Source organism: Geotrypetes seraphini, chromosome 5, assembly GCF_902459505.1.
Source record: "Geotrypetes seraphini chromosome 5, aGeoSer1.1, whole genome shotgun sequence".
In the NCBI taxonomy this organism is placed as follows: Eukaryota; Metazoa; Chordata; class Amphibia; order Gymnophiona; family Dermophiidae; genus Geotrypetes; species Geotrypetes seraphini.
In genome coordinates this window covers 224,785,795-225,074,152 of record NC_047088.1, presented here as the reverse complement: position 1 = coordinate 225,074,152, position 288,358 = coordinate 224,785,795, and the positions used below count along the sequence as shown (strand labels likewise).

General features: G+C 43.8%; 1 protein-coding gene and 1 long non-coding RNA gene across 2 annotated transcripts in view; both read left to right on the top strand.

The window, feature by feature from the left end:
* The window catches only part of LOC117360612, a 108,564-nt gene extending 19,739 nt beyond the window's left edge, over positions 1-88,825 (top strand). The window contains exons 3-4 of the long non-coding RNA XR_004539461.1: positions 7,239-7,339; positions 88,498-88,825. This is a non-coding gene — a long non-coding RNA (uncharacterized LOC117360612). The remainder of the gene's footprint in view (positions 1-7,238; positions 7,340-88,497) is intronic.
* Positions 88,826-125,782: 36,957 nt separating this feature from the next.
* ACVR2A (activin A receptor type 2A) lies at positions 125,783-287,851 on the top strand. Its single transcript, XM_033945599.1, has 11 exons — positions 125,783-127,380; positions 159,145-159,352; positions 198,708-198,817; positions 216,178-216,332; positions 240,824-240,967; positions 251,374-251,517; positions 256,557-256,693; positions 273,915-274,029; positions 277,953-278,091; positions 285,488-285,618; positions 285,875-287,851. Exons 1-11 carry the CDS (start codon positions 127,326-127,328, stop codon positions 286,067-286,069), a joined length of 1,533 nt encoding a protein of 510 aa, XP_033801490.1. The 5' UTR covers positions 125,783-127,325; the 3' UTR covers positions 286,070-287,851.
* The last annotated feature ends 507 nt before the right edge of the window (positions 287,852-288,358 follow it).

Sequence of the window (288,358 nt, the reverse complement as noted above, 5' to 3'; positions counted from 1 at the left end):
TAAAAAGCAATTGTGATATTTAGAAAGAAAATGGCGTTGGGAAAAAACACTCATCCATCAATTAAGATACCCAAACTCAAGCACAATATTATAAAAATAAAATAAACGAGACAAAGAAAAATTATTACGCCTCTCGCATCCAAACAGCAAACAATTCTTCTACACTATTTTCTATTTTAAAATCTTTAATGACATTTAAACCCCATTCAGCGCAGGGTGCAATTAGTGCTCTAACTGCTCAAGATATGGCTAACTCTTTTGTAGAGAAAATTCAAGGGATCAGGAAAAAATTCTCGGACACTAACACCGGAGCCCGATTATTCTATCTCAGATTCCTGCATCTCAATTTCAAAATGTTCTCATTTTGCATCACTTATACTTTCTGATTTGCAAAGACTATTCCTTTCATTGAATGTAAAGGGTAATGACGCACATTCACTTCCTCCACATATTTTGAAAAAATTATTTAATATTTTTGGTAAATACATTCAAAAAATCATTTCTACCTCCTTAGAGAAAGGGATTATTCCACAAAAATGGAAACATTCAACTATTTCAACCAATATCTAAAGACCCAAAAGGGAATTTGAACGATCCTACTAATTTCTGACCAATTGCAAAAATACCTTTCGTAGCAAAAATGATGGAAAAAATAGTTTTTAATCAGGTGTCGGAATTTTTTGAGAAAACAAGAACATTGCATCCACATCACACAGGCTGTCGACAACATCATTCGACCGTACACTCTCTAATTGGCCTGACATCCTCTGTTCTCTGTTTTTGGGATCATCACCAATTGGTCCTCCTTATATCCATAGACTTATCATCAGCTTTCGACACTATAGAGCACCATCTTATTTTAAGTAGGCTCAGATCATTGGGAATAACTGATGTTGTTCTCTAATGGTTTCAGTCCTATTTTTCAGAACGATCTTCAAAAGTGACATTTAATAATTCATCCTCAAATACAATTGCAACTAGTTTTGGGATCCCACAAGGATCAATCTTATCTCCCTTATTGTTCAATGTATTTTTGGCTCCTCTGTTAACCCTTAGCCAATCATTTGGGTTCACACCATTTGCCTACGCTGATGATGTCCAACTTTTGTATCCTTTGGATCCAAACTCAGCCAAAGAAATTTCAGCAGTTAATATGAAATTGTCAAAAATGCCCAAATGGTTACATGACAATAAGTTGGCCCTTAACACATCTACAACAGAAGTTATGCTATTCCCATGTAGAGAGAGACAGAAATTAGGAGCCAGCATAAACATCAATAAAAGTACGCTTAAAGAAGTCGCCAAGGTAAAGATACTCAAAGTCTTTTTGGACCAGAAATTGAATTATCATGATCAAATAAGTTCACTTGTCAGGAATTGTTTCTATAGGTTAAGGTTGATTAGATCACTATCCACATTTTTGGATGAAGCACCTCTGAACATTTTAATACACTCGTTAGTCATATCAAAAATTGACTACTGCAACGCTTTGTACAAAGGAATAACCTTAAAAGATTGCAAATCCTACAAAACACAGCAATATAAATAATTACTAAACGGAAAAGCATTGGTTACCTCTAAATTATAGAATTACATATAAAATAGCATTACTTACACACAAAATTTTAACATATAAAACTCCTGCATTCTTAGAAAGGCTTCTAATCCTTTATATTCCTACAAAATCCTTAAAATCAGAAGAGAAATCTCTCCTCTTAGTCCCTTCACTAAGACTCATTTTTTCAAGGAGAGACACGATCTTTTCCGTCACGGCCCCTCAGATCGGGAATTTGCTCCCAATCAATATAAGGGAAGAAAAATTAATTAGTAAGTTTAAAAGTCTCCTGAAAAGCTGGCTTTTTAAGGATGCTTTTAACTGAGTTATGCAAATTTTATATATTCAGGATACGTGTTAGAGTACTAGTAATGTTGATAGGTGAAAATTGAGCAGGTAACCTTTTCCCCCATCCCATTGTTTCATCACCCTGCCCTTTTAATTTGTTTATAAATTGTATTTAACCCTTTATTTTTTTTTTTTTTTTTTACCTTCTGTGTTTGGTTGGTTTAAAGTTGTTTTAACCGTCTGGTTTGATTAATGTGTTTTTCTTTTTACCCCAATTTTATTATTATTTGTAAATCGCATTGAATTACGATTTTGCGATCAAATCAAATTTTTATTAAACTTGAAACTTGACCCGCCTTGGGAAAGGCATGGTATAAATAAATAAATACAAATACAGTAAAATCTATGGAGCCAAAAAATCAGCCCATAGTAGAGGATGGATTTTTAAAAAATGCTAACCACAGTTAAAATTACAACACGTATTCAGTACCAGTATTGAATATCTGGATTTAGCACATGCTAACAGTGCTATCCAGTTCATGGCACTATTCAGACTGCTAACCAGATTGCTTACTAGATAAAGTTAGGATGGCCTTTTAATCTAGTTCATTATCTGGTTAGTGGTATGAATATCACCAGATAAACTCCATCTAGCCAGATAACCTCTGGCTCCACCCAAACTTCGCCCATGGACTGCCTTGGCACGTCATATTCAGCAGCACTGCCACTGAATTTCTCTCTTGCCAAGCAGAACACCTGCCTTTCAATATCAGCCTCCATTAAGGCATTAAGTGGAAAATAAATTTTTTAAAATAAATATTTAAAGCACTATTTTAACATAGCTCTCCCTAAGTCCACTTTATTGATACAAATGTCCTCTTTTGATAGATCTGTTACATAAATATAAGGTTTTGACCTGCAGAGATTTGATTGTTGCATCAGCCAGTAACTGTGTCTAATCCTCAGCAAGTCCTGATGGATTCAGTCCAAATTTACGGAGGCATGTCAGATGAAGCTGATTAATTTCTTTGACTGGTTAGGCACAGAGGTGGATGAGGAGAGAGGAGAGAGCATTAGAACACGACAGGGTGAACACAGTAGAGATACCCAGAATTGCTGAGGGTATGATAAACAAAGTACAGATAGATTTACATACATCCTGATAATTCTAGTTAAGATGGACATAGAACACAATTCAAGTATTATGTGTACAAATAAGTAGAATTTAGTATGAAAATAGTACATGATGCTAGTAATATATGTGTATGATGATTGATTATATAATCAAAAATATTTCTGTACAAGCTGAATATCTTAAATCAATATATCCACACCCAAATGATATTCATCCACACTCCTAATATCATAAATTGTATGCCACGTTTCTTTTTAATCGGAGAAAAAGACCTCAGTGAAATATATTAAATACCTATGATAAATGATGGAACAGTGATCTCTTTAAAGAAATATAACAGTGAATGATATAAGAAATTACAGAGTTTTTTTAAGACCAAGGATGTATTTCTCTATGGCAATGAAGTATTTGCCATAGAAAGTTTCCCAGGCTTGGTCCTGAGAAATACCGAGGTCTTTTTCTCCGATTAAAAAGAAACTTCGCATACAGTTTCTGATATTAGGAGTGTGGATAAATATCATTTGGGTGTGGATATATTGATTATATAATCAATCATCCTACGTATATACAGTTCATTCAGAGCGATTTACATAAGCTTCTGTAAAGGTGTTACAATACAGAGTTAGCGTTTTCTGAGATGGTTTTCACATTATGGTATAAATGTAAAAACCATCCCAGAAAATGCTAAGGGGCTTATAATTGAAAGAGAAAAATATCCAAAAACCAGCCTAAGTCGGCACTTGGACGATCATAAACGAAAGATGTCCAAGTGCCAATAATCAAAACGGGTTTTGGACGTGTTTACAAATGATCTAGGCCTTCCCAGTGCCGCTAAACGGGGCGTTTCAGGAGGAATGTCGAGGGTGGGATTTGGGCAAGACATGGGACGTTCTAGACTTAGTCGTACTGAATGTGTAACTGAAAGTTTTACAACACAGTCTAGACGGAATGTGGACGCTGTGACTTAGGCCATTTAAAACATGGTCTAAGTCACAAAAAAACTATATAAAGTGACCAGATAAGCACTGCAAACACATAGTACAGATCCAGACACATTACCCCAGTGATCACCGACTCTCCCCCACCCCACCCCACATAAAAATCATAATCACAACTTTAAATATCTGCCTCCAGAACATCAGCACCTGGCAGCCTGCCATAAGAAAGCCTAGTAGAGCTGCACAGAGGCGGCTTAAGTCGTCTTGGGGGTGGCTTAGGGGCCCATGGAGAGGAGGACCCAAGCCCATAAGCCACTGTAATCACTGCATTCATGGTGAAACATTTGCACTCCCCAAAAAAACCCCAAACCCTTTTGTACTGCCATATAAATGGCTCCTGCAGCCATAAGGGCTATTGGGGTTCTAGACAAGTGGGTATAGTACGTTTTGGGGGTGTTTTGGGGGACTCACCATGACCTATAAGGGAGCTGTAGTGAGATGTTTATGGGGCACTCTTTTTGTGAAGTTCACAGCAGTGCCCTGTAAGGTACCCCACTTTTCAGGTGCAATGTCTAGGTGTCCAGTCCATTACTTTGCTGACCCCTTCCACGTCCAACAGGGCTTATTCTAGGTGTTTTTGACTTGGATAAATATTTGGATGAAAATGTGGTATAAAGATGGACGATTTAGCAGCTTGAACGATCAGATGGCTGGACGTATACTTAGAGGATTTAAAAAAAAAATAAATAAATAAATATAAATATATATATATATATATATATATATATTGGACGTATTTTTTGAAAATGTGTCCTAAGCTGTGTCTGACTTTGGACTTGTGACTTAGACGTTCCTTTCAATGATGCCCCTCCACCTCTGTATTGTAACATTATTACAGAAACTCATGTAAACCGCTCTGAATTAACCCCCAGTCATTAGTAGTTTTGAATAAACTGTAGATGTACTGCAATTGGATTTTAGCAAGCCCATGGGCACAGTTCTTCATAAGCTCCGTCAGTAAGGGATCCTGAAGTGACTGGCTGGGTTAAAAACTGGTTAAAAGTGGGAGGTGATAACATGTAGTAGCGATTACCACCAGTGAAGGACGGTTTGGTTCCTTTCAACATTTTTGCAAACAATATTGCAGGAGGGCTAAAATTCTCAACAGCATAAAAGAGGTGGGAAATATGAGAAGGTTCTAGCAAAGAATAAGAAATACTGTAGTATTTGGCAGCTAAGGTTTAATACTAAAAAAAAAATAAAAATGCAGAGTCATGCATTTGGGGTGCAAAAAAAAACAAGAGTGAGGTCTTGGAGTACTTATAGAGGCAGTCCTTGGATTATGAATGAGTTACATTTTTAAAGCTGTCCTTAAGTTGGGTTTGTATGTAAGTCAGAACATACGGTGTGTATGTCTGTCTGTTCCGCATACTGTACAATCAAGAACATTAGTAATCCTCAGGGCCCATCTGTAAGGGGAACCCCCTCTTCCCTTCCTCTTAACATCTGGGAAAGGTAACAACCTTCTGGATAAGAATGGGGGAGGGGAACAATAAAACTTTACCCACAGGGATGAGGGGCTGGAGAAACTTGAAAAGCGAAGGGTAGAAACTTAAATAACGCCAGTCCAGATCAATAAAGCCTACCTCCAACAGCCCCAGCTCTCACCACGGCTATGCTCATTTCCACACACGGAACGTACGCAGGTAGGGGTAGTTTCAGTTAGGGCACTGGTCTTTGATCAGAGGGCCGCCGCGTAAGCAGACTGCTGGGCATGATGGACCACTAGTCTGATCCAGCCGTGGCAATTCTTATGCTCTTACAGCAGGGGTGTCAAAGTCCCTCCTCGAGGGCCACAATCCAGTCAGGTTTTCAGGATTTCCCCCAATGAATATGCATGAGATCTATTAGCATACCATGAAAGCAGTGCATGCAAATAGATCTCATGCATATTCATTGGGGAAATCCTGAAAACCCGACTGGATTGCAGCCCTCGAGGAGGGACTTTGACATCCCTGCTCTACAGATCCGAAAGGCATGGACCCAAACCGGCAACAGGTGTAAGGCAGATTTAAAAGACAATTCAATAACTGAATGGCAACGTTTTACTGCCACTGTCCCAAAATTGGCACTTGGGCATATAAGGACGGCAGCAGGCAGTCACAGTCAAGGAAGGCATGACAGGCAAACCCAAACCTTGCAGTCAACACAGGAATGCGTCATGCCATTAGAGATTTGATTGGTTGGACAGGCTCAGAAGTTCTGCCCAACAACCAATCAAATTAGTTTGTAAGCAATGGCATAGCAAGGGTGGGAGGCACCCCCGTGTCGCCCCTTCTCACCTCCATACCTCTAAATCTTCACCAGCAGCTTCTCTGCCTCCTGCTCATGCTGGATTTCTCTCTGATGTCACTTCCTGGCCCCACAACGCGGAAGTGATTTCAGAGGGAGCAAGGCCTGCGTGAGCAACAAGTTAGAGTACTTGCTAGCACGGGCAAAGATTTTAAAGAGGTACCAGGGTGGAGAAGGAAGGGTGCGAGCATGGCATAGGAGGGGTGGAGAGGTGCCGGCACCCTCGCCAAGACGGCGCCTGGGGCGGTCCGCCACCACCCCTTTACTACACCATTGTTTCTAAGTATGAGTTGTTCTTAAGTTGGATGTTCATAACCGGGGGACTGCCTGTTCTTAAGTTGGTCAAAGAGGTAGATAAAGTGATAGTAACAGGCAGAACAATGCTTGGGTGCACAGAGAGAGGAATCAATTGCTAATAAAGATATTTAAAAAAAAAAGAGGTGAAAGGAGGCAACAGATGCTCTTTGTAGATCTCTAGTGAGACCTGTGTGCAATTCTGGAGATCACACCTTTAAAAGGATATAAACTAACTAGTGTAAAACATGGACTGCAATTATTAAAACAGTCAATGATTTTCATCATAAAACACCTGCCAGCAATGGCATTAGCCCTGGATATTTGGTGCTTGACTATGTCCAGACACCCGTATTGAATATCCAGATTTATGCAGCCAGTTATCTTTATGCAGTTAAGGGAGGAATTCATCAAAGGGTGCTAAGAGAGTTAGGATGCGCTAACCACTAAAGATGCCCATAGGTCTCAATCCCGCCCCTCAGAATCAGGAAGTAACTTCAGAGGAGGGGGGCGGGATTGAGACCGGCGATTTGGCAAGAAGGAAGGCCCCCACAGCATCTGGCTTCGTTATTGCCAGCCAGTCTAGCGGGACTGGGACAGGACCGAAGGCAGGGCTGCTCACAATCCGGATGCACTGCTGACTCCTGACTTCCCCCCCCCCCCTCTCTCTTGGCAGCCAGCAAACAGCATGGAAGACTGCCGCAGCCACGTCCGGGAGGAATCAGCTGCCTGCCTTGCATGTCGGGCCTGACCCGCGACTCCATTTCCCACAGCCCGGTAGGCTTAAATTTGGATATTTTTTTAAACTGCTGTAGTAGACTGAAATGTAAACCAAGACCCCCATTGTGGGGCCTTTATTTTTTTGCTCAAAAATCTCAGTGTATATTCGAGTATATAAGGTACCCAGAAAATGCTAATCCAAGATCTCATTAATCTGGCAGTAACTGGCTGTTCTCACATATCTGGCAATTGCTGAAAACAAATGTTGCCAATTATACAACATTGTTATAAAACAGTTCAAAGAGCAAAACCTCCGTTTAAACAGGAATAAAATGACATGGAGCTCACCAAGTTGTTTCCAGTCAAGTATTAGAGCAGAGCATACAGTGTAGACCAGACACAGCTGCTGAAAGCTCTGGTCTATTATACAAGTATCAGAGGGATTAGGGATCTCTTCGTTGGCAGATGCTGCTTCTCCTGTCACTTTCACATTACGTAGGCCATACCTGTGCTAGAATTTTTCAAACCACCCTTTATTGGCCTGAAAGTTCGTAGATTGTGACAATCCACCTTCCCTTTTCTTCAAGTTATCATACAAAGACTTTGCCTTTCCTCTTATCAACACAGAGTCTACAGGAATTATCTTCTTACAGCAATCCTGCACCCACAAAAATGTTGCAGTTTCCACACGAGAGAAATTGCCATCTTGCACATGTAATGTCTTTGTACCGACTGGTATAGCTACAACAATGACTTCACAGGTTGGCTTTTCCTTCTTCTTTATGTACCTAACAGTAGATTCATTATTGCCAAGCAACAGCGGAGGCTGACTTTACGAAGCATATCCAATAATTCAACCTTTTCTGGTAAGGTCTTTGGTTTTTTTTTTCCCCTCATGGGAGCACTAGGAGCCTTACGATTTGTAACTATACTGAAAATATGGAGGGAAACCTGACCTGTTCGTAAAGGAGAGGCAATACCAGATAAGGGTGGTATGTATCTCTGGTGTAGCTGAAGCAAAACTCACATTCACACTAGAGGTCTGCACGGGAATGGGGATCATGGGAATCCCCCCTAACCCAAGGGACTCCCACGGGAACCCCCCTCTGGCCCACAGGACTCCCACGGGGACCCCCCTCTAGCCCACGGGACTCCCATGGGGATGGAAGGCTTTGGAAGCAGGGTTCATCCATATAATATAGTGGACATGTCAGCCTTAGTAAAAGAGGGGGTTTATAAGTTAATTACCTGAACAGAAAACAAAAAAAGGGTTCCACCAAAGAGATTCCACAAGGAAAACAGCAGCGCAAACACAAAAGAAACTGTGGAATTGATGATCCTGTCTGAAGTAATTGCTGCTTTTAATGGGGACGGGCGGGGATGGAGGTAATTCCTTGCGGGGATGGGTGGGGACGGAGAGGTTCCTGACGGGGACAGGAGGGGACGGAGAGGATCCTGATGGGGATGAGTGGGGACGGAGAGGATCCTGACGGGGACGGGTGGGGACGGAGAGGATCCTGGCGGGGATGAGTGGGGACGGAGAGGATCCTGACTGGGGCGGGTGGGGACGGAGAGGATCCTGACGGGGACAGGAGGGGACGGAGAGGATCCTGATGGGGATGAGTGGGGACGGAGAGGATCCTGACGGGGACGGGTGGGGACGGAGAGGATCCTGGCGGGGATGAGTGGGGACGGAGAGGATCCTGACTGGGGCGGGTGGGGACGGAGAGGATCCTGACGGGGACAGGAGGGGACGGAGAGGATCCTAGCGGGGATGGGTGGGGACAGAGAGGATCCTGACGGGGACGGGTGGGGACGGAGAGGATCCTGGCGGGGACGGGTGGGGACGGAGAGGATCCTGGCGGGGATGAGTGGGAACGGAGAGGATCCTGGTGGGGATGGGTGGGGACGGAGAGGATCCTGACGGGGATGGGTGGGATTTCTGTCCCCGCGCAACTCTCTAATTCACACACTTCTCCAATGATGGTGTTTGCTACACTTTTCTCTCTGCACCCCCTCCCCCCCAGCAACATTAGGATTAATTAGGCACACAAGCTTTCCCACCTCCTTTAGTTTTCTTGACCATGCTAAAGCAAGTGCTGAAATTTTCTCTCTGCACACTTTTCACCAACACTGCTGTTTGCCCGACCACACTGAAAAAAAAAGCACTGAATTTTTTTCTCAGCACTCCAGGATGACATCATTTGGGGGGTGGAGCCAGCAAACTAAAAACCGCTAATAATCGAAGTCGCGAGTGCCGAACTTGCGAATATGGAGGGAGAAGTCTACATCTCAAAATTTTGGTCAACTAAACAATCCTTTAAGGAAGGGAATTTGTGAAAGTGAGATTTTTGTGCTATTTAGTAAAAAGAAAGCTAATGAAAATACTGCGTGAAAGGTAAACCATTGTGTTAAAAAAATTAAATTTTTAAGGCCAACAGGAACTGAACAAAGAGTTCCAAAAGTGGCTTTAAGAATTCCATGTACAATGGTAGAATACTGCAACTTCTTCTGACTTCTGTTTACCAAGTCCATTTACACAACCTAGAATTTTGTGTACTTAAAAAAAAAAAAAACCTGCTTCTACATGCTTTGCCAAATGTTTTACAGTTCTGTCCACTTTGTAAACCAATTTGTCAACCTTCCAGCCCTTGCTCTTCTTTCAGGAAACTGAAATTACTGGCAAATTTTTATCAAATCACTTTCCCATCCCCCTGCTCAGGAATTGTAAGAGGTAAATTGAATTCAAGGTTTGGTCTTTAATTTCTTCTCCGTAACCTCTCCCCTTCTTTTCACTCCCCATATCTCTTCCCCTCCCCTCCCCCTCATTAACTAACCTTTATCTTAACAGAGCTTGTTGTGTAAGTCCCTGTTTCTCAACAGAAACTATTACATCACACCAAGTTCATATCCCTAAAGATGACAAAGGGTTCTGTTGGAAAAGCAAGCACTCTTTCAGGGGTGACGTGACAATTTCTGGTTTTGGCAACATTTAGAGGGGTAGGGGGGAGTAGTGAAATATTTTACAGTTTACAGAGGACACAGTTTCTGAGATTAGTCAGAAGCAGGGGAGGCTTTCAAAATGATGGATAGAAGCTAGCATGAAGGAAAATTAGATACAAAGTGTTCTCACAGTGTAAAAAAAACAAAACAAAAAAAAAAAACCAACCCTGTGTTGAGTCCTCTTGGCAGGTGAAAGAGAAAACTCCTTATTCATCAGCACACAACACAAATCATTCATCTGCTGTTTTTACTAACTTCATAAATTATCAGCTATTATTTGCATCAGAGATGCATTTCACAATTTTTTTTTGTTGTTTTTTTGGCAAAGTAGGAAAGAAAGATATGATTAAAATATGGGAATACTGGTAGAATCGTCATTTTTGTATGATAACTCTACCTTCCCTTTCTTTTTTATGTTTAGTTTTTCTCATCTAAAAAGTATATTACGAGGGAGTGCTGAAAAGTTCTCAACCCAACCAACCAACTTCCTAAATTATGAACTTATTTTGCCATTGTATCTGAAAAGAGTGTTATCTTATTTTGTTAAGTGCCAATTTGCAGAAACAAAATTATACGTTTTGACATTGTTTCAGATCATGATTGAACCATATCCACGTCACAAGGCAAAGAGTAGATATGTGCTAATAAGATTGGTGAACACTATTTGTTACATAACAGTCCTTTATTCATCAAATAACTGAACAGTTCAAACTACCGGCACCTAAGTTAAGTGCAAAACAGCCTTTAAAAGGGTTTAAAAAAAAAAAAAAAAATTTGTAGTGCCTACCAGCGCCTAAAAAATCAGCACCTGCATCACACCTATGGAGGTGTTTTATAATGCCTAATGCCATTGTAGGCATGGCTAACACCAGAAGTGACATTAGGCATCATAAAATGCCTTTATAGGCATGATTAATTTGAAAGGTAGGCCTCGGAAACCCTGGCCTACCTTTCCCAGCAGCTATATTTCCCAAAGGTCTAATTCTATAAATGGCACTGTCACATGATTGACACACTATCAGTGGCCATTTTTAGAGGCCAGTTTTCAAAAAGCTGAGCTCCTAAATATAGTCAGATAAGGTACACTCCTATTTTTAATTTTTTTTTTTTTTTAAATTAATTAAATTTATAGAAGTACAATAATACTTTTAAAGAAACACATATTCCACCTCACAGAAAAAAAGAGGAAAACAGGAAATTATCCTCATTATACAATACAAAGCCTGATCCATTTCATAGCAACAATACATCATCACCTTGAAAGATTACTTAGCTTCCCTCTCGAATATGAGTTTTCCCTGCTGATTTGATTCAAAGAAAATGTAACGTATCTGGAAAGGCAACTATACATTTGGAGGGGAACCTAAAAAAAAAATAAAAATTGGCTCCCAATGTCAAAACTCTAGATTTAAATTGAAGAAATTGCTTCCATCTAATCTGGAAATATTTGGAGTTTTCCTCCCCAAAACAAAAACTCTTTCTTTTTAAAGTAACTTTTCATCATCATCCCCTTATCCATTTGAGAAGGAAATGAAGCAAGAAGGGTAGAGCACTGAGCAAAATCATCTTGACTAGATTCTATGAAAGCTGTTAAATTTTCCATCACATTAGTTCTAGATAAGACTTCATTTGCTTTCTCTTCTCATATGCCTCTAATATCCCTCTCAGGCAGATAATAACAATTAGAATTCATTATAGAATCTGCATTAGGCAAAATTAACATCTCTGTGAAATATTTCCTCAATAGGACTTTAGCAGATAGTAGAGGACAAAACAGGAACATTTAAGAATCTTAAGTTAGGGGACCTAACTTGATTTTCCAAATACTCCAGTTGCTTATGAAAAAGGAGACTATCTTTAATACTGGAGGCCCCTGTCTGTTGCAACGTCCCCACTCCACTTTCTTCAATGACATATCCAATAGGGAAATTTTGTGGTCCACATCTTCTACATTAGAAATCATAGATTCGGAAGAAAAAAAAAAAAATCACAGAGTTGCAGTACACGACCTAAAAGCATTGCCTCAGTTCTTTTCACTACAGTCCAAATTAGCAAAAAAAAATGTGATGATCCAGCTTCAAACAGTGGAACAGGTTTAATTGAACTTGTAGGCACCGCACTTGGTGAAAGAGTTGGCAAAGGAGAGATCCCCTTTGTAGGAGAAAACCCGACATGTGACAAACCTTCCAAAGTGGAAAGATTGGAAAGTTATAAGTGGGTCAGGGGTTTGCTTATCCCCTGAACTTAAAGAGGTGCCCAAGTCCATACCTGCGAATGGAGGAGAGGGAGGATCTCTGTTAATCAGGACCAAATATCTCATGGGAGATGGGAGATATGATAGAGACGTTTAAATACCTACGTGGCATAAATGCGCATGAGCTGAGTCTTTCATTTGAAAGGAAGCTCTGGAATGAGAGGGCATAGGATGAAGTTAAAAGGTGATAGGCTCAGGAGTAATCTAAGGAAATACTATTTTACAGAAAGGGTGGTAAATGTGTGAAACAGTTTCCTGGTAGAGGTAGTGGAGACAGACTGTGTCTGATTTCAAGAAAGTCTGGGATAGGCATGTGAGATCTCTTAGAGAGGAAGAGAATAATGGTTACTGGATGGGCATACTGGATGGGCCATTTGGCCTTCATCTGCCATCATGTTTCTATGTTTATTCTTGATTAAATAATTAATTTATATGATGTAAAGTGCTCAGACCCTTCAACCAATATTACTATATCTAGACAGGGTGACTACCTCTCCACCAGTCTACACGGAAAGGCGTCAGATCGAAATTCACTGCTACAATATCAGAGCTTTCACCCCAGGGCTTTGAGACATAGTATTCCCACCGGCCAGTTCCTTCAATTAAGAATGATCTGCTCCGATGACAATGATTTCACCATACAAGCCAACGTAATGTACCAAAAATTTATTGAATGAGGGTACCCTACACAGATAGTGAAAAGAGCATGGAAAAGGGCAAGGTACTGTCAGTACCATTAGCTTATTCATTCAGCCACGCAGAAATCGGACGACAATCTGGCATGTGTGTTACCATACACTGGCAATAGCACTTCAAAATATCATTTGGAAGCATTGGCCAGTTCTGGAATACCATCCGGTATTTTCTCAGGCCCCCAAATTTGCATTTTGCAGATCTCGCAATTTGGGGGAAATACTGAAATATAGGGCAAGTGATGGCCCTAATCAAAGAAGTTTTCCTCATCGCAAATGTGATGGCTGTCGCTATTGCCAGTATGTGCTAGAGGTAGATTCTATAGAGATCTCCTCCAGTGGTGGTAAGTGGCATATTCTTTATTCCAATACTAATTGTGACTCCAGCGGTGAAGTATATTGTATAGTGTGTCCTTGAGGCCTATATTATATTGGGCACACCATTAGAAAAATCACAGTTCGTTTTACTGAGCATCTCGGCAACATTAGAAGGAGTCGGATTACGGCACCCTTGGTGGCACATTGGTTAGACAAAGCATTCCATTGACTCATTCAGATACACCGTCCTTTTTCATGCTAGATATTTTTCAGGTGACCTTACAAAGTTTTTATCCATTAACGAACACAGATTCCAAGGGGTTTAAACACAGAAATAGACTGGTTCCAGTTATAACGTTTTGTTTGTCAGTTCATTAGTTTTCTAGTGTCAGTATATTATGAGCATGTTTAGCCCATTATTTACTTTGATTGTTTTATTATTCATTATTTTTCTTTTTGGTTTAGTTCATTGAGGTTGTTTTTTATTTCCATTTTGCTTTTTATTTTAGCAAGGTGTCCGTATAGGGTTGCCTCACTTCTGATAGTTCAGACAAGTGGATAGTATAAAGGGGGCTGGAGCTCAGTCTTTCTTTTCCTCCGAGTGTGAAATGGCCACAACAAGGTATGTTAATTCTAGGTTCACAAACTGAGATAGGTTTTTATTAGTTTATGATCGTAGTATCAGTGAAGAAAAGTAATAGTGATGGTATATGGAGATCTATTTAGGTATATGAGCATTTAGGATATGTTTTATGTTTACTTGATAGTAACCCCTCCTGAGGAAGAGTGCGAAACTCGAGTCGGGGGGCCATTTCCCTGATGACTTTTGCTGCATTTATTCACAAACACTAGCACTTTCATTCAGTCCATGACAGTCGACAGTGTTTTCAAGAAGCCTTCCCAGCAAAGCGGAGACTCAGAGGAGACATGATAGAGACTTTCAAGATCATGAAAGGCATAGAGAAGGTAGAAAGGGACAGATTGTTCAGCTTATTGGGAACCACAAGAACAAGGGGGCACTCAGAGAAATTGAAAGGGGACAGGTTTAGAACCAATGCTAGGAAATTCTTTTTCACTCAGAGGGTGGTGGACACCTGGAATGAGCTTCCGGAGGTTGTGATAGGACAGAGTATACTACCGGGTTTCAAAGAAGGATTGGATAAATTCCTGAAGGATACGGGGATTGAGGGATATAGATAGAGGTAGAGATAGGTTATGAAAGGGTATAGATAGAAGGACAAGGGGGATTAAAGGATTTAGACAAGGATCACCTTAAAGGTCATGGACCTGATGGGCTGCCGCGGGAGAGGACCGCTGGGTGCGATGGACCTCTGGTCTGACCCAGCGGAGGCAACTTCTTATGTACTTATGTTTGTTTATTCTTATCTTTCTTTTTTATGTTATAACATTGAACCTGGAGGAGTAAGATTATATGGGAAGGCAATGGGACAGTAAAGGCGATGATGGTCCCAACGACAGCCATGGTTTAATGTTATCACTATTCTATATTGGTTGAAGGGTCTGAGCACTTTACATCATATAAATTATTTATTTATTTATCATTTTATAGCTGTGATAATAGTGGGATATCGTTATTTTATCATAGAATTAGTATATATCTCCCTAGCAGAGTGTATGTTTATTCCTGGCCATACCTTTCCCCATTAGATTGCTCTTCTAAAGTTCACAAACTTTTTAGTCCACTGTGGCTCCACTGGGACTCCAAAGGGGCTCTAAAGGAACCTGGCGTGCCCCTTAAGGCATGCCCCTTTGGCTATGCCCTGCGGTTGTGCCACAGGAAGCTGTCAGCTTTTAACCCTGTTGGCGACTCTGATGATGGCAGCGGGCCGCCAAAGCTCTTACTCCACACCGGGGGAACAGATGGCAAAAACAGCAGCAGGACGCCTCCAAACTCTCCAGGCACGCTTCCTCTCTTCTTCAGGTACACTCCTATTTTTCACCAAATTTAGGAGTCTAAGGCCCTCTTTTACTAAGGTGCGCTAACCGATTTAGCACACGCTAAACGCTAACACATGCATGTTAGTCTGTGGACACATTAGCGTTTAATGCACCTAAATTTAAGAATTTAAGTTATGCGTTTAAATCTAGGTTTGTCATTCATTTGCCTAGATTTATGTATCTAATGTAGGGGCCTAGTGCTGAAAATCAGTGCTACCGTCCATTCTTGTTGCCACTGTCTTTATGGGCTCCTACATTTAGGGCTCCTTTTACTAAGCTGCGATAGCGTTTTTAGCGCACGCAGGATTTTAGTGCGCGCTAAACCCACGCTACACAGCTAGAACTAATGCCAGCTCAATGCTGGCATTAAGGTTTAGCGTGCATGGCAATTCAGTGCACGCCGAGCGCACGCTAAAACTGCTATCGCAGCTTAGTAAAAGGAGCCCTTATAGTTAGTGAACATTTGAGTATAAATTTAGCCATACAGCCCTTTTAAATTTTCCAAAGAGAATAATTTTGGAGCCTAAACCCTTGAGGAAAAAAAAAAAATTCAGATTGAGCCATTCGTATTAGCTTTACTACAGCCAAACAAAACCATTCACAGATTTTATAAAAACAAGCTCTCTGAAAGCAACGCCATGAATAGAGCTCTCTTTTATGAGGTTCTAAAGCTGTTCTGGTTGGTGACAGGTCATATGCGCGCAAGACAACAGCGCGGACAAAAATGCGAACACAAATCAGTGCAAAGACAATAGCACGCAAGACAATTGAGCGCAAGGATAACTCAGCACAAGACAATTGAACGCAAGGATAACTCAGCGCAACGACAATTCAGCGCACCACAAAATGGCGCATGGTGAACGAAGGGCACGCGCACGTTCAGCACGTTAACACATGATCACGTCGCCACGTTATCAACACGTTAACACGTGATCACGTCACCACGTTATCAGTATGGTTCCCTTGCCTCTTTTGCGCTCAGTTATCCCGCTCGTGCTTGTTACTGAAAATGATTTGCGCGGAATTGTCTTGCGCTCAGTTGTGTTGCCGCTCAGTTGTCTTTGTGCTCACTTGTCTTGCGCTCACTTGTCTTGCGCCCGTTTGTCCGCGTGCTGTTGTCTTGCGTGCATTTGACTATGAACCGTTCTGGTTAGAATTAGCTGCTTCTTCTGGACTCCTATCTTCTTTCAACAACAAATCCCAAAACGTGGTATATCTTTCACATGATGACAGAAAGTGAGAGCTAGGTTAGGTTAAGAAGTGATATGAGCACATGTAATTCGACTTTAAGTATATAAATCCTACACTGAGGACTGTCTGTCTCTAATGCATGCTTCTAAAATTACATAAGCTTATTCCAAGTGTAGATTATGTAAGGCTGTGAGAAAAAGGTCAAAAACATATTATGCATCTTAAAATAAAAAATATGCTCAATTAACACAAAGGGCTCCTTTTACAAAGGCACGCTAGCAGTTTTAGTGCGTGCTTAGCGCGTGCTAGCCACTAACACCTCCTTTTAAGCAGACGGTCATTTTTTGGCTAGCGCGCACTATGGCGCGCACTAATCTTGTGCGTGCAATAAAAACGATAGCGCACCTTAGTAAAAGGAGCCCAAAGTTAAAAACCTCACATTTTTGCCTTGAATCCAATTTTAGAAACAGATTTTAACGTCTAATTTAGGAGAGAATATTATTCATTTCACTTAGGGGTCCTTTTACTAAGGCGCACTAACCAATTTAGCGTGCGCTAACTGATTTAGCACGCTAATAGTTTTAGCGCGAATAGATTTAGCGCATGCTAAATTGGTTAGCGCGCCTCAGTAAAAGGACCTCTAAGTTGATAACTTTTTCTTTAAAAAAATACAATCTTGCTATCAGTGTCTACCGTGTGTGTTGGCCTTTTCGGCAGCCTGTATTAGCTAAGGGCCCCTTTGGCAATGCCAGAGTAGCAATTCCCTCGCAGCAAATGTGACGCGGCCCATTCAGTTCCTATGGGCCGCTGCAACACATTTGCTGTGCCAGGACTCATTGCCGCCTGTTTGCAAAAAGGGGCCCTAAATTTGCTACCTTCACTCTAGACTTGGGGAGGGCAGATTTTTTTTGCCTAGTCATATTTGTGGCTTTTGATGATTGCATCAAAGGCAAGTGGGGGAGGGGTGTTTTCTTTTCAAACCTCAAACTGAATAACTGGGGAGTCTTCTCACAAACCCAATCTAGGGAGATGACGAAGTAGAAAAAGCAAGTCAGCCCACCCTTTTTTCTATTTGGGACAATCTTGAAATATAGCTACTTTTGGTCCAGCGGGACTAGATACCGTATATGAATTTAGGATGAGATTTTTGGGCCAAAAATGAGGGTCTCGTCCTTTATGCGGGTCATCACCCAACCCCCCTCCCGGACTTCATGCTGGCTTCTGGTAGGCTGAGACAGGAGGGATCCCTCTCTTCTCCTGTCCCAGCCACCTAACAATTTCAGGGCAGGGAGGGAAGGGGCTGGGTTCAGAACCTGGCAGGGACGGTGGCTGAGTGCAGGGGAGGGGAGGCAGGGGAGGGCGGGAGTGAAGGGACACTGGGTGCAGATCCTGGCAGAGCATGACACTTACATATTAAGCCCCCATCTTATATTCGAGTCAACCATTTTTCCTCCTTTTTGGAGGGAAAAATGGAGGTCTCGACTTATATTCGGATCGACTTATATTTGAATATATACAGTAGCAAAAGTTCTTTTGGTTCAGTGTTCTTTTCCCCTAACTGCTACCCTCAGATATTATACTCTCTGTCCTGAGAAGTCAAGTGCAACCCCCTTCCCCATACCACTGATCTCTTTGTCTCTCTCTGCTCACACATTTTAGTCGTCATCTGCCTCTGGAGACTTGGTAGTAAGATTCCTAGTTACCTGCTCTGGGTTCACTGCCTCTCTTAAGCTATTACTGCATCCTGAATGCAACAGTATACTAGCTCTTCACTGTGAGTGACTTCACCTGAAAGGAAGGCTTCATATATCTGTATCTGTCCATGTAAAACTACCATTTTAATAAGGTCATAGCAGTCCAAACTTAGTCTAGGTCAGGGGTAGGCAATTCCAGTCCTCGAGAGCTACAGACAGGTCAGGTTTTCAGGCTATCCACAATAAATATGCATGAGATAGATTTGTATCTCATACATATTCATTGTGGATATCCTGAACACCTGACCTGCCTGGGGCTCTCGAAGACTGGAATTGCCTACTCCTGGGGTCTAGGTCAATAGCCTGAGAACCAGGGGAACTGGATTCGATTCCCACTACAGCTCCTTATGACCCTTGGCAAGTTACTTAGCCCTGCATTGCCCCAGATAGAGAATGACACTGGGACAAATATGTCCCAATCCCAGTGGGATCTATCTCCATCCCTATCCCATCTCCATGAGTTCTGTCAAGTTTCAAGTTTCAAGTTTATTTATTCTTGATGAATCACCTATATAAATTGCTAGGCGATGTACAATGAAATAACATGTATTAATAAATGAAACAAGTACAATATTAAAGGTGACATAAAAACAAATTTGTTGTTAGTTAAAATCTGACACACTTTACAAACTGATTGTAAACCTAATTTTAAAATAATGTGTGGGTAAAACATACAAGACATGTGTGGTTAAATGGGGGAGTAGTTACAATTTTTTGATAGAAGAGAAGAAAACACATGTAAGGGAAAAACAAAAGGAGGGTAATAATGGATGTTTTAAAAAAATTAAAAAAAAATAGAAAACTCGATAATGATTAAAAGATTATCAATTTTTATTTGTCCTAAGATCCCTGTCCCATCCCTGCAAGCTCTGTCCTCATCTGCACAAGCCCCACTAAAGTATTCAAGGCTTGTGCAGATGAAGACAGAGCTTGCAGGGATGGGGTAGGGATGGGGGACAAAACTTGTGGGGACAGCACGGGCATGGAGATAGAACCCTCAGGGATGGGGACAAATTTTTTCCCGTGTCATTCTCTAGTCCCAGGTACAAAATATCCCATGAAAGAGACCAATAAAAAAAACCAATTAGGGTATTACATAAATATACAGCCTCCTATTTTCCTAAATGCAAGTGGTTTATCACAGCCTTGAATTCCTGTTCAAAAGATATAGTCTTAACTGCTTTGTAATCCTCTGATGTTGCGTTGTTGACAAAAAAGCATCTTCTTCTGTTAGTCAAGAATCAAGAACATGGAAAATCTCCTGTAGAAAGGAAGACCTAAACTGCTTATGGCTCATAGGCTTGTTTGCTTACCCCTGCCCTAAATTAGATAGAGTGGGATCCCGTAGGGACAATTAGGGAATAATGCTTTGAGTATCTGAATAATTTGTAATCCACATAGAATTGTAGGATATGCAGAATATAAATTTTTATTATTTTTTTTTTTTAATATTGAGGTAGGATTTCCCAAGTTGTATTTTGCTATTTGTTAAGAAGGATGGAAATATTGCTCCAGGATGATGTAAAATTTGTAAAATGATTTGTCAATTGTAAGACATGTGTAATTATTGTATGGGTTTTTTTGTAAGGAAACCGCCAAGATCCCAAGCGGTATATAAATTTTTAAATAAATAAAAGAAGTACGAGGCAGAGATGCCTAGTTCCAGGCTGGAGACTTTGGGCAATCCTGGATTTTTGATTACCCCTATCCTGGTGCATTATGGGACTTGTAGAACTGATTTCAATGTGCAGGATCAGGAACTACAAATCCCACACTGCTTTAGGATGTAAGTTCAAAGCCAAGACTGCTCCAAATCTCCAGCCTGGAACTGGGTAACTTGGCATCCCTGTTACATACAGGGTGCAATCATTGCCTAAGAAAGATAGGCAGTGAACCCAGAGCAGGTAATTAGGAATATACTATATAACATACTGTAATATGTAGAGGTCCATTTTCGATATGAAGTCTAAATCCGAGTTAAGAAGTTTTGCAGAAGGCACACAAAAATTCTGTATTAACCATGCCTATTTTCAAAACTGCAAAACAACTATCATGGTTTTTCAAAAATGGCCATTTTTCAGATGTGCATCTATCTTGAAAAAAAAAAAAAAAAAAAAAAAAAAACACGTCCAAAAGAAAAAACACAAAAAAACAAGCCATTGGTATGTAGGAGGGGGGTCAGCATTTTTAATAGACTGACCACACAGACATCCCAGCAGAGTAGTGGGGCACCTTAGAGAGCACTGTAGTAAAGTTCCCCTAAAAAGGCCCAGGTCCACAATTCACCATAACCCCATTATAACATATGGTAAGCCCTCCAAAACCCACTCACAACCTACTGGACCCAACTATACACCACAACAATAGCCCTTATACCTCCAGATGGCACCTATATGAAGGTCAAGTAGGTTGTGGATGGGTTTCAGTAGGCTCACATATTCCACAAGTGTAGTAGTTAGAGTGGGATATGGGCCTGAGTCCCTATCTCTATGGTTGACCACATGGCCCACTAGACTACTCCAGGAACCTGCTTGCTGCTCCATTAGGACTGGCCATAACATCTGAAGCTATCGTACAGGCAGGTACTAGGAGAGACCTCCCAGGAAAGGGACTTGGGAGTTCTGATCGACAAGTCCATGAAGCCATATGCATAATGCGCTGCGGCGGCGACAAGGGCGAACAGAATGCTAGGAATGATCAAGAAGAGGATCACAAAGAGATCAGAGAAGGTTATCATACCGCTGTACCGGGCCATGGTGCGTCCTCACCTGGAATACTGCATCCAGTACTGGTCACCGTACATGAAGAAGGACACGGTACTACTCGAAAGGGTCCAGAGAAGAGCGACTAAAATGGTTAAGGGGATGGAGGAGTTGCCGTACAGTAAGAGATTGGAGAAGCTGGGCCTCTTCTCCCTTGAAAAGAGGAGACTGCGAAGGGACATGATCGAAACATTCAAAATACTGAAGGGAATAGACTTAGTAGAGAAAAGCAGACTGTTCACCCTCTCTAAGGTAGGGAGAACGAGAGGGCACTCTCTAAAGTTGAAAGGGGATAGATTCCATACAAACGTAAGGAAATTCTTCACCCAGAGAGTGGTAGAAAACTGGAACGCTCTTCCGGAGTCTGTTATAAGGGAAAACACCCTCCAGGGTTTCAAGACAAAGTTGGACAGGTTCATGCTAAACTGGTGAGGCTGGACTCATTTGGAGCACTGGTCTTGACCTAGGAGCCACCGCGTGAGCGGACTGCTGGGCAGGATGGACCATTGGTCTGACCCAGCAGCAGCAATTCTTATGTTCTTATTCACGTCTCTGGGGTGTGTGAGGGGGGTCAGTGGTCCTTTGGTCAGTTAGGGCACCTTTTTGGCACTTATTATTAAAACAGGACTAGCCCCAAACGTCCAAATTGTGCCTTGGACATATTCTTAAATGTTTGATTATAGAAACATAGAAAAATGACGACAGAAAAGGGCCATAGCCCATCAAGCCTGCCCACACTAAAGACCCACCCCCCCTAACTTTACCCTCTTAGATATCCCTCTTAGAAAGGGTTTGGTGAGAAAAACACCTGCCTCTTTATACCACTTTTTGGACATTTTTCTCTTTTAGAAATGAGCCTAATAGTATAACATCTAATAATGATAATGATAATAATAATAACAGTTTATATACCACAGGACCGTGAAGTTCAATGCGGTTTACAATGATTAGAAAGATGCTACAAATTGAATGGAACATACATAGTTAGAGATTAGTGGCTAACAGTTTACGGGATCAGATTTAGGGGAGAGATTGTGATGGGAGCGATTCTGCAGATTCGTTACCTAGGTGCTTCAAGAACAGGTATGTTTTTAGGTGTTTCCTAAATTCACCATAGTTATTTACGTGTATAATTAGTTTTTCCAGGTCTTGCCCCCATAAGGCTGCTTGATACGATAGAAGTTGTTGATGGTGTCTCTTAAATTTACATCCTCTAGCCGATGGGGAAACGAACTTCAGGTGTGTACTTCTCTTATGTCTGTTGGTTGAGAAGAAGAGGTCAGTTATATATTTAGGGGCTAGACCGGATAGTAACATCCTGCATAATGAGACTCCACTCCTGGTCCCTCTCGGTACAGATGAAACTAAATGAATCAAAAACAAAATTACTCTGGCTCAGCCCAAAGTTAGAACACCTGCCCACCCTCTTCGCACTGCCCTCAGGCACTGCCTTACACCTTGAGTTCTCAAGCAAGGTCCATGGCATCATTATCGATTCCTCTCTCTCTCTCTCAACGACCACCTCAACTCCTTGACAAAATCATGCTTTTTCAGCCTCCACATGCTAAGGAAAGCAAGACCCTTCTTCCGCCAAAAACATTTCGCCGTCCTTGTCCAATCCATCATCCTTTCCAAACTTGACTATTGTAATGCCATTTACCTATGCGTAACAAAAAAAAAAGCCTCCAAAGACTCCAGCTTATTCAGAACACGGCAGCCAAGCTGATTTTTGCAAAACGTAAATCTGACCACGTCTCCCCACTCCTGGCCAATCTTCATTGGCTCCCAGTGATTTCCAGAGTCCAATTCAAATGCTCTTGCCTGGCTTTTAAGATTATTCACGGCATCCTTCCTTCCCTAATCCCACTTTCTTTCAACTCCTCGTGCCCTGACTCCCACCAGGACCGCCCATAAATTAAAACTATCCTTCCCCTCCCTACGTGGTATTCTCCACGCAGGTAAACTGGGAAAATCACTTCTTTTCAAAATCACAGGTCTCTGGAATGACCTCACTATCCCGCTGCGGAACCTGAGCTCCCTCCATTTATTCCGCAAGCAACTAAAAACCTGGCTCTTCTCTAACATGTCATTTCTTTTCCCTTACTTTTCCACTCGATTTATAAACTTATGTAAACCTTTTCCTACCCTTTCTCATTTTTAAGTTCTTGTAAACCGTGCCGAGCTCTACTTCCGTGGAGATGATGCGGTATATAAACGTTAAGGTTTAGTTTAGTTTAGTACCTTGAAGCAGAAATCTGGGGTTGGCAGGTAGAGAACTCCTTCTATGTAGTCGCTCTGGGACTGTAGCCTTACTAACTTGTTTATTTTGTCTCATTTCCTTTAACTGTTGTCTCCATTCAGATAAGATTTATAAAGACAGTCATCTTTGTTTGCCTTCCTTGATGGCATATTCAGCATATCCTGCAGGATAACTGCCCCCAAGCAAAAAAAAATCTCTCACACATTCACATTAGCTTTTTCTTGCACAGTTTCTCTTAAAATCTTTTATATCCCTTTCAATCTTTTATATTTGCTTTGCCTCTTTGATATTTTCGGTGTTTGTCATTTCATTTTCCACAGCAGACTTTCTTTGCAGTTTCTAATCTTTCCATGTGTCTTGCGATCAGGTCAGTTTTCACGGCTAAGCCTTTGTAAAACTAGTTACAGTAAGCAGATTTTCAGTTTGCATTCTGGAGGGTATGACTAGCCACAAAGGGAATGATGTAAAACCACCAAGTTAGCCTCCCCCACCCCCTTTTGCAAAACCATAGCACAGACTTTAGTACCAGCCGCAGAGGTAACAGCTCCGACGCTCATGTTGCTTTGCAGCATTAATAAAAGAAAAAGCACAGTATAAGGGTAGTTTTGCTCTGCCCAGTGCCCTAGCAAAAGGTACTCAAAGACATTTGCACCTGCTTTCTCTGTGGGTAATTTTTTTGGCCCAAGCAACACACATAGCTGTTGCCTCCCACACTCTAACCCCACGAGTGGGAAGTCCTCCAAGCAAGGCAAGTATGTTGAATAACTTGCATAATTTCACTTGATTAGAGGGTGGATAATTTTCAAAAAGCCTGTGTTTGTAAGCAAAATACCATTTCATTAGTAAAAGGGGCTTAGAATTGCTCTCTTAATAGAAGTTTCTAGCATTACATCAAGAGGTTATTTCTGCTGGGAATAGACTTCAATTACGCTTTCCATGTGAATGTGTTATTAATTTGATGGGCAGAATATACCATTTCTTTTGATTCAGCTCAATTACATTCTTTTTTGGATAGTAGAAGAGCTTCAAATTTGATTTAGGATTCAATTTTCTGGTTATAATGTTGATGCAAGATTATCCTTCCATTTCTTTTTTCCAAGCATCCTCCATTATGTGGACTTTTAGTGTTACCAATTTCCATTTTTCATCTTCCTACTTTCACTAATATATCTGAAAAAATTATGTCTCCCTTTTTTACATTTCTAGCCATTTGCTCTTCCGCTTTCACCAGACGTATTTTTCTCTTGGCTTCTAACAGTTTCACCTGGTAGTCCTTTCTGTTGGGTATCATAGGCTTGATTAAAAGCAGTTTTCAAGCATACCTTCATATGTTGCCTATTAGGGACATTTTCAAAACACTAAGATATTTTAAAAATGGCATAAATCGGAACTTGGACATTTTTCTCACCAAAATGTCCACGTGCCAATTTTCAAAACCATCTTTCTGGACATCTTGTGAGGCGTCCTAGCCGCTGTGCATTCAAAACTAAAGGGGGCATATTGGATGCATGTTCTAGGTCAGAGGTAGGCAATTCTAGTCCTCAGGAGCAACAGGCAAATCAGGTTTTCAGGATACCCACAATGAATATATATGAGATGGATTTGCATGCACTGCCTCCTTGAAATGCAAATCTCTGTCATGCATATTTAGTGACCTGCCTGTGGCTCTCAAGAGTTGCCTACCCTTGTTCTAGGTTTTGGGCAGGCTTAGATTTGAATGTCTTGCGGTAATAATTGAACCTTTCCCAATACATCCTGGATAGAACTTAGACATTATGAGTTAGACAAAAAACTACCCAAACTGACCAGATAACCACTGGAGAGATCAAATTTTGATTCCCCCGCCCCCACACACACACTACCCCCAGTGGTCACTGATCCCCCCCCCCCCCCAAATCAGAAAGAAACAGTACATACCTATCTTTCTTTCACATCAAGCAGCATTGTGGGGCAAAGACCTAGATCAACTGCTTTCGCCCACTACTTATGAGGAATTCAGAAAACGTCTAAAAACTCAACTGTTCCTAAAGTATCTAGACAACTGACCCACTCATCTTCTTTCTCCTCCATAGTGATTCCTCTGTTCTATTAATCTCTTTCTCCTTAACAATGCATTTCCGGTCCTATTAACTCTCCTCTTCCCCCCTCTTAAATTCAATCAATTTGTACCTCGCTTAATCTATTGTAAACCGCATAGAACTTAACGGTATTGCAGTATATAAGCTGTTATTATTATTATTATTATTATCTGTAGACCACCACCACCTAATATCCTAGTAGATCAACACATAGGTGTCTTAAGTAGTTTGGAGAGTGATCTACTGAACCATAGTGAGGACTGAGAGTACCCAGGCCCATAAGACACTAACCAATATCATTTATGGTGGAAAGTGTGAGCCTACCAAAACCCACCAAAATCCTACTATACTGCCATATAGATGCTATCTGCAGCCATAAGGAATATTGGGATGCAATGTTTTGAGTTTTGTGTTTTTGTATTCTCTATTTTGGGACCCGGGTCAGGCCTCAGAGGCAGAGGGAAGTAAATTAACAAGACAACAACCAGGTTGTGTAGAAAATGTGTGTTATATAGGAATAGGCTTTTACAAATATAGACCATACATTGGATTTAGAGCTGCTTCAGTGTGTGTAGAAGAAAATGTGGCTTTCCTTCTGAAAATGGCTGAAGAGGGGTATGAGAGAACAGAGCAGAAAGAGCCATTTAATCTGCTTGCAGTGGCATTCTAAGTAAAAGATCTTTAGTTAGTAACATATGAGCAGGAGCCATTTAATCTATCTTCACTAACATTTCCCAGGGTCAGCAATGGTCAGATTGTTTGATATCAGGAGCCTTTGTTTGCACACTGGATACGGCAGCACTATGTAATGCAGACAGTAGGTATAGTAAGTTTTGAGGGAGTTTTAGAGGGCTCACCAACCATTAGAAGGGGGTTATAACGAGATGTACTTCTGGCACCCTTTATGTGAAGTTCACAGCAGTACCCTCTAAGGCAGTGTTTTTCAACCTTTTTACACCCGTGGACCGGCAGAAATAAAAGAATTATTTTGTGGACTGGCAAACTACTAGGACTAAAATTTTTTAAAAAAACCATTTCTGCCCCATCTCTGCGAGCTCGGTCCCCGCAAATCATCTGATCCCATCCGCGCAAGCCTCAATTATGATTTTATATTGAATGTATTTTATTAAAGTATAAAAAGAAACAATATTCTGTACAATTGTCATTTTATAAATACAAATAATACAGGGCAAGGATCAACAAAACCCATCTCCCCTCCCCTTCATATATATCCCCTCTACTATCAAGAAAACTGAACAAGCCAAATTATTACAGAATGCTACACAGAAATATCATGCTAACAGAATACTGCAGTCACACATGACAGGAATAGTTTTAGGGGAGTGCAACTAGAGCAACTGCCCCCTGGTCAGAAAGCACCCTAAGCCAGCTGGAAGCTAAAGAAGCACTGCCTGGGCTTTGCAGTCCCCAGTTATGTCTAACACCAGCTCTAGCAGGATATATATTTCAAATCTGATATATTCTAATCACAAAATAGAAATAAAATTATTTTTTTCTACCTTTTGTCGTCTCTGGTTTCTGCTTTCATCTTCTTTTCACTCTCTTCCTTCCAGCGTCTGCCCTCTCTGTCTCTTCAATCCAGCATCTGCCCCTACCATCCACTGTCTGTCCTCTCCCTCTTCCATATGGTATCTGTCTTCTTTCTATGCCCCTCTCCCCTTTCCATCCAGCCTGTGCCCCCTCTCTCCTTTTTACATGATTTATTCCAGCTTCACTGCTCTCTTCATTTTTATATCTCCTACACCAGATCTACCATCGTTGTCCCTCTCTGCTTATTTTTCTGCTAACCCCTTCCCATCATCAATCTCTCTACTTTCTCATGCCTGTCTCTCCCCCTCCCTGCCAGCTGTTTCCTTCCTTTTTTCCTTCTCCCTTCCCTCCTCCTCCTGTCCAGCAGTAACTCTCTTCCCTTCCTCCCCTCCCATCAGTATCTCTCCTTCTCCTTCCCTCCAGGTCCAGAAGCAGCTATCCCATTTATCCCTTGACCAGAAGTTTCCCAGACTTCTTTCCCTCCTCCCTTCCCAGCAGCATCTCTCCTTCTCCCTCTCCAGTAGCAGCTGTCCCTTTTTTTTCCCTTGCCCAGCAGCTTCCCAGACTCCTTTCCCTCTTCCCCTCCCAGAAGCATCTTCTCCTTCCCTCCAGGTCCAGTAGCAGCTGTCCCTTTTTTTCCCTTGTCCAGAAGCTTCCCAGACTCATTTCCCTCCTCCAATCCCAGAAGCATCTCTCCTTCTCCCTCTCCAGTAGCAGCTATCCCTTTTTTTCCCTTGCCCAGCAGCTTCCCAGACTCCTTTCCCTCTTCCCCTCCCAGCAGCATCTCTCCTTCTCCCTCTCCAGGTCCAGTAGCAGCTGTCCCTTTTTATCCCTTGCCCAGAAGCTTCCCAGACTCCAATAGTGGCTTTCTCCCCTCCCAGCAGCTCTCCTTACTTCCCAGCGCAACGATTCAGGAAAGCAGCCTCGGGTCCTTTGTTGGGTCATACCGCTTCTGAGGAAAGAGGAAGTTGCATCATCAGAGACGGCCGCGACTCAGCAAAAGCCCCAAGGCTGCCTTTATGAATCGCTTTGCTGGTAAGTAAGGAGAGCTGCAGAGATGGGAGAGAGCCACTGTCAGAGGCTCCCCATGATCTCTCCTGCCTAGCGCGGACCAGCTAAAAATATCTCGATCTTGCCGGCCCTGCACGGACCAGCAGGAAATTGAAGTTAATCAATCTCGCCGGCCCTGCACAGACCGGCAGAAATTTCCTGTGGACCGGCACCGGTCCACGGACCAGCGGTTGAAGAACAGTGCTCTAAGGTGTCCCATTGCTCTATTGGCAAGCAAAGTTGGACATCCTGGCAGCCAAGATGTCTACGTAAGCAATTTTACCCCCCCAAAAAAATTTGTGGACATCTTAAGGTGTGGCTGGTTTCAAAAATTGTAATTTCTACTTCTCTGACTTTGGACGTCTTGTGGGAAATATCCAAAGTCAGACTTAGGGCTCCTTTTATCAAGGCGCGCTACGGGGGGGTTAGCGCGTCAGACATTTCATCACGCGCTAACCCCCGCGGCAGCCTAAAATCCTAACGCCTCGTCAATGGAGGCGTTAGGTACTAGCGCAGCAGGTGGTTTAACGTGTGGTATTCTGCACGTTAAACCGCTACTGCGCCTTTGTAAAAGGACCCCTTAGACATCCTATAAAAAAAATGCCCCTCCACATATATTGTGTCCTATGAATTCCACAATGAAGCTCTTTTTGCCACAGTGTAAATATCATGACAAGCATTTGCAGTAAATTTAAGATCATATTCCAAATGCTGTGGTGTAGGAGTGAAGTTCATTGCTGCCATGGTATGTGCCAAAATTAAATAGTGTCTTTCACTGCATCAGCCCCAACAATAAACATTTCCCCCCCTCCTCCCCTTAACTAATGAAAATAAAGCCACATGTATAATTTCAATAAAATAGATGTAATGAATAATAATTATAATGTTTTCCCATCTCCCTCCCTCCCACCCTGGATGTGTAAGAAGGACAGATAAAAAGAAAAGGTACATGACAACTATTGTGACTCAATAAATGATGTCAATGGACTCCACACCCTTTCAAATGCACTACTATATCCTAAAATTTCAGCATTCATTCTTTCATATTTGTAACTAGAACATAAGTTTGCCCACCAGAAAGTATAATTAAGTCGATCATAACTCTTCCAATTGTGTGTTATCATCTGGATGGCTATTCCCGTCATTACTAAGAAAAATCAGCTTTTATAGCGATCCAAAGAAGGTTTAACATGTCACACACTTTCTTGAATTCAGACAGTCTTTGTCTCTACCACCTCTACTGGGAGACTATTCTATGCATCTACCACCCTTTCTGAATAAAAAAAAAAGTATTTCCTTAGTTTACCCCTGAGCCTATCACCCCTTAACCTCATTCTATGCCCTCTCACTCTGGAGTTTCCTTTCAGTTAAAAGAGACTCTCCGCATCTGTACTTATGCCACACAGGTATGTTAAAATTCTCTATCATAACTTTTCTTAGCAAGAACATTTTGCATAAGAAGTATATAGTCATGCATTTTTGAGAGTTATTGAAGCTTTAGAGGCTAAATATTAAGAGCTGACCTGAGCTTCAATTCAGGAATGTCATTGTGGTTACAAAAATATTTCATTAAGCTGAAGCAAGAACATTATGAAGTGATTTAGCAATTTGTAAGAATAAAGGAACAATTATAACTTTAATTTAGACTAATGCTTTTCAACACAGAAAAATGATGATTGAATTAAACTGAGAAGCAAGAATATTAGAATTTTTGGGCAGCTTATAAATGCACAGCAAAATGATTTGATATATCTGTTGAAAAGATTATTCTTTTAAACTAACATGAGTTATTAAAATTCAGTATTAAAAACTGAAGGTTATCATAGTGTTACTAAATCCAGTTCATATCTGAAAACTTTGCAAAAGATCATACAGTTGAGAAGTCTGGTGAGATGTAGATATTAAATGGGGTTTTTTGCAGAATTTACTACAAAATGATAATGCAAGTGGCACAAAAAAGAAGGGAAGAGCAGAGTGTATGTATCTTGCAGAGTGATAATATCTCCGGTGATTCTCAGGCAACCCTACATCTACTATAAAGGATTTGTGTTGCTTCATGATGAATCTTGTTTTACTTAAAGCAGAATTTGTGACTGTCTATCATACCTTGGGGGTTAGCGCCCAAGAAAAGGATCTGGGTATCATTGTAGACAATACGATGAAACCTTCCACCCAATGTGCGGCAGCGGCCAAAAAATCAAACAGGATGCTTGGAATTATTAAAAAAGGGATGGTTAACAACACTAAGAATGTCATAATGCCCCTGTATCGCTCCGTGGTGTGACCTCATTTGGAGTATTGCGTTCAATTCTGGTCTCCTTATCTCAAGAATGAATAGTGGCACTAGAAAAGGTTCAAAGAAGAGCGACCAAGATGTAAAAGGGATGGAACTCCTCTCGTATGAGGAAAGACTAAAACGGTTAGGGCTCTTCAGCTTGGAAAAGATACGGCTGAGGGGAGATAGGATTGAAGTCTACAAAACCTGTGGATCGATTTTTCACTCCGTCAAAAATTACAAAGACTAGGGAATGAAGTTCCAGGGAAATACTTTTAAAACCAATAGGAGGAAATTTTTTTTCACTCAGAGAATAGTTAAGCTCTGGAACGCGTTGCCAGAGGATGTGGTAAGAGCAGATAGCGTATCTGGTTTTAAGAAAGGTTTGGACAAGTTCCTGGAGGAAAAGGCCATAGTCTGTTATTGAGAAAGACATGGGGGAAGCCACTGCTTGCCCTGCATCGGTAGCAAGGAATGTTGCTACTCTTTGGGTTTTGGCCAGGTACTAGTGACCTGGATTGGCCACCGTGAGAATGGGCTACTGGGCTTGATGGACCATTGGTCTGACCCAGTAAGGCTATTCTTATGTTCTTATACTTTGCTTAGAGCAGCTCATGGAAAGAAAAAATGTTGGTCAATATGATATGAAGCAAAGATGATGTTGGTCACAAGTTTGCAAAGGTTAAAAAATTGTATTGACTAGTTTCATGGATGTAAATCTTCAGATGAGTCATTACTGGGTTCCTGCATTGACTCCACAATTTATAAAATGCTGAATCATCCTGGTAGCTGGATCCATCTTCTGCTCCCATCCTCCTCAAACTGCACTGGGCCAGATCGGGGGGGGGGGGGGAGGAAGGGGCATTTCCTCTTCTGGGGTGTTGCGAGAAGGACTATGCCATGTTGGGGGGGTTACAATGGATGGTACAACCCCTCCCCCCCCCATATGAACCAAATTGCTGCTGGGGAGTTTGGGGCAATTTGAAAGGGCTGCAAAGGCAATTCCTGCCGATTCAACGCGACTGTTTCACGCGGATGCGGCACTGAAATGGCCCTGGTGAAATGACCATGCTCAATTGGCCGCGATGAAACAAGTCACGCTGAATTGTCCTAGACCCCAGCAGGAATAGTCACCTAAAGAAAGAATTGGCATTAGGCACTGGTCAAAAATGTTATATTCATTTTCATTTTGGCCTTTTTCAGTCTTATTTTTGTTTCACTCTTATACACAGAGAAGGACACAAAAATACAAATTGATTTATATTTATTTATTTATTTATTTATTTATTTAGATTTATATCCCGTTCTCCCAGTAGCTCAGAACAGTCTACAAGTAAACATACACAGTAGAAGTAATTAGACAAATAAGATGTACAATAGGTTTAGATGCCATTTGTAACCTGGGTTTAATATTCGTATATTTATATGGGTGATGGGCGTTATCCTAAACACTACAGTCAGTGACACCATCTTAGATGCAGAGATGTGAAGATCAGGGAAGCTGAAAAAGTTTCAGCTCTCAGAGATAGGAATATCTAGAGCTTTACACAGGCTTTGAAGCATGAGGTGCTTGAGAGTAATATCACCAACAGCCAAGGAGAACAAGCTCAGGCTCTGTGAAGAGAGAAGACTGAAGGAATATTTATTCCACAAAACTTGGTCATCTGAGTTCCTGTGTGTTAGAGAAAAGGGGAAAGTTAGGATTTTTTTTATGTATGCTAATTTGAATGATCATTTTTGTGGGATCTGTGAAAGACTTAAATAAAATATGTTAATTAACTGTTCCTTATTATCCCTGAGGAAATATTAACTGACAGTTGACTGACAGAAACTAGTAAGTGATCATAAATCATGCAATATCAATTATAAGTTCATCTTTCTGTAACCTAACTGTACCTGGAAAGAATTTTTAAGGTCAATGTGAAATTCAAATCAACTTTAAAAGGAAGGCCATGCATAAATAAGTTAATTTCCTGAGGTTTCTTGTGAGTTACAAGACCTAATTAGCATTACTAACCTGCATTAAGTGAACTGTGATAATATCGCACATGCTGCCACTATTAATGTATGTTATTTGAACCTGCCATGGATCATTCAGCACAAATAAGATGGATGTTTTATGGAAATTAAGGACCCCTTTTACAAAGCCGCGGTAGTGAGGACCAGCATGGCAAATGCGACACAGCCCATAGGAACTGAATGGCCTGCATTGCATTGGCCGCACGGGAATCGCTACCACAGCTTTGTAAAAGGGGCCCTAAGAGAGAGAGGGCATTCTGTCATGCAAATACAGAGTCAAAGCCAAAGCAGCACACATTAAAAACACAGCAATGAGAGTTAGCAAAAAAAAAAAAACCTTTTCAGCTCAAGTTAAATCAGCACAGAACTGACCTACCTATTTGTATCTAATCCAAATGTGTTTAAGTGCAGGGCCACACAAACCCCTGACATACGCAGTGCTAACCTTAGAGCCAACTCTGGTGTAAGTAACGAGAATTTGCTTTTACCACATATGGACTATTAAAATGCACTGTTATTAGGATTACCAGAGAGATTATTTTAAACTTGAGTTAGCCTGATTAAAAATTGAATTGTATCTTTAAAAATAATTTTGTTTAGTCATTTTCCTTCTATTACACTGTCTCATGGGATTCCAGTTGTCTGATAAGTAGATAACTAATGTATTCTGGAAACCTCCTATGGGGTATGCAGCCAAAAATGTCTTCCTGTGTTACCAGAAGGACTCAGACTAAGACACAGTGAAACGCAGGAAATAGTATGTCATATGTTTAACACAAGATTATTCTGTAACGACAATGTAAATGTTAGAAGATGTAAGAAGAAATAGAAACCTTAAAAATCCATTAAATACAAAGCCACAGTAGTTTGCAGACCTACTAATAGAGTAAGGGGGTCAGGGATTGATCAGAGGATGGGAGTGAAAGGAAAGAGAAGTCAAGAGGAGTTTCATTGTCTCCTTTGAAGTAGAACTAGAGAATGACACGGGGATAAATTTGTCCCCATTCCCGCAGGAACTCAATTTCCCCGTCCTGTCCCCACACGTTTTGTCGCTGTTCCTATCCCTGCTCTGTCCTGTATGTGCCGCCTTAACTGCCCAAACCTCGAACCGCACAAGCCTCGAACACTTATGATTTTAAAGTGTTTGAGGCTTGCGCAGATAAGGACAGAGCTTGCAGAAATGGGGCAAGGACAGGAAAAGAACTCACCGGGATGGGATGGGAAAATGAGTTCCCGCGGGGACAAGGAAAAATTTTGTCCCTGAGTCATTCTCTACGAGAACGTAAGAGCATAAGAATAGTAAAGCTCTGGAACGCATTGCCAAAGGTTATGGTAAGAGTGAAAAGCGGATAGCGTAGCTGGTTTTAAGAAGGGTTTGGACAATTTCCTGGAGGAAAGTCCATAGTCTGTTATTGAGGAAGACATAGGGGAAGCCACTGCTTGCCCTGGATCAGTAGCAAAGAATGTTGCTACTCTTTGAGTTTTAGCCAGGTACTAGTGACCTGGATTGGCCACCGTGAGAACAGGCTACTGGGCTTGATGGACCAGAGTTGGCTTTGGTCTGACCCAATAAGGCTATTCTTATGTTCTTATGAATACAGGGGAAGAAGAAGTTGCTGTAGCCCAGGGATCTCAAAGTCCCTCCTTGAGGGCCGCAATCCAGTCGGGTTTTCAGGATTTCCCCAATGAATATGCATGATATCTATGTGCATGCACTGCTTTCAATGCATATTCATTGGGGAAATCCTGAAAACCTGACTGGATTGCGGCCCTCAAGGAGGGACTTTGAGATCCCTGCTGTAGCCTATCAGCTGTCAAAAGGAGAAGTGCAGCAGACTGACACTGACAAAAGGAACAGACATATTCAGATAACTATATTGGCAAAGTAGCAGTTAAAAAAGAGAGGTAACGGGAGAGGAATAAAGGGAGCAAGGAAGGGGCTAAAGGTAAAAAAGAAAGAGGTAGCAGAAGAGAACTAAAGGGGGCAAGAAGGGAGTGGAAAGGAGGTCACTGGTTAGGAGAGACCATGCTACTCTGAAATACTGCAAGAGGCAGAAAGGAGCTGTAAAGGGAAGAAAGGCCGGGTGAGGAGGACAGAGACTGATAGTGGAGCTGAGGGGGAGGCTATGAGTGTAATGGAATTCAGGGAGTGCATGGGTTGTGTGGGGGAAGGTTGCTGGCAGGAGACATGATCTTGGAGAGAGAAAGAAAAGCATGCAGAGGAGACACAAAATTGCAAACAGAAGAGGCGCTGAAAGAGATGGAGAGTAGCTGTGTGGCACTGGGAAAAGAGGGGCTGAGGGAAAATGGTGGAAAGACATGAAGGTGAAAAAAAGGGTGAGGCATGGCAGAGGGAATAGGACTAGAAGAAAGTAAGAAGCTGTAGAGAGAAAATGTGGAGGGACAAATATACATGGAGGAAAGAGAAATGATAAGGGTGTAGAAGAAAGACTAGAAAAGAATCTTTAAAAGATGACCTTGAGGACAAGGGGCAAAACCAAGATCAAGCAGAGACAGAGGACTGAATTTAAACTACAAACACAAAGGTTGGAAAATTGTTACAAGTTTTTAGCAATGATTTCTGTGCCAGCTGGGCTAGATAAAGGATAGGCAATAGTCATATTTTGTCCTCCTCCTCCAGTCCTGTAGTCACCAGAATTAATATGTTACTTTACTGAAAAGAATGGGGAGCAGGAGGGGATTGTGCCAGTATTTTATGCCATAGACCAGGACTGCCCAATTCCGGTCCTCGAGATCTACCGGCAGGCCAGGTTTTCAGGATATCCACAATGAATATGCATGAGAGAGATTTGCCTGCACTGCCTTCTTGGGTTCATAGACAACGGCGCGAAAGACAAAAGCGTGCGCTGACAATTGAGCGCAGCGCGCGCCGCCGCACCGCTCTAAATTACAGTTTTTAGGGGCTGCGACAGGGGGTTTTGTTGGGGAGCCCCCCCAGTTTACTTAATAGAGATCGCACCGCCGTTATGGGGGGTTTGGGGGGTTGTAACCCTCCACATTTTACTGTAAACTGAACTTTTTCCCTAAAAACAGGGAAAAAGTGAAGTTTTCAGTAAAATGTGGGGGGTTACAACCCCCCACACCTCCCACAATGCCCCCACAACGCGGCACGATGTCTAGTAAAGTAAAGTGGGGGGTTCCCCCCCACGCCCCCCCCCGTCGGAGCGCTAAAAACAGTAATTTAGAGCGGCGTGGCGGCGCACGCTGCGCTCAATTGTCTGGGCGCGCTTTTGTCCCGGCGCGCTTTTGACCTGACACTGCCTTCTTGGTATGCAAATCTCTCTCCTGCATGTTCATTGTGGATATCCTGAAAACCTGGCCTGCCAGTAGATCTCGAGGACCGGAATTGGGCAGCCCTGCCATAGACTGAAAATATCTTTACAATGACTTCTTTTTGGCATCTCTGAAATTGCAGAGACCTCAAATGGAACAGAGAGTAACTCCATCTCCCTTTTTGACAGAAACAAAACTATCTTTATCTTGTCACATCTTATGGGAGACAGTAGTGTTGGGCTCATTATGCTGTATCATCCCAAAAAAATAGCACGGCACCAATAGGAAGAGGTTACAGGAGAGATGGGTGGAGTTTGGTAGAGAGTAAGGCAGGGGTCCCCAAAGTCCCTCCTTGAAGGCTGAATCCAGTCGAGTTTTCAGGATTTCCCCAATGAATATGCATGAGATCTATGTGCATGCACTGCTTTCAATGCATATTCATTGGGGAAATCCTGAAAACCCGACTGGATTTGGCCCTCAAGGAGGGACTTTGGGGACCCCTGGAGTAAGGGGTTCTTGGTTTGCTTTTAGTCTTGGCTCAGCTCAATCCGTCCTCCTTTGTTTGGAGCCATTTGGGTACAGAGCTAACATTCTTGAATCTGCCTTCAAACACAAGTCCCTATTACAAGTATATGAAGAATGAATGCAGTAAAACTCTTTGTTTTGACAGGCGACTGAATTACAAATGCTAAGCAGAACAATACAGATAGCGGTAGCCAAGCTTGAAACCCTAATGATTGCTGCTACTGCTCATACGTTCCAAATTTGTGCTAAGTTGACCTTTTGTGTTCAATACATGTGTGCAAGGTACAAGATAAGTGGCGATTTTGTGATCTTTGTACTGTTGCATGGCTGCTGTATGTGTGGGACCTATTAATACTAATTAAAAGACTCTGGTGTCCGATGAGGAGGAATCCTATGCAATATTATATATAAAATAGCAGGTGGAGTTTTTTTATGACCTATGACTGTTACGGGATGGCTTACTTTTGCTTGTACTGATTGTGTACTTGAGTTGCAGCATTCCCTGGTCCTTCGGGGCTTTAACCGAGGTCTTTTTCTCCACCTGTTTTGTTTTGTCTGTTGGTTTTGCTTTGGTTTTCCGTTACCTCTCAGTCTCCAGAAGAGAGTGGACTTTGGATATATATATAGAGAGAGAGTGATCTCTACTCTTTCCTTATATTATTTTCCTATCTGTGTAACAGACACCATATACAAACAAAATGTTCTAAGAAAGAAGAGCTAGCTCTTTCCTTTACCTTCCCCCAATAGTATTAGATATACTCTCAATTCATGCGAACCAATTTCTTGAGCCAGTTATTTTACCACTTTAATTTTAATGCAGCTCTGGGTTGGAGAGCAAGCTTTGTTGTTTTCTCTTTCCAAGTGCATTACATCTGACAAATGCTCGGGTCAGTCACTGGAGAAAACAAACATACGGGTTGGAGGAGAGGGTCAAACAAACTAACATCTGCCCTCATCTCCCTGTTACTGATGCTCTGTGGAATGAAAAGTTAGTGGATCCATAGACCCGGTGGCCCATTCTGTTCTGCTGCCTCCAGCTACAACTTCCCTTTCGGCCTAGATTGCCTTCTAGCAACAATCAGTTATTTACTGCCCAGCCTTATTTAATGAACAATTGTTAGAAAAGCAGATAAAGACCAAATGGCCCATTCAGTCTGCCCATCCACAGTAACCATTATCTTTTCCTCTCTCTAAGAGATCTCATAAGCCTATCCCAGGCTTTCTTGAATTCAGACACAGTCTCTGTCTCCACCACCTCTTCTGGGAAACTGTTCCACACATCTACCACCCTTTCTGTAAAAAAGTATTTCCTTAGATTACTCCTGAGCCTATCACCTCTTAACTTCATCCTATGCCCTCTCATTCCAGAGTTTCCTTTCAAATGAGACTTGACTCGTGCGCATTTACATCATGTAGGTATTTAAACGTCTCTATCATATCTCACGCCTTTCCTCCAAAGTATACAGATTGAGATCTTTAAGTCTGTCCCCATACACCTTATGACAAAGACTACGCACCATTTAATAGCCTTCCTCTGGACCGACTCCATCCTTTTTATATCTTTTTGAAGGTGTGGCCAATATTCTTGCGGTTGGTAATGAATTCAGTTACTAGGCTGATCACAAATACACCTAGAATGGTGCACATTCCACCTGCCTTGAAACAACTTCACTGGCTCCCAATAAGACAGAGAGTACAGCACAAAGTCCTTATGTCAACCAGGTTTTATATAGGTCAGCCCAGGCATGTTTTCATGCATTGTGGGAGATCTATAAACCAGGAAGCACACTAAGATCAGAAAGGGGGATGAGTCTAACAGCAATTAAGGAAATAGGAGTTCAAAATGTGACTTCATGAACAAAAATGTTTTATATCGCTGCTCTACATTACTACTACTATTTATTATTTCTATAGCGTTGAAAGGCATATGTAGCGCTGTACATTTTAACATACAATAGACAGTCCCTGCTCAGAAGAGTTTACAATCTAAGTTAGACAGGACTTTTCAGGGTTGGGGAGATTATGGTAGAGGAAATGATACACTGGGTATAGGTATCTGACAGCAGTGAGTGGGAGTTAATAGTCGAAAACATTCATAAAAGTGGGCTTTTAGCTTGGATTTGAACACTGCCAGAGATGGAGCACGACGTATTGATTCAGGGGTTGTCGAAGGGAAGTCGACAGAGTGGACAGTCGGAAGGGGTGGCGGGGGAGGCGACATTGTTGAGAATCCAAGGTGGATCTTTTGAATCTTGTCATGGAAGAACTCTGCCATCGTCTGGGGGGAGAGTGAAGAGGGGATAGGAGGCGGGGCACTTTGAGTAGAGAGTTGAGCGTGGTAAAGAGACGGCGAGGGTTGGCACTAAGAGAGTAAGTTAAGTGGTTGTAATAGTCCTGTTTGGCAAGCAAGACATCAGCATGAATTTGAAATGAATGAAGTGCAGGATTTAAACCAAAAACATTCGGCAGCTCGAGCGCAGGTCACCGATTTTGGGGGGTCAACCAGGACAGGGTTTTGGCATGTCGTACAGGATGGGAAATGGGAAGGGCAAAGGTATCGACAGAAGATGAGAGAATGGAGTTAAAGGAGAGGACAGCTTCATCGGTAGACTTCTTTGACATAGTAGTACAAAGGAGAAATGAGACAGTGGTAGACAGCGTGTCAGGGTCAATAGCCTGAAGGTTCCTAAACGTATGGGTAGTCATCGGTTGGGGTTGTGGAGGAGGGTGATGAGTTGTGAAGGTTAACAGCTCTGTGGAACAATCTGCCTGGACATCTGAGATTGTGCACAGATTGTGTCAACTTTAAGAAACTACTAAACACACAACTGTTTGTTGATGCCTATATGTAAAATATAGGACTAATACTTATGCTGCTCAGGATATGTGACCGCCATGTATGCAAAGATAACGAATGTTGCGAATGTTTACGGACTTTATATATATGCAGCTAATAAATGCTGTCTGTTTGTTGATTTTATGGAATTTTATGAATGTTTTTGATATTGGAAACCGCCTTGATCGTAGGTGGTATACAAATATGATTACTAAAAATTGGAAAAATTTTGATTGCTTCAATTTTCCTTTTTGGTGGGCAAATTTATGCTCCAATTATAGATATGAGAAGATGAATGCTGATATGTTGGGGCATAGCAATATATTTAAACTGGTTTGGGGCCCATTGACATATTTTATTACCTCATTATAGTTGTTTCTGTCTTAACTTTTTGTTTATTTCCACATGCACATCCAAGGAAGGGGGAGGGGGTGGTAGTGGGGGAATATTTCTATCTATCTTAGTTCTACAAATTTGAATATATACATCTAGGGTGGGTGGGGGGTGGGACTGCATTATTATTTTACATAAGGGAAGGTTTATTGAATGAATATATGTATTTGTGCTGTTATTGATTAGTCAATAGGTGGGTAGATGGATTAAAATGATTGATCAGATATGTCTGTAAGATGAATGTGCTTTTATTGTTTTATTATATGTTTATATACTTGTTTATTCCACTGTCAATATTTGGAAAATCAATAAAGTTTTAATTAAAATAAATAAATAAATAAATAATAGGTGAAATGCACACCTAGAACTTAAGTATCAGTACTTTTATCAGCAATACAGTATGTGTAGTATAAGTGCTTGTGACTAAATGGGATGGGGGCAATGTTGAATTGTGGATCAAGAACTGGTTATTGGACAGAAAACAAAAGGTAGGGTTAAAGGACCATTTATCTTAATAGAGGAGGGTAAACAGTGGTGTGTCACAGGGATCTGTACTGGGACCGGTGCTATTTAACTTATTTATAAATAATCTAGAAATTGGAACTATGAGGTGATTAGATTTGCAGATGACACTAAACTGTTAAAACGTATGCGGACTTAAAAAAAAACTGCAGGAAGATCTTAGGAAATTGAAAGATTGGGCGTCCAAATGGCAAATGAAATTTACACACACCACTTTTACAAAACCGCAAAAGTGATTTTTAGCACCAGCTGATGTGCTGAATGCTCTTTGCTGCTCTGCTGCTCACAGAGTTCCTATGAGCATCAGGAGCAGAGCAGAGCATTCAGCGTGCCCACCGATGCTAACAAAAAATGCTTTTGCGGTTTTGTAAAAGGGGGAGGGGGCCTAATGTGCGCAAATGCAAAGTAATGCACATTGGGAAGAATAATCCAAATCACAGTTACCGGATGCTAGAGTCCACCTTGGGGGTTGACACCCAAGAAAAGGATCTGGGTATTATCCACCCAATGCACGGTGGTGGCCAAAAAAGCAAACAAGATGCTAGGAATTATCAAAAAGGGATGGTTAACAAGACTATGAATGTTATAATGCCCCTGTATCGCTTCATGGTGTGACCTCATCTGGAATATTGGGTTCAATTCTGGTCTCCTTATCTCAAGAAAGATATAGCGGCCACTAGAAAAGGTTCAAAGAAGAGCGACCAAGATGATAAAGGGGATGGAAGTCCTCTCATATGAGGAAAGACTAAAATGCATGGAGGGGCATAATCGAAAGGAACATCTAAGTCGGTTTTCATCTAAGCAGCAAGTAGTCCAAAGTAAAAAAAAACATCTTAGGACACATTTTCAAAAAATACGTCCAAAATTTTTTTTGTTTCAAAAATCGACTAACTATACGTCCTGCTGATCTCATCATCCAAGCCGCTAAATCGTCTATCTTTATACCACATTTTCGTTCAACTTTTCATCCAAGTCAAAAATGACGGAGGTGATCAGTGGAGTGCCACAGGGCTCAGTCTTGGGCCCAATCCTATTCAACATCTTTATAAGAGACTTGGCAGAAGGGCTTCGAGGTAAAATAACATTATTCACCGATGACGCCAAACTAAGTAATGTAGTGGGCAAATGCACAACAGACGAAGATTCAATGCCCGACAACATGATGCACGACCTACTCCTACTGGAGCAATGGTCTAGGACATGGCAACTAAACTTCAATGCCAAAAAATGCAAAGTTATGCACCTGGGCAGCCAAAATCCATGCAAGTCTTATACCCTTAATGGTGAGATCCTAGCAAAAACGGTAGCAGAACGAGACTTGGGAGTAATCGTCAGTGAAGACATGAAGTCTGCCAATCAAGTGGAACAGGCTTCGTCCAAGGCAAGACAAATCATGGGCTGCATACGAAGGGGTTTCATCAGTCGTAAGGCGGAAGTCATTATGCCATTGTATAGATCCATGGTGAGGCCCCACCTGGAATACTGTGTGCAATTCTGGAGGCCGCATTATCGCAAGGATGTGCTGAGACTGGAGTCGGTGCAGAGAATGGCCACCCGGATGGTCTTGGGACTCAAGGATCTTCCGTACGAAGAACAGCTTGACAAATTACAGCTCTCTCGAGGAGCGCAGAGAGAGGGGAGACATGATCGAGATGTTCAAGTATCTTACGGGCCGCATCGAGGCGGAGGAAGATATCTTCTTTTTCAAGGGTCCCACGACAACAAGAGGGCATCCGTGGAAAATCAGGGGCGGGAAACTACGAGGTGACACCAGGAAATTCTTTTTCACTGAAAGAGTGGTTGATCGCTGGAATAGTCTTCCACTACAGGTGATGGAGGCCAGCAGCGTGCCTGATTTTAAGGCCAAATGGGATCGGCACATGGGATCTATTCACAGGGCAAAGGTAGGGGAGGGACATTAGGGTGGGCAGACTAGATGGGCTGTGGCCCTTATCTGCCGTCTATTTCTATGTTTCTATGTAAGCCCTGTTGGACGTGGGGGGGGGGTCTGCAAAGTGATGGACTGAACACCCAGACATGGCACCTAAATAGTGGGGTACCTTATAGGGCACTGCTGTGAACTTCACAAAAAGGGTACCATGTCTTTTCCTCACTACAGCTCCCTTATAGGTCATGGTGAGTCCCCCAAACCACCTGCAGAATCCCCTAGACCCACTTATTTACCACCCTAATAGCCCTTATGGCTGCAGGAGCCACTTATAAGCTAGTAAAAAAAGGGTTTTGTGGGTGTATAGAGGAATGTACATGTTTATGTATCAATGCAGTGATTACAGGGGCTTATGGGCATAGGTCCTCCTCTCCATGAGTCCCTAACCCACCCCCAAGACGGTTTAAGCCGCCTTTGTGCTGGACAACTAGGCTTTCCTTTGCCAGGCTGCCAGGTGATGATGGTCTGGAGGTTGAATTTTAAAGGTGTGATTACGATTTTTATGGGGTTGGGGGGGGGGTCGGTGATCACTGGAGTAGTGGGGGGGGTCTGTATTATGTGTTTGCAGTGCTTATCTGGTGACTTTAGGTGGGTTTTTGTGACTTAGACCATGTTTTTTTTTAATTTTAACAATTTTGACAATCTTATAGTCAAAAAGGAAAAAACTTCTTGTTAACAAACCTTGATCAATGAAATATAACATAATTTCACAGAAGAAAAGGAAAAAAATAGGGAAAATTTTCACCACAAGAAGTAGGTAGTCGACAATATATGGAGACGGAGTTAGATTTGCTGAAATATAAAACCAAATAACAAAAGGAAAACTAAAAGATGGGGGTAGATGGCTCTCGAATATTTCATAATTGAGCTAGATGACTTCAACAGCAAACTCATATTATAGTAATAGACTGCCCTTTGGCGGAAATAAATTTTGATAGGTGCTGTGGTTCATAAAAAACATACCTATTTTCCTTGAAATTCAAAACACATTTACAAGGGTATCTCAGGAGAAATGTTGCCCCTAACTAGAGGGCCTGAGGTCTCAAGATGAGAAACTGTTTCCTTCTCTTCTGGGTTGAATGGGACACATCTGGATTACATTCTTATTACATTAGATATAAAAGAAACATCTTTATATTTGAAAAACAATTTAAGCATCCATTTTCTATCAGCATCTAAAGCAAATTGTACCAATAATGTTGCTGACACCTGAGTCTCAGTATCCGATCTCTCCAGGAAATTAGATAAGTCCAAACTATCAGCAGATAAATTCTGCCGATTAGAACTTTGAGGTTTTATTCTTCTAGGTAAATAGTTAATTTTAGAGAGAGGCGGATATGAGGCTTCTGGCACTTTCAAAATTTCGTTCATATATCTTTTAAACATAGCTATTGCTGTTACTGCAGTTTGTTTGGGAAAGTTAATAATCCGCAAATTTGATATCCTAGTGAAATTTTCCAATGTTTCTTGTTTAAAGTGTAAACTTGCACTGTCTTTAACCCAAGTCAAAGCTTGAGTCTCCAAAGATTTAACTCTTACTTCTACTCCATCTAATTTGTTTTCCAAAGTCAATGTCCTTGTCTTTAATTCACGGCTTTCTGAAAGTGCCATTGTACATTTGGTGGACAATTGCTCCATTTGATTGCCCAGAACAAGTTGTAAGTTACATATTGCATCCCAAATTGTTTCCATATTGAAAACCTTTGGCCTCTGTAATGGAAAAAACCTTGGTTCTAAGGCCCTTGGTAGAAATCACAGTACCTGCTGATCCAGCGGCAACAGTTGAGATAACCGGAGTTTGCTGAAGTTCCCCTGCCGACTGCATAGTTGATTACAGCTTCCCTCCTGCTTCCATCCAGAGCCAGCATTCGCTCCCTGCTGGGTCAGCAAGAGGGCGTCCTGCATCGGGTTAGCAGCAAGCCACTCCTCCGATGTTCCAGGGCGCGCCGGCGGGCTCCGCTCATCCAGGGACAGTGTGGCCGCCTCAAAGGAGAGGTCGCGTGCCTCAGCCTGCACGCTCTCCCCAGCCGAGGAATTTTCCTCCGGTAATTGCACTCGAGGGCCACGCTCCACGAAGACATCCATCGGGCCAGTCTGAACTGCAAGTGACTCCTCCGGGAAGGCCCGTGTCTTCGACTTTCGCTTCACCACAGAGGTAGGAAAACAAAGTCTGGATTAGCCTCGGCAGCGTCTCCGTGGAGTCTCAAACTGCCATCTTGGTTAGACTCCGCCCCCCTACTAAGACCATGTTTTAAATGGTCTAAGTCACAACGTCCAAGTTCCGTCTAGGCTCTGCTGTAAAACTTTCGGTTATACATGCTGTACGACTAAGTCTAAGCCTGCCCACGTCCCACCCAAATCCCGCTCTCGACACTCCCCCTGAAATGCACCGTTTAGCTATGGTCATTCAGCGGCACTATGAAGGCCTAGGTCATTTAGAAATACATCCAAAACCCGGTTTGATTATTGGCACTTGGACATCTTTTGTTTATGATCGTCCAAGTGCCGACTTAGGCCGCTTTTTGGACATTTTTCTCTTTCAATTATGAGCCCCTTAGGGCTTTTCTGCTTGGAAAAGAGACGGCTGAGGGGAAATATGATTGAAGTCTACAAAATCCTGGATCAATTTTTTATTGCATCAAGATTTACAAAGACTAAGGAACACTCAATGAAGTTACAGAGTAATACTTTTAAAACCAATAGGAGGAAATATTTTTTCACTCAGAGAATAGTTCAGCTCTTGTAAGTATTGCCAGAGGTTGTTGTAATAGTGGATAGCGTAGCTGGTTTTAAGAAAAGTTTGGACAAGTTCCTGGAGGCAGTGGCATAGCAAGGGTGAGAAGTGCCCCTCCCCTGCCCTTGCTTCCACCCCCCACGCCTTCCCCGATACTCCCTGCTGTTCCTCACAACCCCATTGGCTCTACCTCTGACATCACTTCCTATGTGTGGCACCTGGAAGTGATGTCAGTGGGAGAGATGACACGGTTGCCAGGAGCACATTGAAGTTATTGCTCGCAGTGGAAAACAACTAGAGGTACTTGGGAAGGGAGCACGCTTGTAGCGAGGAGTGGGAATAGGCAGGGGGCAGAGAGGAGGTGGGGTACAAGTGCCCCCAACAACATGGCACTTGGGGCAGACAGCCCCCTAACCCCCCCCCCTTTATTATGCCACTGCCTGGAGGAAAAGTCCATAGTTTGCTGTTGAGACAGACATGAGAGAAGCCACTGCTTGCCCTGGATCGTTGGCAAGGAATGCTGCTACTATTTGGGGTTTTTTCCAGGTACTTGTGACCTGGATTGGCCTCCGTGAAGATGGGATACTGGGCTAGATGGACCATTGGTCTGATCCAGTAATGTCTATTCTTATGTGAGCCAAGTATAGGACAATGAAGCCATTGTGACACACTGATGAGGTTGGCTCTTAAGCATTGGTGGAATGAGGCATTATGACATCACAATCTCCAGCTCTGGAATGCTGCTACTATTTGGGTTTTTGCCAGGTACTGGTGACCTGGATTGGCTTTCGTGAAGATGGGATACTGGGCTAGATGGACCATTGGTCTGATCCAGTAATGTCTATTCTTATGTGAGCCAAGTATAGGGCAATGAAGCAATTGTGACACACTGATGAGGTTGGCTCTTAAGCATTGGTGGAATGAGGCATTATGACATCACAATCTCCAGCTCTGGAATGCTGCTACTATTTGGGTTTTTGCCAGGTACTTGTGACCTGGATTGGCCTCCGTGAAGACGGGATACTGGGCTAGATGGATCATTGGTCTGACCCAGTAAGGCTATTCTTATGTTCTTAAATGCTGGAGATACATGTGTAACTTATAGTATAGTATTCTTGTTCTGCCCCCCATAGCTGTGTGTGCATGTTTATGTTCAGTTGTATTCTGCTGGTAGCCTTAGCTGATGCAGGTACCTTTCTGCTTAGTTTGTAAGCTTCAGGACCATCCCAAGCTGAAAACACACCCTGTGCATCACACTTTCCCCCTCCCCCACTCCGAGCTCCTATTCCACCCACTGCATTGCAGCCAAACAAATTTGGAGCCCCTGCTTCCCTTGTACTGTGTGTGGCTGCACTGCCCACATAAAGCTTGCTATGGCCCTGGTAATCTTTACTCCTATTAGTCATCCCCTTGCATGTGACCACCTTCTCCCTCTTAACAGAGACATGTTTGGGTCCTTCCTCATTCCACTGTTACCTGCCTTTTTCTGATTAGTTGGACTTCTACCCTCATGCTTGCTGGCTAGTCCTCCTCCCTTCTTGTGCCAAATAGAAGAAAAAAGGCCATCTTTACCTCAGTCCTGCAAGCATGGGTTTGTTTGGGGGTTTTTTTTTGTTGTTTTTTTTTGCATCTCTATCCCTCTTTGCAATTTTACATTTTTACTTCATCCAATATTCAACATTTGCCACTATTTAGCAATTTCAGACAGAGCTCTTCGTCTTCAGCGATGCTTGATGCAGTGAGTGTTAATTTGCATGCATTAAACAACAGTTGAGAACTAAGAGGCTGAATCTTCTCCTGTAGATGTTGGAGTGGTTTCACTCCAGAGAAGACAAAAAAAAGAAAAAACCAACAAGGTCTGCAGTGAAGGATATGAAAGCAAAACAAAGGAAACTGCAGACACATGTACAATGATGCAGGCTAAATTTAATAATTAAATGCGGTTAAAAACAACACCTTAAAACAAACCAGGGGATCCAACATGGTCCACGTTTCAGTAAACACGCCTTCATCAGGGGTACCAGGTGGAAAAGGGATCAAATGAAACCGCAAATAAATTTAACATGCATTTTCCCTCATTGCAAAATGGAGCTGTTCAGCTTCACAAAGCTGATCTCATTGTGAGATCATCAAGGTGGTTTCGCTGACTGGTGATATAATATGAGACCAGTATAATTCTATAATGGGAGTAGAGGAGTGGCCTACTGGTTAGAGGAGTGGGCTGAAAACCAGGTGATCACAGCTCAGATCTCACTCCAGCTCCTTATGATCTTGGGCAAGTCACATAACCCTCCATTACCTTAGGTACAAGTTCAGATTTTGAGCCTTCCATGGACATAAAAATACCCACTGTACCTGAATATACACTGCTTTTGATAGCATTGTAGGCAGTATATAAGAATTTAAAAATTAAATATAAGTTATATGTAAGTCACACCATGCTCTATCTAGACTGCTCATATGTACCCCTGCCTGTATGTAAGATATGCACATATTGGACTCAATTCTATAAATGATGATCAAATTTGGATGCCAATAAAAATTAGCCCTAAGTGCTATTCTATAAATGGCGGTCAGAGTTGGGGGCAGCGTTTATAGAATAGCATTTGGTGCTAGGATCCACGTCCAAAACCTGGTGTAAATTCTCATGCCTAAATTAGACGCAGACCACCCTTATCCGGTAACATTGCATCTGCACTGCACACACTTCTCCCATGGCCATGCCCCCTTTTCTGATCCATGCATAAAATGTATGCACAGATTCCGGCATCTAAAGATGTGTGTGTGTGTAAATTTTAAAATTTATGCCAATTAGCTTCAATTATCAGTACTAATTGACTTGTTTGTCAGTTAAATTGCATGCACAACTGGATCGATTTTTCACTCCGTCAAAAATTACAAAGACTAGGGGACACTCAATGGAGTTACAGGGAAATACTTTTAAAACCAGTAGGCGGAATTTTTTTTTTTCACTCAGAGGGAGGGAAAGGGAAGGGAGAAGAGGTGCCACTTATGTGAAGTTTACTGTGATGCGCCCTGGGGTGGCGCACTGCTCTGCAGATGTTAAGCTCTGGAATGCGTTGCCAGAGGTTGTGGTAAGAGTGGATAGTGTAGCTGGTTTTAAGAAAGGTTTGGACAATTTCCTGGAGGAAAAGTCCATAGTCTGAGTCTGTTATTGAGAAAGACATGGGGGAAGCCACTGCTTGCCCTGGATCGGTAGCATGTTGCTACTCCTTGGGTTTTGGCCAGGTATTAGTGACCTGGATTGGCCACCATGAGAATGGGCTACTGGGTTTGATTGACCATTGGTCTGACCCAGTAAGGCTATTCTTATGTTCACAATTTTGAGCACCATATATAGAATTAGGGTGACTTAAACATCAGGGTGATTAGGGTGATTGTAAACATCCTGTAACTATTCTCTTGTTATCTTGAACCTACTGTAATCACCCCAGTACCCGCTCACTTGGTACTTCCTGTATCTTATTGTAAACATCCTGTAACCATTCTCTTGTTAATATCTTGTACCTTATTGTAAACACCCCAGTACCCTGTACCTTATTGTAAACATACTGTAACTGTTTTTCGTGTTAATATCTCGTACCTTACTTGGTACTTGGTACTTCCTGTATCTTATTGTAAACATCCTGTAACTGTTCTCTTGTTAATATCTTGTACCTTATTGTAAACACCCCAGTACCCTGTACCTCATTGTAAACATACTGTAACTGTTTTTTCATGTTAATATCTCGTACCTTACTGTAATCACCCCAGTACCTGCTCACTTTATTATCCTGTATCCTACTGTCAACACTGTACTCTCTCTAGACACGACTCCACTGTAAATCGCTTCGAACGTAGGGTATAGCAGTATATAAGAAATAAAATTATTATTATTATTATTATTATATACAGGAGATTTTAGGAAATCACCCCAATATGGGCATATATTCATGCAAATATGCCAGTATACTAAACATTTATGTGTGTAATCATCACAAAAATGTTGGCACCCACTTTACAGAATTAACTCCTAGGTCTAGTCACTTGGAGCCTGTACGTGGACCTTTATTTCCACATATTTAAGTGGCTTGCAGATACATATTTCTTTACTGTATGACTTCACTGACCTGATTCCTCCAATGTTGTTACAAATAAGCTAATGATTTGGTGACTTTTCACAAGAATCAAAGTGAGCGTGAGGTAGCAGATGTAGCATTAAAAGAAACAGTTGCAAGAACAGATTGCAGCATCCTGAGTGACTCAAATAAATGGAATACCAGAGAGAGTTTCTATTGCTCATATTAACATTAAATGGCCTATTTACTAACCGAAGGACCAGAAGAGTGAAGGGAAAATACCAAAAACAAAATAAAAGAGCCAAAAACTGATCACTGATGCTATAGATTGCTTAAGTGTCTCTTGTGTAATATAGAGAGCTTCTACTAATGAGGTCAAAAGAGTGCACCGCTGATGTGTTTCTTGCTGACATGCTGCCAATAGCTTAAGAGCTTTCAGACCGGAGTGGACTCATTAGTGGAAGCTTGCTACATTATTCAAGTAATACTGCTAATTGGATTGTATGACTCCTGACACAGGCATTTCTGCCGAAACATGGCCATGTCAACTCATCCTTTGTTCAACTACTTATTTTCAGGAGTCCAATTAATGTAAATTCCAGTGTGTAAATTATCGTAAAGTATGAAATTCACTGGTTTTAAATTCAATTATTCATAAAATTCACTTTTTTTTTTTTTTTTTAATATATTTACTTGTGTGTAAATATAAGTGCACAGTACCCAATCTCCTACATTGGAGCCACAACGAGATCAAATAGGGAGGGACCATCATCACACTTAGAAGTCCCTTTTACTATTTAAGATCTTTAATATTTGCCAGCTTGATTTAGAAAACCACTAGTGCATACTCTTTACTCTATATCAGTGTATCGCAAGCTGTGTGCTGTGGTACACCAGTGTGCCTCCTGAGATTTCTGGTGTACCGCGAGAGGCACATCCTGTAGGAAGTCAGCTGGCATGGACGACTCCCCTCCTGGCTGGCATCTCTCCTCTTCTCCCTGCACCTCCTGGATCCCTGTAACGGCGGGGGGTCAGGCAAGACGGGCCTCCGTGCATGCACGGACGTTGACGCAATGTCACGCATGCACGTGGCATCATCGCATCGACTTCTGGGTGCCTTCCGGAAAAGTTTGCGGGACACTGCTCTATATAGACGTTATTGTTGAAAGCACTGGTGATTAATTCCAAATATGGCTCCGCAGGGTTCCACCACCTTGTGTTAATATAGTGAATAAATGTGATCGCTCTTGCATCTCCCCAACTCAGTCCTGAGTTTCGCCGATGGGCTCCTTCAGGAGGAGTGTCAACAGAGCTTCAATGAATCGCTCATCGGCAGGAACCTCGTCCTACCGTGCCACAAAAATTGTAGTTGAGTGTGATGATCTCATGCCACAGAGTTATAGCTGTATGTTTATTTTACATTTTTTTTCCTTTTGAACCTATTACAATTTTACCTATGTAATTTTTAGCATCTTTGTACAATTTTTTCCTCTTGTTTTTGTTTCTGGTATTTTCCCTCACTTTTCTGTTCCTTCAGAATCTCCCGTAAGGGCTGCATCCTTCTCTTTATACTGGTTTTTTTTTTGGGTCCTATTTACTAACCAGCATGAGTAATTTAACACAGTTTATAGTGCATGCTAAAAAAACATGTTGCTTTAATTGTTAGTACTTTTAATTAAAAAAAAAACCAACAAAAAACTCCCCACAACTGTTCTAAAAGAATGCTAAACATTTAAGCAATGCACGTCAAAGCAAACGAAAGAAAAAGCCTCAGTCATACAGTGAGGGAACCCCACTCCCCTAACCACACATCACAGGCATGAAAAACTTTTCCTGCTGAAACTATAGCAGAGCTTAATAACTCAAAACAGTCTGCCTTCTCTCTGCTCCCTTGTGCCTTCTTCAGTGGATTTTCTCCTCTCTCCCTTCTCTGCTTGACTTCACCTGCCTGCCCTGAACTCAGGCAAGCTGGCAAGCTGGATCCTCAGAAGCTGTGCAGCGTTGGCTCCTCCCCTTTTAAGGGGGAGTATCGAGTCTGCTTCGGGTGATGTCAGGGAGTGGGCGGAGCTACCTCTCACCTCAGCCCCTTATTCTATAATTCCTCTGTAAATGGCCAGATAGATCCTTTGTGTAATCCGCCTTGAACCGCAAGAAATCACTAATGTAATGTAATGTAATGTAAAAATACAAAGCTACATAGCAGTTCCAAAATTTGCTCAAAAACTCCTATCAACTATGTGCAGCCAACTATGGCTGGCAGCACATAGGGCTCCTTTTACTAAGCTGCGATAGTAGTTTTAGCGCGCGCTGAATTGCCACGTGCACTAGACCTTAACGCCAGCATTGAGCTGGCGTTAGTTCTAGCCACGTAGCGCGGGTTTAGCGCGCGTGCATAAAACCCTATCGCAGCTTAGTAAAAGGAGCCCATCGTTGCAAAGAATTTTTTTTGAGCAAATTTTGAGCTGCTATGTAGCTCTGTATTTCCCACCACTGTTTTGAGTTATTAAGCTCTGCTATAGTTTCAGCAACAAAAGTTTTTTTTTACACCTGTGATGTGTGGTTGGTGGAGTGGGGCTTCCCTCACCATATGACTGAGGCTTTTTCTTTCGTTTCCTTTGACGTGCATCGCTTAAGTGTTTAGCGTTCTTTTTTGAACAGTTTTGAACAGTCTTCCCCCCCTGCAATCCGCTAAGAAGATCGACTGTCGGCTCCGGGCGGCTTTCCCGCAGAGGAGAGAATCCTGCATTCACCGTGGGCCTCATCTGGGGCAGCCTCCTTGGAGCGGCTGGGGCACGGGCAGTGTGTCTGGGAGGGAATGCATGGATGGGAGAACATCGCAGGGGAGGAGACATAGGCATCCTGGGACTGTCTTCCAAGTCTCTTCCCTGAAGAAGCCCTTTCTGGAAACGTCAATCGCTCCTCCTAAACTTACTTGCTCCACTTCATCACTGACGCTGAAACCGTGGATTGAAGACAAAGTTTTATTTTATTTTTCTTTCCAGCTTATGATTTATCTTTAATCTTATCTATTGTTTTGCCTTTTGTCTTTGTTTTGTTCTATTTCTATCATTTAAATTTCTCCAGAATTCTACTGTTCAACGGTTCCCCCTTCTGCTTCTATTCCTTTCTCTCCTCTCTTCTACCTTCCAAAGTATTTAGATCAATGCTGTCTTGTTAAAATGTTTATTTTATTTTTATTTTTCCTCTAACTCTACTTTTCACTTCTCTATTACCCTCCAGGTACTTTAGTTAGATTGTGAGCCTTCGGGACAGTAAGGGAATTTTTCAAGTACCTTTCTTATTTCTAATCTTAATGTATATTTTCTGTAAACCGCTTAGAACCTAACGGATGTAGCGGTATATAAGAAATAAATTACATTACATTACATTTTTTTTTTGTTTTGTTTTTTAGATCAATAGTATTGATTTTTCACCCTCTCTCCTCTTTTTGATTTTGTGGTTGCTTTAATTCTTAGTACATATTAAACAACTAGCATAGAAAAGGTCATTTTGAGGCAGGGAATAAATATGGACTGCGCCTTAAGGTTAGCACAGAGCTTGCTAATGCATTGTTTATGCAGCAGATAGTACAGAGCAATTAATATCACCTGAATTTGTGTAGCTAACAGCATCACACATCATGGCCTGTGCCATTAATAGCAAATACAACAACAAAGGTGACCAATTGGTGTTCAGTCTCTTTTATTGTAATGGACTAGGGCCTGCCTCAGGAGTCTCGTAATAAATCAATACGTGCAATTTCCATGACCCTTTCAACACATGATCTAATAAACTGCAGCTCTGAAGGGCGGCGTCTGATGCTGTCTACGGTTGATTGGAAAAAAAAAAAAAAAAAAGAAAAGACTCCTGAGGCCGAAACACGATCGTGTCGAGTCCATCACAATAAAAGAGACTGAATACCAATTGGTCACCTTTGTTGTATTTGCAGCTCACTGGTGTGAAGGCGGTTTCTCCTGATTGTTTTCCAAGATTCCTGTGCCATTAATATACAGTAGTAGCACTTTCTTTTGGTTAACTGAATGACAGCGACTAAACTGATAAAGGGTATGGAAAACTTCTCATATGCAGACAGGTTAAAAAAGCTGGGGCTATTCTCCCTGGAAAAGCGAAGACTTAGAGGAGACATGATAGAAACCTTCAAAATCCTGAAGGGCATAGAAAAGGTAGACAGGGACAGATTCTTCACACTGTGGGGAACCACAAGTACAAGGGGGCACTCGGAGAAATTAAAAGGGGACAGGTTTAGAACAAACGCTAGGAAGTTCTTTTTTACCCAGAGGGTGGTGGACACGTGGAACGCGCTTCCGGAGGCCGTGATAGGCCAGAGCACGTTACAGGGCTTCAAAGAAGGTTTGGATAGGTTCCTAGACGATAAGGGGATTGAGGGGTACAGATAGGAGATGAGGTAGGTTGTAGGAATAGTCAGGGACCACTGCACAGGTGATAGGCCTGAAGGGCCGCCGCGGGAGCGGACCGCTGGGCGGGATGGACCTCTGGTCTGACCCGGCGGAGGCAAATTCTTATGTTCTTATGTTCTTAACCGTTAACAGAGATTTTAAATTTAATGATGTACATTTTGTCTATTCTTGCATTGTAACCACAAAGTTGGACAGAGAGAGTATCCTGCACCCCTTGGAATCTGAGCAGATAGATTATAGGGCTCATTTTCAAAACAGATAAACATCCCAAAAAAATGGCATAAAGTGGCGCTTGGACGGTTAAATCGCCAAAACATTCAAATTACCATTTTCAAAACCCATTTTCTAGATGGTTTTTCTATGGCTGTTCATTTGCTGTTCACCTAAATTCCAAGGGGGGTATGTTAGAGGCATGGTTTGGGAGGGAGTAGGCTGGGCTTAGGACCTGGATGTTTTGCAGTGATAATCAAACGTTTTACGAAACGTTCCCGGGAACAGTTTTGACATTTGGGGCTAGACCTGTTTTGAAAATGAATAAAGGGCAAATTCTATAAGAAGCGCCCAAAAGGTAGGCGCCGAAATAGGCACCGTTCAGCGCGATTCAAGTAAAATTGGGTGCTGTTTAATGAAACGCGCTGAGCGGCACCTATTTTGGAGGCGCCCAATAAATAGGCCAGCTCTAGGCACAACTGAAAGATAAGCGCCTACGTGAGCACTTAAGCACGCTTAAGAGCAGCGACTCTGCAACATGACGCCTAACATGTAGCCACGCCCACGCCTAATGTGCATAGCACCTATTTTTTTGAAGGCTTCCTAAATTTTCAGAGGAGCCTTGTTGTAGAATCGCTCTTTCTTGATAGGCGCCTAAGTTTCAATTATTGCTGATTAAAAAGCTTAATTGAGCTTCTTAACCAATTTAGATAGGCACCTATCTAGTTGGGCGCCTCCAAAATAGTAAGTGCCAAAAAAGGAACAGTACATATATGCCTGTATGACATCTGCAAATTTTATAGCCAGTCCTATTAGAGCCGCAAGCAGGTGTCTGGAGTAGCCTAGTAGGCCAGTGCAGTGGACTCCCAATTCCCACTCTAACTAGTATACTTGTGGTGGAAAGTGTGAGACATCAAAACCCTACTGTACTGAAATATAGGTGACACCTGCAGCCATTAGAGATATTGGAGTGGTAGGCGGATGGGTCCAGTAGGTTTTTTTGGAGTGTTTTGGAGGGTTCCCCGAACAATGCAAGGGGATTACGGTGAGATGTGTACCTGGAACCCCTTATGTGACGTTCACTGTGATGCCCCCTGGGGTGTCCCAGAGATCTGCTGACATGCCTTGGTAGCCAGTCTACTAAAAATGCTGCCCCCCCCCTTCCAAATGACTTGTTTTGTGCATTTTTCAATAGGATGTTTTGCTTTTTGAAAATGGTCAAAAAAAAGATAAATACACTAAGGGCTAACACATCTAAAAAGGTCATTTAAAAAAAAATAATAATAAGATAAATGTTTTGTGGTTTTGAAAATGACCATTTTCTCTACCTGATTTTTGGGTGTACTTCAGAAAACATCCAAACTCGGGCTTTGACGTCATTGAAAATGCCCCTTCATATACTGTATATTAAAGCAGTGCTGTGTTTGGAATACAAGTCCCTGTGATTCTGTAGTCCTCTGTGATTGGCCCTGTTTGAGCACATGTTCCCTGCTCCCGGTGATTGCGGGCTGTTCTGGTTGGGTTGGGTTGGTTTGCCTTGCACTATACATGGCTGGGTGAGCAGCTGATTCCCCCCCCCCCCCCATCCCATCGGGAATGTGTCTTGTGTTTTGAGGAGAAAGAAGGCAGCATGGCTGTGAGCGCTATGTTTCTGTGACAGCCAGCATGTCTGAAAGGCTTAGAAAGTTCTCCACGCAGAATCAGTAATTCTGCTGCTTGTGGCACTTAAGCCTCAATAATTCATGGTGTTTTTACCCATAATAGTATTTACGCATTTCCAGTCAGTCACTGTAGCTCATATGCCCAGCCTTTCCTCCCTGTGAGAGGGGTTGGTCAAGAACAGACTCTATTTTTAGTGACAGAACTCTTCTTCTGGCACATCTTAATTGTGTGTATTTTGTTTCCACAGCCTGTGATTAAGGGCTCCTTTTACAAAGGTTCGCTAGCGTTTTTAGCGCACGTTACAGTGCTGCGCGCGCTAACCCCATGCTACACAGAAAATACTAATGCCAGCTCTATGGCAGCGATAGCGTCTAGCATGTGCAGCATTGTAGCACGCGCTAAGTGTGCGCTAAAACCATTAGCGCACCTTCCTAAAAGGAGCCCTAAGTATGTTAATGAATAACTGAATTAAGAGTTGGAGTCTTCACTACTGGGTTTAACTTCCTGATAAGACATTGGGCTAGATTCACTAAGCCCATGTATCCGATCTGATCCGTGAGCGATTTGATCCACGGGCGGGGGGCTGATTCACGAAGTGTCCTCATGCAAATGAGGATGTTCAGAATCACACACTCAACTGACTGCACGGATCCTCAGGGGTCGAGAAGACATAATTAAAACTTTTATAAGAGTCCTATTGGAAGATTAATGGTGAGCTAAACTTGTCCCTCTGCAGGGTCTACTATGTAAAACCAATTCCAGAATGATTTGCATCTAATTTGTGTTATGAATTCCTATGAGCGTCATAGAAACATAGAAGATGACGGCAGAAAAGGGCTACAGCCCATCAAGTCTGCCCACTCTGCTTACCCACACCCTGTCTATGCCCTAATGACCCAATTTCCTTATCTTGACCCTCGTAGGGATCCCACATGGGTATCCCATTTATTCTTAAAGTCTGGCACGCTGTCTGCCTCGATCACCTGCACTGGAAGCTTGTTCCAATGATCAACCACTCTCTCTGTGAAGAAATACTTTCTGGTGTCGCCATGAAATTTTCCGCCCCTGAGTTTGAGCAGGTGCCCTCTTGTGGCCGAGGGTCCCTTGAGAAAGAAAATATCATCTTCCACTTCGACACGTCCCGTGAGGTACTTAAATGTTTCGATCATGTCTCCCCTCTCCCTATGTTCCTCAAGAGTGTAGAGCTGCAATTTGTTCAGTCTCTCTTCGTACGGGAGGCCCTTGAGCCCCGAGATCATCCTGGTGGCCGTCCGTTGAACCGATTCAATTCTGCGCACATCTTTACTGTAATGTGGCCTCCAGAATTGCATCGAAGCTGTTACCGCTACGGCCGGCACTAAAAACCATGCTACAGTTTTGTAAAAGGGTGGGTAAATTCTTTATGGCTTGTTCTATCCCTAGCAGGGATGAAAAATTACATGACTATCAAATTGCTAAAATCTGCTGTAAAAAATAAGGGGTCCTTTTACTAAGGCGTGCTAGCCGTTTTAGCGCACGTTAATTATTAGCGAATGCCAAATGCTAATGCATCCATAGAATATAATGGATGCGTTGTCATTTAGTGCACGCTAAAACGGCTAGCATGCCTTGGTAAAAGGACCCCTAAATTCATTAGTTAAATAAGTAAATACATTTTGTGGAATGCTCAATTAGCCTTTTCAAAAAGAAATTATTATCTCAGTAATCTATTCAGGCTCTCTGAAGTTGTCAATAAGCATACGAATGAGGGAAATCTTTGATTTTCAAGACGCTTTTTCTTATTTCCTTATCAAGCAAATCAAAGACTCTCTTTACCCTAAGTAAGGGATCATTTTACTAAGGGCTCCTTTTACTAAGCCGCGTTAGGGCCTTAACGCGCGGAATAGCGCGTGCTAAATTGCCGTGCGCACTAGACCTTAATGCCAGCACTGAGCTGGTGTTATTCTAGAAGCGAAGCGCGCAGTTTAGCGTGTGTTAATTTTCTACAAGCGCTAAAAACGCTAGCGCACCTTAGTAAAAGGAGCCCTAAGCTGCAGTAACAAATTGCCCTAGCGCACCCTTATGCAGGTAAGTTGATCTCCAGTTCTCATTCTTACATTAACTTCAGGAAATTATTAAAAACTCATCTCCTTATGAAAAATTCTTAGTATCTCAACTGTTACATTTCCATTTTTTTCTCGTTGAATTCTTTATACAGAACTAGTGTTTAAGCCCGTTACATTAACGGGTGCTAGTAAAGCCTCCTTCCCTCACATGTCCTCTATTTTCAGCCTTAGCTCCAAACCCATTTCCCCCCCCCCCCCAGCCCCCTTCTCCCATCTATTCCCTTTCAGCCCCAGCCCCCCATGAAGCAGGCGTCGTCCACGTAGCACATGCCGTCCGCGGAAGAGTAGCAGAGCACGGGGAAGAGGGAGGGTGAGCCTGTTAGAGCCGGTTCCTGCGCATCTGCCGTGAGGTGAGCCAACCCACCGCCATCTTCCACTTTCAACGTCGTGTTCCGGACACAGTAGCCCCCTACGCCCATGCTCCGTTACTATTCAGATGCGATCATCTCTCTGTCTCGCAGCAGGCTTGCTGGCTCCGGCCAGACAAAGTTCATTTTTTAGTTCAAAGCCGACGCTGCGTCTCCTCTCTCGATCCCCGCCAGAGTCAGAAGTCTTCTTCGATAGAGGAGCTGCGGCGGGGGCTTTGAACAAAAAAATGAACTTTGTGTGGCCGGAGCCAGCAATCCTGCTGCGGGACACAGAGATGTGTGGTAAGCGCGCATGTGCACTCTGCCGGCCAAGGAACTACAGATCAGGCAACACGGCATTAAGAGTGCGCATACGCGCTTAGCGTTTTATTATTATAGATTGTCATTTCTCTGCGTATACGCAGTTCTCTTTCTTGTAAACCGTGCTGAGCTGTAAGGTTGAAGCGGTATATAAGATTACTGTTATGTTATGTCATTATCACTCACTAAGGCCATTTTACCATTTTCTATTTATTTCATTAATGGCCATGTTCTAAAAATTAAGGGCTCCTTTTACATAGGTGCGTTAGGGCCTTAATGTGTGGAATAGCTTGCGCTATAATGCCCCGCACGCTAGCCGCTACCGCCTCCTCTTGACCAGGCGGTAGTTTTTCAGGTAGCACGCGCTATAGCGTGCGCCAATCCGGTGCGTGTGCTAAAAACGCTAGTGCACCTTTGTAAAAGGAGCCCTAAGTGATGGTGGACATCTGTTTGAAGACTTTGAATTAGAGAATGACATGGTGACAAAATTCATCACCGTCCCCGTCCCCGTGGATAATCACGGTAAACCATCTTCATGTCATTCTTTAAGGAGAGAGGGAAAAATCAGAGTATGAATGGCCACAACCACTGACCCACAAACTTTGCTTTGAAGAATGCTGGTGTAGAAGGACTGAGGTTGAGATAGACACTACAGAATGACAGTCTCTGGTATCCAGAGCAGATATTGTGATGTCATAATGCCTCATTCCACCAGTGCCTAAGAGCCAATCACATCAGTGATGTCACAATGGCAAGAATCAGAGTATGAATGGCCACAACCACTGACCCTCAAGCTTTGCTTTGAAGAATGCTGGTGAAGAAGGACTGAGGTTGAAATAGACACTAGAAAATGACATGGGATTATTTCCCGCGGTTATCCACAGGGACGGGGATGAATTTTGTCACCGTGTCATTCTCTACTTTGAATGTTTGGTGACTGACACAGTTCTGGCCAGCAGAAACTGTAATACAGTGACACATTGTTCAGTGAGACAGTTTTATTTCAGGAGCTTGAAATAATTTTCATAATTGCCATCCTTTGGTCCTTTCTGATTGAACTGGAAGCCCAGGGGAGCAGAAGGAGATGGGTTAAAAATGAAACAAAAACTCAATTGCTGCATAGAGGCACCACTGAACAAAAATCTGATATTCAGCCTGCAGTAGTCAGTGTTTATTTGTTTTTATAAAGCACTGGCTGCCATGGGCAAAAAAATCCAGATCTCAGTGGCAGTATGTGTACAGCATTGCACTGAATATTTGGACAGAGCGATGAGACACCAGCACTATCCAGAGAACAGCAATACAATAGACCTCCGTAAATTTGCGGTTCGCGGACTCAGTCACTCGTGGTATTTTCTGACCGCCTCTTCCAGTCAGAAAATACCACGAATGACTAACCAATGGAAATGCAACCTCCCCCCTTCATTGCCTGCTCAGGAAAAGAACGTCTAGCCCTCTCCCGCTCCTCCATTTTGACCCCTTTTGTTGCAGCTGCTGTCTGGTGTCCTGCGTACAGGTTGCCTTTTCAACAACAAAGCGAGGTGGGGGAGGATTTGTGCAGAGACGATGGAGTGTAAGGAAGCTCGCTTCTGCTAGGGTTCCAGTCTGCGCTCAGCTCTCCTTCAGACTAGGCAAATTCTGCAGTCCACCTTAAGAGCAGCTGGGAGGGATTCAGCCGTGGTGTTGGGCGTTCTTTACGGTTTAGGGTGAGCCTGAGAAAAGAAGGGAAAGACAGTGCTGGGAACCGAGTGGTCCATGAGGCAGGTGGGTAGAGAGCTCTGACCGAGGAGGGTGTGAAGCACTCGCCGCCACCCCTGCAGCCCTCTCCCACCTCCAATCCGCTCCTAGACCACATTCACAGTTTTTCATAATTCACGGATGCTCCTGGAACAGAACCCTTGTGAATTTCGGGGAGTACTGTATTCACCTGCTACTTGCATAACTCACTGAGATCTAATCTAATCTAATCTTCCATTTTTGAGTCGCACATATCCATACAGGCTCAAGGCGACAGATCAAAGAGGAAGGGAAAGTTGTAGGGGAAGGGGGCATGGAGAAGCAAGAGGAGGGACATAGAAATAGGGGTGCTATACAAAACTAAGACAGTTAATTGTCAAAGAGGTGAGTTTTCAGGTTTTTTCTGAATGTGATGTATTTTGTCTTTTTCCTGCTAGCTTCAGGTAGGTCATTCCAGAATTTTATACCCAGATAAGTTAGCGTAGAGTGGAAAATTTGCTTGTAGTAAAGGTATTTTTTGGATGGCAGGTTCAGTTGGATTCTGTTAAGGATTCTTTTTGATGTTGACCAAACAGTAGAGAATAATTGGATGAGAGGGGCTACTGAGTTTCCGTATGGAATCTGATGTAAGATACATGATGATTTTAAAATTATTTGGGATGATATTGGGAGCTAATGTAGTTGCCTGATGAAGGTTGTGATTGAATCAAATTTCTTTAATTTGTATATTAGTCTAACGACTGTATTCTGGATGAGTTGCAGTTTGTGGATAAGAGTAGTGTTGATGCCAAGGTAGGGGAGGTGCAATAGTCTAGTTGAAGCAGGACCATCATCTGGATGATCAGAGCAAAGTGGTGTGGGTGGAAGTATGATCTTGTGAGTCACAGTTGACGCATAGTGTAGATCAGTGGTCTCAAACTTGCGGCCCTCCAAGTACTATTTTGAGGCCCTCAGTATGTTTATCATAATCACAAAAGTAAAATAAATCAGTTTTGTGATCATATGTCTCTTTAGCTATAAATGACAATATTATTATTAAGACTTAGCCAAAAGGAAAGATTTATAAACTATACAGAGTTTTACCTCATGTAAAATTGTCATTTCTTTAATAAGACATTAACTATTTTTTTCTGAGGCCCTCCAAGTACCTACAAATCCAAAATGTGTCCCTGCAAAGGGTTTGAGTTTGAGACCACTGGTGTAGATAGTTTTTTTCCGAAGGCTAGATATTTGTGGTTCCATTGAGAAAGTGTCGTCTAAGATGCTGCCTAGTACCCTGGTGGATTTTTCTATTATGAGAGTGATGCCTGATGAAAGAGTGTGGTTAGATATGACATTCTGTTGTGCGGTGTGGAAACCAATGGCTTTGGTCTTAGTGGCGTTCAGTTTCAGCTTGTTGTTCGTTGCCCAGGTTTGAGTTTTATCTATAGTGTTTGAGATTTTTTTTCGGCAATATTAGGATGGTTATTGGTTAAGGGGATGAGGAGAAGGATGTCGTCAGCATAAGATAGAACAGTTTTGTCTTCCATTTTGATGGGTCCCAGCGAGCTCATGAATAAATTGGATTGGGGATAGTGGGGAGCCTTGTAGGATGCCACAGAATGTCTTCCAAGGGTTGGAGTATGATTCTTGTCTTTTGACCAAGTATTTGCGATTTTGTAGGAAGTCGGCGAACCAATTCAGTACAGGCCCTGTTATTCCAATTTCTGAGAGTTTGATTAGAAGTAATTGGTGGTCCATGGAATCGAATGCTGCAGAGATATCAATTTGGAGTAATATTGCCTGATTACCCAAGCTTAGCAACTGTTTGATTTTAGCAATTAGAGTTATGATGAGGAGCGTGGTGCTGTGCATTTTTCGGAAGTCGTATTGGGATGTATGAAGGCAGGAGTGTTGCTCTATGTATGAGGCTAGCTGCTTGCTGACATGGGACTCAGGGATTTTGGTGAGGATCGGAATTCTCGCAATCGGTTTGTAGTTAGATGCTATGGAAAGGTCTGCTTGGGTTGTTTTCGGTATAGGGGTTAAGGCTAGGAGTTGAGGACAGCGGTTTTACTGAACTAAGTTATCCAGATAGTTGTCTGGATAGTAGTGCTGAAACCATTATGATCTGGATATATTTTGCCCAATATTCAGCACTATTTAGCCAGCTGGAAATTACTTCTGCCAGCAATATAGCATTAGGCTGGCTATTAATCACTGATATTCAGTGGGAGATAGCTGGATATCTCCCGCTGAATATCCCAGTCACCGACTATGTCATGCAACATAGCCAGCCACTGAGATATTCATTGACTGATTGGCTAACTCTAGCAGCCAAATAGACCTGCCTAAATAGCAAGTCTACCTTTGGCCACTATGACTTTGCCAGTTAGCCAATGAATATTGGCTTGGCTGGCTATGCCTAACGTAGCTGAATTTAGACTAGAAATTCAATGCTAGTGGCCAGATGTGGCTCCAGCATTGAGTTTTTGGGTTTACCGTAGGTAGAGAATGACATGTAGACAAATTTTTCCCCATCCCCGCAAGAACTCAATTTCCTCATCCCATCACCGCAAGTTTTGTTACTGTTCCTCTCTCTGCCCCATTCCTCTAAGCTCTTCCTTAACCATACGTTGTTTAACCTGTGCTCCCAAAAGAGCCCAGAATGGGTTACAAGTTAACATACATAATATAGGTTAGCTAAAGAAAATTAGAGAAAGACTTCTAATAGAGATAAATGAGAAGAATACTTTACCACTTGAAATAAAGTGTCCACTTCACTAACGGCTCCTTTTACTAAGGTGCGCTAGCATTTTTAGTGCGCGCAAACCACACGCTAAACAGAAAATACTAACACAAGCTCTAAGGAGGCGTTAGCGTTTAGCACATGTGGCATTGTAGCATGAGCTAAGCGCACGCTAAAACCGCTAGCACACCTTAGTAAAAGGAGCCCTAAGTTTTAGGAAGTTGCTAAAAACTGTATTATTTGTGCGATACTTTCCAGAATGATCTGTGTTTTATATGAAAATTTGATGACGAAGCACATTTGATTTGTTTGAATTTTATGTATTGTACGTTAAATTTTTATTGTTTTCATTTTACCTATGCATGTAACAGTGTAATTCGCACACGATGGAGCGAGTAAGAAATTTTTAAATAAATAAATAAGATAGATAGATGGAGTCTACTAATAATGATGACAGATATCTTGCAGTGGTGGAACAATTCCCATACATTAACGGACAGATCTAACATTGTTGATTGGATGATTTACGTTAGCAAGACAGTCAAAACAATTACACCTACATTTAACTTAGGGAACAGATCTAATAATGGTGTTGGACAAATTACAAAAGCAAGACAATTTAAACAATTATTCCCAAATCTAACATAGGAGGTGGGGCTATTTACAGCAGCAAGACAGGACTAGCAGTTTCTCATGAATCATAAGAAGTGATCTTAGGATGCCATAAATGGAGAGCTTAGTTGGAACTGATTTAGGGTTAGGACAATCCTAGTGGGATGTACTAGGTTTAAAAAAATGTGTTTTTACCACTTTCCTGAAATTAAGTAAATCTCCCAGAGATCTGATGGAAGGTGGGATTCCATTCCATAATCTGGGTAAGAAGTGGGAGTAGACTCACTAGCTGAAGGGATCGTGCTGGCAGAATGGTAAATCTTTTTTCGCCTTGTGATCTTAGTAGCTGGTTGGGGATATAGGTTGATAGTTTTTCTGATATGTAGGCTGGGACCATATTATCAAAGAATTTTAAGGCTAGTGTCAGAGCTTTGAAGACACTGCCATTTAGAACTGTCAGCCAGTGATGGAGTCTCGGATATTCCGATTTTTGAGTAGACGAACTGCTGCATTTTGTACTCATTCCAATTATTGATTCATAGAAAACAGACCTGTGAATAGTGAATTGCAGGAAAGAACATATGCATAAAGAAGTTGTGCAAACTCTGTTTAAGAGAAATATAGTCATATTTTTTTATAATTGGCATAAGTAGTAGAAAGATATTGATACTACCCGGTAGATATGGCTCATAAGCAACAGGTCATAGTCATATAATTCCAAAGCTGTGGACATGGTCTTTAGCTATAAAGGTAGCATTATCCCAAGTAAAGGAGGGTTGAGGGTGAGTACAGTTTTTCTTGTGGATTCATAGCAGTACAGTTTTGGATGCATTTATTGTAGCTTGTTGATAGTCATCCAGTCTTTGAGTTCAGATAAACAGCATTGTTTATTGATTTGGGTGTCCCAGTTCTTTCCTAGCAGAAAGTAGAGTTGGATGTCATCTGTAAAGGAATACATTTTTATAGTGTGTTTGAGGCAATGTCAAGAACTGGTCTAACATACAAGTTAAAAAGTAGTGGTGATAGTAAGATGCCCTGAGGTATGCCATATTTAAGTGGTTTGGGTTGTGATATGGTAGCCCCTAGAAGCACACTCTGCAATCTTCCATCCAAAATGGAAGAGAACCAGTGTAATGCAGTGTCACAGATGCCAATGTTGGCTAGCCTTGGTATACCTACCAGAATATCTTCTCACTCAGAGACTAGTTAAGCTCTGGAACGCGTTGCCAGAGGTTGTGGTAAGAACAGTTAACATAGCTGGTTTTAAGAAAGGTTTAGATAATTTCCTGAAGAAGACGTCCATAGTCTACTATTGAGACAGACATGGGGGAAGCCACTGCTTGCCCTGGATTGGTAGCATGGAATGTTGCTACTATTTGTCAGGTACTAGTGACTTGGATTGACAACCGTGAAGATGGGCTACTGGGTAGATGGACCATTGGTCTGAGCCAGTAAGGCTATTCTTATGTTCTTATAAAAATGCCTTTAAATACTTATTAATGCACATTAAAGCTGCATAGGTGCAATTTAAAAACCCTCCATAACAACTAGGTTTATCCAAGTAAATAGTTCCCCCCCCCCCTTGATTCCAAAATTGGGCTTATTTTATACCATGGTCCCACCTTTGTTTGTCTTTTACACTTATATTTTATTTTTAAAATGAACGCATTTAAAATACCAATGAATAAAATAAGTTTCAACAAAATAATCCTCCCAGATTGACTGGCACAATTAGAACATCAGTAAGCCGTAAGGGCTAAATTGACGGCTGCTATGCTCATGATTTAGTTCTAACTTCCCCCACCTGACTGGAGCCACTACCACATGAGGCTAATTATCAAGAGTTTATGCGATGTCACAAAGTTATTAAAAGGTTAGTTAACTTTAAAATTAACACGTGGAGGGGCATAATCAAAAAAAGCGTCTTTTTAGCCTAAGGCGCTCAAAGTAGGCAGCAGGGAAATGTCCATTCTTGAAAAAAACATCCAAAATGTGGGGTTTTTCAAGAATAGCCTACCTGTACGTTCAGGCGTTTAATCACCCAGACCTCCACTACATCTACCTTTAAAGCCCCCTATTCCCGAAGAAAAAATTTGCCCAAGCCCCAAATGCACAAAACATGACCTTTTAGGTGTGGGAAGGACCAATCCTTCACTTAAAACCACGATTCTCTAACCGGCATCTTTCATAAGCGCTGGTTAGAGAATCATGGAATCGTCCCCCCTCCCACCCACCACAACGATCGCAGCAGGAGTGATGTCCAGTCCCTCCTGCCAAAACCTGCTGCGATGACTCTGCAACAATCGCAGCAGGAGGGATGCTCAGTCCCTCCTGCCCACACCCACCATGATCCCCCTGAAAGTTCTCCAGCAGGAGAGATGTCTAATCTCTCCTGCCAGATACCCCCCAAACCCCCAAAAGTTTTCCAGCAGAAGAGATGCCCAATCTTTCCTGCCGACACCCCACCCCCCACACACACTCCCCAAAAGTTCGCCAGCAGGAGGGATGTCCAATCCCTCCTTCTGGACACCCCCCAACACTCCAAAGGTAGCCCTCCTGGACCCCCTAAGCCCAACCCCACCGGGAGGGACCTAAGGCCCTGATTGTCCTAGGCGCTTAGGCACCTGGGCCAACTAGAATCTTAGGCAAGTCTCCTAGTGCATTCTGGGATGCTCTGGGAGCGGCCTAAGATTCTGTTTGGCCAGATCCCTTAGGCCACCCCCATAGGAGTGAAAAAGCCTAAGCTTCTTTTAGATACATCTAAAACCTGTTTCAATTATTGGCACATGGACGACCTGTCTTTTTGATCATCCAAGTGCTAATTTAGGTGGGTTTTTAGACATATTTTTGTTTCGATTATGAACCCCATAGTTTTCCTTTTTTTGAAATTATTAAGTACATAGTAGTTAGATTTTGCAAAGTAATGTACATTTTTAAGTATATCTAATTGAAGTTTCCTGAATGTGGCCTTATTTAATTACAAACAAATTAATGCGGCCTTCCAACATGAAAAGGTTCCCCACCCCTGTTCTAGACATTCTGGCAAAAGTGATGCATAAGATGGAATTTTAAAAAAGGTTTTCAATATTTGGTGCATGTTCAAGGACCATCAAGTTACATTTCAGCTTTTCTCAGTGCAGAGTTTGAATATATCTAACATTTACATTTGTAGACAAGAAGAAATAAGCACATTGGCAAAAATTTGCCAATGGGAAAACTAAATTTGTTTATAATTGCTCTTTATTTTGTGGACTAAACTAATAGGTTCCAGGAATGAGCCACAGTGCATAAATAATTCATGCTAAGGTCTGACTAATAAAATATTGCAAAGTAAACTATAGAATCTGGAGCAGAACCTAAGTAAACAAAGCTACAAATTAATTTATACTGACCCTACAGTTTTATAACAATGTTAAGTAAAAGCAGCATTTCACTGTACATCATAGTCACTATATTAAAACTCATAGGAATGAGCACAGAGCGCAACAGTGTTGTCCTGTGAACCATTCAGAGTTCCAAATTACTGTTCCTCCCTAGTTTAGGCCAGATGCAGGGGTCTCAAAACTTGGAGCTCAAGTCAGGATTTTAGGATTTCATGGTGCTTCTGCTAGCTGGCCTCTAAAGACGGAACTTGAGTTTTTGTAATGTTTCCCTATGCAGAATGCTACAAGAACGGTAGACAAGCAGAATCTGGAGTTTACCATAGTAACATATTAAATGACGGCAGATAAAGACCCAAATGGTCCATCTAGTCTGCCCACCCTGATTCAATCTAGAAATTTGTTTGGGTTTTTTCCTTCTTTTTCTTCTTCTCCTTAGCTATTTGTGGGCAAGGATCTAAAGCTCTGCCTGGTACTGTTCTTAGGTTCCAACTACTGAAGTCTCCGACAAAGCTCACTCCAGTCCATCTACACCCTCCCAGCCACTGAAGCCCTCCCCAGCCCATACTCCCCCAAAGGGCCATATACAGACACAGACCGTGCACGTCTATCCAGTACTGGCCTTAGTTCTTCAGTATTTACTATTCTTTTCTGGTTCTAGATCCTCTGTGTTCATCCCACGCTTTTTTGAACTCTGTCATCGTTTTCTTCTCCACCACCTCTCTCGGGAGCACATTCCAGGCATCCACCACCCTCTCCGTAAAGAATTTCCTTACATTGCTCTTGAGTCTCCCACCACTCAACCTCAAATTATGTCCTCTGGTTTTACCATTTTAAATTCTCTGGAAAAGATTTTGTTCTATGTTAATACCAGAAAAAATATGAAGTAAACTATTTATTTGAAAAACATATTCAAGTCAACATTCTGAAAAACCTGTGAAGGACAATTCTGTAACCGAATACCGGACTTTTCATGGGTAAGTGGACATTTATGTGCATATGAGGCAGCAAAGCGACTAAGCATTATTCTGTCACTTGTACACATAAATGGTTTTTACTAAAGGTTTCAATAAATGGATGTTCTCCATATGTCATTCAGACATCCTTTTTCTTTTAATTTGGTCTGGGTGGACTACTATTGTTACTGGCAGTTTCCTGAGAAGTTTAGCAGCAGCCTGCCAGATCTGCCATTAAATCGAGGCCTCATTTTGGATCTACTGCAGCTCCTGAGCGTATTACCACATATGTACATACAACCACACATACACTGGAGCAATGGCCATCTGGTCATTTTCCTGCTCTACCCCAGTCCAGCAGCCTTTGCTTTGCAGCAGCATGTTAGTTTCACCTGTCACGAATCCACCTCCCACAGCTCCAGGACCCCTTCCAGACCCAAAGGCCCTGATTCTGTATAGGATGCCCGGGAGAGGTGTCCTATACAGAATCAGGCCTACACTAAACCCCGATTCTGTAACCGGCGTCCATGTTACAGACGCCGGTTAGAGAATCGGGTTAGATTAGATACGGGCCGCTACACTTATCGCAGCAAGGGATATGTATAGCGGCCGCCTGTCCCATCACCGGCAGGAGGATGCCCAACTCCTCCTGCCAGAACCCCCCGGAACCCCCTCCCCCCCAAACTCATAATCGCCGGCAGGAGGATGCCCAACTCCTCCTGCCGGAAAGCTGGACCCCCCTCTGGACACCCCCTCCCCCCAACTAACCTCCCTCCTCCAACTAACCTTTAAATGTTGGTCGGCTGGACGGATCTTGCTGCTGTCCAGCCGACAGGCCCGCTTTGTGGAAATGAGACGGGCCCGCCCCTTCCCAGCCCATCCCCGCTAAATCTAAGGCCTGGGCCAATCAGGCCTTAGGATTAGTGGGGATAGGTGGACCCTCTATGCCTAAGGCCTGATTGGTCCAGGCTTCTAGAGCCTGGGCCAATCAGGCCTTAGATTTAGCGGGGATGGGCCGGGAATGGGCGGGCCTGTCTCATTTCCACGAGGAGGGCTTGTCAGCTGGACGGCAGCAAGACCCGTCCAGCCGACCAACATTTAAAGGTTAGTTGGAGGAGGGAGGTTAGTTGGGGGGTGTCCGGAGGGGGTCCGGCTTTCCGGCAGGAGGAGTTGGGCATCCTCCTGCCAGCGATTACGAGTTTGGGGGGGAGGGGAGTCCGGGGGGTTCCGGCAGGAGGAGTTGGGCATCCTCCTGCCGGCGATTAAGAGTTTGGGGGGGAGGGGGGTTCCGTGGGGTTCCAGCAGGAGGAGTTGGGCATCCTCCTGCCGGCGATTAAGAGTTTGGGGGGGAGGGGGGTTCCGTGGGGTTCCAGCAGGAGGAGTTGGGCATCCTCCTGCCGGCGATTACGAGTTTGGGGGGAGGGGGGCCTGGGGGCTTCTGGCAGGAGGAGTTGGGCATCCTCCTGCTGGCAATTACGAGTTTGGAGGGGAAGGGGGGTCCGGGGTTCCAGCAGGAGGAGTTGGGCATCCTCCTGCCGGTGATGGGACAGGCGGCCGTAGCCGCTATATATATTGCAGCAGGGAGATCTCTTGCCGCGATAAGTATAGCGGCCGCGTCTACTTACAATGTAGACCAGCATTTTGCTGGCCTACATTTTAAGCATCTCTTCCTCTACTAGGGAGACGCGTAGGGCCGCCTAGGTTCGCCTAAGGCCCTTAGGTGAGCTTAGGCGTCTTGCGGGCCTCCCTAGGCTCCCGGAGGCGCCTTCAATATAGGCGGCCTGCCTGGGGAGCATTTTTTTTAAAAACATGTATCCCGATTGGCTGATTAGACAGCTGTAGGACGCCTACAGCTGCCTAAAATCGGGACGCACTTTGCAGAATCAGGGCCAAAATGTCCAAACTGTGTTCTGGACGTTTTGTGAAATGTTCAATTTTTGCAGAAAAATGTCCAAATCATAAGCGCACCCTAGATTTACCCAAACCACGCCTCAAACACAGCCCTTCAGATTTAGATGCACTGCAGACTACTACTATAGAAATCCATCTAGAAAATGGGTTTCAAAAATAACAAATTGAAAAGTTTTAGCAAGAAAAACGTCCATCTGCCTTTTATGCCACTTTTTGGATGTTTTCTTTTATGAAACTGAGCCCCTTTACTATGTTACTCGAGTGTTTTTTTTGTTGAAAATCCAAAATACATGAGTTTTTAAAATATATCCTTAACGTTTCTAGAATCAATATTAGTATTAAATTTTAATGTTTAATACCCAGTCTGAACAAGCAGGTCAAGGCAGTTTACAAAATTGGTGGCATGTGTAATCCTCTAACCTTTCTCAGATTCATACTATGGCCCTTTATATGAAAAAGGTCGGAGTCCACTGCTCAACATGTGTTTTCTAGGGCTCTTAGGGGCGATCTGCATCTCTAAATGCCCGATAGTTGGCACTGTTGTTCTCATTCAACATCAAGTTACATAAAGCAACCATTTCTCCATCTGCCAATTAAAGGGTTAAAGTTGAATTTACGAGTAGCGTGTCAAACCTCAGTAACATTGCTGGGTTGTTGCTGTAATCATAAATCCATAATCTCTGTGACTGCTGGGCAGACTGGATGGATCGTGCCATCATTTACTAAGTTGCTCCTTATCAAAGCAGTCCTTCGAGCGGGAATAAATAAATACATATTTTTAAAACCTACTGCTTGGAGGGTTTTCCTAGATATGTTTTCTTTTATTAGACAACCAGAAGCTTTCGTTAACCCCCCACCCCTCTTTCACAAAACCGCAAAAGCGTTTTTTAGCGCAGGCTGGTGCTTGAATGCTCTGCACTGCTCCCTACAGTCATAGAGATCATATGAGTGTCGGGAGCTGCGCAGAGCATTCAGCGTGCCGGCCTGCACTAAAAACCTCTTTTACGGTTTTATAAAAGGGGGGTTAAAGTATACAAATGTATTATGACTCCCGAAAATAAGATACACACCTTATGACCCCTCCTTCCTCTCCCCCCTTCCCATCTCCTTTCCACTATTAATGAGATGCTAGAAGCCTGAGATTTGTTTCCTCCTGCAGATGTTTACCTTAAAGCTTCTTTCTTCTCGTAATACATACCACTGGTGCCAGGCATGCCCAGTTTACCTTCTGTAGTTAGAGAGACAGTGCCAAAAAGAATAAGCACCAACTTTTGATGAACCAGAAGCTGTTGCAACTGATGCTGCTTCTCCTTCCCCCCTGCTAAATGCTGGGGCCAAGAGTTATGGAGATGCTGGCACATGTCCTGTAGAGCTGGGAGGTTTTGAGTGTTGGCCAGGTGATCTGCATAAACAGAATTCTCTTAATGTTTAATATAACTAGGTTTGTCTTTCACCTACAGAACATGCCGTATTTTCAAAACAATTTCTAAACCAAATAGGAAGCTGAAACTATGCATGCTACGTAATAATCCAAATATTGAAACTAACCAGAAAAGCCTGAAAAAACAAAAATCTTCTATTTTAAAGTGAAGAGAGAGAGAGATGTTTGGAGTTTTTAATTTTAAGGGGAATAATGCCTCCCCCTCCAAAACTAAAATATGTTCAACAATCTTGAACAAAGTGGTATACTAGAGGACTCCTGTTCATGACATTAAAACTTTGGCCTTTCCTTTTTTAATTCAGTATTTGGAGGTCCTTTTACTAAGGCGTGCCTTAACATTTAGCACACGCCAATCTTTAGTGCGTGCTAAATCAATTAGCGCGCACTAAATCAGTTAGTGTGCCTTAGTAAAAGGACCCCTTGGAGTACTAAGGTGTAAAGTTTCAGCTTTCTAATTGACATATCTGTACTTAGATATACACATCAAATATACACAGACGCACAAACTGTGGGTAATATTATAAGAAACCTATGGGGCCCTTTTTATAAAGGATATTAAAGCCCTAACACGTGACTAGTATGTGAGAAAAAGCTTACAGCAAAATGTTTTAAAGCATTTTGCAGAAATTTTCCTGTTATCATGTGCTAAGTTCGCAGAAATTAGTTTTTAAAATTAATTTTTGGAGGGGCACATCATGGGCAAAGAGCAGGCAGTACATATGAACATAAGAATAGCCTTACGTGGTCCATTTAGCCCAGTAGCCCATCTACACAGTGGCCAGTGGCCATTAGTAACTGGCAAAAAAACAACAACAAATAGTAGCAACATTCTATTCTACCAATCTAGAGCAAGCAGTAGCTTCTCCCAAATCTGTCTCAGTAACAGACTATAGACTTTTCCTCCAGGAAATTGTCCAAACCTTTCTTAAAACCAGCTATATTAACAACTCTTACCACAACCTCTGGCAATGCATTTCAAAGCTTAATTATTCTCTGAGTGAAAAAATGCATCCTCTTATTGGTTTTAAAAGTATTTCCCTGTAAAATAAAAACATAGGAATAGCCTTACTGGGTCAAACCAATGGCCCCTCTAGCCCAGTATCCTGTCTTCAAGGAGGCCAATCCAAGTCATAAGTACCTGGCAAAAACCCAAAGAGTAGCAACATGCCATGCCACCGATCCAGGGCAAGCAGTGGCTTCCCCCATGTCTGTCTCAACAAAAGAGTATGGACTTTTCCTCTGGGAATTTGTCCAAACCTTTTTTAAAACCAGCCATCTTAACCGCTCTCACCATATCCTCTGGCAAAGCATTTCCTAGCGCTGGAGGTGTATTTGGGGACAGAGAGTGAGTATGGCTATGCTAATTAGATAGCACATGGACATTGCCACATGCATCGTGCAGGATTAGTGCATGAGCCCTTACCACCTACAAAATAGGTGTCAGCAAGGACTTATGCACGAATGGCCATGTGCTAATGGGAAAATTAATGCTTGGCCATTATTGCATAACCATAATAAATATTGAATCTATAATTATCACAACTTTTTAATAGTCAGTTATCAAACCTATATCACAAAGTATATTTTTTCTTCTACAATTTTCAGTAATTTTCACCAACACAGACCCCACCCAGTGTATAAAATCATAAAAGTTCTTGAGCAATATTAAATAGGTAAAGTGTCCAAAGTTGATCTTGATATCACTCTTTATCCAGAGCTAGAACTTTAAGTTGTTTTTATAATTGCTTCTGAGACAGAATGTAGAAAACGAAATCATTTGACAATCTTAACAGCCTTCATTTGCAACCTTGCTCAACACTCGAAGGTGTTTTGCCACATGCATCTTCAGGCGACAAGACTTCTATGCAGTAATCTGTGAGGCTATTTTCCTAAAAACATAAGATTACTCATAAATATTTAAATAATCCAAAAACGAATGCCTACCTCCAAATGTATTATAACATTAACAAACCTGTAACCACTACTGAATGACAACCATCAGGAAAGAGAAATCTTTCCGAGACCACCCAGCTGAACCAGAGTCTAAACAAATCTGAATGATTCACTTATTGCTGACTATTTGAAATAGAAACCCAGAAGATAGAAACCGCTAATTCCACCTATCAAGGAGCATATTTAATTAATCATCTGATGCCATTCAATCTCCCGGTTTAAGCCATTGGGCTCTACCATAGTCCACTGATTGATTGATTGATTGATTTCAATTTCTATCCCATTCTCCCAGAAGCTCAGAATGTGTTACAAGTAAACATTCACAATCATTTGATAACAGACTAGTCATGACAACAAATAAGCCTTTGCTCTTTTCTGATTAAAGTTGCAGTTATGTCACCTCCCCGTCAAAACTGGCCATATACCGGCAGCACTAAAAGTGACTTTAGCGCCTGAGAAAGACCCATGGTGCTAGTGCAGGCTACTTTTTAGCACTGTTTAGTAAAAGGACCCTAATAATGAGATCACAATTTATGTACTTTTTGGAGGTAGAAACAAACGGTGTCAGGTCAAAAGCGTGCCGGGACAAAGGCGCGCGCAGACAATTGAGCACAGCGCGGAGGCGCGCGCCGCACTAAATTACTGTTTTTACGGCTCCGACGGGGGGAGCGTGGGGGGAACCCCCCACTTTACTTAATAGAGATCGCGCCGCGTTGTGGGGGTGTTGTGGGGGGTGTGGGGGGTTGTAACCCCCCACATTTTACTGAAAACTTCACTTTTTCCCTGTTTTTAGGGAAAAAGTTAAGTTTACAGTAAAATGTGGAGGGTTACAACCCCCCAAACCCCGCACAATGCCGGCGCGATCTCTATTAAGCAAACTGGGGGGGGGCTCCCCAACAAAAACCCCCGTCGGAGCACCTAAAAACTGTAATTTTCTTCGGCGCGCGCCTTTGTCTTTCGCCGAGTTGTCTATGAACCGAAACAAACAGGAAGGGATTAAGAAGCATGACTCTTTATCCTTCATTTAAAGCTCTGGGTGAAATGAGCACCTTTTAAAAATCTGTGCATGCCTCTGAGGGGTGAAAGGTGATAGAAGGAGAACTGCTGGACTGGGGGAGCTGGGATTGGTAAGCAAGGAGAGTTTGTAGTAATATTTATGGTAGATACTAATCAGTTACATAAACAAATTACGTCTCTGTTAAGTTTGTCTAGGGAAAACCATAAACTCTTATCCAGGTCCAAATATCATGGTTGTCATGCAGGGGGGGGAGGGGGCATGCCCTGAACTTGCAGCAAAAGGCAGTATGGTGAGAGCTGCAGCAGAAGGCAGTCGACCGTGCAGGACAGTCTGTCATGCCACTCTCTGAAACCTGTGACCTGAGGCTATCACCTCAGTTGGCCTCATTATAGGGCCAGCCCTGTGCCAGCATTCATTGGGATAATATAAATCTTCATAAAAAACGGAAGTTCAGACAGAACACTGAATTACTATTCAAAGATCTCTTGAATTTGAGAGAGGTGGTAAAATGCTACAGTATAACTTACTAATATGAGTAGAGAAAAAGAAGGGACATTAATAAAACTTGAGAAAAATGATGACTGGTAGAAAAAGCAATTAAGCGCACATTTCAAAAGATATGACAAATATTCATATCCTCAAGCAAATCCAATATTTGTAAGATATAAGTTTTATAAAGGTGCTATCAAAACAATATAAAAGAGCTGAAATCACAAGCATAAAAATTGCTATTTCATTGGAACAGATTGATCAGAGACAGAAATGTTTTTGGAACCAATTATCCACATCTAAGAAAAAAGCTCATAAATAATCATGCTGATCTGAACCTAATTAAAGCATTTGAAATTGCCAGAAAGCAAACAATAATTCCACACACTGCCTGTCAATTATTGGACACAAAGAACTAGATTCAGTAAAAAAAAAAAAAAAAAACAGTACTGAAAAAAATCTGTGTGGAGCACCATTCTATAAATGGCATGCCACTCGGAGTAGCGTAAATAGAATAGCACTTAGCGCCGATTTCCGTACCAAACTTTGGGCGTGAAGATTTATGCCACTTGAAACCGGATGGTAATAGGGGGGAAGGGTGGTATTTTTATGGTTTGATAAATAAGTTTGAATGGTTAGATATGTGTATTTTCTGTTTTAAAATATATATAATATATTTTTGAAACTATGTAAATTTTATAGTAATTTTAATGATAAAATTTACATTGGGTGGGGGAGGGTATCAATATCTATGAATATTGTAAAATTTAAGTGATGTCTACAGTGTAAAATGTTTAATTCATTCTGTTTTCACTTATTGAATGTGCTTTAAAATGAATAAAGAATTTAAAAAAGAAAAAAAAGAAACCCGGTTTAAATCCTGGTGCATATGTTAGGTGCACACATCTTTAGTGGGCGTCCTTGATCCATCCATGCTCCTCCCATGGCCAAACCCCTCTTTGAGTTGAATGCTATAAGATTTGTGCACAGACAGTACTTAGCAAAATGCATGCACCAATCCAAATTATGGCCAATTAATGCCAATAATTGATTGTTTTGGACACTAATTAGCTCGTTAGCCAATTTAGTTGCGTGTGCATCTCAGATGTAAATTTGTAAACCATTTATTGAATCCAGGAGAAAGAGTGATAGCAACAAAAAACTACTCCCCCAATATTTAAACACCTTGATCAACGTTGACTTCAAACCACACCATTTAAATTAATACCAGGATATTCTGTACTAGATCATACCCAGATACTGGTACTGAATATCTGGGCAGAGGATGGCCACTGGACGTTATATGGGTACTGCTGATATTCTGTGCAGTACCCAGATAACTATCGCTTTTACTACACAGAGGTAGAGGTTTCTACTGTGGGCTGGTAGAAACCTCTACCACCATTTAGTAAAAGGAGTCCTATGTTAGGACAACAAAAGAGCTGATATAATTGGTTCTCAGATAACCTCCAGCTGTGCCTCAGCTCTTCCTCTGGACCATACGAGCACTACCTGGATACTGGGATAGTCAGGGAAGATTTTCAGGCCTGTTATCTGTTGAGGCTCGATTATTGCAATGCCTTGTACCTTGGAATACCAAGACAAGGTGCAGGGCATTGCAAGTTGCCCAAAATGCAGCAGCTAGATTGATAATGGGAATACCGAAATATGATCACATTTCTCCTTATTTTCAACAATTACATTGGCTGCCAGTTGTTTTCAGAGTTCAGTAGAAAGTAATGATTTGCCATCAATTTTTGTATGGTATTATACCTGAATCATTTAAGAGCAACATGACCAATTATTTACCAAACAGTTCTTTGTGTTCCAAAAACTCAGCCTTACTGAAAACAAATGCTCATCCAAAGTATGTTGAGACCAGTAAAATGACCTTTTGTTCTGCAGGAGTTAAATTGTGAAATTCATTTCTTAGCCAATTACGAAAATGTTGTGAAAGGGGCAGTTTCAGAAAACTATTTAAGACACAGTTATTTGTAAATGCCTTTTTTTTCAGATAATGTGCCTTTTTGACTATTGTTGGCTGAAGAACTTGTTATGATTATTTGTATAAACCTTTGGCTTTCATTTTTATGGTTGGTTCTCTGCCAATTATTTGTTCATGTTTGTCTGATTTTTTTTTTTTATATATAGCTTTGGCTGGCACTGATGAGTGGCATGTATCTGGGTAGAAGCAATTCTTGCCTGGATAAGTGTTGCTGAATACCGCATGCTGTCTCGTTAGAGAAAATCAAAGAAACTGTGCAAGAGTTGTGAGATAGCATAAGCACCAGTTCTGTGGGTTTTGTGGATGCTGGGCATCTCTAATATTTTATAATGTACTCCTGACGCCCCCTGTGGCCCTGCACAGACGCTCTTCAGCCTCTTCAGGGCAGCTCCACTGAAACCGGGAGCTGCCCCAACAGAAACCCTGCCTTTCCACCTCAGGGAAGGACATCGGGTCGGCGTGGGAAACCAGCTCCGCCTCCCGACGCCACCTGCGGCTCTAACATTAACTCCCAACCTCTTCAAGGGTGGGGTGGGTTCCAATAGGCGTTAGAACTGTTACCAAGACCTGGAGTGTACGGCTAAGAAAAAGTTCCCAATTAAGACTTGCCCCAGACGAACTATGCGAGCTCTGGGCCAAGGGATTTAACCCCTTCAACATAACCAATACGATCAGAATTCAACTACTCTTAAAGGCCGAGCAAACCGCTCAGTATCACTTAAATAATCCAAAAATTGACTATCACTTTAAAAAACTCAGAAATTAGGTCAGGCCAGGGAAATCAATATAGTTATTGCAATAGGAAGGTGTCACATTAATCTGTAATCATGAATTTACTACTGATTCTATTGATCTACTTAACAACCGGTTGCATCAAGGATATTAATGCACTCTATCCACAACTACAAATAGTCCATTACCCCGAAGAACCTATCAGGCTCCTAACTAACCAATGGAAAGATAGAGAAAATCTTATTAATGTAATTACTAGCAACGGAAGACACCAACGTACCCTCAAAAAAAGGACGAGGGAAATAAAACCTATCAGAACCACTACATCCGCGAGACCTATTATACCCACTTCTGTTCCTTGCGCATACCTTAACACCAGATCTGTGAGAAACAAAGCTTTTTTAATCAAAGATTGGATCATCAGCAAGCAAATAGCCTGTCTTTTTCTAACAGAAACATGGTTAATGTCTGAAGAAGATCCAATAATAAATGACCTTCTACCAGATAACTACAAAATTCTCATGCTAAATCAGGATGGCAAAAGAGGGGGAGGCTTAGCAGTTGTTTCTAAAGAAGGATTTGAACTATTGGATTCCAAAATGACCAATCAATTAGAAATACTAGCATGCAAAATTAGCAATAAGAAACTAGAAGAATCCCTTTCTTGCATACTATTTTATGTCCCACCGAAAAGTTGGACAAAAGCCAGAGGGCCTTTGTGGACAATAATGATACTGGTGAGATAGTGGATGGTATTCTTTGGGATACTCTCAAAGTGGTAATAAGAAGTAACTTAATTAAATGGAGGGCACATAAAAAGAAGCAGAGGGAATGGATTTCCTTACAACATAGGGAATGACTTATTCTGTTGGAAAAGCATCAAAAAAGCTAGGCTAGACCCCCATACATTGCAAGTGCTACAAAAGGACAAGGAAGGCTTTACACCTACTGCAAATGAGAGAAGGCGATATTGCTTGTCGTAGACTTCAGTAGAAATTCCACCCTCTTTCTCCAACCCTTCCATCTAGTACCTTCTCCTCTCTCTGTCCACTTCCATCCAGCATCTGCTCCCCTCTTTCTCTCCTCCCATTTCCTTCTGGCATTTGCTCCCTTATCTCTCCCATCTGCACTTCCATCCAGCATAGGCTCCCCACTACCATCCAATGTCTGCCCTTTCTCCCTCCATCCACCCCTCTTCATTCAGCATCTTCCCCCTTTCTTTCCCTCCAATATCCTTCCCCCTTATGTCTCTCACCTTTCTCTGTACATCAATTCCATCAGCACCAACCTTCCATACCACCCTGCCCCCTTTCTTTCCCTCCACCACTCTTCCATTCCAGCAGTCCTGCTCCTTTCTCTCCCTTCATGCAGCAAGGTCCTGCGATGACTGTAGCTGCCTGCTGCCAGTCCACCCCACTCCAACGTACTTGCTCTAGAGTGGACTCAGCAGCCACATGCTGGAAGGTCCCACGATGACTTGTCTGCTGGCTCTACTCTGGAAGAAGTAAGTTACGTTGGAGGGGGTGGACCCGGCAGACGCAGGGAGTTGCGGCAAAGTCCCGCAATGACTGCGTCTGCATGGGCCCACCCCCTCCGACGTAACTTACTTCTTCCGGAGCAGAGCCAGCAGATGAGTCATCGCGGGACCTTCCTGCACCTCAGCGCGGCTGCCGACTCTGCTGAAGAGAAAGTAAGTCAGTGGTAACATGACCATTTATTTTTTTCATCAAAAGGGGACATCTATTAATTGACTGTGTATCCTTTCTTTCTTTCTGCACTCAGGCCCAACAATTGTCCCTTTCTATTCCCTCCCTCCTTCCTTCCCATGTCCTTAGTGCCCCCAGTGCCTCCTTCCCGTGTCCTTAGTGCCCCCAGTACCTCCTTCTTATGTCCCCCCACTGCCTTCCAGATTTTGCCCACCCCCAAAGCCAGCCAGCTCTGCCACCTCTCCATTTTTTTCTCTCTGTCACCACCCCATCCCCTATGCTCTGACATCTCTCTCTTCTCCTTTCTTTCCTTCACACCCCATATCTTCCCTTCCCTGATTCTCTGGCATCTCTCTCCTTTCCTTTTCTTTCATCTTTCCCTCCCCCTCCATGCTCTCACATCTCCCCCTTCCTTTTCCCTTAGTCTGGCATACCTTCCTCCTTCCCTCCAAGCCCTGGCATCTCCTTTCATTCCCTCCCTCATCTTCCTTCTCCCTCCAGCTGGGTACAGCAACACTCTCCCCTGCAGCTCTGGACTTCCCCACACCTGCTCCCCCAAAATTGCCATGCTTCGGTTCCTCTTCTTCCTTCCTCCCTCCCCCCGTGAGACCCTGCGGCACCATCAACTCTTACTCCCTCTAACACCGGCCCTGCAGCTCCGGACTTCCCCACACCTTCTCCCCTCCCCCCCCCCCGGATCGCTATTATTTTAAATATTATAGCGCGGCGCTGTATCCATCAGTGGAGACATCTAACCTCGGTCTGCCCCGGAACTCTTACTGCAGCAGCCGCTCATCTAGGCAGGAACAGGAAGTCACTGTTGCAGTAAGAGTTCCGGGGCAGGCCGAGGTTAGACGTCTCCACTGATGGATACAGCGCCGCAGCTATAACATTTAAAATAATAGCGATCCGGGGGGGGGGGCAGGTGTGGGGAAGTCCAGAGCTGCAGGGCCGGCGTTACACGCAATGAGAACAGGACAGCTAAGCGTCCGACGTCGCCTTCAAAACTGAGCCGGCTGTGCACCCCCCCTCAAGGCGTGCACCTGGGGCGGACTGTCACCCACGCCACCCCCCTCCTCCTTAGTATGCCACTGAATAACAGCAGGTCAGCAATTTCATGTTTGACTTCTTTTAGTACCCTGGGATGTATATCATCCAGTTCCAGGTGATTTATCACTTTTTAACTTGTTGATTTGGCTTAGTACATCTTCCAGATTCACCGAGATTTTTCATTTCCTCTGCATCATCACCCTTGAAAACCATTTCCGGTTTAGGTAGATCTCTTACATCTTCTTCCATAAAGACTGAAGTAAAGAATTCATTCAGTCTCTCCGCTATGGCCTTAACCTCCCTGAGTGCCCCTTTCGCTTCATGATCATCCAATGGTCCCACGAATTCCCTCATATTACAGAGAAGAGAAGCATATTATTTATTGAACACTAGAGAAAGCATAAGGTGGAACAAACCCACTTAAACACAAATACATTATGTGCAAATTTAAGAAAAGAGCCCATCCTCACCCTCACCCTCACTCCAACACAATCAAAACAAAAGAAAAGAATAACAGGCATTAAACCTTGCCCTCCAGAAAATTATCAAGCTGAAGTGGATCCATGATAACATTCTCATATCCCCTGATAGTTGATAACACTCTTATAGGGAAATCTTAAGAAAAAAGTGGTCCCAATTGCTATCACTAGGGCCCTTTACTGAAGGAAAGATTTCCTGCCTAGTTGAATCACTCTGGTTATATCTGGAAAAACCTGGTTTTTAGTTTTTACTGCAGAACAAATACATTTTAATTTTGAAGTAAGCCATAACAATCAAATTTTTCATCCTGTTCCTTGTGGAAAGAAGCAACACTTCTTGCTTCATTTCCAGAAAAACAGATAAATCAAAATCAGCTGATGGTACAATCAAATCAGTCACCTTCAATTGAGTACAACAGGTATTCCTAGTAAGGTGATAACACTTGGAAATTCCCACTCCCTCAAAATCAGGGAGAGTAAAACTGTCTTTAAAATATTTTCTAAGTAAATGCTCAGCCAAAAGGGAAATTAAAAAATTATAGGGGAATTTTAAAAAAATCTCCATAGATGTTTTCCACAAGCAACATTTTCAAAAACCCTATGATAAAAAAGCAAATTGACCTTAATTGCAGATCCCCCAGCAGACTGCAGAGTCTGAATTTGCAATTGCAGATTATGAATAGAGTCCAGCATAACAAATTTGACTGCTGATTATTAAGTAAAGTCACTCAGCTATACTGTCCCCTTCACAAACTGCTCCATTCTATGAACATACTTCACAAATCTAGGGGATCTATCTCTTCAGTATCCATAATCTCAGGAAACTTAACTTCCTGGGGCATAGGCACTGAGGAAACAGACTAAAGCAAGGATCCCTTCACTGCCTCTAAGGCAAGAACCAAATGACCAAACTTTCTCAGTTCTGGCCCCTCATCAGGGCTAATGAGGGAGATCCCAAACAGAGATAGGAAGTTCGCTCACCAGAACTTAAGAAGACACCAAAATCAGGGAACATCTTCGGCTCTGGACAGAGCATGCTTGCTTGTCCATAGGTCCCACTCCAAGGTTGCTGCTTAATCTTGATTTTTATCTTCCTCGCATTCAATCAGGAGAAGACAATGTAATGTAACCTACTAGAAAAGTCTCCTCAATGTCTCTAAAGGTCCAAAACCTCAATATGTATCCTGTAACCAGCTTTCTTCCTATGTAATGTAATCTTCTTCCTATGTAATGTAATCTCCTGGAAATATCCAGCTATCTTCTATTGTAATCCGCTTAGAACTGCAAGGTACAGGCGGAATAGAAATCACTAATGTAATGTAATGTAAAAAGTTCTTAAACGAGACTTACCAAACTCTCTCAATGCTCCATCTTGCTCTAGAAGGAATCCAGAGGGTTGTGCCCCTTTAGCTAAGCCTTCTAGTCACGCACCACAGAAAAGATCAAATTCAAAATATGAGGTTGAACTCATAAGGTAACGTCATTGGTAACGCCATTAAACGGCTCAGGAAGACACCAGCAAACAATGGGGAGGCTACATCTATACTGCTGATGCACAACACTCCTCTTCCTAGTAAGCACCACAGTAGAGATCAAATTTGAACTATGAAGCTGATCTCGGAAGGTGACATCATCAAGGTCAGACCTGCAGCCCAGAAAGATGCTGGCAAGCATCTTCCTTGAGCCGAGTCAAATTAGCAATGTCCCTAATTTTTATAAATAAATATATTTTTATTTTTAAATTTTATATATTTGTTTATCTTTCCAATTGTTCGGTTTTTATGTTCTTATTTATATGTTGCGTTTGACATGATTTTTAACCCTTTAATTGACAGTTGGTGAAATGGCTGCTTTACGTAACTTGATGTTGAACGAGAGCAAGTGCCAAGTAACAGGCATTTGGAGATGCAGATCTCCCCTAAGAGCCATAGAAAACACATGTTGCTTCTGAGCAACAATGCCAAATAAAGGGTTAATATTCTATGATATCCAGTTTATGTTTTTTAAGTATAAGTATTTAGCTAGTTCTTTTGAACTAGTTTAATAAATTTGCTCACCATTTGCTGTCAATCTAGCTGCAATAGCAGGAATGCCAGTATTATATTTAAAGAAGCAATTCATAGCTTGGGCTGGCTCAGTTATCTGAGGTTAAATGCGATACTGGCATGCACAATTAAGTGTGTGGTAGACCGAATACAGGTAACTTTTCTCTGGAATATTTTCTTATGACAGCTTTTTGTTCCATGACATGTTTATGTAGGTATCATTATCACAGGCATTTCGCCAGCTCTAGCACTGAGGAAATGCACGAGATTTATTATCAGCAGAAGAAAACAGTTCTGGATTTGTAAAGGCATTAACCTTCCATGGACAGGTATCGGCCTCCCATGCAACCCCCCTTTGTACGTTTATGACATTTTTCTTTTTTTTTTTGCTTCAGATACATTTTTTCATACCAGTTTTTAATTTTTTATATAGAAGTTTTGTTCTCCGATGGTATCTTAGTCATGCCCACACAATCAGTTCATCTTAATGTAGTCATTGTTGGCACATCTACAGTATGGAAATGGAGGAGCAGCAACAGGCTTAGAACCAGACAAGTCAGGCTTTAAATTGCACTGCTGCTCCTTGTGATCCTGAACATATCATCTAGGGGCCTTTTTACTACAGTGTATTAAGCAGTTAGGCCTTGATTCTATAAACGGTGCCTAAGTCATAGACACGGTTGAGCGCAAATTCAAATTATTCACTAGGCCCATTTATAGAATCATGCCTAGTGGCACCAGTAGGCATTAAAAGCTTAGTTGTGCTCCCATTTAGACCAGGTTTTCTTGGCACTTAAGTCAAATCACACCACAAATCCTCCACTAACCATGCCTACTTTCTGGTAGGTGCCTCAGTGTAGACACCTACCTTGAAGCAGAAGACACCTACCAAGTTAGGTACCTCCTAGATCATTTTTAAATTGTTTTACAATATTTTTTAAATGGTACTTTGAATTATTAGCAACAATTAAGCTAATTAACCCCCCCCCCACTCCTTTTATCAAGCTAGCGTTTTTAGCATGGGCCGGCAAGATAAGAGCGCCAACGCTCTTAGGAATTCTATGAGTGTCAGAGCATTTACCACATCAACTTGTACTAAAAATCTCTAGTGCAGCTTGATAAAAGGAGTCCTAAGTTAGGCGCCCAGATCAACTAGGCGCACCAATCTAGAATCAGGGTGTGGCAGACTGACCAGTTTTAGCAGGCTGGCCTGGATTGCCAGGAGAGATCAGCATTCAACACATCGATAGAAAGTATAACATAAGCTGTATTGTTCACAATTTTGAGTTTAATAACATTGGCTTACCTCAGCCAAGTCACCAATAGTCCAACCAACAATTGTCTGCTCTCCTCTCCTCCTGGAACTCCTCTCCTGGATAATCTGTGCTTCCCAAGGCTTGTTATCAGCCTCTAGCTAGGGAAGCTTTCTCTCTCTCCCAGGGACATCTCTCTTACTAACTCCTGCTATGCTATTTAACCCTCATCTTGGCTGAGCCCCACTCTTCTGTCTCAGAAGGATTACATCAGTCTCCCAGAGTGCCTCAGTACTGAGCTGTAGAACTTGGGGTACTCTGGGACATGTAGTTCACTCTAGCACCTCCTCCTGTACAATGGTATAATTGAGCCCATGTTGAGGGAAAATCCTTGAATCTGTTATACAGGGCCTTAATGCATTAATCATTGCAAGTTAAATGTTAGCACATGAGTGCTGCAACTCTTCTGCATGTCATGTTAGTAGGTGGGATTTGGGTGGGTTATGAGAGGCGAATAGGTATGGACTGCACATTGTATGTTACATACAGTATACAGTCACCCAAGCAGTTAGTGTGGGTGCCCTTACCAGGTTCTCAAGAATGAACTTGATAAGCAGTAAACTGTTTTCTATGCAGTAATTTCAGGGGACATGCTAGGCATACCCCAATAGTTATTGCACTTTCTGTGCATTAATTTTTGCTGTTAGAGCACAGTAAATGCATAATAATATTGAACTTTAATAAAAAGGCCTTTTAACCTTCCATTGCCTCAGATACAAACTTAGGGCCCCTTGTACAAAGCCACGGTTATGATTCCCGGCATATCAAATCGTAACCAAGCCCATTCAATTTGTCGATTTTGCCATGCCAGGAATCACTGCTGCAGCTTTGTAAAAGGGGCCCTTTTACTAAGCTGCATTAGGTGCTCACGCACACCTTAATACAGCTAAAAAAAATGGAGTACTACAGGACATTCTCAGGCATCCTTCTGTAACTCTAAAATATGCGCATGCTAACCACACACTACTTTTTTTTTTTTTTTTTGACGGGGCATGTTATGGGCACAGAATGAGCATTCCTGCATTAACCAGATAATACATCTACATTAACATGTGCTAACTAGTTAGCGCAGGGATCTCCATGAGTCCTTACCGCCTACAAAATGAGTGGTGATAAGTGCTTCTGCAGTAATTTTTTAAAATTAGCCCCATGCTATTGGCAACAAAGGTGTATGGCCATTAATGGGAAAAATAGAAAAATGGGCATTTTACAGTTGTGGTAATAATGACCTATGCTTATAGGAAAGACCTACATAACGGCATGCTAAAGCCACTTTTGCCACAGAATAGAAAAGGACCTTATATACCAGACATGGGCAAACTATGGTCCGCGGGCCATATCCAGCCCGTTTAGTTTTTTAATCCGGCCCGCGGCTATAGTTTGCCCATGTCTTCCTTAGCCCTTTCTCTTACCATCATGGTGCGTGGCGGCAGCTGCTGCCAAGTGCTGGGCGGCCCCTTTCTGCGGCGGTTTGTGTATGTGTGTGACTGAATGAGAGAGAGGGAGGAAGTGTGCGTGAGCTGAGGAGTTCCGAGTCCTGCATACGTACGTGTGCAAGAGAGTGAGAGAAGAGAGACTGCGCAGTCGCCCGGGCTATGGTAGGATCGCCTCGCCTTCGGCTCTAGCCCACAGGATTCCGTCTGAACATTTTAGGCTTCGCTCGCGTGCACGCTCTTTCGGCCGCGGTCAGTCACTCATGCGCGTGCATGCCACGGGGTGGAGGGGGGTCGGCGGCAGGGGGAGGAAGAAGAAGAGGAGCCGCTGAGTACTGGAGGGCTGAATCTGAAGGAAAAGGAAAAAATTATAGGTGGACATGAGTGACTTAGACTGGGAGCCCTGATATTCCTTGTGGTGGTTGACCTGGCCATGATAAGTCTGAGCACATGGATTGTTCAGGCATACACTTTGGATTGTTGCCTAGTGGTTAGATTGGTAAATGTGTGGTATTGTATGTGATCACACACAGATATACAAAAAGGTTGTTCCTTGCTTCTAAAATGAATTTGCTACAAAATTTTAACTTGCAAAACAATATTCTATTCTAGTGCTGCAGTGATTAGTGGTAGGATGCAGAATTTTCATGGCTGCCACATCCCAAGAGTTTGCATATGCGTGTGAGAAAGGAACAGGGTATAATTGGCCTGAGGTGTTTGCTCCTAAACATATTCTTTGCCAGCAGCATACAAGATTTTAAGAAAAAATGGGATGCCCATGTCGGATCTCTACGAGGGTAGTGTAGAGGTGATGCCACCTGTGAGTGACCCCCTGGAGGGTAGTTTGGGTGGTTTAATAGAGTGGGCAGACTTGATGGGCCATGGCCCTTTTCTGCCGTCATCTTTCTATGTTTCTATGTAATTTGAAATATATGCATTGTAATGCATTGAAACATGTGTTTCTAAGTATGTTGAATTAGTTGTTTTAGTTAATAATTTGTGAGCAACTTACCTGAAACATATGGGAGGAAAAATTATCGAGCATTTTAAACGGTGAGTGGACTGGCGTGCTCCCCCGTCGGGGAAGGGGTGTATCTTTTTCACGGGGAGGGGGTTTGAAGAAGGGAATAATGAATCTCATCAAAAACAATAATAATAATAATCATTTTTTTAAATCCCGAATTCCTCTTTGCCCACAGCACTTGAAAAGTGTCAGTGTGAGGTGCAGGGAGCGAGAGGGAAAGGCTCACAGAAATGGCACCATAGGTCGCCCGGCCCCTCTATCAAATTTAAGAACCCATTGTGACCCACGAGTCAAAATGTTTGCCCACGTCTGTCATAGATTGTAAGCCCTCCAGGGAATGGAAAATATCCTACTATACTTAATACATCTCACCTTTAGCTACTACTGCAAAAGGTGTGAGCTAAATCCAATATTTCCTTCTGTGAGCTTATATTCTGATTTTGTGTTTTACAAAAATTGTAGATATGTTGTAGATAGGTTTGGGCTTTAGTTAAAGGGTGTGCAAGTACCACTCTTGGATTACCTTAGATGAAGGTACCTTTTGTTAGGGCTACCAGACATCTGGGAAAACCCGGCATGTTCTCTTTTTAGAGGACTGTCCAGGCTCCTGGATGGACTTTTCAAAATCCAGCGTTTATCTGGGTTTTAGAAAGCCCCTACATACTCTGGCCGCATCTCGAGGGCCTCTCAGCATGCTCAGATGACATCACACCCATCCACGCATGCTCCAGGCCCTCCAGATGTGGCTGGAGCACATAGTAAAGAAAGGAGGCTTTCTGAGGGTAAGGCTGGAGGACAGAAGAAGGTAGAGCTAGAGACGGAACAGGGCAGGATCATTTGTCCGGGGTTTTCTTTTATTTAATAGAGTAACCCTACCTTTTCTGAAAGTCAGAGTATATCCTTTTTTAGGAAGGCACCTTTTCATCCATATGTTTGTAGTTAATTTTGTTTTTGAAGTTGACTTTTGTCACAGGCTCCTGGTGTTGGTGCACCTCCAGGGGCACTGGTCAGGATTACAGCATACAACACGTTCCCTAGGTTTATGGTCAATTCTTGGTAGTCTCTCTTTTCTATTCCTTTTGATCCATGATTCACCTTGAAGCAAACCCCTCAATCTTGTAAACAACATAGTTATAGGTAATCCAGTCCCCACATCAAGGTTCCTTTGTCTTCAAGGAGGTGAGAGTTTTGACTCCAAGCATTCCAATTAATAATAATCCCAAGTTCATGAAGTCATATAAATAATAAGCCATCCAGTCAGCTATCTCATTATACGAGTAGAGTCCCATATTCTCCAAAATTGCATGTTTAATTAGTATTTTTAAGAGTCCCAGCTCACAAAAGCTGTTAGTTGTCTGCTCACCTGTGGTGGTTATTTGTAAGCTTTGCCATATTGGAACAAGCCAAAGGTTCATGAGGCCCAGTATCCTGTTCCCAACATTGCCAAATTCAGGACATAAGTACTTGGCAATGTACCAAAAGAATAAAAGTAGTGGATTTTCCCAAGTCCATCTTAATAATGATTTATGGACTTTTCTTATAGGAAATTATCCAAGCCTTCTTTAAACCCTGCTAAGCTAACTGCTTTCACCACATTCTTTGGCAATGAATTCCAGAGTTTAATTACACGTTGAGTGAAGAAATAGTTTCTCTAGTTTATTCTAAATTTACTATTCGGTAGCTTCATTGCCCCCAGTTCATGTATTTTGAAAAGAGTTAACAAGCAATACACATCTACCACAGACCTTTATATCTCTCCTGAGCCATCTCTTCTCTAAGCTGAAGAGCCCTAGCCTCTTTAAGTTTTTGTCATAAGGAATTCATCCCATCCCCTTTATTATTTTTGTCACTCTTCTCTGTACCTTATCTTTTTGAGATGCGGTGACCAAAATTGCACACAATATTTGAGGTGCAATCACACTATAGAGTGATACAAGTGCATTATAATATTCTCAGTTTTGCTCTCTGTTCCTTTCTTAATAATTCCTAACATTCTATTTGCTTTCTTAACCACTGCTGCACATTGAACAGAAATTTTCATCAACAATGACACCTAGATCTTTTTCTTGAGCAGTGACTCCTACCCCCTCTTGTACTAAGGTGCGCTAGCATTTTTAGCACACGCCGCGCATGCTAACCTCATGCTACGCACCAAGAACTAACGCCAACTCAATGCTGGCGTTAGCGTCCAGCATGTGCGGCAATGCAGCGTGTGCTAAAACCGCTGGCGCAGCTTAGTAAAAGGAGCCACTAATGCAGAACCTTGCATCATGTAGCTGCAATCTGAGTTCCTCTTTCCTACATGAATCACTTTGCACTTGTTCACATTAAGGGCCTGTTTTACAAAGCCGCGCTAGCGGCTGCCACACGGCAACAGCCCTGAAGCCCTTTAAATCTCTATGGGCTTCAGGGCCGTTACCACGCTGCAGCCGCTAGCGTGGCTTTGTAAAACAGGCCCTAAATGTCATCTGCTATGTGGATGCTCAGATTGGTAAGGTCCTCTTGCAAGTTTTCACAATCCTCTTGTGATTTAAAAATTTTTAATAACTTTGGGGAACAAAACACAGTGGGAACCGGCCAGGCAAAGAAATGGGATATAATTAAACCATCTCTTTATTGCAGGAATGCACAAGCAGAACTTAACACAGGCTGTGTTTCGGTAAAAGCTTTCATCATCCTCAAGAGATGGTCCACTGTAGCAAACTTGAAGAAGAATATTATAATTAATGAACTTAATTACGCCATTATCCTCGATTATTGTAAACATAAAAGAATCCCTAGAGGATTGAGGATTATGAAAAAAAAAAACTGCCATGCTTCTAGATGATCAGAATTTTTCAGACCAATGGTGCACCATACTTAATAATTGTTCCTTAGACCTTATAATACTTTTGGTAGAAACTGTTAAGAAAAAGTGATGGAATGAAGGTTGTTCTTGGTGAAAAATTATATGGGTTAAGATATGAAGATGCAAATTTTGAAATTGTAATTGGTGGTTTTAATAAATGTGTTGACAACTACAGAAAGAAGATTAAGAAAGTTAAATTAGATAAACAGGTAGTATTCCTGGGCTAAATCCAGATCTCCGTTTCCACATATCCCCATATCTACATCCTCTCAAGAAGTACAGTCACAACAGGAACCAAAACAATCAATACAGGGACAGCAGGGACAACAGATACAATACTTATTGCACTCTCTATCAGAATCAAGGTGGCCCGCCACACAGGTTGAGATATTACAGCTGGGGCAGGGGAAGGGTTGGGGACAACCCTCCAAGACACACACTTCCAATTTTCTAACCTTTCAGCTAGGGTATTTTCAGAGGTTAAAAAATCTGTTCTCACGAAAGGTTTAAACTTTGTTCCCACCACTGCATGTGATCCCCTTCAAACACACGAAGATTTGTTTAGGTTTAGTAGGAAATTATATACATTTCTTTTCAAAAGGATAATGTGGTTTATGATACATCTATTGTTAAGAAGAAATCCAAATGGGTACATCCAGGGCCGGTAGATTCATTATTTCATTCATTTTTTGCATTTGATCAGTATGTATTACATGACTATTAATGAATTGGAAAAAACTGGAATGAGGAATTGGCTTTTTTAATACAACTAAGGATGAAAATATAGCAATTAAGTCACTGGTCCATGATCGTTCTATAGTTAAGTCAACTGACAAAGGAGGCGATGTTGTCATTTTAGATCAAGCGAGAAGCAAAAAGAAAAGTGCAGACTAGCATGTACAAGATGCAGGCTATGTTTATTATACCCAACCAACATACAAAAGGACTATGGCAAAAGTCAATCCTTGCTGGTTATCATACCGCTCTCAGAAATCTGTGCTGTCCTCACACTGCTGTGTTAGGAACCACTCTCACAGATATAAGATATCTTTCATTGAGTCGGTATTTTATGCAAAAAACATATAGCCACGCAAGCTCATATAAAGTGCTGAGTGCAATAAATAAATGACTTTTTTTCTTTTAAAAATAGGTATCAAAAAACTTATGCACTTATCTTATAGAGAGCTAACTCGTAGCCCGTGGCTGTTCAATATATGGCTGAACGCCCGTTGTTCATTTTATGGCTGAACGCCCTACGGGACCCGTTTCGCCACACATAAAGGGCTTCTTCAGGGGTCTTATAGTATAAACTGCAACAGAACAACAACACAAAAACAAACTTACAATTCAAGTAAATAGAATAACACAAGGACTTCTTTTCAATAAACAATAAACAAGACGGATGTACTCACTGTGCTACAGTATTAGCATTAACACAAAATGGCGCTGGCAGATTACACACGCCGCGCCTGCGTCTTATATGCCCTTCTAAAAAGTGACATACGCATGCGCTTTAATTTCGTCTCACTAAACTAATTTTTACATAAACTATAAAAAATAAAAATAAATGATGAATTATCAATGAAAAATCAAAAAAATTAGAAAAAATATTAGAAAAAATTAGAAAAAATTAGAAAAAAGAATTAGAAAAAAGAATTAGAAAAAAGAATACCAGTCAATACCAGAATTTAACCCATTTGGTTTTGTCGTATTCAGTCTGAATATCCATCGGGACTCACGCTGATGCAATCTACGTTGCCTATTCCCCCCTCTCATATGTTGTTCTTCTCTATCAATTCCAAAGCTTCTTAAGTCAGAGAAGGAATGATTCATCTTAATGCAATGTTCAGCTATAGGTGCATTACGTTTAAAACATTTAATATTTGATTTATGCTCCCCCAACCTTATTTTAAGTGATCTAGTGGACATCCCAACGTATAACTTATTACACGGACACCGGATCACATAAATAATATGGTCCGTGGAACATGTTAAAAAATGTTTGATTTTATAAATCTTCCCATTTAGTGGATTAGTAAATTCACTAAGGGAAACCATAATTTTACAAACGCTGCACTGTCCACATTTAAAAAAACCAACCAACCCCGGACTTAGTGGCTTCATAATATTACAGACAGTAGGGGAAAGGATGTCTCTTAAGTTCTTATTCCTAGAGAAGGCTATTCTAAGGTGGACTTCTTCAAATAAGGGACTAGTTTCCATAATCTTCCAGTTCTCTTTCAAAATCTGAGCAATATAATTCCCATCATTGGAATAACGGAGTGCACAAGTCATAATGGTATCATCGTGTGTCAACTCCTTTGATTTCTTGTGAAACAACCATTCTTTTTGATAATGTTTAGTTCGCTTCAGGGCTCTCTTTAAAATTGTCGACGGATAGCCTCTTTCCTCAAACTTGGCTGTCCATTCCTTGGACCTTTTCTTAAATGTTTCTTTCGACGAACAATTCCTCTTCAACCTCAAAAATTGAGAGAAAGGAAGATTGTTTCTTAAACTGCTGGGGTGGCAACTGCGATAATCTAAAAGCATGTTCCTATCAGTTGGTTTAGTAAAAACATCAAATATAAACTGATTTTCTTTTTGAAGAATATGTAGATCTAAAAACTCGATGCTAGAATTAGACCAACTCATGGTAAAATGCAGACTCACATCACAGTTATTAAGCCATTGAAGGAAATCTTGAAGACGCTTTTCACCACCTTTCCACAGAACTAAAACGTCATCTATATATCTATGCCAGCTGTACAGTTCTCCATTAAAAGGGGATTGTGGTAACCAACATGACTCAAAATTCGCCATATATAAATTGGCGACGGAGGGGGCAAATACCGCCCCCATCGCTACCCCTTTACGTTGTCTATAGTACAATTGGTCATATATAAAGAAATTCTCTTTCATAGTAATCTCTGCTAAAGTTGATAAAAACTCTGTGGGAATGACATGAGGTCTTTCTCTCTTATCCAATACCTCAGTAATGATGTTCAAAGCAGCGTCCTGAGGAATGGAAGTATATAAAGCAGTGACATCAAAGGAAGCCAGAATGAAAGGAAACCCTTCGCTCGGAATGTCTTGTAACTTTATTATAACATCTCTTGAATCTTGAAGATAAGAGTCTATCTTAGGAACCTCCTGTTTCAAAAATTCATCAACAAATGTCGACAGAGGTTCTAACAATGAACCCCTAGAGGACATAATGGGTCTCCCTGGGGGATCTGACAAACATTTGTGTATTTTTGGCAAAACATAGAAAGTAGAGGTTACCGGTGTTTTTCTATTTAAATATCTATGATCTCTAGGAGTTAAAAAACCTTCCTCCACTCCTTGATCAGTCAAATTTAAGATTAGTTTTTGTAAACGGGGAGAAGGATTCGATGTTAACAGTTCATACACATCCTCATCATGTAATTGCCGCATAATTTCAGCATGATATTTAACTTGGTCCATAATCACTAAGGCACCCCCTTTATCTGCCCTTTTGATTACAATGGTATTATCTGATTTCAACGTGGAAATGGCCAATTGTTCAACTCTCTTTAAATTACTATAAGAATTTCTCTGGGATCTTCGCCATGCTTCCACATCTTTCAAAACACATTGCTTAAACGCATGGACCATAGGGTCCAAGGGGATAGGGGGGGACCAAGTCGATTTAGGAGTAATGATAGTTCTGTCACACATATAATCTTTATTAGAGAAATAAACTTTCAACTGCAGCTTCCTTATTAATTTCTCCAAATCTATGTTAAATTGGAAAAAATTGACACACGATGATACCATTATGACTTGTGCACTCCGTTATTCCAATGATGGGAATTATATTGCTCAGATTTTGAAAGAGAACTGGAAGATTATGGAAACTAGTCCCTTATTTGAAGAAGTCCACCTTAGAATAGCCTTCTCTAGGAATAAGAACTTAAGAGACATCCTTTCCCCTACTGTCTGTAATATTATGAAGCCACTAAGTCCGGGGTTGGTTGGTTTTTTTAAATGTGGACAGTGCAGCGTTTGTAAAATTATGGTTTCCCTTAGTGAATTTACTAATCCACTAAATGGGAAGATTTATAAAATCAAACATTTTTTAACATGTTCCACGGACCATATTATTTATGTGATCCGGTGTCCGTGTAATAAGTTATACGTTGGGATGTCCACTAGATCACTTAAAATAAGGTTGGGGGAGCATAAATCAAATATTAAATGTTTTAAACGTAATGCACCTATAGCTGAACATTGCATTAAGATTAATCATTCCTTCTCTGACTTAAGAAGCTTTGGAATTGATAGAGAAGAACAACATATGAGAGGGGGGAATAGGCAACGTAGATTGCATCAGCGTGAGTCCCGATGGATATTCAGACTGAATACGACAAAACCAAATGGGTTAAATTCTGGTATTGACTGGTATTCTTTTTTCTAATTCTTTTTTCTAATTTTTTCTAATTTTTTCTAATATTTTTTCTAATTTTTTTGATTTTTCATTGATAATTCATCATTTATTTTTATTTTTTATAGTTTATGTAAAAATTAGTTTAGTGAGACGAAATTAAAGCGCATGCGTATGTCACTTTTTAGAAGGGCATATAAGACGCAGGCGCGGCGTGTGTAATCTGCCAGCGCCATTTTGTGTTAATGCTAATACTGTAGCACAGTGAGTACATCCGTCTTGTTTATTGTTTATTGAAAAGAAGTCCTTGTGTTATTCTATTTACTTGAATTGTAAGTTTGTTTTTGTGTTGTTGTTCTGTTGCAGTTTATACTATAAGACCCCTGAAGAAGCCCTTTATGTGTGGCGAAACGGGTCCCGTAGGGCGTTCAGCCATAAAATGAACAACGGGCGTTCAGCCATATATTGAACAGCCACGGGCTACGAGTTAGCTCTCTATAAGATAAGTGCATAAGTTTTTTGATACCTATTTTTAAAAGAAAAAAAGTCATTTATTTATTGCACTCAGCACTTTATATGAGCTTGCGTGGCTATATGTTTTTTGCATAAAATACCGACTCAATGAAAGATATCTTATATCTGTGAGAGTGGTTCCTAACACAGCAGTGTGAGGACAGCACAGATTTCTGAGAGCGGTATGATAACCAGCAAGGATTGACTTTTGCCATAGTCCTTTTGTATGTTGGTTGGATTTGATTTTCATTTGAGGACTGGTTTGCCTATTGGAGTGATTGAGTATGTTTATTATACCACATATTTAATGCAGTTAAATGTTACCACCTTATTACAAACCAAGAGACCCGACACGGTCCATGTTTTGGAGAACACGCCTTCTTCAGGGGTCCACTGTTGACAAGGTTTGTAAAAAACCGCAATAAAATGGTATAAAACAATTGCCTGTTTAAAAGAAGGTCACCAGCCAGCAGTGCGGCGCTAAATAAAGCTAAAGCGAAAACATAGCCTGCGTCTTGTACATACTAGTCTGCAGTTTTCTTTTTGCTTCTCACTTGCCGTTTTTGCACTGCAGACCCTGTTGGACTTCTTTTGCTGTTTGTCATTATATATATATAAAGGGCAGGGAGGTTTGTCGGACCCGGCCTGTTGTCCGGGGAGGGGGAGGGTGAAAGTGCCACGAAGGTAAAGGGCAAGGAGGAGGAAATGTGGGGTGGAGAAGAAAAGACACTGAAGGGAAATGGGTAAAACAGATTGGGGAGAAGGACACTGAAAGAACATGGGGAAGACAGAGAGGGAGAAGGACGCTGAAAGGACATGGGGAAGACAGAGGGGGAGAAGGACGCTGAAAGCACATGGGGAAGACAGAGGGGGGAAAAGGACGCTGAAAGGACATGGGAAAGACAGAGGGGGGGAGAAGGACGCTGAAAGCACATGGGGAAGACAGAGGGGGAAGAAGGATGCTGAAAGCACATGGGGAAGACAGAGGGGGGAAAAGAATGCTGAAAGCACATGGGGAAGACAGAGGGGGGAGAAGGACACTGACAGGACATGGGGAAGCCAGATGGAGAAGAAGGACGCTGAAAGCACATGGGGAAGACAGAGTAGGGAGAAGGATGCTGAAAGGACATGGGGAAGAGAGAGTGGGGAGAAGATGCTGGCATGGAAGATGACAGAGATGCCAGACTATGGGGGGAGTGGAGGGAAGAAGATGGATGCCAGACCAATTTGGAAGGGGGGAGAAAGGGAGAGGCACAGTAACAGAGCAAATGGAAGACGCAGAGAGAAGACAGACAGTGGATGGAAAGAATTGAATGAGAAGATGAGGAATGCAGAAACCAGACAACAAAGGCAGAAAAAAAAATTCTATTTCTTTTTTTTTTTGTTCAGGATAAAGTAGTATATTGGTTGTGTTGATAAAAATGTATAAACAAAGCCCTGCCAGCTGAACATCTCTTTCTCCAGTTCAGCAGCCAGAACTTTGATTTATAAAGAGGCTTGTATGGATGTTGCGGGGACAGTGACGGGGTGGTGAATGGGATGGCAGTGACAGTGATGGGGCGGTAAATGGGATGGAGGTGACGGTGACGGGGGCGGTGAAGGGAATGGCGGTGATGGGGCGGTGAAGGGGACGGTGGGCCGGGGACGGTATAGTGACGGGGACAGATTTTTTTCCCCGTGTCATTCTCTAGTGCAAATCTCCTACCATTTTCATCACCTTCCTCTGGACTGCTTCAATTCTTTGCCAGATACGGTTTCCAAAATTGAACATAATTCTCCAAGTGGATCCTCACCAACAACCTGTACAGGGGCATCAACACCTTCTTTCTTCTACTGGTTATGCCTCTCTCTAAACTGCCTAGCATCCTTCTGGCAACAGCTACCACCTTGTCATACTGTTTCTTTGCTTTTAGATCTTTGGACATATCTCCCCATCCATGCATATCAGCCTCTCACCTCCCAGCACATAAGGCTCCTTCTGATTTTTAATCCCCCAAATGCATTACTCTGCATTTCTTTGAACTGAATTTTAGTTGCCAGGGTTTTACTTCCATTGCTTTCAGTGGAGGTAAACCCAGATGTCTCTATCCATCCTCCTTATTTCAATTGCTTTCAATGGAAGTAAAACCCGAATGTCTCAATCCATCCTCTTTTTTTTTTTTTTCTGGAGCCATATGGTAATCCTATGTATCTATCTTAACTCCCAAACTAAGAAAAACTGAAATAAGAAAGTTTTGTCAGTGCTGATTCAGAGCAAACTGCCTCCTAACTTCAGCCACTCAAGAATTTCAGGGTTTTTTTTAGATTCAATACCAGCTGACTTTTCATCCAGTCAATAACAAATTGAAAAGAAAAAAAAATCAAGAGCATTAAAGGATCAAAAAATCATTTTAATGTCATCAGCAAAAAGCTAACATTTCTACCTATTATCTGTTAATAAATTGGCAAATAGCTGCACATATACATTAAAAAGCATGGCCAACAAGAAAGATCCCCGTGACACTCCTACTCCTCTCTTCCATTTAGAATCAAGTTTCTGCCAAAACACTTTTTGTTGACAGTCAGCCAAAAAATTCTGAAACCATTTAAAAACAATTCTGCTGATATGAAATGCACATGAACAGTCTAATAAAATGTGATATTTCACAGTATCCAGTGCTGATGATATAACAAGCATAGCTGCTAAGCCCATTTCTAGTGTCACTGTAAAACAGTGTAACCTGTGGTTAATATTTTGTTTATATAATAAACAAGCCCCAGAGGAAGCTGGGAGCATAAGGGGGGATTCAGAAATGCTCACAAATGCCCATTTTTGGTGTAATTTCCTGAGCATGCTCAGTGCAATCAGTGGAGACTGACGCCTGCAAATAATTTAAAAGATTTAAAGACTGCCTCTTGGAAATAAAAAGCTGGATGACCCAAAACAAGCTGCAACTAAATGCGGCGAAAACTGAACTCCTCTGACCTCGAACGTGCTCACCTATCGATCTGGGAATGCCAGCCAAAGACAAAGTACGCAGCCTAGGGGTGATCATTGACGGCGACCTTTCGCTCTCCAACCACATCTCCCAAGTAGTATCCATCTCATTCTACTATCGCTGGCAGCTATGGAAAATCAGATGATACTTCTCGGAGCTGGACTTCACTCAACTACTATGTGCCTTCATCCTCTCCCTTATGGACTATTGCAACATGCTCCTAAATGGGCTCGCTACAGAAAACACCCATCGACTACAACAAGTTCAAAATGCCGCTATCTGACTGCTGAAGAATCTTCACATACGAGACCTGCACCCCGGCACTGCACTCTGCCCCTGGCTGACAATCGACAAATGATGTACATTCAGAGGCCTAGTAATGGTCTACAAACTCTTCCATGATATGGTACTGGCCTATATGGCCACCAAACTTCTACCCTAAGCCCCGAATCAACCACTACATTTGTAATACTATATTTACCATGTGGTGTAGCAAGTGTGAGAGGCGTCCCTCGCCCACCTTCCCCAATCCCCCCTGCCATGCACATACCCTTCCATTCCCCCATACCTCTAGTTGCTCACTGCTGCAAGTAACAACTTCAACGTGCTCCTCGCGACCCCGGCAGCTCTCTCTCCAACGTCACTTCCTATGCATGGCATCCAGAAGTAACATCAGCGGGAGAGCTGACGTGGTCATGAGGAACACATTGAAGTTGTTCCTCGTGGCAGTGAACAACTAGAGGCACGGAGGAAGGGAAGGGGTGCACAGGTGGCGAGATGAGGAATGGGAAGAGGTGGAAGAGCAGAGAGCAGGAGGGGAGCTGGTGCCCCCACCAACATGGCACCCGGGGCAGACTTCCCCCTCGTCTCCCCCTCCTTACTACACTACTGTTGTCATGTATCTTTGCCATGCTATGTTTTGCTATACTATGCCTATCATGCTATGTCTCACCATAGAAGGGGCCTTAGGCACCTGGGCCAATTGGAATCTTAAGCCTCCCTCCCAGTGCATTCAGGGATGCACTGGGAATGGCCTAAGACTCCAATTGACCAGATCCCTTAGGCCATTCCCATGGAGGGTTCCCTGCTGTGGCTGCTAAACTGATCATGCAAGGGAGATTCCTTTGCCACAATCAGTTCAGCGGCTGTGTCTATTTGAAATGTAGGCCAGCATTTTGCTGGCCTACATTTCAGGTGCCTATCACAGCCCTAGGGAGACACCGAGGGCTGCCAAAATCCACTTCCTACCTTGGGGTGTTTGTTTTTTTTTTTTAATGTGTATCCTGATTGGCTGGTTATACAATGGTAGGACGCCTACCGCCACCTACAATCTGGAAGCCATTTGTAGAATATGCCCCTCAGGGCCTAAGGATCTCTGCACTAATCCTGAGCTGATCAATTAGTGCGCAGCAATGCCTCATGCACTAACTGATTAGCGCAGTCATGCCCACACTCTACCCCTAGCACTCCCCCTTCCCAGAATTTTTGTTTTTTTAGTGTGCAGGTGACGGCATACAAATTGGCCATTGGATGCCATTACAAGTCCCTTGGTAAGGCTTCTTAATGTGTGGTAAGCATGCACTAGCACTTACTCTCAAGCAGTGGAGATTGAGAGGGGACATGATGGAAACATTCAAGGTACTGAAGAGAATAGATTTGGTAGAAAAGGACAGGTTGTTCACCCTCTCCAAGGTGGGGAGAACGAGAGGACACTCTCTAAAGTTGAAAGGGGATAGATTCCGTACAAACGTAAGGAAGTTCTTCTTCACCCAGAGAATGGTAGAAAACTGGAATGCTCTTCCGGAGTCTGTCATAGGGGAAAACACCCTCCAGGGATTCAAGACAAAGTTAGACAAGTTCCTGCTGAATCGGAACATGCGCAGGTAGGGCTAGTCTCGGTTAGGGTGCTGGTCTTAGACCAGAGGGCCGCCGCGTGAGCGGACTGCTGGGCACGATGGACCACTGATCTGACCCAGCAGCGGCAATTCTTATGTTCTTACCGCAGTTTAGCAAAAAGGCCCCACAGTGCAGCAACGGATATTTTAACACTTCACATTCTACTATTTGCCATGAGGCCAAAAACGAGAGTTTTCATTGCCAGCAAGAAGCTGCTGAACACAGTTCCCATTCTCTTTGATCATCACCATCACATTGTAGAGTGTCCTGGAAGTCACTGCCACATGGAAGGGCAGAGCTCTGCATTAATAATGCTCTTCTAGTAAACATCAGAGAACCTCACAGGCATGTGAAAATGGATTTCTAATAAATCAGAAGGGGTCAGGAACTCACCCAGATTGACCAAAGATATCATCAAAAGAAAGATTTCCATCTGAAAATGGGGAGCCTAAAGATCAGTGTTGACTCCCTTCAAATCCAGAATAAGCCATAAAGTTCATAATTTCTTTGGTACTTCAAATTGATGGAATACCTTACTTTTGAAGGGGAATGGACTCAATAACACCCAAGTTGAGGAGATGATGCAAGGTATCCTGCACTGCCCTTTGCTTGAGATTTGACTTGAAGGGGGACATCATAAAGTCATCTGAAATAAGACAGCAAACTCAAGAGTGTAATTGTTCTGAATCACTTCCAAGATCCATTAATCTAAAGTGATAAGAGCCCACTCCAGAAGATACAGGGGTCTAGCCATGACCAGCATCTCTACATAGAAGACCCACTAATCATCATTCAGGGCCCTTTGTGGCAGCAGATGGTGAGGAGAAGGAGGTACCACTCCTCTATCTCTTAGTCCTATGAAAGAAATGCCCCTTCTGCGCACCTGAAGAGAAACATAAACCCTTACATAGTAACAGTTGGCAATTCCTGTACTCATACAGCTTTGGAGTTGTAAACAGGCCTTTAAAGACCTTGAAAAACTGGATGTGCAAACAAGAAAACTCCTCTATGCCCATGAGGTTGTTCATAAGAATTATTATATGCCAATTGTACATTTCCTTAGCTGAAGAAGGAATGGATCTAATAGAAACAGATTATATCTGTTGAGCTACTATCATAACCTCCAGGCTTTCTTAATAGCATAATCAAATCCAAACACATGAAATATGAAAGAAAACTTCCAGATTTCATTTCCATCCTTAAAGGGGAAGGAATGACTGGTTAAGGAGAGATGACTTGAAACATAAGGATGAGCAACTGATAGTTACAGCCTAGAACAACGTATTATAGATGAGATGGTTTATAGCAAGCATTGAAAAAAAATAGTGCCACAGACATCTGTAAATTCTATTTTTTTTAAATCAGCTGGAAAGAGTCACTCATCTTTAGTTGGCTGTGAAGTTCTGATGGGAGAAAATCTCTGTACAGAGGCACATTAAGGTGGCGTGTCTCATCTATTTGAAACTTTGTAAACACAGGCAGTCACCGAGTTAAGAACGAGTTATGTTTTAAAGCAGTTCTTAAGTCGGATTTGTATGTAACTCGGAACTTATAGATTTTAAGATTCTTGATGCTAACCCTCTGCTCCCAGCTGACACAAAAGCCAACTGTCCCTGTCTCTCAAAGGTACAGCATGTATAACCACACACTTCTTAATGTGGCCATGCATCATTCCAGAATCTGCTTCAGGAGAAGAGTAGGAGTCTATGCGCAGTATGTGGCGCAGTGGTTAAAAACTATAGCCTCAGCACCCTGGGGTTGTGATTTGAAACCCATGCTGCTCTTTGTGACCCTGGGCAAGTCACTTAATCCCCCCATTGCCCCAGGTACATTAGAAAGATTTTGAACCTGCCGGGACAGACAGGGAAAAACGCTTGAGTACCTGAATAAACTCATGTAAACCATTCTGAGCTCTCCTGGGAGAACAGTATAGAAAATTGAATGAATGAATAAATAAATAAATAAAATGCTGCTCAGTGAAATCAAATGAAACCGCAACAGCGTTCGTAAGTATGAGTCCTACTTAAGTCGGGCGTCTGTAACTCGGGGACTGCCTGTCCTACAACACCGCTGTGCTGGAAAAGCATTGGGATCATGACCCTAAGTAGAATCATAGAGAATGAAAAGGTTATGATCACCTGAGACATCCTCATTCTGACAGATAAGAACATAAACAATGCCTCTGCTGGGTCAGACCTGAGGTCCATCGCACCCAGCAGTCCGCTCACGCAGCGGCCCAACAGGTCCAGGACCTGTGCAGTAATCCTCTATCTATACCCCTCTATCCCCTTTTCCAGCAGGAAATTGTCTAATCCTTTCTTGAACCCCAGTACCATACTCTGCCCTATTACGTCCTCTAGAAGCGCATTCCAGGTGTCCACCACACGTTGGGTAAAAAAGAACTTCCTAGTATTCGTTTTGAATCTGTCCCCTATCAGCTTTTCCGAGTGCCCTCTTGTTCTTTTATTTTTCGAAAGTTTGAACAATCTGTTCCTCTCCACTTTCTCTATGCCCTTCATGATCTTGTAAGTCTCTATCATATCCCCTCTAAGTCTCCTCTTCTCCAGGGAAAAGAGACCCAGTTTCTCCAATCTCTCAGCGTATGACAGGTTTGCCATACCTTTTATCAGACGTGTTGCTCTCCTCTGAACCCTCTCGAGTAACGCCATATCCTTTTTAAGGTACGGCGACCAATATTGGACGCAGTACTCCAAATGCGGGCGCACCATCGCCCGATACAATGGCAGGATAACTTCTTTCGCTCTGGCTGTAATACCCTTCTTGATAAAATGTTGAATGCCAGGAAACTGGACATAGTGTTAAAAGAGAAAAAACATTGAAATGGCATTGATTACAGAGGTGTCAATCTCAAGTAACTATTTAGTGAATCATGTAGAGAGAGAAAAGATTTTCAATTATTAAGAAATGTTGTCTGAAACCAAGAAAATAATGGCAGAAGGATATGGAAACATTCCCCATTCTTTTGGATGGCACAGGCCTAATTAAAAAGAACTTATAATTGTACCTAGATAAATTACCTATACACCTATGAACTCCAGAAGAAAGCTCTCTTTGGCAGAATGCAATAACTATGGTGAGCATTAGTAGTAAATTTGAAAGAATGATATCATATTCCACATAACCTGGCTTAGGAGTGAGGTTCATTACTGTCATGGTATGTGCAAAACTAATCTGCAAAGCTAATATACAATTGCTAAATGTAGCCTTAATGTGTCTAGCAGCCTTCCAACACTGCACCAAAATAAAAGGTGAGAAAAAAAAAACAACTTCAGACTTACGTGACAGTAATACAAGGAAATTCAGTCTATTCACTGTCATAATCACAATCACAGACATTAAAAAAACCAATCTTATCAATAAATGAAGTGTAGCTGAAGCTGCAGTCATGACACATTAAAATTGCACATCTACAGTTGAAATGACACTTATCTGCAGCAGTTCAGCAAAAAAAATTCACCAGCCCAGATCCTCAGACATTTATAAAATGCTTGCAAAAGTCCTAAATCGGTAAACCACTGCCATAAATCCCAACAAAGATTCTCATTTCACCAGACCACCTGGCTGTTTCAGGGAAATACACACATTAGCCAGCGCATAGACTCTAACGAACTGGCGCTTGGATCTTTCAACCTGCTGAATCCTTCAGCAGTATCTCCATTAGTTTTCCAATCACCAAAGTGAGGCTTGTCGGCCTGTAGTCTCCCACATCTGTTTATTTCCAATCCTTCAGAATATCTCTAATCTCCAAGGATCTATTAAATAAGCCCCTCCCCTTTTACTAAGCCACGGTAGAGTTTCTATTGTGGTCTGGAGCGCTAAATGCTCCGACGCTGCTCTGAGGCTCATAGAATTCTTATGAACTCCAGAGCAGCATCGGAGCATTTAGCGCCCCAGGCTGTGGTAGAAACCTCTACCGCGGTTTAGTAAAAGAAGACCTGCCAGGACCTCTCCGAGCTCTATCATCATCGTAGAATGTATCTCATCTACCCCTGTGGCTTTGTCCACTTTCAGTTTTTCAAATAGTTCATAAACACTTTGTTCCGTGAGCAGTACAGTATCTATTCCTTTACCATAAATACTCTTGTAAGCTAACTACAATTGCAGGTCCCCTTTAGCAACCCTCCATCCCCCCCTTCCCTCCCCCCCCCCCGGTACTCCTCCTATAGGATCAAATGCTCCTCCAAAGCTCTTACATATCATAATAAAAGGAAGATATAGTACCTCTATTTAAAAAATCCTCTACTTTGGGCAGCTCTCATCTTGTGCTACAAGAGGGCAGGAGAATCTCCTGGTTCTTGTTTGGGCAAACACAGCTGCTGCTGTAATTTAATCCCTATGCCTGAGAGAAACTGGTTTTTTTAAGTAACTTTATTCCATTAGAATTTAAGGGAGCCCAAATGAAAAAAACCTTCCTGCTTTGCTTAAAAAAAAAAAATTCTGAAGAAGGAAGGAAAGGGAGCCTACACCTGGATCAGGACCATTGGTTGCTCTGTCTCCCTATTGCAGGGGTGCACAGCATACATTAACCCCCCCCCCCCTCTTCTACGAAGCCGTGCAGCAACAGCACCGAAGCCCTTTAAATCTCTATGGGCTTCGGGGCCGTTACCATGCGGTTTTGTAGAAGAGGGGGTAAGGCTTGAGGGTGGCTCCAAAGAAGAGAGTATATTAACAAACATGCCTGACTTGCTCTTATTTATTTATTTAAAAAATTTAAATACCGCAAGCAACTTTTTTCTTAAAATTTCCTGCTAAATGTATGATTATTTATTCAAATATGTCATATGCCTTTTTTGAACCTGATCAGTTGGAAAGATTCCTGATAGATAGGGAAACGGGTGTTTAAACAAACTTAAAATAGAGATATACAGTCTTTTTTTTTTCTTTTGTTTGTTGGTTATGTATGTTCAAGAATGACCTTTTTCTCTTCCTTGATGTGGACTCATATTGCTTTAGAATACTGTATGTATTATAATTGTTACATTTAAATAATTTTTTTTAAAAAAATTAAATACCGTATATTAACTATAAGGTTAACAAAGCTTACAGTCATAAAACACAATTGCAGAACAGTATTTGTGAAAAAAAAGAAAACGAAAAAACTTAACACAGGAAAGTGCAAACAAACAATTGAGTTTTCAGCATTTTCTTAAAATTCATCCTCCCATCACAATATTGCAAAATTCCAGGTAACGCATTCCAAAGCTTAGCAATTGCCATAGACAGCATCGCTGCACCAATCCTAACATGAGAGATTGACATCTTACCATTTAAATTCAGTTTCATATTATTTTCTGATCTCAAACACCTTCTAGGCTGATAAATTTAAAAAAAAGAAATCCTTGCAATACAGCTGGGGAGACATGGTACAAAATCTGATGTATAGTTGAAAGAATCTTAAAGTGAACTCTGTACTGCATGGGTTACCAATGAAGTTGCTTCAACACAGGGGTTATGTGAGTCGTTTTTGGAACCCCAGTAATCAATCTTGATCCGCACTTTTGCCATCTCTGCATTTTAACATCAAAGCCTGCAGCGACAACTGCACCTAGAACTGGACCATTAGTAGCCCCACCTCCCAGTGATGTTACAGAGGTGTGCAACACACATTAAGGCTTAAGATTGGTGACGGAATCACCATGCACCTCTCCGTCGCACCAACAAAGGAGCACGACAAAGGTATGCTCCTTCATGCGGAATTTGTAAGAACTGCAAAGGACATTAGATATGTTATAAAGCAATGTTCTGAAGTTTTGAATGCAAATTGGGGTTTTACCAATTCCAGGTAATCGTAGTACTGATCCAGGATCTCAATTATGGATGTAAATGTAATTTATGTAATCTCGGGTCAAGGCTATTAAGGAGTGCTACAACAATATCCTCATTGTTTAAGGCAAACTAGGTGTCTTCAAGAGATTGCTCTAAGTAATTTTAAGATTAAGGATTTGTTTCAGGATTTTAACATTATATTGTCTAATACTAGAACAAGTAGAACAAAATACTCTTATCATTTGACTTTGTTAGCGCTGATTCTGATATTGGTTTTTATTTTTTGCACACTCATTAAGATGGAAGGAAGTTGTTGATGTAGCTATATGGATTGGCACATTTCAGATCTAGCCTGTATAGATAAACGATTGCCTTATAGTTATACAAGAACACGTAAGGTGCCTTGATTAGAGCATTGTGTAATTTCTCTCCTTTTAAATTTGAAAATTGGAAAAGTTATTATGATTTAGCGGAGTCCTATTGTGATAATTACAAAATTGCAAATTTAGGCCCCCCTTCTATCAAGCTGAGTTGGGGTTTTTATCGCAGGTAACTGCGGTAAAAGCTCCAACACTCAAAGGAATTCTGTGAACATCGGAGCTTTTACCGCAGTGACCCATGATAAAAATCCCTAATGCAGCTTGATAAAAGGGGGCCTTAAATCGGCATTACTCTCTAATTTAAGAGATATTAGTGCCCTTTTACTAAAGTCACAGCAAAAGTGGCCTTAGCGCGTTGCTTATGCATGTCTTTCCTGCATGCTAAGGCCACTTCTGCCATGGCCAGAAAATGCCTCATGTGCTAACTGATTAGCGCTGTGATGCCCACTCTCAACCCTTAGAGAAAATTTGGAGAAATTATTTTAGCGTACAGTGTATGTGCGCATATAGGCAAATTTACCATGAGACAGCAGTGCACATCCTGCGGTAAGCCTGTTTAACGTATGGTAAGCATGCGCAAGTGCTACTGCAGTTTGGTAAAAGGACCCTATTGATTCCTTAGATGTCACACCTGAATTCTTCCTTATTAAGCTCCCTAGATAAAATGGCACCTGTCAAATAATATCATTGTTTGAGATCATATGGGGCCGCTTCTATCAAACTGTGCTAGCAGTTTTTAGCGCAGAGAGCCGTGCTGAACGGCCCGCGCTGCTCCCGACGCTCATAGCAACTCTATGGGCTCCTTTTACTAAGCTGCGTTAGCGTTTTTAGTGCAAGCAGCATTTTAGTGTGCGCTAAACCCGCGCTACGCGGCTAGAATGCCAGCTCAATGCATGGCAATTTAGCACGCGCTATTCCACGTATTAAAGCCCTAACGCGACTTAATAAAAGGAACCCTATGAGTGTCGGGAGCAGCATGGGCCATTCAGCGCAGCTCACCGTGCTACAAACTGCTAGCGCAGTTTGATAGAAGAGACAATAGTGTTCCATGGTTTAACAATAATCTGAAACATTTAAAATGTAAAGTAAGATGAAGCCCCCCCAAAAAAAAAAAAAGTGGTGGAAGTATCCGCTGAAAATAACTTTAAAAATTTTAATCTTAATATTCAGCATTATAAGTCTGCAACATTACTTGAAAAAGAATTTAATAAGACCATAAAATCTGCTCCTTCACAGTCCGAAGAGTTATTTGTTATTAAATTACTCCCCCCACCTTTTACATAATTGTGAAAGTAGTTTTTAGCGCAGACCAGCAGACTGAATGCTGTGCACTGCTCCCGATGCTCATAGGAACTCTATGAGTGTCAGGAGCAGCACATTCAGCACGCCAGCCTGTACTAAAAACTGTTATCGCAGTTTTGTAAAATGGGGGCGGGGTAATTTTTAAAGAAAGGCATATTTGTCAAGCTGAAGAGTCTTTGTCCTGTCAAGATTTTGTCAGTGACTTTTCTAGTAAAATATTATATGTATTTCAGCACATTTAACCCACAGATTTTACCTATTGAAAAGACTTGTCCATTAACTTCAGAGCAACTATGGACTGACTTTCTTCAATTAATAACTAGACACCTTTTCACTGAAGCCTTTTCAAAGGTTAGGAATTCCTTTTGTTCATTAGATCCCTGTCATTTATATACTGTGAAAGCCTTAAAAGAAGTTTCCATTAACTGATTTGTATCTATTACCAAGGTACGTTTAAAAGTGGACTAACACAGCTACCCTACCTAGTACCAATAAATCATTTTCATAAGGAAAACTATCAGATGCTGTAAAGAATATATTAATTTTAAAAAAAAAAAAACAATCTTTCTCTTTGGATCCATGTGTTGTTGAGAATTATAGACCTATACTTACTATTCTTATTAAAAAAATATTTGAGAAACCTGTTTATGATCAATTGTTAGATTTCATTGAGTTGCATAACATTTTGGACATTAACCAGCTTGATTTTCATACTCAGCATGACACTGAGACCTTATTGATCTCAATTCTAAACGTTGTAAGATCTGGTTTTGACAAGGCCTATGTTTTCTTCTGGTTACATTAGATATATCTGCAGTCTTCGACAGAATAAATCATGAAATTTTAAACAATGAATTGTAATTAATAGGCATTAATGGTGTGGTGATCAACTGATTTTCTTTGTTATCTTCAGATGTATTGTGTTGTTAAAGGTCCTCAGATCTTGTGTTATGAATGCCTTGTTCGGCATTCTTCATGAGTCCACAAGGGTCCACTTTTGCAGCTATGCAAGTTACTTGGCTTTCTAGGAGGCCCTTTTACTAAAGCTGCAGCAAAAGTTGCCATTAATGCGCCCTTATGTGTGGTTCTCCCATGTGGAAGGCCACTTTTGCCATGGCCAGAAAATGGGAGATTTTTCTATTTCCTGAATCAATGGACATACACTAAGAGCCATGGGAGGGGTTTTAGGTATCTGGCCAATCGGAGTCTTAGGCCACTCCCAGTGCATCCCAGGGAGGGGTTTTAGGCATCTGAGCCAATCGGGGTCTTAGGCTCCTCCCTGGTACATCCCAGAATGCACTAGAAAGGGGAAGACCCACCATTTTGCAGTAGTGGGCCTGCCGGCAAGAGGGATTGGGCATACCTCTTGCCAGCCATCAGATAAAGGTATGGGGGAATTTGGGGGGTGGCAGGGGATCTTAGGGGTGGCAGAGGGATCTTGGGGGTATTGGGTGGAGTTGGAGAATGTTAGGGGGATGTTGCGGTGTCGAGGAGTGTCAGGGATGGAGTTGGGAAATGTATCTTATGGTTCGGAGGATGATGGACCAATGCCAGGAGGGAGTGGGCATCCCTCCTGCTGGGGATGCCTTTGGGGGGGTGGCGGCAGGGACGAAGTGCGAAATAATAAAATTTGCAGACGACACAAAACTATTTAGTGGTGCTCGGACTAAAGAGGACTGCGAAGAATTACAAAGGGACCTGAAGAAGCTAGGGGAGTGGGCGACGAGATGGCAGATGAAGTTTAATGTAGAGAAATGTAAAATTTTGCATGCAGGAAGCAAAAACCCGAGGTACAGCTATATGATGGGAGGGATACTATTGAGTGACAGTACCCAAGAAAGGGACTTGGGGGTAATAATGGACAAGACAATAAAGCCATCGGCACAGTGTGCAGCAGCCGCCAAGAGTGCGACTAGAATGCTAGGTATAATCAAGAAGGGTATTACAACCAGAACAAAAGAAGTTATCTTGCCGTTGTATCGGACAATGGTGTATCTGCATCTGGAGTACTGCATCCAATATTGGTCACCGTACCTTAAGAAGAATATGGCGATACTCGAAAAGGTTCAGAGGAGAGCGACACATTTGATAAAGGGTATGGAAAACCTTTCATACACTGAGAGACTGGAAAAACTGAGGCTCTTTTCCATGGAGAAGACTTAGAGGGGACATGATTGAGACCTATAAGATCATGAAGGGCATAGAGAAAGTGGAGAGGGACAGATTCTTCAAACTCTCGAAAACTACAAGAACGAGAGGACATTCAGAAAAGTTGAAAGGGGACAGATTCAAAACCAATGCTAGGAAGTTTTTCTTCACCCAACGGGTGGTGGACACCTGGAATGCGCTACTAGAGGGCGTGATAGAACAGAGTACGGTATTAGGGTTCAAGAAGGGATTGGACAATTTTCTAAAGGAAAAGGGGATAGAAGGGTATAGATTAGAGGACTACTAGATAGATCCTGGACCTGTTGGGCTACCGCGCGAGCAGACTGCTGGGCGCGATGGACCTCTGGTCTGAGCCAGAAGAGGCACTTCTTATGTCCTTAATATCTGTTGGAGGCATTGGAATACTGACTGCATCACCTGCTATATTGGCGATGTAATTAGAATAAGTGAGGTTTTTTTTTTCTGTTCCTCCATCCACCAATAAGGGGATACATGCCATTCATCTAGACTGGTTTATCAGTGCAATAAAGTTGTCTCTTATTAATGAGCTTCTTTTCTTCTGAAAATTGAGTCCTTTTACTAAGATGCGCTAAATGCTGAACCCCACCCCCCCCCCCCCCCCATCATTGTACTATTACTGCTACCGCCTATCATTTCTATAGCGCTGCTGGATATATGCAGCGCTGTACATGTACAGCGAGAGATTAAAGAAACTGGCCTCTTCTCCCTTGAAAAGAGCAGACTACGAGGGGACATGATCGAAACATTCAAAATACTGAAGAGAATAGACTTAGGGTTCCTTTTATCAAGGTACGCTACGGGGGTTAGCACGTCGGACATTTCATCATGCACTAACCCCCGCGGCAAAAAAAACGAATGCCTCGTCAATGGAGGCGTTAGCGACTAGCGCGGCAGGCAGTTGAACGTGCAGTATTCCTCGCGTTAACTGCCTACCGCACCTTGATAAAAGGAGCCCATAGTAGAGAAAGACAGACTGTTCACCCTTTTAAGGTAGGGAGAACGAGAGGGCACGCTCTAAAGTTGAAAGGGGATAGATTCAATACAAATGTAAGGAAGTTCTTCTTCATCCAGAGAGTGGTCGAAAACTGGAACGCTCTTCCGGAGACTGTTATAGGGGAAAACACCCTCCAGGGTTTCAAGACAAAGTTGGACAAGTTCATGCTAAACTGGCGAGACTGGACTCATTTGGAGCACTGGTCTTGACCTTGGGTCCGCCGCGTGAGTGGACTTCTGGGCAGGATGGACCATTGCAGCGGCAATTCTTATGTTCTTAAGAGACAATTCCCGCTCAATTGAGCTAATTCATTAGTGTATGCTGCATCTGTTAGTGCACCTTAGTAAAAGGAACCTTTAATTTTCTATTATTCTTTGGAAAAGTGTTAGCATTTGTGAAGATGCTATATTAAATTTTGCAAAGTACAAGCCTGCATATATTTTAAGAAAATATTATACCAAACCATATTTGGCATCTTGCCCTATGATTTAATCATTATTGATTTCTTTTCTACTTCCACTAGCTATAAGAATTGTTTGTTATCTAGCCCCCTCCCCCCTCCCCTCGCGATAGTGGTTATTAGCACAGATAGAGTTCCTATGAGCATCGGGAGCAGCGCAGAGCATTCAGCGCAGCTCCCAGCGCTAATAACCACTTCGTGGTTTAGTAAAAGGGGGGGTTAGGTAAGGGTCAGTTTTACTAAAGTTTATTTTATTCTTTGCTGTGGGCACAAAAAAATCTTAATAAATCAGACTTTAATTGTTCAGTTACACTTATGCCATTGAAGATATCATTTTTCTTAATAAAATATTATATACAGAACCACATCTCCAGCACTTTTTAGAATGTTCAGTTGGACTTCGACCTATTTAGAGCAATCATTCTTTCATTACAAATCTGTGTACTTTTGATTTAGCTTTGGACAAACATTGAAACTGTTTCTCACAGGACATAATAGTATAATGTTATCATAATTTCAGGAAAATGACACTTTTCAAACAATGTTCAATGAATACAGCTAAGCCATATTTCATAATTTTTCCAGTTTGTGGTTTACAAAATGAGATTCCCTTAAGATGTCACCAAATTGCCTTGAGCTATGAAACAGCAAATGCTACAGCTGCAACATCTCAAATTCATAAAATTGCTGAGTACAAAAAAGTGAGGTTTTACTGTGGCTTTTGATAGTTAATCATTGACTAAATGTAACATTATGATAAGTGCTGTTTTGAAACATGACTCTGAACTTATTCAGACTGAATTTCAGCTAATATCTTAATGCTAGTTAATCAGTTTGTAAATGCAACTAGAGAATTCCCTTTGATTCCCTATGTTGTAAAATTTCCCCATGCAGCTACTTGGGCCTCTTTCATGTAAATCGCCTTGAACCTGTACATAGAAACATAGAAACATAGAAATAGATGGCAGATAAGGGCCACAGCCCATCTAGTCTGCCCACCCTAATGACCCTCCCCTACCTTTCTCTGTGAATAGATCCCACGTGTCTATCCCATTTGGCCTTAAAATCAGGCACGCTGCTGGCCTCAATCACCTGTAGTGGAAGACTGTTCCAGCGATCAACCACTCTTTCAGTGAAAAAGAATTTCCTGGTGTCACCTCGTAGTTTCCCGCCCCTGATTTTCAACGGATGCCCTCTTGTTGTCGTGGGACCCTTGAAAAAGAAGATATCTTCCTCCGCCTCGATGCGGCCCGTAAGATACTTGAACGTCTCGATCATGTCTCCCCTCTCTCTGCGCTCCTCGAGCGAGTATAGCTGTAATTTGTCAAGCCGTTCTTCATATGGAAGATCCTTGAGTCCCGAGACCATCCGGGTGGCCATTCTCTGCACCGACTCCAGTCTCAGCACATCCTTGCGATAATGTGGCCTCCAAAATTGCACACAGTATTCCAGGTGGGGCCTCACCATGGATCTATACAATGGCATAATGACTTCCTCCTTACGGCTGACGAAACCCCTTCGTATGCAACCCATTATTTGTCTTGCCTTGGATGAAGCCTGCTCCACTTGATTGGCAGACTTCATGTCCTCACTGACGATCACCCCCAAGTCTCGTTCTGCTACCGTTTTTGCTAGGATCTCGCCATTAAGGGTATAAGACTTGCATGGATTTTGGCTGCCCAGGTGCATAATTTTGCATTTTTTGGCATTGAAGTTGAGTTGCCATGTCCTAGACCAGCGCTCCAGCAGGAGTAGGTCGTGCATCATGTTGTCGGGCACTGAATCTTTGTCTGTTGTGCATTTGCCCACTAGAAAATTAAGAAGTCCTGATTAGATTCGATTAGAATGCACAGCTTATGTCTAATAACTAAAGTTGTGTCTCGATGGAAAAAAAAATTCACACTGCAACATGTTCCAAAAGTACACACAGGAATATGATTGCCTACCTAAGCAAATCAAAAATTCTAAACAAATCCCCAAGTATTCTAATGGTGTCACAGAATGATGTTGAATTGGTTCATGCTGTACGGTATGTGATTACTGCAAGCAGTACACATATGTTACCCACTGTACAATGCAGAAAGTGATTCACTCTGGCAGTTAACTTCCGCAGTACACAGGGGTGCAAAAGTATACTAACATGAATGGTACTGAGGCAATTAGGTATTCCTCTTTAATACACAGGACATTTTAGGGGCCTTTTTACTAAGCTGAATTAAGCAGCTAATGTGGGATTTACGGCTTAGTGGACAGCAGCACGAGTCCACACTACCGTGTCCTGTATTATAAAAACAACAACAGAAACAAAGAGAAAAGGACCTAAGTGCCAAAGGTACGGTAAAACCAAAGCAAAAAAGATGGAACTAAAGTTTCTGGATGTCACAGGAACCAATGCAAATGTATTTGAATCAAATATCCAAAAAAATAGCAACGTGTCATACGAGTAGAAACATGTTGGATCCAACACGGTCTGAGTTTCAGCTATCCTTGCCTTTGTCAGGGGTCCTAATGTTCCATGAACATGCTGGTAGGTATGACTTGTGACATAAAAAAATTGAGTATTGAAACTGATTTTATGCTGAAAAGTCAAGGTGTATAACACGCATTAGAATTATTGAAACAGCTGCGGGTTTATCATTATCAGTGCAAGAAGCACAACATATGTACATCCCCAGATTTAGAAAAGGGTGCAAAAAAAACCGAACAAAAGACCCTGCATGGATAAACAATGAGGTGAAGAAAGCGATAGGAGACAAGAAAAAATCATTCCAGAAATGGAAAAAGGACCAAACTGGGGAAAACTGGAATGAACACAGGAAACGCCAAAGAGAATGTCATCAAGTGGTTAGGAGAGCGAAAAGAGAATACGAAGAGAGACTGGCCAGGGAGGCAAAAAACTTCAAATCATTCTTCAGATATATTAAGGGGAAGAAACCGGCAAGGGAGGAAGTAGGACCGTTGGATGATGGAGACAAAAAGGGAGTGATAAAGGAGCAAAAAGAGGTAGCCAACAGGTTAAACAAATTCTTCTCGTCAGTCTTCACAAGCGAGGACACATCCAGTGTACCGGAACCCGACGTGATCTTCCATGGTGACCAAGAAGAAAAACTGTCAGCAATAGAGGTGAGCCATGAGGATGTTCTCCAACAGATAGATAGATTGAAAAGCGACAAATCACCAGGCCCGGACGGAATCCACCCTAGGGTACTAAAAGAACTAAGAAATGAGATAGCGGGAATACTCCAACGAGTTTGCAACCTATCCTTGAAAGCTGGAGAGATTCCGGAGGACTGGAAGATAGCAAATGTTACACCTATCTTTAAAAAGGGGTCAAGAGGAGACCCGGGAAACTATAGGCCGGTAAGTTTGACATCGGTTCCAGGCAAGATGGTAGAAGCACTGATAAAGGACAGCATCTGTGAGCACATCGAAAAAAATGGGCTGATGAAAGCGAGCCAACATGGCTTCTGCAAGGGAAGATCGTGCCAAACAAACTTACTGCACTTCTTTGAGGGGGTAAACAGCCAGTTGGACAAAGGGGAACCTGTAGACATCATTTACCTTGACTTCCAAAAGGCCTTTGACAAGGTACCCCATGAGCGGCTACTTAGGAAGCTGTGGAACCACGGGGTGGAAGGGGACGTACACAGATGGATCAAACACTGGTTGGCAGGCAGGAGACAGAGGGTTGGAGTGAAGGGTCACTACTCGGGCTGGAGGAAAGTCACGAGCGGAGTTCCACAGGGGTCTGTACTTGGACCGCTGCTGTTCAATGTATTTATTAATGACCTGGAAACGGGGATGAAATGTGAAGTTATAAAATTTGCGGACGACACTAAACTGTAGAAGGGTTAGAACTACGGAAGAGTGTGAGGACCTACAAAGGGACCTAAACAAACTGGAGGAGTGGGCGAATAAATGGCAGATGAAATTCAATGTAGGGAAATGCAAGGTCATGCATATAGGGAGAAAGAACCCGATGTTCAGCTACCAAATGGGGGGATTAGTATTAGAGGGAAGTAACCTTGAAAGAGATTTGGGTGTACTGGTGGATACAACAATGAAGTCAACGGCGCAATGCACAGCAGCCGCGAAGAAGGCAAACAGAATGTTGGGTATTATTAAAAATGGTATTACGACCAGAACAAAAGAAGTCATCCTGCCGTTGTACCGGGCAATGGTGCGCCCGCACCTGGAATACTGTGTTCAGTATTGGTCACCGTACCTTAAGAAGGATATGGCAATACTTGAGAGGGTCCAGAGGAGAGCGACACGAATGATTAAGGGCATGGAAAACCTTTCATACACTGAAAGATTGGAGAGGCTGGAGCTCTTCTCCCTGGAAAAGCGGAGACTCAGAGGAGACATGATAGAGACCTACAAGATCATGAAGGGCATAGAGAAAGTAGAGAGAGATAGATTCTTCAAATTTTCAAAACATAAAAGAACAAGAGGGCATTCGGAAAAATTGGAAGGGGATAGATTCAAAACAAATGCTAGGAAGTTTTTCTTTACTCAGCGGGTGATGGACACCTGGAATGCGCTTCCAGAGGACGTAATAGGGCAGAGTACGGTACTGGGGTTTAAGAAAGGATTGGACAATTTCCTGTTGGAAAAGGGGATAGAGGGGTATAGATAGAGGATTACTGCACAGGTCCTGGACCTGTTGGGCCGCCGCGTGAGCGGACTGCTGGGCACGATGGACCTCAGGTCTGACCCGGCGGAGGCATTGCTTATGTTCTTATGTATTCTTGAGCATTGCTAGTCTGTGAAAGTAAAAAAGACAGGCATCGAGGTGTAATTCTTGCATTAGCTGCCTAACATGGGAGTGGGTGTGACATGGGCCTGAATTGGGCGGGCAGAGATGTGTCTGGCAGTGACAGCCAGTGCATGGGTTGATACTGCATGCTAGCTGCCATAACTACCAATAGCATGGCTGTATTTATTGCCACATCAAGAGAAGGCAGTAAATGCATCTGCACTACCGGCAATCTTGCAGCTGCTGTTAAGTCATAGGCTGCACTGGTGCTCCACCTTACATGACTACTCCATCTCCACAACACTCTGGGACACTCTGAAGAATTGAGGATCCTCTCCCCCCCCCCAACCCTTCAAAATTCTGCAAATACACTTCTCCACTCCCCAAAGTGCTGTAGAAACCCTACTTCTATTCTCAACACCCCCAAAGTGCTGCTGATCTCCTCCATGACCACTGCTGTTGTAGCTCCCCTGCTTTTAAACCCTGCTCAATCCATAACTCCATCCCCCAAACACAACACTCCCACAACGCCCCCCTCCCAAGTTGTACCTGTGGCCAGCATGGGTGGTTGAGTTGTCCTAGGTGGCAATGATCCCCCCTCTGTTGCCACCCAGGTCAGTGATATCCTCCAAAATGGAGACTCTGCCCCCAAGTGGTACTCTCATGAGACTAATTCTAGGGGGCATTCTTCCTTATATGGAACCCATAGAATTTGGAGTGTCGGGGGAAGGGGATCTTGAGCATTTTGAAATGTTAGGGTGGGTGTGGTTGGATGCACCCCTATAACAGTGGCAGATAGCGCAGTTTCTCTCACACTGCCACTGTAGGTAATGCAGTACCATGCAGTGTGGTAACTCTCTGTCCTACGCAATAAATGCAGGGCAGATGAAGGGTATGCCCTCTGCATTTATTTCGAAAGCTTTGCACTTACCAAAAATTAAATTCTTGTGTTAATCATGCAGAAAGTGCAAAACCTACTGCACTTTAGTAAGAGGACCTCTTAATGCACACACGTGAAAAATTTACCACCAGGTCTATCGCAGCAAAGGATCAGCTGAGAGGATTGAGGGGTGTAGTTGTCAATGTAGGCTTAAATATTATTTTACCATTAACTTGTGCTACTTTAGCACAGGACATATTTTATGCAATGAGACCTACGTGCTAATGACTGTGGTTAACAATAAAATAACCAAAACCAAAAGGGAGGCAAAAACCCTAGAAACCACTCCAGGAGAAAACCACAGCAGGGATTGACCAGTGGACTTCAACCAGGAAACAATTGCAGCTGAAAGTCCGAAGTATTAGTTAAAAGTTAAATTATTTATTGAATATATATCCAGAGGTCCAATGTGCTTGTGCTATGAGCCACTGGCGGCTTTGTGATTAGGCTGCAACTCACTAGAGCTACAAAGGTTAACTAAATTTAACTCAGTGCCAATCAGAAATAATGACTCCTGAAGTAGGTTTTGCTGAAACACAGCTCTGTCGTCTATTGCAGTGGTTCCCAACCCTGTCCTGGAGGACCACCAGGCCAATCGGGTTTTCAGGCTAGCCCTAATGAATATTCATGGAGCAGATTTGCATGCCTGTCACTTCCATTATATGCAAATCTCTCTCATGCATATTCATTAGAGCTAGCCTGAAAACGCGATTGGCCTGATGGTCCTCCAGGACAGGGTTGGGAACCACTGGTCTATTGTACTGCATTGGACCTCTAGATATATGTTCAATAACAGGCTCTTTTACAAAAGTGCACTGCCAAGCAACGTGCTCTAAGGCCCTGATTCTATGAAGTCTGCCTAAAGGTAGGTGCTGATATAGGCCCCGATTCTATAAAAACTTAGGCACCCGTTATAGATTCCTGCTAAGCTTGCTTAGGCGGTACTCGACATCCTAACATTTAGGTATCCCAAATTTACTCCAGAGTTTTCTGTGCTTAAAGTTAGATGCCAATATCAGAGCCTAACAGTGCCTAACTGTAATCCACCCCTTAACCACACCCACTTTTAGTGTAGGCATTTTGGGCTAGGCGCTTACTTTTTATAGAATCGAGTTTTTCAAGCTAGGCCCTAAGTTTCAACTGAGTCCAATTAAAGCTGATTGTGAGGCGTTGAGTGCCAATATAAGCATTGATTAAGCCTGTTGATCCAATTAAATGGGGTACCAATAGTGGCGCCTAACTTTAGGTGGACTTTATAGAATCGGGGCCTAAATGTAGCTGCCCATTCTATTCCTGGCTTAGCATTTAGCGTGCATTGCTCTGCAGCGCATCTTTGTAAAAGCCCACATAAATTATTTAACTTTTAATTAGTACTTCTGATTTTCTGCTACATTTGTTTGAAGCCCACTGGTCAATCCCTACTGGGTTTCCACCCCCCCCCCAAAAAAAAAAAAGTAAAACAACACATTGTAATGATAGCCCACATTGATTTTTCTCTCCCTTAATGCCAATTTTGGAGATTTACAGTTGTTGTTTTTTACTTCTTTTTTTTTTTTTTTTTAATGCAACCACAGCAAGTGCCTGCAACTTTAAAAGACAAAACTGAAGTAAAAGATGTATGCAGAGGTGACAATGGCTTCACAGTTCATGTGTCTGAAGAAAACAAAAACATAGCCTCACAAAACTTTTGTGTGCAGGAAAGTTTTGTGAGGCTAATATGTATTCGCAGAACAGCATCCTGGTTTATGTTCTAATGTATGCTAGCATTTTTTTTTCTTCAGACATGCCCACGATGAAGCTGTCTGTCATAGAACCTTTATGTGCGTGTGCCCAGTGGGCTTTCCCTGATTAGTGTACAAGTTCTATGTGGTTTGAATTTGCATCTCATTAGCTTACTGCATTACCTGGAATATATTTTATTTCATACTTTTTTTTTGACTCAGCGCTCATTAGAGCACCCACGCTTTGCTTTCAGATGGTTTCATTTTACACAATTGCATCTAAGTCTAACATCCATCCTTAGGACCCCTGAGGAAGACGATAGAGTTGAAACACGGCCCGTGTTGGGTCCGTACCCTTTCAAACTCTTAAAACTATGTGGATACAATGTATGATACAAAGTACTACAAATTATTGTGTAATTCAATAAACCTGGCATCATGAACATCTACTCCACAGTACTTCTCATCTTTTATTTCATACTCAAGCCATCAATGTGGAGCGCTACCTTATGGCTTTCTGCACTGACTCTAGTCCAAGAAGGAGGTAGGAGGAAGACATGCCCAATGGCTGAGATTTTGCAGTGTTTGAACTGGGAGATTTCTACGCCTTTCACCCTAAATGGACTTAAGAGAGGCTGGCAGTCCTCTGGAGGCATTGCTGAGTTGTAAGTAGAGAACTCTTCCTCAAATGATATAAGAAGTGGTTCTCAATGATCAGTTCCCAGTTTTCCAGGCTGATAATGTGGCCAATGCCATTCAGACCAGCTGCCAGCTGGGAGAGGATATGGAAAATTCAATACTGCATTTGGGACAATTCAACAAGAGTGTCCTATTGTATCGGGAGGCAGAATAAATTTAGTTGTAGGACATGTGTGGTAAGAGCCAAGTGATGGGGGAGAGAGTAGAGGAGACATCTGGTCTATCTCTGTATTTGTGATTTTTTGCTTAACTCTGTCGCTAGATCCACTAGAAAAGGTGACTTTGACTCAAATGTAATGGTCTCACAAACCTTTCCTTGCTGGTTGTGTGCAACCAGCTTTGTGATTTCACCAAAGGAGCTGTTATTATATTCTCAGCTCAGGATATATGATTTTAAAAGCATGATGAATAGCATCCTTAACATCTTTGAATATAGCCTTATGGAAGGACAATATATTTCTTAGAAATAAAACTGAGACTCTGGAGAATACAATTAGGAAAAAGATTTTGTACTGATATTTGTAATGAAAGATTTTTCACCAGTAATCTTTGACCCCAGCCCAGTAGTTGAAAAGCACGATTGCTTCAAGCTTGGCAGATCTTTTCAGAACACTCATACAGAGAATTGATGTGGCTGTGAGTAGTTTGTTTTTCCATCTGTTCTTTTTTAATTCTTTGAATATGGAATCTGAAACATTTTTAAGTTTATCACTGATTTAATATACTTTTCCCAAAAAATTATATAACGTACTCCTAAAATTATATGCCTAGCCAAAGTAGGACCAGGATTCACTTAGAAAACTGATCGTGTACCGATCGATTTGTGATCCCTTTGTGACCAAATTTCCCTCCTGCACTATTCACTAAAGCCCAGGGCAGGATTAACCAATAGGCCAAGTAGGCACGTGCCTAGGGCCCAAAATGGTCAGGGGGGCCCGATGAAGGAGGGCATCAACATTGTTTTTCCCAGACGGCGATGGGCCTCTCCAGCATCGATCGGCAACGTGGGCCCCAACCCGATCAGCAACGCGCCCCCCCCCCATTGACGGAAAGTAAGACAAGCAATGCAGGTAAGAAACGCAATGGGAACTGTAATTGTGCAAGCGGTGCTGCTTGCCCAAAGCTTCCCTCTGACGCAGCTTCCTGTTTCCGCCTGGGCGCAAGGTGGGGTGGGGCGGGGCAGGGGGCCCAATGTACTTGTGTGCCTAGGGGCCCTCGACGAACTAATCCTGCCCTGCTAAAGCCTATAGCGATCTGATCCCAATCCTCCCATGCAAATTAGTAAAACCCCATGCAAAATAGCCAAGTGATTGATTCACTTACAATTCCTTGGCTATTTTGAGTCGGGTTTTACTACTGACAAACCCAACTGCTGCAGACCTGTCAGTAACTTACAGGTCTGCAGGATTTTTGACAGGCCTGCCTGTCTTTTTTATTCATTTTTTTCCATGGCACAGATATTTTGTGTGTGTTGCACACGCAAAATATCTGCCCCATAAAAAAAAAATTAATAAAAGACAGACAGGCCTGTCAAAAAAATGTGCCCTCCACAAACAAATACACCTTCCCGCCCCCAGAGAAAAAAGCAGGAGGGATACCAACTCCCTCCTGCCATCAGCGTTTAAAAAAAAAAATACTGCATGCAGCACGGCACTCACCACCCCCCCAACCGGCACGGCCCTCATCCACCCACCCTCCCCCAACTGGCACGGCCCACCCGCGGCACCAAAAAGTTGGGAGCAGGAGGGGTGCTCAGTACCTCATGAGCGGGGATCGCTCTCTACTGATCCTGGCCGTGGGTAGGGGATATGTTAACGATCATCCCCATTTGCATGCAGGCCTTTACTGAATTCGTCGGCCGGCATGCAAATGGAAACGGATCATGCACGGTTTAGAGATTTAGTGAAAGCTCTTCAGGAGAGATGGACTACACCTGAACACGGTGGGAACTAGACTTCTGGCAAACAACGTCAAGAGAGAAATAGGCTTTAAACTAAGAAGAAGGGGAAAGCCGATAGTCAACCAAGTGTCGACGATTCGGGAAAAGGTATCCCGTGAAGATACTACAAGGGAAAAATGCTGGGAAGAAACAACGGGCAAAACACAGGAACGGATTGAGCCAGAGGAGGAGGATAAGAGTATTCTAGCACAGGAGAAGAAAATAAAGATCGAAGCACAGGGAAAGGAAACGAAGACAAAAAATTACCAGGACCTAAATTGCATATATACTAATGCAAGGAGCCTAAGGAACAAAATGGGGGAACTAGAAGTCATGGCCAAAACTGAGAATCTAGACATCATTGGGGTCTCCAAAACATGGTGGAATGAAGAAAACAAATGGGACATAGCACTGCTGGGGTACAAACTCTATCGCGAGGACAGGTCAGGGCAGAAAGGAGGAGGAATAGCTCTATACATATAAGAAAGCAAACACTCGACCAGAGTGGACACAACAGCGATGACCAACAAATTGGAATCGCTATGGGTTAAAATACCGGGAAGGAAAGGGCCCGAGATAAAGATGGGCCTGTACTATCGTCCACCTGGGCAAAACGAAACTACCTATGATGAAATGGAAGCCGAGATGAAACCGGAATGCAAAAACGGTAACACGATCATTATGGGAGACTTCAACTATCCCGGAATAGACTGGAGTCTTGGAAACGCAAAATGCGCTAGGGAGACCGGATTCCTACAGGCTATACAGGACTGCTTCATGGATCAGCTTGTCAGAGAACTGACGAGAGGAAATGCCACTCTAGATCTAATTCTTAATGGGCTAAGAGGACCTGCAAAAGACGTGGAAGTAGTGGGTCTGTTGGGAAACAGCGATCATAACATGATCAAGTTCAAAGTTGAAGTAGGAATACCAAAGGGAAAGAGAACCACAGCGATAACTTTTAACTTCAAGAAAGGAAACTATGAAGCAATGAGGGTAATGGTAAGGAAGAAACTCAGGAACAACACAAAGAAATAGCAGACTGTAGAGCAAGCCTGGTCTTTATTCAAGGACATGGTAAGCGAGGCGCAAAAATCGGTATATCCCCAGATTCAGAAAAGGGTGCAAAAAGAGCTGAACAAAAGACCCGGCGTGGATAACTAAAGAAGTGAAGAAAGTGATAGGGGATAAGAAGAATTCATTCAAGAAATGGAAAAAGGGCAAAACCGAGGAGAACTGGAAAGTACACAGGAAGTATCAAAAAGAATGTCACCTCGTGGTTAGAAAAGTAAAAAGAGAATATGAAGAGAGGATAGCCAGAGAAGCACGAAATTTTAAACCGTTCTTCAGATATGTTAAAGGGAAGCAGCTGGCTAGGGAGGAGGTGGGACTGCTGGATGATGGAGATAGGAAGGGAGTGGTGAAGGAGGAGAAAGAAGTGGCGGAAAGACTAAACATCATTATTTACTAAAGAAGACACATCTAACATACCGGAACCTGAACAAATCTTCAAAGGAGACCAAGCAGAGAAATTAACATCCATGGAAGTAAGCCTTGAGGACGTACACAGGCAGATAGAAAAATTAAAAACTGACAAATTGTCGGGCCCGGACGGAATCCACCCTAGACTATTGAAAGAACTAAAGGAGGAAATAGCGGAACTACTACAGCAGGTTTGTTAATCTATCCCTGAAAACAGGCTTGATCCTGGAGGATTGGAAGATAGCCAATGTTACGCCCATCTTTAAACAGGGATCAAGAGGTGACCCGGGGAACTACAGACCGGTAAGTCTGACCTCGGTTCCGGGGAAAATGGTGGAAGCGCTGATAAAAGATAGCATCGAGGAGCATCTAGAGAGGCATAAACTTATGAAAACAAGTCAACATGGCTTCTGCAAGGGAAGATCATGCTTGACAAACTTATTGCACTTCTTCGAAGGAATTAACAAACAAGTTTCAAGTTTATTAATAGCATTTGATGAATCGCCTATTTGAATTACTAAGTGATGAACAAAATTTAAAAAATAGCGTAAATTACATAAAAACAAACCAAATAACAAAATTCTATAATATAATACAAACATGAAAGGGAAGGGAAAGAGGAAAAGTTACAATTTATCATAGAAGAAATGGACAAACAAGGAAAATAAAAAAGGAATTGGGGGGGTTGAAACTAGATCATGTTATGATCGCTGTTTCCCAACAGACCCACTACTTCCACGTCTTTTGCAGGTCCTCTTAGCCCATTAAGAATTAGATCCAGAGTGGCATTTCCTCTCGTCGGTTCTCTGACAAGCTGATCCAAACAGATGGACAAAGGGGACCCCATAGACATTGTATACTTAGACTTCCAAAAAGCCTTTGACAAGGTACCCCATGAACGCCTACTTCGGAAACTAAAGAACCATGGGGTGGAAGGAGACTTACACAGATGGATCAGGAATTGGTTGGCGGGCAGAAAACAGAGGGTAGGAGTGAAGGGCCACTACTCAGACTGGAGGAAAGTCACGAGTGGTGTTAGTGCTTGGACTGCTGCTATTCAATGTATTTATAAATGATCTAGAAACGGGGACAAAGAGCGAAATAATAAAATTCGCAGATGACACCAAGCTATTTAATGGGGCTAGGACTAAAGAGGACTGCGAAGATTTACAAAGGGACTTGAACAAACTAGGGGAGTGGGCGATGAGATGGCAGATGAAGTTCAATGTAGAGAAATGTAAAGTCTTACACGTAGGAAACAGAAACCCGAGGTACAGCTACACGATGGGAGGGCTGTAATTGAGTGAGTTTACAAGAAAGGGACTTGGGGGCAATAGTGGACATCACAATGAAGCCGTCGGCACAACGCGCAGTGGCTGCTATGAAAGCAAATAGAATGCTAGGAATAATCAAGAAGGGTATTACAAGCAGAACGAAAACAGTTATCCTGCCGTTGTATCGGGCGATGGTACACCCGCATCTGGAGTACTGCGTCCAACATTGGTCGCCGTACCTAAAGAAGGATATGGCGATACTCGAGAGGGTTCAGAAGAGAGCAACACATTCGATAAAAGGTATGGAAAACCTTTCATAAGCTTAAAGATTAGAGAGACTAGGGCTTTTTTCGCTGGAGAAGCGGAGACTTAGAGGGGATATGATAGAGACTTATAAGATCACGAAGGGCAAAGAGAAAGTGGAGAGGGATAGATTCTTCAAACTTTTAACAACTACAAGAACGAGAGGGCATTCCGAAAAATTAAAAGGGGACAGATTCAGAACTAATGCTAGGAAGTCCTTCTTCACCCAAACGAAGGTGGATACCTGGAACGCGCTTCCAGAGGAAGTGATAGGACAGGGTACGATATTGGAGTTCAAGAAGGGATTGGGCAATTTTTTGAAGGAAAAGGGGATAGAAGGGTATAGATAGAGGGCTAGTATACAGGTCCTGGACCTGATAGGCCGCCGCGTGAGCGAACTGCTGGGCATGATGGACCTCAAGTCTGACCCAACAAAGGCACGGCATATGTTCTTATGTTATGTAGTGAATCTAGGCCAGGGGTCTCAAAGTCCCTCCTTGAGGGCCACAATCCAATCGGGTTTTCATGATTTCCCCAATGAATATGCATGAGATCTATGTGCATGCACTGCTTTCATTGCATATTCATTGGGGAAATCCTGAAAACCTGACTGGATTGCGGCCCTCAAGGAGGAACTTTGAGACCCCTGGCCTCAGTGCCTAAATTAATTGATTCATTGGCCAAATTGGCACATTAATTGCCAATTAGCACCTCATAATTGATGTTAATGGAAGTTAATTGAATGTTTAGGCACAAAACTTTGTAGGCACTTAGTCCAAAGCGCAGACAAGAGTGAGCATGATTAGGGGTGGATTGTGGGTGTATTTCAGATTAGGCATCTGTCTTTTACTTAGGCGTCATTGTGCACATAACTTAGGTGCACACTTTTAGGCTTAGAAAACCCTGGCATAAATAGGGTGCACCTAAAAGGATGCCCAGTGAAGCCTAATGCTGCTTAGGCAGCACTAAGTGTGATTCCATACATTGCACCTACTGTAACGTCTATAGAATTACACTTAGTGCCACACTAGTCAGTGATAATTTTTTTTAGACAATATATATAAAGAACTGGGGCCTTTACATTTATATTTTTGTAGATTTGCTGAGATGTGGAATAAGGAGGTGCGGGGGGGGGGGGGGAATGACAAGGAAGAGAATAGGAAGAAATTACTGAAAGTGAAAGAGTGGGTGGACAGAGTATGATGTAGAGCAGTGTTTTTCAACCTTTTTACACCTATGGACCGGCAGAAATAAAAGAATTATTCTGTGGACCGGCATCGGTCCGCGGACCAGCAGTTGAAGAACACGGGGCTAAGTTGTGGGCCAGACCCCACCCATCTCTACCCAATCCCCGCCCCCATAATAATACTAATTGCACCTTGCACATCCCATGCCTCATCTGGAAGCCTTCCCTCTGACATTGCAACGCCAGAGAGAAGGCTTCCGGTTCAGGCGCAGGATGCCCATAGGAGCCACTGCCTGTGGCTTTGTGCACTGAATCAGTTAGGAAGAGGGAGCTGGCTCAAAGATAATGCCGCATCGATCACACCGTGGACCGGCGGTTGAAGAACACTGTTTTGGGCCTGATGCACGTGCTGGCCCTGTGGACTAGCAGGAAATTTCTGTGGACCGGCACTGGTCCATGGACCGGTGGTTGAAGAACACTGATGTAGAGGAGCTGAGGAGAAAAACTGGTGAGGACTAATTTGGAGGAGGAGTGTGATGTATGGATGGACTAAAAGGGAGAGAGATGCTGGAGGAAGGGAGTGATGGGGAGTCGTACATTGCACTCTGGTGAACAGCATTTTTTAGAGGTTCCACCTCTGAAACAGGTGAGGCTAGTGTGTCATCATCACTCAATGATTGCTATGCAAGGCATCCAGTGGTGGAATGCCTTGCCACTTGAGGTCAAAAAGGCTTCATCTTTATTAATTTTTTTGGAAACTGATGAAAACCATAATGTTTGAGCGATACTACACATGCAAATGATGAATTTGAGATTTTGCTGGTTTTATGTATGAAACTGATTTTAGGATTACTGGTTATTGATTGTATTTGTCCATGTTTGGATTATGTATGTTTTTTTTGTAACTCGCTCAAAATTGCAGGATGTGAAGGTAAGAATTTTCAATAAATAAATAAAATGGTACCCTAGCTTTTCTTTTGGCCACATACGTTTTACTCCACACCCACATTATACACACACATATATATACATATATACAGGCTGGTCACTTACAACCAGCAGTACTTTGGGGAGTTTGTTTACTGGCAAGGGGAAATTTGTGTTGAGAGGTCGTACAATCACTTTCAAAAGTCGGTACCTATGCTTTAGGCAACAAATTTAACCGATACCATAAACTAAAAATATTGTGAAATCCCAGACCACCATAGTAAATCGCTAATAATCTACAAACAGAAATCCTAGGCTTTTGCTTACACGGGTTCTTGGAAACTGAGAAACAACTTAAACATATTTTAAAATAACAAAATCCGATTATTTTTGTCCTTTAAATTGATCGGTTTCTCTTCTAGCTATTCCAAAGTATATACAAGTAAAAAGTTGCTTCTAAAAATAAAAGCTAAAATTAGCTCTACAGTGTACATATTTTCCCTACTCTCGCAAAATTTGCATTACTGTCCTCCAAACGTCCCACAAACGCCGCGTTTCTCTACTCCAATCTGCACTCTACTCGCTTGGGACATGCCGTTTCCTGGCTTAAAGTAGACATTTTCAGAACGAGCCTACTAACAAGCAATTCGTCCATTCCACAAGCCTCTGAAATGTCCAACTCTACGTCCGACCGGCTCAGGAACCGAGGACGTCCTATTAAAGTCTTCTCTATAGACCACAGATTCTCCCGCACAACCCTCTCACTCTAGCAGCCGCATACAACAGGTCACCCTTAAATAGCTTGCTTCAGTGCACCCATTCGACGTCCCCAAGGCGCTACAGCCCGCCTCATCCCGGAGCCAACGAGTTCTATTGGCGGTTGTTGTGCAATGACGTAGGGTTCTCCCGCCTCCAGCCGGTTTTCCTATTAGGGCCAGCTACTTGCCATTCGAAGCTACGTCGCCCGTTCGCCGATCCAGCCTTGGTTTTTCTCCTGGAGTCGCGCGACAGGGAGAGGAGGAGGAGGAGAGAAAACAAAAACAATCGACGGAGCCGCCATCTTGGGTCGAGGGTTCGGTTTCGCTGAATGGGTAGATATGAAATTGCCAGAGAGGACGCGGACGCTTACCCAGAATTGCGAGGATTTCAGCCAGTCCGGCGGGGATTCGAGGAGCCGTTTCGTTTCTGACCGGGGAGAGAGCTTGGGCGCCTTCGCTTTTTATGCGCCGCGAGCGGAAAGTTGTTTCGGTGGACACCCCCGGACGCGGGCTGGGAGCGAGGAGTGAGAGCTAAGGATTGGTGGGGAGGGGGGGGGGAGTCCGGGCAGCGTTGACGCTCGGGCACGTTTCTGAAGGGAAAATACTGCCGAATTTTTTTTACGTTTTCTCTTTGTACTCTTAAAATTCTAATTTTGGAAAGTAGATCGGGGGAAGCATGACTGGGTTTGGCTGTGCTTTGCCTGGTGCCCTCCGTTGGCGCTTGTGCCCATGAGGGCTTACAAAAGGTGTGTTCGTTAGGGGAAGACTATTTTACCGAGCTATATACAGTACACCATTCCGGATCACAGCACAGGCACCAGATCGTCCCCGATGTGAAAGGACTTCTTTCGCCCCCCCCCCTCCCTCTGAAAATGAGTTGAATGAACGCTGAGGTATTTTTTTTATTTTGGTCTGGGAAGGGGGGAGAAGGTGGAGGTATTGGTTGAATGGCAGTCTAAAACAAAAACAAAGTGGAACTGAGTGTTGATTGAATTTAATTTTTTTTTTTAATCCAGAAGAAAGATTGGAACAAATAACCCGCAGACTTTAAACATCTGAACAGTGCGTGAAAACTTTCTTGGTATTTTTTTTAAAAGCAAATCTTAACGCCCCCAGTGTTAGGCGTCCTTTTAACGAAACCATCCTCTGTATGGAGAGCTAAAACTCTGGGTCGGTTTCTTCCAGACACGGATTGGGACGAAGATATTCGGGCTTCTGTTAATTCCTGACAATTGGTTTCCAGTTTGCAGCAGTCTGGGAATGAGGGGGATACTTTACGGATTTGAAGAGGAAACGCGAGACAAACCTGAGAATGCGTGAGAAAAACTGTATGGGCATTTCCCTAAGGCTCCCTCGGATTTACTAGCGGATTTTAAATTAAATCTGGACGTGGCTTACTGGCTTTTCTTTTTTTTTTTTTTTGCGTGGCAGGTCACTGTGGATGCTCGTTTTCTGCAGAACTCTGGTGAAATATGCTCCTAGATATCTATTTTTTTTAAAAAAAACCCTGCCAATTTTCTCCTGAATAATCTGGGGAAAGATTATCCTGATTTGCTGGTTTTGTGAACAGTTGCGCTCTTCAAATGTCTTCTGAATATTTTACGACAGTTGAATTTAAAAGGATCTTTGCTATGTGAGGAGCTCTGGATCTGGATATTTAGGGGGCGGGAAAAAAACCTTGTACTTTAGGTTCTTCATACCTTAGGAAGATGGGAGCTGCTACAAAGTTGGCGTTTGCAGTGTTTCTAATATCTTGTTCGTCAGGTAAGTTTTCTTAAACATCTTAGTGTAGAGGTTGACATTTGTTAGTGTTGTTAAGACTTAAACAAACCTCAACATATATTTTGCGGTTTGAGTAGATATTTGGTTTATGTGAGTAAGTTCCCTGATGTGTCGAATTACCGTTTAAAGCGATTTTGTATAGCAAAATGCTCAGTGATATTCTTTAAAAATGAATGCCCGAGAAGTACGATTAATATAGATGAAATCATCTTCTTTATTACAACTGTTTGTATTTTGAGAAATATAATTGCAAAGTTGAACATCTGACATTGTATGTTAAAAATAGGTGCTATTTTGTAAGTAGTGACCACTGTGTGTACCAAAGGAGGTGTAAAGGTCCAGTGGGAACAGTAAATTTTAAACATGCCCTTTCTGAACATAGCGATGCATGTTTTGCAGGGATATAAGTGCAATTTACAATTTTTTTAAGTGTTACATTCCACGAAGATATAAATATATATTTCACAGAATCTTCATTTTGAAAAAAAAATATACTAAATTAGTTTGTACTGGCTTGACCTTCTGGTGTGAAACAATATAGCAACTAGTGGTGACAAACTAATGCAGTCGCTTTTTTGTTTAAAGACTCATGCTTTGGACCTGCATACATTAATCTTGACATTGTTGTGTTAGTTGCGCAGTCCAACACACTAAAATAATTAATGGTTTTCTTGCCTAAGTTCATACACGTTTCTTTGTAGTAGTCAGGGAGGTATACAAAAATTTTAATGATTATGGCATTTTATTCATCTATAAATTACCCGATATTACTTATAACAGCAATATAGTTAATTGTATTTATAAAGCTGTGCAATTATCTATAGGTTTTTGCTGAATGGGTTATTTCCATGTGGTTAATAAATGCAGAAAGTATAGTCTTGGGTCTGTTGTGATATTGATTAGTTAGTTCTGTGTGGGAAAAAATGTGCTGTGAAATGATGATCATTGCCAGAGATTAACCAAAACAAGCAGATGTCTGTCTTCAAATTAAAGTGCATAACTTGTCAAAGGCTTCAAATTTCAATTAACTTTTTACATGCACTGCATCATCATCATCGTACTGCAGTTTGTATTTATCTGTGAATTTAATTCAGCTTGAATGTCTTTGGAATATTACTATTAAAATACTTGCAAGGTATTCTCAACTCCTTTACAAATTAATATTACTGCCATTACAACATTTAAATCTGCAAGGTGTTTCCATGATATGGGCGTTCCATTTTAATTAAGTTTGTGTTTATGAAAATAATTGAATATTGCCTTAATCACAAGTTTGTATTTTAGGTGTTAAAAGTATGTTAATTATCTCACTTAGAAATTATATCCACAATTTTCTCGTGTGTTAACCCCCCCCCCCAAAAAAAAAAACCCAACAAAACCCAGAATAATATTTTTCATTTTATATTACATTTTTTTACATGGGGGACACCTATTGTTAATAGTCATAATGGAGTACAAGAATTACTGTAGTTATGATCCAACTTGGGGAAGGGGGAGGGACCAAGTGCCAATGTTCTTCCCCCCCCCCCCCAACCAGGTAGGATTGGAACCACAGTCAAGCACACTGTTACTTAATGCAGTACATAACCAGAGATAAGACAGGGCTGCAAGTTTTTGTGGTCATGAATATAGGGGCCTTCTACATTTTGCATTGTGTTTTTTTTCTTGTTCAGTAGTAAACCAGCCATGCTTTGCAGACACTGCATTTTCTTTTTTTTTTTAAGTTCAATTAGAATATTATTCTTAAATAGCCAATTTTCACATCAGAGCATCAGCAACATAACACTGTTCTCTTTTTGAAGTGAGAAAACATTTTTCAACTTACCTTGTTCGACTGTAGTTCCTAATTTGTCTTTTCAATAGACTTTCTGAGAACTATATAATTTCTTTTGGATATCATTGAATAGCAATGAATTTACCTGCCAGATTCTATGCTAAGCTCAATCTAAACTTAAGTGACAGCTTTATTATTTCTGTAATTTTTTCAACTTTTCCATAGGAGAAAACATCAATAAATCAGATTCTGTCACTTTTTCAGAAAGAATTAAAAAAAAAAAAAATTGACCTTATGTATGACTGACTGGTTGTTAGAAATTTGAGAAAAAGATTTTGGAAGAAAATGGTACCAGCCTTGTGGAAGAAATGAACTGTACTGATACTGTAAAAGTGCAGCTTGCAAGACATACATTTAAACTTTGCTACATTTTTCTCTTTTTTTTGTGGAACCTTCTAAAGCACCATGCACTTTGTTTGTAACTGTTCTTGATTTTGTCTAATTTAAAAAGAATTCCTCTGCCTATGTAGAAACTAAGGGCTCCTTTTACTAAACCGCGGCAGAGCTTTTTACCGCGGGCCAGCAAGGTAAATTATCTGACGCTCAATCAGTTCCTATGAGCATCGGTAAGAAGCTCTACTGCAGTTTAGTAAAAGTCAGAGTAAGAGGACTGGACTACCATTAAAACCTGACACAGTTGAATCTTTTAAACCCTAGCTCTGATGATTAGGTACAGTAATCCAAATCCATGTTTCCATGTGTGTTGCTGCAGGCTTTGAAGCCAGCCCTGTAATTTTTTTTTTAAATTGAAATCCAGTGTCTTTTTTTTCCTTGAGAATTTTAATTCATTTTTGTTTTGTCAGAAGACTAAACCTAAGAACTGTGTTAAGTGTGTACAATCCTCCTATTTTTTTTTTTTTTTTTCTTCTCAATATATTTTTGCATATAAAGGAAACAAGTATTGGGGAATAAAAATCAACAGTGTGCAGCAATGATAGTATTACACACTTTGGGGTTAATTATTTTATTATTTATATACCATTTATATCCTAAGGGGCTCATAATCAAAATGGAAATATGTCTAGAAACTGGCCTAAATCGGCACTTGGACAATCAGTAAGGCAAGTCATCCAAGTGTTGATAATCGAATCAGGTTTTAGACGTATCTCAAAACGATTTAGGCCTTTTCAGTACTACTGTACGCCCAGAGCTAAAAGGGGCATTTTAGGAGGAGTGATGAGGGAGGGATTTGGGCAGGACGTGAGCCAACCTAGACTCACACCCTCTGCGCTGAATGGCCCACGCTGCTCCCGACACTCGTGGAACTCTATGAGCGTCGAGAGTAGCGCGGGCCATTCAGCGCGGCTCCCCGCGCTTGAAACTGCTAGCGCAGTTTAATAGCAGAGGCCCTTAGTTGTACTGCAAGTATAACTGAACGTTTAACAAGATTTCTAGATGGAACGTATGTGTAGCAACTTAGTCAATTGAAAATCATGTGAAAGTGCCCAGAAAGTATCCAAAGTGACCAAATAACCACTGTAGAGATATGGTACAGACCCCCACACACTCCCCCACCGCCATAAAAATTGTAATAAAAACTGTACATATCTGCCTCCAGAACATCAGCACCTGGTATAGGAAAGCCTAGGAGAGAAGCACAAAGGTGTCTTAAGTAGTCTGGAGGGTGGGCTAGTGAACCATAGAGAGGAGGGCACAGGTCCATAAGCCACTAACCACTGCATTCATGGTGAAAAATGTGCACCCCCAAAACCCTACTGTATTGCCATACAGGAGGCACCTGCAGACATAAGAGCTATTGGGGTGGTAGACAAGTGGCTATAGTAGGTTGGGGGGAGGGGGCTTACCATGACCTATAAAGTGAGATGTTTATATGGCACCCTTTTTGTGTAGTTTGCAGCAGTTCCCTGTAAGTTGTCCCACTACTGTGTTGCCATGTCTGGGTGTCAAGTCCATCACTTTGCTGGCCTCTCCCACATCCAAAAGGTCTGGTTCTAGATGTTTTTGACTTGGACGAGCATGGGGTATAAAGATAGACGACTTTGCAGTCTGGCCGATCAAATGGCTGGACGTATAATTAGACAATTTTTGAAAAAAGAAATATTTGGGACGTATTTTTCGGTATTAGACACTGCCGACTTTGGGCAACTAGTGATTTAGGCCCAAAATGGACTTAGACATATCTTTTGATTATTCCCCTCCACATGGTTTACATTCAGGTATTCATCATATTCCTCTATCTGTCCCAGTGGGCTCAAACTCTGTGTAGTGTACCTAGAGCAATGAGGGGATTAAGTGACTTGCCCAGGGTCACAAGGAGCAGTAAGGGATTTGAACCCACAGCCTCAGCTGTACTCTAACCCCTATGCCATACATTGCTGGTAGCATATATGATGGTACTATTTTTTGTTCTGTTTTTAGAAAGGATATTTTTAAAATATAGTAATACATATTACTTCAGGAATAAACTGTCACAAAATCACTTTACATTGGTTGTTTACAAATGTTGACATGATTAAAGATATATGAAATGATATACCTGCTAGTCTCTTAAAGAAGACAAGTAAATCTGTGTGTTTTGGGGGTTTTTTTAATTGTAATTTTGAATACATTTATAATATTCAATAATTCAAAAAGAAAAAAGGAATAAATCCAGAAAAAGGAACAATACAAAATAAATCATACATACATACATAGTTCCTTTCAAGCCCACATTAATGGAGAGAACATGTTACTATTTATTCAACAAATTATGGATGTCAAAACGATCTTGCTATAAAAAGCAAAGGCCTGTAGACTTTCCCTTCCTTCCCTGCCTAGTTGTACAATGTACAGGAACACCCCCCTCCCCCCAAAAAAAGCACTTCTTCACAATCACAGGGCAGGTATCCTCCCCTTCAGCACAGCTTCATCTACAGCTCAGCTCCTCATAGGGGGGTCATCAGGCTCCTTCTCTGGATGTGCAATAAAGTTGCAGTACCATCGCTGGAAGTGGCGCACAGCTCTGGATGTACCGTATTTACTCGAATAAAAAACCGAGGTAACATTTCCCCGCCTCTCAAAAAAGGTTGACTCGAATATAAACCGGTGTGTGTGTGTTATTATTCAAGTGCAGTGCCTTGCCCTGTCCTGCTAGGCTCTGCACCCTGTTCCTACTCCCGTCTCTGCACCCAGCCCCCACACCTGCTAAGCCAGGTTTGTACCCTGTCTCCCCTCCCTTCCGATGCCTTGCAGTCTTCCACCGGGCCTGCCGTAAGTCCTGGTGGGCCAGGTCAGCAGGGATCCCTACTGCCTCTAAGAATTTTTACCTTCTTCCTGCATACCTTTAGAATCTCTGGTGGTCCAGCGGTGACCTGCAGCCTGATTGGCTGCTGTGAGTTCACTGCATGCTATGTGATATGGCTGCCTCAAGAGCGCAGCTTTGCTTGTAGATCTTCCAACTCTGGATCTGGGACATGGCTCCATCTGAGTTTGTGGGAGTGCAGCTCCGACTGCATTTGTGCCTCAGTGTAGCTCCGGCGGCATTTGGCCCCTTTTCCATCGTTGGATGTGGAGAGCAGCGGCTCTGGCTGCTTTCGTGCCACTGTTCTGTTGCTGGATGTGGTAACCACCAACTTCGGAGTTTGTACCAAGGCTCCATTGCTGGATGTAGAGCACAGTTTCAACTGAATGTGGGCCTATGCTTCATCTCTGGATGTACAGCACAGCTTCAGCTAAATGACTGCATAGACTCCCGGTCTTGACACAGTTTTATCTTTGCCGTTGCTTCATCGGTGGATGTACACAACTGCTTTGGCTACCTGTCTGGCACTGCTTCCTCTCTGTATCGAGTCACTTCAGCTGCCTGTCGGGTACTGCTCCATCTCTGGCACTACTTTCATCTCTAGATGTACAGGGTGACTCCGGCTGCCTGTCTGGCACTGCTCCATCTCTGGATGTCTGCAGCAGCTGTGGCTGCCTGTCTAGCACTGCCCCAGCTCTGGCTGTACTGGGGATCAGGAGGCTTTGGCTCCCTGTCTAGTCTGGATACATCTCTAGCGGCTTTGGTTGCCAGGTTCCATGGCTCTTTTGCTGGACTGCGAGCACTCATTCGACTGGCTTGGATGGTCCTACTCCTTTGACTTTGGTTCCTCTGCAGGGTCCATCTTTGCATGGCTCTCTCTTCGTATCTAATGTGAGGCTCAGCCAGAATTTTTGGTACACCTCCCTCTTGGTATGCTGAGTGCGGCTCATTCCATAGTGTACACACTACATCCATTTCACAGTGGCTCCCTTTTTGCTTTCCGGTGTTTCTCCTTCGCCCTGTGTGGCATGCACCTCCAGGGCTTCTGACTGGGTATGACCAACTCGGATATCTATTCCGGTTGCACATACTCCTGAGTTGGCCTGCCATGTGCAGGGTGCTACTCTGGCTTTAGCCTTCTCTGGAGTACTATACTTCGCTTGCATACTTGCTGTCTTTCTGGACTATGGAGTATCTTGTCCTTGCACAGGGTTACCAGATGTCCAGGTTTCTCTGGACATATTGTCTTTTCAAGTGCTCAATCGGGCAGCCAGGCAGCATTTTCAAATCGCTTCTTTCCTTGTTATCGGCAGCAGATGAATCCAGACAAAGGGGTTGTCCACCTACCAGCAGATGGAGATAGAGAACACAAAGTTGAGCTCTGGCATATATGCGATGGTATGCTCTAGTGCTGCCCGATTCACGATTCAAATCGATTCACTGATTCACTTCGGGTGAATCGATTTGAATCGATTCATATTTTTAAAAAATCGGCCTGGCCGATTCGGTGACTGACCCTCCTCTCCATGCCTTCAGATTGCAAAAGGGCTTTTCTCCTTTCGATGTCATTGTTTTTTTGATTACATTTTTTTTTTAAACGTACCTTCCCACTGCAAGTTAGGCCTCTGCCTAGACTAGGAACACCGCCGCCATCGGGGAACAGGCCGGATCTCCCTGCTTCTCTTCCCCGCGGGGCCGACCAACTCTCGCCACCCGACGTCAATTCTGACGTCAGAGAGGACGTTCTGGGCCATCCAATCGCTGCCTGGCTGGCCCGGAACGTCCTCTCCGACGTTAGAATTGACATCGGGTGGTGAGAGTTGGTCGGCCTTGTGGGGAAGAGAAGCAGGGAGAACTTGGCGCCGGTCTGTTTTTGATGGCGGCAGTGGCATCCTATTTCCCGGCGGCGGTGGCAGCATGTTTCCCAATGGCGGTGGTATGGTGGAGGGCAGGGAGAAAGAAAGAAGGGTGGGGGGACAGGGAGCCAGAAAGAAAGAATGGGGGCAGGGTGAAACAAAGAAAGAAATGGGGTACGGAGAGAGAGAGAAAGACAGACATAGAGAAAGAAAGGGGGCTTGGAGAGAGAAAGAAAGAAGGGGGCAGGGTGAAACAAAGAAAGAAAGAAATGGGGCACAGAGAGAGAGAGAAAGAAAGGAGGCATGGAGAGAGAAAGAAAGAAGGGGGCAGGGTGAAACAAAGAAAGAAAGAAATGGGCACACAGAGAGAGAGACAGACATACAGAAAGAAAGGGGGCATGGAGAGAGAAAGAAGGGGGCAGGGTAAAATAAAGAAAAAGTTTGGGGAGGGAATGAGGTCTGGAGGAGAGGAAGCATACAGGAGGCTGAAAGAAGTGAAGAAATATTGGGTGCACTGTCAGAAGAATAAAGTGCAACCAGAGACTGATGAAATTACCAAACAAAGGTAGGAAAAATTATTTTATTTTCAATTTAGTGATCAAAATGTGTCCGTTTTGAGAATTTATATATGCTGTGTTTTACTAAACCGCAATAGTGGTTTTTAGCGCAGGGAGCCTATGAGCGTCGAGAGCAGCATGAGGCATTCAGCACAGCTCCCTGCGCTAAAAACCGCTATCGCGGTTTAGTAAAAAGAGAGGGGGTATATTTGTCTATTTTTGTATAGATGTTACTGAGGTGACATTGCATAAAGTCATCTGCCTTGACCTCTTTGAAAACCCGCAGAATATAAATGATGATTAACATTTTCTCTGTGTACAGTGTAGAGAGCTGCACGGGAACGGGGATGACGGGAATCCCGCGGGACCTCCGAGGGTCGCGGGGTTGGATCGCAGCGGGGTTGGTCGAGCCGCGAGGGTAGTCTCCTTCTCCTTACCTGCCCTGTCGCAGCACACATCCGAACGGAAATCTTCCCGATGTCAGCGCTGACGTCGGAGGGAGGGCTTAAGCAAAGCCCTCCCTTCCTCCGACGTCAGCGCTGACATCAGGAAGACTTCCGGTCGGCTGTGTGCGGCAAGGCAGGTAGGAAGAAGGCAATGGCGTACGAAAGAGGGGGGAGGGGGCGGTCCGCCCCGGAGAATGTGCACAGCCGGTCAGGTCCCCCGATCGACCGACAACAGGCCCGGCCGACAAATCTCCCTGCCCTGTAGCCGCGAATCTAAATTACCTCTTACAGCAGCTTCACTACTCCAGCTGCTGTAAGAAGGTAATTTAGATTCGCGGCTACAGGACAGGGAGATTTGTCCGACTGGGCCTGTTCTGTTGTCGGTCGGGTGCAAAAGCGCCACAAAGGTGGAGGCAGGGAGGGAGGAAAGGTGGAGTGGAGAAGAAAAGACGCTTAAGGGGGGAGAAGGCCGCTGAAAGTACTGGGGAAGACAAAGGGGTGGAAAAGAACGCTGATTTGAAGCAGAGACGAGAATTTAAATATTACTCTAGCCTCGAGGGGCAGCCAGTGAAGTTTTAGATAATAGGGGGTAATGTGTTCCCATTTTTTTAAACCAAAAATCAGACGTACTGCCGAATTTTGAATAATTCGGAGTTTTTGAAGGATTTTCTTGAAGGATCCTAAGCAAATAATGTTGCAATAGTCCAGCATGCTTAGAATAGAAGATTGTACCAGTAGACGGAATGATGCTGCATCAAAGTATTTTTTGATGGTTCTTAGCTTCCATAATGTTGAGAAGCATTTTCTGGTCAGTAGATCTGTATGAGCGTCAAAAGTAAGATATCGGTCGAGGGTCACTCCTAGAATTTTTATGGAATCAACAATAGGGAAGTCCTGACCGTTCAAGGAAATTTTAGAATCTTTGATTTTATCATTTGGGCTCGCGAGAAAAAACTTGGTGTTGAGTTTCAGTTTGAATTCTGTCGTCCATAATTCGATTTGTTTTAGGATGAATACCAGGTGATTCTTTGTCTCGGAGGTTAGGTTTGTGAGGGGAAGAACTATGGTGATATCATCTGCGTAGATGTAGAATTTGACATTTAAGCTTTGCAGTAGATTTCCCAATGGGGCAAGGTAGATGCTAAACAGGGTAGGGATAGAGGGGAGCCCTGCGGGACTCCGCAAGTATTTGTCCATCTGCAGGATTGTTTGTTGTTACTGTGGACTTGGTAAGATCGTTTACTCAGGAAACCTTGGAACCAATTTAACACTTTGCCAGAAAGACCGATTGACTCCAGACAGACAACCAGGATGCCCTAATAGGGCTGTTTTTAGAGGTTGGTATTCCTGGCAGCTGCTTGTTCTGTGGTGGTGAGGGTCTGTCTGTCTGCTGTTCCTAGCCTTTCTGATGGTGTGACTTTTCTCCGATGGCCTTCACTTGAATCCTCTTCCAAGTTACCTAACTCTCTGAAGGGGTGTTTAATTACTGGCATTGGCCTTTCTCAAATCTCCTTTTCTACTTCCTGTGCTAGACCTAGGACTGTCATCTCAGTCTTTGTCGGCTGGTTCTTTAGGGCTTATTTTTGCGTTAGGGGAATTTGTTTTATTGCCATTTTGAGGGGCATGGTGGCAGCAGCAGTAGCCTGAAAAAGAAATCATCCTGGCCAAGGTTGGTATTGTGCTGTGGAACTCCTTCCTCTTCCAACATTCTTCACACCTGGCCCTTTTCCTTCCACCTGTACCCACGGCCCTCTTTAGCGACTTGGCAGTAGCAGCGATTTAAGAGAGGCCGCCAGCGTCAGGGCCTTCCCTCTGCGAGTTCCGCCTAATTTGTACTGACCTAAGGAAGGAGATTTTGGTCTCTGAAAGCTAATTGAAAAATGGATTTGTCCAATAACATGGTATCTTATTTTCCATTTTTGTTTTATTTCTATGTGATTGGTATTTGTCAGTCTTTTCAAATTTACATCTGCTGTCTACATTTTGCACAGTATTAGGGGACATGTATCACTTTTCATGTAGAGCTGCATTCTATGCAGAATCTGGCTTCATTGATGTCTACATATTTTATTTTTAGTTTGCGGTTATTTATTCTTTACTGGGTGAGAGTATCTATTCTGAGTGTGCGAAAAAAGACGCTTTTCTGTTGGTATTGACTGTACAGGATCGATCTGTACTAATCTGGCTTGTTTAGTTTTACCATGGGTGTATTGATGTTCTAATACTGCAGTGGTTTAAATGTAGGTATGACTCATGGATTATTGGTAAAAATATTTTTTTTCATATAAGAGGGTGTTAAAAATGATTGGCCTCGGGTGTCAAATATGCTAGGTACACCACTGCCAGCGGGACTCGGGAGTTCCAAACTCAATGCTGCAACAGTCAGCGGCACCTGTTATAACAGATACACAACTTACACCAGTAGTGGTCAGCTCAGGTCACCTGATCTTTGGTACGTGCTGTGTTGCAAGCAAAAAGAGCCTCCTTTCTCCTTCAACCTTTTGCACTGCATGTAGCTGGCAGCTGCCAAGGCCCGAGGAGAAGAGGAAAGATTTCAAGAGGCCAGCCAGGACCTAGGAGGGACTTGCTGCACAGACAGTGCAGGTGCACCAGTGTTCTGCTGCCTAAGTTAGCCTAAAGTTGGCCCAAAATAAAATATGCTCTCTGTCTAAGATTAGGGGCAACTGAAAGGAGGATGTACTGAGAGTTCCTCCCAATTGCCTATTCCTTGGGAAAAAGGAAAAGAAAAGGCTATGGATTGAGTGCCAGGTCCTCAAGAAATAAAACGATGGAATGGATGCTATGGATTTAAGATAAGTAGAGTTTGCAGCACAATAAAGGATGGGGGTACCATGCAGAGGCAAATCGCACAGGGTGCCATTATAGCTTGCTATGACCCTAACTGCAAATAGCAGGCAACCACTGAGGGGAGGGGCCAGGGGTGGAGCCATGTGTTCTCTTTTTTGGCTTCACAAATATGGTAACCCTAGTCCTGCGTGACTTCTGGTATGTTGGGCTCGGCTTCCTATGGCTGACCCTCATGCTTATTGGGGGGTCCTGTTGGTTCTGGTATAACTTGTTCTATTTCAGGTCCCACCCCACTAAGGATTGCTTTGATACATCCCACTCATCTCTGAATTCATCTGCTGCTGATGACAAGGAAGGAAAAATTATGTTCTTACCTGATATTTTTCATTCCTTTAATCACATCAGATGAATTCAGAGTTCCGCCCTGTCTGCTACTTTTATTTTTGCCTCAGTTTCATAGGGATTGGCCAGGAGGGTGGCCTCAATATGAATTTCACAGTGGTGCAAAAGGATCTCTGCCATTAGGCCTGTTCTTGGCTCCTGAGGTTGTGAGGAAGTGAGTTCTGTACCATTAGGCCTGTTTGTTGATCTTGCTGCTTTGTTGAAAGAAATACTGAAGTTCTGGTGAACAGACCATCTTATATATGACGGAGCTCGGCTTTTGTTATCTATCTTTACCTGCTGGTAGCTGGACTTAACCCTCTCTGGATTCATCTGCTGTAACTAAAGGAATGAAAATTATCAGGTAAGAACATAATTTTTTTCTTCTGCTCTGTATTCACAGCTGATGTGACGGGAGTAGGACCACAGAAGACAGACACAAATAGGGATGGAGGTGTGGTAGACCCTGATCAATTTTCAGAGCATTGCATTCATAAGGAGCTAGCTAAACTAAAGGTGGACAAAGCGGTGGGGCCGGATGGTGTACATCCAAGGTTGCTGAAGGAACTTAGGGAAGTTTTGGCAGCTCCGCTGGCTGACCTATTCAATTCTTCTCTGGAATCGTGAATGGTACTGGAGGCCTGGAGAAGAGTGGATGTGGTCCCTGTCTGCAAAAGTGGAAGTAGGGAGCTACAGGCTGGTAAGTCTGACTTCTGTGGTAAGTAAATTAATGGAAACACTTTTAAAACAGAGATTAGTGCAGTTTCTGGAATCCAGTGGATTATAGGACCCAAGGCAATATGGATTCACTAGAGGCAGGTCTTGTCAGAGAAATCTGATCAGTTTCTTTGACTGGATGTCCAGAGACTTGGATAGAGGAAGTATGCTAGATGTGTTGTATTTAGATTTTAACAAAGCCTTTGACAGTGTTCCACAGAGGCATCTAATAAATAAACTGAGTGAGTGTCCTTGGGATGGGCCCCAAAGTGATAGACTGAGTTAGGAACTGGTTGAGTAGAAGATGACAGAAGGTAGTGGTAAATGGAGATCGCTCTGAGGAAAGTGATGTCACCAGTGGTGTGACTTGAGGTTTGGTTTTTGGGCCTGTTCTTTTTAACATTTTTGTAAGTGATATTGCTGAATGGATGTCGGGTAAGATTTGCCTCTTTGTGGATGATATCAAAATATGCAATAGATTTAAACACCCCCTGATGTTGTGAATAGCATAAGGAAGGATCTAGCAAAACTTGAAGAATGGTCTGAAATTTGGCAGATAAGATTTAAAATACAAAGAAATGCAAGGTCACGCATTTTGGGCTGCAAAAATCTGAATGAATGGTACAGTTTAGGGGGTAAAGAACTTTTGTGCACGCAAGAGGAACGGGACTTAGGTGTGATGGTATGTGATGATCTAAAGGTGGCCAAACAGGTTGAAAAGGTGACGGCAAATGCTAGGATGCACAGGGAGAGGTATGGCCAGTAGGAAAAAGGAAGTATTGATGCCTCTTTATAAGACTGGTGAGACCTCATTTAGAATATTGTATACAGTTCTGGAGACCGCACCTTCAAAAAGATATAAACAGGATGGAGTTGGTCCAGAGGAAGGCTACTAAAATGGTGTGTGGTCTGTCATAAGGCGTATGGGGACAGGCTGAAAAATCTCAATATGTATACAGTACTTTGGAGAAAAGGCAGGAGAGGGGAAATATGATAAAGATGTTTAAATACCTATATGGTATAAATATGCATGAGGCCATTTGGTCTTTATCTGTCATCAGGTTTCTATGTTTCACTTGAAGACTGTTTCTAGTGGCCATTTCATCTGTGCAACGCATTTCGGAGCTGTATCTGCCATCCTGTTTCTATGTTTTAGGCTCTTTCCTGCCTGATCCCTTTTTGTAGTTTATGGAGGCAAGCCTTATCATTCATCTGGTCCCGTTCTTTCTGCCAAAGGCGGTTTCTACTTTTTACTTGAATCGGCTGTCGTTCTTTCCAGTTTTTCGGGAGAAAAATTATCCTGGTCAAGTTCAGCAATTGCACCTTTTGGACGTCTGCAGTGCTTTATTGCAGTGTCTACAGGTCACAAATGACATTTGTCGTCTGATCACCTCTTTGTCCTCTTGGCGGCCCTTCTAGGACATCTAAGGCAACAGTAGCTTGCTGGCTTCAGTTACCGACAAGTCTAAACCCCTGTTTTATTATTTTTTTTTTTTGCATAGCCAATTGATGTTAGTGCATCAATCACTTGGCTACTTTGCATAGGGTTTTGGCTAATTTGCATAGGCAATCAAGGGGAAAAACACACGGTGAGCTGCTTTTTTTTTAATCGGGTTGGTAATAGCGAATGTTGCTAAAGCTGAGAAAACAGGTTTAGTGACAATCGCTGACTTTGTGGTAAAGAAGTCCAAAAGTTTTCAAATCAAACAAAATTGGAATTTATTTTTTAACTGCATTGTTACCTAGTAATCTTTAAGCAACACTGCAAGCATAAACTTTTTGCTTTTAAAGTTAAAAGCAGGTTGGGTTTAAGGTTTTTTTTTTTTTAACAGTATTAAATTATTAGAAAATTTTTGCTTTTGTGCTGTTTGCTGTTCAGTGAGTTAATACCTGGTTTATTGAGACCAGTAAAACTGTTTTCAATTATGATAATTGGTAGACCTTGTTAAATACGTGCTATTTTAAGAGTAACCCATTACAACCATGAAGGCACATTTCTGGGAATAAAGCCAGAGGGTGTGTTTGACTTCACTTTACTCTAAATATCTAGTAGAATTGGAAGTAAGTGTGTACTTCAGTTGCATAAGGCAATCAGCAAAAGAATGAATAAATTTGGGGACTACAATCAAGTTATTTACTGTGTGGTATCTTCCATGGAAGAAGTTTCTTTTTTCCATGTGAAGAAATTGCATGGAAGTCAAAAAAATTAATATAAGGTGATTATTTCTTTTTTGTTGGAGTCACAGTATTTCTTGATTAAAGCTTGAGCTTTCTTCTTGCAAACACTGAAATGCATTGCATGAATTCCTGTGTTTTCCAGCACACTGGAATTGGAATGCTTCCTTATAGAAATTATTTGAGCCTTATTTATTACAGTAGGCTAGATGGTAACAATTTCTAGCTGGTGCAATTAAAAAGTAATTAAATTTGCAGGTTGCAGAATGAAAGACAATCCGTGGATTCTGCCCACCGCTAGTACTGGCCTCTGCTCTCCTGAGGGTACCAGCCTCCTGATGGTCAATGAAGTGCTGTCCTTCTGTGGCATCTGCCTCAGAGGTTTTGCCAGGTACTTGTGTCCTGGATTAGTATCTGTTAGTGGCAGTTTGCTGGACTCGCTGTAACCTGGATCTGTTCAGTATCTGCAGTTGCAGACCTCTCAGCACAGATCCCGAGGCCTGATTTTATTGGTTTCCCTGCCTTGCCATGGGCCTAGAACTTTCGGTCATTGTGTTCTTGCTTCTCAGTGGCCTTTCGTGCACTTCCTTTCTGCTTTGGACCCTCTCTTCGAGGACAATTCTGTTTCAGAGACCTATATCCTCTGGCTCACGACATCAGATGTTGGATGGGCCTAGATTCATATGGGCTACCTTTCTTGTTTTAACAGTTCAGGTTGCTTGTATCTGCTCCCTCAGGTGGTAGTTTCTCATCCTCAGGATATAAGTTAGGTGCGGGAACCCTTGTGGTCCGTCCTCTCCTAGTCTTCTCATGGCTCCGCACACATATTTAGTGCCTTCTCACGTTGCACTGGTGCAAGCATGCACTGTGAGGTTCTTCACTATCCTCATGTCATATGGTTGCGTGCCTCCCTTTCTTTCGGTGCAATGGGACTTGCCTCTATTTTTCTTATTTGCCCCTGTGACATGGGGTGCACAGGGGGGCATTGCTTGGGCTCTCTGCCTAGCTGTGACCATCTCCCTCTGAGACCTTATCCTGCTGGTGCGGCTAGGTGCCTGTGTGGTATCTCAGCATGTCTAGGCTCCACCTATAACTCCATCATATCTCTACAGAACTTGGTGGTCGCCTGCCCAGCTTTCTGTTTCTTGGAGGTATCACCTGTATGGGGCACAGCACCGCTTTCTGTTCCTTCCATAGTGCTAGTCCGTTCAGTAGATCTGGGGCTTTTGCTGCCTCTTATTCTTTGCTAGACAGTGCTTCTGGCCTGAGAGGCTTCACTAGCATGTTACTCTTCTGCTGTAGTACAGGGCACCTTTTATCCATTTGCTTTGGTTCCATTCCTGGATATACTCCGCTGGAGACCCTGAGCATGGAGCCTCCCTCCTGTTTGGACTCCCCTTTTTTTAGGGCTCAGCTCCTTTTCTGGAAGTTCAGTAGGGTCCTCTCCCCATGCTGTATGGGTAGTGTGTGGCATCTCCTATCTGGATGGAATGACTCTCTTTCGGGGTTCTTTCCTGCAGAGTCAACAGGGGAGAACCTCCTACCATTCAACTCTACTTCTTTGGCTCTGGTTACTTTGTAGCCTCTTTGTAGCTTCTGTGTTGAGATGTGACGCACAGCTTTGGCCACATAAGTATTGGGGCCCCGTTTCCTGAATCCACAATGCACCTTCTTCTGCCAGGTTGTCTTTAGCTTCCAGTCTGGCCACTTTCCCATCTCTGGAGGTGCAGTGAAGCTTCCAATGCCTCTTTGGGCTCTGGTCCGACTGGTTGTTGAACTCTGCTCCACTTATGTATGGTGACAGCTACATCTTTGAATGTGGGGTTCGACTCTACATGCCTGCTTGGCTTTGGATATCAAGTGCAGCTCTCTTTGCCTTTCTGGCTTAGCTCCATCTTTGGTTGGTCAGCATGCCTCCATCTGGCTGTCTGGCATGACTCCTTAGTTGACTGTGGAGCACACATCCACTTATCTGTCTAATACGATTCCATCTTCGACTGTAGAACAATTTGAGCAGAGCTTGGTTGGCTTCTTTGGCACGGCTTCTTTTTTGAATGAGCGCAGCTACACTTGACTGCTGGGGAGCAGTGTCTTCTGTGAGTTCCAAGGCAACTCCACTTACCTTTTGTAATGAGGCAGGCTGCAGCACATTGCCAGCACAGATCAGTGAGTAAGGCTGTTACAACCTATAATAACTAGAGTTACCCCCTTTGGCTGAAATAATTGTAGTGAGATGCTTCTTGTAGCCATCTGTCAGTCCCTGACATTGGTCTGAGGAAAGTTTGGCCCATGCCTCAATGCAGAATTCTTTCAGCTGTGAGATGTATGAGGGGTTTCTTGCATGTAAAGCTCATTTCAAATCATCCCATAGCATCTCAATGGGATTAAGATCAGGGCTTTAGCTTGACCACTTCAGGACTTTCTATTTCTTAGTTTTCAGCCAGTCCTTGGTGGATTTACTTGTATGTTTTGGGTCATTGACGTGTTGCAGGGTCCAGTTCCGCTTCAGCTTTAATTTTCTTACAGATGGTCTCACGTGTTCCTCAAGCACCCTCTGATACATGGTAGAATTCATGGTGAATTCTGTGATGGAGAGCTGGCCAGGTCCTGTTGCAGCAAAGCATCCCCAAACCATGACACTTCCACCTCCATGCTTCACAGTTGGTATGAGGTTTTTTCCTGGAATGCTGTATTTGGTGTATGCCAAACATATCCTCTTTTCTGGTGTCCAAATAATTTAATTTTAGACTCATCTGTCCATAGAACACTATTCCAGAAGTCCTGGTGTTTGTCTACGTTCTCTTTGGCAAACTTTAATCTGACCTTGATGTTTCTCTTAGAGAGCAAAGGTTTCCTCCTTGCACACATTCCATGTAAGTTAAATTTGTGCAGTCTCTTTTTGATTGTAGAGGCATGCATTTTCACATTAACAGTAGCAAGAGCCTGCTGTAGGTCCCGTGATGACATTTTAGAGTTTTTGGAGACTTCTTTTAGCATCTTGCGGTCTGCTCTGGGGGTTAACTTGCTTGGACAGCCAAACCTGAACATGTTGGCAGTTATTTTGAAAGTCCTCCACTTCTTGTACGCTATTTTCCGGACTGGAATGGCTAATGTCAAATTCTTTCGAGATCTTTTTAAATCCCTTACCAGTCATATGACTGTATATCCAATCTTGTTCTGCTTAAATAGCCTTCTGTTGTAATTTATCACCATTCTCACCCCATCCCCACAAGCTTGTTCTCCGTCCCTGCCCCATCCCTGCGATCTTGATCCCCACAAGCTCGGTTTTCGTCCCGCAAACTGTCTGATCCCATCCTCACAAGCCTTGAATAGTTATGATTTTAGATTGAACTTTTATTTTATTAAAGTATAAAAAGAAACAATATTCTGTACAATTATCATTTTATAAACACAAATAATACAGAGCAAGGATCAACAAAACCCCTGCCTCTCCTCCCCTTCACAAATATCCCGTCCATTATCATGAAAACTGAACAAACCAAATTACTACAGAATGCTACATAGAAAAATCAAGCTAACAGAATACTTCAAAGTCACACAGGAATAGTGTTAGGGGAGTGTAACTAAGGCAGCTGATCCCTAGCCAGGGAGAGCCCTAAACCAGCTAGAAGCTAAAAAATCACAGCCTGGGCTTTGTGGTCCCCAGTTATATTTTAACATCTACTCTAGCAGGATACATATTTCAAATCTGAAATTTCCCTAGCAACAGCAGCAGATGAATCCAGAGACCAATGGGATAGCCCACATCTACCAGCAGGCGGAGATAGAGAAACTGATTAACAGGTGGTCCTATTGGCTGGCACTCCTCCTGTTTATCCAGTATTCTCTATCTCCCAGCAGGAAAAGGTCGCTATTCAACTAGCTCCTGAATTCTGGCTGTAACTGGAACTTTATTTTCTCCTGTTGAGGTTTCTCTTCAGTGAGACTGCCATTCTGTTTCTCCTGTTGAGGTTTCTCTTCAGTGAGACAGGGGTGTCCGGCTGAACGGTGCCGGCTTTAGGGGTTACACCTGGGCCCCCCCCCAGGTCCCTGCCTCACCCTCCCTCCATTGCTAGAGGGTCTGACTGGGTCTCAATTTTTTTCTTCTTTCCCTTCTCTGTTAAAAAAAAAAAAAAGAGACCACAGTTGCTGCATTCTGCTGTTACTGCTGATCAACCAGCTTTAACTTGCTTCAACCTGCCCTAACAACAAGCTTGTGAGTATGTCTGTTTTTTTACTATCGGTTGAACTTCAGGTTCTGTTTGGGAGTCTTAGTAATGTGGGTTCGGTCAACGTATGTTTAAGAAATGGATATTTTATTGAGGCTAAGTTTTATGATTAGAAATCCGTGGAGGGAGCCAGGACTTCCCGCCCTTTGCATGCACGCGCTTGGTTTCCTTGTTGGTTACAGCGCGGCAGTAGCGGTGCGATTTCATGCTCGCACTTGTTCTCATTGTTGGGTTTCAGTGCAGCAGTAGTCCTGTTTATTCTGAGGCTCTCTTTCATCGGTGTTTGTCACAGCCATGTGCAGCTGATTGTGCAGGTGCCGGTTTATAGCAGCGCGCATGAGATGGGACATGTATTTTTCCGGCGCTGTGGGCCGTTCTTCTGGTTATTCCCTGAGTCTGATTTGCTTTCTAAGCAAGCCGCGGCAGGGTAAATTTTGCGGGGCTTGAATCCGACTATGTTTCTAGGAGCGTTGATGCAGCAGCCATGTGTCAGCGAGAATCAGGCGTGCGCTTGGGTCTCCGGCGATGGCGGGAGAGCTGCAGCATTCCGGTAGTTTATTTCCAGCTGACTTTGGTCAGGGTATGCCGGGGCTTCTCTCCTTTCCGGTTCAGACAAGTTGTACGTGTTTCACCAGCTTTGGGACAAGCTTGGGCAGATTTAGATGTCTATGTCTATGTTCCTGCTGTACTCTCTTGAAGGAAGCTGCTTGTTTAATCGGACTCTGGGCACTCAAGGGGTTTACCAGAGAGACTCTGACCTGTGCTAGGTCACCCAGTCTCGGTTTGTCTCCGGACTGGGGTGACATACGGCAACTCATGGCACGGTGAGATCAGCAATAAGATAGTGCCCTGTACTTCACACAGGTATCTCATTGTCTCTCTTGGGGTCCCTGCAGATTGAGCCTTTGTCTGTTGGTAGCTGTCCTTATTTGGGCCTCTTTGCTGAGCTGCATGTGTCTAGTAGTGGCACAGGATATATATGCCTAAAGGTAGTATTTCTGAGGGGGCCTGGACTTCAGATTTCCATGCTTATCACGCTGGTTTCTCCTGTCGCCATTTTCTCATGGCACATGCTAGTCGGGCCCCCCGACCAGACAGGAAGAGCTGTACAGCTCCGTTTAACCAAGAGCCAGTTACCTATTCTATCAAACCCGCAGAGGATCACGCACTATATGGCTGTTAGCCTCATCCCTGAAGCTCTCATTAGCGATGTGAGCTTTGTCTGATACCTGTAAGGATGCTGTTGTTTTCCACGGGGCAGTAGATGCAGCATCTTGATTGAGTCTAGTACGTATTCACTTTTAAGGACATACGTATTTCGCTCATGTTGCATGGGGTTAGTACTGTTTTCATGGTTCCAGTATATTCCTCTTTACATTGTGAAACTTGATTTTTCTTAGGAGAATCTTCTTGCAGATCCTATAGTCTCATCCTGCCATTCCCTGACCTTCTGCACTTCATTCTGAGGGGATCGTGACTTCTTCCAATAACTCTTCAGGCTCTCTCATGAGGGAGAAGACGCTATAGTGTCAGGTCAGGGGGCTGTGAAGATTTTTCAGGATGCTTGCATCTTTGCATCCTCCTCAGGTTTCCAGTAGAGAGCTGAACGGGGATGACGGGAATCCCGCGGGACCCGCGGGTTCCCCCTTCGGGTCACGGGGATCCCGTGGGGACGCCCCTAGGGTCGCGGGGATCCCGTGGGGACACCCCCTAGGGTCCCGGGGATCCCGTGGGGACGCCTCCGAGGGTCGCGGGGTTCCTGGGGGGCTGGATGTACCCAGTCGCGCAGCTCTTCTCCCTACCTTCTCTGCTTGCAGCACAGAGCCGAATGGAAGTCTTCCCGACGTCAGCGCTGACGTCGGGAAGACTTCCGTTTGGCTCTGTGCTGCAGGCAGTGCAGGTAAGGAGGAGAGTAGCCTCGCGGTTCGAGTGGCTACCAAGGGAGGGGGCGGTCCACCCCGCCCCGGTTGCAGCACAGCCGGCCAGGTACCCTTACTTTTGTGGCACTTCCTCGACCGACCGACAACAGCCCCGGTCCGACAATCCTCCCTGCTCTGTAGCCGCGAATCTAAATTATCTTCTTACAGCAGCTGTAATAAGGTAATTTAGATTCGCAGTTAAGGGCAGGGAGGTTTGTCGGACCGGGGCTGTTGTCGGTCGGTCGGGGAAGTGCCACAAAAGTAAGGGGACCTGGCCGGCTGTGCTGCACCCGGGGCGGTAGAGAAGGAGGGGGGAGAAGGACGCTGAAAGGCCATGGGGAAGACGGGAGGGGGGGAAGGACTCTGAAAGCACTTGAAGACAGAGGAGGGAGAAGGACGCTGAAAGCACATGGGGAATACAAAGGGGTGGAGAAGGACGCTGAAAGGCCATGGGAAGGGCGGGGGGGGAAGGACTCTGAAAGCACTTGTGGAAGACAGAGGGATGAGAAGGATGCTGAAAGCACATGGGGAAGACAAAGGGGTGGAGAAGGATGCTGAAAGGACATGGGGAAGACGGGGGGGTGGAGAAGGACGTTGAAAGGCCATGGGGAAGACAGAGAGGGAGAAGGACGCTGAAAGGACATGGGGAAGCAGAGGGGGGAGAAGGACACTGAAAGCACATGTGGAAGACAGAGGGGGGAGAAGGAAGCTGACAGGACATGGGGAAGATGGGGGGAGAAGGACGCTGAAAGGAAATGGGGAAGAGAGAGTAGGGAGAAGACGCTGGCAGAGAAGAAGACAGATGCCAGACTATGGGGGGAGCGGAGAGAAGAAGATGGGTGCCAGACCAATTTGGAAGGGGGAAGAAAGGGAGAGGCACAGTAACAGAGCAAATGGAAGATGCAGAAGGAAGAGAGACAGTGGATGGAAGGAATTGAATGAGAACATGAGGAAAGCAGAAATCAGGCAACAAAGGTAGGAAAAGAATTATATTTCTTTTTTTTTATTTTGCTTCAGGATAAAGTAGTATATTAGTTGTGTTGATAAAAATTTATAAACAGAGGCTCTGGTAGAAACCCGTTTGCAAAGTATGTATTCTTCCCAATTAATATTTTCAAATTAATAAAGTCTTTTTGCTTATTTGTAAATGGGTTTCTACCAGAGCCTTTAATTCAGTAGCATAATTAAATGAAATAACTATTTCTGAAGTTTATATGGACGGGCGGGGACGGAGGGGATTCCTCACGGGGACGGGTGGGGACGGAGGGGATTCCTCGCGGGGACGGGTGGGGACGGAGGGATTCCTCACGGGGACGGGTGGGGACAGGTGGGATTCCTCACAGGGACGGGTGGGACTTTGGCGGGGACGGGTGGGATTTCTGTCCCCGCGCAACTCTCTAGTTTCCAGTTCGTTCTTGGAGTCTCTATGTTTTGTGTTTCCCTTTTCAGTGTTACTGGTCCTACAGTTCTTGTAGTTCTTCGGGAACTAAGGGACGGTATCTTTTCCTCAGTTCTTCACATGTGCATCTTCGAATTTGCACAGCGCTCTTTTCTCCTGTTCTATTTATAGGTATCTCGGGGTGATGTTTTTATTCATATAGGAGAGACATGTGTTTCTTTCCGGAGACTTGGGCATGGGGTCTCGGTCTCAGATTGGTATTCTTCTTCGCTTAGCATGACCAAGAGTATGGGATTCTGTACAGTTTCTGGGATCCATATTGCTGACTCCACTGGGAACTTCGGCTTGCTTTTCCCTTCTTACGCTACAGCAGTCACTTTTGTTCCGGTGGTTCCCGGGATCTCAGGGCTCCAATTTTTTGGTATGCTCCTCCTCCATCGCTCTGTATGATTTGGTGGCTCAGCGCGATTTCTCTTTTCAAGGCATTCCTCGGTCTTTGCTGGACTAGCTCATGACCACCGACCATGTCGGGTTGGGGGGCTCGATGGCTTCCATCCTCAGCTCCAGGAGTCTTCAGAGGCGACTCAGTACTTGTTCATTCTTCTATTCTTGAGCAGGGTCAGGCTACCTTTCTGGAGCTTCAGATCATTCTTCCGGATTGCCGCTGAGGGTCCTTTTGGTCAGTATTAGGATGAGGGTATTTCTCTACAGCTTGGGCAGTAGGTGTTGTACTCAGTTGGCAGGTGAAGTTGTTCTGCTTCAATGGGTGGACTCTCATCTTCGTCTTCTGTTGGCAGATCCTTTTATGGATCAGGATAAGAGTTTGGATAGACTTTCTCTCCGCGGAATCTGAGCATGGCCCATTTCTTGTATGTTACAGTGTACAGCGCTGTGTATGCTCTGGAAAGTGTGCATGTTAGTAATAGTGTAATCTTCTGCATCCTGGATATTGAGATTTGTGGCTCAGGCGTACTAGCTCTTTTTATGGACGTGAGATCTCCTTGACCTAGACCTCATGGCCTCGTCTCTCAATTCTAAGCTTCCTAGCTTCTTCGGTGGGCCCAGGGAGTGGGAGTTAGAGGGGGTAGCTGCATGGCTCCTTTCTCGCCTCTACCTTCTCTTTTTCAGTGTTTTCCGCTGGCTGATGATGGCTTGGATTTGCCATCTCAAGCTCGCTTTCCGGTCACAGTATTTGTAGAATCTCTGGATTGGCGGCACTATCCTTACTATGCGGATTTAATGAGTCTTTCGACAGCCGGACTAAGAAGTTTCCTGGTATCTCCGGCTTTGCTCGCCTAGGGTCCGATCAACATGGATATTTGTACTACTTTAGTATTACGACCTAGTTTTTTGAAAAATCATGGCTGATGTGTAAGGGTTATGCGAAGCAGGTTGTTTCTTCTCTTATCCAGGTGCTACGGATGTCTTCTCCTGTGGCTTCTGCTTCCTTTTGGAGGTTTTTCCTTTCTTGGGTGCTTCTTAACATTTGAACCACTCCAGAGTTCCTTTTTGGCACAAGTGTATTGCCGGGGGCTTAGCATTCAATTCCCTTCAGCTTCTAGTGCCATTCTTGACTTGTTACAAGGGCTAGGTATATTGCTCTTCGCTTACTTCTCAGCTTCATGTAGTTCAGTTCCTAAACAGAGTGGGGTATATTCATGCGCCTCTTAGAAAGCCCGGTTTGGAGTACAATCTTCACGTACTTCTTCTCAGTTTACCGAAGGGTTCATTTCATCCTTGTCTTTTGGGACTCTAAAGGGTTGTGCCGTTGAACATGGGGTTTGTTGTGGCCATGGCTTCAGCTCTGCAGTTTTCTATGTTGCAAGCCTTGTTCAGCGGGGATTCCTATTTCTGATTTCCGAAATATGGGGTATCAGTTCGGATGGTACCACTATTTCTTTCTAGAGGGGTGTCATCCTTTCTTTTATGTCATGCTCACTTTTCTTTCCTTCTTCCTGGGAGGAGAAATTGGGAGCAGTGCTTTTATTCACTGCATTTTTTGGTACGTACGTAGCGTTCTTCGCGAGCTCGGTTTCTAACGACTTTTAGTTGTTTATATCTCCTTTTTGTAGTCTTCAAGGGACGCCTCAAACGTATGGCGGCGTCCGAAGCCTCCATCGCTCGATTGGTCCAGGAAGACATTCTTTATGCTTGCTTGCTGGCAGGGAAGCGGTTGGCGAAAGAACTTCATGACCATTCCGCTGGAGCGATGGCTACTTCTTGGGCTCGGCCCAGAGGTTTTTTCCTTGGAGGAGATTTGTCTCGCGGATAATTGGTCTTCCGAGAGTGCTTTCTCTCCGCATTTCTGCTTGGATGTGGGGGCGCATGCGATAGGGGCGTTTTGTGCTTCGGTTGTTGCGGAGGCGGCGTTTGCTTCCCAACCAGATTGAGGATTGCTTTGCTACATCCCATTAGTCTCTGAATTCATCTGCTGCTGTTGCTAAGGAAGGAAAAATTATGTTCTTACCTGTTAATTTTCTTTCCCTTAGACGCAGCAGATGAATCCAGAGCCCCACCCTTTCTGGATATTGTCTCTCGGTTTTTTCTTTTGCAACTTTCGCAGTTTGTTATTATGGCAGGTTGTTTTCTATATTATTGCATTTTGAGATTTGTTATGGGAAATAAGTTTTTTACATGCTATGCCTATTGATGGTTACGGGTGCTTGGGCAAGGAGCTATACTGGATAAACAGGAGGAGTGCCAGCCAATAGGACCACCTGTTAATCAGTTTCTCTATCTCCGCCTGCTGGTAGATGCGGGCTATCCCATTGTTCTCTGGATTCATCTGCTGCGTCTAAGGGAAAGAAAATTAACAGGTAAGAACATAATTTTTCCATTCTAATCACAAAATATAAAATAAATATTTTTTCTATCTTTTGTTGTCTGATAATTTTGTTCTTCAAATCACATTGGTCTCAGGCTCTGGTTTTGGGTTCCTTCTATCTTCATCATGGCATGGCTGGCTCCTGAAGGTAAAATAGGTGTGAGAGGAGCTGGGGAGGAGATGTTGAATCTGACCCGGGCACAATTTTTTTTACTGCAGGAGCAAGACTTATTTTACCGCTCCCACTAGGTAGTAAAAAGTCTTGTCCCTGTTCCCACAGAGTGGTAAAAGGTCTCTGTTTCTGCGGATTTATGGTAGTGACAAGAGTTTAGCATGGTCCCCGTGTCATTCTCTACTCTAGATCTCAAATCAATTGAGATCCAGCTGAAAAATTTACATGGTTACAGTTGAGCCTACAGGGAACATACACACAAATTTTTATTCAATTTGGAGGAGGTTGAGTGGGAATGATTTTCAATATTGGACTACCTGACACAGAATGACCCCAAAACAAGATTATAAATCTTGAATAAGATGTTTGTGAAACAAAAAAAGTCTTAAACCATTCATGAAAGAGCCTATAAGAAGACAATTGTCTAATCCCCTTTGGCAGGGGGTCCCCAACCCATGGGCTGCGGGTCCTTGCGCAACATCTTTCCATCCCCCATCCCACTCAGCAGAACCCCACCGATCCTCCCACCGCGAGCCCAACATACCTCTGTTCCAAACAGCAATGGGGCAGCACTGAACAGACAACGAATCAATTCACCGAAGTGAATTGATTCAAATTGGGTAGCACTAATATTGACAACAAATTCAAAGCATTGTACTCAGGATAGCTGATGAGCAGCATTTGAATTGACTGTGAAGCATGATTTGTCTTTGAAATTGTTACTCTTTCTTCACCATATTGTTCTTTGATCACATTACTTTTTCATCTTAATGAGTCCCAATAGAGAGGTTTCAAAAATGGTGAAAGAAAGCCAAAAGTGCTTAAGAGGGAAGCAGAGTAAAGATGTGAAGTTATCCCCATCATCTTCTCAGCATCCTGAAGATATAAGGAAAAACACAATTTGAAGTGTCTGTAGAAGAGTTAGAGTTTATAACACTGAATGATGAGGTAGATATAATATGCATCTCAGAGACCTGGTAGAAGATGGACAATCAATGGAACATTGTGTTACCTGGGTACAAATTATATCGCAATGATAGATCAAATTGGAGGGGAGGGGGGTTTGAACTCTATTTTAAAGAGGGAATTGAGTCTAACAAAATTAACATTCTGCACAACACAGATGACACTGTGGAATCCATATGGACAGAATGAGCAGACAGATGAAGAAATGTTTTCAGAGATTAGGAAAGCTGGCAAATTGGGCAACTACCCCAACGTTGACTGGATAAATGTTACATCTGGGAGTGCTAGGGAGGTAAAATTCCTAGACGTCATAAATGACTGCTTCTTGGAGCTTCTATTCCAGGAACCGACAAGAGGGGGAGCTATTTTAGATTTGGTCCTTAGTGGAATACAGGACATAGGATAGTTTTTCACAAGTACCTAATTTCATTTTAGTTTGATATTTTTCAAACCGCATAGGTCAGTAAAATGCAGGAGCGGTATATCAAGTCTTAAATAAACATAGTATAAGAACATAAGAAGTTGCCTCCGCTGAGGCAGACCAGAGGTCCATCTCGCCCAGCGGTCCGCTCCCGCGGCGGCCCATCAGGCCCATTGCCTGAGCAGTGGTCCCAGACTATCCCTAAAACTACTTCTACTCCTATCTGTACCCCTCAGTTCCTTTATCCTCTAGGAACCTATCCAAACCTTCTTTGAAGCCTTGTAACGTGCTCCGGCCTATCACAGCCTCCGGAAGCGCATTCCATGTATCCACCACCCTCTGGGTGAAGAAGAACTTTCTGGCATTTGTTCTAAACCTGTCCCCTTTTAATTTCTTCGAGTGCCCCCTTGTACTTGTGGTTCCCCATAATCTGAAAAATCTGTCCCTGTCTACCCTTTCTATACCCTTCAGGATCTTGAAGGTTTCTATCATGTCTCCTCTAAGTCTCCGCTTTTCCAGGGAGAACAGCCCTAGCTTTTTCAGTCTGTCAGTATATGAGAGTTTTTCCATACTCTTTATCAGTTTAGTTGCTCTTCTCTGGATTCCCTCAAGTACCGCCATGTCCTTCTTGAGGTACGGCGACCAGGCCTGGACACAGATGCGGGCGCACCATTGCACGATACAGTGGCAGGATGACCTCCTTCGTCCTGGTCGTGATACCCTTCTTAATGATACCCAACATTTTGTTTGCTTTTCTTGAGGCTGTGGCGCACTAGGCCGACGCCTTCAGGGTTGTGTCTACCATCACTCCCAGGTCTCTTTCAAGGTTACTTACCTCTAGCAGTGATCCCCCCATTTTGTAGCTGAACATCGGGTTCTTTTTCCCTACATGCATGACCTTGCATTTCCCTACGTTAAAGCTCATTTGCCACTTTTTGGCCCATTCTTCTAGTGTTGTTAGGTCCCTTTGCAGATCTTCGCAGTCTTCCATGGTTTCTACCCTGCGGTAGAGTTTGGTGTCATCCGCAAATCTAATAACTTTGCAGTTTGTTCCCACCTCCAGGTCATTAATAAATATATTGAACAGGAGCGGTCCCAGCACCGACCCCTGCGGAACTCCGCTCATAACCCATTGCCAGTCTGAGTAATGGCCCTTTACTCCAACCCTCTGTTTCCTGCCTGCCAGCCAGTTTTTGATCCATCGGTGGACCTCCCCTTGCACTCCGTGTTTCCACAGCTTTTTAAGCAGCCTTTCGTGCGGTACCTTGTCGAAGGCTTTTTGAAAGTCAAGGTAAATGATGTCGATGGATTCCCCTTTATCCACCTGGCTGTTAAGTACAATAAGTTTGTGAGGCATGACCTACCCTTGCAGAAGCCCATTGTTTTCTATGTGTTCACAGATGCTGTTCTTAATCAGTGCTTCCATCATCTTTCCCGGGACCAAGGTCAAGCTCACCGGCCTGTAGTTCCCCGGGTCCCCCCTTGAACCCTTCTTGAAGATGGGCGTGACATTTGCAATTTTCCAGTCCTCCGGGATCTCTCCAGTATTTAAAGATAGGTTACATATTTGGCGAAGTGGCTCTGCTATTTCGTTCTTTAGTTCCTTGAGAGTATGAGAGGTTACTGTGTGTGATCATAATGTAATCAAATTTGAGTAGATAACTGGAGTGACGTTTCTAAAGAAATATACTGTAGCGGCAAGGACGACTATGATAAAATGAGGAAAATGGTTAAAAAGAAGCTAAAAGGGTCTATGGCAAAGGTCAGAAGTGTAAACTAGATGTGGATGTTATTTAAAAATACCATCGTGGAAGCTATGTATTAAAAAAGGTGGAAAGAAGAGAAAATGAGAACTGACGAGGTTAAAATGTGAAGTGAAAGAAATTGTTACAGCCAAGAGAATATCATTTTATGAATGGAAAAAGAATCCCAATGAATAAAATAAGAGGCATAAGCACTGGCAAGTTAGATGCAAAACATTGATAAAGAAAGCTAAACAACAATATGAAGTACAACTTGCCAAAGAGGCAATAATTCAGTAACGGTTTTTTTTTTTAGGTAAATCAAAAGCAGAAAACCTGTAAAGGAATCTGTGGGACCGTTGGATGATCAAGGAGTAAAAGGTATCAGGGAGGATAAGACCATAGCGGAGAGACTGAATGAATTCTTTGCTTCGGTCTTTACGGAAAAAGATGTAAGAAATCTTCCAGAACCAGAAATGGTTTTCAAGGATAATGTGGAGGAGCAATGGAAAGAAATCTTTGGTGAACCTGGAGATGTACTAAGCTAAATCACCTGGACTGGATGGTATACATTCCAAGGTACCAAGAGAACTCAAACATGAAATTGCTTATGTTAGTGATCTGTAATCTGTTGCTAAAATCGTCGGTAATACCTGAAGATTGAAGGGTGGCCAATGTTTTGCTGATTTTTAAAAAGGGTTAGAAACATAGAAAGATGACGGCAGAAAAGGGCCAAGGCCCATCAAGTCTGCCCACTCTATAGACCCTCCCCTTAAGATTAGCCAATGTTTTGCCCTGACCCACGTAGGGATCCCACATGGGCGTCCCATTTATTCTTAAAATCTGGCATGCTGCTGGCCTCGATTACCTGTACTGGAAGCTTGTTCCATTGATCAATCACTCGCTCCGTGAAGAAATACTTCCTGGTGTCGCCGTGAAATTTCCCGCCCTTGAGTTTGATCGGGTGCCCCCTTGTGGTTGAGGGGCCTCTGAGAAGGAAAATGTTATCTTCCACTTCTATACGTCCGGTGACGTATTTAAACGTCTCAATCATGTCTCCCCTCTCCCTGTGTTCCTCGAGAGTGTAGAGCTGCAAATTGTTTAGTCTTGCTTCGTACGAGAGACCTTTAAGCCCTGAGACCATTCTGGTGGCCATCCTTTGGACCAACTCGACCCTCTGCACGTCTTTGCGGTAATGTGGCTTCCAGAATTGCTTGCAGTATTCCAGATGAGGTTTTACCATGGTCCTGTACAATAGCATTATGACAGCAGGCTTTCTGCTGACGAAACTTCTACGGATGCAACCCAGCATCTGCCTTGCCCTTGAGGAAGCCTTCTCCACCTGATTGGCAGATTTCATGTCTGCACTAATGATTACTCCTAAATCTCGTTCCGCTGAAGTCCTGGTCAAGGTTTCCCCGTTCAAGGTATAAATTCTGCACGGGTTTCTGCTACCTAGGTGCATGACCTTACACTTCCCAGCATTGAAGCCCAGCTGCCAGGTTGAAGACCAGCATTCCAATGTACGCAGGTCCTGCGCCATACTATCTTGTAAATTGCTCTCGCTTACCATATTACATAGTTTGGCGTCGTCGGCGAATAATGTTACTTTACCTTGAAGCCCTTGAGTCAGATCTCTTATGAATATGTTGAAGAGGAGCGGACCCAAGACCGAGCCCTGCGGCACCCCGCTGGTCACCTCCGATGTCTCAGAGAAAGTACCGTTAACCATCACCCTCTGAAGTCTGCCACTCAGCCAATCATTGACCCATGCCGTTAGTCTCTCCTAACCCCATCGATTTCATCTTGTTTAACAGTCTGCGGTGTGGGTTCCAGGGGAGATCCGGGAGAATTACAGACCAGTAAGCCTGACCTTGGTGCCGGGCAAAATATTGGAAACAATTATAAAAAATAAAATTGTGGAATATGTAGACAAACATGATTTAATGAGACAGCATGAGTTCAGCTGGCCCAGAACTTCCTCTCCGAAGTCAGAATTGACATTGGAGATGAAGTCTTGTGGGTCCGGCGCTTGTACGCTCCTGGCCTGGCTTGGGGAGGCAGGAAGAAAAAGATTGCAAAGGCAACACGATCGACTTGTGTTGCCTTTGCGATCTACTTGTCGATCACGATCGACCGTTTGGGCACCCCTACCTTAAGAAATTGGAAGACTGGGCGTCCAAATGGCAGATGAAATTTAATGTGGATTAATGCAAAGTGATGCACATTGGGAGGAATAATCCAAATCATAGTTACTGGATGCTAGGGTCCACCTTAGGTTTCAGCGTATTGCCCATCAGTGATGCGGCAGAGGGAAGCCCTAGCAGGCCAGGCCGTGAAGCAGACAGTTCAGAGTGATGCCACTGCTTTAGGAGGCCTCGGAGGTATGTCGGTCTCACGGTGGGAGGGTTGGTGAGGTACTGCTGCACAGGGGGATGGGAGGGAGGGTTAGAAAACTGCTGCACAAGGAGGTGGGCGGGAGGGGTAGAAAGCTGCTGCTGAGGACGATGGGAGGGGAGGAAATATACAACACATGGGGGAGAAAGCAGAGAAGAAGAATTGGGGTGGAGGAAGGGATAGATGAAGCAGAGGTAGAAAGCAGTGAGGGAGAAATCCTTCATATCGTGGGAGGGAGATATGTATGGAGAAGAGAGAGAGAGAAAAATGTTGAACATAGGGTTGGAGAGCAGGGAGAGATGATGCACAGGGAGAAAGAAGGAACTTTGCACAAGATAATGGAGGGGAGGAAAGGAGAGATGCTGCATGGAGAATAGAGAGGTTTGACCCAGGGCACAAGGCAGGGAGAGAAAGAGATGGTAGACAGTGGCAAAGAAACAAATGTTGGATATGGCAGTGGAAGGTAGAAAAAAAATGTATTTTATATTTGCAGTATGTCAGATTTGAAATGTGTATCCTGCCAGAGCTGGTGTTAGGTCCTAGCTCACGCTCGCTGTCTTAACAGAGAGAGGAAAAGTATTTTTGGTTTATTTTCTTTACATCACAGCACAGGCATAGGGTGGGTGAAGTGGCTACAAAATAAATCTGCCAGGATGTTTGAATAAAATGCCCGATTGGGTAGGAAAATCGAATCAAAAATTTTTTCCAGAATCATGCAGCTTTAATTATTAGAAAGCCACAAATTTCTAATTAAAATTTATCTCATTATTTCAGTGCCTGTCTACATCTCCAACATATTTTAACATTAAACACAGGTTGAAACCTTGGTGTACTTACAGGCCTATTTTATACTATTAGGAATAGCGGGTCAGAAATGTGGCTCAGTGAGTTTTGTAGCCAATAATTGCTCTTTCAAATGGTGCAAAAAAGAAGAAGATTGGAGGATGTATGGTTGTAAAATTAAATATAGATAAAAATATGCATAAAATGTTTTTCAACAATCTTAATAAAGTTTTATCACATAAAGAAAGAACATTGTGTCTAAAAATTTATGGGGCAGTAACTGGCCATATAAAATCTGAGATCTATTGGGCTTTCTGTTCAGGAGCTATGTTGTCAGATATTTGCCTGTACATTTCTCAACACTTTCTCATTAACTTTGTGGTCCCCCGGTGATGCACCAAAGCATGGAACAAAACAATGGCCCCAATAATGAGGCCCCTAACTTTGGAAGAAGATGAAATCATGCTCTCAGATTTTGCAAGTATTCATTGCATGTCCTATTATACTTCCACTAAAAATTTCATCAACTTCTGAGAAGGTCAATGAGGAGGACTAGATCACTTTGACATGGAATGGCCCTTTCTTTTATGTTTTCATGTAAGATTTTTAAATGATTGTTAGATATTTTTTTGTCCCAGTGACTGTCTAGTTTCATTTTGTAATCTGCTTTTTTGGGGGGAGAAAGTGGATTAGAAATAAAATAACACTAAAAACAGAAAAAATAAGTTTATTTAGCTAATAATTGCTTACCGCTTGTTTTTATTGAAAGATAAGAATAAAGTTTTGATAATTAAGATGTTACTCATATGTAAGGCAAACCTATTTTTTATTTCAATATGTTAATAAAGCACTGATTCAGTTAATTTTGTTTCTTTCTAGGAGCTATACTTGGCAGATCAGAAACACAAGAGTGCATCTACTACAATGCAAACTGGGAAAAAGACAAGACAAATCGTAGTGGTATTGAGCCTTGTTATGGTGATAAAGATAAAAGGCGGCATTGTTTTGCTACATGGAAAAATATTTCCGGGTCCATTGAAATAGTGAAACAAGGTTGCTGGTTGGATGATATCAACTGTTACAACAGGTAGATTGTTTTCTACATGTTTTTACAGTTTAAAATGTAAGCATTATTTAGAATTATAGCGTAATAAATACCAAGATAAATCAGTTACATACCTGTTCTGTTTTTCATCCTCATTAATTTTAAGTACTGTATTTTTCGCTCTATAAGACACACCCAACTGTAGAGGAGGAAAAACCAAGGAAAAAAATTCTGAACCAAATGGTGTACCCTGTCCCACCTCCCTACCCTGTACCCCCTCTGGTGGTCTAGTGGTAGGCTGGGACAAGAAGGTACAGGGAAGGTAAATAGTCAGGAGTTTTAGGTAAGCTTGTTTATTATTCCAAAGGCTATGGTAGCTGAAGATTGCTACTTGCAATATGGCTCATAAAAGCATGTGTTGCAATATGAAGTGCAGCCTCTGTGAAATGTCAATGAAAGTACTAAAAGACTCCTGGTTCAGAACAATAGACAGCTGTGAAAGCAATAGAAATGCCACAAAACTTACCTTATCAGAGGGAACTCCTCATACCAGATGGGAATGTCAATATTGGCAGGAAACAATGAAAACAGAAAGTGGCCCTCCAAGGAAAAGGGCAAGTGCAATAGAATAGAAAGCCCCCGGTGATTCCTTGAGGAGTTAACGTCGGTAGACAGTAGCAGGGCATTAAATAATGATGTTTGCTGTGGAGGTCTAGTGGTAGGCAGCGCCCCCCTCCTCCCCCCCATACCTTTTTTTTTTTTTTTTTTACTTCTGTTGTCCAGCGCTGTTTTGCCTCCCTGGCTGGACGGCTGCCTCCTCTCTTGTGGCAGAGCGGCACACAAGGCAGATGCAAGCTTTTTGCGCTCCTGCCTGGTCCCACGCCACTCCCTGAATGGCTGCCATCGGGAGTCACGAGAACTGATGGCAGCCATTCAGGGAGTGTTGCGGGACCAGACAGGAGCGCAAAAAACTCGCGCCTGCCTTGTGCGCCGCTCTGCTGCAAAAGAGGAGGCAGCCGTCCAGCGAGGGAGGGGCAGGAATGCGGAAAGCTTCTGCTGATACAGTGCTGGACCAACAGAAGCAAAAAAAAAAAAAAAGGTACCATACCGGGGGGTGGGGTGGGAGGTGTATATTCACTCCATAAGACACACCTAGATTTCCACCCACTTTTGGGGGGGAGGAAAGTGCGTCTTATGGAGTGAAAAATACGGTAATAATTATATAAGGTGAAATGTTACATACATTGCACTAGAGCACAGTAAACATAAAGAACTACTATTTTGTGTAAATAATTTGTTACTACTTACTCCTAACATACAGAGAATTGTAAAAGTCTTCAAACCAATAGCAGAATGTGAAAAATATATAGCCTAAAAAATGTAAATCAGGATGAATGAAAATAATTTCCTTTTCAAGAAAAGAAGAATTCAGAAGTTGTGGGTTATACCCATCTTTCAGCAGATGGAGATAGAGAGCCCAGAATTGAACTCTGACATGAGAGGCACTGTGCAGGTACAGTGGTGCCTCGCATAACGGACGCCTCGCACAGCGAACGCTGCGCACAACGAACTTTATGTCTTGATCCGTACAACGAACTTCGTTTCACACAACGAAGTCGCCCGAGCTGCATCCTTCCGCGCAGGCACTGCGCTTAACTGCCCTCTCTCCGCCTGGCTCCCTCTTGCCCCCCCGACTCCCCGACACGATCGGGGCAAAAAGGAGCCCAAGCCCTCTTGCCCCGCCGATTCCCCAACTCCCCACACAATATCGGGCCAGGAGGGAGCCCAAGTCCTCCTGGCCACGGCGACCCCCTAACCCCACCCTGCACTACATTACGGGCAGGAGGGATCCCAGGCCCTCCTGCCCTCGACGCAAACCCCCCTCCCCCCAACGACCGCCCCCCCCTAGAACCTCCGACCGCCCCCCCAGCCGACCCGCGACCCCCCTGGCCGACCCCCACCCCCCTTCCCCGTACCTTTCTGTAGTTGGCCGGACAGACGGGAGCCAAACCCGCCTGTCCGGCAGGCAGCCAACGACGGAATGAGGCCGGATTGGCCCATCCGTCCCAAAGCTCCGCCTACTGGTGGGGCCTAAGGCGCCTGGCCAATCAGAATAGGCCCGGGAGCCTTAGGTCCCTCCTGGGGGCGGGGCCTGAGGCACATGGGCCCAACCCGACCATGTGCCTCAGGCCCTGCCCCCAGGAGGGACCTAAGGCTCCCGGGCCTATTCTGATTGGCCCAGGCGCCTTAGGCCCCACCAGTAGGCGGAGCTTTGGGACGGATGGGCCAATCCGGCCTCATTCCGTCGTTGGCTGCCTGCCGGACAGGCGGGTTTGGCTCCCGTCTGTCCGGCCAACTACAGAAAGGTACGGGGAAGGGGGGTGGGGGTGTCGTGGGGGTCGGCCAGGGGGGTCGCGGGTCGGCTGGGGGGGCGGTCGGAGGTTCTTGGGGGGGGCGGTCGTTGGGGGGAGGGGGGTTTGCGTCGAGGGCAGGAGGGCCTGGGATCCCTCCTGCCCGTAATGTAGTGCGGGGTGGGGTTAGGGGGTCGCCGTGGCCAGGAGGATTTAGGCTCCCTCCTGGCCCGAACAACTAGGGGGGGGGGTCGCCAGGGCCAGGAGGACTTACCGTAAGCACCGTAAGGAGGTAAAGAAGGAGATGTTAGGGCATGTAAAGTAAGGGCATGTAAACAGTACCCGGCGTATAAGATGACCCCCGACTTTGGGGAGGATTTTAAGGTACTGAAAAGTCGTCTTATACGCCGGCAAATACGGTATGTTTTTAGATGTATCTAAATAAAAATAATAACAAAAAATTTATCTTTTTTTATGTCATCTTAGCATATTTTATGCTACAGAACGAATTATTTTTTTTAACATGTATTGTTATGGGAAAACGCGTTTCACATAACGAACTTTTCGCATAACAAACTTGCTCCTGGAACCAATTAAGTTCGTTGTGTGAGGCACCACTGTATTCCAGTTCAGTATTTCTCTGTCTCCAGCAGGTGGAGGTTTCTTCTGCAGTTCCTGGACAAGCTACTTTCAGGCCTATTTTAAGCTAGTAGGAATAGCGGGTCAGCAATGTGACTCGGTGAGTTTTGTAGCCAAAAAATATTCTCTTTCAAATGGTGCAAGAAAGAGATTGGAGGATATATAGTTGTGATATTAAATATAAATTCCAGTTGAGCTGGGAGTCAGGCTCTTCTGTTCATCCTGTTTGGGGGTATGGGCATACCTAGTGATTCTAGGTCCCTTTCCACCCCCTTCCTCATCTTTCCCTTCCTTTTATACTGGCTCCTTCTCCTTTAAAAAAGAAATTCAGACAAACTTGGCATTTGTTTGCAGAGAAGTCTTGGCCAACTTCATAAGAGAAGGGGGTGTTTGAATAGATTTGTCAGCACTTTTCTATTAAGCACCTGATTATTTTGTCATGGCAGCATCGGGGCACGTGCTCTTCCTGTGTGAATTTTCCCTGCTGGTGGCAGGAATCTGAATGTGATGGTCTTAGTCCTGTCCTTGGGCCCAGCTTGACAGGTTGTGCTGCAAGTTTGCAAGGGGAAGCTTTGGCAGTCGTTTTTCCAATTGTTCAGATTACCTCAGGAAATGAGGGAGTGGGGCTATTATGGATCTTTGCATGTCCCTCTCAGCTTCTAAAATGCCACCTATTTATCTTTCTCACTTTTACTGGAGCTACTTCATCTAATACATTCAAAACTGAATTTTAAATAGTAACCTGTTCCTTTAAAGGAGCTACAATGAAATTAGTAGAAATTTTTAAAAAGAACAGAGAAATATCATCCAAATGAAGTGAATCAACTGGCCTGTAATTTTTATATCTTCAGTTATAAAATTCTCCTTCTGATACATGGGGAAAGTTAAACTCCAGCTTACAGCACAATGATCACTCCATGAAAGGGATTTGATATTTAACCTTGTAATATTATTACTAATATTCATTGATGACAACATAAGATCTAATATATGTCCTCCTGAATAGGTAGATATATTTATCCATTGTTTCAAACTCAAATCTGTTATCAAAGAAAGAAAATATTTTGTTTTGCAATCAAACATCTTGTCAACCTGAATATTAAAATCCCCCAATATCAATAAGTTAGGAAACTTAACCGTTAATCTAATCTAATCTTTTTTTTTAAGTTCAATCAGTTTTATTGAATTTTGTAAACAGTACAAAAACACAAAACAGATAACTACAACTATGCATTGCAGTAAAACAGACAGTGTACATTAAGACGTGCATGGGAATGATATTAAAGATAAATAAAGACCAAGATGCAATCATTATATTGTACTAAATACATAGTAACCACTCTGGCATCTATTAAAGAAAGTATTATGATTTACAATAAGTCAAAACAGGACTCCACATTTTGTTGTAGGTGTACTTAGAATTAGTCTTTTCCGCAGCTAACGACTCATATTTGGAAAAAAGACACACAGTATTCCACCAAGAATTACAATGCAACACAGAGAAGTTCTTCCAACTGGATAAAATGGTTTTGATTGCTATAAGAATCAAACATTTAAGCAATCTAGCTTCATATTTATCTGGTTGACAGTTTTTCAAAGCACTAGCACCATAAATGACAATAGCAAGTGACAAATCCTCACTCAAATGCAAAATCTTACTGATGATAGACCATACATCTGTCCAGAACGGCACCAATTGAGTACATGTATAGATCATGTGGTCTAGTGTACCTACATCAGCCATGCAAGACCAACATTTATTAGAGATAGTAGGATCAATCTTAGAGAGTTTGGAAGGTGACCAATAGGCTCTGTGATATAAAAATAGTATAGTATGCCAAATGGCGGTTGATTTTAGGGCCTTAAATGATGTAAGCCAATTTTCAGTCCAATTAAACTGCTCTGTTGGAACTGAGATATCATGAGCCCATATGTCATATAACACCGTAGGTGGAGTATAGATATTTTTGTGTATTAATTTGTACCAGGCCGACGCCTGTCCAGTTGTAGAGTTAATAGTTGCAGCCCATTGCATTAAAGTAGGTAACTCAGTAGTTAGTTTAAACTTCTTAAGATAAGACGATAAGCAGTGTTTTAATTGAAGCCACTTATAGTGATGGGTTTGTTCTAGATCATAATACTTGACAAGTGTTGCAAAGTCCACACATTGAAGATCCACTAATAGTTGATCTATGGACCGCAAGCCCTTCCTTCTCCATGACTTCCACTCTATATAGCGACCCTGAATCTGCAAACATGGATTACGCCATATAGGAGAACCAGTTGTGTTATTCCACTTTATGGGAGCAAGTTTGTCCAATTCACGCAAAGCAGTTATAGTAGAGGATAATATTATATTGTTACTTGATGTATTCTCTTTTTGAGCAAAGGGGAGGAATTTGAGTTTTTCTTCCGGTAATAATGCATTTTCTAATCTCAACCATGCAGGTTGCTGTGAGTTATTGGTATCATCAATCCATTTAGAGCCTTGTCTACATAAGAAGGCTAAATGATATTCGTATAAACTAGGAAAGTTAACCCCTCCATTTTCTTTTGTGCATTTCAATTTCTTTAAAGCAATGCGAGGTGTTTTTGCTTTCCATAAGAACTTAACCATTGCAGTTTCAAATTTCTTGTATGCTGCAGGGGGGAACAAAAACGGTATCATAGATAGTATATACGTAATTTTTGGTGCCAAAACCATTTTGATGGAATCTAGACGACCCCACCACGATAATTTCAAAGGTGACCATCTAGAGGTGGTATTGATGATGATGTCCATTATATAAGAAATGTTAAAGTCCATAGTTTCATCAATTGAGACTCCAAAATAAATTCCCAAATATTTCAGTTTAGTAGGAGCATATTTCAATCCCCGAGACCTTACTTCTTCACCACATGGCAGACCAGAAAGTGGCATAACTTCAGATTTGGTTGAGTTAAGTTTGTAACCAGAGACCAAGGAGTATGCAGCTATAGTTTCCAACACAGCTGGTATAGAGTCCAAATGAGTATAAATTTGAATGTCATCTGCATAAGCAGTCAGTTTAAAATGTATGCCCGCTAGTTGAAATCCAGTGATAGAGGTATTAGCTCTAATATCAATTAGTAAAGGTTCCAAAGCTAAATTAAACAACAAAGGTGACAGTGGACAACCCTGTCTTGTACCTCTCGATGGTTTGAAAGGCGCTGATAGAACATTATTAATGCGAAGTCTGGTAGATGGACATGAATACAAAACTTTAATCATTTGAAGAAAGGATTCCTGAAATCCAAACCATGTTAACACCTTAAATAAAAATGACCATTCCACCCTATCGAAAGCCTTTTCCGCATCCAAGGCTATTGTGACATATGGTAAAGGTGAACTTGATGTAAGCGATATGATATGTGAGAATAAGCGGGAGTTATCACTGGCTAGACGTCCTTTCAAAAACCCATTTTGATCATGATGAATTAATTTCGGCAAGACCAGCTGCAGTCTAGTAGCCAGGAGTTTTGCATAGAGCTTGGCATCAATATTTATCAGCGACAGAGGTCTGTAGTTTGAAACATATATAGGGTCTTTGTCGGGCTTTGGTAACACTATAATTAAAGCTTCCGTAAAGGATCCCATTGCCATACCTCGCTCTGCTAGATAATTCAAGTAGCCTAACAAAAATGGCAACAATATGTCTTGAAAGGCCATGTAGAACTCCACTGTTAAACCATCTGGCCCTGGTGCTTTATTTTTGGCCATGGAGTTTAGAGTCTCTTTGAGTTGAGATAAGTCTAACGGCGAGGTTAATATATCGTTATCACTGTCATCTAACTTAGGACCAGTGAGATTATTGAGGTATATGTCTATATCCTGTGATGCCGGATCCTCAGATTTGTAAAGATCATTATAAAAGGAATAGAATTACTGACAAATTTCCTTGTCTGACATTACAAGTACATCATTGGGTGTTTTAATGGCTGGAATAGTCGTTTTTTCCATCTTCAATTTCAAATATTGTGCCAGTTGATGACCCGCTTTATTAGATGTAGCATAATAATGTGATGCTTGAAGAAGGACCTCGGAAGCAGCAGCAGTGCTCAAAATAAGGTTATATTCATATCGTTTTTTATTCAAAGCAATTTGAAGAGCGATGTTAGAAGAGTCAATTATATATGCAGATTCCATAGATGAAATACAGGATTCCATCTCTTTTAGTTGTTTACGTCGTTCCGATTTTTTCCTAGCAGTAAATGAGATGATTATTCCTCTAATGAATGATTTAAATGCATCCCACGTTGTCTGCCAGCAGGTGTCTTCAACTTTGTTATTGGTGAAATATTCATTGATATGTATATTGACATGTTCTTTGAATGAAGGATCTTGCAGCAACGAGGAATTAAATCTCCATATACCTGTAGTTGTCGGCATAGTAATATCCTTCAATACCAGTGTAATGGCGGAATGATCTGAGACAGTGATTGGTTGAATATCTGTCGTATCCACTTTGTGTAGTAAGGAATAACTTAACAAAAAGAAATCAGTTCTTGAGTAGGAGGCATGAGGTGGAGAGAAGAAAGTATAAGATTTATCATTTTGGTGTTGCAACCTCCAGGGATCTATTAATTTCAACTGATATAAGAGGTCTTGCAGGCAGTACCAAGCTCTGGACTTCCTATATATGGTCCTAGATTTCCTATCTTTATCCGGATTCAAAATCAAATTAAAATCACCTCCTATAAGTATTGGTTGGGAAGCGACAGTGCTGATGTCATTAGCTAAAGCTTCGAAATAAGCAGGACAATCCAAATTAGGAGCATAGATATTGTATGCGTGTATGACAAATTTCCCTATTCCAAGTGTGACACGTACCCATCTGCCCTCCGTATCATGGGAGGAGGAAATTATGTTGATGTCAGGTCGTTTTCTTATTAGAGTAATAACACCATTCCTCCTGCCACTTGCGGGAGAAAACAAGGGAGCATACGCCCATTTGGGGGCTATTTTTTGAGCCTCAGCGTCAGTAAGGTGTGTTTCTTGATAGAATATGAGGTCAGGGTTGTGTTGTTCAGTGTAGCGGAGCAATTTCTGTCTTTTCACCTGATTGTGAAATCCTTTCACATTTAAGGAAAAGCATGTTAAAGACATTGAAATACATCAAAACAGTTATATCTTGAGTCAATACCAAATATTATAGATGACAAAGATTCAATAAACCATCTATTGATAGTATAATACCTGAAATAAAAGGATGAAGTAAGAACTGCACGGCCAGAATCATCAGCAACTGCAATGACATATAAAACTGTAACTAACAGTAGTGGAAACACTATGGGTTAGTAAGCTGATAAGAGGGAAGCCAGAACAGCAGGCTCCGTCCGGTCAGGCAACATATGAAAACATTGACTCCATTATCATTAAGATGAAGTAGAAATACGGTAGTAAAACATTAATCAATAACTTGTGATCTGCGCACTGTAAATATACAGTGAGATATGTGAACAAACAGCACATTAATACCAATACTATTAAGTTTTATCAATAGCAGTGGGTTTTACTTGTTCAATAAAATCAGCAAGTTCAGCAGGGTTAAGATAATCTTTAGTAGAGTTATTATAAGTAACTCTTAACCTAGCCGGGTATAACATACCAAACTTAGCACCAAGATTTTTCAATTGAGGTCTGTATGAGAGCAGTTGCTTTCTCTTCTTTGCAGTTTCCTTGGCTAAATCAGGTACAAATAAGATTTTGTTTCCTTCAAATGTTATAGGAGAGTGCAATTTAGCCTGTTGCATTATTTTTAGTACTTGTTGATGCCTCAGCAAGGTAACCAAAATAGGTCTGGGATATTTTTTGTGAAAGACATTTGGCTGAGGTAATCTGAAGGCACAGTCAAAATCCAACTTGATCTCGTCGTTCATCTGTAGGAGCTGAGGTAACAGCACAGCCAAGAAATCCACTAGGTCACAAGCCTCCCGACCCTCCGGGAGTCCTAGAAGTCGAAAGCTGGTCCGTCTCGCACGATTGTCAGCATTTTCCAGCGCTTGTTCCAGCGCTGCCACGCGGCTTTTTTGCTTGGTCAGCGATTTTATAGCCGATTCAGCTGCTGTTGTTCTTGCTTCTAGCAGCGTAGTTGAAGTTTGTAACGCTGCTAGCTCTTCTTTTAAGGCAACAAAATCCGTCTTCAGATCTCCAACATCTTGTTTAGTTTCTAAGAGCAATTCTTTTATTGAGCGAAGTTCACTCAAGATGGCCGCCGTAGCCGCGGCAGCCACATCGTCGGGCTTGCTGGCATCTGCCTTAGTCGGCGTCGATGGTTCAGCGCTTTTGCGCTTGTGGGGCTTGCCGGTTGACATTTAGGCACCCGCGGGAGTGAAACGCGCTTTGAAATTTTTGATAATGGAGCCAAATCGATTGTTTATCGAGCCTGAGTGAACGGAGCTCACGCGGTCAGCTCCCTAGCTCATCGGGCTCGCTAGCGCCCCCCTCCAATCTAATCTAATCTAAACCTTAAGTTTATATACCGCATCATCTCCATGAGAATGGAGCTCGACACGGTTTACAAGAACTTAAAATAGTGGGTAGAGAAGAAGAAAAAGGATTACATGAACTTATGTGTAGAAGGGGGGAGAGAAAGGGGGGAAGGATATATATTATTCCATACACTAACCGATAGAACTGGAGGACAGTAAAAAAGAGCAAGATGAATAGGAACTTTTCACCAATTTGGACTATCAATATTTCCTTGTATAAAAAAAGACAAGGATGTTAATTCACATACATATATAAAAAATTTATATCCTATAGCCACACCCTCACCTTTCTTTATAGATCATGAACAAGAAAGAACTTCAAAACCTGTGGGTAATTCCTGATATACATAAAGTAATTGGTGATCCTCCAGTAGTTAATGGTACGGAAAAGGGATTCTTGGAAAGCATTCTAGTGAATAAAAGCACTTTAATATTTATCTAATTATTAAATTAAGCAATTGTGGCTGGAGCAGAATCATCAAGGGTAGCAATTATTTGGATATCATCTGCATATACATAAGCAGTCAATCACAAAAACTGAGCAACAGTCAAAAAAAAAAAAGGAGTCAAGTAAATGTTAGAGAGTTGGGATGAGTAGTGATCCTTGAGCAAAGCACAGTATGTCAGTAGTATTTGCAGTATGTCAGATTTGAAATGTGTATCCTGCCAGAGCTGGTGTTAGGTCCTAGCTCACGCTCGCTGTCTTAACAGACACACCACAAAGCAAAGTGTGATTGATCCTGAAAATAGTTGATCCTGAAAATGATTGATCCTGAAAATAGTTTTGAAACCATTGTAAAGCTGCTATTTCTGTGATGTCAGTTTCTGTAGAATCAAATGATCAGTGAGATCAAAGGCTGTGGAGAGATCTAATGAAAGAAGAATTGCAGGCCCTGTTGTGTCTTTCTTTATCCCTAACTCTCTTTCTTGGCAGATTTCATGTCCTATCGCATGGTACCATCCTTTCTTCCGAAGGTAGTTTCTCTTATTTCATGTGAATCAGGAGGGTTGTTTGCACTCTTTTGTGGCACAGAGATCAAGCTCGATATCTGATGGATGCTGTTCACGTAACTCAAGGAGAAATACAAATTTTATATTCCAGACTACCTCTTTGAATCTGCCTGGCCCTTCTGAAGGCCATGGGAAGGTACAAAGACCTCTGTTACAAGGTGGATTCAGGTAGCTATTGAATCTGCCTCCTTTGTCAAAAATTGTCTGGGGCTCTAAGCTCATTCTACTAAGGCTCAGACTGCTTCCTGTGTGGTATTCCCTGAGAAAATATGCAGGACGGCAACTGTCATTGCTTCATTTCTTTGCTAGGCACTACAGATTGTGTGTGTTCTCTAGAGCCTGCCTAAACTTTGGCAGAGTTGTCATCTGGGGGGGCCTTGTCTTACCCCACAATAGATCTGCTTCAATACATCCCAGTGGAGCTGATGCTAAGAAAGGAAAAGTTATGGTCCAGGTAAGGGTGGACAGGTGATTATTACCTGATTATTTTCTGTCCTTTAGACAGCAACACAGTTCTGAAGTCCTTGCCTTTGGAAGACCTCACCTTAGGGTTCTGGATGAGCTCTATGCTTCCTTCAGTGTTTCGAAAAAAGAGAAATTCATTCCTTGTCATCAACACCAGATGAATCCAGAGACTAGTGGGATTATGTCCATCAACCAGCAGGTGGAGATAGAGAGAACTGAGTTGTCCTCAGCCTTATTGGATGCACAGCCTCCTGGCCAATCAGTATTCTCTATCTTCCGCAGGCTGATGGATATGTTCCTCACAGCTCCTGGCTTCTGCTTGTGGATTTCGGTCCAGGCCTGGATATTTCAAGATGAGGGGTGTCTGGCTGAGCGGTGCCAACTTTAGGGGTTACATCTGGGCCCTCCCAGGTCCCTGCCTCACCCTCTTCTGGGATACACCTGTTCACCGCAGGTCCCTTTCCCTTTCTGCAGTTGTGACTTATTTACTTCTCCTTTCCCACGTTTATATATAAAAAAAAAAAGTCACTTCCTCAGCAACAGCAGCAGATGAATCCAGAGACTAGTGGGATAGTACACATCTACCAGCAGGTGGAGATAGAGAACTGATTAACAGGTGGTCCTCTTGGTTCGCACCCTCCCTGTATCCTCAATATTCTCTATCTCCCAGCAGGTGATGATCGCTGATCCATGAGCTCCTGGTTTCTGGCTGGATTTTTGTGTATTCTGCTGTTGAGAATTTTTCTCTTCAGTCAGTTTGGGGTGTTTGGCTGAGCGGTGCCAACTTTGGGAGTCACACCTGGGCCCCCCCGGTCCCTGCTCCACCCTCCTCTCCCCTGGATTGAGGGTTCTTCATGGTCCTCTGTGTTTTTCTTCTTTCCCATTAAAAAAAAAACCCTTGTGCATAGAGGCTCCTGTGCTGTTCCTGGACAGAGCTTGGCTGTCTGTCCCAGTAAACAGCTACCAGCATTAACGTCGGTGAACTCCGGGGTGAGTGCTGTTTTTTGTTGTTTTTATCTAATCGTTGGGGTTGTTAGTTCTGCCGGGTTTGTCGCGGAGGTTATTTGCCACGTGGTTGATCGGCGGTGGTGTTTTCATGGTGGCTGAGGCGGTTAAAAGGTGTTCCGCTGTGGGAAGCGGCGAACACCGTCGAGCCTATGTGCAGCAGGGTGTGCAGACACTGTGGGGGATGATGTGCAGTTCGCGCCTCTTGTATCGGCCGTTTCCCGCGCTGCCGAAGGCGGCTCTGCATCTCCTGCGATCGCGGCTGTTAATCCTCTTATGGCGGGCACGAAAAAGCCGGCTAAAGCGTTCCCGGTACACGAAGCAATGCTTGAGCTTATTTCTGCCCAGTGGGACACACCGGAGGCCAGTCTCCGGCTGTCGAAGGCTATGCGCCAGTTGTATCCTATCTCTCAGGACGAACTTGACAGGTTTAGGAACCCCAGGGTGGATGCTTTGATGTCCACGGTTACCAAGAAGATTACCTTGCCGGTCGAGGGAAGTATTGCCCTCAAGGACATACAGGATAGAAAGATTGAATCTTCCCTTAAGCTGTCCTTTGAGGTGGCGGCGGTTACCTTACAAGCGGCGGTGTGCAGTTCCTATGCGGCAAGGGCTTGCCTGCAATGGATTCAAGGTATGGCAGATAGGTGGATGGAGACCGGGATGCCGGTTCCATCTGACATTCCAGATGTGAAAACGGGTCTGGCGTATATGGCGGACGCCCTCTATGATATTAGAGCTTCGGCGAAACAAATGTCGCTCTTGGTGGTTTCTCGAAGATCCTTGTGGCTTCGTCACTGGCCGGCGGATGCGGCTTCCAAGCTTAGATTCGTGCGGCTTCCTTTTAAGGGTCGTTTACTCTTCGGTGATGATTTGGAAAAATTGGTTAAGGATTTTGGGGATACCAAAATGCAAAGGTTGCCGGAAGATAAACCTAAGACACCTTTGAGGGCGTTATCTGCCAGAAATCATTTCCGGGATGTTAGGAGACATAGACCTGGGAAACCATCTTCCAGTTCTTCCTATAATTCTAGGACTTGCTTTCCGCCTAAGAGCTCCTTTCGTCCTTCGAAGCCCCAACTTGCCCCGCCAGCGCGAACCCCGGCCTTGCGTAATTCCCAATGACGGGAGTTGGGCTCCCTCCGTCGTGACCATTGGGGGGGACAGCTGTCTTTCTTTCTGATGGAGTGGGCCCGGATCATGTCTGATCGGTGGGTTTTGGACATTATTCAAGATGGTTACAAGTTAGAATTTTCCTCTCCCGTCGCAGATTCTTTCTTGGTCTCCCCTTGTACGGGGGCTGCCAAGAGAGATTCGGTGCGGTACACTCTTCAAGCTCTTTTGGAGATTGGGGCAGTTATTCCTGTTCCTCCGGCGGAGAGGGGGCAGGAGAGGTATTCCATTTACTTCATCGTGCCCAAAAAGGGGGGTTCGGTCAGGCCTGTGTTGGATCTCAAGAGGGTCAATCGCTTACTGCGGGTCCGGCATTTCCGGATAGAAACGGTGAGGTCGGTCATTGCAGCAGTTCAGCTGGGGGAATTCCTGACGGCGCTCAACCTCAAGGAGGCTTATCTGCACATCCCCATATGGCCTCCGCATCAGAAGTATTTTCACTTTGCAATCCTGGGTCAGCACTATCAGTTTCGAGCCATGCCGTTTGGCCTTGCCACAGCTCCACGGACGTTCTCGAAGGTCATGGTTGTGGTGGCAGCTTTTCTTCACCAGGAGGGGATTCGAGTGCATCCTTACTTGGACGACTGGTTGATCCGGGCATCGTCCAGACAGGAAAGTTTGTCGGCAACCCAGAGGGCGATTTCTCTTCTTCAATCCTTGGGATGGGTGATCAACTTTCCAAAGAGCTCTCTTACTCCGTCCCAGTCTTTGGAACATCTGGGGGTGCTGTTCAACACGGAGGTGGGGAAAGTGTTTCTTCCCTGCGACCGGGGAAAGAAGTTACGCTCGCAGGTTCGCCTGCTTCTCCAGTCACCCAGACTGAGAGTGTGGGATTATGTGCAAGTTCTCAGCTTGATGGTGGCTACGCTGGAAGTGGTGCCATGGGCGCGCTTTCACATGAGACCGCTACAACAGTCCCTTCTCTCTCGATGGTGTCTCAGGATTACAGCCGTCCCCTGCATTGGACGCCGCAGGCATCACTCAGCATGTCTTGGTGACTCAGCGATCTCAATCTGTTCAAGGGCATGCCTCTGGCGACTCCAGATTGGATGGTGGTTACGACGGATGCCAGTCTGGTGGGCTGGGGAGCTCACTGCCTTCAGTCCACAGTGCAGGGGGTCTGGTCTCTGGAGGAGTGACCCATCAATTTTCTGAAATTGAGAGCGACCAGGCTAGCCCTTCAAGCGTTCCTACATGTGATTCGGGGCCGTCCGACGAGGGTTTTTTCTGACAGTGTCACAGTGGTGGCATATATCAACAAGCAGGGTGGTACCCGCAGTCCTCAGTTGGCGGCAGAGGCGATACTTCTCCTTCAATGGGCAGAACTTCATCTTCCTCTATTGTCGGCAGCTCACATTGCAGGTTAGGCCAACATTCAGGCAGACTTTCTCAGCAGAAATTTTCTAGATCCCGGAGAATGGGGACTCTCAGCTCAGGCGTTCAACCTAATTGTGCGACGGTGGGGTCTACCGGATATGGATCTCATGGCTTCGTCCAAAAATGCAAAGCTTCCTCGGTTCTTCAGCAGACACAGGCAGCAGGGGTCAGAGGGGGTAGACGCGTTGGCTCTTGCTTGGCCTCCGGGTTGTCTCCTTTATGTGTTTCCTCCTTGGCCAATGATAGGGCGTATGTTGGCCGTCTTCATGTGAAGACATGAAGACGGCCAACCAAGTGGAGAAAGCTTTGTCCAAGGCTAGACAAATCATCGGCTGTATCCGTAGAAGTTTTGTCAGCCATAAGCCCGAGGTCATAATGCCTTTGTACAGATCCATGGTGAGACCACATCTGGAATACTTTGTACAATTCTGGAGGCCACATTACCACAAAGATGTGCTGAGAGTTGAGTCGGTTCAGCGTATGGCCACCCGGATGGTCTCGGGACTTAGGGATCTCCCGTATCAGGAACGGCTGGATGAACTGCAGCTATACTCACTCAAGGAACGCAGAGAGAGGGGAGACATGATAGAGACATTCAAATATGTCACGGGCCTTATCAAAGGGGAGGAAGATATCTTCTTTCTCAAGGGTCCCACGGCAACAAGAGGGCATCCATTGAAACTCAGGGGTGGGAAATTTCATGGAGATACCAGAAAATATTTCTTCACCGAAAGGGTGGTTGATCGCTGGAACAATCTTCCGCTACAGGTAATTGAGGCCAGCAGCGTGCCAGATTTTAAGACAAAATGGGATTGGCACATGGGTTCTCTTCATAGAGGAAGGTAGGGGTGGGTCATTAGTGTGGGCAGACTGGATGGGCAGTGGCCCTTTTCTGCCATCAGTTTCTATGTTTCTATTCGGGTAGGGTGATCCTTGTGGTTCCAGATTGGCCGCGACGTCCTTGGTATGCGGACCTGGTTCGTCTGTTGACAGGCGATCGGTTGCCCTTTCCGGTGACTCCGGACTTATTGACTCAGGGTCCCATCACCGTGGAAAATCCATCCCGCTTTGGTCTTACGGCCTGGCTCTTGAGAGGTCGCGGCTGAGGCGTAGGGGTTATTCCGACCCAGTTATTTCCACTCTTCTTCATGCGAAAAAGAGATCGACCTCTGCCTCATATGCTAGAGTCTGGAGGGTTTTCAATTCTTGGTGTGCTGCTCAGGGTCTGTCGCCCTTCCAGGCTTCGCTTTCTAATATTCTTTCCTTTCTTCAGGATGGAGTTGCCAAAGGATTGACCTTTAATTCTATTAAAGTTCAAGTGACTGCTGTTGCTTGTTACAGGGGCCGCATGGCGTGTTCTTCCCTGTCGTCTCACCCTGATGTGGTTCGATTTCTGAAAGGGGTGCACCATATTCGTCGTCCTATTAAAAAGATCTGTCCGGAGTGGAGTCTTAAAGTAGTCCTTGGTGGGTTACAAAAGCCTCCCTTTGAGCCTTTGTCCAAAGCGACTTTAAAGGATGTGACGTTGAAAGCGGTTTTTCTTGTCTAGTGTCTGAGTTGCAGGTGTTGTCTTGTAGAGATCCTTTTTTGCGTATTTCGGATTCTGGTGTGTCAATGTGGAGGGTTCCGTCGTTTCTTCCTAAGGTGGTCTCCACCTTTCATGTTAACCAGTCTCTCTTTCTTCTCGCCTTCAGAAGAGAGGATTGGGGGGAGAAGTTCTCTTCTCTGCGGTTCCTAGATGTCCGTAGGATATTCCTACATTATCTCCAACTTACTAACGACTTTCGTCGTTCTGATCATCTGTGGTGTTCGCAGGCTGCAATAAGGGTATGGCAGCATCTAAGGCTTCCATTGCTCGCTGGGTCAAGGAGACCATTGCTTCCGCTTACTTGATGTCTGGTAAGCGGTTACCCGACAAGCTTCAGGCTAATTCCACTTGAGCGATGGCTACTTCTTGAGCGGAGTCCAGAGGTTTTTCTTTGGAGGAGATTTGTCGTGCGGCTACTTGGTCTTCTAAGAATACATTTTCTAAGCATTACCGGTTGGATGTGGCAGTGCGTGTGGAGGCTGCTTTTGGTGCGTCGGTTATTGCCGAGGCGGCTTTCGCTTCCCACCCTGATTGAGGATTGCTTTGCTACATCCCACTAGTCTCTGGATTCATCTGCTGCTGTTGCTGAGGAAGGAAAAATTACGTTCTTACCTGTTAATTTTCTTTCCTCTAGACGCAGCACATGAATCCAGAGCCCCACTCGTTTTTGGTTATTGGATCTCTGTGTGTGTTTCGTTTTTTCCATGGTTGTGTTATTGTTGGTAGTTGTTCTCTCTATTTTTACCTTTGCAATTTGTATTGGGAAAGAAGTTTTTTACATATTGGATGTATTCTGATTCCGACTGTTTTGGCAAGGAACTATACTGAGGATACAGGGAGGGTGCCAACCAAGAGGACCACCTGTTAATCAGTTCTCTATCTTCACCTGCTGGTAGATGTGTACTATCCCACTAGTCTCTGGATTCATCTGCTGTGTCTAGAGGAAAGAAAATTAACAGGTAAGAACATAATTTTTCCTTATGAGGAGGACTAGTTTTCAACAGCAGTTTTCATCCTCAACAGCTTAAGCTCTCTTCATGCTAGCAGCATGTGTTCCTGCTCCTTCGGTTGCCCTTCATTACTGATTGCAGGTGAGTGTTTCTTTTTCCCTTTCGCTGTGTCGGGTTTTTGATGCGGTTCGCGTTTTGGGCACCTGAAGGAGCTGACAAAGGCTCAGTTGAGCAGTTTGGCCTAACTCCGCTGTGATTCGGACTGGAATCTGGGCTGTCTTTGCTCCACTATAGAGGGCTTCGGTGGGAGAGGTATGTGGCCTTTTTCCGCGCAGGTGCGCTGAGACCGATTTTTTTGAATTGGGCATTTGCGGCCATTTTGGTTTGCCTGCAACGGCTGCATGGTGCACATTTCATCCGTCATTCAATGAGGTGGTGTTGCCGCTTTCATATGTAGCGTTCCTGCCGGGTTACTGTGGTAGTTCGCTGTTCTCGGCGTACTCGATATACAGTAGTCGGGACGCGGGATTGGGTGCTCTAGGGAGCCAACGATCACCAAGATTGTCTACTGGCAGTCAGTTTTCGGCGCGCTTCAGCTGCGGTTGTACCTATCTGCCCTGCCCAAGCCGCATAGTTGTCTTGTTATCTAGGTGGTTTTCTTCCTCGGAGGGGAGTTACTTACTCTGATTGTTCCCTCCCTATACTTTCTACCGGGCTGGAAGTTTCAATTTTGATTTTAATATTCTTCCCTGTTTTGTAATCAAGGGTGATATTTTTCCTTTCTCCTGTGGCGGTCAGATGCCGTTTCAGAGTCTCCTTGTGTGGGTTCACAGGTGGCTGGGGATCTTTGTTATTTGCCTGGCCTACTGCATATTCTACCTTATCCCAGGACAAGCAGGCATGATATTCTCACATGTGGGTGACGTCATCTACGGAGCCCCAGCGCAGACAGCTTTTCAAGCAAACTTGATTAAAGTTTCAAGTTTGCTATGCTGCACCACGCATGTGCATGCCTTCTTGCCCACTAGAGGGCGCATCCCCACCTCGTGGTCCTCAGTTCAGTTTTTTCCGCGGAGCCAGAAGCCCTGTGGAATTTTTGCTCTTTAGTGTTTGCCTTCTGACACCGCGTCTGAGTGATTTTTCTCGGTCGCTGTGCTTGCTTTCTTTTTTTATTCGTTCGTGTGTACGGTAATCGTCAAAAAAAAACAAAACCTTTTTCGTCGGCTCCGGGGGCTCCCAGTAGCCGCGGCCGCGGACCTTGTTTCGTTCCCGGCCATTTTTCGATTTCATGTCCCGTCCTGTGACGGGCTTTAAAAAGTGCACCCGGTGCGATCAGCTGCTTTCAATCACCGATCCCCACCGGTGGTGCTTACTTTGCCTGGGTCCCAAGCACCCCACCGACTCCTGTCCTCGGTGCTCGACTTTTCAGCCCAGAGCTCTCCGCCGCCGTCGCGCCAGAATGGCAGAGCTCTTTGCGGTGGACCCCGCGGCGGGGCAGGCCTCGACGTCGGCTTCGGCCCCGGCCTTGACCTCGCCGCGACATCCTGCTTCGTCGAAGCCTGCGTCCTCGACTTTGAAGTCGACGGGGGGTAAGTCCTCACTTTCTTCTTCAGTTCCAGCCTCGAAGAAGCCATCCTCGGGATCCTCGACGGGGGCGGGTGGGTCGTCTTCGGCCCCGCCCCGAGCGGCGAAGTCGGGTGCCCCGCGGGAATACTCGAGACCGAGGTCGCCCTCGAGGGAGCACCCGCCGGCCCCGGATCTACCGGCCATGATGGGGGTTCCTGTTTTTCAGGACTTGCTCCGGGCCCTCATTGCCTCGGAGCTGTCCGGCGCCCTCGCGCACCTGCAGCCAGCTTCGGCCTCGAGTGCCCCGGCTTCGGCAGCCTCGGTCTCTGTGCCCTCGACTTCAGCCCCCGGGGTAGCTCCAGCCTCGACCCCGACCTTGCCCTCGACCTCGGTCGACCAGCCGGAGCGGAGTGTACGGCCTCGGGACAGGGTGCGGCGAGTTCGGAGGTTCTCTTCCACTTCTTCCTCGTCGAGGTCCTCCCGGGGCTCCTCGCCCTCGGGTCGGCCTCGGGCGAAGCGCTGGCCGAGGAAGCCCAAGCGTTCTAGGGGTTCTCCTCGTAGGCGCGGTCGCTCCTCGCCGACCGGGGCTGTGACGCTGCGTGTCTCGGAGCTCCGCCTCGATAATCCGAGGCTTTTCCGTTCCTCCGAGGTAGGGTTGTCGAGAGACTCCTCGCCGAAACGGAAGGGGCAGGCCTCGGTGCCTTGTTACCGGGGAACTTCCCAAAGGGGTTCCTCGGGGCATAGGCGGTCCCCGACCCCCTCGAGGTCGCTCGGGGCAGCGTCGTGGGGTTCGGGGTCTGGGACTGGTAGGGAGCCTCGGTATTCCCGTGAGGCTTCCCCTTCCTTTTTGGCGACGCGGGCCTCTCGGTCTCCCTCCCCGCCGTCCAAGCCCTCCTCCTTTTCGAGATTTGTACTTGATATGGGGAGGGCTTTGGACCTTGATCTGGTGTCCGGTTCTCAATACACCAAGGAGTTTTTGGAGGAGCAGGATTTACCTTCTCCCCCGAGGGAGACTCCTCGTCTGCCTCTTAATAAGGTCCTCCATCAGACCTTCTTGAAGAACTTGGACTCCCCTCTTACAGTCACAGCGGTTCCATCTAAAATGGAGTCGAAGTACCGTACCATCCCATGTAAGGGCTTCGAGAAAGCACAACTGTCTCACCAGTCGTTACTGGTGGAGTCGGCGTTAAAGAAGTCCCAGCCTTCTAGGATCTCGGCTGCGGTCCCTCCCGGGCGGGAAGGGCAGACCCTGGACAAGTTTGGTCGCCGCCTCTACTCCAATTCCATGATGGCGGCCAGGGTCCTTAATTATGCTTTCACTTTTTCATCTTATCTGAGGCAGATGGTGAAGGCATTACCCCGTTATCATGGGGTCATGCCGGATTCCCATAAGGGGGACTTTGGTAAATTTATGGCCAACTTGTCACAGCTGCGTCTATACCTTTTTCATGCTGTTTACGACGCATTTGAGTTGGCCTCCAGAGTCTCCGCCTTTGCAGTAGCGATGCGCCGTCTCGCATGGCTCCGAACGGTTGATATGGACCCGAACTTGCAGGAGCGCCTAGCCAATCTGCCATGTGTCGGATCGGAATTGTTCGATGAGTCCTTGGAGGCGGCGACCAAACGCCTGTCTGAACACGAGTGCTCCATCGCCTCCTTGGTCCGTCCTAAGCCACGGGTACCGCCACAGAAGCCATTTAGACCTCCACCGCGGCGATACCCTCAAAAGTCTACACCAGCATTCTCAAGGCCTCCGCCCCGGCGCCCACCGCAGCAGGGCAGAGGGGCCCAGCCGAAACCTCAGACGCAAGGGGCATCTAAGCCGGCGCCGTCTTTTTGACGTGATGAGCGGATGGGGGCGGGCCCCCTCCGCACTCTCTCCGGACCCCCTGCCCATCGGGGGCCGGCTGCGGGCCTTTCATTCGGCCTGGACTATGATCACGTCAGACGCTTGGGTGCTCCGTCTCGTCTCCGAGGGTTACTCGCTGAACTTCTCGGCCACGCCGCCGGAACAACCGCCGGGGGCATCTCTTTGCAACTGAACCCAGCTTCCTCTTCTACTCTCGGAAGCCAGGGCCTTGTTGAGCCTTCGGGCGGTGGAGCCGGTCCCCCCAAACCAACGGGGGCGGGGGTTCTACTCCCGTTACTTTTTGGTCCCAAAGAAAACCGGGACTTACGCCCCATTTTGGACCTTCCGAAGCTCAACAAGTTCCTTGTCCGGGAGAAGTTCCGTATGTTGTCGCTTCCGGTTCTCTACCCTCTGTTGGAGGAAGGGGACTGGATGTTCTCCCTAGACTTGAACGAAGCATATACTCATGTTCCGGTGCATCCCGCCTTCCGCAAGTTCTTACGGTTCCAGGTGGGGGGAGTTGCACCTTCAGTATCGGGTCCTCCCCTTCGGGCTGGCGTCGTCTCCTCGAGTCTTCACGAAGTGTATGGTGGTAGTCGCGGCTGCCCTGAGATCTCAGGGGCTGCAGGTCTTCCCCTACCTGGACGATTGGCTGATCAAGGCATCATCCAGGGAGGGGGTTATCTCAGCGACCCAACAGACTATCATCTTCCTTCAACGTCTGGGGTTCGAGGTGAACTTTCCCAAATCGCAGCTGTGCCCTGCTCAATCCCTTCAGTTTATCGGGGCCGTGCTGGACACGGTTCGCCTTCGTGCGTTCCTCCCCCCTCCGAGGCTGGAGGCTCTGCTTCGACTGCCGTCAGATTTCGCTGCAGCGCTCCGTCTCAGCGCACCGTCTGATGATTCTACTTGGCCACATGGCGTCGACGGTTCATGTCACACCGTTCGCCCGATTGCACCTGAGACTCCCTCAGTGGACCTTGGCCTCCCAGTGGCGTCAGGATCGAGACCCGCTCTCCTTTCCTGTAACAGTGACTCCTTCCTTGAGACGCTCGCTCCGTTGGTGGACCAACTCTTCCAATCTTTCCGGGGGTTTGCTCTTTCTCGTCCCTCCACATCGCAAGGTCCTGACCACGAACTCTTCGGAGTACGCGTGGGGGGCTCATCTCGACGGTCTGCGGACTCAAGATCTATGGTCAGCGGAGGACCGTCTTTGTCACATCAGTGTGTTGGAGCTTCGTGCCATTTTTCTGGCAGCTCGAGCGTTCTGCCATCTGCTGCGCGATCAGGTAGTCCTCGTACAGACGGACAACCAAGTGGCAATGTATCATGTAAACAAGCAAGGGGGGACGGGCTCTTGGTCCCTGTGCCGGGAAGCCCTGCGCCTTTAGGAATGGGCGGTCTCACAGAACATCTTCCTGCGGGCAGTTTACATTCAGGGAGAGAAGAATTGTCTGGCCGACAAACTCAGTCGTCTTCTCCAGCCGCACGAGTGGTCGCTCAACTCCCGAGTTCTGCAAGAGGTCTTTGACCGCTGGGGGACTCCTCAGGTGGATCTGTTTGCCTCCCTGGAGACTCACAAACTGCCCCTCTATTGTTCTCGGATGTACTCCCAGGACCGTCTCGAGGCCGATGCCTTTCTTCTCGACTGGAGAGGGAGGTTCCTTTATGCGTTTCCTCCTTTCCCTCTGATCTTGAGGACGTTGGTTCATCTCAAGTCGTCCAGAGCCACTATGATTCTCATTGCGCCTCGTTGGCCTTGTCAGCACTGGTTCTCCCTGCTCCTTCAACTCAGTGTCAGGGAGCCTCTACTTCTGCCTGTTTTTCCCTCTCTGCTGTCTCAGAGTCAGGGTTCGCTGTTGCATCCCAATCTTCAGTTCTTATATCTGACGGCTTGGTTCCTTTCCCCTTGACTTCGGTTTCTGTTTCTCAGTCGGTCAGGGAGGTGTTGGAAGCCTCGCGCAAGGTCTCGACTCGGCTTTGTTATTCCCAGAAGTGGACCAGATTTTCATCCTGGTGTTCTTCGCACCATCTGGATCCGAGTTCGGTTCCGGTGTCCTCGGTTCTGGAGTATTTGTTGCATTTGTCCAAATCTGGGCTGAAGACGACTTCTATTCGGGTGCATCTTAGTGCTATTGCTGCTTTCCATCGGCATCTCGAGGGTCGATCTCTCTCTCTTCATCCTCTAGTGATTCGTTTCATGAGGGGTCTAGTGAATGTTAATCCTCCTCTGAAACCTCCTCCTGTGGTTTGAGATCTTAATGTGGTCTTGGCTCAGCTGATGAAGCCTCCTTTTGAGCCTATGGACAAATCTCATCTTAAGTTTCTCACTTGGAAGGTGATCTTTTTACTTGCACTCACATCCGCGCGTCGGATTAGTGAGTTGCAGGCTTTGGTTGCGGACCCGCCTTTTACTGTGTTCTATCATGACAAGGTAGTTCTTCGCACCCATCCAAAGTTTTTACCTAAGGTTGTGTCTGATTTCCACCTCAATCAGTCCATTGTTCTTCTGGTGTTCTTCCCGAAGCCCCACTCTCATCCTGGGGAGGCGGCGCTTCACACGCTTGACTGTAAGAGGGCGTTGGCTTTTTATCTTCAACGCACCGAGTCTCATCGGAAGGTTCCTCAATTATTTTTGTCCTTTGATCCTAATCGGTTGGGACGTCCTGTTTCCAAGCGCACCTTGTCCAACTGGTTGGCTGCTTGTATTTCTTTTTGCTACGCTCAGGCTGGTCTCGAGCTGCAGGGTCGGGTCACGGGACATAAGGTCCGAGCGATGGCAGCTTCTGTTGCTTTCCTCCGGTCTACTCCGGTGGAGGACATCTGCAAGGCTGCCACTTGGTCTTCGGTTCATACTTTCACCTCCCACTACTGCCTGGATATGTTATCCAGGAGGGACGGCCGGTTTGGCCAGTCAGTTTTGCGAAATCTGTTTTCCTAAATTGCCATCCTCCCACCTGCCCTTTTTTGGTTGGCTTGGAGGTCACCCACATGTGAGAATATCATGCCTGCTTGTCCTGGGATAAAGCACAGTTACATACCGTAACAGGTGTTATTCAGGGACAGCAGGCATATATTCTCACAACCCGCCCTCCTCCCCGGGGATGGCTTCTTTGCTGGCTATGGAACTGAGGACCACGAGGTGGGGATGCGCCCTTTAGTGGGCAAGAAGGCATGCACATGCGTGGTGCAGCATAGCAAACTTGAAACTTTAATCAAGTTTGCTTGAAAAGCTGTCCGCGCTGGGGCTCCGTAGATGACGTCACCCACATGTGAGAATATATGCCTGCTGTCCCTGGATAACACCTGTTACGGTAAGTAACTGCTTTTTTTCCTGATCCGCTCAACTCCTTTTCGGTTGTTGGGCAGCGTGAACCTGCGGCTGACTTTTATGGTACTGTTTGTATCATGCTATGGGCAGGGTCCGGCTATGAGACCGGTATGATGTGAAGACTGTTGCTTGGTCTGGCCTTGTTTGGGCCTCTTACTTTCAGCTGTGGTGTTTGCAGTTTGGAATGATGGCAGCCAGTGGCCGGTTGTCCTAAAGTGGGGTACTGTAACCGGGGCACCATTTGGTTTAGGTTACGGTCCCAGGGGCCGCAGTGTCGTGTCTCTCTGGTAGATGCATTGCGATGCTCTGTTTGCTGGTTTGCTTCTTTCTGTTCACACACAGTCAATGGACCAGTTTCCCCCTGAAGTTACTATTCTGCCAAGCGCATCTATGGCCACTTCTGGGGACGTGGCTGTTTTCCTGTCCTTACGGTTGTTGGCAGGGCTGCCTTGTGATTGTGAGGGGTATGTGGCTTCATCGTACTGGCGCATCACTCGTCGATTGATGCTAGCAAGTCTGATTGCGTCTATTCTATGGGTTAAGCCTTCCCTTTGGTCTTAGTAGCTTGAGGCTCTGTTTTGGGGATGCTACTATTTCATATATTCTTTCTGACACGTAGTCCTTGGGGACTTTGGTGGATCCCTTTGCCCACAATTGCCCCGAGCACGCAGAGTACCCGGCTTCTGCAGCTGCGCCCACTTTGATTCTGTTTTAAGCTAGGTGAGCGAGCATTTCCTATCTCTAGCTCTCGGCACATTGACGTCTACTCTCACCTTTAGTCTTCTGCACATGGTTGCCGGTGTCTCTCATTTCCATGTGGGTTTCTTCTTTTTGATTTCTGGGGCTATTTTCCTTAGAGTCTTGGGGTAGAGAATGGGCTGTCTCTGTGTGCTGGTTTCACGTTCTCTATTTTCAGCATATCACCCTTTCTCTGGTTATATGGTACGGCTCCTATGTTGATTAATGGGTTCTGGAGCCTAGTCAGGCTACCCTATCAGCTTGGCACAGATATATCACAGCCTTGAGCTGTGGTCATGGAAAGTATGCCAATGAAAGGCCAGAAAACCTGACCGCCTAGCACAGGTGACTCCGTAACGTGTGAATGTCATCATAATAATAATAATTAAAAAAAGGGAACCTGTGGCGATGTACCATATATGTTCACATATATGCCTCGATTGCATGATACCCGGTCTATTTCAACTTCTTTTGCCTTGCGCCGCTAGGCTTTGGGGTGTTCTGTCTACCTACTCATTCATTCCTGAATTGGTTACCTCCTGTCTTTTGACAGCTTTCTGGACATCATGGTTCCCATATAGGGGACTCTCAGTTTGTTTCTCTTCTCCACATTGACACTGGTTTCTGTGTATCTTTGATTCTGACTAGCAGAATGTTCCAGCATGTTAGTCAGACAGTTTTCACCTCTTGGGGTCTGGCCTTATGTTCTGTCCTTCTCTTGGTATCACCTTTCTATTCTACCCTGTGGGTATTGTAGTTTGGTTGTAACTGGACCCCCTTTTTTACGGTGCTTGCAGTTGTTTCTTTCTGGCAGAATTATTTCTCTGTTTGCATGTCTGGGGCTCGAGTGGCTGCAATTTCTAGTTGGTTTGTCTACTAGTCAGTTCTTCAGCTGCCATAGGTGTGCATCGGTACTTGAGCACATGAGGTACTCCTGACCTTTTTAGCTCAATGTCTGGGAAACAATTTTCAGTTCCTCCTTTTCCTGTCTGTTGAGTCTCAGGTGTCATTCTCGGTATGGTGCCTCATTTATCCATTTTGGGATACGAAGGGGATTCTCTTGATGTTGAGTTTCCTGTGCCATTCTAGGTTTGGTGCCTCATTTATCTCTTTTTGGATATGAAGGGGATTCTCTTTGCATATCATGTGTGCATTTTCATGTAATGTGCAGGCAGGCGCATATATATATAAGTTACAGTGCTCTGAAACAATCCAGTATGCAGCAGTAGAAGGTCCTTTTGTAAAGCAACCATACATCATCAACCATGGCATCTGCAAAGACAATCAAGCGAGAAAAACTCCACAGTAGCACATGCTACCCTGCATATACCAGATTTGGCTCATCGGTCGTTTAGAATATTTTGGCGGGTTAGAATCCAACTCCATTCCCGCAAGTTAGTTCTTTTCTGTTCCAGGCTGCCATCCCCCTAAAGAGAAAGGAAACAATTATTGAAAAGGCTAGTTACATGTTTGTTTCTGCTTGTTGTTTTTAACTTTCCTTTTTTGTTGAAGGCAGCCTATAGCTAGGGAATCCCATACTGTAAAGACTTGCTCTCCTGCTCAGGAAGAAAGTTATTGTAAAGAAAATTGAAAATATTGAGTGTCACAAGGCGTTTAAATGTTTGGAAGTTAAATTTTCTTCAAGTGGTGTCTGTTTTCCCTAAACCTATTTTATAGATATCTTAAGGAAGTGTTGTTGTGCCACTTTTGAATAATACAGTATTTACTGTTTATTGGTTGCTAAATAAGGAAGATGTCCTGGAGAGATGGAACTTTACTGGATGTAATTGCTGTACTGGAATCTTCTAAGGAACTGGTTACAACATTATTGGTTTTTTGTTGTTGTTATTTTAGTCTAAGTTAGAGTCTATATAGCAACATAATTTGTTCTAAGAAACACTACTTCTATGGGGAAATCTTTGAGGCCTAAAATAAAGTCTATATTTTAGTCTAAGATAAAAAGTCTATATTGCAACATAATTTGTTTCTTAGGCCTGTATTTCTAGGGGGCAATATGCTGTTTTGACAGGGTTTGGATGACCTCATGGCTAGCATCTCTGACCATCTGAAGTCGCTCCCAGACAGCAGACCTAGGACTTCTAAAGGGCAGGCCAGTTGGTCCTTTTGAGGCTCACACCATTCGCGCCTTTTCTCAGATCCTTTGAGTCCATGGCAGAGATTCTCCAGGAACAGAAAATCCTAGGGCTCCGCCTCCCAGCCAGGTGGACAGCCCAAGAAGCCATAATGACGCCTGGTCTCCAGCCTCTCTGCAAGATCGGAGGCAGGCTGCAGGACGGGAGGCTATCACGACTGGTCCTGGAAGTCATCAGAGAAAGCTACAAGTTGGAGTTTGCCCATCCCCTCTCTGCCTGGTTCATAGACTCACCGGTGGGCAGACCTGAAAAAACATCCGAGGTCCAGGCAACCCTCCCAAAGGCTGCTGGACATTCAGGTGATCAAACAGGTACTAGACGCAGATTTGGGCTTCAGTAGATAATCCATATACTTTGTTGTACCCAAGAAATGCGCAGAGGATTAGAGGCTGATCCTGGACCTCAAGTTCCTGGTGGTGATGTACCTGACAGAGGCACATTTTCCGGATCACAGGCGCTACCTTTGTTTTCATGTCCTGGAACAGCATTTTCAGTTCAAGGCTCTCCCATTTGGTCTGACTACAGCCCCTTTTACCTTCACCAAGGTGATGGTTGTAGTGGCGGCTCAACTAAGCAAACTGAGTTGGCTTGTCCACCCTTACCTGGACAAACTGGTTCATCAGAGCACCCCCGCGGGAAGAAGCGGAGAGAATGACCCTTCAAAGTCTGGGATGGAATGTCAACTTGAAGCAGAGGCAACTGAAGCCTGTTCAGTCCCTGGAGTATCTGGGTGTTCGATTTGAAACTAAGAAAGGCTGGATGTTTATTCCAGAGGCACAAAGACTGAAACCTGGGAACTAAATCTCACCTTTCCTGGCTCAGCAGTCCCTGTCGGCCTGGAATTATCTTCAGGTTCTGGGCTTGATGACAGCCATGATAGAGGTGGTTCCTTGGGTGAGAGCTCATATTCACCCCCTGCAGCACTCCCTTCTCTCTTGCTGGTCTCTGCAGAAGGACCTTCTGCGTGTTCAATTACCATGGACAACAGCCCGCTGCAGTACGGCCTAGTGGCTTCGCCCTTGGTTATTGACCTCAGGGATGCCTCTACAGATTGACTCTTAGGCTGTGGAGTGCGTTGCGAGGAATGCTCAGTCCAGGGGCAATGGGCTCCATTGCAATGCCACTGGTCTATCCAGTTGGCACTGGTTCGGTTACAGCCCTGGCTGGCAAACAGGGTGGTCCAAGTGTTTTCAGACAACACCACAGTGGTGGCTTGTGTCAACAAGCAGGGAGGGACCAGGAATGTCGGCCTCCAGAAGGAGGTGCGAGCTCTCTTCTGTTGGGCAGAGACTCATCTTCTAGCCAGTACTGCGGCTCATATTGCCGGAGACTAAAATGTGCAGGCATACTTTCTCAGCAGTCAGACTCTGGACCCGGGAGAGTGGTCTCTCTCTCACCTCAGACATTGTCGACTGTTGAGTCTGCCCTTTGTTCAATCTCATGGTGATGTTGATAAACGGGAAAGGAATACAATTCTTTAGCCGTAGATAAGAGCATGGAAGCACCGGGATTAATGCATTGGTTCAGCTTTGGCCTATGGATGACCTTCTGTATGTGTTCCCTTCCTGGCCAGTGGTGGAGAGAGTCCTGAGAAGAGTGGCCAGGCATATCAAGGACAGGTTATCCTGGTGGATCTGAATTGGCCCCAGTGTCCATGGTACACTGACCTCGTGTGTCTTCAGATTGGTCCTCCTCTGAGGCTTTGACCTTTCCAAGGACTCCTCTCTCAAGGTCCAACTGCCTTGTAAGTTCTGGAGCACTTTGATCTCACGACATGGCTCTTGAGCCAGAAGGACTACTCTGATTTGGTGGTATGCACTCTTTTGAAAGCCCATAAGCCTGCCACATTAGTGATGTATGCCAAAGCATGGGATACTTTCCAATGTTGATGCCACATGCTGTCCTGCTCTTTCTTCAAGAAGGTCTGAATATGGGGCTGGCGGTTTGCTTCCTGAAGGTTTGAGTGGCTGGAGTTTCCTATTTCTGGTCCCATGGTGCCAGAAATTCTCTATCTTCATACCCGGATGTTGTCAGATTCTATAAGGGTGCTCTGAAACTGCGGCCTCTGGTTCACAAGTCCTGTCCATCCTAGAACCTGAACATTGTGCTGGAAGAGCTCTTGAGGCCTCTGAGCTCTTGCAAGTTGCCAACCTCATTGACCTGACTATCTTCATTGACCTGACTATCAAGATGGTGTTTCTGGTTGCCATTACTTTTGTGAGGCATGTCTCTGAGCTGCAAGCCTTGTCCTGCATATCATGGAGGCCGGTTCCCTCTTTTTTTGCCAGAGGTGGTTTCTGCATTTCACATCAATCAGTAAGTTTGTCTTCCAGCCTTCTGGATATAAGAGGAAGGATGGACTCACGGAATCAGATGCAAGACTCTTGGTTCAGCAGTATACCATCGCTATCTACTGGAAAGGATATCAATGTAAGAACGTAATCTTTTTTTCAGTCTTTTCTAGAATTCTCTGGAAGATAACAGAGGCCAACAACAACAAAAAAATTGTCTTGATGCCTTAGGTTTTTGACCTGTTCCTGGGGTTTCTTGGGGCATTGATTCAGAAAATTGCATTGGATAGACCACATCAGCTCTAGTTTCTTAGATATGGTTATGAGATAGTAGAGCCAAACATTAACATTGGGCAAAAAAGATTGGCCTTCGAGGCAATATATGGTGGTTGGAGGACAAAATGTAATCAATGAACCTTTGACAGCACAAGACAGAATCATAGTGCCACTACTATATAAAAGTCAGCAGCGTCAAAATGTCCATTCTCGAAAAGTACATCCAAATATTTTTTTGGGGAAAATCATCTATCTGTATGTCCAGATCTTACAGACCACCAGTACATCTATCTTCATACCATATTCTCGTCCAAATATTCGTCCAAGTCCCAAACACACAGAACAAGATCTTTTGGATGTAGGAAGGGCCAGCAATGTGATGGATTGGCCACCCAGACCTAGCAAGAAAGCAGAGGGGCACATTAAAGTGCATTGCTGTGAACTTCACAAAAAGGATGTGCCTCTTAAACATCTCATCACAATTCCCTTTTCCTTAGCAACAGCAGCAGACGAATCCAGAGACCAATGGGATAGCACACATCTACCAACAGGCAGAGATAGAGAAACTGATTAACAGGTGGTCCTATTGGCTGGCACTCCTGTATCTCCAGCAGGTGATGGTCGCTATTCGAACAGCTCCTGGATTCTGGCTGTGACAGGAACTTTATTTTCTCCTGTTGAGGTTTTTCTTCAGTGATCTGGCAATGCTATTTCTCCTGTTGAGATTTTCTCTTCAGTGAGACAGGGGTGTCCAGCTGAACGGTGCTGGCTTTAGGGGTTACACCTGGGCCCCCCTAGGTCCCTGCCTCATCATCCCTTCATTGCTAGAGGGTCTGACTGGGTATCGATTTTTTTCTTCTTTCCCTTCTCTGTTTAAAAAAAAAAAAGAGAGAGACCACAGTTGCTACATTCTGCTCTGTTAGTGCTGCACATCCAGCTCTAACTGGCTTCAACCAGCCCTAACAAGAAGCTTGTGAGTATGTATGTGGGTTTTTTTTTACTCTTTGAACTTCAGGTTCTGTTTGGGAGTCTTAGTACTGTGGGTTCAGTCAACATACGTTTAAGGAATGGATATTTTATTGAGGCTAAGTTTTATGACTAGAAATCCATTGAGGGAGCCGGGACTTTCCCGCCCTTTGCATGCACGCGCTTGGTTTCCTTGTTGGCAGCGTGGCAGTAGCGGTGCGATTTCATGCTCACACTTGTTCTCGTTGGATTTCAGTGCAGCAGTAGGGTCCTGTTTATTCTGAGGCTCTCTTTCGTAGGTGTTTGTCACGGCCATATGCAGCTGATTGTGCAGGTGCCGGTTTATAGCAGTGCGCATGAGATGGGACATGTTTTTTCTGGCGCTGTGGGAAGCACCACACCGTTCTTCTGGTTATTCCTCGAGTCTGATTTTCTTTCTATGCAGGCCGCAGCAGGGTAAATTTTGTGGGGCTTGAATCCGACTATGTTTCTAGGAGCATTGATGCAGCGGCCACATGTCAGCGAGAATCAGGCATGCGCTTGGGTCTCCAGCGATGGCAGGAGTGCTGCAGCGTTCTGGTAGTTTATTTACAGCTGACTTTGGTCAGGGTATGCCGCGGCTTCTCTCCTTTCCGGTTCAGACAAGTTGTACGTGTTTCACCAGCTTTGGGACAAGCTTCGGCAGATTTATATGTCTATGTCTGTGTTCCTGCTGTATTCCCTTGAAGGAAGCTGCTAGTTTAATCGGACTCTGGGGTTAGCACTCAAGGGGATTACCAGACAGACTCTGACCTGTGCTAGGTCATCCAGTCTCGGTTTGTCTCTGGACTGAGCCAACATACGGCACTAAAAACATTTCTATTCCGAGACGCTTTTTGTTAAATGGCCACTTTCTTTCTTTTCCTTTTTCGACAATTTTTTACCTAACCTACTGTTTTAGCCTTTATGACTTATCTATCCTATACTTATTGTAGTTCCTCCCCATCTGCCCTTTTGTTGCCGTATGTTTGAGTAAGTCATTAGTCTCCCCTGTTTTAATATGTTTAATCTGTTTTTGTGTAATTTTATTATGTTAACCGCTTAGAAGTTGGATTAAGCGGTCAAACAAATTTTTAATAAACTTGAAACTTGTACTCCCTGCACAGTGAGATCAGCAGTAAGATAGTGCCCTGTATTTCACACGGGTATCTCATTGTCTCTCTTGGGGTCCCTTCAGATTGAGCCTTTGTCTGTTGGTAACTGTCCTTCTTATTTGGGCCTCTGTGCTGCGCTGCATGTGTCTAGTAGTGACACAGGATATATATGCCTAAAGGTAGTACTAACAGTTTCCAAGTTCGGGCAGTCTCTATGGGCATAATGACACTTCGCATCTTCCTACGGCCAGGACTTTTTTTCTCTATTTCTGAGAGGGCCTGGATTTCAGATTTCCATGCTTATCACGCTGGTTTCTCCTGTCGCCATCTTCTCACGGCACATGCTAGACGGACCCCTCCCCCCCCCCCCCGACCAAACAGGATGGGCTATGCAGCTCCTTCTAACCAGGAGCCAGTTACCTATTCTTTCAAACCCACGGAGGAGCGCGCGCTATTTGGCAGTTAGCCTCATCCCTGAAGCTCTCAAGTTCAAGTTTCAAGTTCAAGTTTATTTGAATTTGATGTTTCGCTTATTATAATCTAAGCGAATTACAATAAAAAAAAAAAAGATTTAACATATAACATTAAAATATATAATACTACATAAAAAAAAGGGGCGGCGATAGACTGACAATACAGACAAACTAAGATACATTAGGAAAAAACAAAAGGAGGTAAAGTTACAAATGGTTGTTTCCCGTAGGGGAGAAAGAGAGGTTGTAGTAGGGAGGGTAAAACATTTGGATTGGGATATTGCTAATAAAGAAGTCCCCGATTTTAGATCGTAGAGAAATGGTTAATTTTAGAGATTAAATGTAGTTTTGAAAAGAAAAGTTTTTAAATTAGTTTTAAATAGGTTGAGATCCTTAATTTCTCTAATATATAAAGGAAGAGTATTCCAGGTAAGAGGTGCCATGACTGAAAAAATGTCATGACGTCTAGTTCCTATTACTTTCAATGAAGGGACCATAAGCAACCCTTGTGGATCAGATCGGAGGGAGCGATTTGAAGTGTGAGGTATTAGAAGCCGATCTATGAATTGTGGTTCATTGGTGGATATTGTTTTAAACACTAGTAATGCTATTTTATATGTTATTCGTTGATTGATGGGCAGCCAATGTGATTTTATTAAAAAAGGAGTTACATGGTCATATTTCTTCCCTTTGTGAATTATTTTAATAGCGGTATTTTGTATTATTTGTAGGCGTCTTTTTTCTTTTTGGGTGATATTTAACAAGTGAATTACAATAATCTAATTTGGATATTATAAGAGAGTGTATTAAGATGTTTAGGGATTGTGGTTCTAAATATTTAGACATTGAGCGGATTAAGCGTAGACGATAAAAACAGCTTTTAACTACCGTATTTTCACGCATATAACGCGCGCGTTATACGCGTTTTTACCTACCGCGCATACCCCTCGCGCGTTATATGCGTGAGCGCGGTATACAAAAGTTTTTAAACATAGTTCCCACCCCGCCCGACGCCCGATTCACCCCCCCAGCAGGACCGCTCGCACCCCCACCCCGAACGACCGCTCGCACGCGCTCCAACCCGCACCCGCATCCACGATCGGAGCAAGAGGGAGCCCAAGCCCTCTTGCCCGGCCGACTCCCCGACGTCCGATACATCCCCCCCCCCGGCAGGACCACTCGCACCCCCACCCCGAAGGACCGCCGACTTCCCGACAATATCGGGCCAGAAGGGAGCCCAAACCCTCCTGGCCACGGCGACCCCCTACCCCCACCCCGCCCGACGCCCGATTCCCCCCCCCCCCAGCAGGACCGCTCGCACCCCCACCCCGAACGACCGCTCGCACGCGCTCCCACCCGCACCCGCGATCGGAGCAAGAGGGAGCCCAAGCCCTCTTGCCCGGCTGACTCCCCGACAATATCGGGCCAGGAGGGAGCCCAAACCCTCCTGGCCATGGCGACCCCCTAACCCCACCCGGCACTACATTACGGGCAGGAGGGATCCCAGGCCCTCCTGCCCTCGACGCAAACCCCCCTCCCTCCCTCCAACGACCGCCCCCCCCAAGAACCTCCGACCGCCCCACCAGCCGACCCGAGACCCCCCTGGCCGACCCCCACGACACCCCCACCCCCCTTCCCCGTACCTTTGCTAGTTGGCCGGACAGACGGGAGCCAAACCCGCCTGTCCGGCAGGCAGCCAACGACGGAATGAGGCCGGATTGGCCCATCCGTCCCAAAGCTCCGCCTACTGGTGGGGCCTAAGGCGCGTGGGCCAATCAGAATAGGCCCTGGAGCCTTAGGTCCCACCTGGGGGCGCGGCCTGAGGCACATGGTCGGGTTGGGCCCATGTGCCTCAGGCCACGCCCCCAGGTGGGACCTAAGGCTCCAGGGCCTATTCTGATTGGCCCACGCGCCTTAGGCCCCACCAGTAGGCGGAGCTTTGGGACGGATGGGCCAATCCGGCCTCATTCTGTCGTTGGCTGCCTGCCGGACAGGCGGGTTTGGCTCCCGTCTGTCCGGCCAACTAGCAAAGGTACGGGGAAGGGGGGTGGGGGTGTCGTGGGGGTCGGCCAGGGGGGTCGCGGGTCGGCTGGTGGGGCGGTCGGAGGTTCTTGGGGGGGCGGTCGTTGGAGGGAGGGAGGGGGGTTTGCGTCGAGGGCAGGAGGGCCTGGGATCCCTCCTGCCCGTAATGTAGTGCCGGGTGGGGTTAGGGGGTCGCCGTGGCCAGGAGGGTTTGGGCTCCCTTCTGGCCCGAACAACTAGCGGGGGGGGGGGGGGTTCGCAAGAGCCAGGAGGACCTGGGCTCCCTCCTGGCCCGATATTGTCGGGGAGTTGGGGAGTCGGGGGGGCAAGAGGGCTTGAGCTCCCTCTTGCCCCGATCGTGTCGGGGGTGCCGCGGTTGGCTGGGGCAAGAGGGCTTGAGCTCCCTCTTGCCCCGATCGTGTCGGGGGTGCCGCGGTTGGCTGGGGCAAGAGGGCTTGAGCTCCCTCTTGCCCCGATCGTGTCAGGGGTGCCGCGGTTGGCTGGGGCAAGAGGGCTTGAGCTCCCTCTTGCCCCGATCGTGTCGGGGAGTCGGGACCGCTAAGAGGAAGCAGCAGGACTTCTACATGATGGGGGGGTCAGGAGGCTGTGGGGGTGCGAGCGGTCCTTCAGGGTGGGGGTGCGGGTGGGAGTGCGTGCGAGCGGTCCTTCGGGGTGGGGGTGCGAGCGGTCCTGGGGGGGTGAAGGGGGAGAGGAGAGTCGGGCGGGCGAAAGGAGAGTCGGGGTGGCCAGAGGAGAGTCGGGGCGGGCGAAAGGAGAGTCAGGCAGTGACGGGAGAGTCGGGCAGCATGCGCGGTATACGGGTGTGCGCGGTATATAAAAATTTCTGTACATAAATGTGTGTTTTTTGCGCGCTATACCCGTGTGCGCGTTTTACACGGGTGCGCGTTATCTATGTGAAAATACGGTATATTGCTAATATGCTCTTGATAAGAAAATTTGTCATCAATTATTACTCCTAGTATCTTTGGACATGAATCTTCAAATTTGCACAGTGCTCTTTTCTCCTGTACTATTTATAGGTCTATCGGGGAGATGTTTTTATTCATATAGGAGAGAAATGTGTTTCTTCCCAGAGACTAGGGCAGTGGGTCACAGTCTCAGGTTTGCATTCTTCTTCGGTCACCATGACCAAGAGTATGGGATTCTGTACAGGTTCTAGGATCCATATTGCTGACTCCACTGGGAACTTCGACTTGCTTTCCCATTATAATGCTACAGCAGTCGCTTTTGTTCCGGTGGTTCCTGGTATCTCAGGGCTCCAATTATTTGGTAGGCTCCTCAAGCATCGCTCTGTATGATTTGGTGGCTTGGCAAGATTTCTCTTTTCAAAGGCATGCCTCGGTCTTTGCTTGACTATCTCATGGCCACCAATAATCCCGGGCTATCAGGTTGGGGGGCTCGGTGCCTTCCATCCTCAGCTCCAGGAGTCTGGTCTTAAGAGGTGACTCAGTACTTATTCATTCTTCTACTCTGGAGCATGGTCAGGCTACTTTTTCTGGAGCTTCAGACCATTCTTCTGGAATGACGCTGAAGGTCTTTTCAGTCAGTATTTTGATGGGGGTATTTCTCTACAGCCTGGGCAGTAGGTAATGTACTCAGTTGGCGGGTAGAGTTGTGGTTCTATTTCAATGGGTGGACCCTCATCTTCCTCTTCTGTTGGCAGATCATTTTATGGGTCAGGAAAAGAGTTTGGATAGACTTTCTCTCTACGAAATCCGTGCATGGCCCATTTATTGTATGTTACAGTGTACAGCGCTGTGTATGCTCTAGAAAGTGTAAAGGTTAGTACTAGTGAAATCTTCTACATCCTGGATATTAAGAATTTTGGCTCAGGCGTTCCAGCTCTTTTTATGGAAGTGAGATCTCCTTGAACTAGACCTCATGGCCTCGTCTCAAAATTCTAAGCTACCTAGCTTCTTCGGCGGGCACAGGGAGTGGGAGTCAGAGGGGGTAGCAGCGTGGCTTCTTTTTCGCTTCTGGTTTCTCTTTTTCCAGTGTTTTCCCCTGGCTGATGATGGCTTGGATTTGCCATCTCAAGCTCGCTTTCTGGGCACAGTATTTGTAGAATCTCTGGATTGGCTGCGCCATCCTTGCTATGCGGATCTGATGAGTCTTTCGATAGCCGGACTGTTGAGTTTCCTGGTATCTCTGGATTTGCTCACCTAGGGTCCGATCAACATGGATATTCGTACTACTTTGGTATTGCGACCTAGCTTTTGAAAAGTCATGGCTGACGTGTAAGGGTTATGCGACACAGGTTGTTTCTTCTCTTATCCAGATGATACAGACGTCTTCACCTGTGGCTTCTGCTTCCTTTTGGAGGTTTTTCCTTTCTTGAGTACTTCTCAACAATTGCACCCTTTCAGAGTTCTTTTTTGGCACAAGTGTATTGCCAAGGGCTTAGCGTTCAATTCCCTTCAGCTTCAAGTGCCATTCTTAGCTTGTTACAAGGGCTAGGTATATTGCTCTTCGATTACTTCTCAGCTTCATATAGTTCAGTTCCTAAATGTACACCTTTTAGAAAGCCCTGTCCGGAGTACAGTCTTAAGGTACTTCTTCGCAGTTTACCGAAGGCCTCATTTCATCCTTGTCTTTTGAGACTCTAAAGGGCTGTGCCTTTGAACACGGGGTTTCTTGTGGCCATGGCTTCAGCTCGGCGGTTTTCCGAGTTGCAGGCCTTGTTTGGCGGGGATTCCTATTTCTGATTTACAAAATCTGGTGTGTCAGTTCGGACGGTACCACAATTTCTTTCTAAGGAGGTGTCATCCTTTCTTTTATGCCACTCACTTTTCCTTCCTGGGAGAAGAAATGGGGAGATGTGCTTGTATTCACTGCATTTTTTGAATGTGTGTAGCGTTCCCCTCGAGCTAGGTTTCTAACGATTTTTAGATCACCTTTTTGTATTCTTCACAGGACGCCTCAAACGTATGGCTGCGTCCAAAGCCTCCATCGCTCGATGGGTCCAGGAGGACATTCTTTACACTTGCTTGATGACAGGGAAGTGGTTGGCGAAAGAACTTCATGACCATTCCGCCAGAACGATGGCTACTTCTTGGACTCGGTCCAGAGGTTTTTTCCTTGGAGGAGTTTTGTCTCGTGGCTACTTGGTCTTCCGAGAGTGCTTTCTCTCAGCATTACTGGTTGGATGTGGGGGCGCATGCAGTAGACGCGTTTAGTGCTTCGGTTGTTGCGGAGGCGGCATTTGCTTCCCACCCAGATTGAGGTTTGCTTTGCTACATCCCATTGGTCTCTGGATTCATCTGCTGCTATTGCTAAGGAAGGAAAAATTATGTTCTTACCTGTTAATTTTCTTTCCTTTAGACGCAGCAGATGAATCCAGAGCCCCACCCTTTCTGGATATTGTCTGTCGTTTTTTTCTTTTCCAACTTTCGAAGTTTGTTATTATTGATGGTTGTATTCTGTATTATTGCCTTTTGAGATTTGTTATGGGAAATAAGTTTTTTACATGCTATGCCTATTGATGGTTATGGATGCTTGGGCAAGGAGCTATATTGGAGATACGGGAGGAGTGCCAGCCAATAGGACCACCTGTTAATCAGTTTCTCTATCTCCGCCTGCTGGTAGATGTGTGCTATCCCATTGGTCTCTGGATTCATCTGCTTTGTCTAAAGGAAAGAAAATTAACAGATAAGAACATAATTTTTCCATAGGTTATGATGAACCCCCCAAAACCTACTATACCAGTGGTCTCAAACTCAAACCTTTTGCAGGGCCACATTTTGGATTTGTAGGTACTTGGAGGGCCTCAAAAATTCTTATTAAAGAAATGACAATTTTGCATGAGGTAAAACTCTGTATAGTTTATAAATCTTTCCTTTTGACTAAGTCTTAATAGTAATATTATAATTTATAGCTAAAGAGACATATGATCAAGAAACTTGTTTTATTTTACTTTTGTGATTATGATAAACGTACCGAGGGCCTCAAAATAGTACCTGGCGGGCCGCAAGTTTGAGACCACTGTACTATACCCATCTGTCTACAACCCCAATAGTCCTTATGGCTACAGGTGGCATCTATATGGCAGTACAATAGGGTTTTGGGATTTTTTGGTGGACTCACATTTTTCACCATGAATGTAGTGGTTAGAGTGGCTTATGGACCTGGGTCCTCCTCTCTGGTTCATTAGCCCACCCAACAGAAGCCACCTCTGTGTAGCTCTAGGCTTTCCTATGCCTGCTGATGATGATCCAGAGGCAGGTATGTACGTTTTTATTCCTATTTTTATGGCAGTGTGACGGGGTCAGTGATCACTGTCTGTGGATCTGTACTTTGTTAGAAACAAATCAAGAAAATGCAACTTCAAGGTGTATATTCACAAAAAGTGCAACATACAAATACACCCATAAGATGATTCAAACCACTTCAATATATAAGGAGACGAAAAGACCTCAGAGACCTTTAAAAAGCCAAAATCTACTTTGTTAGCAAGTGAAGCAGGTCATGTCTCAATCACTGGTCAGAACCCCATGTGATACTTAATGTGAAAAGTGCAGCGCAGAATAAGTTTTCAATTATAAATAGTGCAAAACTTTAAGAACAGCACTTATCTTTTTGCATTTAAACTATTTATAATTGAAAACTTATTCTGCACTGTTTACGGCGCCTCAGACATGGAATTCACTCCCACTATATTTAAGAGAGGAGAAGAATCTGGAAAAATTTAAGAGCCAACTTAAGAGCTTTCTTTTTAAAGATGCGTTCAATACCTAATTGAAATGTTAATTTGCTCTTTCGTTAATTGCTCTTTTGTCTATTCTCAATTTTAATTATTTATTTGTCCTCCTATTCCTATTTTTTTACCTTTAATTGTTGATTCTTTCCTATCTAAGATTGTATTTCTACCCCACCTGTCCTATTGTATGCTTGTTCTGTTTTAATTAGTTTGTTTATGTGATTTATCCCCTTGTTAATGTTATGGTCTATTTTATGTATATTTTAGAAATTTATTTTACCATGTGTACATCGCTTAGTATTTGGAATAGGCGATTAATCAAATAATAAAGAAACTTGAAAATTGTGCATTCTCCTTGGTGACTTACGTGAAGAGCAAGGTGAAAGATTTCACCAAGCCATAAAAACAATGGAAATCAAATACCAAGGAAGATTCGATGTACAAATGATGGCAGACTATTGTTGGAATCTTAATGGGTGAGCAGAGTGAAGAGTGGTATATGGCACGTGTTCTGTATCTCAAAAACTAGAGCTGATAGGAGAAAACTGGTGCCATTTTTAGAATCAGCAGGTGAATTATACCCAGAAATAGGTCTAACATTTGAGTCACCAAAATGAGTGTTGGCTGGTATCTGTAACTGTATAGTGTTATCCAAAGACATCAAGATAAGTAAGCATAGTTTAATAGGAAATTGTGTTTTAAGATTGTGTTGTCAAGAAGACTGTGTAAGTATGTTTGTGTAAGATAGCCATTTTAGTATTAGTAATGACAAAACAGAAAAACTAATTCTATTTTCATTGCACTTTGTTGCAGAAATGATTGCATAGAAAAAAAAGATAGTCCTGATGTGTTTTTCTGCTGCTGTGAAGGCAACGCTTGCAATGAAAGGTTTTTCTATTTACCAGAGATGGAAGTTACACAACGTAAGTACTTTTAAAGCGTTTAATTTTTACATTTGATTTTAAACATGCATTTCTATCTTAAAATATGTTTGATTTCGTTCCATTTCATTACATGCCTAGGTAAACTTCTTAACAGCTTCTGATTCAGATTGTGTTTCCATTAATCATACTTGTATAAGCAAAATTGGTGGGCTTTAGTGTAGACTGTTGGGCACATAATTACAAATTGTAGGATCCGTTTCTCCCATACGCACAAATGAGAATAACATATTTTTTTAACTATTTTGAATAAAAATACATATTGATGCTATGAAAGGATCTAGTAAAGTTCCATGTTTTTGTTGCATTGTCTCGTATTTAGTCAAAATAAGTGTTTTATATAATGAGCCATTTTGTTGCCAAAAAGTGTTAAATTTTGCCACTAGGGACCTGAAATGTAGCCATTTCTATTTATCATTTCTATTTATCATTTCTATAACGCTGAAAGGCGTATACAGCACTGTATATTTTGACATTTAATAGACAGTCCCTGCTCAGAAGAGCTTACAATCTAACTTGGACAGACAGATATGACATATAAGGTTGGGACTGCATAACCCAAGACGAGAGGAGCTTTTAACTTGAACACTGCCAGAGATGGAGCCATTTAAAATGATATTCCATGCAAACTGCCTAAATTTGGCAGGACAAATTCATGCTGAAGTATCTCTCTCTCCCCTCCCCTCTTTATGGGATTTCCCCTCTTACAGGAAACAGTAAAGTTGCATGAAGGTTGCAATAGCTATCCATATGATATTTCCCCTTTCTCTTTTATCTAGTAATTTAAAAAAAAGGTGTTATTGCTTGTTCCTTACTCAGCCAATATTTCCTTGTCCATGTCAGACCAATCCAGGCAAGTAGATTATGTCCTTCTGCCAGCAGATAGAGGTAGAGAACTAAAGATTAGAGTAGTCTGCTTCCAAAAGTCTGTGGGCCCAGATCCTCAGTGGGACTGATTTTCCTTCCCCACTGGGAACAAACTCAATTGGAGCCTGAAAGAGAGTTTGGAGAGGAGAGTTGAAAGGCTGACAGCTACTGTGCTGCCCTTAGTGAAACCTGAAGAGATTACTATGAATGATATTTGGTTGTCAGTGGCATTTATACGAGGTTTGTACACAAGGTTTGCTCACTTCCATCAAATGTTTTCTTCCCAATTGATGGCTAAATCTCAGGCCAAGGAGGATTGGTCTTGGGCAGTTTTTACAAAAGTAAGTGGTTTGGACAGGTGGTGAAAGATCTTAAAACTGTCCAGTCTGCTCTGGTACTCAGGAAGAAAGTTATTGAAAAGAAAATTGAAAATATTCAGTGTCACAAGGCATTTAAATGTTTAGAAGTTAAATTTTCCTCAAGTACTGGCTGTTTCCCCTAAATCAGGGGTAGGGAACTCCGGTCCTAGAGAGTCATATTCCAGTCGGGTTTTCAGGATTTCCTCAATGAATATGCATTGAAAGCAGTGCATGCAAATAGATCTCATGCATATTCATTGGGGAAATCCTGAAAACCCGACTGGATTTCGGCTCTCGAGGACCGGAGTTCCCTACCCCTGCCCTAAATCTTATTTTATAGATTCCATAGTGAGGTGTTGTGCCACCTTTGAATAATACAGTATTTACTGTTTATTGATTGCTAAGTAAGGAAAGATGTCCTGGAGAGATGGAACTTTACTGGATGTAATTGCTGTACTGGAATCTTAGGAACTGGTTATAACATTATTGGGGGTTTTTTGTTTTAATCTAAAATAGAGTCTATATTACAACATAATTTGTTTCTTAGGACTGTATTTCTAGGGAGAAATCTTCATTTAACCAGATATTTGTGAAAAAACCTCATTAACGAAAGAGACATGGCATCAACACTTCCCTTTTTTTCCTGATTATTCCTCTTTCTTTCTATTAAAATTAAAAGGAAAAAGCTAAGCAAACTAGCCAAAAAGGGAAATAATCCTCTTCAGAAAGAATCTAAGAGCAATAATCACCAAAGAAGTTACTTAAACAAAACAAAACGCCCAAATAAGTTTACATGGTTTCCACAAGCTATCCAACATTGCCCACTGATCAACATTAAATAAACACCTACAATTGTGAAGGGTCAAAGAAAACAAAATAAGCTTCTCAAAGCTGAATTACACATTTACATGGACATCTCATACACTACTTAGAACCTAAGCAAGATACTTCTTGCCACGTCTCTTTCGTTAAGGAAAAATTATGTTCTTACCTGTTAATTTTCTTTCCTTAGCAACAGCAGCAGATGAATCCAGAGACCAATGGGATAGCCCACATCTACCAGCAGGTGGAGATAGAGAAACTGATTGACAGGTGGTCCTATTGGCTGGCCCTTCTCCTGTAACATCAGTAAGCTCTATCTCCCAGCAGGGGAAAGTCGCTATTCAACTAGCTCCTGAATTCTGGCTGTACCTGGTTTGTTGTTTTCTCCTGTTGAGATTTCTCTTCAGTGGGACTGCCATTCTGTTTCTCCTGTTGAGGTTTCTCTTCAGTGAGCTAGCAATGCTATTTCTCCTGTTGAGATTTTCTCTTCAGTGAGACAGGGGTGTCCGTCTGAACGGTGCCGGCTTTAGAGGTTACACTTGGGCCCCCCCTTGTCCCTGCCTCACCCTCTCTCCTGTGATAGAGGGCTACCTGGGTCTCTAATTTTTCTTCTTTCCCTTATAAAAAAAAAAAAAGAGAGCCCCCTTGCTGTTTATGATTGTGCCTTTTCAGGGGTGCTAGACCGGTGTCTACCGGCGTCTGCCCGCCCTGTCAGCTTGGTTGTGAGTATTCCTTTTTCACGTTGCTTCTGCGGGCTGTGTATTTTCTAGTGGTGTGGGAGCTGTGTGATTTGTTTTGGCGGTTGTCTTCGACCTTAGGGTTTTTGTTGTTGGTTTTAGGTTTTGTTCTGAGAACGGGCTGCAGTGCGGTCGCATGGTTCCCTGCAGTGATAATTTCTTTCTCAACTGCTTAGCTTTGTTGGACAATTTGCAGTATGTGGAAATTAAATTTGGAATGTGTGGATGTTTCTGTACAGGGCTCCAGCTTGGGGTTTTGAGCATGGTTATTTGAATTTGAGCTTTCCCGCGCGCGGGAGCGCAAGCTTTTTCGGCTGCGTGGGCGGGAGAGTGCTAACGCTTGCGGCCTGTTCCTGGGGCTGCCCTTTGCACGGCGGGCGTCGCGGCTGTGTTCGCATCGCCAAGACGGTCGCTGTTTGTGAATACAGTACCTGTCTGCGAGCAGGCAGCTCGTGCTTGTTCTCCGACGCTGGCGCCGTGGATTTCTTGGAGTCTGTTCGGCAGCTTCTTTTCTCTGCGCCTTCTGCAGCCTCCCTGTGTTCTCCACACGGATGCAGGGGGCCGGCGCTTCAGGCACCTGCTTGATCTCTGGCACTGCCGAGTTCGCTGCAGCGTGGATGGTGTTATCCACGGAGGGGCCATGAGTTCGGGTGGCCGCGGCTGAGTTCGCTTATACGGCTGCTTAGTTGTTTTACCGTGGGCTGGGAGTCACGGTCTTACGGCGAGCAAGAGGATCGCGCTCCTGCGCTGGTGGGGGCGTCCCAGTGTTCGGAGCCTTGCTTTTTTAACTAGCTGGTATTGTCCTCTGCCGCAGCTTTCTGTGCCCTCGGAGGGGGATGCGTCGGTAGTGCTAACAGTTTTTGGCCTTCCTGGGATACAGGCGCTATGTGTGGGGGTCTCCCGGGTTGTTTGATCTGCTGTGATAGCACTCTTTCCGGGGGGGAATCTCTGCAGGCCCTTAGAAGGGATATCTGCTCTGTACTTCCCACCCTGTTTCAGCTGGCCTCCGTAATGGGTTACCGGCAGGCGATTCCTGGGACAATTTTGGCAGCTCGCAGGTGAGTTCCCAGTGCTTCACTCGGGTCTCTCCTAATCTAGCTTGGGGTCTCCTAAGGGTGAGAGTGTATAGGTTGGGATGTTCCATGCATATTGGGGCCATTCCTGTTGCGCTTTAGACCTGCACATTTGGAGCAGTTCTGGGGGCATGGGGCTCTTATCGGTTTCCTGTCTATTGCTAGCATTCCAGGGTCTTAGGCTGGGGTGTCCGCTCTTTGGCTTTCCCTGGGCCGCTTTGACCTATTTTACATTTGTGCATGAACCTTGCAATGTAACATGAATTTGACTTTCAAGACTATATACGAAATTTTTCCTTTGAGAGCTGTCGTATTTTGGAGTAGCTGACATGCGATGTTCCGATTGCACGGGCTGCTGTGGATTTGTCCTACTCATTCTTATGTTGCATAGTATGTTCTCAGGAGGTGTTTCTTCCTTCTCTTCAGGACTTGTGATTCCCCTCCTGCTCGTTTCCTGTCCACTACTTCACTTGCATGGGGTCTTTGCTTCCCCTGCCTGCTCTTTCGACTGCTCACGGAAAGAGAGATCCGGTAATATCAGATTGCGGATCTTTGGGTTTTTCTTTCTACTGGTTTGCATTATTTTGCATTATTTTCTCCCATTTCAGCTTGGGGTCGCTGTGGTATTGTGTGTCCTCAGATGACGCTGATGCGGGATCCCCTTCCCGGGTTCCTGGAACTTCGGTCAGGGATTTCTGCTCTTCTAGAGCTAGGGGTTGCCCTTCCTTTTTCTTCATAGTGCCCGAAAAAAAAAAAAAAAGGGGGGGACTTGGTCTGACTGGTGTTAGTTTCCTATGGGTCACTTTGGTCACCTCTCTTGGAGCAGTGCTTTTGGTTTTGGCACATGGCACTTCGCTCCCCTAGGCTTTCCAAACCTCTTCGCAATTAGGGGCAATGGTGCCGTTGTGGCCCTGCCAGGCGATTTGCCTACTTCCTTCTGGATGGACTGCTTGTTTCTGACGTCTTCTGGCCGGCCCTTTGACTGTTACGAAACGGGTGGTTTCTGTTCCTCAGTTCTTTGGCCATGAATCGGCGAACTTACGCAGCGCTCCCATCTCCTGTGATATTTATGGATTTCTCAGGGTGTTGTTTTTGTTTAATAGGAGCGAAAGGTGTTTCTTCCCATGGACTAGGGTGATGGGTCCCAGTCTCAGGTTTGCTTCTTCTTCGGTCCCCCTGCCAAGGGTAGGGTTTCGGTACAGGTTCTGGGATCCATGTTCCTGACTCTTCTGGGGCCTTCGGCTTGCTTTCCCGTTTTACTGCTCCAGCGGTCGCTTTTATTACGGTGGTTCCCGGTATCTCGGGGCTCCCGTTATTTGGTATGCTTCTCAAGCTTGCTCAGTGTGATTTGGTGGATCAGTGGGATTTTTCTTTTTAGGTGCATGCCTCGGTCTTTGCTGGACTGGCTCCTGGTCGCCAACCTTTCCGAGCTGACGGGTTTGGGGGGCTTCGTGCCTGCCATCCTCAGATCCTCCAGTCTGGTCTTGAGAGGCTATTCAGTACTTTTTTAGTTTTCTGCTCTGGAGCATGGTCATGCTACCTTTCTGGAGCTTCAGACCATTTTTCCAGTGTGCCGCTGCAGCTCTTTTCAGTCAGTATTGTGATGGTGGTATTTCTCTGCAGCCTGGGCAGTAGGGGATATACTCAGTTGGCATGTGTCGTCTTGGTTCTACTTTCATGGGTGGACCCTCATCTGCCTCTTCAGTTGACAGCTCACTGTCCGGGTCCGGAAATGAGTTTCTATTCACTTCTCTCCATGCAATCTGAGCATGGCTCATTTATTGTATGTGATGGTGTTCTGCACTGTGTGCGCTCTAGCATGTGTGAATGTTGTTCATAGAGAGATCTTCTACATTCTGGATCTTGTGAGTTTAGCTCAGGCGTTCCAGTATGGAAATGAGATCTCCTGGAACTAGACCTCCTGGCCTTGTCTCATGATTTTATGCTTCCTAGTTTCTTCGGCGGACACAAGGAGTGGGAGTCCGAGGGGGTAGCAGCGTGGCGTCTTTCTCGCCTCTGGTTTTTTCTTTTTTCAGAGTTCCCCATAGCTAATGCTGACTTGGCTTGGCCATCTCACGCTCGCTTTCTGGGCGCAGTATTGGTAGACTCTCGGGATAGGCTGCGCCCCTTTTTTACTGGGCGAATCTGATGAGTATGTCAACCACCGAACTGTTGAGTTTCCTGGTGTCTCCGGTTTGCTTACCTAGAGTCCAATCACCATGCTTATTTGTGCTACTTTGGTATTACGACCTCACTTTTTGACATGTCTCGTCTGAAGTGTAGGGGTTATGCGCTGGCATGTTGTTTCTTCTCTTATTCTGGTATTCCCCTGTGCCTTCTGCTTCCTTTTGGAGGTTTTTCCTTTCTGGGGTGATTCTCTCCAGTTGCTCCCTTCCTGGGTTTCTTTTTGGCACTAGTGTATTGCCAAGGGATTGACATTCATTTCCCTTCAGCTTCAAGGGCCATTCTTGTCTTGTTACCTGGGCTTGTTATCTTGCTCTTCGCTGGCTTCTCAGCTTCATGTAGTTCTGTTCCTACACGGAGTACGGTATATTTGTACGCCTTATAGTACGCACTGTTCAGAGTGTAGTCTTAAGGTACTTCTTCGCAGTTTACCGAGGGATTTATTTCTTCCTTGTCTTTTGGGATGCTAAGAAGCTGTGCCGTTCCGCACGTGGTTTCTTGTGACCGTGGCTTCTGCTCGGCGGTTTCCGAGTTGCAGGCCTTGTTTCGGCAAGGATCCCTATTTCTAATTTTCGCACTCTGGAGCGTCAGTTCGGTCGGTACCTCGTGTTCTTCTCGGGAGGTGTCATCCGTGCTTTTAGGGCATTCTCACTTTTCCTTCCTTCTACCTGGGGGGGAGAAATGGGGGACCATGCTTTTCACTGCATTTTTTGCATGTGCTTAGCGTTCTCCACGGGCTAGGGTTCTAACACCTTTTCGTTGTTTAGATTGCTTTTTTTTTTTTGTATTATTCACAGATTCCAAAGCCTCCATCGCTCGATGGGTTCACGAGGACATTATTTATGCTTGCTTGATGGCAGGATAGCCGTTGGCGAAAGATCTTCATGTAAATTCCGACTGAGCTCTGGTTACTTCTTGGACTCGGTCCAGAGGTTGTCTTTTTTGTTTTGTCCGTGGCGGGGCTTGGACTGCTTGGTCTTCCGAGAGTGCTTTATCTTAGCTTTACCGGGGGGATATAGGGGCACGTGCAGTGGGTGCATTGCGTGCTTCAGTTGTTGCGGAGGCGGCGTTTGCTTCCCACCCAAATTGAGGATTGCTTTGCTACATCCCATTGGTCTCTGGATTCATCTGCTGCTGTTGCTAAGGAAGGAAAAATTATGTTCTTACCTGTTAATTTTCTTTCCTTTAGACACAGCAGATGAATCCAGAGCCCCACCCTTTCTGGATATTGTCTGTTTTTTCTTTTGCAGCTTTCCGAGTTTCTTATTGTTTAAGGTTGTGTTTTGTATTGTTGCCTTTTGTGATTTGTTATGGGAAAGAAGTTTTTTACATGTTATGCCTATTGATGGTTACGGATGCTTGGGCAAGGAGCTATACTGATGTTACAGGAGAAGGGCCAGCCAGTAGGACCACCTGTCAATCAGTTTCTCTATCTCCGCCTGCTGGTAGATGTGGGCTATCCCATTGGTCTCTGGATTCATCTGCTGTGTCTAAAGGAAAGAAAATTAACAGGTAAGAACATAATTTTTCCTTAACGAAAGAGACGTGGCAAGAAGTATCTTGCTTAGGTTCTAAGTAGTGTATGAGATGTCCATGTAAATGTGTAATTCAGCTTTGAGAAGCTTATTTTGTTTTCTTTGACCCTTCACAATTGTAGATGTTTATTTAATCTTGATCAGTGGGCAATGTTGGATAGCTTGTGGAAACCATGTAAACTTATTTGGGCGTTTTGTTTTGTTTAAGTAACTTCTTTGGTGATTATTGCTCTTAGATTCTCTCTGAAGAGAATTATTTCCCTTTTTGGCTAGTTTGCTTAGCTTTTTCCTTTTAATTTTAATAGAAAGAAAGAGGAATAATCAGGAAAAAAAGGGAAGTGTTGATGCCCCTATATACCATATTTTTCGCTACATAAGACACTTTTTTTCCACTCAAAAGTGGGTGGAAATCTCGATGCATCTTATGAAGTGAAGATACACAATTTGTACCCCACCCCATACAGTTGCACAACAACCCCCGCAGGACCACCTTTTTAAAACACACCTCACCCGCCACCGCCACAGTCCCTTTTTCAAGCAGCCTGGTGGCTGTACCTTTTTTTTTTTTTAACCCCATACCTTTTAAAATTCTTTCTTCTCGACAGCTCCGTACTATTTCAGGCAGACGCATGAGTCAGGAGCGCGGAGGTCAGGACTAAGCTTTCTGCGCTCTCGCTTGGGCCCATGCCGCTTTTTGAATGGCCGGCAGCTGTTTTTGCGAGACTCGCGAGAACTGCCGGCAGCCATTCAGAAAACATCATGGGGCCAGGAGGGAACGCGGAAAGTTCACACCTGACCTCCGCGCCCCTGACTTGTGCGACTGCTGCCCTGAAATAGTACGGAGCCATCGAGGGAGAAGAAGTATGAGAAGTTGCGTCAGATGAGAAGCTTCCGCCCACAAACACGCGACTGCAGGCAAGCTTCGCCGGCTTCAGTAAGTTTTTTACGAAAGCGCCATGAAGGTAAGAGGGAGGGAGATAGATTTGGTTGTAGGGAGGGAGGGAGGGGGCCACGCGCGATCGGTGACTGTGCGCCTTCCCCCCTTAACTGCGGGGACAAGGCCATTCTCTGCTCCTCGGGGCGTGGATGGCCTTGTCCTCGTGCCCGCAATGAGCACTTCCCCCCCCTCCACCGTTTCGGCGGGTTACCCGCAGCTACCTGTGGCTAGCCACGGGTAACTGCCATCGTGTCATTCTCTAATACAAAATCACCCAGGCATGCAACCAGGCAGGCAGATTTCGCTGGCTTCAGTAAGTTTTTTTTTAATGAAAGCGCTGTGAAGGTAATGGGGAGGGAGGGAGATAGATTTTGTGAAAGTGGAACTTATTTGCTGGATGCGATACGACCCTCTTCCCCTATATCTTTCTCTGTGGGGGAGGGGGAAAGAGAAAGAATATACTCCTCCTCTGTTACCGATTGGTCAGAATCGTTCTGGGGCAGGGAAAGGAGGAGGAGAATTGTTTTCCTTTTCTATTTTTTCTTCCTTTTCATTTTAAGCAGTGATTAATTGCACTGATCCCTCAAAATCTAAAACTGTGCAGGAAGGAAGGGACGCGCTGCGAAGGTAAGGGGGAGGGAGGGAGATTCTCGGGCCACTGAAGAGCAGTGAGGTAGTGAGAGGGAAGGGTGGATGCTGCGGTGACGGGGCGGTGAAGGGGACGGACGGGGCGGTGAAGGGGACGGTGGTCCGGTGACGGGGTAATGACAGTGACAGATTTTTTTCCCTGTGTAATTCTCTATTTTATATCACTCCACGTATCACCCACATGGTAATTATTATTCTTCCCATTTTTTGTCTGGGTTTCCTCTTAAACCTTCCTGGCTTTCTTTCACCTCTCTACTGAGACTCCCTAAATATCCTGTTTCAATAGTATCCTTCAAGGATACCTCACACTAAACCATCTGCTCCTGGGCAACTGTCGGCTTTCCCTTGCATCTCAGTTTAAAAGCTGCTCTATCTCCTTTTTTAACGTTAGCATCAGCAGCCTGGTTCCATCCCTGTTAAGGTGGAATCCATCCTTTCTGAACAAGCTCCCCTTTCCCAGAAGGTTGCCCAGTTCCTAACAAATCTAAATCCCTCATCCCTGCACTATCGTCTCAACCACACATTGATACTTTGGAGCTCGGCCTGTCTCTTGGGTCCTGCATGTGGAACTGGGAGCACTTCTGAAAATACTAACCTGGAGGATCTAGATTTCAGCTTTCTACCTAAGAGCCTAATTTGCCTTATCCCAGGACAAGCAGGCAGGTATTCTCACTAATGGGTGACGTGATCCAATGGAGCCCCGATGCGGACGCCTCACAAGCATTTTTGCTTGAAGAAACTCGAAGTTTCGAGTCACCCGCACCGCGCATGCGTGAGTGCCTTCCCGCCCAGACCAGGGCGCATCTCCTCAGTTCTTCGACTCTCTGTGTGAAGTTTTTTCACTTGTGCCTTCTAAAGTCCGCGGTTTTGGTTAATTTTGATCTTAATCGCTGATTTTCATTGTTCTTTATTGTTTTCAAAAAAATAAACAATTTCTTCCATCCGTTCGACCGGGCAGGCCACGTGTCCGCAGCCCCACGGCTTTGATCTCGCGGCGGAGCCTTTCCGGCCTATCACCGGTTTTAAAAAGTGTGCCAAGTGCCAGTGTGCGATTTCTCTAACGGACCCTCATCGACGCTGTATTCGGTGTCTCGGGCCTCAACACCTCCTGAAATCATGCCGGCCTTGCTCCACACTCACCGCATGTGCTTTCAAGCGGCGGTGCATCTTGTGGGAGTCGCTGTTCAGCATGGAGTCCTTGACGGAGCAGTCTTCATCGAAAGGCCCCTCACCTTCGACTTCATCCGCTGCACCTCAGCCTTCCACCTCTATGGCGCTGAGTCTCATCAAGCCCTCCTCGTTCGTGCCGGCCCCGACTCCAGCGCCTGCTGCGATGCCTTCCTCAGTCTCTTCAGATCGGGTAGCACAGCATCCTATTTCACCGGTAGTGCTAAAAGTGCCCAAGGCTTCTAAGCCCAAGCACTCACACAATACCCCCAAAGAACGCGAGGCCCGTGCAGGCGGTCCCATTGCAGATGCAGGTCTGACCTTGCCGGCCTCGTTCCAGACCTTATTAGAGAAGCAATTCATTGAGCTCTTTACCACCATAGGGCCCAAGCTTCTCTCCTAAATCCAGCCTGGGTATGCGGAGGCCTTCCGCGAGGTCGAGCCACCTCCGGTGCCTCAGCGATACACACACTCTCAACAGGGAGCAGAGTCTCTGCGAGTGTATGGTCTGGCATCGATGCATGCATCGCAAGGAGCAGAGTCTTTGTCCATGCCTCCGTTGGAACCGATTCACTCGATGCAAGGAGCAGAGTCTTTGCCCATGCCTCCGTTGGAACCGATTCACTCGATGCAAGGAGCAGAGTCTTTGCCCATGCCTCCGTTGGAACCGATCCACTCGATGCAAGGAGCAGAGTCTCTACGAGTCCCTCGGGCGAGCACAGCCAACAAGCACTGCTTCGATCAACCGCTTCCAGCCACATCCACTATCTGGGGGCCTCAGCGAAGATCCGCTCACCTCGCCCATCGAGGCCGACCTCCAGGCACAGCTCGCACCATCGTTCGAGGCATTCATCGAGACACTCTTCTAGGCACGCCTCGCCTCATCGGAAGCAGCCTTTCCTCGAGTATTCACCACTGGTTACTTCACCTCCTCCGATGCCGGAGCTCGAGGACACCCTGGGATCGGGATCGTTATCACCTCCATGGTCCCCGTCCTCATTGGATCCAGAGGCCTCGACATCCTCGAGTCCTTCTCGAGGCCCCGCACTGGCTGATCAGTTGTCCTTCTCCTCGTTCCTCCGGCAGATGGCAACTGGTTTGGATATATACCTGGACACGGGGGTCTAAATTTTCGAAGGAATACCTAGAAACTATGCATCTTCCTCAACCTCCGGCTGAATCCCTCAAGCTTCCCTTACACAAGCTGCTGGACCAGACTTTTGTGTTTTGCCTCGAAACACCTTACTCCATCCCCGCTGTGCCGGGAAAATTGGATGCCAGGTACCACACGGTGCACCACAAAGGGTTCGATGGCTTCCATCAATCCCTACTGGTGGTGTCTTCTCTGAAGTGGTCTCACCCCTCCCAGGTCTACGCCGCCGTTCCACCTGGTAGGGAGGGTAAGACCATGGACCGATTTGTCAGGAGAATTTATCATAACTCCATGATGACTTCCAGAGTTCTGAATTACAACTTCCAATTCATTACATACTTTGAGTTCTTCCTGTCTGTACTCCAGAAGTTCATGCCCTATCTGGACCCCAGAGCACAGTTCGAGTACCAGGAGGTCCTGGCCTCGTTGTCCCAACTCCGGCTCCAATTGATGCAGTCCTCCTACGATGCCTTCGAGCTCTCGGCTCGGGCCACGGCATGCGCGGTGGCCATGCGCCGACTGGCATGGCTTAGGACCATCGACATGGACCCCAATCTCCAGGACAGGCTTGCCAACGTGCCATGCGCTGGTACCGACCTCTTCGACGAATCCATCGAGGTGGCTACCAAGAAGCTCTCGGACCACAAAAAGTCTTTCCAGTCCATCCTGTGTCCAAAGCCCAAGCCTGCTCCTCCTCGTCCATCACGCCCACCGTTAATCTACCAGCGGCGTTACCCACCTAAACAGGCCCCGCCCATCCGTCAGTCTGTCAAGAGACCATATCCTCAAAAGCAACAGCAGAAGCCACATTCGTCTGCTGTCCCTAAGGCTCCTCAGCCCTTTTGACTGTCTCAAAGAGGGCATAACCTCTGTCGTTCTACCGTTTTCAAGTTTACCACCGATTGGAGGTCGTCTCCAACACTTTCATCATCGATGGACGACGATTACCTCCGACCTCTGGGTCCTCTCCATCGTCAGGGTGGGATACTCCCTGCAATTCCATCAAGTTCCCCCGGAACATCCTCCAAGAGAGTATCCTTCCAACTTGATCCAGACCACCCTTTTTCTTCAGGAAGCTCAGGCCCTAGTATAGCTGGGGGCTGTCGAGCCAGTCCCTTTGGCCCAACAGAACAAGGGTTTTTACTCCCGGTACTTCCTTGTGCCGAAGAAGACAGGTGATCTGCGCCCCATTTAGGATCTCAGGGCCCTCAACAAGTTTCTGGTCAAAGAAATGTTTTGCATGTTAACCCTGGCATCCCTGTATCCTCTCCTCGAGCAGAACGACTGGTTATGCTCTCTGGATCTCAAGGAGGCCTACACTCACATTCCCATTCATCCGGCCTCACGTCAATAACTCAGATTCAAGGTGGGACATCTTCATCTTCAATACCGAGTGCTCCCCTTCGGCCTAGCCTCGTCACCCAGAGTCTTCACCAAGTGCCTGGTAGTGGTGGCCACAGCGCTCAGGAACCACGGCCTCCAGGTGTTCCTCTACCTGGACAACTGGCTCATCAAGGATTCCATGTCTCAGGGAGTCGTCCTCGTTACCCAGAAGACGATTTGGCTACTACAACATCTGGGGTTCGAGATAAATTTCCCAAAATTCCATCTACAACCTTCCCAGACTCTTCCCTTCATTGGAGCTGTTCTGGATACGACCCAACTCAGAGCGTTCCCCCTTCCCCCCCCCCCCCCCCGAACGTCTCGAAACTCTCCTCCATCTTTGCCACTTGGTGTCCTCTCGCCCGTCCATCTCGGCGAGACACATGATGGTACTCCTGGGCCACATGGCCTCTACAGTTCATGTGACTCCCTTTGCCAGACTTCACCTCATGATTCCCCAGTGGACCCTGGCATCTCAGTGGACACAGATATCCGACCCTCTGTCTGAACACATCCAGGTCACTCCTGCTCTGCAACAGTCTCTTCGCTGGTGGATGCTATCCTCCAATCTATCCAGAGATTTGTTGTTCCAAACGCCCCCCCACCAGAAAGTCCTCACGACCGACTCATCCACTTATGCCTGGGGGACTCATCTGGACGGTCTCCGCACTCAGGGTTATTGGACCAGCACGGAACCCCAGCATCACATCAATCTCCTGGAACTCAGAGCGATTTTCAATGCCCTCAACGCTTTCCAGCACCTTCTTCAGGACAAGGTGGTCCTCATCCGCATGGACAACCAAATCGCCATGTATTATGTCAACAAGCAGGGGGGCACGGGATCGGCCTCCCTCTGCCAGGAAGCTCTGAAAGTTTGGGATTGGGCGTTTCGCCACAACACCTTCCTCAAAGCTGTATACATTCAGGGGGCGGACAATGCCTTGGTGGACAACTTGAGTCGCCTGCTGCAACCGCACGAGTGGACCCTCCACTCAACGCCCCTCCATCACATCTTTTCTCAGTGGGGAACTCCTCAGATCGACCTCTTTGCAGCCCCCCACAACTTCAAACTGCCTCAGTTCTGCTCCAGGATCTACACTCCTCACCGCCTCGAGGCAGATGCTTTTATCCTAGATTGGATGAATCTCTTTCTATATGCATTTCCTCCATTTCCTCTCATCCAGAAGACTCTAGTCAAACTCAAGTCAGATCATGCCACCATGATCCTGATCGCCCCACAGTGGCCCAGACAACCTTGGTACTCCCTTCTACTTCAATTCAGCAGCAGGGAGCCCTTCCCTCTACCAGTGTTTCCATCGCTGCTTACACAGCATCAGGGATCTCTACTTCATCCCAACCTGCAGTCTCTACAACCTGACAGCTTGGTTCCTCTCAACGTGACCCCCCTCCAGTTTTCTCAACCTGTGAGAGATGTCCTGGAAGCTTCAAGGAAGCCCGCTACTAAACAATGCTACCACCAAAAGAGGACTAGATTTTCTGCTTGGTGTTTTTCTCATCATCATGAGCCACAACACTCCTCCTTGTCTTCAGTTTTGGATTATCTTTTGCACCTTTCTCATTCTGGTCTCAAGTCTACATCGATACGAGTCCATCTTAGTGCAATTGCTGCTTTCCATCAGCCTCTCCAAGGGAAACCTTTCTCTGCTCACCCGGTGGTTTCCAGATTCATGAAAGGACTCTTCCATGTCAGTTCTCCCCTCAAACCGCCTCCAGTGGTTTGGGACCTCCAATGTGGTTCTTTCTCAGCTTATGAAACCTCCATTTGAACCTCTTCACAAGGCTCATATGAAGTATCTCACTTGGAAAGTGGTGTTTCTCATTGGCCTCACTTAGGCCCGCCGAGTCAGTGAGCTTCAAGCATTGGTTGCGGATCCACCTTTCACAGTGTTCCACCATGACAAGGTGGTCCTTCAAACTCATCCAAAATTCCTCCCCAAAGTGGTCTCAGAATTTCATCTAAATCAATCCATTGTTCTTCCTGTTTTTTCCAAAGCCTCATTCTCAACCTGGAGAATCAGCTCTTCATACTCTGGACTGTAAACGTGCCTTGGCTTTCTACCTGGAACGCACCAAGCCACACAGAACTGCTCCTCAACTTTTCATCTCCTTTGATCCGAACAAGTTGGGACGTCCCATCTCTAAGCGTACCATCTCCAACTGGATGGCGGTTTGTATCTCCTTCTGCTATGCCCAGGCTGGATTACCCCTTCCCAGTAAAGTCACAGCCCATAAGGTCAGAGCAATGGCAGCCTCTGTAGCCTTCCTCAGATCGACCCCAATTGAGGAGATTTTTAAGGCTGCCACTTGGTCCTCGGTTCACACCTTCACTTCTCATTATTGTCTGGATACCTTCTCCAGACGGGATGGACAGTTTGGCCAACAGTATTACAAAATTTATTCTCCTAAGTTGCCAACTCTCCCACCATCCCATTGTGGTTAGCTTGGAAGTCACCCATTAGTGAGAATACCTGCCTGCTTGTCCTAGGATAAAGCAATGTTACTTACCGTAACAGTTGTTATCCAGGGGCAGCAGGCAGCTATTCTCATGTCCCACCCACCTCCCCTGGGTTGGCTTCTCTGCTAGCTATCTGAACTGAGGAGACGCGCCCTGGTCTGGGCAGGAAGGCACTCGCGCATGCACGGTGCGGGCAACTCGAAATTTCGAGTTTCTTCAAGCAAAAATGCTTGTGAGGCGTCTACACCGTTGGATCACGTCACCCATTAGTGAGAATAGCTGCCTGCTGTCCCTGGATAACAACTGTTACGGTAAGTAACATTGCTTTCCAGAACTCCCACATGTACCAAGGCAGATGGCTCCTCCTATCTAAGTGATGCGTGAGGTCCGCCACCTTTGCATCAGGCAGGCAAGTGACCATGCGATCCTCACACCACTAACCACCCAGCTATCTACATACCTAATGATTGAATCACTAACTACATCAGCTGTCCTAACCCTTCCCTCCTGGGCAGAAGCCCCTGGAGACACATCCTCAGTGCAAGAGGATATTGCATCCCCTGTTGGGCAGGTCCTAGCTACAGGATTATTTCCTACTTCACCAGGATGATGCTCTCTTTCTAGGAGACCTCTAAGCAGTGTTTCTCAAATTCTTCAAGCGAAGTACCCCTTAAGTCCTAACAAATATCAACTAATTATAATGCAGTTTTTTCCATTCATTTTTCATATACATACAAAATAATCTTATTAATACATAATGGTAAACACAAAATTTTAAAAAACACAAAGCACACTATACGCAGAGAAAATGTTAAATATCATTTATATTCTTTTTTTTTCCAAAGAGGTCAAGGCCGATGACTTTATGCAATGTCACCTAAGTAACAAATATAGTGCAAAATGTAGACAGCAGATATAAATTCTCAAAACTTGACATATTTCGATCACTAGATTGAAAATAAAATCATTTTTCCTACCTTTGTTGTCTGGTGATTTCTTGAGTCTCTGGTTGCACTTCCTTCTGACTGTTGCATTCAATATTTCTTTCTGCCTCCTGCAAAATTCTCTTCCTCCAGACCTCATTCCCTTCCCCAACCAACATCTGTCTCTGTCCCCCTCTCACTCTCACTGTCCATCTGTCTGTCTCTCATTCCCTCCCTTGCTGCAAAGGGAGTGGAAAAAGAGAGAGAAAGAGAGAGATCCCACTCTACCACCACATCCAACATTTCTCCCGCTCTCATCCCCTGGATCATGTGCAGCATTTTTCACCACTGCTTACCATCTCTACTTCAGTCCTCTCTATGCCTAATTTTCCTCTTTCTTCCTTTCCCCATGTGTACCTTCTCTGCCCAACAATTCTCCCTTTCTATTCCCTCCCTCCTTCTGTGTCCCGAATTCATGCCCATCTCATGTCCAATGCTCTTACACGCTGCATGTGGCTGACCCACAGGTCTTCCCTCTGATATCAACTCTGACGTCAGAGAGAAGGCTTCCGGGTCAGCCACTGTCAGCATGCAAGAGCCTCTGCCCTGGTTCACCGCTGGACCACTAGGTTGTGCAAGGTAGGCCTTTTCAGTTGTGGGAGGCAGGAGAGAGATGGACTGGTGTGGAGCCGGCCCAGACAGGACATAGGAGGGATCGCATTTCTTCTGGCTCACCGCTGGACCACCAGGGCTCAAGGCAGGCCTGGAGAAGTCATGTAAAAGGCTGGGGGAGTGCATAGCTGGATGACTCGAATATAAACCAAGACTCATTGAAAATCTCAGTTTATATTCAAGTATATATGGTAACTACTTTATAAATCATAATGTAAGCAACTATAGTATGATGAAGATTATCAAAGAATTGGTTAAATATTTGAAGTAACTTATTTTTGAAAGAATTTGCATGTTAACTAAGGATTAATGTTTTAAACTTTTGTATAATCCTCTTACCAGTGTTTTGTAATATATATGTATATATGTATAATTTTAACTGCAAACATTCTTGTTTTATTATCAGCTACTTCAAATCCTGTTACACCTAAGCCATCTTTGTTCAACACCTTGCTTTACTCGTTTGTGCCTATCATGGGAATTGCAGTGATAGTACTCCTTTTGTTTTGGATGTATAGACATCACAAGTTGGCTTATCCTCCAGTACTTGTCCCAACTCAGGTAAGCTACTTTATGGTTCTCTTAGTAGTTTTAATAAAAATCATTGGCTTTAAATAGTGCCCACCTGTTGTCCCCTTCAGCCTGAAGAATCTGTCCCTATCCACCCTCTCTATGCCCCTCATGATCTTGGAGATATGATAGAAACCTTCAAGATCATGAGGGGCATAGAGAGGGTGGATAGGGACAGATTCTTCAGGCTGAAGGGGACAACAGGTACGAGGGGGCATTCGGAGAAACTGAAGGGAGATAGGTTCAAAACAAATGCAAGGAAGTTTTTTTTCACACAAAGGGTCGTGGACACTTGGAATGCGCTACCGGAGGAAGTGATCAGGCAGAGTACGGTACAGGGATTCAAACAGGGATTGGACGGATTTCTGAGGGATAAAGGGATCGTGGGATACTGAGAGAGGTGCTGGGATGTAACACAAGTATAGAAAGCTAACCAGGTAATAAGTATAGAAACCCAATCAGGTTGTGCATGTGCAAGACCGGAGGGTTAGGACTTCGATGGGAAGATAGGACTTCAATGAGAAATCAAGGTGGCAAGGGAGCCCCTTCTGGTGATTCAGACAGGTTGTGACCTGTTTGGGGCCGCCGCAGGAGCGGACTGCTGGGCAGGATGGATCTATGGTCTGACCTGGCGGAGGCACTGCTTATGTTCTTATGTTCTTACTTTGGGGTGAAGCTCTCTCCAAACCTGTTAAATGGCTAGTAGGGATGCCAAGCCTCACCAGTCAAAGAGATTCGCTGCCCAAGTTGGCTGCTCTACTCTTTGTGTTGCAGCAATAAAAAGAAAGTTGGCAGTGTTCCTGCAGTCGCTGTCACCAGGACTCCTCGCACATTCTCATAAGAATAGCCTTACTGGGTCAGACCAATGATCCATCAAGCCCAGTAGCCCGTTCTCACGGCGGCCAATCCAGGTTCCTAGAACATGGCCAAAACCCAAGGAGTAGCAACATTCCATGGTTTTTGCGTGAACTGTAAATGCGTGAGCAGTCTCTTTACTAGTAGGGATGCTAATTCCCTGCCAGCCAAAGCTAATATTTTTAACCTGGAGGTGGTAAGGATGAAAAATAGGTTGCCCTCCCATAGTTCACCTCTGCCCCTACCATAAAAAACAGCTCAGGCTGGCTGTAACTATCAAGAAAATAATTAAAGGATACTTGGTATGAGTGCTTTCTTGTTTCTAATTTTGGGTTGGAACCAGACTTCTGAGTGTCTAGTAGATGTTTGTTAGATTCTTAATATACCATATAGATGCATGCATCATGTAACTAGATATACACTGTGAATAATAAGAATTTTTTCAAGGAAAAATAATTTTAAAAAATCATTTATTTTTCTAGTAATAGATTTTAATCTGCATTCCTTATAACCTTGCTAGACCAGCCCACACTGATGGGTTCTCTCTGTTGGAGGCAGAGAATATGAACTGTTTCATTGACATCACCAATAAAGAGAATAGTGCTCCTGGTACATACCAATTTTTCCTTGCCTCTAGAACATGGTACACGTTGGGAAGGTGAAGCTGGATAATTATTCTGCATAAGTCAGTCTCTCTCTCTATCTCTCTCTCTAGCTCAATTTATCTCTCTCTTTCTCTCTAGCTCAATTTATCTCTCTCTCTCTATCTCTCAGGGGTGGTCTGAGGAGCAGGACAAACTGGGCATCCCTCCTGCTATCATCAAATTACAAAGTACAGGAAAGATTCGTGGGGTGTTTGGGGGAGGCGGGGGGGGGGCATCCAATGGCAGGAGGGAGTAGGCATCCCTCCTGTCATGGGTTTTTTTTTGTGGGGTTTTTTTTTAACAAAGGGGAGTGGGGAAGGAGAGGGGACGTCTCGTGAGGATGCTGGCTCTGGGGCATCCTTTGGCAGGAGGGAGAGGGCATCCTTCCTGCCAATTTTGGCTGGCACAGGGTGTTTGTGGTGGCAAGAGGGAGTTGGCTCCCGTCTGCCAATTTTGGCTGGCACGGGGGGGGGGGTTGCAGTGGATCATCGGAGAGAGCCTTAACTGAAAGGAGGGGGGGGGGGAACACCAGTACAGCATTTTTTTATGATATAGATATTGTGTATGTGTTACACACACGGACATCTGTGCCCATAGAAAAAAAATGTGTCTGGGGGGAACCCAGCAAGACCTGTTGTTAACACAGTTATTGACAGGAAACCTGTCTCTGTTTTTTTGATCACTAGAGCTGATCACTATTTTTTGTGCATGGCTGACTGGTTTTAGAGCATCGATTGGTCAGATGCTTTGCATGGTGCTTTAATATTAGCAATCTTATTTGCATGGTCTGATTGAAAAATGAGCGATCGCGCAGATAAACACTTGGTGAACCTTTTTGTGCATCGGTTCGGCAAATATGATCGGTAGCTAAACCAGTCAAACTGGTTTCCAGTAGATAGGGATGGTATGCTGAACCCCCGCCCATCATTGTTGATGCACCTGCCTGGACTGTCTGCTGCCTGAATGCTGGTCTCTGAACCTTCTGACAGCTAATGTTGTTTTGAAGAAATTGTATATTGAAGTTATATAGTTCCATAGTGATTTTCCCTCCAGAGTTCCACAGTTTCATATGGTTTATTGGTGTTAAGGATTGTTAACTTTGTTCCCTTCCTGGGCATATCTGAGAGCATTGTGTTATTTGGTATGAGCAAATCAAGTTCCTGTTGGGGTGGGTCTGCCTGTTGTCCTTTTTTTTTCTACTGTAGGGCTGTTGCCGGCTTTGAAAATAGCTGACTGGGGGCAATAGAGAGCAGGGTAAAGGAGGAGGTGCTGAAAACAGTGATCAGTATCTCCTTCAATTGACTTGTAGGAGTGGGTGGAAGACCCTTGGTTCAGCATACCATCCCTCTCTACTGGAAAATATATTATCAAGGTAAGAACCTAATCCCACTCTTGATAGCTACTGATGTAAGTCCAGTATAAGCAACATGTCATGTTAGTGTTTTGAGGCAGATATTTGGGGAACATGCCCCTGTCCTGTGACACCATTGTGCCCTTTATGGCTTGCCTTTATGGCCCTTCCTGATGATTTATCTATCTTGATGAAACTATGACTTAGGCATCCTATTTCTATCTGCTCTGTTACAGAATAGCTGTTTCTTTTCTATTGTTTAACATATGTCACTTCTGTTATCTTATAAGTTTTCCTTGATTCGTTTCACATTTATTATCTTTAAGTGATCATTTATTCTATCTTATGGAATTTAACAACAAATTAGGTCCTTGTAGTACTGGAATTTATGATGGTTCTGAATTCAACAAACCTTCAGATTTTTATTCTGACCAAATTGGTTTAAAGTTTACCAATGTCTTCTCTTCAGAAGATCGAGAATTAAACTCAAAAGTCCAGTGGAATCTAGTATTACCTTGCTACAGCTGATAATCTGAAAACTATGTAATACAACAAACACTTCAAACTAGGCCAAAAACCTTGTCCACATTGTAGATAAGACCTTAATGCAAAGTTAGAAGAAGTGAAAGGTTCTCAGACTGATTATGGCAGTGGTTACACCATTAATGCAGCTAAAAACCTCTCAGTGTCAGTTTTACACTTGGTATTTCCCCTTTAAAAATTCAACGGGTTAGCAGGCAAAATTCTTTGAGTTAACCCCAAGCACAATTTCAGTAAAGCCCAAGGGGCCATTGCTAATCAAACTGCTGCTGTTAGTGGCTTAACACCTGCTAATATTGAACAAGTACCAGCAAGTGATAAATGCCAAAATTGTACTGTAGGAACTGAAACAAAAGTTGGAATTTTCTAACCATAAGGAAAAATACAAATTCTGACCCTGGCCCCAAATAGATGGAGTATTGAGAAAACTACCAAATAATTAATCAGTATCTCAACCAGAATGGTAAAAAGAGCCATGAAGCTGAAGCAGGAGAATAGTATTCTTGCTGTTCCAATACCAAAACAAGGGAAAATGCTTGCTGAGCAAGTTAAGCAAAAAGTCCTACATTTTTTACAGAGATGATGAAGTTTCTAGGATATGCACAGGCACAAAGGATTATGTTTCTGGGAGGATTAATGGTGGAAAAAGTTGCAAAGCAGAAAAGATTGTTATTGTGCATCTGAAGGAACTTTACACGATTTATCAGGAAAAGCATGGTCCTGAAATTGGGCTCTGAAAATTCTGTGTGCTTAGGCTAAAATGGTGCGTTAGTCAGTTCATCAGGAATTCATTCACTGAGTCTGTACAATTCATCAAAATGTGAAACTTATGCTTTCTGCTATTTCACTTCTAGATGACTACAAATTGCTTTTGAGCAAAACTGTATGTGATATTAACTCAAAAGACTGCATGTTACAGCGGTGTGAAAAATGCCTTGGGAGGATTCCTCTGGAGGAATATCTTGCTGATTATTTTAAAGAAAGTGACCCTGATGAAATTGCATTTAAGTGATGGATTCATACAGATTGGGATACTTTAGAAACTTGACAGTTATCCTTAGATTTTACTTCCAAATTAATTGACAAAACATGTATTATCCCAGGACAAGCAGACAGCATATTCTCACATGCGGGTGACGGACAGCTTTAATAGTGCATCACCAGTTTAAGAACTTGAGAGAGTTTGAGGACTGCCTGCACCGCACATGCACGAGTGCCTTCCTGCCCGACGCCGCTCGTGGCTTTTCAGTTTTTAGTTTTCCATGGAGCTAAGAAGTTGTGTTTTTGAACGCCGTTCAAATTTTTTGCATTTTGGCTTACCACTCACTCGTTTTCTTCTTTTTTACTTAATTTTCTTAAAAACAAACAAACAGTGGAGAAACTTTTTCCTCTCTGTTCTCCTCGTGGGTTTTGCCTGACAAGGTCTTTTCTTTTTCCTCAGCCATTGAGTTCGATTTGGCTGAGTCACTTATTCCATCAATGTGCCGGCCATTAACGGGTTTTAAAAAGTGCTGCAGGTGCCCAAGGCAAATTTCCATCACTGACCCCCCACAGTTGGTGCTTGCAGTGCCTTGGCCCGAAACACCGTGTAGAATCTTGTGCTTGATGTTCTACCCTGCAGAAATGTTCCTTCAAGAGCCAGAAACTTCAACAAGAAAAGTAGTTTGGCACTGGTATGGACACAGAGAAGACATCACAAGCTTCGATGTCAAAGGCATTGACACCGGCGTCGGGAGACATCGCTCCATTTGGTAAGCCAGCTAAGAAGCCGCCATCTTCGAACAGGTGTCGCAGGTCACCCTTGTATCGAGTCCCTTGATGCTGACCAAGCAACGACCTCTCTTGCGCCTTGCCTCTCCTGCATTGAGGTGTGCATCATCTTTGAGGTCACCCTCTCTGAGGCAAGACAAGGCACCGATGGTATCGGCAGAAAGGCCAAAGGTACTGGTGCTTTTCTTCTGTGAAAAGCTCAGTGCACTTTTCCAAGGGAGTGATATGTTTAAACTCCTTACCCCGATATTGACTCCCTCGGTACCAGCCAAGCAGTATTGCAAAATTTATTTTCCTAATGGCTAACCCTCCCTCCATCCCATTCTAGTAAGCTAGGGAGTTCCCACATGTGAGAATATGCTGCCTGCTTGTCCTAGGATAAAGCACAGTTACTTTCCATTATAGGTGTTATCCATGGACAGCAGGCAGATATTCTCATAACCCACCCAACTCCTCTGGTTGGCTTCTTAGCTTGCTTACGGAACTGAGGAGCCACGAGCAGCGTTGGGCGGGAAAGCACACATGCATGTGCAGTGTGGGCAGTTCACAAATTTTCTCAAGTTCTTAAAGTGGCGATGCACTTTTAAAGCTCTATGGATGACATCACCCACATGTGAGAATATCTGCTTGCTGTCCCTGGATAAAACCTTGTTACGGTAAGTAACTGTGCTTTCTAGCCAGCCACCATTTCATATCAAAGCACCAGCGTGCCTATCTGAAGGAAATGAAATAAAATCTAAAGGTGGGTCACGTCATCATTTTGATGGACTTTGCTGAGAATTATTCCCTAATTGTTCAGGATGCAGTGCAAGGGTTTCATCGATCTCATGAAATACTTAGAGAAGTTCAACATCCTACACAACTCTGTCTGGATTTCGTACAAATCATAGTACCGAAACAATTTTAGCTTCCATGACTGATTATCTTTTCCATATTTTTTCCCTGGGAAAAAGCGCATTGGTACTGCAGTTCGACTTGAGCAATGCCTTTGACCTTGTTGATCATGACATTTTGCTTAGATGCCCTGATTCCATTGGCATTTCTGGACAGGTACTAAATTGATTTATGGGTTTCCTAAAAAAACATATCTATCAGGTTTACAGTGAAGGAACTTTCTCCCAGGCTTGGTGTAATCCCTGTGGAGTTCGACAGGGCTCCCCACTCTCCCCTTCACTTTTAATGTCTATATAGCATCATTGGGAAATATGTTATCCAATTTAAAATTGAGATCATATACAGCAAAACCTTGGTTTGCGAGCATAATTCGTTCCAGAAGCATGCTTGTAATCCAAAGCACTCGTATATCAAAGCGAATTTCCCCATAAGAAAAAATGGAAACTCAGACGATTCGTTCCACAACCCAAAACCTTTAATAGAAAATACTATACGTACTTGTATTGCAAGACCTCGCTCATTTAGAACAGTCACTACACTACAGTGTCAGAGAGAGAACCACCATCGGCTCAATTGTGATGATGTGACACGGGTATTCTGCATGTACTCGTACTGCAAGACTTTGCTTGTTTAGAACAGTCATTACACTCTTGCAGTGTCAGAAGAACCATCGGCTCAGTTGTGATGTGTGTACTTGTATTGCAAGACATTGCTGCTTGTATATCAAGTTAAAATTTAATCAAATGTTTTGCTTTTCTTGCAAAACACTTGCAAACCAAGTTACTTGCAATCCAAGGTTTTCTGTATATACGCAGATTGCATTACAATTATTATTCCCATAACCTCCCTGACTCAAGAGACAGAACAATTCATCTCATCTGTCCTTACTAAGGTGACGAGTGTTACGCCAATCTTCATTAAAGGTTTGAGGGGAGATCCAAGAAACTACAGACCGGTGAGTCTGACCTTGGTACCGGGAAAGATGATAGAGGCGCTGATAAAGGACCGCATCATTGATCACCTTGACGGACACGGTCTGATGAGGACCAGCCAGCACGGTTTCAGCAAAGGCAATCTTGTTTGACAAACTTGCTGTACTTCTTCGAGGGAGTAAACAGGCAGATAGACAAGGGTGACCCGGTTGACATTGTATATCTGGATTTTCAGAAGGCGTTTGACAAGGTTCCGCATGAACGACTACTTCGGAAAATTGCGAGCCATGGAATCGAGGGTGAAATACTCACGTGGATTAAAAACTGGCTGGAGCAAAGGAAACAGAGAGTGGGGGGTAAATGGACAATACTCGGACTGGAAGAGCGTCACCAGTGGGGTGCCGCAGGGTTCGATGCTTGGACCCATGCTCTTCAACATCTTTATAAACGATCTGGACATTGGTATGACGGGTGAGGTGATTAAATTTGCAGACAATACAAAGTTATTCAGAGTAGTGAAGACACGGGGGGGATTGTGAAGATCTGCAACATGACACAATCAAGCTTGAGAAATGGGCATTGACATGTCAAATGAGGTTCAACGTGGATAAGTGTAAAGTGATGCATGTCGGTAACAAAAATCTCATGCACGAATACAGGATGTCTGGGGCGGTACTTGGAGAGACCTCCCAGGAAGTGGACTTGGGAGTTCTGATTGACAAGTCAATGAAGCCGTCCGCGCAATGTGCGGTGGTGGCAAAAAGGGCAAATAGAATGCTAGGAATGATAAAGAAGGGGATCACTAACAGATCGGGGAAGGTTATTATGCCGCTGTACCGGGCCATGGTGTGCCCTCACCTGGAGTACTGCGTCCAACACTGGTTGCCGGAGAGGTTCCAGAGACGAGCTACTAAAATGGTTAAGGGGCTGGAGGAGTTGCCGTACAGTTAGAGATTAGAGAAACTGGGCCTTTTCTCCCTCAAACAGAAGAGATTGAGAGGGGACATGATTGAAAAATTCAAGGTAATGAAGGGAATAGACTTAATAGATAAGGACAAGTTGTTCACCCTCTCCAAGGTAGAGAGAACGAGAGGGCACTCTCTAAAATTGAAAGGGGATAGATTCCGTACGAGCATAAGGAAGTTCTTCACCCAGAGAGTGGTAGAAACTGGAATGCTCTTCCGGAGTCTGTCATAGGGGAAAACACCCTCCAGGGATTCAAGACAAAGTTAGACAAGTTCCAGATGAATCGGAACATATGCAGGTAGGGCTAGTATCAGTTAGGACACTGGTCTTTGACCAGAGGGCCGCTGCGCGAGCGGACTGCTGGGCACGATTAACCACTGGTCTGACCCAGCAGCTGCAATTCTTATGTTCTTAATGGACTATGCAATTTAAATAGAATTCGGATAAAACTAAGTTCTTCTTGGCAAGTCCAAATAACAAGATCACGAATACCTCTTTGAGATTAACTGGGTCAGATCACCCAATTAATTCTACCATCAAAATCCTGGGTGTCATCTTGGACCGGCTTGACTTTTGAAGATCACACTAGTTCTCAGGTTAAAAAATGTTTTTTTCACAAGCAGGCAGCATATTCTCACGAATGGGTGATGTCACTGATGGAGCCCCGGTAGGGACCACTTTAAAAGTGCATCGCTACTTTAAGTCTTTAGAAAGTTCACGATAGCTCGAACCGCGCATGCGCGAGGCCTTCCCGCCCGACGTAGGGTGCGTGGTCCCTCAGTTTTCTAGTTTCCGCGGAGCTAGTAAGATGCGCTTCAGCTTCGGTTGAACTTATTTTTTCTTCACTTGCCTTCCTGCTCCCGTGGTTTTTGACACTTAGCCATAATTTGTTTTCTGAATTGTTTTTCTTTCCTCCCCCCCAAAAAAACCCAAACAAACCCAGTTTTTTTTCTTTTTCCTTTGCAGGCTCTGGCCCTTTTGGGCCTTATGGACCCTTCTAGCCATATAGTTCGATTTGTCAACGGCTGTCTTCCCGTCCATGTTCCGCCCGTCGATAGGTTTCAGAAAGTGCAGTCGCTGTACTCGGGCCATTTCGTTAACCGACCCTCACCGTTGGTGCTTGCAGTTTCTGGGACCCGAGCACCATGCCTACTCTTGATCCCGCTGCTCGTCCCTCAAAAAACAGCTTCTTCAGCAAAGGCAACTGTTTGGTGCCACAATGGACACGGAGCCCAGTTCTTCTCCAACACCGTCCTCGCCACCCAAGACCACACCAACCAAGATGACACCGAGAGTGGATCCACTAACATTGGTGTCGCAATTCACATTGGGTAAGCCGGCTAAGAAGCCTTCTCCCACCCATTCTGGGCCTCAAACCGGCAGTGAGCCAAGTCCTGTTGACTTCGAGGAGATTCAAGAAATGCTCAGCTCTGATTTCGGTGAGTGCCTTGGTATTGGCCTCCTCATCGCCGGAGCACAGAGCCGCACCGAAGGTACCGGCAAAAAGCCAGCAGTACTAGTACATTCCATTAAGCAGCAGATTAAAGAATTGCTGCACGAATGGTTACGGGAGCAGTTCTCCTTCCCGTTATGGCAACGCCGGCTCCGCCAGTGCCAGTCAGGTCTGAGCCCTCGACAATGGCACCAACTTTTCAAGAGTCTATATCAGTGCCGCCTCCTAGATAAGGAACTGGTATCGGAGACAATCGGGCACTGCCCTTCTTCTCAGACATCTCCCGAGAAGGTGTCAGTCAGATTAGGCAAGGCATTAACGAAAATGAAACATCTCAAGCCCTCGACACTCTGTGCCCGGCACCGACCTCCTCTAACCTGAAATTCAGATCTGTGGGGTGATTCTGATCAAGAACCTCTTGTATCTAATGATGAGGTCTTTTCAGACGAGGATACCCATTTTCCCTCTTCTCAAGAGCCTACTCAGAAATCTGACAAGTCATCTTTTTCCAGATTTTTAAAGGAAATGTCTGAGGCTCTCTCTAATACACTGGAAGCTGACTCCAAGAGATCTAAGCAGTTCTTAGATGCCTTAGATTATGACCAGCCACCCAAGGAGTTTTTGAAGCTGCCTCTTCACGACATCTTAAAAGAGACTTTTTATAAAAATTTAGAACCTCCTTTAACCATCCTAGTGGCTCCTCATAAGCTCAATTCACTCTATAGGGTTGTTCTCATTCCAGGGTTTGACAAATCTCAGCTTCCACATGAATCACTACTGGTGGAGTCAACCCTGAAGAAATCTGTGAGGGCTAGCGTCTATGCCTCAGTACCTCCTGGCAGAGAAGGGAAGACCATGGACAAGTTTGGCAAAAGATTGTTCCAGAGCACTATGTTAGCCAACCGGTCTGGCAACTATGCTTTTCATTTTTCTTTTTATTTAAAGCACTTAGTCAACCAAGTTGCTAAATTTCATAAATATTTGCCTGAGTGAAAACTATCTGCTTGTCAGCATTTCATCTCTGACTTATTTCAACTTCGTAAGTACCTGGTCCGCTCTATTTATGATACCTATGAGCTCTCCTCACGCACTGCGGCCATGTCAGTGGCCATGCAGCATCTAGCCTGGCTGAGAGTTTCGGAGCTTGATGTCAACCATCAGGATCAGTTGGCTAATGCTCCTTGCTTAGGGGACGAGCTCTTTGGGGCCTCTTTAGACATGACTACCCAAAAATTATCAGCCCATGAAACTAGGTGGTATACTCTTGTAAAACCTAAGAAAAAACCTCATCCTTTCAGACAATCCTTCTATCGGAGATGATTTACTGCAAAGCATATGACCCCAGCTCAGTCTCAACCTAAGAGGCAGAGACAGCAACAGCAGCAACCATGTCAACAACAGCAAAAACAGGCTGCACCTCCAAAATCTATGCAGCCTATTTGACGTGTTTCTCCGGAGCATAGTCATTCTTCCCATTTTACAGACTTTACCTCAGCCTATCGGAGGTCGTCTTCAGTTTTTCATCAGTCATTGGGAGCTCTTAACATCGGACCTCTGGGTCTTCAACATCATTCATCAGGGTTATACACTCAATTTTCAAACCCTACCAGCAGACCTTCCACCAAGAGAGTCTGCACAGTCCTCCCTTCTTCTACAGGAGGTCCAATCCCTTCTCCTGCTGAATGCCATCGAAGAAGTTCCCCTCAATCAGCAGAATCAGGGATTCTACTCCCATTACTTCTTAGTTCCCAAAAAGACCGGAGGACTCAGACCCATCCTGGATCTCAGAGCTCTCAACTAGAGAGTTGCGCGGGGACAGAAATCCCCTCCGTCCTCGTGAGGAATCCCCTCCGTCCTCACCCGTCCTCGTGAGGAATCCCCTCCGTCCCCACCCGTTCCCGCGAGGAATCACCTCCGTTCCCGCCCGTCCCTAGAAACTTCAGAAATAGTTATTTCATTTAATTATGCTACTGAATTAAAGGCTCTGGTAGAGACTCATTTACAAATAAGCAAATACACTTTATTAATTTGGAAATATTAATTGGGAAGAATACATACTTTGTAAATTAATTTCTACCAGAGCCTCTAATGTAATATAAAATATAAATACTCAGCTGATGAGAACCCCCAAGCTGTCAGCTGATGACTTCCTTTGCAATTGGTTGGGGGTCCCTTTTGCCAAGCTTGGCAGGCAGCAGTAGCGTCCCTGAGTCACAGATGCCGGCACCTCAGTGACTCATGGATGTTGCCAGCGACTGCTGTGCTTGGTGGAGGGGGGTTCTGGCCATCTCTAGAGGAGGTCCTCTGCTGGCGGTGCTTGGGGATCTCCACCAGTCACAGCAAGGGTCAGCAAGTACTTCAACACTGTAGAAATAAAACCAGAAATGCATTTCCTTTTCTTTTGAACACAATACAAAGACATCTGCTATATATATTTCCCAAAGCTAACATTATAGTCAATAAATTCTGTTTTTACCTTTGTTGTCTGGAGACTTATTTTTCCATAAAGTTGGTCCCAGTTTCTTTTTTCTGCTTTCCCATCTTCTGTAAATTCTTCTGTTGCTGTCCATTGGTTCCTCCTACCATGGTCCAGCATTTATCCCTTTCTCATCTTTCGCCCCTGCCCATTTCTCCTTCTATCACCCCTCTCCAGCACCAAGCCACATCTCTCCCTCCATTCCCTTCACCACTATGTCCAACATTCCTCCCTCTTGCATTCATTTCAATCTGTCCCACTGTTCCCTTTCCACCACAATATTTCTCCTTCTCATCTGTACCTCACTCCCTCCCTATGACCAAAAATTCAACTTTCTTCCATTCCCCGTGTACACAAACATCTCTTTCCTTCTCACTGACACACCAACGCCCAATTCTCCCTCTCTATTTCCTCCCCCACCTCAGCATCTCTTTCCCTCCCTTCCTCCATCCTCTCTCCCAAGTTCATGCCTTGTGTCCAAAAATGCACTCCCTTCCCCTTTTGTGTTCTGCTTTTGCCTCATGTTCGACCTCCTTCTGTCCCTCATTTGCCTCCCACGTTCGACCCTTTCTATGTCCTGCGTTTACCTCCCACTTTCGTGTCCAGCCCTCATCTGCCAACAACTTTCTCATCCAAATGGAGCTCTGGGAGGTAGCTGGAGCCGCGAGGCTCGTCTTCTATTTCCTGCCTGCCCTGCAGCAGCACACATAGCCAACCGGAAGTCTTCCCCGATGTCAGCACTGACATTGGGAAAGACTTCTGGTCAGCTATGTGTGCTGCTGCAGGGCAGGTAGGAAAAGAAGGCGAACCTCGCGGCTCGAGTTGCATCGAACCCCGCGGGATCCCCAAGACCAGAAGGGGCGTTCCCATGGGATCCCTGCGACCCGAGGGAGCGACCCCACGAGATCTCCACGACTCGAAGGGGGAACCCGCGGGTCCCACGGGATTCCCATCGTCCCCATTCCCGTGCAGCTCCCTACTCTCAACCAATTTCTAGTCAAGGAGAAATTCAGGATACTATCCCTCGCCCTACTTTATCCTCTCCTCAATCAGAACTATTGGCTATTCTCCCTGGATCTCAAGGAAGCCTACACACACATTCCAATTCATCTGGCTTCCACAAACTTCGTTTTCAAATCAATCGCTGTCATTACCAATACAAGGTACTCCTCTTAGGCCTGGCATTTTCTCCCAGAGTCTTCACGAAGTGCCTGATTGTAGTAGCCACATCTATCCGATCTCAGTCTTCAGGTCTTCCCTTACCTGGATGTCTGGTTGATCAAGGCTGTTTCGTCTCAGGAAGTGGTCCAAGCAACATCTCAGACCATTTCTTTTCTTCAGATCATAGGATTCGAAGTCAACTTCCCCAAATCACACCTCATTCTGACTCAACGTCTGCAGTTCATTGGGGCAATCCTAGGCACAATACTCACGAGAGCGTTTCTTCCTTCAGATCGCCTTCAGGCTCTCATACGTCTCTGTCAGCAACTGCTTCCTCTTCAATTCATCTCTGCCAGACACATGATGGTTCTTCTGAGCCATATGGCGTCTACTGTCCATGTCACACCTCTAGCAAGGCTGCATCTTCGCATTCCTCAATGGACCCTTGCTTCCCAGTGGTCTCAAGCGACGGATCGTCTATCACAACATATATCTGTGACATCATCTCTTCTGCAGTGACTTCAATGGTGGATGACCTCTTCCAATCTCTCCAGCGGTCTTCTTTTTCACTTGCCTCCTCATCACAAGGTCATCACAACGGACGCATCCCCTTATGCTTGGGGGGGGGGCTCATATGGACGATCTCCAGACTCAGGGTCTTTGGACTGCAAGGGAACGAAAATTTCACATCAGTTTCCTGGAACTCAAAGCAATGTTTTATGTGATTAAGGCTTTTCATCATCTTCTCTGCCCTCAAGTCCTCCTTCTTTGCACAGACAATCAAGTCTCGATGCACTATATAAACAAGCAAGGAGGCACGGGTTCTCTCCTGTTGTGTCATGAGGCCCAAAAAATCTGGACTTGGGCGATAGCTCGCAATTTATTCTTGAAAGCTGTCTTCATTCAGGGGGAGAAGAATTCCCTAGCAGACAACTTAAGCAGAATCCTTCAGCCTCACGAATGGACTCTCAACTCTTTGCTCAATGGGCACTCCGCAGGTGGACTTGTTTGTAGCTCCTCACAATCACTAGTTGCCCCAGTTTTGCTCCAGGCTTTAGTCTCCTCTCTGTCTGGAAGCAGATGCATTTCTCCTGGATTAGACAGGCCTGTTTCTATATGCGTTCCCTCCACTTCCTCTCATGTTGAGGACTCTGTTCAAACTCAAACGAGAGGCAGCCACCATGATTCTCATTGCTCCACAGTGGCCCAGGCAACATTGGTTCTCCCTTCTTCTTCAACTCAATTCCAGGGAGCCCATACCTCTTCCAGTATTTCTTACTCTGCTCACTCAGAATCAGGAATCACTTCTACATCCCAACCTGCAATCACTATACCTGACAGCTTGGTTTCTCTCGGGTAATGATTTTGGTGACCCACATAACAGAAATAGACAGTTTCAAATGGACTTTATCTTCAGGTACTTCCTGCATTTGAGGAAGTGGGAGTTGATTCCCTTGGCCTTTCAGATCCTAGGGGATAACGAGGAATTTCCTTGTTTTGATCTTATGACATCTAGCTTTTTTCAGCTATAGGAAAGAATGGGGTTCAGCGGGGGGTCAATGGAGGTGGATCCTCTTGCGTTTCCTCCTTGATAGGTGGGTTCGTCAGTAGGTGGTGAAACACTCATTTCTTGGGACTGGCCTTTCTGGCAATGGTACCCAAACCTGTTCCTTTGTTAGAGTCCCTAGTTTTTCTCCAAGAGCGTGGACTATTGCAACAAGGGCTGATGCTCATGGATGATCTGGATCCAGCTTCATTTTGGTTTATGGTGTGACTCTTGTGTAGGTGGTATTATGTATGCATCCCACTTGATTATGGTTAGATCCCAAGTAGATTAGACATTTGGTGTATGTCAAAGTACTGAAATTGTCTGACACATAGACAAGGTTGAAACCCTGTTGTAAGTGATATAAGAAAAATGAAATAAATAGAACTTTACATTTTTTTTTAAATAGAAAAGAAAAAGTGGCAGAGAAAAACATTGGAATACATGAAAGTAGCAACATTCCAAAAAGTATCAGGAGAACTTTGTTTTCACATTTATTCAGTAGAGTGGAAAAAACAACAAAACTGAGGAGCTAAGGAGACTTCTGCATGTGGGGAAGGGCTGTTCATACTCGGCTTTACATTGAGTTAGAGCTTTAGGAGAGCTATGTGCAATTGTCAAAAAAAAATCAGAGGAATGGACACAATACCCAAAGTACACCAAAAGGTTGGACACATTTTTCTCTTTTAGCCATGTGCAATGACATTACCTACTATGCCTGACTCACTCAATCCTGTTTGTTGATAGAAATTGCAGTTGTCGCTTAATAGCTGAAATTTTGATCCAGATAAGTTAAAGCTCAAAAGAGCTATGGAGGGCAGATGATCTACTGTTTTCGTTTTCATCTTTTGTTTTATGATGTTGGTAAATGTATACTATGCTTTTTACCTTCATTGGTTTTCAGATATTTGGTTTTATACAACCATATTTTGGCTGTATAAGATAAGGAAGAACATTTTGAATTATTTTATCTGTAACATTTAGCTGAACAAGTCTTACATACCTTTTTTGCTTAATTGTTTAGTTCAAAGAATTACATTCTTTTTTTGTTATGAATAGTAAGTAATTTCTTTTGCCTGTGTGTTTTCTTCACAAGCATGCCTTTCATATAATGATAGAGGTAAGAGACTTTTTTAATCTGATGCTTGTTTATGGACCTAAGCTTTTTGATACACATTTAATTGTCTTTTATAGCCATAACATTTCATTTTTGCTTTGTGATATATTTGCAGGTTAATATGCGTGCATTTTTCAAAAATGTTCTTTTGCAATGTCTGCATGTATGTTTGATTTTGTTTTTATTTGTATTAGTATAATCTTTACTGGGTGCTGAAAATGAACAGCAGGGGTCTTAAATCCAGTTCTTAAGGCCCAAAACTCAGCTTGGTTTTCAGGATTCCCACAACAAATATGTATGAGATCTATTTACATTCACTGTTTCCATGTGGACCTCAAGGACTGGATTTGAGAACTCCTAGTGCACAGGATTCCTTGTAGGTTACAGTACATTTTGCTAGATTAACATAGAACTAATCAAAATATGTTGTAATTAAAAGTACTTGAAGTGCAGGAACTTTTGAAATTACACATCTTTTGAATAGTCTTAAAGTGATCTAGTAGAAATTATCACAATCTGCAGATAATTAAAGTTTCTTTGTGACCTATATTTGGATTTAGGTATTTGCTTTCAAAATCAGGGTTCAAATATGAATTACAGTTCATGTACAGCAGCTAGGTCTCTATTCAAGATGAGAATTAAAATGTAAGATGATACTTGGGTCGGTGGAATGCAGGTTAACTCACTTAGAAACAAAATCGAGTGAAGGCAGCTAAAGAAAAGTGTATTCGCTCTGCAGTTGCTCAGTATCTCCCCTGTCACTCCACTCATTAGATAAGTCTCTCTTATCTGTACCTTTCTTCTCTACAGCCAACTAGAGACTTTGTACTTTCTACGTTGTTGCATCATATGCCTGGAATAAACTGCCTGACTCGATACATCAGGCTCCGTCTCTGGTAGTATTTAAATACAGACTCAAAGCCCACTTCTTTGAAGATGCTTTCAATTCCAAACTACACCCACCAAATAGCTTTCAGGATATCCACAATGAATGTGCATTACACGGATTTGCTTGTACTGTTTCCTATATATGAAGAGCTATTTGGTTTGTTGTGTCCTTAGAACTTGGTCAGGAACCATCAATGTCTATTGATGGGTGGGATATAAAGCCTTTAAATAGATTTGAAAAGAAAACTTGGAAAAGAAAAAAGGTATCTGTTCAAGACTGCCAAAAATGTTCTTCTGTTAACTGCTGCTTGTTTCCTTTTTTTGTTAAAGCACAGTTCTTATGAAAGTTGTATGTGGTGTGTGATCAACTACTTTTCTTTTAAGAAAACAAAATTGCTCATCTGTAATAGAGAATTGTGCAGGGACAGAAATCCCACCTGTCCCTGTCGGAATACCCTCAGTCCCTATCCATCCCCATGAGAATCTTACCCGCCCCCGTGAGGAATCCCCTCCGTCCCCACCCGCACCCCATAAAAGTTACCTGCCCCCATAAAAAGCAGCAATTATTTCAAAAAAAATTTTTTTTTTTGGGGGGGGGGGGGTCTCTGTACTAGAATAGCTATGCATTTCTAGTTTACTAATGTACCACATGCAATAAAATATTTTTATATTATTCCAAAGTATAATGAATGAGAGAGAACTCGGAGGTATTAAACCAGCATATTAAACCATTTCTAAACTATACATGTAGGGATAATTGAATAAATGTATTTACACATACTGTAGAGAAGGCTGTTTTACATGCACAAAAGGGCTTTTAAGAACATGTGTGCCCTCATTTGCACATAAAAAGTATGTGCACAGAAAGTGCATACCTTTCTTTTATGCAGTCTGCGGAAGGGTGTTGCTGTGTTGAGTTTGGTTGTGATATTGAATGAGGCAACCATTGGGAGAGGAGACACCAGGGATCATTCCTGCCCACCTTAACTAGACCCTCGGCAATCAAGTTCAGTCCGGCGCCGCAGCAGGAATGTCTGTGCTGAGCATGGAGCTCAGCTCGTAGGCTTAACACGTAGGCAGTGAGCTCAGCATGTAGGCACACAGAGTCCCCTCCCCCAGATGATGCGTGCCTACGTGCTCAGCTCACTGCCTACATGCTGAACTTATGTGCTGAGCTCTATGCTCAGCTTAGACGTTCCCACCGCAGCGCCGGACTCGGACTGAATTTGAAATTAGGTAGGCTGCCCCGTGGGCCTGGGAGGGATCCCCATGGGAGTCCCGTAGACTGGGGGGGGGGGGGATTCTCGCGATCCCCATTCCCAGGCAGACCTCTAATCTGTAACAGGTATTATCCCAGGACAAGCAGGCAGCATAGTATTATATATGGGTGATGTCATCCACAGAGCCCCGATATGGACAGCTTTAAAAGTGCATCGCCACTTTAAGAACTTTAGAAAGTTTGCGAACTGCCCATACCGCACATGCACAAGTGCCTTCCCACCTGATGCTGCTCGTGGCTCCTCAGTTCATAGTTTTCTGCGGAGCTAAGAAGTCGTGTTTTTTTAATGTTGTTCTAATTTTGCCTTTGCCTCATCACTCACTTGTATTTTTTAGTTGTATTTTAGATACGTGTTTTACTTGTGATAAAAACAAAACAAAAAAACAGTTTAACAGTTTAGGATATTTTTTTTCCTCGCTGTTCTTACCTCGCAGGCTTTGCCTGTCGATGTCCCGGCTACTGACTGGGTTTAAAAAGTGTTGCAGGTGCCAACGGAAAATTTCTGTCACTGAGCCACATAGTTGGTGCTTACAGTGCCTTGGCCCGGAACACTGTGTCGAATCCTGCACACAGTGTTCTACCCTGCAAAAACGTACAATTGAGAGTCGAAAGCTCATAGAAACATAGAAAAAAGCAGCAGAAAAGGGCTATAGCCCACCAAGTCTGCCCATTCCAAGTATCCCCGCCCCTGAATTTACTCCCTTAAAGATCCCACGTGAGTATCCCATTTTCTCTTAAAATCTGTCACACTCTGGCCTTTATCACCTGGAGTGGGAGTCTGTTCCAATGATCCACTACTCTTTCGGTGAAGAAGTACTTCCTGGAGTCGCCATGAAACTTCCCTCCCCTGATCTTCAGCGGATGCCCTCTGGTGGTCGAGGGTCCCATGAGCCAGAAGATATCATCTTCTGACTCGATGCATCCCATGATGTACTTATATGTTTCAATCATATCTCCCCGTTCTCTTCTTTCCTCAAGTGAGTACAGCCACAATTTTTTAAATCTTTCTTCATACGTGAGATCCTTGAGCCCCAAGACCATCCTGGTGGCCGTTCGCTGAACCGACTCGATCCTCAGCACGTCCTTTCGGTAGTGTGGTCTCTAAAACTGAACACAGTACTCCAAGTGAGGCCTCACCATGGCTCTGTACAACGGCATCATAACTTCAGGTCTCCTGCTGACGAAACCTCTGCGGATACACCCCATCATTTGTCTTGCCCTGGAGGAAGCCTTCTCCACTTGATTGGCAACCTTCATGTCCTCACTAATGATCACCCCTAGGTTGCGTTCCGCCAAGGTCCTAACCAAGGTCTCACCATTTAGTACATAAGTTCTACACGGGTTTCTTTTACCCAGGTGCATTATCTTGCATTTTTTAGCATTGAAGCCTAGCTGCCAAGTAGTTGACCATTGTTCCAGCAACAGTAGGTCGTGTGTCATATTATCAGGTAATAAGCTTTTGCCTACTATGTTGCAAAGTTTGGCGTCGTCGGCGAACAGTGATACCCTTCCTCTAAGTCCTTGCGTCATATCTCTTATGAATAAGTTAAATAGAATCGGGCCCAGGACCGAGCCCTGCGGCACTCCACTGATCACGTCCGATGCTTCGGATGGGGTACCGTTCACCACCACCTTCTGAAGTCTACCGCTCAGCCAATCCCCAACCCATGTAGTTAGAGTGTCTCCTAATCCTATCGATTTCAGCTTGTTCAGTAATCTTCGATGAGGGACGCTATCAAATGCTTTACTGAAGTCCAAATATACCACGTCCAGTGACTCTCCGGCGTCCAGTTGTCTAGTAACCCAGTCAAAAAAGCTAATCAGATTAGATTGGCAGGATCTACCCTGGGTGAACCCGTGTTGGTGTGGATCACGCAGTTTTTCTTCGTCTAGGATTGTGTCAAGATTTTGTTTGATCAGTGTTTCCATGAGTTTACACACTATAGACGTGAGACTCACTGGTCTGTAGATTGCTGTCTCTGCCCTGCAGCCCTTTTTTGTGGAGTGGGATTACGTTGGTGGTTTTCCAGTCCAAGGGGACCCTTCCTGTGCTTAGGAAAAGATTGAAAAGAACAGATATGGTTCTGCACCGGTATGGACACCAAGACAACATTACAGCCTTCAACATTGAAAGTGTCGGCGTCGGGGGACATTGCTCCATCAGGTAAGCCAGCTAAAAAGCCACCAGCTTCCCAGCAGGTCTTGTGGGTCACTATTGCATCGAGTCCCTTGATGCCGACAAAGTGACTGTCCTTACATCTGGCCTCTCCTGCATCAAAATGTGCATACTCTTCACTGTCACCCTTGCCGAGGCCAGACAAGGCACCAGTGGTACCAATAGAACGTCAAATGGTACCGGTGCTTTCGTACTATGAGAAGCTCAAAACGCTTTTCCAAGTTAGTGACATGTTCAAGCTTCTTGCTCTGACACTGACTCCATCGGTACCGGCCCAGCTTGAGCATGAGGCCACCAGGTCCTGTGGTAACAATACTGGATCTCCGGTACCGTGCCGATGTTACATGCCTAAGAACAGCATGTCTCATCGCAGATGCCGATCTCCATCACGGTATCCATCCAGTTCTTCCAGACATCAGCGTCGTTCTTCATCCTCTCGACGATCCAAGTCTGCTCAGCGTCATCCATCTTCAGCTTCCTTCAAGCGTAAACACTGCTTTCCTTCCTGCTCTTCCAATTGTAAAAGGAAGTCACATCATACATCGTCATCTTCACAGATTTATTCGGCAATTGGGCAAAGAGCTTCCAGTCCAATTAGAAGCTGATTCTGCTCATAGTGCTGAGTACTTAGAGGCATTGGACTATGATGAGCCTCCTAAGGAACTTCTGCACCTACCATTGCATGTTATTCTCAAAGAGACTCTGCATAAGAACTGGGAGACCCCCCCCCCCCCCTTACCATTACTGTAGCTCCCAGAAGATTGGACACTCTACACAAAATTATCTCTTCCCCTGGTTTTGACAAACCACAACTTCAGCATCAGTCCAGGGTGTTGACTTTGAAAAAATCTACCTCATCCAGGGTTTATACCTCGGTGCCCCTGGGACGTGAAAGATGCTCCTGCCCCGAAAGCCCGCTAGACCACCAGGTAAGGTCTGGGATGCCAGGTGGGGGGTGGGTCAGAGCCGGCCCAAAAATTATTTGTGAATATTCAATATTCGCAGGCCGGCTCTGCCCCTATCCCCTGCGAATATGGAGGGGGAAGTGTATATTGCTTTCAGGAATATATTGCGAGCAATGGCCCAGATCCAAATCTTCTGGGCCTCTTGACAAAGACAGAGGGACCCTGTGCCTCCTTGCTTGTTTATGTAATACATTACAACCTGATTGTCCATGCGGATAAGGACGGTGTTGGTCATAATGTGCTGAAAAGCTCTGAGAGCATTATAGATCGCTCCGAGTTCCCAACAGATTTATATGACAAAAGCAGTCCTGGGAAGACCAGTGACCTTGCTTACGAAGCCCGTCCAGATGAGCTCCCCAACCGTATGTGGACAAGTATGTGGTCAGAACTTTCTGATGAGGAGGGGTATGGAACAAAAGTCCTCTGGACAGATTGGAAGAGTTCATCCACTGTTGAAGCGAAGGAGTGACTGTAATGTGTTGCGAAAGTGGGTCGAACGCTTGAGACCACTGATATGTGAGAGTTCATTGAGGCATCCTGAGATGACGTCTCGCAAATGGATTAACGTACTGCGGAAGCCATGTGACCCAGGAGTACCATCATTTGTCTGGCTGAGATTGATAGCAGATGATAAGTCTGAGTGCAAAGCTGAATCAAATTGTTTTGCCTTTGCTGCGGTAGAAATGCCCTGAGATGAATGATGTCAAGCAGAGCGCCTATGAATTGTAGAGTCTGAGATGGCTGAAGTTGGGATTTGGGAAAATTTATTTCAAAACTCAACTGTTGAAGGAAGATAATTGTCATGCAAGTCGCTAATGTCACCCCTTGTGAGGTAGGGTCCTTGATCAGCCAGTCGTCCAGGTAAGGAAAGACTTGAAGGCCCTGAGATCATAGTGCTGCAGCCACTACCACCAGGCACTTGGTGAATACTCTGGGAGAGGATGCAAGGCCAAAAGGTAGTACTTTGTATTGATAATGGTGATGAAAATGGAGGAATTGCCTGGAGGTCAGATGCACTGGAATGTGAGTTTAGGCTTCCTTTCCTTCAGATCCAGAGAGCATAGCCAGTCGTTGCGATCTAAGAGGGGATATAAAGTTGCCAGGGATAACATCCAAAACTTTTCCTTTGCTAGAAACTTGTTGAGACCCCTGGAGGTCCAAGATTGGACGAAGATCTCCCGTCTTCTTCAGAACAAGAAAATAACGAAAGTAAAACTCCCAGTTCCTCTGTCCTGGAGGAACCTTCTCGATGGCATTGAGAAGAAGGAATTCTATCTCCCGATGAAGAAGGGACGTCTGCTGAGGGTGAAGATGACTCTCTTGGAGGCTAATCCGGAGGAATGTCGATAAAGAGAAGAGAGTATTCCTCTTGAATGACTGTTAGTACCCATAAGTCTGTGGTAATCAGTTTCCAGCGAGGATAATAGAGTTGAAGCCATCCTCCAAAAGGTTGAGGGAGAGCCTGGGATAAGGGAACAGTGGCTATGCTCTAAAGAAGCACGTCAAAAAGATTGAGCAGGTTTATGTGGCGCTGCAGTCTGAGTTTTTTGAGGACGTTGTTACTTCTGTTTCTTCTGCTTTGATCTAGTAGGAGTAGCAGGTTTGGAAGAAAAGCGCCTTTGATAGTACAACTTGAAAGGTTTGGACGTTGAAGGCTTAGACTTGGATTTAACCAAAGCATCCCAATGTTTTTCATGATCAGTGAATTTTTGGGTAGCATTTTCAACAGAATCACCAAATAGCTCATCACCCAAGCATGGAATATTAGCCAATCTATCCTGGAGGCTGGCATCCATATCGGAGACTCTGAGCCATGCTAGACAGCTCATTGCTCTGGAAGACAATTCAAAGGCATCATAAGCCGATCTTGCCATAAACCTTCTAGCCAGGGCAAGGATGTGGGAGTTGTGACGAAAATCCTGTAATTGCTTTGAAGGGATGTACTGATCAAAAGATGATAATTTCTTGACCAGATGTTTGACATAACAGGAAATATAGAAATTGTAGTTTAGGACTCTGTAGCTAACATGGAGCTTTGGTATAGGTGGCGGCCAAAGGCTGCTGTGAGTTCCCATAGTCTTGAGACTACGACAGGAACTCCCCGCAGCCATATGCTATGAGTGATCTGCACAGGGCAGGAGCGTAGGAAGATTGCTCCTGCCCCGAAAGCCCAGTAGACTACCAGGTAAGGTCTGAGATGCTGGGAGGGAGGCGGGGAAGGTCCAGAATGCAGCTTTATTTATTTATTTATTTATTTTTAAATCGTGAATAACCGAATTCGCGGATACTGAAACCGCGGATTCAGAGAGCTCACTGTATATTCAAGGGGAACAGAATTCTCTTGCAGACAGGCTTAGCGATTTCACCCAAGGAGATTTGTAGGGCAGCAACCTGGTTCGCTATGCATACATTCTCAAAGTTCTACAGAGTGGATGGTGCAGCAAGAAAGGACACTGTATTTGGGTCCTCAGTGTTACAAGCCGGCGCAACGGTCCCACGTTAGATTTCTGGAACTTACTGTCCAGAATGACACACCTATTGCACTAGAAAAAGAGGTTAGGTCCTTACTTTTCTAATATTTTTTCCAGTAGATAGGTGTGTTATTCTGGAACCCTGCCCTGACAGATTTCTATGCCTGCCTATGGTCTCAGTCAAGAAGTTCAAGTCAAAACTGAGATTTTGTCAGTCAGACCTTAAGGGTATGAAGAATAATGCTATAACACATTGGGAGAATGTTTGAGCTCTATAAATGTTTCTGATTAGTATAGTTATTTTGATGTTTCAACTGTAATATTTAACACGTTTATTATGCTTTCGGAGCAGAACAGAATTCTAGTCAGGGAGTCTCCCCAGCCCCCTCCTTCTTATGTGTTCCTATATAGGGCTATCGCCTGCTTTGGTTCAAACTGAAGGGGGCAGCAGAGTCCTCTGGAGAAGGAGGAGTTGAAAACCTGGAATGGACTCTTTCTGCACGGCTCGCAAGCATGGAGAGAATACCCTACTGTCCAGAATGACATATCTATTAAAACCAGAAAAAAATATTAGCAAGGTAAGAACCTTAATTTCTTTATAATACACTCTACCAGCCTGGTCATGTTTCGCCCCCTCAAGGGCTGCATCAGGGACATAAATAAAAAACAATCGACACTGTAGCAGGCACAGACCTGTCTTGTAATTTTAAAATTGGTTTACAAATAGCTTCCTAGCACAGTAAGCTGCATATGCTGTACTGTTTTGGATCTTAGGCCTTGCCTAAAAAGCTCTGGAAAATGTATTACTTGTTGGCTTAGTCAGATCAATGAACTGCTGTCTCGGAGATCTCTTGTTACAGATAAGAAATTTTTGTTAGTATTTTGAATTTTATTGTTTTTTGCTGTAAATGCTTATTACTATGTATAATAATATTGCTTTATGCAAATGCAAAGATAAACTTGTGTCCTAATATACTATTACTACTGGTTGCGTTTAGGACCCTGGACCACCTCCTCCTTCACCTTTGCTGGGTTTGAAGCCCTTGCAATTAGTGGAAGTTAAAGCAAGGGGAAGATTTGGCTGTGTGTGGAAAGCTCAGTTGTTGAATGAATATGTTGCTGTAAAAATATTTCCCATCCAGGTATGTGTCTTTTTAATTTCCTGTATAGTTAGATAGGAATGCAATAGATAAAATCTATGGTCCTTATTACGCCATGCAAACCTAAGAACATGTTTCTAAATATTAAGTATTTAGTACAAGTGTAAAAACTTAAGTAGCAACAATCAGTTAAGTGTATCAAATGGAAAATGAGTAAAATAATAGGACGAATAACTCACATTCTTCAGTATCTAATTCTACCAGTTCATACCATCTGCTTTGATAGTACTAAACTAAAACCAAGTTTGGTCTTAGACTTGGTGTAGCTTGGCTCCTCTGGCAGTAGCCTCTTGGAGTCCTGCCAAATAGGATAAGGCCCTTAGGGATTTAAACCGCCTTCCCTTTATTTTTTTATTTTTATCTTCTACGTTTCCCATCTTCTTTCTTCTGACATAGGGAATTTAGGGCTATTCAGGTTCCCACTTAAATCTGTTCACTGGAGAAATAAAGTTTATTAAGGAAAAGAGGAGAGAAAGAGGGTTTTAAAAGCCAAGGAAGCAGCCCAGAGGACCTCTGGACAAAGCTGGCTGGAGAATTTGAGGTGAACCAGGTGCTTGAAGGCATCCCCAGGTTGGCTATTTTTTTATGCCAACAAAGAGGCTGGGGAGGTAGGGGAGGGAAAGGAAACAGTGCATGAGCATGACAACCAGCTTCTGTCTATTTCCAGTGGAGATGCAGTACAGGATTCGCCCAGGCCAGTAAATTCATCCTGCAGTCTGGTGTGGCTAGGTTCTGGATTCCTGCCATTATCACAGGTTTCATGCCAGCTAAAATTGTGTTATTTTGACCTCCAGCAGGTTCCACTACCACTGTGCATCAAGCTGATACATTGAGGGAGGTTTGTTTACCATATATACTCAAATATAAACCGAGATTTTGGGATCAAAAAATGGCCCCAAAATTGGGGTCTCGGTTTATATTCGTGTCTTCCTTCCAAACCTGTTGCAGGTCTTTGCTGGGCCTGCCGTAAGACCTAGTGGTCCAGTGCTGGTCCAGTACAGGAGGGATCCCTCCCGTCTCCTGCCCTGGCCGAGTTTAACAACTTTTATCTCCCTCCTGCCTCCTCCATGTACCTTTCTTATCCCCGGTGGTCCAGCGGTGAACAATGGCGGGAATGATCTTCCTTCACTCCTGCCTGTTCCGAGCCACTAGCTGATTGGCTGGTCATGGTTGATGAAGAAAGGCTATTGAGATGTGGTCATTACTACTCTTCTGTGACCTCACCTTGAGTATTGTGGATAAGTTGCAGCTGTACTCACTCGAGGAACGCAGAGAGAGGGGTGACATGATCGAGACATTCAAGTATCTCACGGGCCGCATCGAAGTGGAAGAAGATATCTTCTTTTTCAAGGGTCCCGCGGCAACAAGGGGGCATCCGTGGAAAATCAGGGGCGGGAAACTGCACGGGGACACCAGGAAATTCTTTTTCACTGAAAGGGTGGTTGATCGCTGGAATAGTCTTCCACTTCAGGTTATTGAGGCCAGCAGTGTGCCTGATTTTAAGGCCAAATGGGATAGACATGTGGGATCTATTCACAGAGAAAGGTAGGGGAGGGTCGTTGGGGTGGGCAGACTAGATGGGCCATGGCCCTTATCTGCCGTCTATTTCTATGTTTCTAATTCTGGTCGCCTTATCTCAAAAAAGATACAGCAGAAATAGAAAAGGTTCAAAGAAGAGCGATTGAGATGATAAAGGGGATGTAACTCCCCTCGTATGAGGGAAGACTAAAGAGGTTAGAGCTCTTGAGTTTGGAAAAGAGACGGCTGACGGGAGATATGATTGAAGTCTACAAATTCCTGAGTGATACTTTTAAACCCAATAGGAGGAAATACGGTATTTTTTTCACTCGGAGAATAGTTAAGCTCTTGAACACATTGTCAGAGGATGTGGTAAGAGTGGATTTAGCCTAAGCAGGACCTGAACCAATACCCATTGAAGATGCTGCATAAAACTGGCTGCACAAGTCAAGACCCTGTATGAAAACCTATCAGAAACCAAAGTTATAAAGCCTAACACTTGCAGCTTCTCCTCCCGTGGTTCACAGATGACCTTAGGAAAAAGAAGAGAGAACTAAGAAAAGCCAAAATAAACTGGTACAGATCCAAAGACAAAAATAACAAAGTCTATTGGGAAAAACTGCTAGAGGAATACAAACTATTCATCTATGATACAAACCCCTCCCCCCCCCAAAAAAAAAAAAAAACACCTTACTATACCAATCTTCTACAGAAAGCTCCAAATAGATCAAAGAATCTCTTCACACTGACAAAAAAAACTTACAGCCTCGCAAGGAAACAAAAAAAATCACCAAATGATCTGGACAGTGAAACCCCCCTCTCCATCTACTTCCAAGAAAAAATTGATCACATACGCACCAATCTTGATTCAACATCTGTTTCACATTCCACCGCTTCAGAAAGTGCTCACTACACATGCGCCTATGTATGCTTTTTCGGTGTGGGATGTAAGAAAAATTGAGTCTTTGGTCTTAAAAACCACATAGTAAATCTCTTTCATTTCAGCCCATAGAATTCCAGGTAGATAACTTCTTAGAAGCCAGAAAGACCTGGGAGGCCAATAGAGTGCCCTATTCTTAGCATCTAAGCCACAAGATCTGGATGTTGTGTTAAAGTAACTTCTTTTCCTGGTTGATTAGAATTGAAGAAGCTCCCATTCAAACTGGTCTCCTGAGATATACTCCCAGAGAAGTTCAGTTTATTATAAAATTTTCTTAACCACACTTCAAACCATGATACAACAAGGCAATTTACAATAAATTAAAAAAGGAGAACAAGTTTCAGATCAGATTTGAATTGAATGAGTCTCCTGCCAAAAATATAATGGTGAGCATTCTGCAGTACAGGAGCCAAACAGCCAAATGCATCATGACATAAGTTCTTTCTTTCTTTCTTTCTTCCATGCCCAACATTCCTCCCCCTTGCATCTCCACCACCATATCCAAAATTTCTTCCTCTTATCCTATTCCCCATGTATCTCTACTTCACTCCTCTCTATGCCCAATTTTCCTCTTCCTTTCCCCATGTACACCATCTCTTTCCCTCTCACTCACACACTCAGGCCCAACAATTGCCTCTTTCTATTCTCTCCCTCCCTCCTTCCTATGTCCCAAGTTAGTGCCCCCTCCCTCCCTCCTTCATTCCTATGTCCCGAGTTCCTTTGTTCCTCTTTCCTCTGTCCCCATTACTGCCTTCCAGCCTTTGTCCCACCCCCTTCCTCTCTCTCCCCCCCCCCCCCGAAGCCTGCCCAGGCTGACCCACGCTCCCTCCTGGTCTGCCATATGCTCCATTTAATTCCTCCTCTCCCCCCCCCCCCCACTGCTACCGCAATTCCGGGAAGGGCCAGCCATCACCACTCGCTCCATTTAATTCCCTCCCCCCGCCCCTCACTGCTACCACAACTCTGGGAAGGGCCAGGCGCGTGCAGCGATTGCAAGCTGCCGGCCCACAAGCCTTCCCCCTCCCCTCCCCATGACTAGGGGAAGGCTTGTGGGCCGGCGGCCTGCAATCGCTGCACACACCTGGCCCTTCCTGGCGTTGCGGCAGCAGCTTGGGGGTAATTAAATGGAGCGGCAGTAAGCCTGTGTACCCCCAAGGGTGCGCACACCGCAGGTTAAGAAACTCTGCTCTAGATTGCAAACTAGTTATTGCTTTGTACTTTATCTGAAGGATACTAAAGTTCATAGCAAGTTCACCTAGTTTTTGTTTTGATACCACTAAAATTGAAAGTGTGGTAGCACAGCACATTGATTTTAACTGGATAGCAAACTATCTCCTACTATTACTCAGACTGGAAAAGCATCACGAGTGGAGTGCCACAGGGTTCGGTGCTCTTCAACATATTTATAAACGACCTAGAAATTGGCACGACGAGTGAGGTGATTAAATTTGCGGATGATACAAAGTTATTCAGAGTATTGAGGACACAGAAAGATTGTGAAGACCTACATAAAGACAAATATGCGCGAGGAATGGGCTGCGAAATGGCAAATGAGGTTCAACGTGGATAAGTGCAAGGTGATGCATGTCTGTAACAAAAATCATATGCACGAATACAGGATGTCCGGTGCTATACTCGGAGAGAGTCCCCAGGAAAGAGACTTGGGAGTACTTGTAGACAAGTCAATGAAACTGTGTGCAATGCGCGGCGGCAGCGAAGAGGGCAAACAGAATGCTAGGAATGATTAAGAAGGGGATCACAAACAGATCTGAAAATGTTATCATGCAGTTATACCGGGCTATGGTACACCCCCACCTGGAATACTGCGTCCAACACTGGTTGCCGTACATGAAAAAGGACATGGTACTACTCGAAAGGGTCCAGAGAAGAGCAACAAAAATGGTTAAGGGACTGGAGGAGTTGCCGTATAACGAGAGGCTAGAGAAACTGGGCGTCTTCTGCCTTGAAAAGAAAAGACTGAGAAGGGGACATGATCAAAACATTCAAGATATTGAAGGGAATTGACTTAGTAGAGAAAGAGAGAGTGTTCACCCTCTCCAAGGTGAGGAGAACGAGAGGGCACTCGTTAAAGTTAGAAGGGAAAAGATTCCGTGCAAACATAAGGAAGTTCTTCATCACCCAGAGAGTGGTAGAAATCTGGAACGCTCTTACGGAGGCCGTTATAGGGGAAAGCACCCTTCAGGGATTCAAGACAAGGTTGGATAAGTTCCTACTGGAACAGAACATACGCAGGTAAGGCTAGACTCAAATAGGGCACTGGTCTTTGAACTAAGGGCTGCCGTGTGAGCGGACTGCTGGGCATGATGGACCATTGGTCTAATCCAGCAGCGGCAAATCTTATGTTCTAAGGTAGGCCTGATCTTAGGAGTTCATGTACAGATCTATTATGCTAGGGCCATGGCAGTAACAATTGCTCAGTTAGAGTTTATATTCATTGAGGGAGATTTCCAGTGCCCGTGATGTGAAAATGGTTCACACAGTTACATAATATAAGAAACCAATGGGAGATTTAGGACCATAGCAGCATGGAAACCATAAAAACATAAGAATTGCTGCTGCTGGGTCAGACCAGTGGTCCATCATACCCAGCAGTCCGCTCACGCAGCGGCCCCCAGGTCAAAGACCAGTGCTCTAAATGAGTCCAGCCTCACATGCATACGTTCCAGTTTAGCAGGAACTTGTCCAACTTTGTTTTGAATCCCTGGAGGGTGTTTTCCCCTATAACAGACTCTGGAAGAGCGTTCCAGGTTTTTACCACTCTCTGGGTGAAGAAGAACTTCCATTTCAGTTTTAGAGAGTGCCCTCTTGTTCTCCGTACCTAGGAGAGGGTGAGCAATCTGTCTTTATCTTCTAAGTCAGTGTTCTTCAACCACTGGTCCGTAGAAATTTCCTGCCGGTCCACAGGGCCGGCATGTGTGTGTGTGTATGAAAAATGAATAGAAAAAATGGTGTTGCAATTAGTACTATTATGGGACGGAGATGTGCAGGTTGTGGACCACGACTTAGCCCAGTGTTCTTCAACTGCTGGTCCGCAAAAAAATAATTTTATTTTTGCCGGTCCATAGGTCTCAGAAGGTTGAAGAACACTACTAAGTCTATTCCCTTCAGTATTTTGAATGTTTCGATCATGTCCACTCTGTCTCCTCTTTTCAAGGGAGAAGAGGCCCAGTTTCTCCAATCTCTCACTGTATGGCAACTCCTCCAATCCCTTAACCATTTTTGTCGCTCTTCTCTGGACCCTTTCAATTAGTACCGTGTCCTCCTTCATGTATGGTGACCAGTGCTGGAAGCAGTACTCCAGGTAAGGGCGCACCGTGGCCCGGTACAGCAGCATGATAACCTTCTCCGATCTGTTCTTTATCATTCCTAGCATTCTGTTCGCCCTTTTCGCCGCCACCTCACATTGCACGAACGGCTTCATTGACTTGTCGATCAGAACTCCCAAGTCTCTTTCCTGGGAGGTCTCTCCAAGTACCGCCCCAGACATCCTGTATTCGTGCATGAGATTTTTGTTACCGACATGCATCACTTTACACTTATCCACATTAAACCTCATTTGCCATGTCGATGCCCATTTCTCAAGCTTGATTATGTCACGTTGCAGATCTTTGCAATCCCCCTGTGTCTTCACTACTCTGAATAACTTCGTATTGTCCGCAAATTTAAACACCTCACTCATCGTACCAATGTCCAGATCATATATAAAGATGTTGAAGAGCACTGGTCCAAGTACCGAGCCATGCGAAACCCCACTGGTGACGCTCTTCCAATCCAAGTATTGTCCATTTACCCCCACTCTCTTTTTTCTTGCTCCAGCCAGTTTTTAATCCACATGAATATTTCACCCTCTATTCCATGGCTCGCAATTTTCCGAAGTAGTCGTTCATGTGGAACCTTGTCGAATGCCTTCTGAAAATCCAGATATACAATGTCGACCGGGTCGCCCTTGTCTAACTGCCTGTTTACTCCCTCGAAGAAGTACAGCAAGTTGGTCAAACAAGATCTGCCTTTGCTGAAACCGTGCTTGCTGGTCCTCATCAGACCGTGTCCATCAAGGTGTTCAATGATGCAGTCCTTTATCAGCGCTTCTTCCATCTTTCCCGGTACTGAAGTCAGACTCACCGGTCTGTAGTTTTCTGGATCTCCCCTGAAACCTTTTTTGAAGATTGGCGTAACATTCGCCGCCTTCCAGTTTTCTGGAATCTTTCCTGATTTGATCGACAGATTGGCTATTAGTTGAAGCAGTTCAGCTATAGTCCCTTTCAGTTCCTTGATGACCCTCGGATGGATGCCATCCGGTCCTGAGGATTTATCGCTCTTAAGCTTATCAGTCTGCCTGCATACCTCTTCTAGACTGACTGTCAATCCTGTCAGTTTCCCATCTTCGTTTCCAGCATATAGTCTGTTGGGTTCCGATATGCTCTGTATATCCTCTTCAGTAAATACACATACAAAAAATGTGTTCAGTTTGTCGGCGATTGCTTTCTCCTCCTTTAGCACTCCCTTTATTCCATGGTCATCCAACGGTCCCACCGCTTCCTTCGTGGGTTGTTTCCCCTTAATATATCGAAAGAACGGCTTGAAGTTTTTCGCCTCCTGTGCTATTTTTTCCTTGTAGTCTCTTTTGGCCCCTTTTACCTCCTTATGGCACCTGCGTTGATGTTGTTTGTGCTTATTCCAGTTTTCATCTGTTCTTGATCTTTTCCATTCCTTAAACAAAGTTTTCTTGTCTCTGATCACTTCCTTCACCTCTACAGTGAGCTACACCGGTTCCTTGTTCTTTTTCCTATTGGATCCCTTGTTGGTACTCGATAAATAGATTTTGTGCCTCAGTGACTGTGTCCTTAAAAAGGGACCAAGCTTGCTCTATCATTTTTACAGTGCTTATCCTCTTTTTAATCTTCTTCCCCACCATGAGTCTCATCCCTTTGTAATTCCCTTTTCAGAAGTTCAGTGCTGTGTCCGTCGTTCTGGACCGATGTTTCGCCTCCTGCATCCAGGTCGAAGCGATCCATGTTGTGATCGCTGTTTCCCAGCGTCTCTTCTACTTCTATACCCTGTGCCGGTCCTCGCAGTCCATTTAGAATTAAGTCCAGAATTGCATTTCCTCTTGTATTTTCCTTGACAAGTTGTTCCAGGAAACAATCGCCTACAGCATCCAGGAACTTGGCCTCCCTAGCGCAGGTGGAGGTGCCTAGGTTCCAGTCTATTCCCGGATAATTGAAGTCACCCATGATAACTGCGCAGCCTCCCTTGCAGTTGCCTAGGTTCCAGTCTATCCCCGGATAATTGAAGTCACCCATGATAACTGTGCTGCCTCCCTTGCAGTTGCATTTAATCTCGTCCGTCATTTCTCCCATCAATTTCTTCGGGCTGCCCTAGGGGTCAGTAGTAGATGCCGATCTTTGTTTCTAGTCCATTTGTTCCCGGAATTTTGACCCATAGATACTCTAACTTATCCGTCTGTTGTGGCTTGTTCTCTCTAGTAGATTCAATTCCCTCTTTGACTTATATGGCAATGCCCCCACCTTTTTGAGCCACTCTGTCTCTACAGTATAGTTTGTATCCCGGTTGCACAGTGTCCCAGATGTTTTCCTCAGTCCACCATGTTTCCGTGATACCGATGATGTCCACGTTATCTTTTTGTGCCATAGCTTCTAATTCACCCATCTTATTCCTTAGGCTCCTTGCGTTCATGTACATACACTTGAGTTTGCGGCCTGTTCCTTTCTTGCATTTCTTTCCCTCTTGTGTCCCTTTCAATCTGTCTTGCCTGCGATCCGGTGAGTCTTCCCCTCTATCTTCCTGCACGGTATCCTCCGGGTTCTCGAACCATCAGCTCTCTCTCTCTCAGTCGACTGTCAGCTTTCCCCTTCTTCCTAGTTTAAAAACTTCTCAACTTCTCTCTTGATGTTGCTTGCAAGTAGCCTCATTCCGTCTCTGCAGAGGTGGAGTCCACTGTTCCCTCTAAGCTGAGCAGGAGTCCTCCACCCACAGTCTCACCAATAGAGGGTGCTGTTTTACTGTCACATTTTTCAATTGTGAGGGACATGCAAGTTCTGCAGGACTCCAGGGAACATACCTGTCCTTAGCGACTGAAAATATTCCACCCCCTAGTGGTAGCAATGCAGCTGGAGGACACCTGCTCACTGAGGTCCGTCCTTCCTGAATAGCTTGCTCTTCCCCCAGAACGTCGTCCAGTTGTGCATGAAGTGGAATCCTTCTTCCTCACACCAGTGCCGCATCCACATGTTGACTGCTTGCAGCTCCACCTGCCTTTTCTCATCGGCCCTGGGTACCGGCAGGATCTCTGAGAATGCTATTCTCTGCGTTCTGTTCTTCAGATTCCTTCCTAGCATCCGAAACTGGTCGTTCAGTACTTCCCTGTTGTAGTTCTTGTTGCTCACGTTGTTCGTCCCCACCTGGATCACCATCACTGTATCTTCTTCTTCCACACTGTCGATGATCCTGTTGCTATGGCTCACCATGTCTTCTACCTTGGCTCCCGGTAGGCAGGTCACCAGCCAATCCAGTCTTCCTCCCTCTATGTGGCTGTCGACTTGTTTGATGATGGAGTCCCCCACGACGATTGCTGTCCTCACTATCTTCTCTTGATTCTTCAGCTGCAGGTTCTTGTTCCTGGTGTATGTCCATCTCTCCAGCCATAGGTCTGTGTCCTTCATTTCCATCCATTTTCTCTCATCCTGGCGTTGGCTTGCACCGGACTCATCCTCTTGCAGGTCCCCTCCGCTGTTTCCAGATCTCGCTGCTGTGTCACTCATTTCTTCCTGGTGGTTGTCCGTCAGGTGGTCCACACTCTCTGTAGGTGTATCTCGGCAGTTCCACTGTTGCTGGTGATTTTCCACGGCCTCCCTGTATGCCTCCTCTATGAACTTCTCCAGCTCTTGAACTTCTTCCTCGATGGTGTCCTCTATCTTGATGTTCTCTGCATCCTCTGCCTCGATATTCTCTGCATCTCTGTCTTCCTCCTCCACTGCTTGAAGTGCTTCCAGTTCCAGTATTTTGCCCTCTAGGAGTCTGACTTGTTTCTTCAAGCTCTCCAGTTCTCTGCATCGAGTGCATACGTAAGATCGCCTCCTAGAGGGCAGATGGTGCAGAAAACTGGGTAGCTCAACATGCTGCTTCCATTGCAGCCTACTTGCTGGTCTGCTGTGGATGTCTTCTGTGTCTGCTGTGGCTGTCCTCTGCGCCTGCTGTGTCCTCTGTGTCTGCCTAGCTGTGTGTCCTCTGCGCCTGCCTGGTTGTGTGTCCTCTGTACCTGATGTGTCTGCCTGGTTGTGTGTCCTCTGCGCCTGCTGTGTCTGCCTGGTTGTGTGTCCTCTGCGCCTGCTGTGTCCTCTGTGTCTGCCTAGCTGTGTGTCTTCTGCGCCTTCCTGGTTGTGTATCCTCTGTACCTGCTGTGTCTGCCTGGTTGTGTGTCCTCTGCGCCTGCTGTGTCTCTGGGTCTGCCTGGTTGTGTGTCCTCTGCGCCTGCTGTGGCTGTCTTCTGCGCCTGCTGTGGTTGTGTGTCCTCTGTGGCTGTCCTCTGCGCCTGCTGTGTCTCTGGGTCTGTCTGGTTTTGTGTCCTCTGCGCCTGCTGTGGCTGTCCTATACCATTGAGCAATGTCTTGTGTGACTGACTTAGGTACTGATGAATAATTGTTTTAAGGGAATATCTATTGCTGGTAAATAACTTTACATCCTTGAATTTTGCAGTAGTTTGGCATAGATTAGACACAAAGGGACTTTGATGACAGAATGAAGGATAAGACAATTGATAAAGTAAGACCTGTGACACCACTTAGGCAGGCAGAAATTTTGAGGATATAGATACTTTTGTTGGGGGGGGGGGCATGATGTATATTGATAATAAATTCCATTGATTTTTATATTTGCATTTATTTTTAAGGACAAACAGTCATGGCAAAATGAATATGAAATCTACAGCTTGCCTGGAATGAAACATGAAAATATTTTGCAGTTCATTGGTGCGGAAAAACGAGGCACTAACATCGATGTCGATCTGTGGTTAATAACAGCTTTTCATGAAAAAGTAAGTCCAAATCTGAAGATAAAATAGTTTTGTGTTGGTTTTTTTTTATGCTTGCTCTATGTCTGATTTAAATAGGAATTTAATTTCATTTTGCTTCTGAAGAACTCCATTCAATGCAAAAAATAAATAAAATAAAAAGATTGGGCACAGGACAAAGCTCTGTCTTGCCCCCATCCTCCTAGCCAGATCAGTCTTTCTACTCTTGCTTTGAGATTTTGGGCTTCTGGATTTAAGATTTCTTTCTTCTGGTTGGCTGGAAAAAAAACAGTGCTTGTTAGTGTCTTCTTCCTTTACTGACCACTTCCACTTCTAGTGGCCTTGAGCAAGTCTCTTTATGCTACATTGCCTGAAGCAAAACATAAACTCCTATTTACTGACCCGCAACAAAATAGCATGTGTGTGCACCATTCAAAGACTCCGAATCATCCAAAATTCGGCAATCCGACTGATCTTTGGGCTAAAAAAAATGGGAACACATAACTCCCTACTACCAAAAACTCCACTGGCTACCCTTGGAAGCAAGAGTGCAGTTCAAGTTTGCCTGTCTCTGTTACAAATCCATTCTTGGCTTGGCCCCCATATACTTGGTTCCCCATTTTATCTTAGATTGTTCATCCAGACCCACACGCAGAGTTCATCTGTTTAACCATCCAGCACTAAAGGCCTGCCATTACAAAAGATACCTGAACAGAACACTTGCCTTCCAAGCAGGTCAACTAAATGATTGGCTAGGCAATATTATCTCGCGCTCCTCATCCTACCTAAATTTCAGAAAATTATTAAAAACTAACCTGTTTAACCGATTTGTATCCTAATACCTCTTGCCCGACATCTTGTTTCCCAGATCCCTTATGCCTTCCTCTGTATCCTGCTCACCTTTATATATTGTACCTATATATTGTACCTGTAGCCTGCTTACCTATATAAATTGTATCTATATTCGCTGATTGTACCTATTCGCTGATTGTCCAGCCCTCTTTATTGTAAACCGCCTCGAACTACTACGGCTTTGGCGGTATATAAGAATAAAATTATTATTATTATTATCATACTGCAAGGAAATTTATAGTAGAATTCCATGCTGCAGCTGGAAATATTGTGCACTTCTATCATGGCAATGCAAATAATGGGCCACAAGCTGACTGATGATCTTGTAAAAGGCCTAGCGTGGAAGTGCTTGCCCTGGATCGATAGGATGGAATGTTGTTACTACTTGGGTTTTGGCCAGGTACTAGGGTCCTGGATTGGCCACCGTGAGAATGGGATACCGGGCTTGATGGACCATTGGTCTGACCCAGTAAGACAGGGGTGCCCAAAAGGTCAATCACGATTGACCAGTAGATCGCAAAGGCAACGTGAGTCAATCCACAATAGACTCGTATTGCCTTTGCGTTCTTCTTGTTCCCTGACGCCACAACAGGCCAGGAGCGACTACAGAAGCGCCGGGCACACCGGCCTTCCTCCCCCTCCAACCTGATGTCAATTCTGACGTTGGAGAGGCTGGCTCGGAACTTCCTCTCCAATGTCAAAAAATTTTTTTTCTAAATCTTTATTCATTTTTTAAAACTTACATCAAGTGTACAATTAATAAAACATTTAAGATTAAATACATCACTTGAATTTTCTTAATATATTCAGATACATAAGTTTATTCCCTTCCCACCCACCCATTCCATTCATATTTAAACAAAAATATATAAATATAAATACTCTTATTTATGTTAAAAACCTTCCATATAATTTAGACAACCCACCCTCCCCCTCTCCCTCCATTTGCAAATATACTTCCAATAGAAAACGGCATCTATTCATTACAGTAAGCTGTCAATGGCCCCCAGATCTTTATAAATTTATTATAATTACCTCTTTGTATAGCAATTATGCTTTCCATTTTATAAATGTGACATAATGAATTCCACCAAAAGGTATAATTTAATCTACTATAATTTTTCCAATTACTTTTATATGTTGAAGTAGAAACTTTAGATCACTTATTATTCTACTGTCCCTTTATTATGGCCTTCTGGAAATCAATTTGGTTCCAATGTCAAAATTGACGTCGGGGGGAACGCTGCTGGCCTGTTGCAGCATTGGGAAACAGGGAGAACTCAGCAGCGGCTGGGGGCCTGTTCCCAGATGACAGCCCTGGGGAGAAAGAAAGGACAGACAGACAGAAAGACATACAGGGAGGCAGAATAGGGAAACAGAATGACATATAGGGAGATAGACAGAAAGAAAGGGGGGCAGGGAGACAGAAAGACAGAGAGAAAAAGAAAAAAGGCAGGGAGACACAAAGAAAGGGGATCAGAGAGAGAGGAAGAAAAAGTTGGACTCATGGAAGGACAGAGATGTTGGTTGAGGAATGGAATGAGGTCTGGAGGAGACGAAGCATGCAGGAGGCAGAAAGAAGGGAATAAATATTGGATGTACAGTTAGAAAAAGAAATTGCAACCAGAGACTCATGAAATCACCAGACAACAAAGGTAGGAAAAATGATTTTATTTTCATTTTAGTGATCAAAAAATGTGTCCGTTTTGAGAATTTATATCTGCTGTCTATATTTTGCACTATGGCCCCCTTTTACTAAACCGCAATAGCGGATTTTAGCGCAGAGAGCCTATGAGCGTTGAGAGCAGCATGGGGCATTCAACGCAGCTCCCTGTGCTAAAAACCACTATCGTGGTTTAGTAAAAAAGGAGGGGGTATATTTGTCTATTTTTGTATAGTTGTTACTGAGGTGACATTGCATATTTTAAAGTCATCTGCCTTGACCTCTTTGAAAACCCCCAAAATAAATGATAATTAACATTTTCTCTGCGTACAGTGTGCTTTGTGTTTTTAAAATTTTATTGTTGGTAGATCATTTTGACTTGGTCATTTTAAAAGTAGCTCGCAAGCCAAAAAAGTGTGGGCACCCCTGCAGTAAGGCTATTCTTATGTTCTTATTTTCCCTTACCCTCTATACTGTTAAAAAGTTTCTGGCTTGGCACACTCAATCCCCATTCTCTTATCCAACATTAAGTGAGGAAGACCTTGTGCTCACACCCCATTGGGTAGGTAGAGTAGAAGAGATCCCGGGTCATCCCTGCCCCCAGTAGCAGACAAATCCAGACGCATGGGTTATGTCCGTCCACCAGCAAGCACACATAGGAACACCAAAGCTGTGATCCATCACCTCGGATGGCAAGCTCCTTACATCTCCAGTTTTCGCTATCTCCTGCAAGTGGATAGATGGCTTTACCCATCCTTCTGGATTCTTCTGAAAGGCAAGATTCCATTGTAGTGTTCTATCTTGGTGTAACCTGGGGGGTTAGGCTTGTTGAGTGCCTAGGGGAGATACCTGGGGAAGCCAGGTCAATACCCCCCTCCCTGCTGTATCTGCTCTTTTAGGCTCCCTTCTCACCACACACATAAAAAAAGGCCAGATTTAAAAAGCCTTTTAACCCAATTTGACAACCTCTGCTTACTTGAATTATTCTTCTACTAAAATAGCTTGTGGTCTACCCACTGTGCAAGCTTTCAGTCTCTCCATCATTAATCACATATAACAAGTGCCACTTTTATTTCATAGTGCTAACTTTCACAGCATGAAACTTGAAAAGCACTTAGTCTAGAATGGGTTTGTCCAACATCAGTCCTCAAGTGTTACAATCCAGTTGGGTTTGCAAGATTTCATTTTGCATATTAATTTGGGAAATCCTGAAAACCCAGACTGGCGAGGGCCGAGGTTGGATGCCCCTGGTCTAGAAATTCCAACACATAGTCAAAATATTTTAATTTCTGTAAGAATGCTATCTAACTGATATGTCGTTGCCTTCAGGTAGTAGAGGTTTTTCATCTGGCACTTCATAAATGACCATGATCCCATTCACTGTCCTACAGATATTTTTATTTATATCATCTTAGCCTTCTGAGTTTTCAAACATTTTTCCATCTGAGTACATCACAATTCTCTCTTGGCCTGTCACACACTGATTGATATGCTATCTGTTTCCGAATGTCTACTCATTTCTTAATTCACGAAGAGGCTTCTTTTTGATAAACCTCCTATGTCTTCAGACCTTAACATCTCTTTACATCTGTTTTAAAACAGCCATTTGAGTCAGTAGAGTCTGCTCTTTCTAGTGGCAGTTATCTCAGTTAGAGCAGTAAGTGCATTTCTAGTGCTAATTACTTATGAGCCAGTTTCATCATAACAAAGTAGTTCTCTGAACTAATCCAAAATTTTTTCATAAAAGTAATAACTCCTTTCCACAGTAGTATGGAAATAGTATCACCTACATTTTGCTTGTAGCTTCATAAGAATCCTCAAGAACAAGCCCTTCATATTTTGAGCTATAAATGAGCTATCAACTACTTCAAAAGAACTGAATCCTTCAAAAAGTCTAAGCAGCTATTTTATCTTCTTTGACCCTAATAGAATTGGCATTACGGTCGTCAAGATAACTTTTAGCTGTTAGATTGCCATCATTTATCCAATTTTGTTATGAACAAGCTCATTTTCCTCAGACCTCAAAAGTGACATCTCATCCAATTGGAATCATTGCTGTTACTGTAGCTTTTCCGAAGTCTGCTTTGCTTGATACCATTTGTAAAGAATCTATCTGGTCTTCAATTCGTTCATTTACCAGTCAACAGTAAGAGATTGCATTTGGTTGAGCTGTTTCTGGCCCATTTTATCTGTATGATATTGCAGCATTTGCACCTTTTTGATATGTAAGCTGCTCCTGAGTAATGGGCAATGAATAAAATGCTGAGCAGCTCTGAGCTTGGGAGTTACCAACTTGAGATTCAAACTGTTCTACCTGTTTAGCCGATCAATCCTGCCATCTACGTAGAAGATAAAGATAAGTAAAAATCCTTTCCCATAATAGCTTTGTATATTCACTTTATTTGCACACACAAAATATTTCAGCTTTTCAGATTTTGGTTTTAACACATTTGCAGACAGCCAGTTAGTTGTTCAAACCATACTATCATATAAAAATAAGGCAATTTAAAAGCAGTGAAATTTACTGATGAATTATTTTGATTCACAGGGCTCATTGACAGATTTTCTGAAAGCAAATGTTGTGTCATGGAATGAGTTGTGTCATATTGCGGAAACCATGGCAAGAGGTTTAGCTTACCTTCATGAGGATGTAAAAGAGGGTCACAAACCAGCCATAGCTCACAGGTAAGTAATCTGCAGTGGCGATCTGTAATCTTAAATGTACTATAAAGTGAACGGCTTTGTCACATGCCACTTTCCATTTGTATGTGTATTGTGGCGTTAGCAGCAAGGCAGCTTAACAGTGTCTGCAGTTAACCTTTAAAGAAAAGATACAAGTTTATTTTGTAACTATTAAAGCAGTGTAATTTTGTATTTCACAAATAGTAAAGGTGAAACTAGGCAACAATCTCTGCTGTTTGCAGTTACTTTTGCAAATTATTGCTATGTAAGAATGCTTAAGATTAAACAATTTACTGAACTAACTTTATCATTCGAAAGCAAAGAAAAGTCAGGTGTAACAGTAAGAACATAAAAATAGCCTTACTGGGTCAGACCAATGGTCCATCTAGCCTAGTATCCCATCTTCACAGTGGCCAATCCAGGTCAAAGTGCCTGATAAAAAAAACAAATAGTAGCAACATGCCAAGGACAAGCAGTGGCTTCCCCCATGTCTTTCTCAATATCAGACTATGGACTTTTCCTCCAGGAACTTGTCCAAACCTTTTTAAAAACCACATATATTAACCATTCTTACCACATCCTCTGGCAACGCGTTCTATAGCTTCACTATTCTCTGAATGAAAAAAAAAATTTTCATCCTATTGGTTTTGAAAGTATCTCACTGTAACGTTAGGTGTCTTTGTAATTTTTGATGGAGTAAAATATCAATTCACTTGTACCCATTCTACATACTCAGGATTTTGTAGATGTCAATCGTATCTCCCCTCAGCTATCTCTTTTCATGCTGAAGATCCCTAACCTCTTTAGTTTTTCCTCATACGAGAGAAGTTCCATCCCCTTTATCATCAATTGTGGGGTCACCAATTTTGTTTAACATCTACATGACCTCATTGAAAAACTTTTGTCTTTCTTCTGCATAGACTATATTTACTTATGCAGATGACATTTTCATTCTATTAGAAGTCAATCTCGATCTTGGTAATTTGGTTTTGGGCATTGACAGTTGCATCTCTAAATTACAGATGTGGACTACTTCCATCCAAATGAAACTAAATGCTTCAAAAAACAAATTGCTTTGGATCGGGCCTAGATTAGAAAATCTCCCTGCTGATGTTAAATTGAAATCAGGTATCTCATTACACCTAGATTTTTCCTCCAGAAATTTTGGGTGGTATTCTGGATTCTTCTCTTACATTTCACGACCAGATAAATTCTTTGGCAAATAAATTTTTCTTTAGCTTGCGTATGCTGAGGAAAGTTGGATCACTATTTCATCATGAACATTATTTAGTTCTGGTACAGTCCACTGTGCTCGCTCAGTTGGACTATTGTAATTCTGTTTACTTGGATATTAAACAGGGTAGTCTAGATCGGCTGCAGTTGATACAAAACACAGCTCTTTGGAAAGAGGAAGTATGATCATGTATCCCCATTATTGAGAAAGCTTCACTGGCTCCCAGTTCGTTATAGGATACAGTTTAAGTGCGCATGTGTTGTATTTAAGTTTCTTTATGAAATATTTGACCCTTCAATCCCTTTATGTTGGAATGCTACTAGATCCAGTTATTTGAGGATTACAATATATAAATTATTATTTTCTTCTTTTAGAAGACTTAAATGTGCTGGGAAGCTTAGTAAATCTATGGCATTTAAACTGGTTGAAATTTGGAATAGGTTTCCTGACTATATCAGACTGATAGGTCAGTTACAACAATTCCGGAAAGATCTAAAAACCTGGTTGTTTTCAGATATAATGTAAAGCTTACTTGCTGAAGTGCTGTAGTAACAGTATATCCTTTATTTTCTTTTTTTAGTCTTTTAATTTTACATTTTTAATTTTAATTCCAGTGCTGTCTCTGAAATGATACACTAATAGTACTTTCTCTCATAGGCCTATTCTAATTTAATAAACTGAACCGAGTCGAGCTCCTTCAGGAGATGACCCGGTATATAAACTGAAGATTAGATTAGATCATCTTGGTTGCTCTTCTTTGAACCTTTTCTAGTGCCACTATATATTTCTTGAGATAAGGAGACCAGAATTGAATGCAATACTCCAGGTGAGGTTGCACCATGGAGCAATACAGAGGCATTATAACATTCTTGTTTACCATCCAATTTCTAATAATTTCCAGCAGCTTGTTTGCTTTATTGACTGCCAGAGCACATTGGGTGGAAGGTTTCAGCATATTGTCTATAATGACACCCAGATCGTTTTCTTGGGCGCTGACTCCCCCCAAGGTTGACCCTCATATCTAGTAACTATGATTTGGGTTATTCTTCCCAATGTGCATCACTTTACATTTGTCCACATTAAATTTCAGCAGCTGTTTGGCCACCTTAAGATCATCACAAACAATCACACCCAAGTCCCACTCTTCTGACGTGCACATAAGTTCTTCACCCCCTAAACTGTACCATTCCCTCAAGTTTTTGCAGCCCAAATGCATGATATTACATTTGTCAGCATTAAATTTTCATTCTTCAAGCTTCACTAGGTCTTTCTTCATGTTATTAACACCATTCAGGGTGTTTACTCTGTTGGAGATTTTGGTATCCTAAAAGAGGCAAATCTTACCCGACAATATCAGCAATATCGCATATAAAAATGTTAAAAAGAACAGGCCCAAGAACACAAACTTGAGGCATACCACTGGTAACATCCCTTTCCTCAGAGTAATCTCCATTGACCACTACCCTCTGTCACCTTCCACTCAACCAGTTCCTGTCCCAGACCGTCACTTTGGGGCCCATCCCGAGGGCACCCAGTTTATTTATTAGATGCTTGTGTAGAACACTGTCAAAGGCTTTGCTAAAATCTAAATACACCACATTTAGCACACTCCCTCTATCTAATTCTCCGGTTGCCCAGTCAAAGAAATTGATCAAATTTGTCTTACAAGACCTACCTCTAGTAAATCCATGTTGTCTATGGTCCTGTAATCTACCAGATTCCAGAAACTTCACCATTCTTTGTTTTAAAAGTGTTTCCATTAATTTGCTTACCTTATATACTCGAATATAAGTTGATCCGAATATAAGTCGAGTCAGCAGCGCACCCAACAGGACCGAGTTTTTTCTCCCTGTCCAGCCCCGTGCTGCGAGGGGGCGGACAGGGAGCACAAAAAGCTCAGTCCTGTTGGGTGTGCCGCTGGCCGCCAGATCGAAGGCAGACATCAAGGGAAGGAGAGGCTCAGCATGGGGCAGGAGCACAGAATGATCACTCCTGCCCCATACACCGCTGGACCACCAGAGATTAAAGATGGTGAAAAAAGGTACACGCGGGGGAGGGGGGTAAAAACAATTGTTGGGCGGGACAGGAGGGATCCTTCCTGTCCCGGCCTACCAGGTCATACCACAGGCCGGTTGAGGCCTGCAACAAGTCCAGGAGGGGTTCGGGTGATCATTGGGTGATGACCCAAATATAGGACAAGACCCCCATTTTGGGGCCATTTTTTTGGTCCAAAAATCTCATCCTATATTCAAGTATATACAGTACCACAGAAGTCAAACTTACCGGCGTGTTAATTCCATATTCTTCCTTACATCCAGACTCTAGAAAAGCTTTAGAAAGGTCAGTTCAGCGGAGCCACCAGAACTTCCCTAAGTTCCTTCATCACCCTCAGATGTACACCATCTGGCACCATTGCTTTGCTTCCCTTTAACTTAACGTTTTACCATATCAGCTATTTTTTTTAATTCCATTTGCATCTTTTGCTTCCTGACTACTCAACCAGCCTCTCTTAATTTTTCCAGATATTTTTGTCCATCTTCCTCTTTCTGTGATCTTTTGTACTTATGAAAGCTAACCTAACTTCTTATTCCTTACCTTCTCAGCTACTGCATTTGAGAACCAAAGCAATCTTCTTTTCCTCTTACTTTCACTTACTTGCCTCACAGAAAGATCTATCGCCTTTACAATAACTCCTTTTAGTTTTGCCCACTGCATTTCTACTCCTTCCAGACATTCCCATCCAAACAACAATTCCTTGACATAATCCCCCATCCAAACAAAGTTGTTGTTTATTTGTTTTTTTAAAGTCTAAAACCTTTTCTTTTGCATGAGCCCATCTTAATATTAAACTGTACCATGCAGTGATCACTGGATGCCAAATGATCGCCCACTGTAACATCAGAAACACTTTTCCCGTTTGTAAGCACTAAGTCCAGTATGACCCATCCTTCATGGGTTCCATTACCAACTGTTGGAACAGTTCTTGTAGAGAATCCAGGATCTCCCTACTTCTAGACGACCCCACAATATGGATACCCCAATCAACATCCGGAATGTTAAATTCACCTATCAGTAATACTTCCCCTTTTTTAGATATATTCTCAATGACTACTATTAAATCTCTGTTCACTTCTTCCATCTGCGAAGGAGGCCTATATATCACACCAATGTAAATATATTTACCATTCCTTCTTTCCAAATTGGTCCACAGTGCCTCTTCCTTGCCCTACAGATTTGCAATTGTTTGGCTTTAATAAGATCTTTAACATATAACACTACTCCCCCTCCTTTTCTTCCTACCCTGTCTTTCCTGAACAGATTAAAGCCCAGTATAACTACATCCCAATCATGGATCTCTGTGAATTGCCACTATATCCAACTTATCTTCTTCCATCACTGCTTCTAGATCCAGAATCTTGTTTCCCATACTTTGAGCATTAGTATATACTGCTTTCTAGACATTGGCCCCTTTTCCATCCGTATAGAGCAGGGGTCTCAAAGTTCCTCCTTGAGGGCCGCAATCCAGTCGGGTTTGCAGGATTTCTGCAATGAATATGCATGAGATCTATGTGCATGCACTGCTTTCAATGCATATTCATTGGGAAATCCTGAAAACCTGACTGGATTGTGTCCCTCAAGGAGGGACTTTGAGACCCCCTGGTATTCAGTGATTTGAGGGCTTATATTCACCTGGGGGCTTTGATCACCCTGCCCTATCACTTCTAGTTTAAAGCCCTATTCCCTTCTTTGATAGATGCATACCTTCCCAGCTCAGCAGCCGTTAGAAAATCATCATATGGTCCAGGAAGCCAAAACGCTCTCGATGACCCCATCTATGTAGCCACATTTTCATCTCAAGGATGTGAGCTTCTCTGCCCTGGCCTTTACCCTTGACAGGGAGGATGGACAAGAATACCACCAACGCATCTGACTGCTTCAACTTCCCTAATTTTATCTCCCTCCTCCATCCTCCCTCTGTACTTTTTAATTTTTCTCCTCCTGCATAAGCATAATTTTAATGGTTTATATTTGGGGTAGAAATTTAATTGTTCTTGGCCTGCGCTACTCCCTAAATCTTTTTAACCTCTTCTGCTTCTAATTTTCCCTTTTCTGAGCCTTCTAGTTTCTTCCACTTCCCAGCAAGGTCCAATGCACTTTTCCCTAGTTACAGTATTTGCAATACCATGCAGGTTTGACTTTACAGGTAAGATTTCCTTTTGTTTGTAGATTTAACTCATCTTTAATTTGTGACTTCATGTTGAACACAGGCTTGGATCATTTCCTTGCTGTGCTCTCCCTGGCTTCAGGCACATTCCTGTTTTTTGGAACTGGTTCCTCATTCCCTTTAGCACTGCAGAACTTAACCTTGGCACTCACAGATTCCAGACCAATGGCCACCCTTCTGCCTGCAAAATCCACATGTTCACCCTGAGCTTTGGAAGCTTAGCAAGGATCATAGTTTGGAACCTCCAAGATTACATGCTGTGTGTGAGAATGTGTTCTAGAATACCAGGGCATAGGAGCATGTACTCATACTAAGCCACTGTTCTTCGCTACCTGCAGAATATTGTTCTGGTAGCCAAGGAACAAGCATCCAGCTCAAAGAACCGAGTTGAGACTTGGGAGGTGGTTGCAGAGTTTTTCCAAGAGTAAAGAGGGGGGAGCAAGGATTCAGCAATTAAGCAAGAAGAAAGCCAGGGAGTCAAACCAGGAAACACAGTTTGTGAGACAGCATGTCCCTTCTCCTCCATCCCCAATACCACCAATGTTCTCCTGCCACTCTTCTTACTGCAGCTGCTATGCTACTTCTTTAGGCTCACATAGCCCAGAGTCCTAATCATGTCAACCTCCTGTGGCATGTAATGGGGGGGAGAAAATATTTTTAATTTTTGTGAGGAGTTGGAACACTGCTATTCTCCATTCTCCCTTGGTTCAATCTGACTACAGCTCCTCTCAATATCAGAACTACCAAGAGAAAGTAAGTTTTAAAAGGGAGATTTTCAGTTCATGGTATTCCATCCTTCCCCAGCTTTCTCCCCTTTCCTCATCTTCTCCCCTTTCCCCATCTTTCTAATGAATACCTTATTTACCCCCAGTGACTGTAAGTTTGAAAGAAAAGAGCAGGTACCAGCAGATACCCAAAACTTATCAGCCCAATTAGTAATACTATATCTCCCACTCAGTGACTGTTGGACACGCTTAGCTGTGGGACGCGGCTGGTTGATTTGAACCAGGAGCACAAAAATTATCAAGCTGTTGCTTGTTCTTATTTTTTTCTTCCTAGTACCACCCCTCTCCACCCCTTAGCGCTTCTTCCTTCCAATCTGATCTTCTGCTCAGAAACCTTTTACTACTAATCATCTCTATAGTGCTGCTGGACATATGCAGTGCTGTACATCAAACACAGAAGAGACAATCCCTGCTAAAAGAGCTTACAATCTAGTCAAAACAGACATACTGGACAAGTAGGTGCATTAGTACACTGTTATCAGTTATATTTGTCAATTCTTGATAGCACAGTGTAAGGTAGAGTTACCAGATTTTGTTAAGCTAAAACCTGGACATGTGGTCCTGCCCCCAAACCCAGATAAGTCAGTTTACTCTTACCCCTTGTATTCTTACTTCCAAAAGCTGCTACTGGGTGGATGGGAGGCTGCAATCATCACGTTGTCAAGGGGGGCAGCGATCATCAAAAGGAAGTAGATGAACAGCCAAAGTGAGGTCTGGAACGCTGTGACAGAAGCTATTGGAGCACCAGAATGAGGCTTGGAATTCACAGAGAACCAGCCAGAACAGCATTGGAGGTTTCGGCTGCCTCTGTGAATTACAACAAAAGTCAGAAACCAGGCCAAAAAACCCCAGCTGATCAAAGTTTCCCACAACCAGCTTTCGATACAGCCCAATTGGGTGAGAAAACTGCAGACTGGCAACTATGCCTGCAGCCTACTGACTGGCTAGCGACTGTCTGACCAATGGTGTCTACTAAGTTTCTGCTCCTTCCTCCTTTGCAGCTTATTGGCTGTCTTGAGGAATGTCTGACCATGAGGCTGCAGGGGGAGGTGGTAGCAGTATCTGAGGGGAGACAGCCTTACTTCCTGCTTTCCACTTCAGCTTTACGTAGGGAAAATTTTAGCTCTAATGTCTGGGCAGTGCTGCAAAAAATATTAGGGATACTCTAGCACCCACAGAGCTGGTGCCTATGCATGTACTAACATACAAACACACATGAGCATATACACACATACAAATAAGCAAACACATGCACAAACATACTTTTCCCCCTCACCCTCCAGTACACATGCCCATACATTTAGATACAGAGGGGTTCAGAAGAATTCTATTATCCATACTCTGCCTGCTTTACCTACTTGTTGCATGCAGTACTACAGTTAGAGTTTGTGAATACTTTGCTGCATTTTAGAATTCTTTGCTGTTCTTACATTCTTTACTGTTCAGCAAGTTGCTATTTTAATCATGCTTTTTCTGTTACAAAATTGTAAATTTATTTTTGAAATTTAATTAAATATATTGTATAATGTTGTCAGTACACACAGTGCTTCAAAGGAAATAACATACTTACACTATTCTCGCCCCATCTATCTTATCTAAAATTGAATCTTGAAAGAGTAAGAGTTTCCTTAAGATAGCATGGCAAGTCTCCAGGTAGCCGTGCATTATCCTAGGACAAGCAGGCAACATATATGGTTGACGTCATCCATGGAGCCCTGTACGAACAGTATGAAAATGAACAATCACTTTAAGATTTAAGAAACTTCGCAACTGCCTGCACCGCGCAATGAGTTGTGCAGTACCTCAGTTTTTCATTTTCCACAGAGCGAAGAAGTACTGTTTGGCTGGACTTCGTTCAGTCTGCGTTTGCCTTCCTGCTTTCGCATATTTTTTAATTTTTTATCTTTATTCTATAACAACGAGGGAAGAGACCAGAATTTAATTTTCTGGTCTTTTCTCTCATAAATTTCACTGAAGTAATTTTTCCATCTATGTTGAAATTGTTGACGGGTTTTAAAAAGTGTGGTAGGTATCAGCGGCCTATTTCTGTTGCTGACCCTCATAAATGGTGTCTGCAGTGTTTAGGCCCTGAATATAAAACTGAGACTTGCTCTGAGTGTTCCTCTTTAAGTCGCGCTCTCTTAAAGCCCGTCGCACTTTGCAGGAACTGTTGTTCGGCACTGCCATGGACATTGCCAGATCTTCGCAGGCGTCAAGATCAAAAATTCCAGCATCGACATCGACATCACAAGAGATTCCAGCATCAGGGAAGGTAGCTAAGAAGCCATCCACTTCCAAACATGCGTTGCAGATCTCTACAGCCTTGAGTCCCTTGATGCAGACCAAACAACGACACCACTGCTCTTCAGATTTCACAGGTTGTCCTACACAGTGTACATCCTCATTGAGATCACCCACTCTGAGACAACCTGCTGGACCGATGGTACACGCTGTTGAGCCATCAGTACCAGTGCCTTCTTTTAGGGAGAAACTCGAGTTCTTCCAGAGGGAGCTCAGTAATGTATTTAAATTGTACTGCCAGTCAGTGCTAGCATTGACTCCCAGCTTAAGCATAGCGTTACAAGGCCTCAAGGTACCACTGTTAGCTATCGAACTCCTCAAGGATCTCCTGTGAGATACCGTCCTTCTTCTCAACGATGTTCAGCTTCCAGACATCGATCCTCACACCAACGTTCTTGCTCCTCATCGAAACATCGATCCTCTACTTCGAAGCATTGACACTCTTCTTCGGGGCGTTCGATATCAAGACAATGCTTCAAAACGTAAGAGGGACACTCATCGATCCTCTTCATCAGATCGGTACCGAAGACGTTGAAAATATTCTCGTAGACATTGTTCTCCTCGATGCACAGTATCTCCTTGTCTTCTCTATGATTCAGATTTACATTCTGAATTAATACTGTTCACCTACTTTATCTGCGCCTGAGTCTTATGGCATTCCCTCAGAACAGGCGCCACAGAAAATGCCTCCTAGAAGAACATCTCCCTCAGAAGTACTTTCTTTTACTAGATAAATTAGGCAGCTAGGAAAAGCCCTACCTGTGAAATTGGAAGCTGACACTAATCGCATTGCGGAGTACTTGGAGGCCTTGGACTATGATGAACCTCCAAAAGAACTCCTCAAGTTACCGTTACATGGCATTCTTAGAGACACTGGTATTGTTAAAGAGACACTTCTTAAGAATTGGGAAATGCCTTTAACAATTACGGTAGTTCTGAGAAAACCTCAAAGCCAAGTTACACACTTGGCTTTCTTCTCTTCTACTGTCAGATACTTTTCCTGAGGTCCTAGGCCAGATCCTGATAATACCGATTGTGAAAAATCTCAAAGAATCCATCAAGCTGACATCAAATTACAGACCCATCGCGAGCATTCCCTTCTTTGTAAAGTTGATGGAAGGTCTGGTCAACCAGGATTTAGTAACCTAGCAGGATAAATTCAGCATACTAAATGATAACCAGTCAGGCTTTTGTTCTGGGTACAGCACTGAAACTGTTATTGCCTCACTGCTAGATTCCCTCCATAGCTTATTTAGCCAGGGCACAAGTGCATTAGTCCTGCAAATTGACTTAGTCGACTATACTATTCTTATGGACTGTTTGGAGTCTATTGGTCTCTCTGGTAATGTGTTAAAATGGTTCCAGGGGTTCTTGAGTAAACGATCATACCAAGTTTTACAGTGACAATATCCATTCCTTCAGCTGGGTAAACTCGTGTGAAGTCCTGCAGGGCTCCCCCCCTATCCCCCATACTGTTCAACATTTACATGGCTGCACTGGGTAACCTATTGCAAAGTTTAAAAATCAAATTCTACATCTATGCTGATGACATCACCATAGTCTTTCCCCTAACAAACCTAACCCCCGAGACGAAGGAACACCTGGCATCCATCTTAAAGAAATGGAACTATGGATGGCCGAATTCAAATTGAAACTCAATTTAGAAAAAACCAAATTCTTCCTGGCAAGCCCGAACGACAAAATCAAAGATTCATCAATTTCCTTGAATGGTCAAGTCTTTCCTATTACAGATTCCATAAAAATACTGGGAGTGACTCTGGACCGCTACCTTACGCTTGAAGCTCACACTGACTCAATGGTCAGAAAAGGCTTCTCAACATTATGGAAACTAAGAACCATCAGAAAGTACTTTGATGCTATCTCATTCCGCTTACTGGTCCAATCCTCCATTCTGAGCTTACTCAACTACTGCAACATCATTTATTTGGGGGTCTTTCAAAAAAACCATTCAAAGACTCCGAATCATCCAAAACTCAGCAATCCGACTGATCTTTGGGTTAAAAAATGGGAACACATAACTCCCTACTACCAAAAACTCCACTGGCTGCCCCTTGAAGCTAGAGTGCTGGTCAAATTTGCTTGTCTCTGTTTCAAATCCATGCTTGGTTCGGCCCCCATGTACTTGGTTTCCCATTTTAACTTAGATTGTTCATCCAGACCCACGCGCAGAGTCCATCTGTTTAACCATCCAACACTAAAGACCTTCCGTTACAAAAGATTCCTGAATAAAACACTTGCTTTCCAAGCAGGTCAACTGAACAATTGGCTGAGTAATATTATTACGCACTCCTCATCCTACCTAAATTTCAGAAAATTAGTAAAAACAAACTTGTTTAACCAATTTGTAACCTAAGACCTTTTAATCCTTATCTCTCCAACACAAACCGAATTGTTCCCCAATTTCTCTTTACCTCCTGCATCCTGCCCACCTGTATATTGATGACTTTACATTGTACCTATATTCGCTGATTGTCCAGCTCTTCTTTATTGTAAACCGCTTCAAACTACTATGGCTTTGGCGGTATATAAGAATAAAACTATTATTATTATTATAGAATTGTTTCTTGTTCAGGGTTTGATAAGCCACAGCTTCAACATCAATTTTTAGTGGTAAAATCAACCCTTAAAAAATCTTCCAATATAAAAGTTTATGCCTTGGCGCCTCCGGGGCGTGAAGGCCATACTATGGACAAAATTGGACATCACATTTATCAGAATTCCATGCTGATAAGCAGGATCCTTATTTACAATTTCTATATTTCCTGTTATTTAAAGCAACTAGTAAGTCAATTGCCTACCTTTGATCAGTATATTCCTTCATAGCACCTTAAGCAATATCAATAGATTGTGCAAACTCTCTCACACACTAGACAGTATATAGCAAGGTCAGCCTATGATGCTTTTGAGATGTCATCTAGAGCAGTGTTCTTCAACCTTTTTACACCCGTTGACCGGCAGAAATAAAATAATTATTTTGTGGACCGGCAAACTACTAAGACTGAAATTTTAAAAAACAATTTCCGCTCCATCTCCACAAGCTCAGTCCCCGCAAACCATCTGATCCCATCTGCACAAGCCTCAGTGATGATTTTATATTGAACGTATTTTATTAAAGTATAAAAATAAACAATATTCTGTACAATTGTCATTTTATAAATACAAATATACAGAGCAAGGACCAACAAAAACCCTGTCTCCCCCCCACCCCCCTTCACATATATCCCCTCTACTATCAAGAAAACTGAACAAGCCAAGTTATTACAAAATGCTACACAGAAATATCATGCTAACAGAATACTGCAGTCACACATGACAGGAATAGTGTTAGGGGAGTGCCCCCTGGTCAGAGAGAGCCCTAAGCCAGCTGGAAACTAAAGAAGTACTGCCTGGGTTTTGCAGTCCCCAGTTATGTCTCTAGCAGGATATATATTTCAAATCTGATATATTCTAATGACAAAATATAAATAAAATTATTTTTTTCTACCTTTTGTTGTCTCTGGTTTTTGCTTTTATCTTCTTTTCACTTTTTTCTTTCCAGTGTCTCCCCTGTCTCTTCAATCCATCATCTGCCCATTCCATCTACTGTCTGCCTTCTCCCCCTTCCATATGTATCTGACTTCTTTCTATGCCCCTCTCCCCTTTCCATCCAGCTTGTGCCTCCTCTCTCCTTTTTACATCATTTATTCCAGCTTCACTGCTTTCTTCATTTTTATCTCTCCTACACTAGATCTAGCATCTTTATCCCTCTCTCATTTCTCTGCTGACCCCCTTTCCAGCATTAATCTCTCTCTACTTTCTCATTCCTGTCTCTCCCCTTTCCCTCATCTTATCTCTCCATTCCACCCTGACCCCCGACCCTCTTCCCCTCCTGTAATCTCCCTGCCAGCTGTTTCCTTCCTTTTTTTCCCTTCTCCCTTCCCTCTTCCCCCTATTCAACATTAACTCTCTTCCCATCCCTTTCCCTTCTCTCCTTCCAGCAGCATCTCTCCTACCTCCCTCCAGGTCCAGTAGCGGCTCTCCCTTTATCCAGCAGCTTCCCAGCCTCCAATAGTGGCTTCCTCCCCTTCCAGCAGCTCTCAGTACTTGCCTGCAGCAGTGATTTACTTAGGCAGCCTTGGGTCCGTTGCCCCCTCTGAGGAAAGAGGAAGTTGCCGAAGTGAATTACTGCCCTGGCAAGTATGAGAGCTGCTGAGAGAGGAGACAGCTACTGTCGAAGGTTCCCCATGATCTTGCTCCTGCGTGCCCTGTACATTCGTGTTGCACCACAGGCCATGCCACCCAAGACGAGCCAGAGGCCCCTACCCACTGCCAAGTCTCCAAGAGTGAGCGGCTCGCATATAGGAAAGTTCAGGGCTAGTACCGCACCACTCGCTTACCCGTGGATGCTGTCAACAACCCTGTGGCAGCCAGCGAACATGGCACAACCCCGCAACCGCATGGGCTCAACCCGCTGCACCTAGAGTCACCCTCTCAACTTCTGGATGCATGCACGCATCTCGCATGTGGGCAGACTCTCAGCACAGATGGTGCAGATGCCCGCCCCCACCTTCCCCCCCCCCCCATGTACGCTGACCATCTACCTGCAGCTCTCTCCCTTCCACCTGCACCTTCCCCGCGGCCCTCTTCGGCGACTCGGCAGGAGCAGCAATCAAGACAGGCTGCTGACGTCGGGGCATTCCCTCTCTGAGTCCCACCTATTTTGTTTCAACTTTCTGTTTCCGCATAGGCGAGACTCAGAGGGAATGCCCCGACGTCGGCAACCTATCTTGATCGCCCGAGGATGGGTGGAACAGCAGATTTCCGCCAACACCACCGGGGCAGGAAACTTAACCACGTCGATCTTGTCGGCTCTGCATGGACCGGCACCAGTCCGCGGACCGGCGGTTGAAGAACACTGATCTAGAGCATCAGCTTTATCAGTGGTTATGAGACACCTCGCTTGGCTCAGAGTTTCTGATATGGACATCAATCTTCAGGACAGATTAGCCAATATTCCATGCTTGGGTGATGAACTTTTTGGTGATTCCATCGAGGCAGCCATGCAAAAATTGACTGCATGAAATGAGTTGGAATTCTGTGGTCAGAACAAAGACTAAGCCTTCGACTTCAAGACAGTCTGCCAAGCATTCTTAATCATATCAGAGGTGATATTCTACTAAATCTTCTGTTTCTAGACTAACACCACAAAAGAAGCAGAGGCCACAGTGGTCTCAGAAAGCTCAGATGGCAGCTCCTCAAAAACCTGATCAGTCTTTTTGACGTGCTTCTTGACGGCAGAGCCGCTGTTCTCCTAGCTCAGCCTCTTCCTCAACCAATCGGAGGTCATCTGTAAATCTATCACCAACGTTGGACTCTGATAACAACTGACATGTGGGTTCTCAAAGTCATCAAGGAAGGTTACTCTCTTTATTTTGTCTCCATACCTCCAAATCATCCTCCAAGAGAGTCCTTTTTCAACCTTCAGCAGACCTCCCTTCTTCATCAGGAAATACAGGCTCTGCTTCAACTAAATGCCACAAAGCTAATAGCCCCCTCACAGAGAAATCTGGGTTTATACTCCAGATATTTTCTCATCCCAAAGAAGACGGGAGGCCTACGTCCAATTCTCGACCTTTGGCACCTCAACAAATTCCTAGTCAGAGAAAAGTTTTGATATCTCTAGGAACTCTATATCCACTGTTGGATCAAAATGATTGGCTATGCTCTCTAGATCTAAAATAGGCTTATACCCATATATACTAATTCATCCTACTCACAGAAAATTTCTGCAATTTCAAATTGCCCATCAACACTTTCAGTACAAAGTTCTGCCCTTCGCTTGGCCTCCTCTCCAGGAGTGTTTACCAAATGCCTTGTAGTAGTGGCAGCAACTTTAAGGGATCATAGACTTGGATCTCTACGACTGGCTCATAAGAGAAGCGTCTCCTCAAGGAGTGTGCTCAGCAACACTGTTAACAATCCTGTTCCCTCAGCACTTAGGGTTCGAAGTTAACTTTACGAAGTCTCAACTTCAACCCTCTCAAACTCTACAGTTCATAGAGGCCCTCCTCCACATCGTTCAGCTCAAGGGATTCCTACTTCAGCAGAGACAGGACAACCTCATTCAACTTTGCAATCAAGTCTGCTATCTTCCGTCCTTCTCAGCCAGACAGATGATGAGGCTATTATATCCTATGGCGTCTACAGTCCAAGTTACCCCCTACTTAAGATTTCATCTCAGAACAGCTCAGTGGTCCCTGGCATCTGAATAGTCTCAAGCTCTCGATCCCTTTTCACAGAAAATTACTGTCACATCATCACTACATCAATATCTTCAGTGGTAGATGAATTTGTCAAAACTTTCTATAGGGCTGCTGTTTCAAACGCCTCCACATCGGAAAGTCCTCACCACAGACTCCTCCATGTATGCTTGGGGAGCTCACCTAGATGGTCCCCAGACACGAGGTCACTGGTCTTCTCAAGAACAGAAGCTTCACATCAACCTCTTGAAGTTCAGGGTGATTCAGAATGCTCAGCAGACTTTTCAGAGCAGTATATCCAATCAAGTCCTCCTAGTACACACGGATGATCAAGTTGCGATGTATTACATAAACAAGCAAGAAAGGACGGGTTCTTTGACTTTCAAGAGGCCAAGAAGATATGGAACTGAGCAACTGCTCAAAAAATATTCCTCAAAGCTGTCTATGTTCAAGGAGCACAAAATACATTTGTCGCAAACTCAGCAGATATCTTCGACCACATGAGTGGACGCTGTACTCCAAAGTCTTGCATCAGCTATTTTCTCAGTGGGTGGACTCCTCAGATAGACCTATTTGCATCCCCCAGCAATCACAAACTGCCTCAATTCTGTACCAGGCAATACTCTCCTCATCATCTGGAGTCAGATGCCTTTCTTCTGGATCGGACAGGCAAGTTCCTTTATGTGTTCCCTGCAATTCCTCTCATTCTCAAGCTCAATCAAGAATCAGCCACCATGATCCTCATAGCACCTCTCTGGCCCAGACAACCATGGTTCTCCCTTCTATTTCATCTCATGGTCAAAGGTCCAATAACCCTACAGATTTTTCCATCTCTTCTCACCCAGAGTCAAGGGTCTCTCTTACATCCTAATCTACAATCGTTGCACCTGACAGCTTGGTACCTCTCTGCTTGATCTTTCTGATCCTGTCAGAGTCATTTTAGCTGCATCTAGAAAACCTTCTATAAAGCAGTGCTATCAACAGAAATGAACACGATTTTTGTCATGGTGTGATCTTCATCATTAATATGTTTCATCGTCTTCTGTATCTTCAGTGTTGGATTATCTACTACACTTATCCAACTCTGGTCTTAAAACCACTTCATCAGAGTTCACCTTAGTGCTATCGGTGCTTTCCATGTTCAGGTGAACAATAAATCTCTCACTGCTCATCCTCTTGTTTCCAAGTTTATGCAAAGGACTTTTTAATATCAAAACACCTCTCAAACCGCCTTCAGTGGTTTGGGATCTTAATGTTGTTCTCGCTAGACTAATGAAACCTCCATGGCTTCTACTCATCTTAAAAATCTCACTTGAAAAATGATATTTTTAATCTCCATCACTTCTGCATGTCGAGTGAATGAGCTTCAAGCGTTGGTGTTGGAGCCACCCTTTACGTTTTTCCACCATAATAAAGTAGTTCTCCGCACCCATCCTAAATTCTTGCCAAAGGTGGTCACGGAGTTTCACCTAAATCAGTCAATTGTGTTTCCAGTTTTCTTTCTAAAACCTCAGTCTCTCCCTGGAGAAACAGTTCTTCATACTTTGGACTGTAAACCAGCCTTGGCTTATTACTTACAAAGGACTAAGCCACACAGAACATTTCCTCAGTTGTTCATCTCCCTTGATCCTAGCAGGTTGGGCCACCCTGTACACAAGAGAACTGTTTCCACATGGCTTGCGGTCTGTATTTCTTTTTGCTATGCTCAGGCTGGGCTGCAGCTATGGCAGCTTCAGTTGTATTCTTGGGTTCCAATCCCATTGATGAAATCTGCAAGGCAGCTCAGTTCACACGATCCTCAGTTCACACGATCACGTCTCACTACTGTTTGGAATCCTATTCCAGATGGGACGGTCACTTCAGCCAAGCAGTCTTACAGAATTTATTATCTTAATGGCCAACTCTCCCTCCAACCCATTACAGTAAGCTAGGGAGTCCCATATGTGAGAATATACTGCCTGCTTGTCCTAGGATAAAGCACAATTACCATACCAGGTGTTATCCGAGGACAGCAGGCAGATATTCTCACATCCCACCCTCCTCCTCTGGTTGGCTTCTTAGCTTGCTTATGGAACTGAAGTGCCGTGAGCCTCATTGGCTCATTGGAAGGCAGCTGCACATGCGCAGTGTGGGCAGTCTCGAAGTTTCTTAAAACTTAAAGTGACAGTTCACTTTTCATATGTACTGTGTCCGTACCTGGATGACGTCACCCATATGTGAGAATATCTGCCTGCTGTCCCCGGATAACACCTGTTACGGTAAGTAACTGTGCTTTCTGAACACTACGCTAATGCCAACTTTTGATTTTAAGCCTAAGCAGGGATTCCTGGGAATTCATTTTTAACAAATTTTTGTTGATACCCAAGTATATACTAATATGTGAAAATATAATCATATGTTGTCATTATTATTTAAAAAGGGACATCAAAAGCAAGAATGTGCTGCTGAAAAACAACCTTACAGCTTGTATTGCTGATTTTGGTCTGGCCTTAAAATTTGAGGCTGGAAAGTCTGCAGGTGATACTCATGGGCAGGTAGGCACTCTGTTAAATGTGTCATGGTTAACTTAATTTAATTTTGGCTTAAACATTTTCTTCTCTGTTTAGAAGTATTTCAGAGTGTACTGTCTGAATGTATTTATGTTGTAGCTTATAAGAGCATACAGTGATGTGAAAAACGTTCCCCCTTCCCAAATGTATATTTATTTTATTTATTAGGATTTACTATACTGCCATTCAAAGTCCATCATGGCAGTATACAATTTAACATTAATGGTAACACAACAATAAAAACCCAGACAATGCACATATAAACAAACTCAAATAGGGAAAAGAGAGTAGTAACATAATAATACAGTATAACCTGAAGACAAAATACTATGAGACACAAAAGGAAAGGGAAGAGAAAATTAAAACCAACAATTATGGCAGAATCTAAAACTACAGATCAAATTTGATCTGCAAAAGCTTGTCTTAAAAAAACCAGGTTATCACTAAGGTTTTAAATTTTGGAAGGGAAGGATCAATTTGAACCTCAATAGGTAAAAAGTTCCAGAGTGTAGGTGCAATACTAGAGAATGCTGAATCTTGGGAAGAGAAGAGGCAAGTGAGATGTCTAAAACCAACCGTTACATTTATTAAAACTAATAAACAAACATATCAATCAAAGTACTTGTCTACAGAAAAAGTCCCCTGAAGAAGGTAATCCCATTGCTGAAACTCAGATCCAAGTCTGAACCTTTTATGGATACATTTGGCTATACATGTTCAAGGACTTTTGGACTTTTTCTGGATATAGTCCTATACATGTGATCAAGTACTTTAATTGATATGTTTGTTTATTAGTTTTAATAAATATAACTGTTGGTTTTAGACATCTCACTTGCCTCTTCTGTTGCACTACTATATTTTTGAGGCAAGATTTCTTCTTTTTTTCTCTTGTCTGAATCTTGGGAAGATGAAAGAGTCAATTTTCTTAATGAGGGGAATGACCACCTGATTTTTAGTGAAGAAATTGAAGATATCAGGATAGATACTATGGAATCAGCAAGGATCCAAGGTATAAGAGTATACCGGTGGGAAAACAAAATGTAATATTAGACAAACAGAACCTACAAGTTTTTAAATTATTACATTTATTTAAGGAGCTAAGTTTTCTAACATCTTTATCACCCATGTGAAAAAGTAACTGCTCGCTAAACTTAATAAACTGGTTACACCACCTTCAGCAGCAATTGTTGCAGCCAAACACTTTCTATGATTTGGTATTAGTCTTTCCAGTGCAATAGGTGAGACATTCTAGACCACTGGGTAGTGTCCTCATGGCTGCATGCCATCAGCAGAAGGAATCCTGAGCTCCTTGGCTCCACCTACAGTTTATCCCTTCTGCAGGCGTACCTGTCAGGAATTGTGTTCGTTCTGCTCTCCACGTTTTATTATTTTATTTGATATTTTTAGTCCGTTTTTTCTTTGGGATTCTTGTGCTCGGCACATTTCTTTAGCTTTACCTGCATTGAGAGCACACAGACTTCTGTCTGTAGCTGACAGACCAATCACAGTGGGTACTTGTTAGTCAGCCTGCTTAGTTTCTTTGGAACTCAGGGCCGTCCCTGAAGTTGTCTCGCCTACTGTTAAGCAGGGGCTGAACACAGGCTGTTAGGTGCCCCTAAGAGGCTCGGCAGTATCTCGCAGAGTGCTGGCTGCATCTTCTCGCCTCCGGCTGTCCCAGTGTGAATCTGTCGGTCTGCAGGAGTGGAGGTGCAGTCGGGCATATAAGGTCTGACTGGCAGCCCGAAGATAATAATAATAATAATTTTATTTCTTATATACCGCTATACCATAAGTTCAAAGCGGTTTACAACAAGTTACATACAATGAGAGTAAGGGATGTTTACAACAAGAAGTAAGAGATGTTTACAACGAGATACATACATAAGTCATTATGCCACTGTATAGATCCATGGTGAGACCGCACCTGGAGTACTGTGTGCAATTCTGGAGGCCGCATTACCGCAAGGATGTGCTGAGACTGGAATCGGTCCAGAGAATGGCCACCAGGATGGTCTCAGGACTCAAAGAGCTCCCGTACGAGGAGCGGCTAGGGAAATTGCAGCTCTACTCACTCGAGGAACGTTGAGAGAGGGGAGATATGATCGAGACATTCAAGTATCTCACGGGCCGCATCGAGGTGGAAGAAGACATCTTCTTCTTCAAGGGTCCCACGGCAACAAGGGGGCATTCGTGGAAAATCAGGGGCGGGAAACTGCACAGTGACACTAGGAAGTTCTTCTTCACTGAAAGGGTGGTTGATCGCTGGAATAGGCTTCCACTTCAGGTTATTGAGGCCAGTAGTGTGCCAGATTTTAAGGCCAGATGGGATAGACATGTGGGATCTATCCGCAAAGATAGATAGGGAGGGTCACTGGAGTGGGCAGACTTGATGGGCCGTGGCCCTTATCTGCCGTCTATTTCTATGTTTCTATGAGGCGGGGCATGGGTGGGGTTAGAGTCAAGGTCAGGGTATAGGTGGGGCTATTCTAGCACCCGTTACTGTAACAAATGTAACGGGCTAAAGCACTAGTTAGTTAATAAAGGCATACCTCCAAACACTGTTCTATATTCATAGAATACTATGGTGTTAGCTGCAATAGTTAACAGAAGACAAAATGTTTGGAAAAGGGTTATCAGACTGTTTTACCTCAAATAAATGTGACCTAATAAGGTATTTAAAAAACATGTATTGAAACATACAAAAAAAGCAAAATTAAAAACCTTAAGGGAAGCCTGAGATTACATGGTAAAATGGGGATGCATATTATCTGTGAGGAGTCATCAGCTACAGTACAGTCTGCAGCTGAGTGATCTGACATCTTTTCCTCACAACTTGCTTCCTTGGATTATTGCTTTCATCATAGAGGCCTCTTTTGGCTTTTTCTCCAGTAAAGTGAAAGGCTATATGATCATGCTGGCAAATGGTAAAAATTAGAAATAGATTTATTTTTTTTACTTTTCATCAGATAAGTTTTTCACATTTCCCATACATTTTGAGTGATATCACTGCTTTATGAACTAGAGAATAAAAAGCAAGATGTGATTAGAGTTTAAATAAGCTATCATCGGTCTTAGATTGGAAGCAGAAAAATAATACTATTGCAGTCTTTCTTCCGAGAGGCAAAGCTTAACTCTATAATAACAAATACTTAAAATGGTTTGAGACTCCCCTATAAGGCTGAATTAGACAAAGATACTTGTACACCTGTTGGAAAACATTTGTCATGTTAATAGTATGCCTCTAAAAATAGCACATAGTTTATAAAAGATAATCTTAAATGGAATAAACTGTTATTGTAATTTTCTTTTGTGGCATGCAAATCATTTTGTTTTATACTTCACCCGATTGAAATAATAGTAGCATGATTGACTAGCGAGTGTCTCTTATATATATGTATATATATGAGACACTCGCTAGTCAATCATGCTACTATTTCCCAAACTCAATCTCGGAGAGAACGAGAGCCGGAAGCCAGAAGGCCTTGAGCATGCGCAGATGCTCAAGGCCCAGCCCAGGCAAGAGGCGGGATCTTACTTCACTGGCACCAGCACATCCTGTGGGTTGGTGCTGTGTGCCTGTGCCAGATGGGGTAAGGGGCTTGTTTGGACGAGCGGGGATGCCGCTTCCAGCATGGGGGTGCGATGCCCGTTCAAGCGGGGAGGGGGGGTGCGTTTGCTGGGGGAGCGATGCCGGTTCGAGTGGGGGGGGTGCTCACATATCAAGTCAACGCTCGGTTTGTGAGTCACGATATGTGAAAATGTTTTGCTCGTCTTGCAAAACACTTGCAAACCATGTTACTTGCAAACCGAGGTTTGACTGTATAATGTATAGTCACATCTGAAATCACTCTGTATCTTGATAATAAAAATGTATCTTTCTTTCATTAATACATTGTGGTCTTTTTAAGGTTGGTACTCGAAGATATATGGCTCCAGAGGTTTTAGAGGGTGCCATAAACTTTCAAAGGGATGCATTTCTGAGAATAGATATGTATGCAATGGGATTGGTTTTGTGGGAGCTGGCATCACGATGCACCGCCTCAGATGGTAAGCAGAATATTTTTTTTCCATGATTCATGTGAAACACAGTGATAATGCAAATGATAGTTCGACAGGTACTCTATTCCTCAACCGGTGGGTAGTCAGCCTCTTCTTGTGAGAACTCTTGTAGGGAGCTTCATTTGCATACTTTTTTTTGCTCTTCCTCCCTTACCTCTGGGCTGTCCTTCAACTCCTCAGTTGTCTTCCTACAAGCAAGACAGTAGGTGCTTGTTTTTCTGCTCATGTTTATTTTAATCTAAATTTGAGGATTTTTTCCACTAAGTTTGCGATGCTTTCAGTGCTGAAGAGGATCCCTTTTGTGGGGCATCTCTAGTTGCGGAAGAGTGCAGACTCTGAGGTTGAGGGTCTGCTTCCAAGGGACAGATTGCTTTACAGGGCACCCACTTGAACAGCCTGCACTAACAGTTTGGGGGCTCAGGTACCATTCCCTTGGGAACAAGGCTCATCCCAAGTTTGTCCGCAATTGGGCTTGAGTGCAGACTGCATGGCTCCATGGCAACTTTTTTCGTGATCAGGGTTGAGATGCAGTCAGAAGACACAAGCAGTCCAGATTCTAGATTTGTTAAGGCAAAGGTTCTCCCTGTAAGCTATTTGCAACTTCCATTCTTGCAGCTTTCAGCACATAGCATGGCACAATAAATAACAGACCTTACAAACCAAATTGGGGTTCTGGGGTTAAAGAGATGTTCCTCCACCTCTAAAATCCCCAAACCACTATTTTTAATTTTTCAATGTAGCTTCCCCGGGCTTATTTTGGCACTAAAATTGCTGCTGCTGTGGCTATCTTGAATTTCCTGGTTTGAATTTAAAAGCCGCTATCTGCCTCAAAACACCTCGTTCTGGTGTAACAGGTGGGATGAACTCTTCAGACCAGGATACTTCAGATTCATGCCCCATTAGTGGTGGATGATAGTCTGAGGAGTATCCATGTTCCATATGACACACATAAGGGAGGTAGGAGTCATTGGTTTAGTTTCCTCTGGTCCCTTGGAGAGTGTTAGTATTTTATTTATTCATTCATTCATTCATTCATTTATTTAGCCCTCTCAAAGGAGCCCAGAACGGGTTACAAAAGTACATTCACAGTTGAGACAGGACAAGACTTAAGTAGAAATACAAACTTAGTGGACATAGCATAATTGATATTGCAGCATTCACAGTACAAACATAGCATAAAGGTAATACAGCTTTTGTGTTGCAGGTGTGTACACGGTTGATAGATAACATTTGTTTCTAGTGGGTAGCACAGTTAAGTTTTACTGTGAATGGCATTTGAATTTTAGTACCCAGTCAGTCCAAGGACAAGGAAAAAAGTCCAAATTTGACCCGGGGAGCAGTGCAAGTACAGTATTTCCCTGATATTCGCAGGGGTTACATTCCAGGAACCCCCACAAATGTCAAAAAACCATGAATACGGTTTTTAGGCAGGGGAAACAGGAGAGGGCAGCTGGAGAGGCAGGAGAGGGCAGCCGGAGCACCAGCGAGTGAAGGAAATCACTCGCTGTATGCTCCGACCACCTCTTCCTGTACTAAAGTCGGGCTTTACCAATCAGGAGCTGCTTTGACATGCAACTCCTGATTGGTGAGGCCCAACTTAAGTACAGGAAGAGGCGGTCAGAGCATACCGCGAGTGATTTCCTTCACTCGCTGGCGCTCTGGCTGCCTTCTCCTGCCTTCCCCTTTGTGGTCGGAAAATACCGCGAATGATCGGGACCGCGGTCCGCAAATTCGCGGGGGAGCACTGTATATCACCAGCAAAACAGCCATGATATGGCAGGAGACCAATCCAAAAAGGAGATGGAAGTAGAAGCCCCAAAAAGGAGCTAAGCAGCTTCCACAGGGGCAGACTGGATTTCAGGGATTTCCCACTAAATTTATTAATATGATGTTTGAGGCTTATATAATTAACAAAGGCTACATGGAACCATCTGGAATCGCAGCCCTGCTAGTTCCAAGGTTTTCCCCCCCAAGAGTGCAGTTCCCCAGCAGCAATGTCATGCACAAGTTGGGGATACTCGGTCAGATGACGAATCAGACAATACTGATTCTATTTTGATGCCTTGCTCTCCCAGTCAGGGTCCTCTATTGCAGGAGATGCTGCTGCATTCCTGGGAGGACAGGATCTAGATTTGGGGCGGCTCCAGACCTTGGCAAGGACCTAACTATGCACAGGCTATTTAAGCCTTCAGCGCTTATGGGAATGATCACAGAATCCCTTCAAGAATTGAAGCTAGGGGCTTTTTCAGTCCTCTACCAAACAGTGCTCACTTACGATCAGCACCAAGGTCATTAGGGCATAGACAGGGGGTGGGTAAGCAGAGTGGGCAGACTTGATGGGCTGTAGCCCTTTTCTGCCGTCATCTTCTATGTTGCTAAGGCACCAGACCTCTTGTTTTCCCCACGTCAAGACTTTACAAAAATGTTTATGGATCATTGGGAGATTCTGGAGGGGCCCCTTTGAGTGGCCAGAGCCATGTCAAAGCTCTATCCTATGGATGCTGCCTTCAACCAACTTTTTGTAACTCTAAAGGTGGATTCACTGGTTAATGCAGGTTACAAAATGTACCTCCCTTCCCGGTGAAGGTGGTGTAGCCTTGAAGGATGACCAAGACCGCAGATTACATTTTGTGCACAGAAGGCTCTTTGAGGTAGTGGCCTCAGGGATGAAAGCCGCCACAGAGGTGGTTTCTTTTGTTGCCTGAGCTTGCCACTCTAAGTTGTGCCATGATCCAGACACCAACGTGGATAAAGATCTCCAGTTTTTAATGACAGTGGTGGATTACCTGACTGATGCTTTGTATGACCTTTTCAGAGCCATGAGCAAGATGTCAGCTTACTCCATTTCCGCCCGCAGGATGCTATGGATCAGACAGTGGGTGGAGGGATTCCTCCTCGAAGGCAACCCCCAAGTAAACTGCCATTCCAGGGACAGATACTTTTTGGGAAAAGCCTGAATGATCTTATGGGCCAGTGAGCAGAATCATAAGCCAAAATCCTTGCCAGACAGACCCCGAGCCCCTATTGAGTCTGTTTGGGATAATTTTTGAACTTCCAGGCACTACCCCCAGTTCTCTGGAGGGCCTTTGGGTCAGAGATCATTTCCAACTTCCAAAGATTTGGAGGAATCGGGTGCCCTCAGTCTCTCGCTCCACCCCAGCTCCAAAGAAGCAATTATGATGCCAAGCAGTCAACTGAGCCTCTATGCATCGGAAGAAGGTTATCAGACTATTTGGGGGCGTGGGAGGAAATCACCACAGATTACTGGGTGCTGGAAATAATACAGAAAGAGTACGAGCTCAAGTTCTTTGGTTCTCTGCTGGACCTTTTTATAGATTTCCTGGCAGGGAAGCCAGAAAAAGGCCAAAATCAGAGCGAAAGTGCAGATTGCTAGATTTGGAAGCCATAGAGCCCATACCAGAGGAAGACTTAGGCTCTGGCAGTTGCTCAGTATACTTAACCAAATTCTGTTTCGATAGGTGGAGGCCTATCTTCTAGCACTCTCAGCGGCACATATAGCAGGAGTGGACAATGTACAAGCGGATTTCCTCTGTTGGAAGAACCTGGATCCTGGAGAATGGTTACTATCCCAGGAAGCCTTCACCTGCATAGTGCAGCCACCTAAATTCTGGAACAAAGTAGACACCGTGATACAAGATGGAACCCAAAGGACTTCATTAACCACTGGTGCACCCTAAACATATCCATCCTCGAAGACATGACACAACCGCAGAAAAAGACCAGAATCTGCAGACGCTCAGATAAATGGTTTGACAACGAACTGCTGCAACTCAAACGACAATGCAGACGTCTTGAAAGAGAATGGAAAAAAACCAACCGAGAACACACAAAAACAACATGGAGAATACTGAACAAACAATACAAACAAAGGCTAAAAGAAAGGCATACTACACCAATCAGATAGGCATAGAAATCTAAGACACCAAAAAACTTTTCAAACTACTAAAGGAACTCACAGACACCAAACCCTACTTGGCCATCAAAACTGCCCTTCCCCCCACAGCCAATCAATTGGCTGAATTCTTCAGAAAAAAATATCAACAGCCAGAAACACCTTCACTGGACCCCAAACCACTTCGACGAAATCTCAATATCACCTATAGAAAACGAGGCCTATGCAGCAGACAGAAATGGGTCAGATTTCCCAGACACACAATGGCACAACCTAGACAAACTCTACAAAAAATACAATCATGCAGCCTGCGACCTCAACCACTGTCCCCCATACTTGTTAAAAGCCGCCAGCACTAGATTCTGCACCCACCTCATGTGGTGGATTAATTATATGCTCACAGAGGGTCAATTTCCACAAGAACTCACCAAAATCATCATAACCCCTATTCTGAAAGACCCAAAGGGAGCAACAGATCAGCCATCCAATTATAGACCTATAGCCTCAATACCGCTATACATCAAACTAATGGAAGGCCTCGTAGCAAAACTTCTCACCGACTACTTAGAAACCCACAACATACTTCACCCCTCACAATCAGGCTTCAGAGGCAACTACAGTACAGAAACGCTACTAGTCTCTCTCCTAGACACAGCGAAACACCACCTAAGCAAAGGCAAAAAAAATGCTACTCATACAGCTCGATCTCACAGCAGCATTCAACCTAGTAGATCATGACATCCTACTACAAGCTAGAGAATGACACGGTGGCTGTTATCTGTGGGTGACCACGTGTAACCCGCCGAAATGGTGGGGGAGAAAACAGTGTTCACCGCAGCTACAGGGACAAGGCCATTCACCGCCCTGTGGAGCGTTGAATGGCCTTGTCTCTGCAGTTAAGGGAGGGAACGCGCGCGGTCACCGATTGCGCTCCCTCCTTCCTTACTGATAGCCACCCAAGCATCTCCCTCCCTCTTTATGGATCGCTGCAGCCCGATCGCTGCCACATTTCCCTCCCTGCCCCTTACCTTCGCAGCAGGCAGTTTCTCTAAATGTGCTTCCTACGAGCAGCCGGAGCGTTGAAATCGTAAAGTTGCATCAGAGACGACCTTTCCTGCAGCCACACGCGATTTCAATGCTCCAGCTGCTGGTAGGAAGCACATTTAGAAATTGCCTGCCGCGAAGGTAAGGGGCAGGGAGGGAGAAAGGGAGTAAAGGTGGGGTGGGGGAGGTGGGGTGGGGAGGGACAGACACTGAAGGGAACTGGGGAAGGTGGGGTGCAGAAGAACAGATGCTGAAGGGAACTGGGGAAGGTGGGGTGCAGAAGAACAGACGCTGAAGGGAACTGGGGAAGGTGGGGTGCTGAGGAACAGACGCTGAAGGGAACTGGGGAAGTTAGGGTGGAGAGGAACAGACACTGAAGGGAACTGGGGAAGGTGGGGTAGAGAGGAACAGACACTGAAGGGAACTGGGGAAGGTGGGGTGGAGAGGAACAGACACTGAAGGGAACTTAGGAAGGTGGGGTGGAGAGGAACAGATACTGAAGGGAACTGGGGAAGGTGGGGTAGGGAGGAACAGATACTGAAGGGAAACGTGGAAGAGAGATTCCAGACTATGGGGGGAGCGGAGGGAAGAAGATGGGTGTCAGTCCAATTGGGGGTGGGGGATGGAGGGAGAGATGTCAGGGAGAGACACAGTAACAGAGTATATGAAAGAGACACAGAAGGCAGACAGTGGATGGAGGTCGGTGGTCACAGAGATGGGGCGCTGTGAGGGGGCCAAATTTTTTTCCCCTTGTCATTCTCTACTACAAACACTGGAGGCAATAGGAATCACAGGCAAAGTCTACAATTGGTTTGAAGGATTCCTCCGCTCAAGAAGATACAGAGTAAAAGCAAACAATGAACAATCAGAATCCTAGAATAACCTTTGCGGAGTCCCCCAAGGCTTCCCACTATTCCCAACACTCTTCAACCTTTACATAGCCACACTTAGCACATGCTTAAACAAACTAAGCATAACATCATACAGCTATGTATACAATATCACCATCCTCCTGCCTTTCAACCAAACCACCCCCAACACAATGAATAAACTACACATTGCACTAGAAACTGTCAAAATGGATGAGAGACCACAAATTAAAACTGAACCAAGACAAAACCAAATTCTTACTTCTAGAAAGAAATAAAACCCCAACCATAACAAACCTAGAAATAAACTCCATCACATATCCCTTATAACCCAACCTAAAACTCCTGGTAATATTGATAGACAAGGCTGCACCATGCAAATCAGCTGCACCATGCAAATCAGTAAAACGGTTCAGAAGGCATTTGCAACCATGCGCAACTTAAGACAAATCCGAAAATACTTCAACAATGAACAGTTCAAACTCATAGTACAAGCGTTAATCCTAGGACTACTGTAACATATTACATTTTCGCTCAGCAAATTGTATTTCTATACTATTGCCTCCTGAGGTCTCTGATCTCTGTATCTCCTCTGAATATCTACTTATTGTATTTCGCTGAATGTCCAGCACTCTTGATTGTAAACAGCCTAGAAGTCGCAAGATTGTGGCGGTATAGAAGAATAAAGTTGTTATTATTATTATTATTAATAAGGTTTTAAAACAGGAACTTTTTATAATACTTTTTCTAATACTCTGGTGTCAATTGTTGCAGATGCATGCAGAAACAGTGTGTGAGAGGAAGGAGAAAGAACTGACAGGCTGCCTGAAAAACAAATAAGAGGAAGATAAGACATTTCTTGTAGCTGCTTGAGAGCACACTGTCTCAGCAACTACAGAACGCAGACTCTGCTAGAATAGACAGTAGCTAACTGAAGGACATGAGCATGTGTAAAAGTAAATAAGGTTAGGGTCACCGGAAAGAGGGGAAGAGCAGGAGAAGTAAACAGAGGCATAGAAAAAGGAAGTACAGTAGTAAAAAGTTGATTGGTTGTCTAATGATAGGAGCTTCCGCTACCATGACAAATGGGCACGTAGATAGGAGGGACCAGAATGAAAGAATAAACTATAATATAAAGCTTAAGTCAGCTTTGTGTGCCTACTCTGTATGTATTACACCCTTTCTTGCAAGAGAGTAAAATAAAACTATTTGCTGTTTCACATCGGAGACCGTGCTGATTTCATCCAGGGAGAGAATGTTGTTTCTCACACTATTATATATTAATACATTTTGTTTTGAAACAGTTTGTTCTTTGTTTCTCCCACTTCCTTTTTTACTATCTATATCCAAAATATTTTATTTCTTTTAACATTTATAAGTAGGGTAACATTTCTGAAAGTCTGTGGTTAATTGAAGTATGCAACAGATGAAGTAGTGGAAAAATGTTGGGGGGGGGGTTTAAATCTTTATTGATTTTTAATCTAAAAACAGTGCTATATAAATAGAAGAACAGTAGATATTACATACATTGCACTAATTTTGTTTCTTGTATGTGCAGGTCCAGTGGATGAGTATATGTTACCATTTGAAGAAGAAGTTGGGCAACATCCATCCCTGGAAGATATGCAGGAGGTTGTAGTACATAAAAAGAAGAGGCCTATTTTAAGAGAATGTTGGCAGAAACACGCAGTACGTATTGAAGTAATATATTGAGAATACTGATATGTCTAAAACCAGATGGTTTTATGCTTATAATAGTATTCATTTATGGATGTTTCATTAACAAAAAGACAAAATATTTCTACAGAATGGGTTTGTCTGTTGAAGCTTTTAAAAATATATTCCAACAATATTTAAAGTAGAATATCTCTGCGACTGCTGAAATGTATATTTAAAATTCTTTCAAATTGATTTGAATTAAAACATACATTTTATTTCTTACAAGGGAATGGCAGTGCTCTGTGAGACAATAGAAGAATGTTGGGATCATGATGCAGAAGCCAGGTTATCAGCTGGCTGTGTAGCAGAACGGATTATTCAGATGCAGAGACTGACTAATATTATAACAACAGAGGACATTGTGACAGTGGTCACCATGGTAACAAACGTGGACTTTCCTCCCAAAGAATCCAGTCTATGATAGTTGCACAGGGTATATATGCTGGCTTAAGTCACTACGAGGACTCTGATGAAGAGCTGCTAGGCTGCCAAGACTGCTTACTGTTATTGTTGAGTTTTGGCCAAGAAACAGGAATGGTCTTTTTGGAATGTCACTTTTAAAGACAGTCTCTTCAACATGGATCTGTGGGAGGAATTTCATTCCATGCCTGTACCTGAAGAACAGAAGACTAATGGAAAAGTGGCGAAATATTTTAAAGGACAGACTGTAAATGAAGAAATAAGGACCTATACTGGGCTAATTGAGTGTTTTGAAAACTGACATCAGATTTGTTATTATGTCAGAAAAGACTAATTCCTTAAATGAACTACTGCTACTTTTTTTTAATCAAAACATTTCATTTCAGATTTAAAAAGGGTAATTTTTATTGCATTTTCTGTTGTGTTTATATAAAATGACTATTGTAATGCCAATATGACACAGCTTGTGAATGTTTAATGTGCTGCTGTTATATGTACATAAACAGTAATCTGTGGGATATAGTAAAGAGGCTTCCAAGCATTATTTTAACCTCCCTCAACAAGGTATACCTCAATTCCACATTTGCTAAATTATAAGATTGAGAACACTAACAAAATTTGAATAGTAAATTGATCCATGTATTGTAATAATGTATTTCAGATTCACTGTGTTATTTAAAAAGGGTAAGCTATGCTTAATGCCAACAGTAAATTGGCCATTCCTCAAGCAGTGTTTTTAGCTTTTCTTGTGTTAGCTTGTGGTGTTCAAGTGCTATTATGAAATGGAAAAAAAGTTTATTTTTCCCTTTTAGAGCTTTCTTACCTCCATTTCTCAAGATGTTGCATACATTTATTTTACTAAAGTATATTTAGGTTTGATGTGTCCTGAAAAATATTTGGAAATTTAAGCATGACATTTTTTAAAATTCTTTGTGAGCTGTGACACTGGAACGTTCTTGGTTCTTGATTCTTTTTAAAGATTTTTTTTCCTATTTATGTTTGAATTCTGCTTTTCTTTTGTTTCACTTAACAGTGTGCAGAATGCTCTGTATCGCTGTTTTCAGGATCACCTCAGGAAGTTTCATTACCCAGAATTCCTCACTCTCTGCTTTGAGACTTGCATTTTCACTACATCTCAAGCACAGTGTCATCTTGTCAGTGTAATATGACATCTGTGATGCATAAATGTTCTTCATAAAAAAGAGTTGTACATTTTTACCACAGATTTCAGATGTTACTGTACAAAAATATCAGGGAAGCTATTTTTGTGCTTATTAACTTCAAAATATGCAACAACTATTCAGAGGTAACAAATACTGACAGATAGCACTGCCTAGCAAGAAAAAAAAAAAAATCACATTTACTTAAATAAACTTAATTCCAATATTGTTTTAGTATTTAGGACATATAAAGCCTTATGAAAGAAGGATAAAGCAATTGACAATATATAGTATAGGTGCCAAAGTACTCTTGAAAACATTATACTAAAACTACTGCTATTGAATTTTATTCAGGCCAAAGTTTAAAAAAAAATTCTGAATTACTCTAAAGTGCTGTTCAGTAGCCAGTATTATACTACATATTTTATAATGGATTTTTTTCTTACATCATGCATTCAATGTTTTAAAGACAATTTTAATGTCTCAATCAGGAACTCACTGTGAATGTTTTATGTTCAAATTGTTATTTATAAATCATGGTACACTGATTTTTACATATGATATGCACTTATTCTCTGGGAACAATATATATAAACACAAGCTCTAAGTTAACAGACTCTAAGCAGGGAGCGGAAGAAGGGTAATAGCAATGTTAACTTGTACATGTATAACTTACCATCCAGAACTGTTCCTGCTCGCTTTTTGTCACTCTTATTGCCTAAAGTTTCATTGTAGCCATACTAACACCCACTTCAGTGGGTCTTTGGTACTGTTGGGTGCAATTTACTTCATTTTGTTCATAAGGCAGATTATTTAGGTGCCTCTTTCTATTTAGATTTTTAATTTTACTTCTGTGTTTTAAAAGATTTAATCCTAGTGTAAGGAAAAAAAACCCTTAGCAGATAGCACATGACATTTTTAATTCAGTCACAATGTACTTTTTTGTCCAAACTAGAAATAAGTTGTTAAATGTTGCTTTGGATCACCACCTTGTAGACTGAAGGTTGCAATTCTTGGTAGGCCCAGCAGTGGATTTGTAAATTGTCAGAAAAATGAGAAATCGGTAATAATCTTAAAATAGCCCAGTTATTTGGAGGCACACTTTGGGCAGGGTGTCAAACTGAAACTAT

Excerpts from the sequence above, each read along its gene's own strand:
- ACVR2A (XM_033945599.1), top strand. The coding sequence starts at position 127,326 with ATGGGAGCTGCTACAAAGTTGGCGTTTGCAGTGTTTCTAATATCTTGT. Across the intron at positions 240,968-251,373 it reads TAAAAATATTTCCCATCCAG|GACAAACAGTCATGGCAAAA; the intron begins GTATGTGTCTTT and ends TTTATTTTTAAG. Across the intron at positions 285,619-285,874 it reads AATGTTGGCAGAAACACGCA|GGAATGGCAGTGCTCTGTGA; the intron begins GTACGTATTGAA and ends ATTTCTTACAAG.